General features: G+C 53.0%; 58 protein-coding genes and 2 non-coding genes across 60 annotated transcripts; 35 read left to right on the forward strand and 25 right to left on the reverse strand.

Moving 5' to 3' along the window:
- Nucleotides 1-141: 141 nt before the first annotated feature.
- Nucleotides 142-936, forward strand: COL26b_008873 (uncharacterized protein; the record flags this gene model as incomplete). The annotated part of the gene is made up of 5 exons (XM_053181620.1): nt 142-161; nt 240-374; nt 434-511; nt 565-598; nt 661-936. 5 exons carry the CDS (start codon nt 142-144, stop codon nt 934-936), a joined length of 543 nt encoding a protein of 180 aa, XP_053034378.1.
- A 3245-nt stretch (nt 937-4181) lies between these two features.
- On the forward strand, nt 4182-5438 carry COL26b_008874 (uncharacterized protein; the record flags this gene model as incomplete). The annotated part of the gene is made up of 3 exons (XM_053181621.1): nt 4182-4256; nt 4335-4633; nt 4691-5438. 3 exons carry the CDS (start codon nt 4182-4184, stop codon nt 5436-5438), a joined length of 1122 nt encoding a protein of 373 aa, XP_053034379.1.
- Nucleotides 5439-7250: 1812 nt separating this feature from the next.
- COL26b_008875 (uncharacterized protein) lies at nt 7251-7878 on the reverse strand (the record flags this gene model as incomplete). Its single annotated transcript, XM_053181622.1, has 2 exons — nt 7251-7466; nt 7525-7878. 2 exons carry the CDS (start codon nt 7876-7878, stop codon nt 7251-7253), a joined length of 570 nt encoding a protein of 189 aa, XP_053034380.1.
- Nucleotides 7879-10510: 2632 nt separating this feature from the next.
- On the reverse strand, nt 10511-13382 carry COL26b_008876 (uncharacterized protein; the record flags this gene model as incomplete). The annotated part of the gene is made up of 4 exons (XM_053181623.1): nt 10511-12126; nt 12186-12875; nt 12943-13049; nt 13117-13382. The coding sequence occupies 4 exons, from the start codon at nt 13380-13382 to the stop codon at nt 10511-10513; spliced, it is 2679 nt and encodes an 892-aa protein (XP_053034381.1).
- A 712-nt stretch (nt 13383-14094) lies between these two features.
- Nucleotides 14095-15701, forward strand: COL26b_008877 (uncharacterized protein; the record flags this gene model as incomplete). The annotated part of the gene is made up of 2 exons (XM_053181624.1): nt 14095-14562; nt 14844-15701. The coding sequence occupies 2 exons, from the start codon at nt 14095-14097 to the stop codon at nt 15699-15701; spliced, it is 1326 nt and encodes a 441-aa protein (XP_053034382.1).
- A 200-nt stretch (nt 15702-15901) lies between these two features.
- COL26b_008878 lies at nt 15902-16000 on the reverse strand. The gene has a single exon. It is a non-coding gene; the product is annotated as a tRNA-Leu (tRNA).
- Nucleotides 16001-18221: 2221 nt separating this feature from the next.
- COL26b_008879 (uncharacterized protein) lies at nt 18222-19490 on the reverse strand (the record flags this gene model as incomplete). Its single annotated transcript, XM_053181625.1, has 1 exon — nt 18222-19490. The coding sequence occupies one exon, from the start codon at nt 19488-19490 to the stop codon at nt 18222-18224; it is 1269 nt and encodes a 422-aa protein (XP_053034383.1).
- Nucleotides 19491-21071: 1581 nt separating this feature from the next.
- COL26b_008880 (uncharacterized protein) lies at nt 21072-22562 on the reverse strand (the record flags this gene model as incomplete). Its single annotated transcript, XM_053181626.1, has 1 exon — nt 21072-22562. One exon carries the CDS (start codon nt 22560-22562, stop codon nt 21072-21074), a length of 1491 nt encoding a protein of 496 aa, XP_053034384.1.
- A 1143-nt stretch (nt 22563-23705) lies between these two features.
- Nucleotides 23706-27280, reverse strand: COL26b_008881 (uncharacterized protein; the record flags this gene model as incomplete). Its single annotated transcript, XM_053181627.1, has 9 exons — nt 23706-23804; nt 23861-24011; nt 24065-24250; nt 24307-25434; nt 25483-25516; nt 25567-25793; nt 25850-25951; nt 26006-26649; nt 26729-27280. 9 exons carry the CDS (start codon nt 27278-27280, stop codon nt 23706-23708), a joined length of 3123 nt encoding a protein of 1040 aa, XP_053034385.1.
- A 1983-nt stretch (nt 27281-29263) lies between these two features.
- Nucleotides 29264-32623, forward strand: COL26b_008882 (uncharacterized protein; the record flags this gene model as incomplete). The annotated part of the gene is made up of 6 exons (XM_053181628.1): nt 29264-29584; nt 29641-29839; nt 29904-31064; nt 31115-31226; nt 31313-31579; nt 31630-32623. 6 exons carry the CDS (start codon nt 29264-29266, stop codon nt 32621-32623), a joined length of 3054 nt encoding a protein of 1017 aa, XP_053034386.1.
- Nucleotides 32624-47119: 14496 nt separating this feature from the next.
- Nucleotides 47120-50941, forward strand: COL26b_008883 (uncharacterized protein; the record flags this gene model as incomplete). The annotated part of the gene is made up of 3 exons (XM_053181629.1): nt 47120-47270; nt 47485-50808; nt 50856-50941. The coding sequence occupies 3 exons, from the start codon at nt 47120-47122 to the stop codon at nt 50939-50941; spliced, it is 3561 nt and encodes a 1186-aa protein (XP_053034387.1).
- Nucleotides 50942-58391: 7450 nt separating this feature from the next.
- On the forward strand, nt 58392-59411 carry COL26b_008884 (uncharacterized protein; the record flags this gene model as incomplete). The annotated part of the gene is made up of 1 exon (XM_053181630.1): nt 58392-59411. One exon carries the CDS (start codon nt 58392-58394, stop codon nt 59409-59411), a length of 1020 nt encoding a protein of 339 aa, XP_053034388.1.
- Nucleotides 59412-59934: 523 nt separating this feature from the next.
- On the reverse strand, nt 59935-65072 carry COL26b_008885 (uncharacterized protein; the record flags this gene model as incomplete). The annotated part of the gene is made up of 5 exons (XM_053181631.1): nt 59935-60067; nt 60106-63721; nt 64027-64347; nt 64555-64688; nt 64756-65072. The coding sequence occupies 5 exons, from the start codon at nt 65070-65072 to the stop codon at nt 59935-59937; spliced, it is 4521 nt and encodes a 1506-aa protein (XP_053034389.1).
- A 1203-nt stretch (nt 65073-66275) lies between these two features.
- Nucleotides 66276-67090, reverse strand: COL26b_008886 (uncharacterized protein; the record flags this gene model as incomplete). Its single annotated transcript, XM_053181632.1, has 3 exons — nt 66276-66498; nt 66574-66853; nt 66907-67090. 3 exons carry the CDS (start codon nt 67088-67090, stop codon nt 66276-66278), a joined length of 687 nt encoding a protein of 228 aa, XP_053034390.1.
- A 1372-nt stretch (nt 67091-68462) lies between these two features.
- Nucleotides 68463-68972, forward strand: COL26b_008887 (uncharacterized protein; the record flags this gene model as incomplete). The annotated part of the gene is made up of 2 exons (XM_053181633.1): nt 68463-68634; nt 68686-68972. 2 exons carry the CDS (start codon nt 68463-68465, stop codon nt 68970-68972), a joined length of 459 nt encoding a protein of 152 aa, XP_053034391.1.
- A 219-nt stretch (nt 68973-69191) lies between these two features.
- COL26b_008888 (uncharacterized protein) lies at nt 69192-70798 on the reverse strand (the record flags this gene model as incomplete). The annotated part of the gene is made up of 2 exons (XM_053181634.1): nt 69192-70597; nt 70657-70798. The coding sequence occupies 2 exons, from the start codon at nt 70796-70798 to the stop codon at nt 69192-69194; spliced, it is 1548 nt and encodes a 515-aa protein (XP_053034392.1).
- A 3049-nt stretch (nt 70799-73847) lies between these two features.
- Nucleotides 73848-74837, forward strand: COL26b_008889 (uncharacterized protein; the record flags this gene model as incomplete). Its single annotated transcript, XM_053181635.1, has 1 exon — nt 73848-74837. The coding sequence occupies one exon, from the start codon at nt 73848-73850 to the stop codon at nt 74835-74837; it is 990 nt and encodes a 329-aa protein (XP_053034393.1).
- Nucleotides 74838-75288: 451 nt separating this feature from the next.
- COL26b_008890 (uncharacterized protein) lies at nt 75289-76230 on the forward strand (the record flags this gene model as incomplete). Its single annotated transcript, XM_053181636.1, has 2 exons — nt 75289-75378; nt 75448-76230. The coding sequence occupies 2 exons, from the start codon at nt 75289-75291 to the stop codon at nt 76228-76230; spliced, it is 873 nt and encodes a 290-aa protein (XP_053034394.1).
- A 3049-nt stretch (nt 76231-79279) lies between these two features.
- On the reverse strand, nt 79280-79924 carry COL26b_008891 (uncharacterized protein; the record flags this gene model as incomplete). Its single annotated transcript, XM_053181637.1, has 1 exon — nt 79280-79924. The coding sequence occupies one exon, from the start codon at nt 79922-79924 to the stop codon at nt 79280-79282; it is 645 nt and encodes a 214-aa protein (XP_053034395.1).
- A 2849-nt stretch (nt 79925-82773) lies between these two features.
- COL26b_008892 (uncharacterized protein) lies at nt 82774-83789 on the reverse strand (the record flags this gene model as incomplete). Its single annotated transcript, XM_053181638.1, has 2 exons — nt 82774-83431; nt 83593-83789. 2 exons carry the CDS (start codon nt 83787-83789, stop codon nt 82774-82776), a joined length of 855 nt encoding a protein of 284 aa, XP_053034396.1.
- A 5738-nt stretch (nt 83790-89527) lies between these two features.
- COL26b_008893 (uncharacterized protein) lies at nt 89528-90376 on the reverse strand (the record flags this gene model as incomplete). The annotated part of the gene is made up of 2 exons (XM_053181639.1): nt 89528-90312; nt 90364-90376. 2 exons carry the CDS (start codon nt 90374-90376, stop codon nt 89528-89530), a joined length of 798 nt encoding a protein of 265 aa, XP_053034397.1.
- Nucleotides 90377-92541: 2165 nt separating this feature from the next.
- On the forward strand, nt 92542-93441 carry COL26b_008894 (uncharacterized protein; the record flags this gene model as incomplete). The annotated part of the gene is made up of 2 exons (XM_053181640.1): nt 92542-93039; nt 93094-93441. The coding sequence occupies 2 exons, from the start codon at nt 92542-92544 to the stop codon at nt 93439-93441; spliced, it is 846 nt and encodes a 281-aa protein (XP_053034398.1).
- Nucleotides 93442-95233: 1792 nt separating this feature from the next.
- COL26b_008895 (uncharacterized protein) lies at nt 95234-95814 on the reverse strand (the record flags this gene model as incomplete). The annotated part of the gene is made up of 2 exons (XM_053181641.1): nt 95234-95252; nt 95405-95814. The coding sequence occupies 2 exons, from the start codon at nt 95812-95814 to the stop codon at nt 95234-95236; spliced, it is 429 nt and encodes a 142-aa protein (XP_053034399.1).
- A 5250-nt stretch (nt 95815-101064) lies between these two features.
- COL26b_008896 (uncharacterized protein) lies at nt 101065-101586 on the forward strand (the record flags this gene model as incomplete). Its single annotated transcript, XM_053181642.1, has 1 exon — nt 101065-101586. The coding sequence occupies one exon, from the start codon at nt 101065-101067 to the stop codon at nt 101584-101586; it is 522 nt and encodes a 173-aa protein (XP_053034400.1).
- A 206-nt stretch (nt 101587-101792) lies between these two features.
- On the reverse strand, nt 101793-102505 carry COL26b_008897 (uncharacterized protein; the record flags this gene model as incomplete). Its single annotated transcript, XM_053181643.1, has 3 exons — nt 101793-101966; nt 102025-102090; nt 102149-102505. 3 exons carry the CDS (start codon nt 102503-102505, stop codon nt 101793-101795), a joined length of 597 nt encoding a protein of 198 aa, XP_053034401.1.
- Nucleotides 102506-103402: 897 nt separating this feature from the next.
- COL26b_008898 (uncharacterized protein) lies at nt 103403-104441 on the reverse strand (the record flags this gene model as incomplete). The annotated part of the gene is made up of 3 exons (XM_053181644.1): nt 103403-103636; nt 103725-103966; nt 104030-104441. 3 exons carry the CDS (start codon nt 104439-104441, stop codon nt 103403-103405), a joined length of 888 nt encoding a protein of 295 aa, XP_053034402.1.
- Nucleotides 104442-106214: 1773 nt separating this feature from the next.
- COL26b_008899 (uncharacterized protein) lies at nt 106215-107834 on the forward strand (the record flags this gene model as incomplete). The annotated part of the gene is made up of 1 exon (XM_053181645.1): nt 106215-107834. One exon carries the CDS (start codon nt 106215-106217, stop codon nt 107832-107834), a length of 1620 nt encoding a protein of 539 aa, XP_053034403.1.
- Nucleotides 107835-109180: 1346 nt separating this feature from the next.
- Nucleotides 109181-109686, forward strand: COL26b_008900 (uncharacterized protein; the record flags this gene model as incomplete). Its single annotated transcript, XM_053181646.1, has 2 exons — nt 109181-109260; nt 109326-109686. 2 exons carry the CDS (start codon nt 109181-109183, stop codon nt 109684-109686), a joined length of 441 nt encoding a protein of 146 aa, XP_053034404.1.
- Nucleotides 109687-111651: 1965 nt separating this feature from the next.
- COL26b_008901 (uncharacterized protein) lies at nt 111652-111981 on the reverse strand (the record flags this gene model as incomplete). Its single annotated transcript, XM_053181647.1, has 1 exon — nt 111652-111981. The coding sequence occupies one exon, from the start codon at nt 111979-111981 to the stop codon at nt 111652-111654; it is 330 nt and encodes a 109-aa protein (XP_053034405.1).
- Nucleotides 111982-114907: 2926 nt separating this feature from the next.
- COL26b_008902 (uncharacterized protein) lies at nt 114908-115767 on the forward strand (the record flags this gene model as incomplete). The annotated part of the gene is made up of 1 exon (XM_053181648.1): nt 114908-115767. A coding segment is annotated over one exon (860 nt), but the record flags the coding sequence as incomplete, so codon positions are not given.
- Nucleotides 115768-124960: 9193 nt separating this feature from the next.
- COL26b_008903 (uncharacterized protein) lies at nt 124961-126103 on the reverse strand (the record flags this gene model as incomplete). The annotated part of the gene is made up of 1 exon (XM_053181649.1): nt 124961-126103. One exon carries the CDS (start codon nt 126101-126103, stop codon nt 124961-124963), a length of 1143 nt encoding a protein of 380 aa, XP_053034407.1.
- A 969-nt stretch (nt 126104-127072) lies between these two features.
- COL26b_008904 (uncharacterized protein) lies at nt 127073-128086 on the forward strand (the record flags this gene model as incomplete). The annotated part of the gene is made up of 2 exons (XM_053181650.1): nt 127073-127174; nt 127271-128086. The coding sequence occupies 2 exons, from the start codon at nt 127073-127075 to the stop codon at nt 128084-128086; spliced, it is 918 nt and encodes a 305-aa protein (XP_053034408.1).
- Nucleotides 128087-129302: 1216 nt separating this feature from the next.
- COL26b_008905 (uncharacterized protein) lies at nt 129303-130305 on the forward strand (the record flags this gene model as incomplete). Its single annotated transcript, XM_053181651.1, has 2 exons — nt 129303-129947; nt 130000-130305. The coding sequence occupies 2 exons, from the start codon at nt 129303-129305 to the stop codon at nt 130303-130305; spliced, it is 951 nt and encodes a 316-aa protein (XP_053034409.1).
- Nucleotides 130306-131289: 984 nt separating this feature from the next.
- Nucleotides 131290-133028, forward strand: COL26b_008906 (uncharacterized protein; the record flags this gene model as incomplete). The annotated part of the gene is made up of 2 exons (XM_053181652.1): nt 131290-131358; nt 131841-133028. 2 exons carry the CDS (start codon nt 131290-131292, stop codon nt 133026-133028), a joined length of 1257 nt encoding a protein of 418 aa, XP_053034410.1.
- A 422-nt stretch (nt 133029-133450) lies between these two features.
- On the reverse strand, nt 133451-135731 carry COL26b_008907 (uncharacterized protein; the record flags this gene model as incomplete). Its single annotated transcript, XM_053181653.1, has 3 exons — nt 133451-133803; nt 134005-134991; nt 135122-135731. 3 exons carry the CDS (start codon nt 135729-135731, stop codon nt 133451-133453), a joined length of 1950 nt encoding a protein of 649 aa, XP_053034411.1.
- A 1346-nt stretch (nt 135732-137077) lies between these two features.
- LSM3 (U4/U6-U5 snRNP complex subunit lsm3) lies at nt 137078-137532 on the reverse strand (the record flags this gene model as incomplete). The annotated part of the gene is made up of 4 exons (XM_053181654.1): nt 137078-137118; nt 137170-137206; nt 137264-137353; nt 137410-137532. The coding sequence occupies 4 exons, from the start codon at nt 137530-137532 to the stop codon at nt 137078-137080; spliced, it is 291 nt and encodes a 96-aa protein (XP_053034412.1).
- Nucleotides 137533-138281: 749 nt separating this feature from the next.
- On the forward strand, nt 138282-140531 carry COL26b_008909 (uncharacterized protein; the record flags this gene model as incomplete). The annotated part of the gene is made up of 1 exon (XM_053181655.1): nt 138282-140531. The coding sequence occupies one exon, from the start codon at nt 138282-138284 to the stop codon at nt 140529-140531; it is 2250 nt and encodes a 749-aa protein (XP_053034413.1).
- Nucleotides 140532-141255: 724 nt separating this feature from the next.
- On the reverse strand, nt 141256-143157 carry COL26b_008910 (uncharacterized protein; the record flags this gene model as incomplete). Its single annotated transcript, XM_053181656.1, has 2 exons — nt 141256-142954; nt 143027-143157. The coding sequence occupies 2 exons, from the start codon at nt 143155-143157 to the stop codon at nt 141256-141258; spliced, it is 1830 nt and encodes a 609-aa protein (XP_053034414.1).
- A 1264-nt stretch (nt 143158-144421) lies between these two features.
- COL26b_008911 (uncharacterized protein) lies at nt 144422-145177 on the forward strand (the record flags this gene model as incomplete). Its single annotated transcript, XM_053181657.1, has 2 exons — nt 144422-144815; nt 144876-145177. The coding sequence occupies 2 exons, from the start codon at nt 144422-144424 to the stop codon at nt 145175-145177; spliced, it is 696 nt and encodes a 231-aa protein (XP_053034415.1).
- Nucleotides 145178-145527: 350 nt separating this feature from the next.
- On the reverse strand, nt 145528-146040 carry COL26b_008912 (uncharacterized protein; the record flags this gene model as incomplete). Its single annotated transcript, XM_053181658.1, has 1 exon — nt 145528-146040. One exon carries the CDS (start codon nt 146038-146040, stop codon nt 145528-145530), a length of 513 nt encoding a protein of 170 aa, XP_053034416.1.
- A 1506-nt stretch (nt 146041-147546) lies between these two features.
- Nucleotides 147547-148533, forward strand: COL26b_008913 (uncharacterized protein; the record flags this gene model as incomplete). The annotated part of the gene is made up of 2 exons (XM_053181659.1): nt 147547-148008; nt 148060-148533. The coding sequence occupies 2 exons, from the start codon at nt 147547-147549 to the stop codon at nt 148531-148533; spliced, it is 936 nt and encodes a 311-aa protein (XP_053034417.1).
- Nucleotides 148534-149439: 906 nt separating this feature from the next.
- Nucleotides 149440-149708, forward strand: COL26b_008914 (uncharacterized protein; the record flags this gene model as incomplete). Its single annotated transcript, XM_053181660.1, has 2 exons — nt 149440-149665; nt 149686-149708. The coding sequence occupies 2 exons, from the start codon at nt 149440-149442 to the stop codon at nt 149706-149708; spliced, it is 249 nt and encodes an 82-aa protein (XP_053034418.1).
- A 4510-nt stretch (nt 149709-154218) lies between these two features.
- On the forward strand, nt 154219-154748 carry COL26b_008915 (uncharacterized protein; the record flags this gene model as incomplete). The annotated part of the gene is given in 2 exon segments (XM_053181661.1): nt 154219-154722; nt 154737-154748. 2 exon segments carry the CDS (start codon nt 154219-154221, stop codon nt 154746-154748), a joined length of 516 nt encoding a protein of 171 aa, XP_053034419.1.
- Nucleotides 154749-155226: 478 nt separating this feature from the next.
- Nucleotides 155227-155473, reverse strand: COL26b_008916 (uncharacterized protein; the record flags this gene model as incomplete). Its single annotated transcript, XM_053181662.1, has 2 exons — nt 155227-155353; nt 155421-155473. The coding sequence occupies 2 exons, from the start codon at nt 155471-155473 to the stop codon at nt 155227-155229; spliced, it is 180 nt and encodes a 59-aa protein (XP_053034420.1).
- Nucleotides 155474-164573: 9100 nt separating this feature from the next.
- On the forward strand, nt 164574-166892 carry COL26b_008917 (uncharacterized protein; the record flags this gene model as incomplete). Its single annotated transcript, XM_053181663.1, has 2 exons — nt 164574-166043; nt 166095-166892. 2 exons carry the CDS (start codon nt 164574-164576, stop codon nt 166890-166892), a joined length of 2268 nt encoding a protein of 755 aa, XP_053034421.1.
- Nucleotides 166893-170924: 4032 nt separating this feature from the next.
- On the forward strand, nt 170925-171334 carry COL26b_008918 (uncharacterized protein; the record flags this gene model as incomplete). The annotated part of the gene is made up of 2 exons (XM_053181664.1): nt 170925-171164; nt 171236-171334. The coding sequence occupies 2 exons, from the start codon at nt 170925-170927 to the stop codon at nt 171332-171334; spliced, it is 339 nt and encodes a 112-aa protein (XP_053034422.1).
- Nucleotides 171335-172075: 741 nt separating this feature from the next.
- Nucleotides 172076-173365, forward strand: COL26b_008919 (uncharacterized protein; the record flags this gene model as incomplete). The annotated part of the gene is made up of 1 exon (XM_053181665.1): nt 172076-173365. The coding sequence occupies one exon, from the start codon at nt 172076-172078 to the stop codon at nt 173363-173365; it is 1290 nt and encodes a 429-aa protein (XP_053034423.1).
- An 812-nt stretch (nt 173366-174177) lies between these two features.
- Nucleotides 174178-174523, forward strand: COL26b_008920 (uncharacterized protein; the record flags this gene model as incomplete). The annotated part of the gene is made up of 3 exons (XM_053181666.1): nt 174178-174327; nt 174390-174398; nt 174479-174523. 3 exons carry the CDS (start codon nt 174178-174180, stop codon nt 174521-174523), a joined length of 204 nt encoding a protein of 67 aa, XP_053034424.1.
- A 1996-nt stretch (nt 174524-176519) lies between these two features.
- Nucleotides 176520-177712, forward strand: COL26b_008921 (uncharacterized protein; the record flags this gene model as incomplete). The annotated part of the gene is made up of 3 exons (XM_053181667.1): nt 176520-176846; nt 176899-177167; nt 177220-177712. The coding sequence occupies 3 exons, from the start codon at nt 176520-176522 to the stop codon at nt 177710-177712; spliced, it is 1089 nt and encodes a 362-aa protein (XP_053034425.1).
- Nucleotides 177713-181487: 3775 nt separating this feature from the next.
- Nucleotides 181488-182753, forward strand: COL26b_008922 (uncharacterized protein; the record flags this gene model as incomplete). The annotated part of the gene is made up of 1 exon (XM_053181668.1): nt 181488-182753. One exon carries the CDS (start codon nt 181488-181490, stop codon nt 182751-182753), a length of 1266 nt encoding a protein of 421 aa, XP_053034426.1.
- Nucleotides 182754-184080: 1327 nt separating this feature from the next.
- COL26b_008923 (uncharacterized protein) lies at nt 184081-185514 on the forward strand (the record flags this gene model as incomplete). Its single annotated transcript, XM_053181669.1, has 1 exon — nt 184081-185514. One exon carries the CDS (start codon nt 184081-184083, stop codon nt 185512-185514), a length of 1434 nt encoding a protein of 477 aa, XP_053034427.1.
- A 2071-nt stretch (nt 185515-187585) lies between these two features.
- On the forward strand, nt 187586-189007 carry COL26b_008924 (uncharacterized protein; the record flags this gene model as incomplete). The annotated part of the gene is made up of 1 exon (XM_053181670.1): nt 187586-189007. One exon carries the CDS (start codon nt 187586-187588, stop codon nt 189005-189007), a length of 1422 nt encoding a protein of 473 aa, XP_053034428.1.
- A 2124-nt stretch (nt 189008-191131) lies between these two features.
- Nucleotides 191132-192196, forward strand: COL26b_008925 (uncharacterized protein; the record flags this gene model as incomplete). Its single annotated transcript, XM_053181671.1, has 3 exons — nt 191132-191397; nt 191462-191676; nt 192192-192196. 3 exons carry the CDS (start codon nt 191132-191134, stop codon nt 192194-192196), a joined length of 486 nt encoding a protein of 161 aa, XP_053034429.1.
- A 697-nt stretch (nt 192197-192893) lies between these two features.
- Nucleotides 192894-194423, forward strand: COL26b_008926 (uncharacterized protein; the record flags this gene model as incomplete). Its single annotated transcript, XM_053181672.1, has 1 exon — nt 192894-194423. One exon carries the CDS (start codon nt 192894-192896, stop codon nt 194421-194423), a length of 1530 nt encoding a protein of 509 aa, XP_053034430.1.
- A 357-nt stretch (nt 194424-194780) lies between these two features.
- COL26b_008927 (uncharacterized protein) lies at nt 194781-195626 on the reverse strand (the record flags this gene model as incomplete). The annotated part of the gene is made up of 1 exon (XM_053181673.1): nt 194781-195626. The coding sequence occupies one exon, from the start codon at nt 195624-195626 to the stop codon at nt 194781-194783; it is 846 nt and encodes a 281-aa protein (XP_053034431.1).
- Nucleotides 195627-196500: 874 nt separating this feature from the next.
- On the reverse strand, nt 196501-197074 carry COL26b_008928 (uncharacterized protein; the record flags this gene model as incomplete). The annotated part of the gene is made up of 4 exons (XM_053181674.1): nt 196501-196560; nt 196622-196669; nt 196734-196935; nt 197031-197074. The coding sequence occupies 4 exons, from the start codon at nt 197072-197074 to the stop codon at nt 196501-196503; spliced, it is 354 nt and encodes a 117-aa protein (XP_053034432.1).
- A 1226-nt stretch (nt 197075-198300) lies between these two features.
- COL26b_008929 (uncharacterized protein) lies at nt 198301-199150 on the forward strand (the record flags this gene model as incomplete). Its single annotated transcript, XM_053181675.1, has 2 exons — nt 198301-198445; nt 198621-199150. 2 exons carry the CDS (start codon nt 198301-198303, stop codon nt 199148-199150), a joined length of 675 nt encoding a protein of 224 aa, XP_053034433.1.
- A 1490-nt stretch (nt 199151-200640) lies between these two features.
- Nucleotides 200641-202504, forward strand: COL26b_008930 (uncharacterized protein; the record flags this gene model as incomplete). The annotated part of the gene is given in 3 exon segments (XM_053181676.1): nt 200641-201183; nt 201202-201765; nt 201824-202504. 3 exon segments carry the CDS (start codon nt 200641-200643, stop codon nt 202502-202504), a joined length of 1788 nt encoding a protein of 595 aa, XP_053034434.1.
- Nucleotides 202505-204627: 2123 nt separating this feature from the next.
- COL26b_008931 lies at nt 204628-204708 on the reverse strand. The gene has a single exon. It is a non-coding gene; the product is annotated as a tRNA-Gly (tRNA).
- A 4160-nt stretch (nt 204709-208868) lies between these two features.
- COL26b_008932 (uncharacterized protein) lies at nt 208869-211843 on the forward strand (the record flags this gene model as incomplete). Its single annotated transcript, XM_053181677.1, has 2 exons — nt 208869-210980; nt 211031-211843. The coding sequence occupies 2 exons, from the start codon at nt 208869-208871 to the stop codon at nt 211841-211843; spliced, it is 2925 nt and encodes a 974-aa protein (XP_053034435.1).
- Between the last annotated feature and the right edge of the window lie 3532 nt (nt 211844-215375).

The following is a 215375-nucleotide window of genomic DNA, read 5'->3' on the forward strand; positions in this document are numbered from 1 at the left end:
GGACGTTAGGAAGAGGAGTGTACTTTAGAGTATATAGCTTGAGCCTGCGGCCCTTCACGCCATATACCCTTCGGGAGGTCGGCCGCAAGGGCGGTTGCGCCCTTGCCGCCTCGGCGTTAAATACAACAACAACAACAAATCATGTCAAGCCTACGGCGTAGGTATGTACTTCAATGACCCCTCTGATATGTACACGACTCAGATAAGAGGTATCTAGAACACCGAGAATTGTTGTTCAGAGAGCTGGAATTCTTCATGAAAACATCCGAAGTAGAACAGAAGCGTAGACTGAGCCCTGATCTGCCTTCAGTAGAGGAGTATGTTGAGACAAGGATGGGAACGAGCGCTGTCAATGTCACCAGCTTCTTCAACGAGTGAGTTGCATAAGTCCAGGAGGATGTCTTGACTCTCACATCAGAAGGTACGCGTACAGAGTATCGCTACCAATCAAGGTACTCACCGACCCTTACATGAAAGTCGTATGGGACAAGACGAATATCATAATATGGGCGTAAGTTGAGACAGCTCACAAATTGTTCCCACTCGCTAACCTACATCACGCAGCACGAACGATCTGCTGTCCCTAAAGAAGGAAGTGGTTAGTTTGTTATCATTTGAGGACATGGAGGGATGGAAGCCAAACTAACACCAGAATCGTAGGGTCAACAAACAGTAGACAGCATCGTTCCACTCCTGTTTCGCGAGTTCTGCAGCTTGGACTTGGCCGTCTCGATGGTCGTGGAGACGATTGAGAAGGCCGTTGAGGACTTTGATCACGCTGCTTACATCCTTACTGAACGATACTCTGGCGACGAATCTCTGATTGGCAATCTCAAGACGTACATCAACGCATGCAGACTCAACTGTACAGGCAACGGTCGGTACGGCGTATCTAAGCACACATTTGCAGGTGGTGTCATGATGCGTCTGGAATAAGATGTGGCAATCAGCAGACGCCGCTAGGTTTTGAACTGGGCTCCGAGATTGACAACGTTATTGGGTGCTTACGAATCATTTGATGTCATCATGCTTGAAGTCTGCTTACACACCCATCATAAGAGTGAAAGATGAAAGCCAGCGGATCTCTCGACTTCAACAAAATCAACCTTCTTCCTGTTTACATTTTCTGACAATACCTAAGACCTTGATGCTTCAATAAGCCCGTCCATCAACCGTATCTGAAATGTCACAATCTCTGCCTAAGACCACCAAGCAGTGGTACGTTGTAGACGAAGGCGGACTTGCTTCGCTCCGATTCCGCGAACAGCCCGTACCTGATCTGGGAGATAACGAAGTCCTCGTAAAATGTGAGCTTGCACTGGACCCAAATCTCGACAATTGCTGACATGAATGGCGAAGTACATGGCGCTGCTATAAATGTAGGCCTCGCCACAATGTCTCAACGACTTTCAATCCGCTAACACGATATGTCGTAGTTTCGTGACCTAGTCATCCACCAAGGGAAATATCCGTGGCATGTCAAACCCAACGTCATCCCTGGGTCAGACGGAGCTGGTGTTGTTCTGGCCGTCGGCAAACACGTGATTCGATTTCAACCAGGAGATAAAGTTATCACAGTCCTCAATCAGACACACGCTGCAGGGTCACCCGACATCCTAACGTCAAAGTTCGGGCTAGGCGCTGGGGTTGACGGTACCTTTCGCACCGTCGGAGTGTTCAACGAGCAAGGACTGGTGACAATGCCTGAAGGGATAAACTTCATTGAAGCTGCCTCTCTGAGCTGCGCCGGGGTGACGGCTTGGAACGCTCTGTTTGGACTTGAGGGAAAGAAGGTTTCCGCAGGACAATGGATCCTCACTCAGGGCACTGGGGGCGTCAGTCTGTTCGCCGTGCAGTTCGCCAAAGCAGTTGGCGCGAGGGTCATCGCCACTACTAGCTCTGATGAAAAGGCAGAAATACTCAAAAGGCTCGGTGCTGACCATATCATTAACTATCGGAACACGACAGACTGGGGCGTGGCTGCAAAGCGGTTGACAGGAGGTGTTGGGGTCGACCTTGTTGTCGAAATTGCTGGAAATAGCACATTGAAGCAGAGCGTCGCCAGTTTAAAGCTTGACGGCACCGTCGTGACTGCCGGTTTTGCTGGAGGCGATGGCCAAGACCAAGGTCTGCCAACTTTGCTGGACAGTTGGCTCAGTTTGTTCACCGCTCGAGGAGTGTGGGTTGGTAGCAGGCTTCAGATGGAGGAGATGTGCAAGGCGGTTGAAGCCAATCCAGACAAGCTACGGCCTGTTATTGATCCCAAAATCTTCAAATTAGAAGATCTGGAGTTGGCATATCAATACCTACAAACCGGAAGGCATCAGGGCAAAGTCGGTATTGACATCTCCTGAGCTAGGTGTATCCATCAAGATAGGCATCATTCGTCCTTGGAGTTATCTAATTGAGGAAAGTCATATAACAATGTCTTATGCCTTATTCATCCTCGGATGTCGTGATAGTACATTTGACGACTCCCGCATCTGAAAGACCCAACGTAAGTCTCGTCCTAATTGAATTGACACAAAAGTGATTGCGCTGAAAAAGTTAAACATAGTTGTTTTGTTGAGCACGTGTAAGGAAGTTGCACTACAAACAATTATCTCGTCTACTTTGTCCGTCACTGAGCAAATCATGACAAGTTGAACTGATGTCCGAGCCAAATCAGCAGAAGCCTCCCTTCTGCGGCCAAAGATCCGGGTTAGCAATAAAACTCCCCGCAATAAGGAAAGTCTATTAAATGGGAGTCATAACAGCTATAGAACCGATCTTATGCTCATCGTTTTCAATTAAAGTAAAGTCAATGCAGGTACCAGACACTCCTTTTAACCTTGATTGAGTTATGAATTGTTTCTTTCCGCCTCCCGTGGCAATTAAACTGAAGCGGTGCTGCTTCACCATCTAGAAGCTCGTTTATCTGCCGCGAATGGTTTTCGTCAATGGACTCAACTGCAAGAATCCACTCCTGTCTGCAAAAAAACCGTCTCATGTCAAACAACACTGCTCCGGTAGTGCTGCTGCAACCGTGTCCGAGTTCATCGCACCCTGAAGTTTTCTCACGAGTCGCATCAAGCTTCTGCCCGAGAGCATTTCGTCATTAATCAGTGCTGCGGACCGAATTGCGCTTACAACAGTGCATAAGGGGAAACTTGAACAGATGTTGAACATTTCCGGCGAAACGAAACATCTCGCGAGTAAGGTTTCAAAAGATGAGGCCATCACGGGACGAAACTGAAATGCAGCATGTGTCCGCCCAAAGTCAATGCCTCTCCCGACCAATCACTGGGCAGAGATTTCGGCCGTTGAGCATTCCGATACCTTACAAGCGCCATGTGGGAGAAACTCTGAAAAGTTTGGCGCAAACTTCATTAGACGACCGATTATCTCATCATCATGAAAGCAATGGTGTGTTCGTGTGAATCGCGTGGGAGCAACGGCGTTGCTCAAAACGGACTTCCAAGAACTGAGTTCGGCTTCGCGGCTTCTAGCGAGTGTCACATTGATTGAGCATTCGTGGAAACAGATGGGAGAACCCTGCATCTCCAGGCCGTTGGCGTTGGTTTGACTTACGCGCCCCCCTGACTCAAAGAGATTAGTTTGGTGGAGACTCTGAGAAATAAAGGGTGTGATATAATGGCGGCGAACACATAATTCCTCCGCAAATCAACATGGCCTCCAATGACAGCCTGCTGCTGGGAGACGCGTTTCTGATTGACATGAAACACCGTCATTTGAAGGATTTCGACCCGCAACCCCATAATATTCTTCCTTTGAGAACGAGCACCGACGGGAATAAACTCATGACACTCAACGGCGAGCGCACTAACCAAACCTTCATTGATCGAATCGAGCTAGTTGGCGCACATGGGTCTTTTCCATTGAATCCGTATGGCTCGGAGACACTTTACCGAATGAGGCTCGAATGATCCACCGGCCCTTGCTATGAGGCCATGCTCGTCAGTCTCAATGTGTCTTGATCACCCGTTCGGACGGAGGAGGGTCTGCAAAGCTCCTCCAATCATTCAGATCAAACGTTCTCGCTGTAACGCTGTCGTAAATTGGATCTGAAGAATATATAAAACATTACCTTGGCGCCTACTTGGCGATCGTTCTTCAGCCAGTCTCACCATCGTTCGCTGCTCCATTTCATACTCAATCTCACTCTTTTTCTCCACGCCAAGATGGCCAAGTTTCTTGCCCCTGCTGCGGCTCTGCTGCCCGTCGTGCTGGTAGCGGCGATTCCCGTCTCCAACTCCGTAAGCTGAGCCCCGCTGTTTCGTCCGATCGCAGCCCATTTCGCGACATTCAGACTGACCCGATTTTGCCCCTTTTAGACCGGCTGCACCGTTACCAAATTCGAGGATATCGCGACCGCCGTCTCGTCATGCACCGACATCACGCTCTCTAACATTGCTGCCCCGGCGGCCAGCCCCATCGATCTCCAGAAGCTGAAGAAGGGCACTAAGGTTACTTTCGACGGCACAACCACCTTCGCCACGACTGTCGACTCCAGCTTCGACCCTATCATAATCTCTGGAACCGACATCACAATTACTGGCGCACCCGGCCACGTAATTGAGGGCAATGGCGCTGCTTACTGGGACGGCCTGGGTTCCAACGGTGGCGGTGACAAGTGAGTGCAAACACTCTGGCAGAAATGAGATACGTGAAGCTAATGCGCCCGAATCAGGCCCAACCACTTCGTTGTTGTCAAGAAGACCAGCAACGCAAAGATCACCGGCCTGAACATCAAGAACTGGCCTGTCCACTGCTTCTCCATGACCGGCAACCAGAACCTTGTTGTATCCGATCTGATCCTTGACAACTCCGCCGGCGATGTGCCCAACAACAAGAGCGGTACCAAGGCTGCAGCCCACAACAGTGACGGTTTCGACATTTCCTCCAGCGACTATGTCACCCTCGACAACATCAAGGTTCACAACCAAGATGACTGTGTTGCTGTCACCAGTGGCACCCACGTCACCGTCAACAACATGTACTGCTACGGAGGTCACGGCCTCAGCATCGGCTCCATTGGCGGCAAGAGCAACAACACTGTCGATAACGTCGTCTTCTCCAACTCTCAAATCATTAAGAGCTCAAATGGCTGCCGCATCAAGTCCAACTCCGGCACCACTGGCTCCGTCACCAACATCACTTACAAGAACATCACCCTCACCGACATCGACACCTACGGCATTGATGTCCAGCAGGACTACCTCAACGGCGGCCCGACCGGTTCGCCTACCAACGGCGTCAACATCAGCAGCATCCACTTCGTCGATGTTCAGGGTACTGCTACCGGTAGCGACGCCTACAACTACTACATTCTTTGCGGTGATGGCAGCTGCTCTGACATCACCTTCGAGAACACCAAGATCACCGGAGGTGGCAAGGGCGGCAGCTGCAACTTCCCCGCCAGCGGATGCCCCGCATAAGCGCTATTTGGGCGCTTCTTTTCCTCGTAAATATTTCATGAAGTGTATACGTATAAAGACCATCACGTCATTGGGAGGCCAGGCCTCTAGGTCATGAGTAGCCGGCATATATAGACCGAACAATACCAAGTATATAACTTTATTACGATAAAATCTCATGGTGGGCAACCATTTGCGCACATTCTCACCCAAATTCTCCGGAACGTTGGTGACCAACTCGTATTGTCTCACTTCATTTAACCGATCAATACCTGGAGTTTGGGGGGCAACCAGCTGCTTTGGAACCCTTGACAGCTTTGAAGTGGTCGTTCGATCTCTTTCAGTATGCCCCAAACTCTTACCCATTAGTCAACTGAAAAAACCTCTTAACATGCATAAAGCTGTTCCCAGGGTATAACCCGAGTGGGTTGACACACGGATAAGCAGAATTTGAGGCGCCGGTTCTCACATTTGATTCTACCTCGCAGTCGCTACATGCTGCTCAACGGTATCCCGGAGCGCGCTCACATCCCTAATCCTCTCGGCCCCCATTCAATCTCCAGCTACCACAGTACGTCATCAGCAGGAAAGGCACATGCAGACACAAGCTGATCTAAATGTCTCTCCCCTACGACCTCCATCCCAATCCTACTTTAAAACCCCACACGGAACCGGAATCGACCAGTTCGTACTCCGACTCAAATAAAGTTGATGCCGCTCGGTGTCTTGTATAGAGCGATAATCGCATACTTTACTGAGTTCCGAGTTGGCTACCATTTGCTCTTGAGGCTTCTGTCGTGTAGAACTCGGGCAGCAAAGATTATGGCGCCTCCCCCGAGAAGACAGCACCCCTGAAAATAGGTATCTCATCAGCAAACCTGCAAAGCTGAGCCAATTGAACAAAGGAGGTAAAAATGACTTACAGCAAAAATGATAAGAGGATGATACCCAGTCCTGGTGTCGCTCTGAATCAAGGCCCCAGCTATCGGACTGCCCGTCAGGACAGCCATGGCGGTAACGGTACCAAATGCTCCAAGCCTGGCTCCGAGCTTTTCGGTGGGAATGATTTGCCCGGTGGCAGCAGGCATGACTGATATAAAGACTCCAGACGCAAAGCCGTAGAGACAAGCGAATGCAACGAGTACCCCAGGCGTCGTTGCAGGAAGCCACATGACCACACACAACAGTCCGCAAAGAATAATAATCGGATACAGAAAGTTTAGCCGGCCAATGCGGTCCGCTGCATATCCACCGCTGCTAGAGTCAGAAGGCGTCCATAGTTCAAGCGGGTACGCATAGCCCAGGGAGAGGGTACACACATAATACGTCCGAAAAGACTCGATGCGTTGATGAGGGGCAGTAGGTACGACCGAACCTTTGAGTTCGGATCGAGGGCGACACAAAATGGCTCTGCAAACCGTTAGATACAGATCCTACGCGAAGACCTGGGGCATAAACACAAACTCTGAGACTCACCTATGTAGTAAAACGGGACATACACGCCCAGGCTTGCGATGACTGCTCCAGCCGAGAGACATGAGTAGCGTATATCTAAGAAGCCCCTGTAATCAAGCAAGCTTCCGAGAGATTTCAGCTTCCCCTTTGGCTGCTTTGAAGAGGACACGACTATGGCCAAGCCGTAACAGGTCAGCAGAATCACGGCGCCAACACGGAGTGCCCACGCAAAGCCAATCTGGGGGATGAGTCTCGAAAACATGATCGGGAGGCAAACGCCGCCCAGACTGCTGCCAGATGCCACAATGCCCATGGCCATGGCACGCTTTCGGTGGAAATATTGTCCTGCTACGGTGAGAGCCGGCTAAGTATTCCAGGTTAGTACGTTTTAGAGCTTGTATTACTGCAAATGAAGCTCCTCAACCAGCAGTCCTGGCGAATGAATAAGATGCGACCCACCTGAACTCCGTAGGCAACAGTGAGGCCAAAAAGGAGAGATTGAGCCAAGAACTGCTGCCAAATCGCGTTGGGCTGAGTGAAAGATGTTGCAAGCATAGAGCCAGCGCCCCCGATCGCGGCAAACAGGTAGAGCCACTGAGTAAAGTTTAGCGTCTTCATGGCACCCATCCCAAGTTCCAATGAAGTAACTTACTTTGGGACCGTAAAGATCAAACAGTGCTCCAGCGACCGAGCCCGAGAGGTACATCAGCGTGATTTGCAGCGTGCCAATGAAGGAGATGGCGGTCGGCGAGTAATTCTTCAGATATTCTTGCTGGTAAAAAGTCTGGAAGAAACCGAAGCTGTTCACGACGCCAAAGGATGCGAAGTAAACCAAGAAGGAGCCGGTAACTGCGAGCCATGCCTGCGTGCCTCCCTCCGGATACACCTCTTCTTGTGCGGGCGAGAAAACTCCATCTTGGGTTCCAGAGATGTTCTCAGGGTCGGATGGAACGATGGAGTTGTGCTTCTCGGACCGAGACTGACCTGATAGAGTGTTACCCGCCATGGTTCACAACGTGAACTGGCTTGTCAAATAAGGTTTGGTTGGCAAATGTGCTTACAGCGAGGATGATGTGGCGACCGTAACGATACGGTCGGTAGTGATTGTTGATGGTGTTTGCGACAAACCTTCGCTCGAATCTTATGGAGGAGAGTGGTGTTTGTGACCAGGGAACTTCGTCGGGGGCACGCCTGTGGGCGAAAGGATATATATACCTTATTTCCCTGTGGGCTTGCACGATCCTCCTTTTCCGAATTGGGACACATTTTCCCTGCAAAAGTTCCTTCGCGCCGTCCGGCGATATCGGGTCGCTCTCCACAGCTTGGCAAACTAGCCAATTGGTATTAAAGTCGGAGCTCCCAACTGAGTGCTGGGTTCTTTATCGCATTGTTTTCTCCGCATCCTCAATCTCAGCGCTATCACAGTGATGAACACCTCCCAGGCTACACAACAGTCACCCAGTAAACCTGTTAGACGCCTTGCATTGAATGTAAACGTCCCCCTGTATTCCAGATGCACATGGTACCGCGCCTGACGCTCTGAAGGCATGTGCATCCTGCCGCGAGAGAAAGACAAGATGTAACGAAGCGAAGCCTTCTTGTGATCGGTGCAAGAGACTGGGACTGGCGTGCGCATATGTGGAGAGCGTCGCATCCAAGTGAGATCCAGCAGTGTTGATCGTTCTAGTCAAAGTTTTCTCATGAACTCTCCGTGACAACGGCAAACCAAGGAGTTGGACCACTCAGCGATCGCAGCCATCCAAGTTCTACGACACAACCTCCGAATACCCCAGATCCAGTCAGCCCCATCAGCGCCTTCACGCCCTCAAGGCTCGGGTCGGTTCAGATTCGTCAGGAACTGGCGATACCAGAGCGTCACTGCACAGCGCCACAGCATTTACTAACATGGTCGTGCTCTCCCTTGACACTAAACGACCGTGAGCTGCGATACCCAGTCGACCTTGAAAGCAAGCAAGCCAGACTAAGAAAGACCACTGCTGCACCAGTTTGTCTGTCGCAGAGCATGAGCGAAGTGAGCAGCAGCTGGCTATCTACCATATCCTTATCTCAACTCCGTGACCTAGCCAACCTCTATTTCACTCACTTTCACCCCCAATGTCTCATTCTTGAAGTGGACAATTTCTACCATCATCATCTTAGTCGGACCCTGAGAGTCGGTTTTGATGACAGTTTAAGCAGCTGCGTTGTACTCCTAGTACTTTCCCTTGGTTCTGTTGTCGCATGCCAGACTGATGGCAGAGAGTGGGCCCAGTCAGATTCTGCTACTGAGATGCTTGAGTTCGAGGCTGGTCTCAGCTTCTTCAACCTAGCTTGCAACATATTTCGTGATGTTGAAGATGTTAGCTGGGAAAGCGTGCAGTGTCTTCTGCTGATCGCGTAAGCATCACTCCATGCGTTCTGAATCCTGCAACTAACACAAAGAGTCTTTACAACTCATCCAAACTCAGAGTTTACGACCATTGGCGTTTCATTAACAAGGCCTGTTCGACTGTGATAATCTTGTTGCCTCTGTATGTTGACTCATTTAAAACTTCATGGGCATTGTCTAAACAAAGGTTTGACAGAGAGGAAAAGCTGCAAGCTCACCATTGCCAGCTCTACTGGATTGCGTACCTACAAGAAAGGTAAGTACCTCGGCTGCGCTTGTTGATATCATAAAAGCTGACAACATGTCAGTCAAATACTCGTCGAGTTTGAATTCCACTCGAGCGGTCTTAGTGGGCTTTGAAAGCTCCGTTCCGTTGCCGCTTCTCCCAGATCCTGGGATCGACCCCCGGCAAAAGGAGTACCAATTCTTCTTGCTTGCCCTCGTTTCAATGAGAAGACTTCTTAATAGGATTCACTCCCATTTGTACAATCAAGGTGACTTGAGAAAACTCCGCGATGCAGATCGATACTGATTTTGACTGATAATGCAGAGCGGCTTGTGACTCCAACTCCCTCCGTGCTCTACGAACTCAACCGGCAGATTGAGGAGTGGAAACAATGTCTTCCCTCTTCGTTTCAGTTCTCGGATTTAATACTATCGAATGAAGTCCGAATTGCTTCTCAAACCGACAAGCGCAGTATGCAAGAGAGGCTCAAGGGCCACTTGAAGGCCCGTTATAATGCCGCCAAAACCATACTCTACCGACCTCATGTTCACAGGGTGATACACAGCTCTAGAATAGATGCCTCGGATTACGAAGTAGAATGTGCTAAAACTGCTATTGCTTCGGCGCTGATAGGAATTCTTCACGGCGGGATAATGCACGAACCTTTCCAGCTTCTCCTATTTCCCATTAACTCCTGGAGAACGTAAGTTACCGCCTCGATTTGAACGTTCTGGAGACATCTGACAAATCTAAAAACGCTATTTGCAATAAGGATTCAGATACAAATGATTCAGAGAACGGAGGTTTCGGGATTGGCAGCGGCCTTGCTGCCAGATGGCTGGGAAGTAATTGATCGAGTCCAGGCAATCATTGTTGACGCGGCATCTCCTTTTTCACCGACAATCACTAGGGATTATGAGATTATTCAGAGTCTCGTAGAAGTATAAGTATGTGTACCCTTCTGTCATATGTTCACTCTTGATGCGTCCAGCATTCTACTTCAATATCATATTTTCCTCCAACTTAATGAACCCACTGGGTTGCGGCCTTCGAGCGAAACTCTGCCACCAGCCCTTTATCCTTTGAGTCCTTCGCCGCAGAAACCATAAACACGGCACTTTCTTCAATTACCCATTTCTGAACGCTGTCGTCCCAGTAGGAGATACTCACCCGATCCAGTGTAGCCCGAGCAGTGGCAGTCTCCCCAGGACGCACAAACACCTTGTCCCACCCCTTCAGCTCCCTCAGAGGTCGGCCGAGTCTCGGCTTGGACACCGGGCTCACGTAAAACTGCACTACTTCCTTGCCGTTAACATCCCCGGTGTTGGTCACGTCAACCTGGACCTCAATCGTTCCGTCCACAGCGAGAGAATCGCTGCTCAGCCTGATGTTAGAGTATGCAAATTTCGTGTACGAGAGACCATATCCGAAGGGGAATAACGGCTCAATCTTGCGATGGTCATAGAATCGGTAACCAAGGTAGATGTTCTCACCAAAGTGAACCACATCATTCTCTCCGGGGTAGTTGTCAAACGAGGGTGTGTCCTCAATGCGGCGGGGGAATGTAATCGGTAACTTCCCACAAGTATTGGTGGTCCCCAGAAGAATGTCGGCAATACAGTTGCCCTGCTCCTGTCCTTGGTACCAGGCCTGAACAATGGCTGGCATCTCATTGGCCCAGGGCATTGTGATTGGGCTACCTGTCTGATTGATGACGATGGTCCTGGGATTCGCTCTCACTACAGCCCGCACCAACTCGTTGGATTGCCCTGGTAGATCCATTGATACCATGTCGCTTGTTTCCGTCTCCCATTCGTGATCTTTCCCAACAACTACGACTGCTATGTCGCTGCGGCTGGCGAGGTCAACGGTATCTTGTAGCATGGCACCGAGATCGCCAGGGTTCTCCAGGAATCCAACTCGACCACCGTCTTGGACCTCCTCACGTTCAAGCATGCCCGTGTACGTCATGTCGTACGGCTTAGGCTCGCGACTGATGGACTCAAGGACAAGCTCGTATGAATGTCCGGCCTTCAGCTCCACTTCAACGCGTTCTTCAGGTGAGCCGTAGCTCATGAAAAGAGACGACTTGGGCGACCACCACCGGCGTTCATTGTCGACAATAACCTTTCCGTCGAGTATGAGCTTCCCGGGCCCGCAGCTGGAAAGCGAAAACTGATGTACTCCAGTGGTTTTCGGCGTCAGAATCGTCTCGGCGCGGTAGGAGTACCTTTCCCCAGTCGTTAACTCTGGTGGTAGCCCGTCGTAACAAACCAGGTTCGAACTCGGTCGGTGCTCAGTCATGAAAGGCTTGCCCTCGTGCTTTATGTTTCTCCAAAGCGACAGTACGAATCCAGGCGAGCCGGTTTCCGGGTTTCTCATCACCGACGGCTCGAGAAGAGGGAGATAACGGTGCGTGAGTATGCCTGGCTTTGTCACGACTTGCGCAGTCGGATAAATGCTAGAGACCTCCTTGTTGAAAGAGCCGAATGGTGTAGTACGGTGGTGAGGTGAGAGATTCGAGCTCCCCCCTCCAGTCGCAACGGACCTTTTTGCGTTGGGGCCGATGAAAGCTATGGTCTTTCCATCAAGATCCTTCAACGGAAGAATATCACCCTCGTTCTTCAACAGGACAATGCCTGTAGACCTGTTAACGCAATCCTTTCTGGATGACCGATGGTTTCTGGAGTAGACTCACCTTCGGCGCCGGCGCGGCGCAAGATTGCCCGATGCTCGGGGAGATCGATGGCCTGCTCAGGTCCTTCTTTCCAGTCGGGAATTTTGCTCTTCCCAGTCTTATGGACAAGCTCGAGAACCCTAGTTGCGGAAGCATCGATGAAGGAGCTGTCGACTAGGCCTTGCCGGTGAGCTTCAAGAAGGTGCCTGCCCCGCCTCCTCACAGGCCCCGGCATTTCAAGATTCAGACTGCAATGATCCGTAAGCTTCGTGAACATCCTTGAGATTTCCCAGATGACGTACCCAGCTGTAAGAGAGGGAACAACGCTATTGGTCCCAAACCAGTCACTCATAACGAGTCCGTCCCAACCCCACTCGCCACGGAGGATATCTCTGATGAGGTAGTGGTTCGCAGAGCAGAAGTCTCCGTTTACCTTGTTGTAAGCCGTCATGATCGACCACGGGTTGCTGTCGCGGGCCGCGATTTGGAAAGGCTGGAGGTGAATCTCGCGCAGGGCGCGCTCGGGAATCTTCTCGTCGATGAAGAAGCGGCGATTCTCCTGGTCGTTGGCGGCGTAGTGCTTCACACAGGCCCCAATGCCAGCAGCTTGGATCGTGTTGATGTACTGAGCGGCAAGCTTGCCCGTCAAGAAAGGGTCCTCGCTGCAAGCTTCAAAGTTGCGCCCGCCCAGAGGGGTCCTTGGGATGCAAACTGGATGTATCGAGTATCAGTGCTATGTTCGACCGACCCTAGCGGCAGATAACAGAGCCGCACTCACCAGTCTGTCCTAGCAGAACATCAACTCCCTTGCTCTTGGCTTCTGCTATCAAGACTTGCGATACGTCCTCGATTACTTGCTTGTCCCAGGTAGCAGCAAGTGACACGCTGTTTGACTCGTCAGTCTAACGTAAATGACAATAATGAGGCCACATTTCATGTTCAGAACACTAACCCGGATGGTAATGAAGCTGCAGTCACTCCATCGACGAAGATTCCCCCGCGCACGCCAGTTGGTCCATCGGAAGTCTTGATTCTGGAGATGCCCAGCCTAGGGATGGGATTCGTGCGCCAGAGGTCTTCTCCAGTCAAAAGAAAAATCTTCTCTTCCAGTGTTATCTGTTTGAACTTCTCGTCCGCAAAACCTTTTGCATCTTGAGAGGTAGTCACAGCGACCTTTGAAAGATCATGATCCCGACCATGTCTCTCGGCGTCGAGCATGTTGAGAGTGAGCCAAATCAAGAGCCGAGTAAATCCGCGTGAAGAACACGGAAGAGTCGTGAAATACTCTCGAAGGAAAGACGTGCATACTGCTTCTTTTGAATGATCTTGAGACCGGAGGCAAGACGACAAACCGAGACTTCAGGCATACCCGCCCGCAACATGTGTTCGTGACCCATCGTTCAACTTCAGTGTGGCTATCGGCGCCGGTCCGCATCTCCCCGCCTGGTTTTCTTAACCTGGCAGCAACAAATCCGGACCGCACTTGAATAGATTCAACTAGCCAATTGGATCATGAGCAAGACTGCAGTTGCAGTGGCGGAACTTGCATGAAGCCCCCACAATACGATCACCGCCGCCGGAGGCAGTCCGTTTCTCCCCGCTCGTCCTCTGCAATTACCACATTGGGCTACGCCGCGCTCGCCCAGGGTGTTGCCAAGACCTGGGGAAGCCCTCCCCCGCAGATGTCATCCGGGGCTTGGGGAGGAGAACATGGCTAGAATCGCACCATGTAGCCGGGTCTAACGCCATGTCGTAAGTCTTGAAGTACGGCTTGGTGAGATTCCAGAACCAGACATCTGGAGGTGTGCGCTTGTGTCTTCCACAACATCATTCAGAGGGGCGCATACAAATAGGCCCAACATGTTGAACCGCATAGCTTAGAGTTCATGATCCTTAGATCTCATCTCCTCGTGTTTCCCGTCCCTTGCCCATGTTTGATCAGACGATGGATTCCAACTCTAACCCTACCACATTCGGAACCGTGGCAGAGATCCTCGCGTCAGATTCTCGGCCTGCGCTCTCTTCCCTCACGCCCTCCCTCATCCGTCTCTATGCCATCCTTGCGCCAGCTTGCCTCGTTGTCTGCGCGACTAACGGCTACGACGGCTCAGTCTTGACCGGCCTCCAGGGCGTAGCCGCCTGGAACCATGAGTTCGGGAGTCCCAAAGGAGCTCTCTTGGGGATCACCAGCGCAGCTTACCCTCTCGGCGCAATTCTCTCAACTCCCTTCTCAGCCATGATCTCCGACCGTTTCGTGCGGAAATGGTCTATCCTTAGCGGCGGTAGTATCATGATCATCGGTGTGCTGATACAGTACCTCAGCCACTCCATCGGGCTCTTCATCGGGGGACGTATCGTCGTCGGGTTCGGCATCACCATGGCCCTCGCCGCCGCCCCGGTGCTGATATCAGAGCTCGCACATCCCCGACACCGCGTCCTCTTCAGTTCGCTGTGCAACACCAGCTTCTATCTTGGCGCCCTGACTGCTGGATGGATAACCTTTGGCAGCTATCGCATCCCAGGCTCTTGGTGCGTAATCAAGATGGGAGTTGTCAGCGGCTGCTAACTTGAGGAAAATGGCAAGGCGTCTGCCGACTATGCTTCAAGCTATTCCGGCCTGTATACAGATGATCTTTGTCTGGTTTCTGGATGAGTCCACTCGTTGGCTGTGCTACAAAGACCGCGAAGAAGAAGCCTTCAACATCCTCGTCAAGCACCATGGCGGCGGCGACCCAAACGACCCCCTTCGTTCTCGCGCAATTCCACGAGATGAAAGTCGCACTGCAGCTGGAGAAGCAAGTGCAAGACGCGGGCCCCAAGCTGTTCCTCAAAACACCAGCCAACCGTAAGCGGCTGCTCATTCTCGTGACGCTTGCTGTTGCTGGTCAATGGTCCGGGAATGGGTTAGTCAGTTACTACTTAACTCGCATCTTCAGCAGCATTGGCATCACAGGTCAGCGGGAGCAGACTTTGCTCAACGGAGTCATCAGTACGGTGAACTACGCAACCGCTCTTATGGCGGCGGGGTTGTCGACGAAGCTCGGCCGGCGGTGGATGTTCGTCGGCGGCGGAGTTGCCATGTGGCTGACCTTTTCGTCACTCACCGCTAGTATTGCCGTCTACAACACCAAAGGGACAACAGCTTCGAGCCAAGCTGCGTTGGCGTTCATCTTCATATACTACGCGGCATTCAACCTGTGTCTGAACCCGCTTCTCTTCCTCTACCCGACGGAGATCCTGCCGTTCAGGTTGCGGGCGATGGGGTTGAGCATTCTTGTATTCGCCAATAAGGCGGCGTCGTTCCTGAACCAGTTTGTCAACCCGATTGGGATGAAGTCTCTGAGTTGGAAGTACTACCTTTTCTATGTTGGATGGCTACTGGTCGAGATCGCGGTGTTCTACTTTCTGTATCCGGAGACTAAGGGGTACAGCCTGGAACGCATGCAGGAGGTCTTTGGGGAGGAGATCAAAGATGACGGGCCCGAGGAGAAGGCCTCCATCATCAACGAGATGACAGCAGTAGAGCACAAGGAGTGAAGAAAATCCATACTTTGAAACATGGCCACTAGAAGGATCAACGGCAACTCACTTAAGCTCCAAAAGCAAAACTAAGTGTAGTCGCGTCCCTGGATAATACACACGGTCTTCAAAAACAGGACACTCTCTTCAATCCGCAGCTAGCAGGCAACACTAAGTTGTCCGTTGAGAGACTCACTGAGAAGATGCAAGCCAAAAAATGAAAGGGACGAGACTCGAACTCGCGCGGGTTGCCCCACCAGGAAACAGATGTTAAGCTGACCTTAACCTGGCGCCATAACCAACTCGGCCACCCTTCCGTTGGTGATCTTGGGAATGACTCCCGAGATCGGATGTGGATGCCGGAATTGACCGGGGAAGATGTTCATATGCCGGCGTTGTATGGTGTGGGAGAGGCTTAGGGCTTCGGCTACGGAGGGGGGAGGCTTTGCGGATGGGATCCACGCACTTGGGAGAGATCCACTGACTGACTGAGTCGGCACAAGCTGGGCTCCCTCCGGGTTTGTGGAGCATAGGAAGTCAAGCGCGATCAATTCAGCGGGTGGCGAGGGCATACGAGTCTTGGTTGGATTTGACACGAGGTCATCACAAGGTTCAGTTTGACGGGAGCTGAAGTTGACATGGCAGAAAAACATTCGACACTCAGATACTGAGGGACGGGCGCCGGTAGATGCATATACTAGAAAGCACACCTCATACATGCAACTACGGGGCGATCGTCAAAGCCTTCGTCCGAACCAACAAGTTGCGATGAACACACCCAAACCTTAGAACTGTGATTGTAACTCGAATGATCAGTGGCTGAGCAGACCCCCAAAACCAACAGAGAATCACCAGTGTCAAAGAAAGCGTCGGCCAAAACACAAAACGGTTTGGGGCTTGAGGCGTTCTCAAAGCCGTTGAAACGGTGCCGCAGCTGCTGAAAGACTAACTACCTACTCGAACACCTGAAAGCACGTTGCCATCACCATAAAAACGCCTCTAACCCGACCCGGCCTTTTGCGTGTGCTTTCGCAGCCGGGCGCGGGAAGCCATCCCGGGAACGGGACCGATCAACGGGCGCGGCCTTGGCAGAAACTCAATGCATCGTCATTCTCTTCCCCCCATCTTCCCCAACACTTAGGTCGGGAAATAATCATATCAGCATGTGAGGCGGGGGAGATATCCGTACACGGCATGCACGTTGCATCTGTTCATCTCCAAGTCACCCGTGCATAAACGAGAAAAAAACAAGTGCTCGGCACCGCATCCCGGGAGGAGGTAAACAAATCCGGCCCAAATCTCCAGCCAGGCTCGCCAAATAGGGAAACGAAAAAAGAAGCATTTAAGATTAAATATTGGAACTGGGAAAGAAGGGCCCGGGCCAGACGCAACGAATGAATAACCCGACAGCACTGCCTCACTCGCCAAAGATTCAATCTTTCTTTGCTTCCAAGCGAGAGAAAAGCCAAGTTTATTCCTTTCTATCCCATGTCGATGAACGGCATCAGGGGAAAGGGAGGTGAGGGTCAATGCCTAGCCGAACGCGTGTTCCCCACTGCTTCCAGCCGTGCCGTTGGCACTCTAGAACCAAGTTTTTGTTGGCCTTGGGTGCGCTTGGCTCTGAAGATGGTTTAGCTCCAGGTACGACGACGGCGTGATTCGCTGCGTGCCTGACACGGGGGGCAAAGAGCGCATGGAAATGTAAACAGTGCATTGCGCCATCTCGTCGTCGCGTTATCTACTGCGGAGTATGACTTCGAGATTGAAGCGCGACCAGAACATAGAACTATGATGATGACGATTGAAAAGACAGTGGTATGAATCAATTCAAACAATGACGCACCAAGAGGTCAATGTTGTTCGCGCCGGCGTTGGTGGTGAGGCGCGCCAACACGAACAAAAAAATCCAATGATTTACCAACACCGTTCTAAAATTAGCTCAGCCTCCTCGAAGAGTCGACCAGAAAAAAAGAGAAAGGCACCACCTGCGCCCGGATTTGTGGGCGTGTCTTCACTGGGTTCCCTGTTTCCCTGCAGCGCTCTTGGAGGAAAGACGGCCAATACGAAATGGACGGGCCGCCGCCAGTGGTCCAGAACTTGGATCGGACTCGACCTTGGGCCCTGGGAGGTGGGGAGAGATCAGCACACCTCATTTCCGACTCTGGGGGATTCCTGCCGCCCAATGGGAACGCAGATCTGGGTCTGACCCTCTCTCAGTCGCCGGCGCTCACCGAGTCAGGAGCTTAGACACACCAGGCTGTGGTGGTTCATCATGTTACACGGCCTGTTCGGTGTGAGACAATGTCATACGGGTCGCCGTCAGCTTACGGTCAAGTCACTGGTTCGCGAGGCATGTGGGATGTCTTTGATGATGGTTTGAATGATTAATCACATTTCCTTCAGTCTATCCGCAGTCTATCCACGATTATGATACCAGAATGCACACATGTCCAGTGTGTGAGTCAAAATACACGCTGCTATTCCCTCATGTGCTGCTCAAACTTTTTACACCGAAATGGCTGCTGCTACTCCCCACCTTTAGTAGAGGAAGGCAATGGCGCCGGCGATGACGGCCAGGGCACCGGTGGAGAGGACCTTGACAGTGGTAGCACCGGAGCCAACGGCGGAAGCGGAGCTGCCAGCGCCAGTGGTGGTGGAAGAGCCGGAGCCGGAGCCGCTGCCAGAGCCGGAGCCAGAGCCAGAGCTGGCGGTGCCGCTGGGGGAGGCAGTGGAGACGGTGGTGTTACCGCCGGATCCAGAAGAGCCAGAGCCAGAGCCAGAGCCAGAAGTGCCGTTGCCGGGCTTAAGGGTAGCGGTGGAGGAGGCAGTGCCGGTGGTGGTCTCGGTGGGGGTGTCGAAGGTGGTAGGGCAGGTGAGGTTGAAGAGGGGCTTGGTGGACAGGTCCTTGGTGATGGCGAACTTCATGGTGTTGTCGGGGTTGGAGTCACGGAGGTTGTACCAGAAGGTAGGGGTCTTGCCGAAGAGCTGGCGGCAGCCGATCTCGTCCCAGTAGGTCTTGGCGTTCTGAGCAGAGGGAACAGCCTCGTCCCAGGTCTCACCAGTGACGGGCCAGCCGGTCTCAGTAACCCAGACGGGCTTGCCAGCGGCAGTGGCGATGGTGGCCTTGTAGGCCTTGTCGAAGAGCTTGCCAGCGTTCTCGATGCTGTTGCCCTTGTCGTTCTCGTAGTAGGGGTACTCATCGACACCGACCCAGTCAATGGCGTCGAGGACTGGCTTGTTGGTGGCGTTTCCCCAGACGTCCCAGGTGTCGACGTGGCCGATGGAGACCTTGGACAGAGGAGTGTCCTTGAAGGCGGTCTTGAAGTCGTTGATGAAGCCGACAATGGTCTTGGGGTCGGCACCGACACCAGACTTGTTCTTGACACCGGTGACGGAGTTGCGGTACAGGTCCTCAGAGCCGATGGAGGCACCGATGATGAGGTCGGTCAGCTTGGTGCCGTACTTGGTGACGGCGGTCTTGAGGGCGTTGATCTCCTTGTCGATGTTGTCGGTGCCGGAGGTCCAGACACCGAGGAGGATCTTGGTGTTGGTGTTGATGGCAGCCTCGAAGGCCTCGATGGGGTCCTCGGTGGAGTAGGCCTGGATGTTGGTGTAGAGACGGACGGCGTTGAAGTCGCCGGGGGCACCCTCGAGGTTCTGGGCGGTCTTGAACTCGGCCTCGAAGTCGGCCTTGAACTTGGCAGAGCGGTCGGCCTTGGTGGCACCAGAGTTGAAGCCAAGGTAGTTCTCGGCGGCAGCGGTGGCCGCGAGGGCGCTGATGGCGACGGCAGAAACGGAGGCCTTCATTTTGATGATGTGTGATTATGCGTGTGTAACTGGGAAAGAATAATCGCTCTCGTGTCGGTCGGGAGGTATCGTAAGACGGATAGGCAGCAAGAGAAATCCCAGAGGCTGTTTATTAAGGCTGGGAGATGCTGTGGTTGGTCGGGGACTGTTTGGCTGTGACTAAAACAAATAATAAAGAGTGTGGAATAGTTGGGTTTGTTGTCGAGGACCAAAAAGAATGACTGGCAAAGGGAAGGAGGTGCCAAAGAAGGTGTCGACGACGAGTGGGACAAGGCCGGGTATTAAACACACGAAGGAATTCCGGAGTCCGAGTGAGGGTGGAGCGTGGTGAATGAAGATGGAAGGGGAAGGGGAAGGGGAAAACAATGACGGCCGTCGTATTGGCCTTGGACGTCACGAAATTAAGGAGGTCCCCGGCTCAGGGGGGGAGCGTGCGGGGATCACGTGAAGTGACTGGACCAGGCCTCCGCTGAACAATGCCCGCTGCAGACACTGGACAGCAGGAAGGACCGCACCACTGCTGGACCACCTGCTGGAACACCTAAGGCAGGTAGGTACCTCGTACACAACCCGGGAAGGAACACTGGAGAACCAAGTTTGTTTTCCGGGGCTTGTGGACGAGGGCTGAAAAGTCGCCCAGCTGGGGCCTGGCGCGCGCTGGAGCCACTCCACTTGTGCTGGAAGATCAGCCAAGGCGGTGAATGCAACCACTGACGCAGGGAAACAGACGCTGCCGCTATGGATTGCATTGACTCGCTGTTATTCACTCTCGCGTCGTCGTGCGTTTCGTTGTGCATCTGTCATCCCATCTTGTTTGCTTTTCCTCCCACGTCGCGTCGACTCACGGCACTTGATGACCTGTGCCTGTGCCGATGCCACCCAGATGCCAGACGTGCATCTCAAAACTCATCCAATCTTCCTTCAAATTCATGGCTCGGACGGGAGTGGCGGAGGAGGCGCTTGGCTAATTCCCAGCGGCATTCCACTCACCACCTCCAACGGCCCTGAGCCTTGCCGATGATTCTTACACAAGTTGAAACGTCGCGACATCCAACTGCAAATTGACTAGCCTTGTTCCAGTCCAAGTCATCCGTCTCTCTGTCTTGAGTCGTGGCTTTGGGCGTTGATGCTGTTGCGTGTCTGCTATTCCATCAGGCTCTGTCATAACATGTATATCTATGTATGCATCTATCGTTATCTCTTAAGTGCATACGCACAGCCCCTGAGCAAGTTCCCCGTCGGGCAATGCAATCCATGGATGTTCATTGGTAACAATCACCTCAACCAAGCCTTGTCATGTTTTCCAAGCCTCTCTTTTCCATGAGTCTGCACCTTGGCTTTGTGACTACCTTTGACCCCAAAAATAAGCATGGCGCAGCGGCTGTCCTCCCACCGGCAACTGACTGGCCGGCTGCCTCCGCTCCGGGTACCGGCGAATGGCCGTCCTAGTCTCCCGCACGCACGGGGCCGAGTCGGTGCCCGCGGACGACACGGCCGAGACGCGGGGCTTTCCACACAGCTCAGGAGCAACTTGGAACGCTGTTCAATCAGATTCTGCATTCTCAGTTCTGCACTACAGTCCTACTTCAGTTTTATCTCTTGATACCCCACTCCCTCCCAAGCAATGACATGCTTGAACTGGGCTAGTCCAACTCGCTGGTAAAAGCCATTCCCAACGTGAGTGACCACGAGACCAACGCCCAACTCCCTGAGATCTCTCATGGCCACTCCTAGAAACAGAACTTGTGTTTCTTTGTCTCGTAATTCGTCCCTAAACGCTTTCTCATGCAAGTCAGGGAATTCGTCGCATCCGCCTGAAATGACATCGCCGTCCTCGTCGACTTCATTTTGACCAACGTCATCCGCATTGAGCACGCGGCAGGTGAGTATCACATGTCTTGGGCTCCTCGTCCCAAGTGTATCCCATCCCTTGACCTTCGCATCCCTCTTTATGAACCTCTCGGTGTACATCACTTGCCGACTCAGCGATGCCCAAGACCAGCTTGGTGCTCGACCTGATCTTTGTAGTTCCTCCTCTTCCGTCCCTATGCCCTTGGGCTTATACCAAGCAAGCAGCTCAACAAACCACTTCTCCCACAGCCCAAAGTAATCACTGTCCTCCCACAAGACCTCGAGCTCCCTCGTGATACCCCGCAATGCATCCAGCCTATCATCAGCCTTCGTCAACAAGCGCCGAGTATACTGCTCGACAACAGTTTTCCACAAGTACAGTTTCTCCCCATCGTCATGACCGTAAAGCCCAGCGTTGTCCTCCTTGAAGCTGGTCCACGGTAAGCCCTCCAGCGGCTGCAAATACTCCAACGCCTCATCTCCCCCTACAACACTCTGCAACTCAAGCTCTTTACACTGCCAAAGGAGTTCATACTCCGAAAATATCAGCAACCTCGACGAGAGCATGTACTCTTGGAGCACCCATCCACGCTTGTCCAGTATGTGCTTTGGCTCATAGGGCCCCGATCGAAGATACACCGTCCCCTTGCCCGTCGCTCCATTCACAACCACCCGCTCATCGGGGAGATACTCCCCCGTCTGCTTTAAGAACCCATCCTTAGCCCTCTGAGCTGTCCCCGCTGCAATGGTGATGGCGGCGTTCTTGTAAATTGTGGCCATTTTCCCAATCTCTTTCTGCTGGTCTTTTTCACAATCTTGAATGATGCAGAAAGCGTCCACCCAGAGGTATCTGAAGCCAAGCATCCTCGTGACCTCAACCGCGTCCTTTACCGACTGCTGCAGGGTCTCTACTTGTATGCCGTTCTCCTTGGACATGTCTTTCAGGGTCCGCATACGCAAACATACTTCCTGTTCACCGCCCCAGCAGTAGCTCAATGCGAGGTACTCTCCATGTTCATCCGCATCATTAATAAACAATCGAAGATAAGAATCGCCTACAGAGCCAACGTCGAGAACGCGGGAGGGAAGGACGGTGTCGCGAGCGAACTTGCACGCTTTATGTGCCCTTTTGCATTGTTCGTGATGCCGTTTGGCCTTGATGAGAACCTTCTTCGTCTTGACATTCCTTCTAAGGGGACGGCGAGGGATCAGTCTTGCCATGGGATCATCTTCAAAAGCTGTCAGTATATGAAAGTACATAAATCTGCAATCAACAGAAACACCCCTACCTTGTTTGGCGTAGGGGTAAACACGTATCACGATCTGGTCTATGTCTGTTATGAAAAAACCCTCCAAAACGTGAAAGGCCGGGCAAACCATGTTTCCGGCCTTATCCACGGCTTGCCGATTTCGAAAGGTCAACGGTGTATCGCCAGGCCATTTCGCATCCACTTTCTCCTCGATAGTCCGGGCGATCAAGAAGCACGATGGGCAGCCCGCCCCGTCATTGATCGCGTGAGTTATCTCAGAGAGGTTGAAGTGACGAAAGCCGGTTGGGGAATTGAGTGCCCTCAGACCTTCTTGCGAGAACATGAGACTGCATTTGGCGCAGCCTATATCGAAGTCCAGATCATCCCCGCGAACCTTTGTCCAAGGTGGGAGATCCTCATCGTCGGACTGCGTCACCGACAGACGCCGGCGACTATTCGTCCTATGAGTAAGAATGGTTGTAGTGGTAGTGGTGGGGCTCATGATTTACAACGTAAGATGATGGTTGAGAGTGGTATCGCGACCAGACTGGAGTATCTCAACCTGGAGTATCACCTAAATTCGCTTGAATTGAGACGCGACCTGCAAAACACCCAGAAGAAATTCCCGATTACAACGAGAGAGCCGCCGAGTGCGCCATCGAGTCTGCCCTGCACTTATGTGGTATTCCCCCAAGGGCAACGGCTGGCCGAGGCCCATGTGGCTGAGTCTGCCTGCAGGAAGGCAACCAGGCTAGCATGCACGAATGGCAAATTAGGGCGGTTATTCAGGCAGCCGCTGCGACCATCGACAAGGGACTTATGCACTTGGAGTTGAGCACCAACAAATGAATTTCGCATTGTTTCGTCTGTCATCTAGAAGAAATGGTGCACTTGACGAACCCCAAACGGCCCAGGGGACAAGATGTTGAGAAGGGAGAAGAGAAACAAATTAATTGTATCAGGGTATTATCAAAAGAGTCTAAGATCAACTCATAAACTCGTCGAAATCATCAAAGCACAAGACAGCCTCACAGCGTCGCATGAGCGCGCTGCCATTTGTAACGGAGGACAATAACCGCCCAAAACCAAACGCCCCACCAACCGTCATCCACATCTAGTCAATTGACTCGTCCATTTGTTCTGCGGGATCGTCGTCCTTCGCGAACCCGATGGCAGCAAGTTTCTTCTTCACGCTTTGTTGAGAACTCATTTCCTGGAGCGATCCGTCAGCACATGTTGTCTTGGGGACCGCGGTGAGAAGATACATACCACCTCGACGGTGTCCTTAATGACATATCTGGTTACGAGGACCTTCTGGCCCTGACCGAAACGAATGGCGCGGGCAATCGCTTGATTCTCGACGCTCGGGTTCCACTGCAGCTCGACGATGAAGACGCGATTTGCGCAGGTGAGATTTAGGCTAGGAAGCCTCATATTAGAAGTGCTTTTAAACCGTTGGAATGAAGGACATACCCGAAAGCACCAGTGCCGGTTGTCATTATGAGAACCCTGTTGTCATCATTCTCTGCAAAATTGCCAAGCATATCCTGTCTTTGACGAAGGGAGCAGTCGCCGTCGATCCGGAGGTAGGGCACTTGTGCCTTTTCGAGGTGTTGGGCTACGAGGTGTAGAGTTCTCGTCCAGCATGAGAAGATAATGCTGAGATCCGTTAGTGAATGTGCTGAAGAGATGGTCTCAAGCACTTCATCACCTACCTCTTGGTTTCATTCAGGTTGACTTTGACATCCTCAATCAAAGCCTTCATCTTTGTGGAGTGCCCCGTCGCGTTGAAGTAAACCTCGTCATCCCTCTGGGAAGAGGGGATCTGAGCCGGGGCGTCGACCATCTCCACGTCTCCTGAACCCCCAGGCCCATCAACCCTCACAACCGGAACACCAGAAGGCAGCGCACGCTGCGCCCTGGCAGACCTCATCCAGTTCTCACACACAGGGCAGTGTCTCGCTTGCGGGCTTATCGCGCCGGCCGAATAATCAGACTGATCGAGGCACTCCGAACAGAAGACGTGCGCGCACTGTTCCTCGAACTCGTTCCGCAGCCTGCTGGATCCCAGAATCGGCATCGGCTGGTGGCAACCGTCGCAAGTGATCTCCGCATTCTGGCCCAGCGCGCTGACGACAGCCTCCCGTTCGTCGAGTCGGTACGCCCGACGGTGCCAGGAGAAGGGCTTCTGGTACGTCCCGTGGTTGCATAGGATCCGTAGCTGGAGGTTCGCCTGGAATAGCCCGAACTTTGAGCTCTTCTCCACCTCTCCAACCTTTTGCTTGATCGTCCGCATCAGGATCTCCTTCGTCTTGTCGTACTGATCACGCTCTCTCGTGCTGAAAACCAGCTCCTTGGTGACTTCCTCGAGACCAGGGAGCTCCAGGAGCTCTTTCGTCCGGCGCAGGCAGAGGGACTCAAGGAGCGTGATCAGCCGCCCCTTGACCTTTTCCGTGTTTTCCTCGCTCTGCTCAAACGGCAGCTCGATGTATCGCCGGAACTTGGCGGGCTCGTCAAATGGCTTGGCGCGAATGAAGGCGAAGAGGGCACCAATGTCCGAGAGCTTGTTCTGTATGGGCGTTCCGGTGAGGCACCAACGGGAATTGGCGTGTAGATCTCGGCAGGCATGGTAGAATGTCGTCGCGGGGCGGCGAATGATGTGGGCCTCGTCGAGGACAACGCGGTACCAGCCAATCTTGTGAAGCAGAGAGGACTTCTTTTCGAACTCTGCCGAGAGGGTGTTGTAAGTTGTGACAACGATGTGGGAATTTTTGATGTTGTCAATGTCTTTCTCGCGGCCAGGTCCGTGGTACTTGATGGTTTTCAGTTTATCTTTGACGTGTCTGTTGCTCGTCAGCATTGCCCTACGATATCTTGGTACGTTGACTTACTTGTTTATCTCGTTGGTCCAGTTGTAAATGAGGACTGCAAATGTCAGCATTCGTTAAAATATAACCATGCATACGGTCACCTACGAGCAGATGACACGACTACTAATGTCGAACCAGAGTAGCTAATGTCCTTGAGCTTGTCGTCGTTGCTGTTCTCCTGCACTGCCCACTCTTGGCCCGTCTGAGCAGTATTGACAATGAGAGAAAGGATAGACAGGGACTTGCCCATGCCCATTTCGTCGGCCAAAATACCCCCACCTCGCTCCTCTGGCCTCGTACGTTGCTTGACGTTAGTGATCTTGTGACGGTACCTGGGTAAGGTATGTTAGTGCAATGCATGTAGTACGTGAGAGGGGTGCGAATGTACCAATCACTTCCGTCAACCTTGACCGGCTGCCAAAGGCGATAGGAGTCGTCAATTTCACCAGACTCCCTCTGCAACATGAACCCGAGTGCCTCTTTCTGATGTCTAGTGGGGGTTAGTAAAAATGGGCTCACGAGTCTCGTTGAGTGATGTACTCACATCAGAAGTTGGCTGTTGAGTCCCTCGCCACCATCTACCTTGTCGAGGTACCTGAGGTCCCTGTTCTTGTCCAGAGATTGGTAAACTTCCATCATCATCTTTCTCAAAGTGTCTTCTCTTGGCTGCCTCTTTGCCGGTCCGCCGCTATTCACCGGCCTCACCACGTTGTCGGCCGTAACCTCAACCCCATCAAGCCGAAGCACGTGTGGATTGTCGTAATCCACGTCCTTCCTCGGATGTGCTGGCTTCTGCAACCAAAGCTTCCCCTCTGACAACTTGTCGCCAACTTCGTGCGCAGCTCCTCTAGGTCCGTAGACGTTGATGTCGACCTTGACCATCGCTTCAACAGGCTTTTTGGCGCGGCCAATGGTTTCTCGGAGGGCGATAGTCGGCGCGATGGGTTCGAACTCGACGTCGGTTCGGGCCAGCAGCGGTTGGAGAGTCTTGCCGGGAGCAGTGCGCAGGTAACCGAAATCTGTGTTTTCCTTGTCTCTGAAGGCGAGGAGGACATGATCCTGTGAGTCTGAAAGGGCGAAGCGTTGGTACTGTGTCTTTCCTGAGGTCATTGCTGCTTGGTGGGCGGCAAGGAGCTTTGAATCGGTGATCGCCATGTCCCCAATCAACTTGACGTCGACATTGTAGAGCTGTTGTTGTGAGTTGACATTCATAGAACAAGGGTGAGGGGGAGGCGAGAATGGATGAAGTATGAAACGGTTAGCATACCATCCCGTAGCAGACTTTGTCAATTTCTTCATCCCCAGCCGATGAACATGAATCTGAGCCAGTGACGATAGATTCGGGGTCCATAGAAGGGGAATGAGTGGCAGGCATAGAGTCTGCTGATGACCCTGAGCCTGAAGGTGACGGATGGGATACATAAGATCCACCAGGGGAGGCTATCGTCGTCATTTGCTGCTGGCCCCATGTTTCAAGCTCGAAATTCAGATCATATGGCGTGTCTTCGGTACCGAGATTCAGGTTCAGATTCAGATTTCCCAGCTGATCAGTGGTGTCGAACTTTGAGTTTTCGTAGTTGAAAAGGATGTTGTTGAAAACATCGCCCAGAGACGAGTGGTCCTCGAGAACGGGGGTTTCCTGTGGGTATTCCATGCCCACCCCCTGGAACTGGGTTTGGCGAGGATAGTTTCCCGTGTAGTCGTCGGCGCTCTGGTACGAAGACCCTGAAATGGAGCCGTGAGGGGACATGAACGACGGGTCAGGGTATTGGCTATGACCATCGTCGTCTACATCATTCAGAAGACGCTTAAGTGACATGTTGGTTGACGGGCTTGACGTTGATGTTGACGGGAATGCCTGTCCCGTGTGTTGGAGGGTGGTGTTCATGATTTCGTAAAAGTCCTCGCAACCAGTGCAGAAGAGACCATAACCAGATGATTGGGGGAATTCCAATTCAGTCAATCAATCAGGCTCGCGGCCTGAATAAGAGGCCGGGCGAACCACTTTTGAGCACATGATGGTCGGTGACGTGAGGCATCGAAGGCGGCTGTTTGCTGTGCATTTCTGGCGCGTCCTCAACGGTCTCGTGAGGCGCAGTGCAGACGATGGTTTGCGTAGTGCATCGTGCACTCCGAAGAACGCTGAGCTGTTCGCTCCCCGTCCCATAACGCCTCCCCCGCCGTCCCGTCCGCCAGGAACAGGAACCTAACGTAATGCATGGGAAGGGATGAAGGGATGGGGGGGACAGCCCAGCGGGCATTAGCGGGCTTCGGGCTCGTGCGAACCACGAACCAACGGTACGCATGGTGGTCCGCAGGGCTCCGTACTGGCGTAATGGACACCGGCACTCACAGTCTCCCGCCTGGGGGGCTGGTGTTTTTTCCACTTTACCAGCCCTGGAGCAGCAGCAAGTCAACGTGTGTGTCCTGTGCTGTGCTTCGGGTTGTTTGTGTGCGTGCCTCCACTGCTTGCACTGCCTCCCCGAGGAGCCGCAGCGGGACCACGGCCACATCTCTACCCCTGTCTGTCTGCTCTCACCGTCGGGACCTCCTAGGGGCTCCGCCACAGCACCGTAGGAGGGCTCTCCAAGTTCCAGCACTACTGCGTATGCTGCCGCAGTGCCAGCGGTGGCCTCTCGGTGTCCCCCGACCGGGGAATCAAGAGCCTCAATGACGAGGGGTCTGTTCCCACTTGCCGATGCTTGTTTCTCTTGGAATGCTCGGAGAGGGCTCCGATCATGTTGGGGAAGATGACGTATGGTTTAGACCTCGTGCTGCTTTCTTTCATCTATCTTTCTCCGAGGATTCGTAAGGCAAGTTGTTGTATCTACGGTGAGTACCGATGAGAGACAAGATGAAGAGACATAGAGACATGGAGACAGACACAGACACAGACACAGACACAGACCCCTGTCTATTGACTCGGCGGTCACTAAGAAATCCAAGACACAAAACTGCCTGACAGCTTCAGAAAAGTACACTGCAGAAAGGGGTGGGATATCACCCCTCACGCATCTCCAATCCCCAAAGAGATCTCAAATGCCCCTCATAAGGCTTCATAAGGCGTCCGGCGGGGGAGGGGTCGCGAGGTGGCCGGAGCAGCCCGCGCGTCTGCGCGTCCCCAAATGCCATGCTGCTGCTTGTGACTGCTGGACATGGGTGAAGCATAATGCAGCCCTTTCACCAGTCTCCAGCACGCAGCCCCATTCAGGGTTGTGCGGGTTCTATTCGACTCAATGCCAAAGAAGTGGCTTGTGTGGACCGCAAGACATCATCAGCGCAGAGAATACGTGGAAAGATGGAGAGCGAGCTCGCGGTGGCAGTGCAGTTCGGCTGCCTAGCGCCTCATGCCACCCCTGCCGATTGATGTGTCTTTTCTTAACCCCTGTCTCTCAGGCGGGCCAGCGACATCATCAACACCAATGGGCCACCTCGTGTCCTCGACGTTGAGCTGACAGGGGTTGCTCAGACGGGGTAACATTTCGGGATAGTACCGCCTGACTGGCTGCCTCTCTCGGTCTCTTTTCGAGAAACGCATCAGCCTCAATGATGTCGACTGCTCGGATGGCCCCGTTGTGCCGGATTGCGGATTTCTCAGGACCCTTTCTTTCCAGCCCAGTCTCGTCTAGTTTCCTTCTTTCATTGCTTTCCTTCTTGGATTCTGCAATGTCTCCCCGCTAGCTCTTTGTTGTGTTGGCTGGTGAACTCAACCGAGACCATTGAACCCACAGCGGCGGCATTGGTGTAATCCACGGGCCCCGAGTCAGCAAACACCCCCGGAATCCCACCGGCGAAAACAGCCATGTCCAACGGCCCCGGATCCGGCACCCTCCGCTTCGGAGCGGAGGCCGACTCTCTGGCAAAGGCTGCCAGAAAGTTCAAGGCAATTCTCAACCCCAAAGATGCCGAGGATTTTGAAGAAAGCAGGAAGAAAGTCGTTTGTGAAGAGCTCAATCTCCTGCAGACCCAGCAACAGGCCACGAGGAACCTGATGAACATGAAGAGACTACAGAGGTTTCTTGATGGGATGGGTGACCTGCAAACTGTACTGGAGAAGTTGGATTTTCAAGCAGTGGACAGTATCATGGCATGCATCTGGGGCCCTATAAGATTCTTCTTCAAGGTGTGTCACATCCATCGTGTCCCTTTGCTACTGTCACATTGACACGTTGTACTTAGACAACCAGCCTCAACGAAAGGGCTTTTGACCAAATCCTTGACGTCTATCACCGCCTTGGTCTCCACATTTTGCGCTTTCAGGAGCATTTGCGCGTTTTTCAGACATCTCAAGAAAGCATCAAGTGCCTGGCGCGCACTTACAAAGATATCCTCAAGTTCCATGCAGCAACCTACAGACTCTTCTCTCTCCGAAGCCAACGTATGCTACTCACTAAAACCCCCCCTTCGAGCTGTCTTGCAAATCTAACCTATTCGGTCAACAGTATGGACAAAGCTCCACAGAGCAACATGGAAAGACCTGGACCCCAAGTTCGATTACCTATCGAAGACTCTCAAGCTCCACGCCAAGCACATAGACGACCATGGGTCATACCTTCGGCGCATGGACTCAGGCTTTGGCGACCCGAGGACCAATTCCAACCGTAGCCGTAACACCGGGTTCCAATTTTACGAAGGGGCCTACCAAGATTTACGAAGAGCCTTCAAAAAGGACGAAAAAGAGCGTAAACACAACCAGAAGGATAGAATCATAAAGTGGATCGCGGCCAAGGTCGACAAGCTTCACGGGCAATTCCAGAAAGACCGAAGCGTCTGCCCAGAGAATGGCGAATGGCTCTGGCGCCAACACGACGAAGTCTCCAATTGGATGCGAGAAGATATTCCCGAAGAGTCGACAATCTGGGTCCATGGTCCTCGGGGCATGGGCAAGTCCGTCCTCGCATCCCATATCGTGGACCGTTTGCGTGAACTCGCCATGGATGGCCGCGATGTGCCTTCCAAAGCACAAGTGTGTTATTTCTACTGTCAAGCAGACGAGTCTGAATGTAACAGCTACCTTGGCATCCTGCGGGGGATTTTGCACCAACTCGTCGAATCGGCCGAGGTCCCTGACGACGACAAATCTCCCGAGCAGAACATTGCAAACAAAAACCTAGCCATTCTCCCTCTCTGCGAAGACAAAATGACAAATTCGGGTGGCTCCACGCTTACAAACCCCGAAGTTGCGCAGTCTCTGATCGAAGTCTTCTTTGAGAACAACCTGCGCCAGTATGTCGTTATTGACGGGCTGGACGAATGCAAGATCAACGAGGAGATCAGCAAGGCCAACGCGGAGATCGCCCAGGCCGTTGGTTTCTTCACAAAGGCAGTCAACGTTTTTGATGATTTGAATCAGGGACAGCTACGGGTAATGTTCATGAGCCAGTCGAGTAAGGAAGTCCGCCGATATATGGAAAGAAGCATGGATAAGAACGGCCTGTCGCTAAAGTCAGCGGAGGTTGAGTTGAATGCCAAGGAGAACATGGAGGACATTCGAAGATACGTAAGAAGAATGCTGGCTCCGACAGATGATGGAACAAACACCTTCAACTTGTCCGAACGGGAGATACAGGAGATTGAAGACAAGATCTCAACCACGAGTGAAGGTATGTTTGAAATTGGGCAGCGGTGGGATGATGGCTAACGGGCGTGACAGGTCTATTTCTATACGCGCACCTCGCAATGAAGTTTCTACTGGAACAGGACACTAAAAAGGACCTTCTCGATAAGGTGAAACCAGGGGTGCTTCCAAGGGGCCTCAAGGACATGTACGTCTTCCTTTCCGCAGAAAGCTCCTCCCGGGAACTCACAACCGATACAACCATGCTTGAACAAATAGCTGACACCACTTCAGGTATTCCAAGTTACTAGGAGCCTTGGAAACTCGTCTCAAAGAGAAAGGAACCTGGCACCGCGCAAGGCAACTTTTTGGCTGGCTCATCTGCGCTCACCGGCCCCTCAAGTTGCACGAAATCCAAGCAATCCTCTGCTTCAACCCTGAAGAAGAGGTAGTTGACTTTGACCTCTACAAGCTCCGCGTCGGCGTCACCGATCTCTTGGGTTCTTTGGTGCAGGTCTTGCCGGGGGACAACATCCGCCTCATCCATTCCACGGCTAAGGAGTAAGTTGCCATATCACGACATTGCTGGCAGAACGCTAACAGCACCCCAGATACCTCGCCGATACCGAACACATTGACGCAAAGACCGTCCAATGCGAACTCGCAACCCTTTGCCTTCGCTACCTCTCTCTCCGCTGCTTCGTCGCCGACGACTACTTGGAATCCGAACGACGCGACCACATCCTCCACGGTTACTTCTCCTTCCAAGACTACGCAATGTCCCAATGGTACAAACATGTCATTAAGGTCATTGAAACTTGCCGCTCTACCTTCAATCCCAACAACTCCCAACTGCCGAATACGACAACTTCCTTCCACAAAGCCCTCGAAAAGTTCATATCCTCCCACAACAACGACCTCAAACCGCTAACCGAGCCCAATGCCCCTTCAGACCTCCCCCGCGAGCACATCGATACCTTCCAAGACCTTTCCTTCTACTCTCTGCTCCTCCGGCTTTGGAACCATATCTATATCCACCAAAACGGCTCTGTGGAAGAGCGAAACAAGGTTGGCATCGCCCGCCTCGAAGACGCCCTCAAATCCCATCGCGCCCTCATCGAAAAGGACTTCAAGCCGGACCGAAAGACACAAAACGACGACACGATGGAGGACTACTATGGCCCCAACCTCTTCAAATGCTCCCGCACCCTCTGCAAGTTCTTTTATCACGGCTTCAGCAACAAAAAAGACCGCGAGTCCCACCAGAACCGCCACGACCGGCCGTACCCGTGCCTCATCAAGGACTGTGGCTTCGCGCCCTTTGGCTTCTCCTCCAATAAGGACCGGCAACGGCACGTGCGGAACTACCACCCCGAGGAGACCGAGGGGCCGTCCCAGTTCACGCAGATGAGCCGGCGCGTCGAGACGGCCAAGTTCGAGTGCTCAATCTGCAAGAAGAGCTTCACGCGCAACATCAACCTCAAGGGCCACGAGAGGAGTCACTTTGGAGAGAGGCCGTACGCGTGTTCGCACTGCGGCAAGGCGTTCGCGAGACTGAATGACTGTCGGCGGCATGAGAGGATTCACACGAGGAATAGACAATGAGGCGGTGATTCAGGCTGTATCTGTGATTCGGAGCGGTGTTTGGAGTTTTGTTTGTTATTCAACGGGATATCTACAGGAGGGTATATAGGTAGCAGGTTCAGAGCCTCGACTTTGTAATGGACATTCACTAGGATATCAGAGATATCAAAGATACTTTTGTTTTAAGCCAGACTTGAATCAAACGCCTAAACATCGCCGTGAGAATCAACTCAACCCACGACTACTTAAAATGACTGAAGGATACGGCGGATGGTTTGCAGGCGGCACTGGAGGCGCTGATGCGACGGGTCAAAGCACCTCGGGCTCTGTGCCCGTCAACGGTCCTCGCCCTGTTTAGATGGAACCATGAGAGGAATTAAGACGGTTTTTGCGAGTGAGAAGTTTAGCAAGGCACACAACTTAGTCTCAAGTCACTCATTGCTTTGCCATGACTACCCTTAGTCGTTTGGTAGGAGCTCAGCCATGTCCTTGTCCAAGGTGATAGCATTGTTTAATCGCCGATACGTCCATCTAGCCCAGCTGATCACTGGCTGTCGGCGTGGATGTTCCACTCAACGAAAATAGTACCAGGAGTAGGTCTAACGGTGGCGAGCATGATATCTTATATCTCAACCAATTCAACGTCTCCAATATTCCTAACTCGCAGTATAGGACTTAGCTTGCTTCACGACGCGATTAGCCATGGAATTTGTCTTGAATAGGCCTATGGCAAAGAACATCCGCATCTAGCTGACTATATACTTCATTAAGAAGTCATCCAGATGAACTAGAAAGGAATCAATGAACCTTTTCACAGATGCATCATCTTCTTTCCCCTGTGATTCGTAGTTCGTGATGTAGCTGTAGTCCGCTGACCGGAATTGTTCCCACGCAGTTATGAGAATTTTAGGCTCCGGATGAAAGCAATGCTAACACCGGGAGCGTGAAAGTCGAACTTCTGCGAGTGGCGACGCCTTGCTCTTGTATGTATGGCAGTTATGAGAACCAGAACATCTTGAAAATGCCTCATTTGATTCACCACCCTGTTACGTTGGCTCTGAATTGGCCTGGCTTGACGCTTCAATGCCCTCGTGTTCCCACGAAGACGGTCAACGAAGTCGTTGAGCTGACAAACCATCACAACAGCGATCAGCGGATGGCCAGGCCAATCCAAGATTTTGTCGAACCCCAACTACCGATAACCTCCGAAGATCAACTGAACCAAGATGCAAGATCGAGACGAGGGCCCTGGTTCTCGCTTCGCCCGCGCCACAGTCTTACCATGCCACAAACTGCCATGACTGCATACGAGGTTGCACATTTCAACCGAGCTAAAGCCGTGGTGCCGAGAGCGTTCCAAGAAACTCGCCGCAGGATCGGCGCCGATCGACATCCCGAGGCACGGCCGGTGAGCATGCCTACGGGGCGCCATCACCACCGGCGTGCCCTCCCACTGGTAGCGTACCACCGTACTCATCAGCTTGCCCAAGTCTTCCTGACTTTTATGAGGTTCGGGCCACGACGGAGACAAGCCGGTGCCAGGAGGCGGACCCAAGCAGTCACCCCGGAAGCAAGAATTGAAGACCGTTGAGATCAACAACGGGGCGTTTGGAAGTCAAAAGCTTGTTGCTTTCACGATCCCAACGATGAAGGGCTCGCCAATCATCATGTTGCCGGTGCGGCGGCAGTGATTCTGCGGGATATTCTCCGTCCCTGAAGAATTGCGCTTCGACGCGCAAAGAGCCGCGCCCGAACAAAGACCGCCCGCCCATCATGACTCAACGTGGCGTGGTAGAGCGGACGTTGCGAGGCGGTCGAGTCCAGGAACGGCAACCCGCAGCGTCGCCGGCCACCAATGATGGTCATAGTTATTTAGCAAACATGGCGGACATGGCCCCGTGGCGGTCGCCCAATTGCGCCAGACCTGGTTGAGCGATTGCCAGAGACAGTTGGTCCTCCTTCACCTGCGTGTCGTGAGCGCCGTTTGGCTTAGCGCGGATGCTAGCAGCGGCGAAGAACAATTATCCGTGGCATAGAACGATGGCCTTGGGTCGGCATCCTTTGTGTGTGGGTGTGGGTGTGTGGGCCGGAAAACTAGAGGCACAATGAAGCCACAGCGTGCTTCTTGTTCCAGAAAGCGCGCTGTCAGGGCAAGAGGGCCAATGATAATGGCTGTGGCGAACGATGATTGTCCAGAGCTACGCTGTTTTAGCCGAGCAATGTGGCGAGTGCATCTCAACACGATGCGAGTTGAAGAATTTGCAGACGATATGTGTATGGTGGACAATGTTGGTGATGACGAAGGTCGTACCGAATTGGAGTGAGTTGCCTCATTGCGCGCGGTGACGCAGGATGGGAGCATTTGTCCAGACTGCCTCTTCCTGAATGACGCCTACGATGAGACCAACCTGCCGGTAAGTGTGGGAGCATTGAAATGTGTGTATGGTGTGTGGCAGCCGTGACGATGGGCCAAGCCGATTGCTCCCATCGGATAAGCACCAATGTTCTGCTCCTTCACACAACCCATTCCCACTTCCCGCTGCCCAACGTCGGCTTGTCCACCTAGCATCGTCATATTTTCAGCTGTCGTTGGTTCCAACACGGTGTTGAGGAAACCGGGCCCCATTGCGACGGGCACGGAGGCCAGAGCGCTCGGCGGTTGGGGTTTGCCTGGGGACAAGCGGAAGAATCGGCACTTTGATCAGCTCTGGTCCGTTGGAACGTCCGCCGGCAACCGCATGTCGGGCGGGTCCATGGCTCGGATTTCTAATTCCAACCACCCGCAGTAGACAATGGTGCTGCCGTAGTCGGACTTGGCGTTGGTGTGACTACGTTGGCTTCGTCGTCGTTACGGAGCTGGTCGAGTCCGACTGGTTGCTTTCTGAGTCGAACTTGGCGTGTCGAACCGGGAAGGCAGCTGTAAGCTGTGACGAAACGTCTGGTTCGGTTTCCGTCGCCTCTCATTAGACGATTTCATGATTAGATGGATAAGCCCTGACAAACCAGAGGCGAAACAAAACTGCGACCCCGGCGGCCATAACTGAGAACGTGTCTGATAGACCAACCAAGGGCGAACCCCGACGGGACGACGTCACCGTCACGAAACACGATGCGAGTTACAAGCAGATGTTTTTGGGAACAAGCAGCATGAGGTATGCATGCAAGCGGCGCCGACAGGAGCTATGGGCGAGCTTCTCCAAGTCAGCGAGCTCCCAGACCAAACGGCGGATGACTGCCGAGGAACAAGACCAGGAGCCTATGTCCTATTTCAGCTCCATTCCGAGGAGTAACACCCATTCTGCAATTCCAGTCCATCAGCCCAATTGGCCTGAATGACTGGAGCAATAATTGAAAGGAAAGGACTGATCGGCAAGTAAGAACGAGGCCGAGATTGCTTTCCCCAATTCCCGAAGATGCTTGCCAGTCGTAGCTGGTCTGAGAACAGACAGAAAAGTCCGGGGTAGACAGGGATGCTGCCCGCCCGGGGTTCATGCCAGGGGTGTCAGGTGCGCACTCTCGGGGATGACGGCCGGCTACATTTGAAGGAGCCAAGACGCCCTCCTGTTCCTTTCAACTCGATGGCGTTGGAATGAGTTGCTGGTCTGTTCGATTTGGGGTAGGAGTTGGGGACTTGTGTCCGGGGCTGGGATGGCTGGCAGCTGGCTCGGTTGGAGAACCATTTCACATCGTTGATACTTGCCGTACCGTGTGAGCCTTGGTCTTTGAAGGGAGCCAATGGGCAAGCTTGGATAATCTTGAGGACAGCGACTTCCATGCCACCCATCCATCTTCGAAGTGTGAGCGGATTTGGGGTCAAGGTGTGTGTGTGTGGCCCTAGTTGGCCATGCAGGGTTCGAGAAACGTGGAGGGGGATGGTGGGCAGCCAGACGTGGTCCAGGAACGCTGGCTGTCGTTGCCGATTTGTCACTGGCGCTCGACACCGTCAACTCTTGAGGCAACCCGTCAATATTGACGTGATAGGTCGGGAACATTGGGAAGAAAAGGCAACCCAAACGGACGAAGCTGCAAAAAGGCAGTTTCCATCCCGTCAGTCGCTCGACCAGGGAAAAGCCGACTGGCCATCCGATGGCGATGGGTGGATGGACGGATGCCCTCTTGCACAGCCTCAACAATGTCCCTGATTCTAAGTGCGTAGCAGTGACAGGTCCAACCCGAGATCAGTGTGGATCGGCAAAGGGCTCAAAACAAGACGAATAAAATGAAAGCTCCCGTTCCAGCGCCTGCAGCACGCTGCAGTGGACGTGGTGGCATATGGATCTCGGCGGACCAGATGCATTTCTCTCTTTCGTCGCGGCATTGGTCGGAGTCCAGAAGTGAACGGAGACGCTTCTTGTTCCTCCAACCTCAGTCAAAAGTCCATGGTGGACCTCTGCAGCCGAGCCAAATGAGTGCTGCTTAACAGTATTAGAAGCAGCGTCCAGGGGAAAGGTGTTTTTGCCGCTGGGGTACTGTCGCAGAAAACAGTTACATCTCCGGCCTGCGGCTAGGATAAAGTCCGCCATCGCTCGATTAGAGTAATTTGGGGAAAAGTTGGAGAACTGTGCTGTTGTCTGGAGAAGCTCTGGTGTGCCGAGCAACGAAGCTATGTCGTACAGACGGCTGATTCGATAAGCTGTCTGATGCCGGGGGGAACTAGGCCTCTCCTGCAGTGCCTATTCTCCGTTACCCGGGACAAGCTCAGGTCTGGCAAGCAAACCGTTGCAATCCAGGTCGCGAGGAGCGTGTGGAAAGCTGTCGATGCGCCTCGCCGTTGGATATAAAATCAATCTCTCGTCTAGCGTCCGAGGATGCAGCACAACAGCACGGAATGGACAAGCTTCAAAGCTCGGAACACCAAGAAACGCATGAAAACACGCTGCTGGGCAAGCTTTCTCGCCTTGTCCAGCGGAAGCTCCGCAGACAATCTGCCAGGATTCATCGAGGCTGAGGTACATACGATGACTACGGCAAATCCTTGTAGTCGTTCCACCGACCTTCAACACAGCACCATGATCCATCCCCACACGGTCGCAGATGGTGCGTGGTACGTGCTGAGATGTTTGATGCTTGTCTTCCGTCGGGACCCCTCCACTTGACTGCGGAAAAGTGCCAAACGGTCGCGCCTCCAGATCGGCGGACAAAGTCGAGCTGTCGAGAGCTAGCTGGAGAATATGTGACAGCGCTGAGAAGGTGCGAAGATCCAAGAACGGGTGATTGACCGCCCTGCATGCAGTTTGAAAAATTAATATTGAGCGTTGTGGATGGGATACGCTGGCAATTAGGTCGCCATGCGACGTTTGTCGAGTGTGGCATCTGGCTTCAAACATTCGGACTAAAGGTATCCGTTCCTGACAGACGAGAGACGAGTCACCACCTTTGACGTGGTTGGTGAAGACACCAATTAGGCATTTTTACCCTCGTCGCCATCATGGGCCACAGCCTGGTGTCGCTCACCGTCTTCTCGTGAAGGGCCCTGGACCCAGTCGCTCGGTGAAGTTTGGTGTCTGAGATAGAACAGCCGCAGCGGTATCCCGTGATGGATGCCGTGAAAACGCTGACGAACTAGAGGGCGCCACCGGGAGGGCTAAAACAGCGTGCGTGTAGCTGTGCTACAGCTGTATGTTTCTTACCTCCGGGCGAAAGGCACAGGGGCAGAAACGACTCAGAATCGACTCTATAAGAACTTTTCACTGCTTGACTGCGACTACATTGGCACACTGGCACAAGTAGTCTACGGCTTGTCAAAGGGATAAAATGTCCGTAGATTTAGGGCAGCCATTGTTTCGATGACACCAAATCCCTGAGATGACAAGTGGTGAACGAGGTCACAAGGACAGCAGACGAGGGTGTGCAACAGGGGTGGCATGTTAAGCCGTTGATACCCCATATCGCTGGGCTGGCCGTGGTGCCCTGACCGGTCCGGGCGTCGTTGTGGGCAAAAGCGGTAGCTTTGTGTAGCGTGGGCGCTGTCAAGATAATGGCGGCATCGCCGGCGTCTGTGTCTGGACGCCCAGCCGTTTCTATTGCTGGGATGGCAGCAAGATTCGTTTCAACGTTGTGGGCTGGACGACGCAGAGCAGCAGGCCTTCCAATCTCGCAAACCAGAAGACGTGGGCGAGGTAACCGAGCTCCGAAGAGAGTTTCGACAGGTCTTGCGCTGGGCTGGCATAGGCACCATCAACTTCAAAGTCCCACGGACGGTCTACCGGAAATCGCGCGTAGCAAGCCCTCAAGCCCTGCAACGGGTCTGGAGACTGACGGGTTTCCTCCCGACACGACCTATCGTTACCAGGAGGTTATTGCGAGGGTCCCAGAGGGTCCACAAAAGTCCACCCGGGCGATTCGCTGGCGCGCAAGGAAAAGAGGATGGCCAAGCCTCTCAACCCATTGACTTGCAGATAGGGATCATTGCGCTTTCCCGTCGTCCAATTCTGGTCCGCAACCTCAACGAGCTCCACCGACGTAACAGCAGCGTGTGAAGGTGTGCAGGCCAGACCCCCGGACCATGTCGCTAATGCACAGTGGAATGCGAACATACACAGACACTGTCCCGAGGTACACCGCGGGCGGGAGACTGCAACTGTCTGTCAGTACCTGCGATGGTCCTTTCCTTGCGTCTCTGGGATCAAGGCGGCTGGATAAGATCGCCGGGTCCGTATGGGTCTCGACTTGTCCCTCTGCCGTTGGCGGCGTTATTAATAGCGTACTGATCGGAGGTTTTGATCTTGCCTCTGAGGCTCGCCTCGCCAATGTTCAACTTTCAAGCGGCCGACAGCTGTACGCAGCCTGTAACGAGCTCGCGTCCCGCGGAAGCTTTTGCTCGCTCAATTCAAACGGCAACCTGCTCCGGCGGGTTGACCATACGTCTTGCGCCGGTTTATGCAGAGAGAACCGCCCATGCTTGTTTATGGTTATCTAGCTTGCGGGCTGCCGGCGAGACTGAGATGCGCGATTGACTCGATGTACTCTAGCTATCCGCAGCAGCGGGCAGTAACATCAGGCAATTTCTGGAAGCTTGGAGGATGCGAAAAGGACCCAAGTGTATCCCGTAAGATGTAGGCTGCACCAGTGACTTGCAGAGCGATGTTGCTCTCCGTTTAACAGGCTGACATGGGTAGGTGATGGCTTGTGTAAGCAAGCACTCAGGTGAGAAGATCTGACGCTGTGACGCAGCTTCTTGCGGACCGGATGGATCTGGATCGCGGGTATGACCAGAGCCCAAGACAGGGCCTGCAACCTACCTTAGCTCCTGTGTGACTCTTATTCTTTTGTCGATTAAGAAGACATGGGGTTCTGTATGCCCGTCGCTGTGTCTAGGGATGCGTCCGTCTGTGCTATTGGCGCACAACAACGGGCGGCGACGACATGTGGGCATCTGCAGGTTAGCGGAGATAAGTGTGGCATCAGTGCCTCGCGTCCCCTAGCCTGCCCATTGATAGCGAGGCAAGACCGTCATCGTGTGCGAAAGGGTTGAATAATGCGATTGTGACGCGAATTGGCGAGAGCGCTGTTGGCGGTTGCTGAGAAGTGACAGGACCATGACGGACCGTGGTCGGGTACTGAGGCCGCGGGGTGACTGTCTATCCGTCACAGGGGGTGCTCTGGCGATAACCACGGGCAGCGTCCGATATCGATGTTGACGAACGAGGCTCGGTCATTGATGGGAGGAAGGGCTGAAAAAAGAGCCCAATCACCGGGACGTAAGCAGAGACGAAAGCGAGGTGAAGTTCGGTGTGGATGAAGCCGGGCTGGGACGTTTCCTGCGGAAGGTTTCGTCATCTGGTAGGTTTCTGATCGGTACGACTGCTACGTCGCCAAGCGGAAGAGGTAAGTTGAAGTGAAGTCAACGTAAACGCTCCGTGTGGCAGTTTCGTAGCGAAAGGTTCGGTCTGGTAGGGCGGCAGCTTTGGTAGTGCCTGTGCCTGTGCCTGTGCTCGTGCTGCTCCAGACGAGGTACATGATGCCCATGCGGCGAGATATCGAATGCTTTCTCCACGGAATGGCAGAGTGGCCAAATTGGAACTCCGCCGCATCATGCGGATATCTGGAGATGACATGCCAGATGCATTGTCTCTTCTCGGTGCAGAGAGCTGGCACAGCTGATGGAAAGGAACTCGGACGGTACCAAGTACATGGCCGGCTGTCTGTCTGTCACTGGCTGGCCGCTGGTGTGCGGTTGAGCGGCGTCCATTGGACAGCGGGCTGATTGAAGAACTGGTGGTGGTTGTTGCAGTTGCAACAATTGTGGCGACGACGACGATGAGGATGGGGATAGCGACAGGGACCTGCGGCGAGAAGTGGATCGCGGCCGTGTGAGGGAAACGCCGTGGGTCGTGGGTCGTGGGCCGCAGGTTAGCCCTTGGCCGTCAGCGGCGTGAAGGTGACATTGCATCGGCGTGCGGACGATGAATTGAGGTCGGGACGGTCGATGGGAGTCACAGACAGTGTGGAGGAGGAAACCCCGGTCTGGAGCACAGATGGGCGAGACGAGAGGCAGCCCTGGTGCCCTGGAGCCCTGGAATCAAGGCAACAGGGGTCAAGCAGTGGCCCCAGCTGCGGGCAGGTGGGAGTTGGGGAAAGGAAGGAGCCACGCTCGACTTTTGCACACTGTACTTGGCGAAGTGGGGTGAGACCGTGCCCAAGGAAGGTGCCGTCCGACGACAACTGCTCTTGCTCTGCTGGCTGGCTCCTGCTATTGCTGCAACTGCCACCCGCAGTGGTTGGCCTGACTATGGCGTACGACTGGCAACTGCGACTGTGCAATAGCAACTGCAGGCAGGCGCGGATAGGTGAGGTACCTCTTACCTAGGCAAGACGGTAAGGTAAGAAGGACAGCTGCTCCTGCTGCGGCTGATACTCGAACATCAAGCACACCAAATGACGAAAGTGCCTTTTGTGACGTAGACGCCTACCTACCTTACATGTGCGCATATTGCCTTACATAGGTGCTCTACTTAGGTTGTTCTGGCTTGGTGGCTAACAAACTGCAGCTGCTGCACTTAGGTGCACTTTCTTTGCTTTACACTACCTCATGCTGGGTGGTTGCTCTTGCTCTTGAGGTGCAGGCTCGCAGCGTCCCGCAGCAGCGCTAGGGTGCAAGAGGCAGGGCGCCGCACATGCTGTCAACCATTCAGGAAGCAGCTCGCAACAACGCCCCTGCCCTCTCTGGCTGCGCAGTAGCGGCGGGCTCTCTCGCAAATCGATCGACTCCAGTGCCATGCTGCCCGATTACGGCATGTTGCCCTCTGCTTCCCGTCTGACCATGTCGTCAGGTTCTTGCGTCGGCCGTCTCTCGTGCCTCTGTCGCTACTGTATCATCTAAGGTAAATGGCATGTTTGCCGAGCCGTCCTCCTGAACCCTTCACACCTTATCCGCCGCCTCTTATTGCCCGGCCTTATCCAATCGAGACACGGACATGCCCAGCGGAACGAACCACGCGCGTCTACAACCTGTCGTGCGTTATTATCAAAAATAAGAGCCCAGCCCGCTGCTTCAGCAAATCATACATGCCGAAACAATTCCACGGTGGACCTCGACGTCGGCTGGACCTCCAGATACCCGACGCGCTGCTGCAGTTGTTCTGCACCTCGCCCGTTTCTGTTCGCATGCTGCAGACCAGCAATAAGCAGACGCAAGCAATCCGAGCATCAAGGACGCAGAGCATCCAATATCGACACCACCCAGACGAACCAGCCCATCAGTCGGCCAACAACCTTCATTCCAGACGATCTTCCAAGTCTCCCCAATCCCTGTTCCACACGCCAGACAGCCCACGGCTCGACCCCGTCGACGGGCAGCCCGTTCGCAGTCTGCATATCGTCCACTTTCACCATACACTCGCTACCCGCTGAACGGCCAGAGTTGACTGTGAACTGACCTCACCTCGCCTCCTCAATCATACCCTGCAATGACCTATTCATAACGACGTCTTCACAACTCGCCAGGCTCATAATATCCGAGATTTTGGAGAAGAAGACGACGAGGAGGTACCCGATTTCATCACGTCACCATCCGATGACCTCGACATCAGCCCTGGCTCCCTTCCCTTGATGGACAGCGCTCCTACTGCCGACTTCAATGATCCCTTCTTCAGCGCCAACAGCCACAGATGACCTGATGGCGACACCTTGTTCCCAGCCTTCATCCATCCACTGCGATACCTGCGTTCACGACGTCGCCGCATGGAGGTCCCATGGCCCGAGGTACAACGACTTCCGCCCGGCTCCGCAGAGGACGAGGTACCTGCCCAACCCGGCTGCCCACGAGGCGCTGGGCTAGGTACGGAGAACCCTGATCGGCGCTGTTGTGGATGCAAGTACCAAAGTACCGCAAGCTTCTTGTCTTTCACAGGTGCCAATTGCAGCCACTGAAATCGCCCGTTTCTTTTTTCTCTTGCTGCGGCGCTGCTCGTCTTGTTTTCTTCGACCAGCCCTAGAGTCCTAGACTACCTACGGAGTACCTACCACAGCTCCCTGTCTCGACCTCCGGCTATCGGTCTTCAATCTGCTGCTTCGGAACCATTCGCCGTCTTCCATTGGCCAAAGCTGCCTGCCGCAATTGTCAGCATGTCAAGCCGAGAGAGCGATTACGGCCCACGCTGCTCGCTTCTATTTCGCAGTTGCGAGCAATTGCGCTGGAACATCAGAGCTACGTCGTTATCATGCTGCAATAACCAGCAGCGACAATTATTTACAAGACCTGTGCGAGAGGGTGGTATTGTGCCGAGCAGACCGGGCCCAGAAGGTGTGCTGTATCGATTGAAGGTACAGTATCCGCCACGCTATGCCACACCAGCAGCCGGCCTCCCGAGATAACCAAGCACACCTAGTCGCTGTTCTTGTCTCTGATCCGGGGCGCAAAGACAGCATGGCAGTCAAAGGAGCTTCAGGGCACGCTGGCTGTGCAACACGGAAGCCTCGCATGCTGCGTGCTATGTTCTGGCTTCCACGGCACACTGGCATGGCACCTCATACACCGTCTTTGCTTCGGATCATGTCCCAGCTGAGCACCAGCGGGAACTCAATTTCACAGCGGACGCTGGGCCCGAGCAAGGCTTGGCTCACTTCTGGAACAACCCCGGGCCTTGAAGCACAAGACGGGATGCTCCATCCAATCCACCCTCCCGAGAAGCCAGCCAACGACAGGCCAGGCATGTCGAGTGATGCGACTGGACGCGGGCCACTCTAGGAAGCCGTGTGCTAGCATGGCGGGTACAGATACCTTGAACTCCGTGCGGATAGTAGAGACGACGTCTCAGAGTCCCAGGTAGCGGCATCATCTTTGCCTCTATCTCTGAATGCTTATGAATCCCAGTCATTCTACACAAAGTGGGCGTGATATAGCAAGCGTGAAGATGACGACAACGCCGACAACGATGAAGACGCAGGGCTCTTCCACTTGTGTTGGCGTTGGCCTGGGGAAACCGGCGTATGTACAAGCCAACTGACAAGGTCAGTCGAAGGGCGGTGATCCCAGAGGTTCTAGGTGAAAGGCCTGGGGTGGCTGGTTGAGATGCAATAGGAACGGCTTCGTGCCGGCCAAGCAGGCAAAGTTTGTTTGGCCAAATGATTTCCTTTTTGTTCTGCCTCATCTCTGCCCGCTGGCATCAATCAAATAAGCTCGTCGAGGGCCTTCGCGTCGGAATACCGTCCGCCTCAGTGCCGAGACGTCCGACCCCCGATACAGCTGTCGCACGTCTATCTCGCCATCGACCAACATGATAAGCTACGGCACGGACATAGGAGCCCTGACCTCGAGCTGGAAAAGAGGCCCGGTCAGCATCGGTATCGCTCTCAGAGCTTGCACACCCCAGTAATAAGAACAGAGAACAGACCTCTCCACGCAAAGGACAAGCATCTGACCCGATTACGTAGCACAGAGCTGTCTCTGGAGCCTCTCTGAAGTCTGGAGTTTTCAGGCTTCAAGCTTCAGGCTTCAGGCTTTAACCGCCTTATTCCGCGCTGCCCCAATTATCTTGCAGTGTGCTGGGTCGTTTGCAGCGTGCAACGGTTCCCCAACCAGCCTCCCCTTGTTCTCTGTGCCCCCTGACCAGTCTCTTCTGGGAGTTAGCTTGCCCGGGCCTCTAGCCTTGTAACATGAATGCGGGAATGATAGAGGAATAGCGGACGACAGCAATGCCTACCTGACCTCTGACTACCTACTGACGAACGGTATTATTTAGGTCGGCAGGGAAGGGTAGAGCAGAGGGAAATAAAGCTTACGAAGTAACGGAATTCCAAGCAAGATGGAACGCGGGAGCGTGAGCTAGCAGCAGGCTAGGGGAAAAGATGCAAGGTCAAGTGACTTTGGCCAACTGGAACATCAATTTGCATCCGTTGGTAGGGTGCCAACAATAGTAAGGTAGTACGTGATACGTCCGAAGAGCCGATGCTGGGTGACTGCGATGGGCGTCGCAGCCTGCCTTGCCTAGCTTTGATGGCCTGTCTGATCCTGCCGCTGGCTCTGTTATGCCTTGTCCTGTCAGATTCCCATCCAAGGCACGAATGCGTCGAGCATCCAGTTATTGCAGTCCCAAGCCCGGTCCAAGTTTCGTCTCGCCTTCCTCGTGACGAGCGGCCCCTCTATTTCGACACAGTCCACGCAGCGGCGTAATGAGCGAGCAGCAGCCGACGCAGGAAGCGAGCAGCGAGTCGGGGGAACACTTTCCTTTTTACGCACAATATAGATAGAAGGCAAAGAAGTGATCCTTTATTTGAGTGCCTTATGTGACTAAGGGGAAGGAAGGCAGGCGCAGCTGGAGACAGCCCGACAGCAAAGTGAAAGAAAGAAGGCAGGCAAGAGCCACTGGGTTGGAGGCAGGTAAGGTAAGGCCGGGAACATGGCCTTCCCAGTCAGGTGGCGGCGTCGCACTGTGGTCGGGTACATCTGGCAGGTATCGCTGACCTGCTGGGGCCAGCTGGACGTGGACTGGCCAAGTGTACTGCGTATTCGTAGGTAGGCACCTTAGGTGGACGTGGACCGGGGCGAGCTAAGGCATACGGAGGACCCACCTTGCCTCACCTCCCGTCACCTTGCCTTTTTGCTCTTGCCTCCTGCCTCTCTGCGTTTCCCATGAATCTTTCCCAGTCTCTGCCATCCCACTGACCGACCGACAGACCCTGCTTCCTGCTAAGGCAAGGTAGCGTAGCGTACAGACGGATGCAATGTGCTAGTGCGATTTGTGCTTTCCCTGCCTCTTCTGCACAGTACCTACCTGCCCACGTACTGCGAAATGAGATGCGCCTGTCGATACCTACATTGCTAAGGTACCTGCGATACCTTGCCTCGACGTACCCGTCCCACATCCCATCGCAACCTCATCCCAATCGTGGCGGGAGACGGTACCTCGAACTAGGTACCCGCCCACACCCACGCCTGTGACCCGACCTTCACGCACACAACGCACACTCTCTCACACACACATCCAAGTAGGTATTCGTACCAAGGTACACCTTCGGTCGCCCTCTTTCTCTCACATTCGCCCGCCCGCCCACCAAGAAGGCAGTGGAGGCAGGCAGGGGAGCAGCAGAGAACTGGAGGGACGTACCTTACCATAGTACCTACCTTACCTAGCTGCTGCAGACCAGACCAGACCACACGAGACAGACAGACAGACGGCCAGACGCAGGCTCCCCAGGCCCTGGCCCCAGTCAGTCCAAGTCCCCCAGTCGCAGTCCATGTCCACGTCCAATCCCGGCCCAGTCCAGTCAATCCAGCAGTAGGTAGCAACAGCAGCAGCAGCAGCAGCAACAGCGTCTCCCCATCCTTTCCTTCCCAGTCAGTCAGTCCAGTCCCGGCTGGTCCACTCAATCACTCGCTCGCTGGCTCGCACACACACACACACACACACAAACACACTCACACCTACCTCACTCGCGCTTTCCACTCCCAGATGCGCCGGGCTGGGCTGGGCTGCGCGACCTGACGGCACTTTACCTAACAAGTACCTCAACTTCCCCTTCCCACCACGACCTTTTTGCTCCCCTCCTTCCTTTCTCTTTTTTGTTCCTCCAAGCAACTGCTTCGACCGGTGGGAATTGTTTGTTCGACGAAAGCCTCAAGGCTGCGACCAACACAGACCAAACTTGATTTGCTGTTCCTCGACTGCCTTCCTCGTGCTTGGAAATAGCATGCGACTGTCGGCTTCAGACAACAACTTCTCCCTCTTGTCTCTACCTCTTTCTCCCTCCCGCCACTACTAAACGCCGCCTCTCCCCCCACCACCCACCATCTATCTACCTATCTACCTCTCTTGCCCACCTCACCACCTTACACCAACCAATCTCAACCTGAACCTCGACCTCGACCTCGCCTTCCTTCAACCTCGGTCAGTCAGTCTCTGGTTTGGTTTCGCACTCTCGCTTGCCGCTCCTCACTTGCGCACTCTTCCGACCACCGCCCACCGAGCTGCTGCGCCCACCCAAAAAAGGAACCTCCTTCCTCCCAACCAACCACCCCTCCATTCCTCCTTCACGACGAAAACGACCGGGAACGACAGGCGAAAAAAAGAAAAGGCGATGGCCATGAATGATACGGAAATCAAGGTCGAAAAGAACACAAACATGACGACCAATTCCTCTTCTCCCGCCGCTGCAGCTACTGCTGGCGGTGCTGCTGCTCCTGCGGCGGCTGCTGCCAACGGTGCTGCCCCGGCCACCGAAGATAGTGGTATGAGTCGCACCTGCACAATTGCATTGAATCTGCACTGCACAGCACAGCCCACCAACACCCCTCCAAACCTGCCCCTCCTGTTCCCACCCGCGTGTCCCGCCATTCAATCCCATCACCACCACCACCACTGCATCGTCGCCTCTCTTTCCCTGAGGAATGCCATGCCACCGCTGAAACTGAGCTGACAAAGAGTTCTTTTTGGTCCATACAGCAGCAGCTTCTACTATTACCGTGAACACGAAGACGCCTGCCAATTTTCCTCCCCCCAAAACCGACAAGCCCCGCCCTCATGTGTGCGCGACTTGTCAGCGCTCCTTCGCCCGATTGGAGCATCTGAAACGCCACGAGCGCTCCCACACCAAGGAGAAGCCTTTCGAGTGCCCTGAATGCACGAGATGCTTCGCTCGTCGCGATCTGCTGCTGAGACACCAGCAGAAGCTTCACCAGACGACCACCCCTTCTTCGCGCCCCCGCAATCGCCGTGAGAGCGCCAGCGGCGTTACACCTGGAACGAGTCGCGCCCGCAAGAACAGCGTCGCTGGTCCCAACGCTGCTGCGGCTGCAAACGCCGCAGCTTCCATGCGTCCCAGAGCCAACACCATCAGCCATGTCGACCAAAATGCCATGCAAATGATTGCGGCCGCCAATGCCCAGGTAGCGAGGGGCATGCCGCCTGGCACACACAGCCGTCACCCTAGTTTGGTGGGCTTGCCCGTGCACAACATGGACTTTGGTGGCATGTCAGCCGCCATGGGCCAGCGCGGCATGGCTCACGGTTTGCCAAAGCTCGAGACGCATGGCATCAACAACATGGACTTCAGCGGCTTGCGGACCGCTCCGCCGATGGCCGTGTTCAACCCGGACTTCGACTTCGAGGGGTTGTTGTTCGGCCCGGGCTCCACCATCAACCCTAATGCTCTCCACTATAACGACTCGCCCCAGTCCATGGCCTTGGATCAAGCTTCGCCCTTCCATGGCCTGACCAGCGACATGTCGTCTACTCAACTGGACGACAGCTTCGACTGGTTGACCGGTTTTGAGCATCAGATGTCGTTTCAGGGTGCCGACAATGCCGTAGACGGATCCAGCCCGTCCGCCATCAGCACCACCAGCCAGAGTGGCATTAGCGATGTCATGGTGGACGGCTCCAACCACCCCCCGGCTGGCACCAGCTCCATGTGGCAGCCGGCCGTAATGGGTCCTCCCCAGGTCCCGAACCCTTTTGCCCTGGACATGAATGGTTCCGTCTTTCCCGATCTCATGAACGGCGCCCCCGTGTCGCCCCAGCCGTCTACCCAGAAACTCAATGATGCCTACTTTTCGACGCCTCCCCCTTCTCTGAGCTCTTTGAGTCCGTCCATGGTCTCGGGTCTAAACAACACCCAAAACCTGAACCAGGCGCTCAACTTCAACAATGCAGGACCCGAGACCCCCTCGTCTCTCAATGGCGGAAACCATGGCGTCTCGCCTGTCTCCACTATCACGGATACTACCCGGAGTGCCATCGTCGGTGCCCTTTCGCAGTGCGCTCCTTTTGGTGGACGGAGATACTCATTTGCGACCCCAAGCTCGCCGTTGTCGCCAGGATTTCAGAACACAGCCAACAGTGTTCCTGACCATGTAAAGAATTTACCTAGCACTCAAGACTTACAACGATATGTTGGCGCTTATCTTCGTTACTTCCACCCTCATCTGCCGTTTTTGCACATTCCCACTTTGAATTTTGAGATGCCGCCCTCCGCTACCAACCGATCCAACAGCGTCGGTGGGAGCGGGTGTCTCATCCTTTCCATGTCTGCCATTGGCGCCTTGTACGAAATGGACCATGTCCAATCTCGGGAATTGTTTGAGATGGCCAAGAAAATGATCCAGTTGTATCTAGAGGAGAGGCGGAAGGCCGATGTGAGAAAGGCAGACTTACGCAGAACTCCAGCATCCGAGCCGAACTCTCACAGCCAGGAATCCTCAGTCCACACCCCGGTCTGGCTCGTCCAAGCCATGCTTCTCAACGTCGTCTACGGCCACAATTGCGGCGACAAGACAGCCAGCGATATCGCCTCAACCCATTGTGCAGCCCTTGTCAGCCTGGCTCAGGCTGCCGACCTCCTCCGTCCTATTCGTGTCGAGTCTGACGAGACTCATGACACTCACATGCGTGATGATGCCAACTGGCCCGGCATGCGAACGGATTCTGAAGAGCAGGCCGAATGGATCCAGTGGAAGACGATGGAAGAGCGCAAGCGCACCCTTTATGTTGTCTTCATCCTTTCCAGTCTCCTAGTTGCAGCATACAACCACACGCCCGCACTCACCAACTCGGAAATTCTGCTTGACCTGCCATGCGACGAAGAGTTCTTCTCCGCTGAGAGCAGTACTGCATTTGCGGCAAAGGGTGGCATTCGCGCGGCTAACCACAATCGGATGATATTCCACGAGGCTTTGGGGGAGTTGCTGAGGACGAACGAAAAGCAACAAAAGCAGAAGGCTTTCAATGCGCAGCAAGGATTCGGGCCAGGAGTGAATATCCACGACATGCCCACCAGCGACTTGAAGCCGTCTACGTTCGGATGCCTGATTTTGATTAACGCGCTGCACAACTACATTTGGGAAACCCGACAACGCCACCACAACAAGGTCTGGACAAATGAGGAGACGGAAAAAATGCATCGCCATATCGAGCCGGCCCTCAAGGCGTGGCAGGCGGCATGGGCAAGCAACCCGAACCACAGCTTGGAGCGACCGAACCCCTTTGGCCTGGGCCCGCTATCTGCCGACGCCATTCCGTTGCTTGATTTGGCCTACGTTCGTCTTTTTGTAAACTTGGCTCGATCAAAGGAGAAATTCTGGCAACGCGATTGGGACGCCATGGCGGAGGAGCTCTCGCGAGGTAGCGAAATTGTTCAGCACGCCGAGCACTCACCCGCCTCAAACACTGAATCAAATGGCACAGACCCTTCTGATAACTCGGTCTCCAGCTCGGTCTTTGCCGAATCGCCAGCCACGCAGTCCTCATCCCCGGAATTCTCTTCGGCAAAGTTTCCAACCCCGACCCAAGCCGCTCCGCAGCTCACCAACCGCTCTACGTCGCGCAGAGAGAAGCACCTAAGGAAGGCCGCCTTCTACGCCGCTGACTCTCTCGCGATGTCCGACAAGCTTGGTGTTACTTTTGCCGATTTCTCCAGCCGCGAGCTGCCTCTTCAGTCGGCAATGTGCGCTTTTGACTGCGCTCAGGTTTTGGCCGAGTGGGTCGCGACTCTGCAAGATCGCATCGGGCGATATCTGGGAATTTTAGGTCAAGATGAAGTTGATCTATCCCAAGTACCAGCAATCATGCTTCTGGAAGAGGAAGACGTCAAGTTGTTGGGCAAGGTTCAGGAGGTGTTGGCCTCGGCTGAGATGAAGATGAATTTGGAAGTCGTCCAGGGTAGCATTGTGGGGGTTGATGCTAGGATGCAGATGGACGATCATACAGGATACGCAGCCAAAATCCTGCGTGTCACAGCTTACATGCTCGATAAAGCTGCTGTGTGGCCAGGTAAGTTGCTCCAGTCAGTCGGGACGACCTTTTCTAACCCACTACAGTCACTCATCTCATGGCCCGATGCCTCGAGACTCACGCTACTCACATGAGAGCCCGAGCCGAAAAGTCTGTCATTGCATGCGAATAAACAAAAGGCCAATTGGAAAGAGGAGTCAATCGCGAAGATCGAATCACGATGACACCGTTGAGAACTGGATGTGGAGGATCGCAGGCGAGAACTCTGCCTGCAGGAAAAGGGAACGAAAAGTCCGGTGACCAAAAACAAAACTTGGAAAAGGATTATCGAAAAAGACGGGGACGATATAAGAAATCGACGACAAAATACCCTAACGCTCTTACGGAAAAGAAAAAGTACACTTGTATGACGTTACGACATGTTCTCCTCGCGAGGAAGCATTCTTTCGAGCTGGCACGTTACGATGCCACGCACATTTTACGTTTACGCTGACGCAGCGACCCGGAAAACAACGGAAACGCGAGCATAATTGCTTGTCTTGTACATCAAAAAGTTCTGCCACAGCCTCGATGGCCCAGTTCGTATACGGTCTCTCATTTGGATTGGGAAACCCGGGCTACTATTTCTCTCCCTGTTGCATATAGGCTTCCTTGAACAAGGCGATTCGAGGCTAGTATGGACAGGAACTGCTTCATATTGGGGGGTCGGAATGGCGTATTATTTTCTTCAATTCTTGCGCAACCCACAGCACCGATTCACAAGGTCCACAGAACCTCCCTCTGTGGTCCTTGAGAGTCGGTCGCGTGGGTTTCAAGCGCCATGTTGGGTTGGGTGCGGCCGCAAAGAGCTGCAGTCAGTCAACTTTTGAAAACATTTGTCCCGACGAATACGGACATGGAAGGAAGGACTCGATCAACTCGGGCGGGACTCGCAATCTTTGGGTTGCTATTTTGAATGGAATGGATGCACTAGGTTACGGTGGGAACAGGAATTACGGGCGGTCTACCAATCCCTGCGCAGGAAGGCGGCATCTCTTGGGGGACAAGCCTCACGAGATGCCGGGCTAGAGTTGAGAGAAGGGGGTGTTGGCGTTGCTCCTTGGCGAGAAGCGGTGCAAATGGAGAGGCTTGTGTCTGAGGACCAGGCGATACCGGCAGGGATAGGAGGACCTTGGGAAGTGCCCTGGAAAGCAGGATGACGATAGCTATCAATCAAAACAAAGTATTTGGCTCCAAGTTTGATCTTCCAATGCGTATCAGGATGTGGAAACGGACTGTTGATGCTGTTCGCTCAGTTTCAGGAGGAGTCTGTTGTGTGCTGCTCACATCTACACGGCCGGGGCCCGCTCCGGCGCGCCATGTGGGGCTATACCGGACCCGGTCCGATAACAATGTCCTCAGATCAAAAGCACATCAATTTTAGCTGTTGAAACGACATCAACCGCAAGTACGAACGGTATATCGTAAGCTATAAGGCAAAAAGTTCAGCGAGGCTGTCGTCAGCCAGGCCACGAGAGCCTCAATGACCTGTCCGGCCCCGCGCCGCGCGGCCGGCGCTGGTACTATGCCGCCGGTCTATTCGACCAGGGCGCGCGTTCGCCTTTATGCGAGGGTTTGCTTGCTAGTAGGAAAGTATAGGGTTTCTTATTTTCTTTAACTAGTAGAGGGTATAGGTTAAAGTACATATGTAGTGTTTCCAGAATTGTACCCACGAACAGGGTGAATTTTGCCGTAGCCTTTTTGCGGGGGGGACTGCATCGTAATGAAGAAATCAGCCTATAGGGCAAACTTGAACGTTCAGCAATGTATTTCGATAAGTTATTGGCGATATTCTCGCTTAGAATGAGACCGAAGACTCAATTATTGTGACGCTTTAGCGAAACCCATAGCACACGTACAGTCCTTAGCTTTTGTTTTGGAAGCTACCCAGTAGTTTTCAATATCGGCCTTCCCAACGCAATCCCACCATTTGGTCCAAGACTTGTCTGTGCTATTCTGTGGTTGCGAGTACCGTCAAACAACCTATACAGTAGTGTCACCCACAGACCCTAAGGCGAACGTCTCTGTCTGCAAGAATTCGAACCTTCACCGACCCTTTCCCATACGGCCTGAGTAGATATTCATTCCGGAATCACACAGCACCACAGGTCGTCTGGCCCCGAGATACCGGGTCGTCATGTTGGGGAGTCTTGGTTGTCCTCCAGAGAGACCGTAGTCCGCCCTTGACGCATGCTGCACCCATGCGTCCATACACTATCCAAAGTAGATACCAAATGCTCATTTGAGCGGGAATCAACAGGAAGTTGATTGTACCTTGTCGATCCGTTTCAAACGTCAGTTGGCCAACGGCACTGCCAGCCCCTGCAACGCAAATCATCCCGGCTGCTTCGGACCAGGTCGACGCTTCGTGAACGGCAATAGTCCAAATAACTATAGTACAGTTAGCTTGACACACAGTGGAAATTGGAAACGATGTCAATACTTGGTTGAACAATCTCAGCTAGACTCATTACAACTTGGAACAAGAGGTAGTGGCTGGTCGGTGTTGAATTGACATTCGGCAAAAGGATAATGCACCCTGAAAGAATCGAGCAAGATACCATGATATAATCTGTGAGCTAGTATGAGTATGATATCTAAGTGGTCTAGAGGTAGTGGTGATAGAGTGAATACTTGCAAGAGACAGAAGGAACCCTGTACATGACGAAGCCTAGCGCCGATGCAATAAGAACGAATACCGCATTGTCGATGACATAGTCGCGGTCAGTCCTGCTCCAGACGCCCGTATAAGACTTGGACAAGAGAGCAGCGGCAAAGACAAGTGCACCGCGAGAAAGTATGGTCGATAACGGCTATCAATGGTTCAGCATTTAATTTCCACGATAACAGACATTGACATACCCCTTTTGCAAGGGAACGTGTGTTCGTACCCAGCGCGAACTTACCCATGGCCGCCCGAGAAGAAATAACAGACTTCTGGTCCATAGGCAGCCACGATACGTCCATAGGCCTGCCAAATATACCCGAAAACCCTTTGGTACGTCTATCGCATACGCACAACACGCAAGCAAGAGTGTTGACCGACAAAAGCATGCTTTCAACTCCCAAGAACCTTGAGGCAATCTCCATTGGGACTACCATGAGTGTCAACCTCGGGCACAAAATGGCCCAAAGTAGAAATCGAAGTATTACTTCTTCCAAAGTGTACCATGAGAGGATGGCCATGATCAGAAGCAAGGCCAGGCTACTATCCAAAAGTCCATGAAAGGCAAAGTATTTGGGGTCCTCGGTTGCATTTGCGAGAACGTTCAAGATGACTTCCATTTCTGTTAGCATATACTTATTTACCGGCAGTAATCTGCGAGAAAGAGGAAAGCTTGTTGTGGGAAGGCAAAACGAATGAAGAAGAACAATGCACAGAAAAGAAATGAAAAGAAATGAAGTGTTATCTGGTACTTACATTTCGAGGTCAGGATGTACGGAAGCGTTTCTAACGGCCGAGCCGTGTAGGACACTATCATCCACGCTGGTATTTGACCGATGATCATGGCCATCCTGTAGGATGATGTAGTGGGCTGAGGGTTGCTCTTCCATTGGGGGTATTCGATGAGATCGAAAAGACTGAACCCGGTCTGACATGTGTTAGAGACTTCCATGGAGATAATACACTGAGAACAAAATCGAGGAAAGTCTTACCAAGCAAATGCCTAGGAACATAACCTCCATCGCCCACCAGGAAATCCTGTTGAATCGAACGTTTGACTGGAGAACGTCTGTTCTTCTTGGCTGTGAGGCGAGCGATAGCCTGACACCGGATAACTTAGACTCTTTCTTTAACTCCCTTCGATCACACCTCAGAACCTCTTCTCGATGAAATGTCTGTGTTATGTGGTCGTACGAACAGAGAAGCGTCCTGTGTTTCTCCCCCTCCTCCCCGACGACAAACATAGCTACTGGAGGAACGCTGCTACGGAAACGCGTGACTGTCATTAGATGCGTATCCAAAAGAGTAAAAGAATGCAGTTCTTCGTCTGAGATGGATTGCATTTGACCCATACCAATGTCCTGGTAGGACAAGGGAGTACTGTCAGTAAGGTTACCGTGGTTGAGACCCCAGAGATGTTTCTCAAGAGTACTAAGGTCAACAAAGCCCTCGATGCCAATGAGGCGGGGTGTCGCTGGCACCCTGATACGGGTACGTGTTCTGAGCAGCATGACCGGCGCAACCAAAGCAAAGATTGCAGTAATAGGTAAGAATCCCGCGAAGTTTGACAAGATGGACCTCGAAAAGAACCCACTGAATGGGGCTGAACAGCACCACATGAGTGCTATGTTGAAGAAATATGCAGATCCACTGCCATCATTTTCTTCGAAGTATGGCTCAGGGTGCAAGCCATCCCAGTGGATTGGGAATCCATTTGCGTTGTCCAGGATAATGGTGTTTCCAGTCCCGACTTTTCGAATAGTGCTGAGTGGACGAATTTCACTGAGCTTGGTACTCCAACGATCTCCAATTCGAAACCACTGTTCTCCTGGCTGAGGCGCAAGGCAAATCAAGCAACCCAAGAAGTCGCTGTTGCTGTTGCAAAGACAGAGCTTGGCGAAAGCCTGGAATCCAGTGTCATGTTTGTCAACTAGAGGTCGTTGACGAATGGGAAACAGACCCATTGTAGCATAGGCTACATCTCCCTGACTGAAATGGTCTGTTTGGCGACGCGAGAAGCATTCGAGAGCCACTTCGATGAAGTGATGAGGGGTGAGAGTAGCGGTTCCTTCAAAATGGTGCACGAGCTCGTTCACCACCGCGGCATCATCCCATGCTCTTTCTGCAAAATTACGCTTAGCTATCATCAGATTTGACTCAGACCTATCTCCAAGGGCGTAAAGTTGAATTCTGTGCTCAGAGGGGCACAGCAGAACCTCGGGTAGTGTCCACAACCGCGAACCCCATTGCCGCAACCAAGGTGTTATCCTGTCCTGGCTGTATGCTGGCGGCGATCTTCCCTCAAGAATTGCGGCCACCTTATCCGAGGCTGCAGGTCCTATGGCGATGATCATAGAATGAGCGGCTCGGACAATGTCGCAGATGTGATAAACATCCCCGCTACTACTAGTCGACCTAGCAGACCCGTCATCATTCCGGATGCACTCGAAATCGATCCAGAATGCGCTTATGTTTGCTCTTTGAGCTGCCTCCATCCCCCATTTTATCAGTGTCACTCGGTCTGCTTGAGCTACCTCCCTGTTCGCGTCCCGGGTAGCCTCGCTCTCGTAAGGATAGTTATCAATCTCTTCCTCTGTTGCGACCCTGAATTGCATCCGTGTGTATGATACGAAGATGAAATCCAAGTCGATATGGTCTCCGTAGTGGTCAAGGTAGTCGGAAACTTTGATTGTGGCGTAATGCATTCTCTTGAAATCCTTCACGATGCAGAGATATCTCGGTCGAACTGAGACTAGGTCGTCGTTGTCCCTGCTTCGACCACCTCCAATGTTGCTACTGAGCGTGTTGATGTGGGGAGCAACCTCCGTCCAGGCAGATTGGGAGTCGGGTAACGCATCCATCGGCCCGATGCCATTCCCATGAGTGCCACTCGTCGTCATAATTACGGATATGTTATCGTCAGAAGGAGAATCAAGGCTTGATGATTGACTTGGAGGCGAAGCATCTGATTTCAGATAGTTGGGATGATGTTTGTTCTCCTTATCAATGCTGAAAGAGCTTCCGTAAAGTGATTGCACGCTGTCAAGTTTGGTATTAGCAGAGTGGCGAAACAGCCCCAAGTTTTCCGACCAAAGCACCTGGCAAGATGTACATTAGCGCAAGTGTTCTGTTGAAAACATGTGGAAATACGCACCAAGAGGAACAACAAAGGCCAAGCAATGATCAATTTGAGGACTGCCAAAGAAAGAGACCTGAAATCTGCACGATATTCGTGGGTCCCTGGGACGAGCAGAGATGACCCAATCCAGTACGAAACTCGAAGTAAGGGCGGCACTCTTGCAGGTGGTCTTCCTGTGCAGACCCATCTCCCTGTTTGCGGCAGGCCGTCATTGTCATGAAGGCTCTGCGTTACAAACGGAACTTGACGCCGGGGCGGATCTGGTTGATGAAAATATCGGAGGAGCGCCTGATACCAAAACTCCAAAGTCGGAACAAACACCCACTTCTGATAGGGATTCATTTCCGGCATCGGATTTGGCAAATCTCAAGAAAGCTACCAGAGGATTCAATGTTTCGAAATTCGCAGGTGGTCTCGCTGTTTAAGTGATTTGGACGTGGCGCAGCGCCGGCACTCTGACTGGTGCGCCCTTCTACCAGCCTGTCATGATTCAGGCAACCACTTTGAACATTCCAATTTTGCCAACTGATGAATGAAATGCCGGTAACTTGCTTTCTGTGGCAAGTATGTCTCACCTGATCAGCCAAGAGACAGTGGAACGCAGACGCCTACAAGGCACCCAGCAAGACAATCACGAGGGAAGGTGAATCAGACAGACACAGGCAGGGGATTTGGCTCAGAGGCAGTGTGGGAGTACAACATTGCAAATTCGAAAAGCAAATATCATGGTGCATAAGTCACCAATGCAGATGAACATTCGACATTTCTCCCATGCCCTAGTGAACACTTGGGTAAGTCTAGCACAAGGCCAACCTAAGAGGCTTCGGCAGCTGCTTGCTCATGCCCCTCTGTTCTACGACAGTGTGCATTGCGTAACAACCGACTGCACCTCCCTTGGCACCAAATTCAACCTGGAATTGTCAGGCCTATGAAGTCCATTTGAGGGAGAAACGGGCGCAGCAAATTGTTTTGCCCTACCCTCGCGAGGCGTGGATGGCTTGGTGAGACGTCGTGTTAGTGAAGCCTGCTGGGCGATGCCTGTGTTTGGACAGTGTGTGACTGATTGTACATGTCTGTGTTTTTTGTGTAAGACGTGATTGGATCCTGGATGGGCACGTCTAAGACATGCTTACGGACATAAAATATCCCAACCCCTAGATGGCGCAAGATCTGATTGACCATGCTGCTTACATCTCAGGTACCTAAGCAGGCTGTCAGAGGTTTTTCTGCAAAGCTTGGTTGGGCCAATACGTCAAGAAATATGTATAATTAAGTCAGATGCAATAGGTATGGTGAAGGACGATCTTATATTGGAAGGACCTCGTGGTATTCTGAAAAGACCTCTCGTTGAGGCTGTGCCCGCCCCTGCCGCTTTGTGTCACCTGGGCACCATCATGCAATACACGTGTAGTTCAAGATTGGAGTGTTTTTGTTAACCAATCAAGGAGACGTTTCTGAATACACCAATAAACACGTTCCCTTCGCGAGATACGGCGACTCGGCAAGAGCTTAGAAAACAAGGGTTGCTGCGTTTTATCGAGGAGTAGAATTGAACTAGGTTGTCTCATTAGCCCGATATGTCCCGGATTATGCCTCGAATAGGAATACTTGACCTGCTCTACTTATTGCTGTGCCGCAAGACGGCATATCGCTTGATATGACGCTTTTCATCGCACAACTTCAATTCTCGTCGCTCGAACATAGCGCAGCACTACTTCTTCACCAGCTAAAACACACGTTAATACCCTGAATCTTCGGTCTAATGCGCATTACGCCACCATGTCCAACACCCTTCCGCCCGCTTCATTACCCGCGTTCTCGACTCGCTCCCATTCGACCCCTGAGGCCAGGCACATACTATGGAGACTACAAGGGCCATTGTCCGACTCCGTCTTCGTCCTGCAAGATCGGGAACGCAAGCCCTACGTTATCGCCTCAGGCCCTGCAGGCAATCCCGGCCTTCACCCGACTGCCCAAGCTTCACTTACGAACCCAAAATCGGATCAATTACCGTCCACGTTGACGTTCTGCGGCGGTGGCAGGAGGAGTGGCTTGAACGACACGAACAGGCCCAAGAAGGCACAGCCCCTTGTCAGCAACGCGTCCGATACCTACGTTACGGTTCACGACTATCTTTCAGCTTTACACCTGTGGCTGATGGGCTTACGTGACGATATCGTGAGGGCGGATGACGTCTGGGAGGATAAGACGCCGGATAACTATAGGAATCCGGTGGGAAATTTCACTCTGCCTAACTCTTTGAAAATCGTGGATGAGAAACAGTTTCTCCGTTGGTTCGGTGTGATTCAGGCGCCTGAACCTGTGGGCAAGGAGCTCGAGAAATTTTTGAAGAGGGTTTGCAGGCCTGGCGAACCGAGGAACCCAACTACCAATACATGTACATCCCAGGACAGAACCAATGATTTGAAGCCCCTCGTGGTATCCTGCGAAGATGACACCGAAAAGACCTGCCTTCTTACAAGAGCCTACGGAGACACGCCCCTCTCAATCACTAGCATCAGACCGGCCCAACGAATCCAGGACCCTATGACTTTATTTGACAGGGAACCAGCAAGTCACCCTCGGATCATAGCTCTTCTGGTTGGGCCCCAGTTCTTCACACCGCAAGCTCGTCGACGAGCCCCCGCCGGCATCATAACCCGTGTGCGTGACGCAGTCAAAGCTGGAGATGCCATCGCACGAGAACTTGCCGGGTCCTTCATCCTTGCTGGCGTACTTACAGTTCTTCCGGCCGTGGATGTCTCTAATGGAGCTTATGCTTTCCGGCCACGGCTTTGACTTGAGGTCGTCGACGGGATCTGCTTCTCCTATGTGCGGCGCCGTGCATGTGTCTAATGCCGTACTGCCCCGGGCCATCATCACCCATCTGCCGGTCCGGCCTTGTCGACCTTGTCCTGACGGAATAGCGAGCTCGTAGTAGATGTCGACGCCCTGCGAGGGCTCGGCCTCTTTCGGCTTGGTCGATGTAGTTGCCGGGGCCCGGGAAGTTGATGTCTTGGGCTGTGATGTCGAAGGCGAGGTTGTTGTGGAAGTGTGTGTGGTTTTTGTGGCTGACGTCGATCTCGGAGTCGTGGTTGACGGTTTGGAAGATGACTGGCTCGCGTCTTTGGAATGCGAGACTGTCTTTGAGTTGATGAAGATCGTTGTGTTAGTCGATAAAGCTGTTTTGGAGTTGGCGAAAGTCGTGGTGTTATTCAACGAAGTTGTCTTTGAGTTGATGACTTTCGTAGTGCTAGTCAAAGCTCCTGGTGTCGTAGCTGATCCCGTAGACCCGGGCCGGCGAGTGATATTTGCATTCAAACTACCGGTTGTCGTGACTCGAGGCGGTGAACCCGTTCCCGTCATCCCCGGCCGCATTGAGTTGGAACCAGCACTTCGAGTCGCAGCGAGAGATCCAGTCGGCTTCTGCGTCCGCGAAGAAGCCCCTTTGGTAGCTGTCGACGCCCCAGACGTGGGTTTTCGGATAGAACACACCTGCCTCGGCGCATTCTTACTCTGGAAGATCTGATTCGACTCGGGAACCCAACTGTCGTACTTGTTGCCGATCTCGCGGTTCTCCCACCACAGCCTCCAGCTGGCCATGTAGTTACAAGTCTTGGCCGGGTGGTACTGGATGAGCAGCTTCCCGCGGACAGATGTCCTCGCGACATTTTCCTGGAACCCACGACACTCCTTCCGTCTCGCACTCGCTTCTTCCGGCGTCTCCTGCCTTCCTGCTCGGACCCTCTCCATCCGGAGCGTCTCGTACTTCTCAACTATGCGGTTCGGCAGCGATTGGGGCGAGTAGTCGAGGGTCTCCACGGGGATGTCGCCCCAGCTATCTCGTACGATCTGTTTGAGTTTGCCCACCTGGCTCGGGTACCGTATCTGGCCCACGTTGTGGTTCAGGTCGTTCAAGAATTCGGACTCGGGGACGAGCTGGCCGTTGCGGAACCGCTCGGCTCGCACGCGGGGAGCTATGATGTAGGCGCGAGTGCCAATGTCCTGGGTCGACTTTGCGTCGTGTTTCGTATTGTCGTCCTTCTCCTTGACATCACCGAACATCACACCCTCAGGAGCACGGTCTGGATTCTCCACCATCGTGTTCATCCCGAACTTCATCCACTCCTCGCCAGGCTCTCCGGGGGCGATTCCTCTAGGCAGCATATCATTCACCAGGAACGTGAACTCTTTTGGGGTGTAGATTTGGTTCTCCCAGATGTGGCTCACCCACGCCCCGCGCTGGGATACCACAACCACCGCCGTGCAGCCGTATAGACCCCCAAGAGTGATGGCCGCGACCTGCGAGTCGAAGCGGACGTGGTTAGATGTCGTCATGCCTGCCATCTCCACTCCCACATGCTCCGGTTGGCCGTGCCGGACCCAGACCGGATCGTACCCGCCAAAGAACTCGAGGTCTTGGTTGTTCGGGCTCGGGTCCCAGGTTGTGATGATCTGGAACTCGTTAATGAGGAACCGGTCCCGGCGGCCCTCGGGGTAGTCTTCCGGGTCCGGCCAGTCGCCCTCCACTGGCATGCCGCGCTTGGTCATCCAGGTCGGTTTCTCCACGTCTTTCCACAAGATGACTGGACAGGCATCGCCGCAGTCAGAGACTTCGCACCGCTCTTCTTGGTAGGCGGGACATGCCTTGACCTTGTTCTGCCTGGATCGGAGTGTGTCGGGAGTATGGTCACTCCCATTGCTACTTCTCTTGCTGTTACTTGGACCACTATTCCACACGAAAGTCTGGTCCACGGACGCGATCCACTGGTCGCTTCGATCTCCGACCTCGTGGTCCTCAATCCACAGACGCCATGTAGCCTCCTCTCTGCAGACCTCTGGATCCGCCGGCTGGTACCGAAGAAGCAGCTTCCCCCGCGTGCTTTTAGCCAAGAACCTTTTCTGCCAGGCGCCCGCCTCCGCTTCCATCTCAGCCCACCATTCCTGATCCTCTTCCTTTGTCGCCGGTCTCCCTCCACGTTCTCTGTCTTTCTCAATCGTCCTTCTGTCCCAAGATTTGAACAGATCGGAAGGGATATTGGACGGCTGATATCCGACCACCTCAATAGGAATTTCTCCAAAGATATCAGAAATGATGCTTGTCAAACCGTTGACCTGCGGCTCATACGCGAGATTTCCCGGGAACACGAGCTCCTCGTCGGGGATAAGCTCTTTCCCAACCCGCCTTTCTGGCCTTTGTTTCGGGTTAAAGATGAAAGCGCGCACGCTGATGTCTTGAGGCGTCTTCTGGTCCGGGTCGTCCCCGTTCTCGTTCATGTCTCCAAACAAGACGCCCTCAGGCCCGAGATCCGGCTTCATGATCATGTCTTCCAGACCGTACATCATAAAATCGCGCGCGGAGTATTCCCAGTCGTGTGGCGCTTTGTCGTGATATCCCTTACGCAGCGGGCCAAGCTTTCCCCTCAGGAGGGCCCATGACTTCTCGTCTCCTAGCTGCTCTTCCCAGATGTGGCTGACCCATGCGCCACGCTGTGAGACTATAACGATGGATGTGCAGCCGTAGAGTCCCTCGAGCGCGATTGCTCCCACGTCTTTGCCGAAGCGTATGTAACTCGACGTCATTGTGCCACCCATTTCTTCGCCGACAACATCTGCGTCGCCGTGGGACACGTATTCCGGCATATATCCGCCTCTGATATCAAGCCCAATTTCGTCCTTGATGGCGTGCCACTCACCGATTTGATTTACTTGCTCGGGAAGAAATTCGGCGCGGTTTTCGGGTGTATAGTCCTCATCTGGGTCGTACCAGAACCCGTGACCCGGCAAGCCGCGTTTGGCCAGTTCCAACGACCGGTGTGCGAGCAATATCTCTTCCGCCGCTGTTCTCTTTTGTGGTCGTGGACAGGAGGACCCGCCACTGCCGCCGCATTTCCCGGGTCTGCATAGTTGTTTGAAGTGGACGGGACACGCCTTGACCTTGTTCCGCCTGGGTCGTAATTTGACAGGACTACCGTCACTTCCACTGCCAGCTCCCTCGCCGTCGCTTGACTCGTCATCCTTCGGAGCCACGAAGGTTTGGTCTTCGGACGCCTTCCACTGGTCGCTTCGGTCCCCTAACTCGCGGTCTTCGATCCATAGACGCCACGCCGCCTGGTCTCTGCAGTCCTCTGCGTCTGCGGGTTGGTATTGGAGAAGTAGCTTCCCCCGCGGCGTGGGCCCAAAGACTTCACTCTGGTACCTGTCATTTTCTAAAATCCCTTGGTAAAACTCTTCCCCTTCAGCATCTTTATAGCCTCTCTTCACGAATCGGTCATAGCGATCGATCGCCATCTGCAGCGTCCCCAGAGGCGGTGAATACGTGATAACCTCGACGTCAATGTCGCCGTACAAGGAGCTGACCATGCTTTTCATGAATTCAACCTGATCCTTGTACGCGATCGTGCCATCCATTGCGTTAATCGGGTCAGGAATGAGAATCTCGTCTGGGAGGAACTTGATATCAGTACCGTCATCAGAATCCACCATTCGCTGCGGCGTCTCGCGGGGCGTGAGAATGAAGGCGCGGGTGTTGAGGTCTTCGGAGCTCTTCTTGTCCCTGTCATCGTCGTCCGGTATCGCCACGTCGCCAAACATAGTGCCCGGTGGCCCGAGGCGCTCCTTGCCAACTAGATCCGTCAAGCCGTACCTCGCAAAATCCACCACCCTGCGCCAGCGGCTCATCTGACCCGCCGAATGGAGCCCTTTCCACAGCTCGCTGTTGTCGTCTTCCACGGTGAATTTCCACTCGTCTTCATCCGCGAACTGCGGCTCCCAAATGTGGCTCACAAATGCGCCGCGCTGCGATACGACGATAATGGACGTGCATCCGTACAGTTTCTCAAGCGCAATTGACGCAACGTCCTTGCCAAAAAGAATATACTTGGACGTGACCATGCCGCCGAACTGGGGGCCGACGATGGCTGCGGCGCCATGCTGGACGTACTGAGGCTCGTAAAGACCGTTGACATCAGGGCCGCGATGTCTCCCAACCATCTGCCAGTCTCTGATCTCTGCCATCTGGGCGACCATGAACTTGCTACGGTCCCCTTCGTAGTCTTCCGGGTCGGGCCATTCACCGTCGACCGTCTGCCCACGCTTCTCTAAATCCGCTGTGCGACGTGTGAGCTCCTGTTAACTCGATGATCTGTCCAGCGGCTTTGAGCAGGAAGATCCGTCCCCGCCGCCACAAGTATCGGGCCGGCATAGTAGCCGGGTCGGGTAGCTGCGATTTGCTGTGGATTTTCTCGTCACAGTCGTTGCCGCTGGCGTCGCACTGCAGCCGGTGACTGTGGTGTAAGCGCTGGTGACACACTTCGTGGCGGCAGCTTGCGCGTCGCGTCTGGCGTTGCCTTCTGGGTAACTTGACGTTAGTTTGGTCCAGTAGGTAACTGAATTGAGGGAACTGGAAACCCACCACTGGTGATGGAAGTGACTGTGACGGAGCAAAAGACACTTTGGCGGGTTGCTGTGACGGTCGTCGTGCAAGATGAGGTTGACGTCGACGTGGATTTCTCGTCTGTCTCTGTCTTGTCGTCCTTCTTGTCATCGTCATTCTTTTTATCATCATTATTGTCATCCTCGTTGTCATCACCACCCTCGTCGTCTCCGCCCTTGTCGCAGTTGCCAATCTCAATGAAGAAGATTTTGATGCAGAACTCGGGGACCTTGAGTGTGAGTTTGAACTTTGGAGGGAACTGAATGCCCGGGAAACAGCCGAAGCAGATGATGGGGGGCCCTTTGAAGGGAAAGATGACTGGGAGAGCCAGCGCGGGGAAAACGCAAGTTGGGTCGGGTTTGGGAAAGCTTTACCTGGGACGATCGTGGGATCGTTGCCGCCTCCTGGCGATGTGGTAGTGATGATGAAGGGTGTTCTGTGGGCGAAAGACGTCGTTTCGGGATATGGATGTTTGAGAGCTTCCTTGCCAAGGGTAGTGATGATTACTTCGGACTCTGTTGATGACGAAGAAGTTACACTGGACAAAGTTGACGAGAGACTGACTGATGGCGTAGTTGTGATAGAACCAGTTGATGAAGATATGCGGCTTGGGTTCTTGGTAGTAGATGATGGGAAGGGATCTATAATCGCAGAGGTTGCGTTTCCTGGTGCGGTTGGAGTCAAGGCCCGATCCTTCGTCGATTTTACCTTTCGTCGACGACAGTGAAGAAGTCGTCGCCGGCAGTGCCGTTGTTGGTGTCAAATTGGTTCTCATGGCTTTGGAGGATACAGATGAGCTCTTCGCTGTGGTCGATGGGACAAGCAACGTAGTTCTCGTCGAGTTGAAGGGGGGTACATGTGTCGTGGTCGACTTCGGTACCGTTGATGGCTTCCTCGTAGAAGACCGCGCCGATGTAGTGTTTCGCCACCCTGAAGACGCGAACGCAGAGCTTTTTGTCGACGAGACTGGCAGTCCATTTGTTGTTGAGACTGGTTTTGTAGGGCTTGTGGTTGTCAACCCCCATTGAGAAGTATGCTGAGTGAGTGGGACTGTCACGAGCTCGCTGTTCGTCTAAAAGTATCCAATGTCGATTTTGTACCTGTGAACTGGTCGTATGACTTACCGCTGTAGTGTTATGCCAGGTGAAGTCAATACTTGAAATACAGACGCCAGTGTCACCGCGGCAAGTGGGCTGGACTGGTTCATGAACAAGCGTGGTAGTATTCCAGAAATGGTTGGCCGGGCTGGTGGGATTTTGGAATCTTGCAACAGGCTGGTTTAGTCGTTGCTCATGAAATGCATGGGCCAAGGGCAGAGCCCCGACAAGAAGCATCAGCAATAGCCGCAACATGGCCACGAGTATTCAGGCACGGTAAATTGTGGACGATGAAGTCTGCAGCGGAGTTTGGGAGCGTCTTTTTATAATAACCTTCCCCCAGGCGAAGCCGCAGGGAATAACTAACTCTCTTGACCCCTTACTCTACACATCCCATCACGAGTCTCAGGTCAGTAGTGGCTTGTTCGTGCATTAAAGACGTGCTTGACGGAAGGAATCCCATGACCGATATTTTGTGACCATGAGCGCTTCTCGATGCACTTTGCCGCAATTTTGTCACTTCACTATGTGAAAGTCTTGCTCTGGGTGGTCATGAAACCGCTTCTGCAGAATCCTGTTACACGAGCATACGCCGCAGTTACACATACTTCGCGAAGAATAGGTAGGAGCTTTTTCAGTCTCAGATAACAAGTTGTAAGGGGTTAGCAACAAAGGGATAGAGGAACGATGAATATAGGATTCGAATGGAGCACAGCGTAGGTGTAAGCTCACACAAAGGCGTTGAAGCAGGTTGGATGTCGTCTGTATCACAAAGTATCCAATGCAGGGATGGAGAGTGACCGAGCCAAGGACGCGCGCCATCTCGTGATTCGTACCAACCTGCTGTAACTTGTAGATTATGAACGTTACTTTAGTTATAGCCGAACTAAGAGTCAAATACACGGTTAAGTATTGCAAGTTCTTGTTAGACCAAGCCCGCATGCTTTCTAAATATGGAACCTGAAGTGCAAGTTGTGCGTGGCTAACGTACCGTGATATGAAGCCGTCAGCTCATCGAATATTATGTAGCTCTGGCCCGAACCTTTATTACTAAAGCTACAATGAAATGAATCTCATACTCGATTTATGGATGTCTTTCCTTTGCGATGACTACCTAAACAGTAAATGCTTTCACCCAGTCAAGCTTCCCTCCAGCCAGCCACCATCAACCCTCCATTCAGATCTTGTGACAAATTTGCTCTCGTCCCCTAGCAGAAAACAGATGGAGGCGGCGATCTCCTCTGGTTCGGCCATTCTCTTGATCAGTTGCGGAATCGTTTGCGCAGTTGGCGTGAAGGTACCACCGCCAGGAAGTTCGAACGGGGTGCTAGTCATTTCAGAGTTGATTGTGCCCCTAGAAAGTTGTAAGGTGAAACCATTCCACAAAATCGGAGAGATTGCCAGAAATGAAGAACAAAGTCCGACTTACGGATTGAGAGAGTTCACACGAATACCTCTCGCAGCACCCTCAAATGCAGCTGCCTTGGTCAAACCGGCGGCTCCATGTTTGGATGCGATGTATGCTCCATAGTACGGTGAGCTGAAGGAGCTGCATACACTGCCCACGTTCACGATACTTCCGCCATCGGAGATGACTTTCATCTGTTCTCGCAGCAGATAGAAAAGACCGTTCACATTAACGTCCATAATCTCCTTGTAGTCTTCGATAGGAAGCTCGGTGAGGGGGAAGAGCTTCCTCTGCTCTTTGCCTATGGCAGTCATCAGTAAGCCTTCGTGAGTGAAATTGCGGCTTTAAATTTACCAGACACATTGGCACAGGCGTCGATGCGTCCGAAGCGCTTCATCGTCTCCGCAATCCACGCTTGAACGTCTTCATACTTTGTGATGTCGCATGCCATTGTCATGATTCGGTCATCGCTTCCAGGGCACTCCTCTAAGACCTCTGCGCGCGCCTTATCAATTCCCTTGGGCGAGGAACTCGACATGGAAACTGTCGCCCCTCGAAGGACGAGATACTTTACGGTAGCCAAGCCGGTCCCGCGACTTGCGCCGGCGACAGTGATGACCTTTCCGTTGAAGGGAGTCAAGGTTGGCTCTAGGATTCCCATTACGATAGCGACAGGCTAAGCCGAACTGGAAAAAAAGGTGTGATATGATTTGAGAATGGAGATAAATGGGTGTCCAGTGCTGGCAATGGGACAGACAGACAGATTCCACTGGTAAATATCCCACCTGTTTTTGCGTCCATTTCCTCATGCTGCTCAATTAAGCATCACTCCACGCCTCACAGCCGTATGTAAATGCATTGCAACAGTGAGCAGGAAGCAAGTCTACGGACCAACAGCGATTGTTCAGCGTATCTCTAGACCAAGTTGGATAATTCACCCGTCTAAAGGTGGGAAACCGCCGCAGATCGTTCACCATTTTCGCTCCAACAACACGGGCTATTTATCCACAGTTTGCGGGGTGCAAAGGACCGGGGCTGACCGCCCCCCCGGAGCCATCTCCGGCGAGAGCAAGCACGGCATCGGATTCGCCAGTAGAGATCGCGACCCTTGGGGAAAAGACTGTTGGAACTGGGGTAGCTTATGTTCTTACCTGCAGAGCCCACACTTATCAGACCATTTGATGGCATATTTCACGCAATGTTACAAAAAGCCAAGACGGAGTCCCATTTCCTTGTGCCCGAGCACAATGTGGTTGGTGATGATTGCACTGCGTAGATAAGGCAGTGAATCGGCCTCGCAATCATCGTCATGGTGTAAGGTACCATGGCAGCTTCTTAACCCCCGGTAGGTGCTTTACCATTAGGTGGATGTCCCTTCTCTGATCCTTAGTCGCTACATGCAAGTTCAAACATACTTTGGGGGTCTGGACCAACGCTTGACTTGTCCTTTTCGAAGGATGAGACAAGCGGCGATATGATGGAACCCGACCTAGATGTTGACGGGAGGAAGTAAGGTAAGAATAAAGGAGGCAGACAGGCAGCAGGCAGGCGTCTGTGGGGCCGTCGCTTCCCAGAGGAAGTCCGGGCTTTTCAGTGGAGAAAGTTCGCTCCCGCTGGGGTGATCCACTGAGCAGGTGCCCCCCGCTGTCCCGCGTCCCGCGCTGCAAGTCACGGTGCAGCGCAGTAGCGGTTCGGGACCTTCCTGCTCCAAGCATCCAGATTCCATGCTTCAACTCGGACCTCGCATCCTTGTCGCCTTCTCTTCTCTCGTCAGCTTCCTTTCCCCTCCTCAATCTCGTTTTTCTTCCCCAGCGGACAGCACCATCTGCTGCCCAGATATCGACGCCGTTACCGCTACAGCTTCCCGTCTCGACAGCGATTCCTGCTCATTCGCAGAAAAGCAGCCGACCATGTCTTCCCAATCACCGAGCCTACGCAACCTCCAGGCGTCGACCGTCTTCCTCAACTCGGCCGTCGCCGGCCTCAACCTGGGCCTCTCGGTCTTTGTCATTCCCCGCCTCCTCGAGTCCCCGACCCCGCTCATGCTACGACAATGGACCAACATGTACAAGCGGACCAGCCGTGCCTTTCCACCCCCGATCCTCCTTTGCGTCTTGAGCTATTGTTACCTAGCCTTTGCGTTCCGACAGCTCCCCAGCAAGGCCAAGGCATTCGCAACAGCCGCTGCTCTATGTGTCTCTATTGGTCCGTGGACCAGGTTCTTCTTGGGCAACATCAACAAGAAGTTATTCCAGAAGGCCGAAGAAACAAGGGACATGGGTATCATGGCTGTTGGCCTGACCCAAGAAGAAGAGGAGGGTGCCAAATACCTGGTCGACCAATGGGGTCTATACAACCTGGGGCGCAGTGTCGCCCTAGGTCTCGGAGGTGTTGTCGGGCTGTACACCGTCATATCCTGAGTTCGTTGAGTCGACTGTTGTCAGATACGCAAGAGCATCTAGCTATTTGCCACGGCCTCTTCGATGCGACGTTGAGCTATTCCGCTGTATCATATATCATACACACGATATACACGTACTATACAATCCGTTTGAACTCATGGGTATCATCATTACAGCTATATCTACTAATACTACAGATTACCTTTGTACTCCACTCTCATCTCCACGCATCTGCCACTAAGATTGCGCACGCAGTGTTCCAGTCGTCACATCGGCTTCGTGTGCCTTCAGAGGCATCGTGCGGTTGAAGATCTTGTGACCGACAAGCAAAACAATGAACAGGAGGACGCTGATGTACGCAGTGAAAAAGTCACTGGTGCTCCACTCCATGAAGACAGTGAAGCCGTTGGTCAGGATGATGAGGACGTTGAAGAACAGGCCATACCACGACAGCCAAGGCTGGAAGGGTGCCCGGTACGGCAGGATGCTGCGGGGGATGTTCTGCGCCTTGAAGGCGGCCATGAAACGAATATGGCAGATGTTGATGCAAGACCAGCTGATGAAGCCAGCAACGGCGGTGATGTTGAGAAGCCAGTCAAACACGACGCCACCGTTCTCAGACAGGTTCATGTACGCAAGCAGGCCAACGGCAGAGGTGGTCGCGACGGCCATGTACGGAGTGCCAAACTTGTTGGTCCAGGTCATCCACTGGGGAGCGCACCTCTCGTTGGCCAGCGAAACCAGGATACGGGAGCCAGAGTACACGTTTGAGTTGGCAGCAGAGAGGACAGCGGTCAGGAGCACGGCGTTGATGATATCGGGGAGAACCTTCACGCCGGCCAAATTGGCAGCAATGACCAAGGGGGACGCAGAAGCATCCTGGCTGTCGAGCAGCAGCGACGGGTTGTCAGAGGGAACAAGGATGCCCACGAAGAAGATGGTGGCGACGAAGAGGCTGAAGATTCCCCAGAAAGTCCAGCGGACAGCACTGGGCACGCTCTTCTCGGGGTCCTTGGTCTCACCAGCACCGATACCAACCAGCTCGGATCCCTGGAAACTGAAGCCGGCTGTGATCAGGACAGACCAGAAGCCGACAAACTTGCCTACGGAACCCTCGACAATGGACGCGTTGAATGGACCAGGGTCGACCCAGTACTTGAAGCCGAGGTAGCCCTGCTGACCAACACCGGCGTTGATGCAGATGGCGAAGATGATGAATCCGACAATGGTGACAACCTTGATGCTCGCGAACCACATTTCAACCTCACCAAACATGCGGATGGGCATGAAGTTGAGGGCGGTGAAGACGACCCAGAAGATGGAGATGAAGATGGCGATGCTCAAGGTGTCGTTCCAGTACTGAATGATGACGCCAGCGGCGGTCAACTCGAGGGCGAAGGTGATGGACCAGCTGAACCAGTACATCCAGCCCATGGCGAAGCCCAAGGTGGGGTCGATGAATCGGGAAGCATACGACGTGAAGGCGCCGGGGACGGGGATGTAGGTCGCCATCTCACACAAAGCCGTCATGACGGAGTAGACGATGCTGCCGATGAAGATGAAGGCGATCAGGCAACCGACGGGGCCGGCAGTAGCGATGGCCTTGCCGCTACCGAGGAAGAGACCGGTGCCGATGGTGCCACCTGCGATGGCGAGTTAGAGGGAACTCATGACCCCGGATGGGATGCGATCAGTCACATACCGATGGCGATGAACTGGAGGTGACGAGCGTTAAGGGTGCGGTGAAGACCGGTCTCCCCCGTCTCCAAGTCGTCCTTGGAGACATTGTTGGGGGTGACCTCGCCCTCGGTGGACTGGGGCGTCTTCTCCTTGGAGCTGAACATGATGTTTGGTCGGTCGGTGGCTACACGGGACGTTCGCAGACTAGATGGAAATCTCAGTCTCGTCGACCGCGGCTAGCTAGGAGCAAAGAGGTGAGCAAGATCGGGGTAAGAGGGAAGCTTGTTGATTCGCTTCTCCGGAAACCACCAGACGCATGAGCAAACGGAAACCTGGGGGAGGACAGACAGGTTCCGCTACGACCAGACGCTCATGGCATGATTAAATATAATACGGGCTTCTCTTACTCAACGGGTTCCACTACGCGTCGACTCATCGCGACCGGTAACGGTGGCCGTGGGCAAAAAATCTCGAGAGGTGGGAACAATGGCCTCGCTCGAGACCCCCATCGCTTTCCTCGTTAGGGGTTGGCCGATGGAGCACACGAGTCCTCGCGGTCCATCACGCCCTAGTAATGCGACTCGGGAGTCGGCCGGCCACGGGTAACAGCGGCGTTTTCACCAGGGGCCATCCTCTCGACCAGGAAATGGACCGTGGAGCACGAGCTGTTGGACGAAGGGGGGCGGGCAATGACATGCCATTCAGCTGCAACTGCAAGAGCCACGTCTCTCTCGCAGTTTGTCCGATCGACCGGCACTGAAATTCGTATGTACGCCGGAGCTGGTCTAGCTGCTCTTTGCCTTTTGGAGCCTCCTCCTGCGGCTCGAAGCTTCATGCAAAATCGACCGCCGCGTCGCGCCACCCGGTTCCCACCGAGCTTGGCCCGAGCCTCTATTTCCCATGAGGCACTCCCAATTTTTTCTCCGCCAAACCAATCATGGCCGTTCAATTCCTGCAAAATCACGGCATCTCCAGGCTTTTTCCTAGCCACTGACGGGTAGAAATTTTCTCGAACGCCTTCTCTGATACCATCCTTTCCACTTCAGGCATCGTGCAACATCGTCCTGCATTCATGTCGATGAGATGAGCTTGTCGTTCCTCTGCCAAGTTCCGACTTGGACGTGGTCTATTACAGGCCCCCTACGGCGTCCCCCGGCTGCTGTTACATTTCATCGCGGTGTTGCTGCTGCCCTTTGGTCGTTGTTATTGTCGCTGTCCGGCTGTCATTGTCAGCCCTACGGCGCATTTGATGCCTTGAGTCGGCCATGTCACTGTCGGACCGCGCTAGACCGAGAGAGCGGCAACAAACCGACTCACCAGCCTGCGGTTGAAATTTTCTTTCCTTGGCCCTCGTCCTGGGCGGCGCTCCCAGTGCCCACGTCTGGTGATGGGCGCGGCGGATTCCTAGCGAGGATTACGGCCGCGCTTTTGCCTCCCTTCAGCACCCATCCCATCCCATCCACATCCCAGACCAAGGATGAAAAATTCTCCCCCTAGTTTTTCTTACGTCTTACAGTGGGACTGGCGCAGAGTTTTCGTGCGATCGGAGCGGGCCGTTGAGATGAGCAAGACACATCAACTACGAGATGTTTTTTGTAAAGCTCTCGTCGTTCGCCAGGTCGGATGAGCTGATATCGTACTGCGTATATCTCAACCGGGCAACGCAAGCTCACCTCTCGGTTGATGAAGCGGTCTTTGCATATTTGACTTTCAATGTGCTGAAAGCACTGCGGGGTGATGCCTGTCTTTTGCCGGCCCCCAGTGCAACCCCGTCCCCTGCCCGACATGTGGCCGCAATTAACAATTCCGCAACTCTCACGGATCCTGCGTGCCGGCTTCCGCTGACTTTTTCGGAGATGAAGCCATCGACAGCCCCGGTTCCGCTTCGGCATTACGACTCGCGAGTGCCTGAGCCGGCAGTCTCCCACCTCGCCATTCTGGCTCGCCTGCAGTAGCCTTCCGGTGGTTTGCTTCCGGATCGCGGTACCAGTCTCCGGCAGTTATTGCCGGGCTATGAATCGCGGACGCATTGGCCAGTACCGCGTCCCGACCGAAGATTTTGATGAGTCAATTCTCGCCCATGGCGTCCGAGGTGTTGTGGCGCCTTCAAAAGTTGCAAATCATGATTGCTCAAGCGCAAGTCCATCTTCCATTTCATCGATGATCCGTCCAAGACACGATACTTCATACTGCCCTCTCTGGAGTGGGGGTTGAAATTGACTTCCGGCGATAAGGGAGACAGGCGCGACTCCCATTTATCACTCTCTGTGTTCTCCCGAAACGACTCTCACTCATTCTCTTCGCATTCAAAACACCAAGGATCGTGAATGAAATTCGCGCAAAGGCGCTAGCATTTAGCTATGGTCATCATGCGTGTGGTTGGCGTCGCTCCCTCACCGTATGCAATCACCTTTCACGCAGGGCTGTTGGCCTCTACGGGGGCGTTCAATTTGCACCTCAGTGAACAGAGGCCAAAGTCGCATCAGTGAGCGCCAACAGCTTGCGTTGGGAAGCGTCTAGAATGCAGTGAAGGCCAAATGGAAAAAAAAAAAATCGGGAAATCAAGGGGATATCAAGTTGCATCGAGGAGGGGTTAAAACGCAGTGAAGGATACCCTCCAAGACATAGCCTTGACATGGTCTTAGGTTGGTCTTGACTAGCCTTAGTACCCAAACGTCGAGCCAGACCGACACTGAAGCTTCTGTAGGTTTTGAATTTCGCCGACTTGCCGGGTCATGATGGATACTGGACGTCTCGTAGAGATACCTAGATTGTGAATCATTCATCCGCCGTTGGGGCCGTACAAACACGGAGCGGAGGCTGTTGATACTTCGGTGCCGGCCTGAAAATTCCACCATGCGCCGGCTGTGTGGGCCGTATCGGCGGGCTCGGTGCCGTATCGGCCTCGATGAACACCGCTGTGAGGTGGAATTTACAGATACCTCAATTCAGATCAATGAAAGAGCTGCTGTATTGCTCGGCGTCTTTCGGCCACCGAGTTTGGATAGATGGGACGAACCCTCCTACCGACCAGCTCAAGCGCTCGGGCACTAGTAGGCGCCGTAGGGCCTCTCCAACGATGTCGTCACTGACTGCATGTGGTGTATTATGCCTGTCTCATTCCTCAACATCCGCCTGCCACGAAATCAAATTTTCAAAGCGAAGTGAACAAGTCTAAGTCTCCCGTACACTTTCCGAATTCATTCCCCCAACATGGCGAACCTTATTGCAACCGAGGAGCACTACCTGTCTCCCCTGCTCCCGGAGCAGAAGGGTAGATATAACCGTCCCAGCGTCAAGGACTTCGGGACCGCAGTCATCGATAAACTTGGCGATCTAGGTCCGGCGAGGCTGGAGGCAATGGCAAACGACTCTGTGGGGATGACAGTCCTCTCCCATCTACCGGCTACACCAGATGCTCCCACTTGCAAAGCCGTCAACGATGATCTGTACTCCAAGATCAAGCAACACCCAGATCACTACGCCGCATTTGCTCTCTTGCCACTTGAGGATCCTGCCGCCGCAGCTGTCGAGCTCAAGCGCTGCGTAAAGGAGCTAGACTTCGTCGGCGCACTCACCGGGAACCATCTAGACGACGGGAGCTTCTTCGACACGCCCCGCTTCTACCCCCTCTGGGAAGCTGCGCAAGAGCTTGATGTCCCGATCTACATCCACCCAACCTTCGCCGCGGAGGACGAGATGAAGGTCAACTTTGAGGGGCCCTACGACATTGAGATTGCCAAGGCGCTGAGCGCATGGGGCTGGGGCTGGCACTCCCGGACGAGTCTGCACTTCCTCCGCCTCTTCGCCGCAGGCACCTTTGACAGGTTCCCGAAGTTGAAGATCATCCTGGGGCATATGGGCGAGATGCTGCCCTTCATGATGGATCGGATCGTCAGGTCTTCGGGACGGTGGCCGCCTTCTGAGAACCGGAAGAGGGGGCTGAGGGATGTGTGGGATGGCAATGTATGGGTTACCACGAGCGGAATGTTTTCTCTGGCGCCGATGGCATGCTTGATTCAGGAGACGAAGATGGACCGGATCATTTTCAGTGTTGATTACCCGTTCTCTACGAACGGGATGGGGCGGGAGTTTATGGAGAAGTTGAAGAAGAGTGGGTTGGTGGATGACGAGCAGTGGGAAGGGATTGCGTGGAAGAACGTGAGAGATCTGTTGAGATTGAAGTTTGAACCTGGAAAATGAGAATCTGGATGGATGGTGTGTAGGTGAGGATGAGATCCGGCAATCTCATCCATGGGTGTTCACCTGAAGAGAACTCGGCTTCTGTCTCCGGGATGTCAATTTGAGGCCATTGATCTTCGGTTTCAACCCTTTTCAATAAGAAGATTTAGATTGAGTCAATTATGATGAACCCTCGGCTTAATAGGGATGCATGTTATGTTTGACTGGCGATTTTCTTCAAAACGGTTGTCATCGACTGCACGACAGGGTTATTTCGGTAACGTCATCCGAGCGACCGGTCGCGGATCGGCGAAAGCCACGATCGTGCCGCAACTCTTCTCCCCGACCTCAATCTCAGGATCATAGGAGCCGGACGCTTGCGTGTGAATACTTGCAGGTTTCTTGGGGAAAAAAATCAAGAATTCTTCCAGGCCAGCATTATTGAACGTCGTCCACGGCCGCATTGCCCGCCATGGCACTCTCCCTGCCGAAGATCGGCATCCTCTCCATCGGAGACATGGGCATGGACATCGCCAAACTGCTGGTCTCGAGGGGTTCCTCGGTAGCCACAAATGGCGAAGGAAGAAGACATGCTCTCAATTCATAGACAATTGAACATGAGATCTAATAGCTTGGCAGTCAAGCAACGATTGACAGGGCCCGAAGCGCCAATGTCGAGGTCCTGACGTCTGACCTCCACCTGGTGCAGTCGCGACCCTTCATCTTCTCTGTCGCGCCGCCGAGGGATGCCATGAGCATCGCCCAGCGCATCCTCAAGGCTTCACTGGGAGCAAAGCTTGAGACGCCGTTGTATTTCACCGATCTCAACGCCGTATCGCCCGCTACATGCAAGCAGATCGCAGGCATGTTCGAAGAGGCCAAGAGCCCTGTCCGCTTCGTCGACGGATGCATCATCGGCGGCCCGCCAAAGCTCAAAGATCCCAGCGGCGCATGGTACGTCCCAAGCATGCCAACCTCCGGCAAGCACGCTCTCAATGATGCGTGCCCCGAGCTCGCCCAGACTCTGAACATGCGCCACATCTCCCCAGATGTCGGCGCAGCCAGCGGATTGAAGATGTGCTTCGCGACCACGACGAAGGGCTCCATGGGCCTCGGGATCCAGGCCTTCACGACCGCTTCAGAACTAGGTGTTGTCGATGAGCTGCGGAAAGAGATGAAGGAGGCCGCGCCTGGACTGCTTGATTTTGCCGAGAAGTCTATTCCTTTGGTGCCGCCAAAGTCCTACCGTTGGGTGCGCGAGATGGAGGAGATCTCGGATACTCATCGTGATGAGGGTGGCTTCCAGAATAAGGCCGACATCTTCAGAGCCATGGCTGAGCTTTACCAGGCTTTGGCGGATGATGCTGTGTTGGGTGCCGAGAAGGTTGGGAAGAGGACAAGGGGTGACCGTTGATGATGTTGCTGCGGCGCTGGCGGAGGGACTAGCGAAGGATACTTCGAGTTAACCCGTTCGTCAGCTCGTCAGTGATCAAAGATGATAAGGAATCAAGCCAATGGACATTTTCCTGTCGATTTATTTATTCGGGGATGCTGATATCCGATTCTTTCAAGCTCTGAATACACAATGATGGCGCAACGAGAACAGCGAGCCCATCCGTTCCAGCGAGACCAGGGATTCAATAGCGCATGCCGTCTGAGGGAACAGCGAATGATTGGTTCACACCAAACCTTCAATTTTGACCTTTATGGTCAGCAATGCAGATAAAGTCAGGGGATTTCATTCATCGGGCCTCTATGTTGGAGTGCCTTGTCTCACGATCTCAATCCGCGCCTAACAACCTGGCGAACCCGTGATGTAGGTATGCGCTGGCCCTACTAACGCCGGCGCCACCAACCAAAGGATCGCCGCTATCGCCTGCAACTTCACAAACGCGTCTGACACTTCATTTTCGTCACCACCAACGCCACATCTCAGGGCCATCTTGCAAAAATATCCACCACAGTCCTCATTCTCTCCCAACAATATGGTGATACCGTTAGGTGGTCCGACCGGCGATGGCCAGCCTGAAGACCGAGGGGGGGGTTCTCGCGCATGGGATCGAGACATTGACATACCGCCTGAAGATCCGACATCGCATCTTTGCTCCAGACACCGCATCATGAACCTCAAACCATCAGACTTCGCGGCACGGAATCAGATGGACAACCTGCCGCCTGATTGGCACTTCGGAACGCTCCGAGAGGTCATCCAACGAGGCGATTATTGCGTATTCTGCAAACTGGTTGCCAACTCCGTCTCGACGGACGCGTTCTCGCGTGAGGTCGAGGTCTTGGGGTGCTGGGTTCCCGACGTGGTTTTCGAGGAGTTTGATCCCCTGACCCAGGCCGTCACCACGATGACGACACTTCGGCTGAGGATCGCGCTTCGACCCATTTGACATCGTCCCGATGGCAGTCAATGGCCAAGACAACATGTTTCAAGGGCGAACGGTGGATGAGAGTTTCATTGACATTGATCTCCTCCGAGCGTGGCTTCAGACCTGCCAGGACAGCCATCATGTCGTGTGCTGGCCCCAAAACCCCGAATCGCACAACCGTCGGTGGCAAGATGCCGATGTTGAACCCTTCATCCAGCTGCTGGATCTTGAAACAAATTGTCTCATCGAAACGTCTACCCCACCGGAGTTTGTGGCCTTGAGTTACGTTTGGGGCACTGTCGAAGTCTTCACGCTTGGGATGGATAACTATCTTAACCTCATGAAGCCTGGCTCACTCACGGAGTATGAAGGAAAGTTTCCGAAGACAATTCAAGACGCCATGAAATTGACAAAACTGTTGGGTTACCGCTACCTCTGGACAGACTCAATTTGCATCATTCAAAGAGGCGACGAAGACGACAAAGCAGTCCAACTTCGACTCATGGATGTCGTCTACAGCAGAGCATCTGTTACGGTCACTGCAGCAAGCGGCACGGATGCAAACGCCAGACTGGCGGGGGTGTGTGGAGTCAGTCGTAGCAAAATCCAGAATACCGCGAGGTACTCGGACGACCTTCTCCTGCTTGCACTGATGCCCGATTTCGAAGATGGTGTCCAACAGATGTACTGGAACCCTCGAGGATGGACATACCAGGAACGTCTTCTTTCGCGGAGGTTGCTCGTCTTCACCAGAGATACAGTCTACTTTCAATGCGGCCAAATGACTTGCACCGAGGACTTCAACATGCTCAAGCCAGGAGTGATTCAGAGTGCTTCACAACAAGACATCATGCTTTCAAGGGGAGAGGAACCCCCGACATTAACACCACGGAGTCAATATCGGCTCGGTATTTCGGAAGAGTATTACTACCGCATGGTGACAGAGTATACCTCAAGACATATGAGTCACGCATATGACCGAGTCAATGGTTTCGAGGGTATTCTCAACGTTCTTCGCAACGTATACGGCGATGTCTTCATATGGGGGATGTGGACAGGTGACATGCTTCTTCAATCCCTTTTATGGCAGCCTCGCCAGGAACTCAGGCGAGTCTACCGTTGGAACACTACAACACCAGTATACCCGACCTGGGCTTGGGCCGGTTGGACTGGAGCTGTCAGGTTTGACGACCCTGGGGACTGGAACGGATTCCCTTCGTTGGACGAGCCATCGGACAGAGTTCGCCCATCGAGTCTGGGAGCATGTGCTGAGATCAATGAAGACGATACACCCGGATGTCATCTTCGAGTACGCACACGCACTGGAAAATTCAAGCTTACTCTTCACGACAAGAGTGGTGCTCTTAGGCCCCCAGCGTTGCCGGAAGTGGATGGCCCACACCCCGTCCGTTTTGGTATTACAGGTGTGGTTCAGGCCGAAGGTGGAGATCCAGAGCCATGGCTGGGAAGCATCTTGATGCCACAAGACCATCGGCAAAGGCTCTCGGACGAGTACGAATTTGCACTCCTTTCCGATGCTTACTGCTTCTCAAGCGAAGAGCTCTCCACAAGCGCCCCTAGATTCATGAGTCCATGGGAGGTGGTCAACGTCATGCTGATTCACCGACAGGACAAATTGAGTCTGAATGGAGTGCCAGTTGTGGAAAGGGGTGGCGTAGGAAGAATGTTGAAGTCAAGCTATCACAAGAATGTGAGGAAATTCTCGTCGCATAAGTAAGCTGAATCGTCCAGAGCGTCCATGCTCAATATCTTCAGACACTAATGCTAGCATGCTAGGAGAGCCTGCCACATAGTCTGAGCGATTTAACGATGACTCCTTGATGTATGATCTGCCTCCATCGCTGTGCCTCCTGAGTTTTTTCCATTGAACTTCTATCGGCCATAGTGCATATTTTCATTGTTGTATCGCTATGTCCTCTTCGATACCGTTATCGGAGACTTCCGAGATGTGAAAAGCACGCACTTCTTCCCCAACTTCGTACAAGACGTACACATAGGCCGACATCCTGGGGCCCACGTCAGGCACCAGGGTGGTAGGAGGGTACCTGGGTCACGTACCATGATCTAGAACCCACGATTGATGTTTGGAAACGATGCAATCTCAGCTCGGGCACCAGCATCCGTCAGATTCTTCTCCATGATGAGCGCAAACTCGTCCAGTTCCCTTCTCAAGGACTCATCCCTGCTGAACGGCGGAGCAGCCACAGAAGTACGCACATCTGCCATCCTGGAGGCCATTGCGTTCGGTTGGGTATTCGTGATGGTATACGAGTGTTGTTCCGCCACGGGCTGCAGCTCACTGAGTTGGACGCCGTCGACAGTGAAGCCAAAGATCCAGGCAAAGTGCTTTTCGATGACAGGCCAGCGTTGGCGCATTGTTTTCCTGAGCTGGCGGACCTCAGCGTCGTGTTCGGCATCGTACACCGGGTCCATCTCTCGCATAAAATCCACCACGCGCAAATCAACTCTTTCAAAGACTTGCATAGCCGATCCCAGCCATGTCCAAAAGTCCAGTCGTTTGCGAGTCAACGCGGTGAACTTGATGCAGTTCCAGCAACTCTGGAGGATATCGTGGACGACGAGATGCTCGTCCAATGAAGATTCCCACTTTCTCTGGCAGTATCTATATACCGGCGTTTGACCGCTCGGCGGTTCGTGCTTCAAGATAGGAGGGTTTGGAGGATATGCTATATGTTGGCTTTGGACCATTCTGTCGGTGAAAGTCAGCGGTCTGAAGGTGAGCAGAGATAATGGTGGATGGCGTTTGCAAGTTCTTTCCCGGCAAACCTGAAAATTGAAGTTAAGTGGGCTTTTCATTTAAACATGGACATATGCGCATCAAGGTTGTGGGTTGGCCCGGAATTTAGCATGCAGGTTGCAGAGACCTTTTGCGCCACGGCTGGGGGCGCAGTGTTGCCTTCCAATCAGGGTTCCAGATGTTTGTTCTGCCTTTCTGTAGGCGGAGACGAGTTCTACATATTGATGCAAAGTTACATGGTCAGAAGCAATTATTGTCATTGGGCAAATTCTAATCCGAGATAAAAGACGATAGGCATGAGATCCTCTTCTTTAGTCTTTATACATCGCAACCTCTCACTGACATTCACGACACAAAATGCGTAGTAGAGCGAGATAATGCGGAGTAACATACAAACCCCATAACGCTATGCATAACACCAATCTCGTTGAATTTACTTTGGCCTCCGCGTAAACGCGGATTCGTATTCGGTGAAGACATCTTCGTGGAACCCCATTTCCGCAGCTTTAGCACTTCGAAACCCTACATATGCTTTTATTTCGTCGGTTTCTCCCTTTTCTGCCATTTTTACTAAGATACTTCTCACTAAATATCGCTATCCTTAATACAAGTGTTTAGTGAAAAAGCGTTCTGTCCATTCACTGCTTCTTTAGCTGCCACTCTTTCAAACCAAAAATGAGGTTCTCGACTCTTTTCTTAAGTTTCACCGTGGCTTTATGTCATGTCAAGTCATCAAAAGGCTCCCCAAAATCTCCGCAGGTTGATCTGGGCTATGCCCGTTACATCGGTCTTGGTAACACCACATCAGGGTATGGCTATTTTCCCCAGCTCTCTAAATAGACGTGGCTGAAATGCTTCAAGTATCAACGCTTTTTTCGGCATCCGGTATGCATTGCCGCCTACAGCAGAGCAACGCTGGCGCAAGCCTGAGCCTGTCGATTCCAAGCCTTGGCCTGCACAAAAGCCCATTATCGATGCCACCGTATCCGGGCCTCGGTGCATCGCTATTGATAACTCCCCTTGGATTTCTGGATCAACTGCACCCAACAACACTGCGTCGTACGAGTCGGAAGATTGTCTTCTGTTGAACGTTCTGGTTCCTTCACAGCCTGCTTCCACCAGACTACCTGTTCTTGTGAATATTCATGGCGGAGGTGAGATTTCTCCCAATCGTAGTGTTATTAAATTACTATATTGAAATTGAACTGACGAAACCATAGGATATGTTGCAGGTGTACCTGTCGAAGGGGATGCTTTCGTCCATCAGGCTCAAGGGCAGATTATATTTGTTGCTATCCAGTATCGCCTAGGCGTTTTCGGCTTCCTTGCTGGAGACGAAATCCAGGCTTCAGGTGTTGCAAACGCTGGCCTCCTTGACCAGCGCGAAGCTCTCAACTGGATTCAACGCAACATCCACTATTTTGGTGGTGACCCAGACAAGGTCACGATCATGGGTGGTAGTGCTGGCGGCGGCTCTGTCAGCATGCAAATGTTGCTGCACGGTGGCCGACAGGCTCCCCCATTTCGTGCGGCTATCCCCGAGTATGCTTGGTGGTCTCCAATGTACAACCGCACTTGGGTGAGCAAGCAGTATCAGCGGGTCCTCGAATCCAGCTCCTGTGCCAGCCTCAGCTGTCTCCATGGACTCTCAGCGGCGGCTCTGAACAACGCAGCTTGGCGAGCTTGGAAGACTGCTCTCAATGAAGCGGAGACAGTTTATGGCCTGTTTTACTACGGCCCGACAATTGACAACGACGCTGTAATGGACTTGCCAGCTCGACAGTTCAAGGCAGGGAATTTTACCAAGGTACCTGTGCTTGTCGACCGCGACATGTGTGAGGGACCGTACTTCACTTCTGTCAGTCTATCGACACACGAACAGCTCTTTGCTGATCTCAAGGCCATGTGGCAAGCTATTCCTCACTCAGTCACTGAAAAGGTTGTAGACCTGTATCCCACAAGTGTGTACAATGGATCCCTGATCAAATCAGCTGGCTGGTTGAAGGCTTTGACAGGGGGCTTCGATGTCTCCGCGCCTTATGTTCAGAGACAAGCTATATTTGGGGCCTCAGTGGTCGACTGTCCGTCAACCACAATCGTTCAAGCTTCCATAGACACTGGACAGAAAGCCTTCAAAATGGTATTTGAGGCTGGCACGCAACTCCATGGGGCCACGGCATCATACTTGTGGTCCAAGGACATTAGCTGTGAGTTCTCTCCTTCCTGATAGTCCTGCGCGCACTACTAAAACCATCTGACACAGTTGATGGAGCTTCTACTCTTGGCACTACGTCGTTTGGCGGAATTGCTACACTCGCTTATGCTTTGCGAGAATACGTTGCAGCATTCACCATCAATCTTGATCCCAATCCCGCAAACCTCTCAACCAGTGTAGCTTACTGGCCAGAATTCACTAATCAGGGTCGACAAATTCTACATATGCAGGATGAACAAACTAGGGTAGCCTATGACTTTGACTCTAATGAGCAATGCAGCATACTTGGCTCGTTGAGCACGATTTGAGGCAATTTATTTGGTAACTTCCGCATGATGGGAACCTGGCTGGAGAATCAAGCTTGTATAATCTGTTTTTTATCGCCTTGGAGGTATTTTAAGAAGTAATCAAGATTTTGAAGAAGTAATCAAGATTGACATTCAACTATGTACAGAGAATCTAAACCCGAGATGTTTTTGCCAAATTTCCTCCGTAGCAGATAGAAAAACCGACCAAAAGAAAACTAATCTGCGACCTATCCAGAAGCTTCTTACCATCCGTTTGATGAGGACTTCGAAATGGTGTTCAGTTGTCGTAGAAATCCCAGGGGTCGGGACCACCAAAATTCTCGACATCGCGGCGCCAGGGGCCCTTCTTCGGGCCCTTCTTGTAGCCTCCACCATATCCCCCGCCATATCCTCCTCCATGGCCATAGCCACCACCACCATATCCTCCTCCGTGACCGTAGCCGCCGCCGCCGTAACCACCTCCCTTACCTCCATAACCGCCGCCGCCGTAACCGCCTCCCTTGCCCCCATAGCCACCTCCATAGCCACCACCCTTCCCGTAACCGCCACCCTTGTTACCATATCCTCCTTCTCCTCCCTCCTGGCCATAATCTCCCTCATCTCCACGCTTGCCGAGATCTTTTCCGTTCTGCTGATCGTCCTTATTGTCGTTCTTCTGCTGGCCGTGTCCCTTGCCACGACCACCATACCCGTTGTCTCCATATCCACCGTTGTATCCACCTTGGCCTCCATGCCCGTTGCCGTAGGAGTTGTAGTCATCGTCATCGCCATATCCGCCGTATCCGTTGCAATCTTTGTCTCTGCCTCCTCTGCCACCTCTCCTGCAGTTACGATATCCATCTCGATCGCGATCATTCTTGTTATCGTTTTTCTTGTTGTCGCGTGCCTCCAAATCGTCGTTCATGCTAGCTTCGTTGCGTGCGACGACAGCATCACTGAGAGTCTTCTATTCGTCAGTACTGGTGAACCTTTTTCTAGACGAGTAGAAACCTACAGAGAACACGTCTCCATTGGGCTGGTGATGAGAAAAGAGGTCAGCGAATAATGCTCACCAAGGAATGGAATATAGAGACAAATAATCAGATTATTCACTTACAGCTGCTTCGGGGGCACGCTAATCGCCTGGTTGTCAGCAAAGAAGATCTCCAGAGCCGTAAGCCGAATTGGTTTGCTCACCTCCGTAAGTTCAGCTGCATCAATAGGCTCAGGCTCAGCAACTGGAGCAGCGATAGCGGCGATGGCATAGACGGCCATGCCAACGGTGGCAGCCTGACGGAAAGACGGGATATGCATAGTGAGGAGGTGAAAAGAATAAGCAAAATTTGAAATGTGTTGACGGAGAGATGCACTGCTCAATCGAATCCAAGACGATGCTGGATGAGATGAAGAAGAAAAGGATGGTGGATTGGGCGGATCTTCGCAGAGTACTTATACTTGAAACTTTTCACACGTAGATGATCATGATTGTATAGCTGAAGGTACTCTTACTGTCCGTATCCGCGTTGGCCGCTGGATATTCACCCAACCCCTCTGAGTTGAGGTTTGACTAATTGCTTACATCCACAGCCCCAAAGTCTCGATCATCATTCATCAATATCCATGAACACAAGTCAGGTTGGAATTCTAGATTCCACGCCAGGGTTGGCTAGGTTCAGGGTACCGTCCACAACAAGCGATGATCTTTGAAGTTTAAATCATCCATGGCGAAGCAATCGATGATCCGAAAAAAGAGGATGTGTGTTTGCATAGCCAAGCAGAGCCGCCTGAAGTTTAGGTCATCCGATCTATTCCCCCTAAATCCCTCTGTGTATGGACTGCACGTTCTTGATAGATGACAGATGTAGGAATGAGACACCCGAGGATTCATGTTTGATAAGGATGAACATCACAACTGAACTGGTCAGATAATCCTTAGGATGCACGTACTGAAGATGTTCCCTGACGTGAATACTGTATGGAAACACTGGCAATGATGACTTGCCCAAGTGATCGAAGGATTTTGAGATTATGCATATTCTCAACGTTTGAGCGATTGTAACTTTCAAACTGTCAAAACAGAAAGAAAGAAAGAAACAACCTGGAAAGATCGCCTGATTTACCCCTCCTTTGGTCTTCATATTCTCTCTGAAATTGGCTTTTGATAATAACCCTTGGTAGCTGGCTTGGCGCAATCGGATCATTTGGAGCTCATTTTCGTAATAGACCGATACCATTCCACAATTGCTGTACATTTAGGTGTGATTTGACGACTTATGCGATCTTCATCATCGCATGGGGAAGGATTTCCCGGTCAAGGTCATCGGCCATGTACTGGGAAGCAAGCTGGTTCACGAACACGACTGTCGTTCTTGGCCGAAATGCTTGGACCAACTCTATTCTTAGCTTACACATCTCCCGGTCGATCACTAGGGTAAACTTTCCGAAGTCAGGGGACAGGCATCCAACAACCACCAGCATGGATTACTAAGTGAAAGCAGGCGGCATCTTCGGGAAATCATTCTTTTGTAAGTGAAATTGGGCTTTAAGAAATCCTGAAGGATTTTTCTTCGGTTGTTTCAGGTTTCAACAGAGCTCAACGTGGCGGATGCTTTCTGGCGGGAATGGGATAGAGTTGACTCGTAAATCCGAGAACTACTGCACGACTTCTCAACTCTGATGTACGATGGATCATGGAAGTGCTGATACTTCTGCGCAAAGGCTGGCATGATGAGCTTGCCAGTAGAGTAATGGGCCACTGATTAGGCGGCATCCTCGGTGAATACCGGTCACGAACAGAGCCACTATGAATGACATGTAGAGAAATCCGAAAAGCATTGTGCCGAATCAGCGGCGTATGCATAGGTATGTAGCAGAAAGCGAAAGCGACATCAAGCCGTCATCAAATGTACGCATCAGTCATGCTTCTAGAGCGGCCGGTTTAATGTTGGATGCTTGGCATGCGTCCTCTGCACTCCAAGTTCAGTAGCATTGGGGCAGGAGAAAAGTAGGTTCAAGCCATCGATGGAAAGACTTTGCCCCACGATATTGGGGTGGATTTGGCGAGACCAGCTGAGCGTCGCATGCGTCTTTAGTCAAAGGCATTGCGGGGACGACGTCGAGAGATAACGTCTTGATAGACGCGAATACTCCTAAGGCGTTCATGCAGTATGAAGGCTCACCGAGCTATTTGTTCCGCCGTCACAAGTATCTTACTACGCTGACTGTCCATGGATGAGCAAGCAACACCAGGGGCCCCAACTAGCTGAATGAGAAAATCGCTGTGAGGGCACAGACCAGTCAAGATCAGAATAATTGATACATCGCGCTTGTCACTTTCGCTACCTAGTGTCATGTTCGTATTTGATTTGAGTTCATCTGATGAAGTTGATTACACATCGTACAAAAACATCAACATCAGCCTCTCAATATTAGGTAATGACAGGAAAGGCGCAGTCAGATTAAGCCACAAACCTACAACTTGTGGATTAGAAAACTCACCCCAGAATGCTACTCTTTGGCGGAGACTCAAAACCCCAGAATAAGTTGCATGGACACAGGGGCTCAAACTGAGAAATGCTTGCTTGAGGCTGATGAAAATATTGAGCTTCAGAATTATGCGAATGCTGGCTCCCCTTCAGAAACATGTGCCGAAACCCACGACTCTCTCGCGTGCATAAATTTGACTCTGCTCATCTACTTCGGCTACAGTATCTGATGACTCATTCACGCGGCACCGAAGTTCTAATTGAGTCTATCGCATATAAGCTTCATGATCCCTGCACGTGTGGTCCAGACTGGTAAGTTGCAGGGTGCGCCCATTTGCGGATGTTGGATTCGCCTCCTCAAAAATGCCGACCGGCACCCGGCATCATCTGCAACTCAAGCTTTGCCAAGCCATTGATATTGCTTACGGACCGATGATAGTAAAGATGTCTCAATCTTGCGTCCTCACTTGTATCTCAATCCTTGTTGTGGGACTTTGACTGTGTCTGCCGCGGCTGTGGTGAATGCGCACTTCCCCTCCCCTCCTGTCATCTGGATAGCCCCCCATTGAACTGGTAGAAGATATCCGCTTGCACGATCCTCTTCCAACACATGGCATGCCGCACTGATTGCTAGACTGTTTGTCGAGACCATTCGCATTGTTCCGTCGTAACGACGAAAACCGATGGCCACGATGAAAACAATGATCACGAGCCCCGCCAACATCGCTGCAGTCCGTGTTAGACCATGAAAGTTTTCAACAGAAACCCCAAGCTCACCAATAAAAACTGCAATTGGACTATAGCCGCAAGTAGAGAAAGAATTGGCCTCATCGTCACTACCATCCGCCGAGATAGCCCGTATTCGTGCTAAAAATAGACTCTGCGAGATCAACCAGTGGATCACCCCTGAGCTAGCGTAGAGAGGTATGCCATATCTCAAAGGAAGGGAGACGAAATAGCTTGAACTTTGTATCCCAACTGGCTCAGAGACACGCAGTGGCTTTCTGAATTCGTAATTGTACATCCGGCTAAACTCTCTCTGTACGAGAAACGTGCTCAGCATGGTATTGTACATGATGTATACGATGGAAAGCACCAGCTGAGGAAGGTTGGCCAAGAGAACATTGGTTATCAACCCTACAGGGTCTCTTTGAGGAAGATTGAGGACGAGATAAGTGTAGGGTGTGAGAGCTCCGAATCCAAGATCCCAAAGTTCAGGAATGCTGACTCCAAACCTCCTGTGTCGAAGACTGACGAAAGACATACTGAGGAGAATGGCAGCAATGACGATGACCAACAGGCACCTGCGTATAAATCTTAGTGTTATTGAAATCAGGGCAATTTTCGTGAAGGGAAATCTCACATGCAAAGAAGGATCACCCAGCGCTTGAGACTGGCAGCAGACCTCCACTGTTTGGCCGTCGGAGAGAACTCTTTCGCCTCGCGATTGGTAGTCTCTTTCAGAATAACTGGGGTTTGCTTAACGAGGCGATCCTTCCATTTCCTGGTCGTCAGGAAATCACTTTTTGTGGAAAGACCTAGGTCTTTCGTTTGTTCGCATGGGTCCCTCATGAAAGATGCAATTGCATCGCCAAGTGTATACAGGACTTCCTTCGCCTTCCTATGTTGCTTCTGATCTTGCCACTTTCTCAAGTACCAAATGCATATCATGATAAAAGCTTTGATGAAATTCATTATGCAGATGGTGAACATGATGGGAGGCGAGTACTCAAAGCGGCATTTCGTGTGCAGCTCGTTAGGAGGTTGAACCAGGCATCGGGCGACCTCATAGTGCTTTGGTCCGAGATACCAGACGGTGACAGGTTTTGGGGGCGACTGAGCAATGAAACGGCCAGTGCCATTCCCCAGAGCCCACATGTTCTTTCCCCAATCGTCAGAACGGGGAACAATTGACACATACATTAGGAGGCTGTCGTCAGGCGGTGTTTGTACCGACTGGTTTTTGACCAACACCAATACGTTGCCTTGAGGCTGCCAGTAGTCGTCGTAGAGGGCAAAGCAGTCCGATACATTCATCTCTTGGTATGACGACGCGTTTTGCTGCATCCCACGGATGATCTGTTCATAATCCAGATTAGTTGGATTGACTCGCGTGTCATTCCATCCCCAATCGCCTGCACGATTAGCCTCTGCTGTAGTGAGACTCCAGGTGCTGTTGGCTAGGAACGAATCTTTGATAACAGCAACGGTGTAGTTGTGTGAGGATAAAGATTGGAAAACAGCCGAGTTATATCTGATCGCATGTCAGCCAGCAGTGACTCAGTTGCTAAACGCACAATCCCACGTGTACTCACATCAGATGCACTGGGATGGAACTCAATGCCAGAAGAGCCCATGACGCCCGTCTCCAATTGCTGAGGTATCGAAGATTCCGCAGACTGGGAATACCAATATCCAACCATTTCTTTGCGGCGTGTGCAGCATCTACATTTGCGCGGGTGGGTGCTGCTTGCAACTGCATGCAGTAATTGGAGGCAGACAGCATGCCTGTACCGAGAAGGTTTATCAATAGGTGGAGCCATTGATCCAGCTTCTTCACGTTCGAACAATCACCCTGGTATATCAACCCTACTCCATTTGAGCTCCCATAGCTAGCGACAGCGAATATGGTCAAACCCAAATTAGTCATGAGGATAAGACTGATGATTCCAATCTGCACCATCAGCGCCCGGCTTCTCCTCGAAAGCCAGATGCGCCAATTATTCTTTTCGTCATTGTCGATCTGGGGAAACCACCCGGAAAGTGTTTGTCTGTCAGCGAATCGTTGCACCCTGAAACTCGAGGCCCTCTGAGAATGTGAATCATCTTTGGGCTGCGTCGTTCTGTCTTGAGTATGGGCGGGAGACGCTGTTTGAATTGTTGTTGCGTCTTCGTGGTCATGAGTTGCCGATTCCTCGTTCACATTCTCGATGACAGCCTCGCTAGGCTCGGGCTGGCCCGCTGAACCGGTTCTGGAGGTGGTAAGCCGTTGTACTTAGGGCTTGAACGCATACTTGCTCACTGGTCAACTTCTCGCGATGGATCCATGCTTAGGACTCATGTTCAACGCCACGCTGACACCCTCGACATACAAGCCTTGAGGTTTCTGTGGCTTGCCATCCTCCGTTAGTTTTGTAGTGTGAGATAGAAATTACTTCACTATTGATGGGCGAGGCTCCAAGTAAATATGATAACGAACTGCAGACCACCCTGCAGCCCCCTCAGCTGATGCACCTCGAAGCAGGGATACACCCCTTGTTCTGGATATGACGAGGGCTCGGCTGCATGTTCCACATCATTGGCTACAGACAGGCGCTTGTTTCTATGTTGACGCTACTTCAGGCCGTGGTCATGGGTAGATCCGAGATAAGCGTTCGGCCTACGAGCCTGATGTGGATCGGGATTGGAAAACGCAGTCGTAGCATCACTGCAGCCTGATTGAACTGTCCCCTCCCGGTTTGCACGATGGCGTGCGAAGATAATCACTCGTGCCGAACTTCCGAAGCCTGATCCATATGCACAAAAATTGGAACAAAATAGCCATTCGCTACCTTGACCTACATTGATTTATATGGTGTACCTGAAGCCTTTTTGTAAAGCGCGCGCCGTACTGAGACTGACTCCCTCCACACGCGCACTTTTCTCGAGCTTAGCCAGTTCCTTCTGCGTCAATTGGACGTCCTCGTTCTCCAACCTAGCTAGCCGATTGTTCTCTCGAATGAGAATGAACCGCAGCAGTGTCATCAGCGCTGCAGCCGATGCGATGAGTCCAACACAAATTCCGATACCGGTGAAGAAGTACGGTGACTCCTTATCAAGGTACGTGTATGGGGTCCAGATGGAAACGGAATTACCGAGAGAATTGATGAGAGCGTATGCCGCGGCACGTTTGGCGGGTGGCCGAGAGACGACTCCAGCAATCCAGCTGAACAAGGTACCGTTGATATTCATGAGAAACATCATGAAAAAGAACGTCATGTACTTCGGCCCAAAAATATCGGTGGTCATGAAGACCACAAAGCCAATAATTGAGATCACTGCTGGATACAAGCAGAACCAGTATCGGGTGGTGAAACGGTCGCTTACAATGCCGTGGACGTAACTCCAGATGGTGATAAAGATGTGAGGTGGCGCCACGAGCAAAAGTGATATGTAATGGCTGTAGCCCAGAGTCCTTGTCAGGGTGGGGAAATAGTATCCAAACCCTTGCGCTCCGGTAAGACCCATATAGATGAAGGCGAAAATCCAGACTTTGGGATCGGCGATGCAGAGTTTAAGGCCCTTCAGTTGTGACGGCACGCCTTCTTCATCGGTATCAGCTTCCGCTGCCTCCAGAGCAAGTCTTCTGTTCGCTGCGAAAATTGTTTAGAACTGTGCGACCCATGCGGGCGGAGCACACTCACCGACGTGTTGCATTTCTGGAGTGAAAGCTCGCCACGTCTGGGGGAAGTCGGGTAGAAAAATACACACAACAATTCCAGCGACAACAGTTACTGTGGGATGTTAGCTGCTATCGCAGACTCCGATACAAGGGATACACACTTGAGCCCTCAAGGATGTAGAGCCAGCGCCACGCAGAAAGACCTCGGACCCCTGCAAGTCCTTCCAAGATGCCGGCTGCGATCAAGTTGCCAAAGGCGCCAGCGATGAGAGCCCCTGAGTAGAAAATACTCATCCGTAGATTCATCTCCTTAGTGTACCATTTCTTCCCATTTGGTCAGTTTGGATACGACAACGAATTCACGAACACGATCTAGCTTACCGATAGATAGAACAAGACCCCGGGGAAGAACGGTGCCTCTTGATACGTGAACATTAGCTTTGATCCACTACTCGGAAGATCCCTTACAAAGCATACCAACAAATCCGAGAATAAATCGGCAAGTTACAATTCCTGCGAAGCTCTGCACCAAAGCAGTGAATGCGGATACCATTCCCCAAGCTATGGTAAAGAACCCAAGATAAAGATATGGCCGACCGAACCAGTTAAGCAAAAGATTGGAAGGAATCTGGCCCAAGATATACCCAACGAAGAGGATGGAAAGTCCCGTTTGGTATTGTGTTAGGCCAAGATTCAAATCATCTTCTAGACCAGCGAGACGTGCGGATGCATAATTGTTTCTATCGAATATAAAAATTTGAGTGTTAGTACTGTCTCAGAGTGATAATGAGGTAGAGTCTTTTTACCTATCTATCCAGTTCAACAGGTACACTGTCAATATCAGGGGCATAATCAGCCAGTCGATTCTCTTCACAAGACGTTTCTCAATAGCCTTCTCAGCATCTGTGAGCTCAACCACACGAGAAGAATCGATTGGCTTTTCTCCAAGAAGATCATGATCGTTGACAAGATCTTTGCTGGATTTGATGTCTGTCATGATGAGAATCTCGATTCTTGGACGTCGAGAGAAGTTTTTCTTTTCACCATGAAATTTCTGTGTCGAATCCACGTTGCCATTATATACGTCTTGTCTCTCTACAAATGATGAGATATCCGGCAAGATAATATGCCGTGGGGAGAAGCCCAACTCCGCGTCACCTCCGCACACCGCACCATCCATATGGCGCGCTTCAGACTTGGCAGAATGCAGATCAAGATCCAAAGTAGCACGAGAAGGTCGTTTGTTTAGCATCATTCGTGCGCTTCAATTAATGCAGTAAGCTAGCACGAATCTGCCCCGCGTTTTCCGCGAGCTTGTGGAACCTTTTCCGTAGACCTTGGCAGCCCGGACAAACTCTGGAACCAAGAAGCACCTTCCATAGTTATATGAATAGACATAAATATTGATTGATATTGAGGGCTATCGAGCTCATGGAAAAAAGATTTTATGCTCATACCTGTCCACATTCGCAACCTTGGAAGCTGGTGATCCCATGAACTCCATGAGCAATGCCATCCGTGGAAACCGAGTCGCGCAGAACTCGTAGTGTCAGAACAGTTTCACAGACACAGTTCGCTTCTTTTTGCTTCTATTTTTGTTAAAAGAAACGTCACGAGAAATCCATGGCTTCGCGGCTGAGGTTGGCAGATGTCAGCAACGTGGAATACTTGTGAATTTGCGACTAGCTCATGTCTAATCCAAATAAGCTCACCCCGCCGTCACCGTTGCATCCAGCTCAACTCCACTCTGGACCATCCAGCGCCACAACTTAAATCCAATGAACAATGGCGATCTTGGGCCATGGTAGCCATAAAGGTAAAATATTGGCTGTAAATATCCCAATTTCTTCCACATATAACATTGAAGCCATCCCGCGAGGGATTCTGTGTCTCCTCTGCACCTAACCTCAGCTGTCTGACAACCGCCCAGTCCACCGCCAATCACCTTTCTTTTGTGAGTTGCCCGGACCCAATTACCACAGTCTTAGCCAAGACTTTGGCGAGTTCGTGATCCTTGACTGCCTAAATTGGGGGCAGTGCACCAACTAACGCTTCGATAATTAGCGCTGCAAGAAGCCGTGCTTTGCATACGAAAATCACGTGTGGGTTCCCAAAGCGCGACTCAGCATCCTTACCTTCGCCCCCCGAAGCTGCCGTCTCACCTCATCCTCACTCACGACGCCAGCCTCACTCGATCATCATGATTCCCCGGGTCGTCTTCTTCTTCCGATTTCTTGTCACGTTGGTCCCAGTCATCACTGCACTTGATGTGCCAGAAAATGTCAAAGACTTTTACGATCATGTCCGCGGTAAAGGCAAATGCGGCAACGTCTTGAAGGGTGGCTTCAACAGCATGGATGGCGACAGCGGCGACTTCGGATACTGTGGTGATTACTTGGAAAAGTACAACATCATCTACATTCAGGGCAAAAAGGGCCAGCTCACCAATATGGACATCGACTGTGATGGCGTCCAGACTTCAGGCGACGGCCGCTGTGCCAGCTCTACGGATACCCAATCACAGACAACTTTCAAGTCGAGGTTGAGCTCTTGGGGTAACGGCGACCTCAACTCTTACATTCACCCGTACGTTGTCTTTGGCAACGAGGGCTCGAAGCCCAACTGGCCAAACTTGGATCCCAAGGAGTATGGCGTCGAACCTCTCAGTGTGATGGCTATTGTGTGCAACAACCAACTGGTTAGTAATTGCCTTGATCTCATCTGAGCTCTGATTGTACTGACTGAGTCTTAGTTTTACGGCGTCTGGGGCGATACCAACGGCGACGACGGCGATCAGCCTATGGTTGGAGAGGCATCCATTGCCCTGGCGACTTCATGTTTCGGAAACGGCGTCAACGGCAACCAAGGTCACGATGAGAACGACGTCCTTTACATTGCATTCACCGGCCAAGATGCCGCTCCTGGTGCAAACGGCGCCAATTGGTCCGCGTCGACTTCCGCCGAGTTCTCCAGCAGCATTAATCAACTTGGTAACAAGTTGGTCGAGCGCGTAGGTAGTGGTACTAATCTCAACGCCTGCGCGAACAAGGCGGTGCTGTTCTCGGCTTACTTATTGGGGCTTTTCTGGATCATCTCCTGATTCAGACGTAGCCAGTTCTGGCGTTTGGGCCTGTTTCTCCTTGTGTTTTTCTTTTCCGTCTTTCATCCTGTTTCTACATGTTAAACTGGCGTTCAAGCCTGTCCAGGAGTTATGTTTTGGGAGTTTCCGTTCCCCCATCCCTAACCATCATCCTACGCATCCTTCTTCCACACCTGCATAGCATCGTCCCTCCGCACAAATTCCGGTTCTCAGTTCTGTTCACTGATCAGATTATGACATGCTCAATTCATTTATGTACTCATCATTCTGTGTTACTACTTTGCTGCTATTTTGGGATACATCGCACGCGGAATAGATTATGGAGGAACACCGATAAGGCCTGGCAAGAAGGATAGAATGCGAAAAAGTAAATACATTTAACAAATACATACAATTGCGAAATATTTAGTAGGGCTATCTACTATGCTGTAGTGGAAACCATGGTGTTGTTTTCAATGATGTGGTAAAAATCAAAGGTGGGAACCCGTCTTTATGTTGCTTGAAGTATGTATCTATTCCACCTCACCTTGTACTAAAGGCTCTCGCTCTCTTTCCCTATGAGTGAGCTGCCCCACATTTGTGCTTTCAAACTTGCGGGCCGAGATTTTCTGAGAGAAGAGAACATCTAGCTCCTCATATGTTCGTCCCTTGGTTTCAGGCAGCCTGAAGAAGGCCCAAAGTAGCACACAGAAACAGGTTCCTCCCCAAATAAAGCCTTAATTATTGAGCGTTAGTCGAGTCTGCACAGACGCATATATGCATGAAAACGAGGCAATGGCGACATACCTGTGTACCCGGACAAATCCCACGCCGTGGGGTTGATGAAGTATGACTGGAGCACTGAACATGTAACGTTGACCATGTAGTATGCGTTACGGGCCAAGCAGACTGTTTTTTGCCTTAGCCTAGTTGAACCAACCTCAGCTGGCAGTGCCCAGCCTAGCTGTCCAACAGACAACTGAAAGACGAAAGTCCAGAACAAACAGAGGGCCGCCTGCGTGAACCCTACGCCGGTATGGTAACCCCAAATTTGAAGGATTCCTATGAGTAACAACACGCCCATCATGACGCCTGTGCCGGTTAGGTAGATCCTTCTGCGACCGAAACGAGGCATCAGGATAAACCAATTCAGAAACGTGGCAAGGAGCGCAAGGCCGGTGGTCCCGATATTGAGAGAATATGTCGTTGCCGTGGGAAGTCCGATTCTCTCAAAGAAATAGGTAGAGTTATCTTGCGATATTTGTCAGTGGAATCGTAGATGAGTGTGTCTTCAAATACTCACAGCCAAGGTTGAGTCCGACAAGAGGCTGCCCAATAAATGCCATGCATGCGATTTCTGTCCTTCGAAGTTCAAACTTCTTCAGGCAATCCCAATATGACGTGCCGACCTCAAGCTCTTCTTCGAGTTTGTTCGTGTATACAATGGCGGCCAATGCCTTCTTCGGATCTGCTAATGGTGACTCGACCTGTAGCCTGCGCAGAGATCTCTCCGCCGCGTCTAGACGCCCGTGTCTAACTTCGTGCCATGGACTCGTGGGTGCCAAAGCCACAAGCGGGATGAGGAATGTTGGCCATATCCACTGGACCGCGAATGGGATGCGGAAAGCCCACTCATCCTCGCGGGACTGGAAGCCGCGTAGCACACCGGCCGCAATTAGTTGGCCGATGATGAAACACATGTTGGTGAAGCTCGTGAAGTAGACTCGTAAGATTACGGGAAGACATTCGGAGGCATATGCGGGTGCTGTGGTAGCGAAGACTCCCCAAGGGAATCCAGCAAGAAACTGGCCAACTAAAAGAACTGCAGCGGTCTGCGCGAAAAATGTTATGAAAATAAATGAAGACAGGCTGATCAAGGCCCCTAAGAGGACAGCTTTGTGCCCGAAGCGACTGACAAGAGGCCTGGAAATGTTCGTCAGCTTCCTGACGACATGGAATATGATTCCATCACGTGGATACATACCCATTGAGAAGAGCACCAAAGAACGCGCCCACGCCGGATGCATTTGATAGCGCAGCCTGCCAGGGTGCGCTCAGCTGATATCCCGTAGGCCCTCTGCCTACATGGTCTCCAAACTTAATCTGGAACTGGGGATACGCGAAGAAGCTCTGGACGAGAATCTGGTCATAACCCTCCATGATGACGCATGTTGAGATGACCAGGCACCATAATATGGCCTTGTAGTAGATGCCGAATGCTTGGCGAAACGTCAAATTGTGCTCAATTTCAAGGCCCTCGGCCACGTCTTCGTCGACCGTTTTTGTCGGCAGGTCCAGCATCGCGGCGGTGTGGTGCTGAGCGTCGGAATCCTGCAGCTCGGGAGTATGTAGCAGCGCAGCCCTCTCCTGGGCTGTCCCGATACTTGTGTCCATCTTATGGAAATATTAAAGTCTCAATGATAAAGTCAACGGCTATGCAACCAATCGCACATCAAGGTGCATGAATGCAGTTGCGTGAGGTTCAGAGTTGGGAGGATCATTGGCAGTGGTACGTTTGGCTTCGGGCCCACCAGATGCCCAGGTATTGACAACGTTTCAAACGAAACACTTTCCGGACTATGACGGAACCTTTTCGCCTAAAATGAAGCCACCGGAGTTTCTTGCAGTCCGAGCAGCCTTAACGTTCATGTGACTGTAGGTCAAGTGCGGGAAAGCTTGGGTAACCCAGTAAAGAACGACCAGCCACCCGCAATTCGGTTCGCGGGGATGACGCGCGGGGCAACAGCACGGAAGCCTCCGAAAACCGGAAGAAACAGGGACTTGGGTGGCTGTATGGACTAGCCATCGAAGTTGACGTGATTGAGGCTCGTGGAGCAGTGGGCCTCGCGATCTTTTCTATGTTCTTAAGACATAACTCGAATCTCAAGCCACACGGATATCGGCATGGATATCAAAGCCTGGCTTGTCTTTGTGCGGCATTTGAACCTGCTGCGGGTTGCCATCCGATGTACCCCCGGATGTAGCTCCGATCTGCTGCAGTATGCGACCTGCAACATCGTCGGGCTGCTTTCGAGATTCAATACCCCATCTGAGAAATTTACATCTTATGTCTTCTCATCGAAGCCCTCTCTTCAAGCGTCTTCTACACTTGATGGCAACTATCTAAGTGACACAATACCGATCTTTCCGCGGATACCTTCCTCCTGCGAAACCATTGATCATATCGGGGCAGATCCCGCTTTTACTCCACTCGGAAACGCGCCTCCCCCGCTCTAGCAGCATGGCCCAAACTAACAGTATCTTGAACCGCTGTCGAGGTCTTCTCTATTGAGAATTCAATAGATGCCTATTCATAGCATTGAAGATGCCCCCGAAAGGTGGCTCAAAGCGTGCTCGGCCACCGCGTAAACGTGTGCCCAAAGCGTAAGGGCCTTCCAGCCTCTGTCAATGATGAAGCATATTGCTGACCTGTCTTATCTCCCAAGTTGCACAAGATGTCGCGATCAAAAGATAAGATGCTCCGGGCTTGAGCCGTGCCAGCAATGCACAAAGCGAGACTTGATGTGCCAGTTTCCTGACGAAAATCAGAAAGTACTCGTTACCAGAAAGTAAGTGTGAAATACCAGACTCGAGAAAGGCGGCAAGGTGGTCTAAGCTGTACAGGTACATAAGTGAGCTGCACGACAGATTAGCAGCATATGAGAGGCGCGAGCCGAATGAAGATCCAGTGAGCAGTAACTTGGAAGACTTGATGAGTCCCGAAATGTGTAAGTGTGCAAAGATCAACATTGAATGAGGTATGGATTGCTGAAGGAAATGAACAAGATGGTGAAACGAGCTGCTTCACAGACGATAATTTGGACACAACTCGGCGCTCGTCAGGCCTTGCACCTGCATCACCATCATCATCAAGGGCAGCTACAGCAGCTCAAGAGCCAGGTGATGTGGCCGAAGCGCCCCTGACCAACCCTTTAGCGTTTCATACAATTGACTGGGTCCCGGGACCACATGGAGCACCTGGTTAGTACCTGCATTGAAAGTTGACCACAAAGTACTTACGAATGAGACTCAGTTTTCATGGGAACATCTTCAAATTGGGCTTTTGGACGACGGGTTTTAACAATGACGCATGAAGCTATCACAGGAACGCCTTTGCAAATCGACAACCTGTTCTTCGACGGGAACGTCTACGACTTGAAGTGGAACGGGGGTAGGAGTTCCTGCTCTCGTGACGACTTTTGTCCTTCCAACCTGCCTACTCAGGACTTCGCTATTTATCTGATAAACTCGGTAAAATTTCGCTGTGGCCGCCTATTCTACCTCTTTGACGAAGAAAACTTTATGAAGCAGTTTGCTCTATTCCACGAGCACGGGGCCAACCATCCAGGCCTGTCACGTCTCTGGTGTGTGCACTACCTCATTCTCCTGGCGTTTGGGAAAGCATTTGTGGTGCAAACTACGAGATCTCAAACTCCTCCTGGCTTAGATCTTTTTGTCCATGCCATGAAGATTATGCCGGACTTCACGTTTTTCGAATGCGACTTTGTTGAAAAGATACAAGTTCTCTGCTGTGCAGCACTTTACTTGCAATGCCTCAGTTGTCGCACGTCGGCGTACCGGCATGTGAGTTGACATCTACAAAGTTTAGTGGTGGGAAACTGACATTCACAAGATATCCCAGGCTGTAAGCTTAGCACTTGAAGGTGGAATGTATACAGAGATGCAAGGGCAATACTTGGACGAAGCCTACGTCCAGAAGTGCCGTTTGATGTGGTGGACCCTTTACGTGCTGGAGAGGCATATGTCTACTCTCCTTGGTGTTCCCATGTTCATCCACGATGAAAACATATGTACGCCTTTCCCTGCCCGCCCCGATCAGGGACAGAGGACAAGTGTCATGCACATCCAAGTGAAGTTGGCGCAAATTCTCGGGCAAATTCATCGCAGTAGGTCGTCGCCCCCTTATGTGAATGTACTCCCGGCGCTTATAATTCATAGGTGTTTACGGCATTGACGGGCAACTGGACAGTCGCTATCTAAGCGCCACAAAATCGCTACTTCAAAGCATAGCTAATGTGGCTGGCCAGCTCAATGAGCTCTTTGACATCGATTCCAGCGAGAACACATCAGGCGTGTCGCGTGTGTCAGCACACCTTCATCTCCAATATCACCAATGCATCGTGCTCACGACGAGGCCACTCTTATTCATCTTCCTACAGTCGAGACTCGGCCAGTCTCATACAACCCCGTTACGTTGGGCGCAATCTGAAAGTGTCAAAGGTCTTCTCCAAGTTTGCATGGAGTCTTGTTGTCAGAGTATCAAGATTCTATCGAGACTACTCAACCAAGGCCTGCTGGGTAAGCTGTCTGCCATGAAGAATGTTCTCATTGTTGACTATCAATCTAGAAAGCTTCTTGACTTTTGATCTTGATGCGACGTTTACAGCAGCCATTGCCATATCCATGGGTGCCGCCATTGATCCTTCGCTGGTCCCAGACCATGCTCAACTGACCCAACGAGCTCATGCTCTGTTCGATGAGATGAGTTCACATGGAAGCAAAATTGCGACGATGATCGCATCAGAGCTGAAGCAACTCGACGGATATTTGAGCCACCTTCAAGTCGACGGCGCTGAGATCCTGCCCGTCCAAGATTTTCGCTCCGATGTCATGGCACAAATGACCCCCGGCGGAACATTAGCCGGTGCTCCGGAATTGGGCATGGGGTTCACGGATGACATTGACTTTGGCTTGCATTTTGAATTGAGCACTGAACAGCTCATGCAGCTGGCTAATTCTTTGGACGTCGATAGCTTAAGTCGGCCTTTGTCAGCGGATCATCACGGAACGTAGCTGGCTAAACGGGACAAGAGATATTCCAGTCACGTAATAAGATTTCACAAGAATCTGACTTCATGAAATCGAAAACGCGCTAGTGTTCGTAAATATTCCGGGAGGAGCCATCAAAGAATGGGCAGAGGGCAGTAAGTCGCGGTCCCTTGTTCGGGGCTTTCCATGTTTCAGACGCTTGGCGAATGCCAGAAGAGCTGTGGATATTACCGGATAAGGTCATTTGAGACTTCTCAGTTCCTTTGGAAAGGGCTCAGAGGGTTGAGAACGTTCGCAGAATGTGACCCAACTTAGTCTTTCCCATCTGAGACTTGATTCAGTTTCCGATCAACGTAAAACAATAGACTTGAGTTGCATTTTTGTGTCCCCTTAGGCTCCGCCATGTGGTCTAACTTGTGGAACGCCAGAACGCCCCATCACCCTTCTTGATTTGCCACCATACAGTTATATCATTGACCACCTGATTACGTATCCGAATTCTGTCCTTCTCGTCAATTTCGAATATGGAACTCGTGCAATGATCATTTGGAAGCTGAGAGCAAGATACCTGACACTTCTGGTACCTGATGACTATAGTCGTTTTCTGCTGATGCTTCCTGATTGAAAACCCTCAGGTGTCGCAATTCTATCAGAAGAGGGTTTGGCAAGGGGTGTATTTGGGTGTCCAAGATGTCCACATTTCACCTCAGCTCAGCTCAACTTGGTGATCCAAGTTGTCGGTGAGTCCGTCTGCGTTCCGTCAACAACAATTCCACAGATGCGCGTAAGGTATTCTGAATGGCATGTTCGCATAAGCCTTCCCAAACCATCAGCAAATATGTCGCGCTCGTAAAGCTTGGCCAAGAGGCTACCTACTAGAGGACAAGTTTGATATACCAGGCTCAATCAACATAAAAGAAGGCTCTTGAGCCGCATTTTCTCTCATGGGCCATCTCCAATTCAACACATCCTTCCAACCCTTTACTGCCTTTTTCTCTCGCCATGAAATCATCCACTATTCTAAGCATGGCCTTGCTTGTGCCAAGTTTTGCCTCTGCGGCGATCTGCAACAACAACTGTGGCCGCGCGGTTGCGGGTACAGTCAGAAAGGACCCTCCTTTTGCTTCCAGGTCATCTCTTTGTGCAGCGTTCGTGACAGCTGCGGTTCAGTAATTCAGAAGCATTCTGTGACATCAGTTTTCAAGATTTGTCCAAGAGGTTGACTGGTGACATAGACCGATTATCGGCAGAAATGTGCATGTTCGCCGCCAGGACGCCCCTGAACCCGTAATCACGGGCATCAAGCCTGCCTACGCCAGCTCCTGCCCAGATATCACAGCCTATTGGTCTGCATGCCAATGTATCGAAGGCATCCAGGCCACCGCCATCACGGTTTCGGGTACCCGAACCACGCCCGTCACCAGCGCCTCTATTACAACTATTCTCTCTCCTAGCGCCACAGGCTCTATAGAGGAATCAATTGTTTCTAGCAGCTCTAGGTCTTCTACCATCTCAGATGACTCAGAGACAGCCATCGTGGAACCCTCTACTTCCTCGGAACCTTCCACCTCCTCGGAGCCCTCTGATGTTACCACATTGGAGCCATCCCGTACTTCGGATACCTCCGACACGGTCACTCAAAATCCCACCAGCTTCATCACATCTGAACCGGCCAGTTCCTCATCAACCGATGGTCTGATCCCTGCCACAACAAGCATCTCATCCGCCCCCAGCTTGCCGCTTTGCACGCCAGGTCTTGAGTTCGCCATCTACACCTTTGAGCCACGCTCTCCAGAGTGCCGAGGGGTGTTGTACACGTCTCCATCTCGCGCCATCGACCTTGGAGAACTTCTCATGGGCCGCACTCCCGACGCCACTGGCTTAACACCTGGCTATGGCACAATCGGCTTGCGACGAAGCAGTGCTCAGGCCTCTGGTCCTGTCGAGTACAACGGCGTCCGGGGCCCGGAAAACTCCACCTTCGAGTGCAACGTCATTCAACACCGCGGTTATATCGAGGTCACCGCTCCTGGCACCTACAGCGTTATTCCCGAAACTCCTGACGATGTCATTCTCATTTGGGTCGGTAACAATGCTCGAACTGGCCAGTTTTCTGCTAGCAACAGCAACAAATCTGGCCGCTGTTGCAGCACGCCGAGCCCTTACAGCTTCACCGTAGAGCCATTTGATGGGCTGTTCGAGTACATCCCTTACCGAATCTTCTACGCCAACGCGGCTGGCCCTGGTGGTTTTGGAGTGAGGGTGGCGGGCCCCGGGGGCATCATTGACCCGTTCGTCGTTGCGAACTGCACTGGAGAGGGCAACCCTGCTCCTAGTTCGTCTGCATGGCAGTTTGAAGACTACGCTTCGAATTAATCCAACAAACTGATAAATGGCTCTTCAAATACATCCCAACACAAGAGAATTCAACAGGGGGGAATGAATTTGATGGGATATTTAGAATTAAGATGTACTTGCAAGACTATGGGAGCGGTCAGTGGGACTAAGTAGCATGAATCATCGAATGGCCCGGTCAATGTCCAAATTGCCCCTGTGTCTCTACACTTGCATTCGTACTCCAGTCACTGGCCAGTTCTTTTCCAAAGCTTTGGCATCGATCCTTCCTTTCCATATACTGGATCAAGTTCTGGGCCAGGCACACGCTCACACATCTCTCGCTTCTTAGCGGTCTCCTCTTCTGAATCTAAAGCGTACTCCATGTCGTAAGGCTCTTCTACTGTGTTGAAGCCGGTCTGCTGACTGTTAAGATCACCCTGAACTCCACAGGTTCTCGACCCCAGCCCTGCAACTTACCAATGCATAGAACCCGATGATCTCATAGTCATCTTGAGTGTCGGTGACGAAGTGCGTCACCCCAGCCTAGTACAGTTAGTCAGACGTACGTGTAAGGTATCCATGAAGATAGGCGTCAACCCACCGGCCAAGCGAAGACATCCCCAGGACGAGCCACAAACTTAACGCCGACGGCGTTTCCGTGCTCGTCAAAGTCCGCATCCAGGGGCGACTTGCCAAGAAGGTAAGTGCCTGTGCCATGCAAGACGGTGTACGCCTCGTGAGTGGTGGCATGGTAGTGTGGAGTAGCAGCAAGCTTCTCGTTGGCAATCTTCCAGTGTCCACCTCTTATCCATTGGTTTGATTGGAGGACTTCCATTGCGGCTTCGTACGATCTGTCCGCAAGCGCGTTCCTGTATACGACGACGGGAAGGGTGGAGTTTGGGGAATGCGGGGTGGCAGGGACGTAGAAGGTCTCGGGGGTTGTTTGGTTCACGGCCATAGTGGTTGATACTCAATCGAAAGAGGCGATATTCTTGAATGTTTTTGCTAAATGTGGTTGCCCTGTGCTTGTTTACAAAATCCGAGACTCAATCTTTGGGTGCTTGCTGCTATGACTTTTATCTATGTGAGCTGTCTTACTCTTCACTCAAAGGATTGTCAATCTTCGGCTTCAAAGTCCGTACTGAAAATCTTTATTACCCAAGAACTCGGTGTGGTTTCTTTGGTTGCAATTATTTGGTGTGCAATCGGATGCGGTTGCCGATGGGAATGTTATCCCCGAGAGCGTGATCTTAGAGACCCTTTCCACAGAAGTAAACTCCGTGTTTTCCAGTTCGTGAGCGGCGTAAATGGCGTATCCGAAGATTTCGGATAAGATTTTATTGGTCGAGATCATGCTAATCCCAGATCGTAACAGCACCCAGTGTTCGCTCATAGCGGCTGTCCGTGCCGGTGGGATTGGTGATCCGGCGTATTTGGCGTATCAGTAACCAAAGGCAGGGGGAATTGTGTGAAGTCAGATTATCTCTACCGGAATAGAAGCCAAGAATTGCTTGTCAAGAAGCATTCATGGTCATTGCACACCGAAGCAGGTAAGGAAAATCACGTTGCAAAACATCTACAAGCTCGTGAAACGCATGTCCGTGCTGATAGTGCGAAATTGGCATTCAGATATTCGCAATGCGGTGCTGGGTCGTGTTCTATTTTGTCTGGTTGGTGTTATATCTATGATACAGCTGGAATAACATTTGCATCACCATATTAAATTTTTTCAGTGTGTGCACTCAAACTTATTCTTCGACACTGATTACCCATGGGACAAATACGTTGCTCAAATGTGCTGGTCCAAATTACCAAGTCTTGGAGACTTGATCTGCTTGAATTTGACGTTGTTGTGTTACCACAACTGTACATACGTAAGGAACCTTCTCCATCTAGACATCTTGTAGTAGTCATCCAGCTGGTTTATCTCTTCAACACTCAAGTTGCGCCGACCGGTGACACAGTCAGCTGTGTTCGGGTCTCTCCACGGAGTGCGGTAGATAACCTTGTATCCTATGGTGAACACGACGATGACGAGAAATCCGATCATGTATTGGAAGAAGTTCTCCGCGCTGAACGAGTCGCTTCCCTAAAACCACACACTCATGATTAGCTCTGCTTGGAAACTCTGAGATCAAACGTCACGGCCTATGTGAAGGCTAACAATGTACACTTACAATAGGGTCGATACCGCAAACCAGGCAGCATGCCAAAAGCAGCAGCGATATGAGCATGAGCCAAGCCGGTGCCAGAGGCCAGGCTGTGGACTTCCATGCATAAACTTGGGAGAAGAGCGGGTCGTTCTGTGCCTTGAGTGCAGCGTGGAAATGCCAGTTTGTGAACGAGATGATGATCCAATTAGTGAAGAATGAAGCACTCGTGATGGAAATCAGCCAGTTCAAGACGGTCAAGCCACCGGCTGTGAAGGATGGTTAGCAATACATCGAGGTTAGAGGGACCACCAGAGACAGGGTTGACTCACATGCAAGCTGGATGTATGACATGATGAGCGCAGCGATGCACGTAATGAGCAGTGCCCATCTTGGTCTTCCCTTATTATCAACCTGGGCAAGCCGCTCGGGGAGAAGCTTCTGATGAGCCATCGTCCTCAATATTCTTGAAGAAAGGTAGACTGCTTCTGCAGCAATGGCCAAAACACCACACATCATTCCAGCATTGAGCAAAGACGAGATGCCTTTGATACCGGCATCTTCAATGGCAACAACGAACGGCGACGCTGCAACGCTGCTTCCGCCGAGTAACCTCTCATCGCTTGAGGGGACAAGAATCGTGATGAAGACGACGCTGATCATGTAGATAAAGTTGACCCGAAACGGCACAAGCTTCGTTGCATGGGCCATCGAAAAGCGCGGGCTAGCTGCCTCACCGCCCATGATGCCGATGAAAACTTGATCACCAACCGCCCAAACCGCAAGCAGCGCACAGTTCGCAAAGCCCTAGTGTGAATCAGATTGTGTTCTCGTCGTCAGAGATCCTCGTTGCTCACCGTAAATCCGTTTAGGAACGCCGGCAATTCAGTCCAAGTCTCGCCATGATGAATACGACCATTCGGGCCAGCACCCAAGACCAACGCAAGCGACAGGACAATAATGATGAGGAAGAGAAAGATCTTGATGATTGAGGTGACGTATTCGAACCAAGCGAAGGCGCTGTTTGGTAGGAGGAAGATGATGAAGCATGCGACGAGGAAGAGTGATACTTTCAGATAATGTTTGTTAGTTGTTTGTCGCAGGGGTGGAGAAAGTCGATGTGGACCGCACCAGTTCCCGCCAGTGGAAACGAGTCTCCAGCCCATAGTGAGATCAACACGTGGAAGAAACCTGTCTCTGCGGCGACGATAGCAGTCCATCCTTCACATCATTAGCAAACAACCGAAGGCTACGTATGAAGGTGGACAGAAACCAACCAAGCCATTCAGCAAAGCCGGCACCAAAAGCAAGCGCTGGGTCAACCCAACGATCGGCGTAGTCAATGTAGTTTCCAGATACGGGGAAGGCGATAGTCATCTCCGACAGTGATTGGAGGACGGCCCAGACACAGCTGCATACCATCAGATAAGCGAGCACCATGTTGCCTGGACCGCCTGTTGCAAGCGCCTTCCCAGTCGCAATAAAGACTCCGCTGCCAATATTCGATCCCAGTGAGATAATCTTAGGTGTAAGTTAGTAGGTATGCGCCAAATTGTGCAAGACAAGCAGTGCTTCTGACATGGACTTGACGTGGAGTAAACGAGCGGTGAAATTGACCGTTCCGATCCTCCTGCAGTTGCGTGTGGCCCTCGACCACGCTGTTTGTCGGATGTAGGCTGCCATTTCCAGTCTTTTCGGTGCCGAACTTTTCGTCCGCAGCAATTGGCGGAGACTCGTTGGAGGCGGTCATGGTATCGGATGTGTGCTCTTCACGTGGCTCGGTGGGGGTTGCGCGCATGCGAAAAGCTGCGTCTTGGGCTCTTGAAAAGTCAAGTGAGTTCAAACGAGCTGCATGAGCTCGGAACTGCAGGGCGATTGCCAGTTATGTATTCCGAGATTGCGTGTAGGCAATCAGCACGAAATGGACTGATGCCAAGCGCAATAAGCCAACCAATGTCCCCCTGATATCTCTGGTATCTTGGAATAATGCGTGCTCCCTGTCTATCAGCTATCTGCCAAGCTGATAATGAACAGGCAACCCTTGTTTAGCTTCCTTGTCAAACCTCAGCTTCTGCAGATAAAGACCCGCTTTCCCCGCGTTTCCACCCTCCCCAGCAAGCAGTTGGGTTCACGCGATAGCATCACGCTACGGGAAACGCATCCGATGAGGGCTCCATCGCCGATGCAAGCGTAATCACCGAACCTACCCAAGCAGCTCCGTCTTCGACAATCCGGGCAACCGTGGTTGGTTACTCTCATCGTCCACTATGGTGGGCAGTCGGATGCGATGACCGTGAGACTGATGTTTGAGACAGGTTCGGATCTGTTATCCAGGCGCATTCATGCTGTCCAGTGTTTATCAGTAAGGTGTAGGCATTTTGTAGGTAGGCAAGTCAAAGATAAATAAGACCATCTTCGTGGATTGATAAGGTCAATACCTTTCCAACAACTAAGAAACCTCGTCCGATCATTCAGCCACATCACCCGGCAACCTCAACGCACGATATCAATCAGAACATGCCATCCTACGTTGACAACCGTCCCCTGGACGTCATCATTGTTGGGGCAGGTTTCGGCGGCTGCTACCTTCTCCGGAACTTAAGAAAACAAGGATTTCGGGCCCAGATCTTCGAGGAAGGCCATGGTCTAGGCGGCGTCTGGTGGCACAACCGCTACCCTGGCGCTCGCGTTGATACCGACACTCCCTACTACGAATTCTCCGACCCCGAAATATGGAAGGAATGGGAATGGGCTGAGAAATACCCCAGTCAGGCCGAGATGGTCAGGTACTTCGAGTTTGTCGACCAGAAGTGGGACCTCAGCAAGGACGTCACCTATGGTGCTAGGGTGACTGACGCTACTTTCGACCCCCAGGCCAACGACTGGACGATTCAAACGGACAGTGGCCTCACAGCCACAGCACCCTTTCTCCTACTTGCGATGGGCTTTGCTGCCAAGATGTACGTGCCGAACATCAAGGGGCTCGACACCTTCAAGGGCTTCTCATGCCATACGGCCCGTTGGCCAGACCATCACCTCGACTTGTCGGGGAAGAAGGTTGGCATCATCGGCACCGGTGCGACTGGCGTCCAACTTGTCCAAGAGCTCGGCCCCACTGCAGAAAACCTCGTTGTCTTCCAACGGTCGCCTAACTGTGCAGTACCCATGAGACAGAAGTCCCTAGCACTAGATCCCCCCATCAAGACCGGATACCCAGAACTTTTCTCTCAGATGAAACTTTCTAGAGCCGGCTTCACCTACCCCATCATTAACAGAAAAGCCATGGACGATACGCCAGAACAACGGAGAGCTTTATTCGAGCAACTCTGGGATATCGGAGGCTTTGCACCCACTCAAGGAAATTACATGGACTTTAGCACCAACCTGGAGGCGAACCACGAATTCTACTACTTTTGGCGGGACAAAGTGCGGCAAAGACTCCTCACAGATGATGCTGAGTTGATCGAGAACCTCGCTCCTGAGGAACCTCCGTATCCTTTTGGTACGAAACGTTCGTCTTTGGAGCAGAACTTCTACGAGGTCTTCAATCAAGACAACGTCAGTTTGGTCTCATTGAAGAAGAACCCAATTGAGAAGGTCATTCCGGAGGGAGTGAAGATGTCTGACGGGACTATCCACAAGCTTGACGCTCTTCTTTTGGCCACCGGTTTTGACGCCGTGACCGGAAGCTTCACTCGAGTCAACATTCGGGGGCTCAAAGGAAGACTTCTCAATGACGTTTGGAGCAGACGAGCACGCACATTCCTGGGCATGAGCACGTCAGGATTCCCAAACATGTTCTTCCTCTATGGTCCTCAAAGTCCCACCGCGACTGCGACAGGACCAGTCGTCTCAGAGATACAAGGCGACTGGATCATTCAGGCCTTGGTCCATTTAAGAGAGAACGGATACACTCGCATCGATGCGCAATCTGATGTCGAGGAACAATGGGGTCACTGCGCTAATGATATTTGCAACGGGACACTTCTTCCTCAAAATAAGACGTCTTGGTACATGGGTGGAAATATTCCAGGAAGAACTCGGCAGGCGCTCAGTTATATGGGCGGCCTGCCAGCGTATCGCTGTGCTATCAATGAGTGTTCCTCGGATGGCTTTGCCGGGTTCAGCATGCAATAGAGTGTAAGATAGACTAGTTAATAGCAAATACATTCACCAACGCCTTCTTAGTAAAACACGCTTGAGTCTTGTTTGCTTCATCTATGTATTTTACTGTACTACCAGCGTCTGTTCCATAGTGCGCTCAAGCCTGCGAAGTGTTATGCAGAACAATCCATGCAGTGCGTTCCTATGCAGCTATGTGTGTACTACGAGGGAAAAATATTTAGTAAAGCTGTTTGAAGATTGTGAATGTATGCTTATTTGAATCAGGTCGACTCGATGAACTTGAGCACATTGGCAGGGACAGGAACGATGAAGGGGGTGGTAACAATGATTTAGACGAAATAGGTTTAGTATTGCAGTGACTATGTGTATGGACAGCCTAGACAGCCTAACCCTTCATCATTCAGGGAGAAACATGGGTAGACTTATGGATGCAGGTACATTTGCGAATGTACTGCTCCTGCCTCCTTCATCAGACGCTTCTGGAAGCAAGTCTTATGCTAATCATGCCAAGATCCAAAGCACCCAGAGCAAGTCATGAGAAACAGCACTGCAGCAAGTCAGCAGCAAGCGGGGCACTTCTCGCGGAAACTGGAGGCTATTCAGCATAAGTGCTGGTTGTTTCGCGATATCAAGCTTCGGCTGAGACGAAAACGAAACGACTCGGAATCGACAAATCGAGCAACGCACCAATCGTATCGCTCATTCGGTGCAGCAGTTCAGATGTTTTGACTTGCCAACGGGGACTTTCGTTGGCTCGGTCCATCTGATGAGCCCATCAGTACCCCTCATCTGATCTCATCATCGCACGGACAATACGTCGGTATCGGCCGCGTTGCTCTTAGGACATTTCTCGGTGACAAGGTCTCGGATTTGATTGGATGAAAGTCGCATGAGCTTGATGTGTGGTTGGCCACTGTTCATCTCGAAAGCGAGGCGAGTCAACATGGCCTAAGGTTTATTTCGCCATTTGACCCCGAGGCACTCGCAGTGTGTGGTGGAAACTCTCTTTTGGTGTTACGATGACCCATATATGAAGTGGTATCCGTCCCTTTTGATCTTCTCGCAGCCGCAATGCGATGCCCGGACCGACCACGACGACGGTCGTAGGTAATGCGACATGAGGCTCCTCGACGTCACCATAAGCACTATCTTAGCCGCTTGCTATCTCTTCGGACTGGCAAGCGGCTTTGTGGCAGATTTGTCTCTTCTTGCCTTCGCAGGCACTCCTGTTGGACAGGTAATCAACTTCAATGGGCGTAAGTTACTGATGCGGCACACTACTTCGTGGCTTCCATCTTAACAGTGAGAAAGTGGACATATACGTATCCAAACCGAAGGAACAGTCAGGTAGCAATGGCATGCCCGCTCAAGGCAAACCAACGGTTGGCATCGTCCACTTGACAGACGTGTTCGGAATTCAGTCAACAGAGAACAAACTGTATGTGTGACATGGAGTCAAAGTCGTTCCAGTACAATTTGATCAAGCAACTAACTGTGATGCAGTCTCACAGACAGTTTCGCGCGCGCTGGCTACGTCACAATCATGCCCGATCTCTTTAATGGAAAGCCACGATCCGAGGATCCAAAGTCCGGCTTCAACGCGACCGAGTTCTTCGGATCGCACGGACCGAGCGTCACTGATCCTATCGTCACCACGGCACTCTCATATATGCGCGACCAGATGGGTGTGTCAAAAATTGCAACAGTGGGATATTGTTTCGGCGGCAGGTACGCATTCCGTGCGCTGGGATTCCCTCAAGGCAAGGCGGTGAACGCGGCATTCGCTGCTCACCCGACTTTGCTAGGTGATGATGAGATCAAAGCAATATCAGGCCCCGCTAGCTTGGCCATCGCTGGTGAGTAGACTCGGCAATGTCAACAATGGAGTTCCTTGATGTCTGATTCAGTGAGCAGAAAAGGACACGGGTATGAAAATACAAAGAAGGATTGAGATTGAAATGGCTATGGCACGCACTGGTCAGCCATGGACTATGAACTTGTATGGGGGTGTTCCGCATGGATTTGCAACCCATCCCAATCTTGATGTACCTGTTGAAAAGGCTGGCAAGGAGGATGCGTTTCTACAAGCAGTTCGGTTCTTTGAATCCTGGGTTTGAGCGAGCATGAACAAGTTCAGCGCCTGAAAACAGCTTGCTAGAATTGATGACTACCGACCACCAAAACAAGCACCTCCTGTAGCAGTTAACCATTTCCGCGTGGCTGGCCAAGAGAGTGTGGACAGATCTTAATGACATGACGAAACGTGGGGTTTCTCGTAATTTGGCGTCCATGACCCAAAATGGACATGTCAGCCACTTGCATGACATAGCTAAACAGAAGCTGTTAGCCTCAGCACTTGCACATTTTGAATGAGAACGTCGTCGAACGTGTCTTGTATCCCTGATTTGGTGGCAACTGGTGTTGCTTGGTGTCAGCGGGCTGCATTAGCGTGTCATTCCAGAAAACGGGTCTCGGTGGAGCCAATCATGGTTCGTCTCAATGACGGAGCATTCCCATATTGCACTCAGAGACGTGATAATTATTCGTAAATTCAGACAGCGAAATGAGCCCATGAAATATTTAAGTAGACTTGAAATCGCCAGAAAAGGCTTGTGTTCTTCAAACTTTTCACTCTCTTCGCTGTAATTACCACACTAAAATGACGTCTTCTTTCGCCGACAGAGTTATCGTCGTTGCTGGCTCTGCCTCAGGTATGGGGCTCGCTACCTCGAAGACTCTCATCTCAAAAGGGGCAAAGGTCGCAATGTGTGACTTGAACGGCAAAAGTCTCGAAAATTTCAGAAACCATTTGGATCCCGAGATTCAACGCCGAGTCCTCGTCAAGTCTGTCGATGTCATCAGTCGTCAAGGCGTCAAGAGCTTCTTGGCAGAGACCATGGCACACTTTGGAAAGATTGACGGTGTTGCCAACTTCGCAGGCACTGGTGGCCATGAACTTGGAACCCAATCCATCTGGGAAACAAGCGATGAAGAATTTCAATTCATCGTTGACCTCAACATCAAAGGGGCATTCAATTTCCTCGCTGAGTCACTCAAACCCGGCGTGTTGACCGATGGCGGGAGTTTTGTTCATGTCGGTAGTATGTTCTCAACTCAGGGGTTTCTTAGAGGTGCTGTCTTTGCTGGTTCCAAACATGCCTCATTAGGAATGGTGCGGAGTGCAGCCAAGGAGGTCGTTGGTAGAGCCAGAGTCAACTGTGTGCTGCCGTAAGTTGCCCTTTTTCCAAACTGCTTCTAGACGGGGCGTCGGAATAAGATGTCTGATACTGAAAGCTTGTAGTGGCGCGATTGATACTCCAATGCATCGGGCCAATCTTGAAAGGGTACAAGACTTCCCTGCACCGACATTGGTTGGCGATGCGCAAGAAGTTGCAGACGTCACAGTTTTCCTCCTCGGTGACAAGAGTACTTTTGTCAATGGCGCCGCCTGGAGTGTTGATGGCGGCGCTGGGCTTTGAACCTCATGGCATTTATATGTTATATTCCGCAAAGAGGTTTCGGGCCCTCATCCCAAACTTTGATTGTAGATCAGACCTCGAGACTTGGTGTAGGAAAAGCTGAGCTTTGTGTGTTTTCGTCAACTAAGTTACATCACTTCAGAGGGCAATTGTCTCAATTCAGATATCCCCAGTGGACAACGTTAATTAAGCCTATGATCGTTATAAATGAATGTGTCATGATTTGTGCGGGAATAGAAATCATCGAAGGTCATAAGTGTTTATTCGCGTCCGCTGCTTTTCACGCGTCGATCATCTTGATGCTGGTTCATTGCCTCCGTGCCCATTCATGCCCCTTTCGATTTATGCGCTTAAACGGTAACGTTGTGAACCTCATCGCCGATCAAGAAGACAGGCTGCTTGTTGCTGTAGTTGGGAACATCCTGCATGATCTTGGCCGTGTCGGCTGAAGCAAGCGCCCTCTTGACTGACTCGACGCTGTCCCACTGGAGGATGCCGGCAAAAGCGTACTTGGGCTCCGCGCCGTCAGGGCCAGGGGCGTACTTGGTGACAGACCAGCTGGTCACGCCGAACGCCTTCCATGTCGATCCGGCGAGGGGCATGTGCTTGTTGATGTAGTAGTCGATGTCGTACTTGGCATCGGGCTCGTTGGGGTAGAGGACAGTGACGGTGGCGGGCATTTTGACCGTTTGTTGGGTTTGGGGAGCTTAGAGTTGAGATGGGAATGTTGCTGGTTTGCGACTGAGTTGTACGTTGACTGTTGCGGGTCACTTTATCCGTGATCTGTCTGGGACCCGAGCGATATAAATATCGCCCTCCAGTTGGTCCCCTCACTGACGTAACTGAGGGACCATGCTGCAACGGAGCCCCGATTACCAATCGGCTCAACTGTTTGCCCGTGGTTTTGTTCTAGCCTCCGTGGATTCCGGTGGGAATGGTGCCCTAGACAAGGAAGATGGTGGAGACCTTTTCGGCTTTTATCAGACGAGCTCTGTGCTTCGTCGGAGACAACCCTCGCGAGCCGCGGCATCTCGACGGCCAGCGGACTGGAAAGAAGCCTAATAAGTGGGACCTCTACCACAAATACGACCCTGAAAAGACGAAGCACGCTGAGACTGGTGGTTGACGACAAGGATTGCAGAGCAGACCTTTGAGGTTGAATTCTAGTACATCTCCGCAGGGGACCTGATAGCGCCATGTTCGCATCCAGATCGAACGTCTTCTGTGACGGCGGGGTGATCGTAACAATGCAGCCAAGAAGGCTCCTCTGAAGTTCGTCCAAGAACTGAAAACGTCGCAGTAAGCTTACGCCGTTAGCTGTTTTACGCGTTGTTTTCCCAGATCAGAAGGTTTCGACGAGGTCCTTGGCGATATTTGCCCTCATCCATGTCGCAGACGACAACTCATCATTTGCTGACATCTGTTTTGATGGTAAACCACATGACTTGGTCTCTCATTTGACTTGTCGAGACTCGAGTGCTATCTGTCCTGGGCTATGACTGCATGGCTGAACTTCGGACTGATAGGCCGGCTCGGAAAGTAGTGTTTCCATGATCACCCAAAGTCCGATAGTGCTGATACTTTTCTGACAGCTACAAGCGGTGCCCGGTCGGTTTTAGTCTGGGCATTGCGGGATGAATTTGATGTCAGCGAGGGAATGGCGGAGGACCCCTCACTTCAAATTTGCCAGAATAGACCTCAGTCATATCATGACTGGAACCAAATAATAGTAGTCCAATGTCTGCTCTCTGGGCCGGTCATTCGTTTTTTTCTTTTCCTTTGGAGTGAGAGCACTCGACATCGTGAAATGTTTCCATGGACTGAATTTAAAGGCGCAATCACATGTTCAAAGAGGCAGAACAAACAATAATCGGCCACATAATGAGGCGATTTTCGACACAATCACAGAATATGCTGTTGTTTGCTGTAAGGTGAGCCGTAGTGGTCTCTTGTCAGAGATGAAACACTGTAAATCTCTCATAGTATGCAAGTGACGGCTCCAGTCCGCCGGCAAATTAACTCGCCATGTGAGTGCCTTTGCAATAGGTGATCAGGCAGCCCTCCTGCTGAGTTTCATCAAGCATACTGCTGCAAACAATACGGATTGGCAAAGCCTTTACAGACGGAATCACTTGCTTAGACATCTTGCCAGTCATACAAACAGTCCTCCACTCGTTCGTCTGGTTTGCTCACTACATTTGACTCCATACTCTGTGACTGACCTCGACGCAGCATGCTCACTCACAGTCCTTGATCAATGACGAACTGTTGGCATTGAGCTTCAAGCCATATAAATACATGGTCTATCTGCTAAGGACGCTGTTCTTTCACTTCTCCTCTCTTCAACACACAAAACACACTTACTAGAGTTGGCTCAAATCTCCGATAATCGTAAGTTTCGGTATCTTTCACATTACAGCTTGACAGACCAAGATAACTACGCAATGGGAGGTCGCAGATTTCATAAGGATTCCCAGATGGTATTCCAAGACAAGTTCGAAGACCTGAACTTGCAGTCTCCGTGGACTTGTTGCGGGTGCAAACGGCGAAATGACCCACCGACCGTGCCGCTCATCAAGTGTCGCAACACACGCTGCTCTCATATGGGGCCCTGCGAGGAATGTTTACGCCTGTATTGGTAGAAGATCATCTAGTGGCTCGGCTCAGGTTTGAGAAAGAACACAGGATCTCGCGATAGCAGTCTTGAGGTTAGTTGAATGATGGATCCACGCTCATATTTGATGGAGGGCAGTTTAGTCAGTAGTTTTTCGTAATGGAATAATCAGTTGAGAACAAAAGCATTATTAGAAGAGCCGGGAGTTTGGACGCTAAAGCCGACATTGAGTCTTTGAATGTCTGGTATCTCCAACGAATTGCTCGTTCACAGGACAGTTTGGTCTATGGCCTGCTGCTTGCAACTTCAAGCTTAAGAAGTTACTTCTAGTGGCCTGCGAGGAGCATCATAAAGAGACATTACTCGGATGGGTGGGGGTGTTCAATTTTCGTTGACATACTGCACAATGTGGACAGCCTTTACTGATGAAATTGCGGTCAACCGGTGTGGAATGATCCAGAGCTACCTCCGTGTTTTAACGATGTTGGCAGTGGTTTGCAATCACACTTGAACACTGGAATGATGCAGCTTGTTTGACATGGGTACCTCAGTCTTGCAAGCTGCGAGCCAGGGTCTGGTGTCTGCCAACAACCTCGGAAACTTGCCTTAGACTTGGGCATCTCGTGGAGTCGAAGAAACTAATGATCGCCAACAATAAACCGTGGATGAATAGCCCGTCAGCCATCTTGTCGAGAGTACATCTAGGCTGCAATACAAAAGTACAATGCAGGGCTCCAGTTTTCTCCATATTCTCTCAATCAAAGGGTCATTTTCGTCAACAAAACATGCCGATCTTCTCTAAGCCCCCACGTAGACTAACCACAGCCCACCCAAAGTCCCATTCCACGAGATAATAAAGCGCGCTCCTTTCCCACCACAGGTCTCTACACACAGAAATATCACCTGCACTCTGATATTCACTCCCGCCAGCTTGGCTACAGACTCAACCTGCCTACAAACTAACGATTTCATCATGGGTAACCCATTCGAAGACAAAGCCGAACTCGGCTCATCGGCACCGGGCGTGGCTCCACCCGCCTACACGCCGTTCGACACCGCCGCTTCATCGTCGTCATCGTCCGCAACCCAAGGGCCGTTCCAAATGAGCCCCTCCACCACGCCCTACCAGCAATTCCCCTCATCCATGAGCGCATATTACCAATTGAAGATCACGCGTACCTTCCATCTGGGCGACAGCAACAACCACAAGCTTTTCGCGGTCTCCTCTTGGAGCGGGACCAGCAGCAAGAGCCCTGGCATCCCCTGCATCATCCTGCACAACGGACCAAACCCCGAGGACCCTGTTCTGGCTGTGTGTTCTGATGAGAAGAACTGGTCGCCTTCGGCCAACTATCCCCGAACTTTGCACAGCTCCATGATTCTGCCATCTCTGGAGCCATATCTCTCTGGAAAGGGAAAGGAAGAAAAGCACGCGACGGAGGACCTGCGACCGGTGATCTTCAACGGCAGCCACGTCGACTCCTTCCGGTTCTCTATCGAAGTTCCGCAGCCTGATGACCAGGCCGGGACCAGCAGATTGCTGCGCGAAGACTTTGAATGGAGGAGGACGAGTAAGGATGGGTTGAATGGGTACAACAACGGGTTCGAGCTGCTCCGTCTCAAGTCCGATATCCCGCCCGAAAAGACGAGCAGTGACGTTGGTGGTAGCGACCCCAAGGGTGAGGCTCTAGCTGCTATTCTTTTCAAGGGGTCTTTGAGTGTAAACAAGCCTTTCTACTTCGAATTCAAGGGTAAGGGTTTGACCGGGGAGCTGGGAGACAGGTGGTCTGTAATGGCTATCATGACAGGAATCAGAATCTGGTTTTTGTTCTTCGCGCATAGGGCGAAATAAGATTTGACGGGGACAGAAGGCTCCTCCTCTTCGATAAAAGCATGGCGTTCGTACTGAAAAGGAACTCCAAATCAGCAGCATCCACGGAAGTCTGTTGAGGGAAAGGGCATATAAATGAGCGTCACTACCCAAGTTGATTTCGCCAACCAATTTTTGTCGTGTAGTCCATCTCCTCAGATCTCAACATCATTAGGTTAGTCACAGAACTCTTTCGGCATCTGTTCAAACAACATCCATTATTCTAACGCGTCGGCATCCGTTATCGTCCGGACTTCTGACGTATTCCACTTTGTACTCCACGAAAGATGGATTTCAACCGGACTTGGTTCCCTTTTCTTTCTTTTTTCCTCTGGTGATGAGTGAGGCTTGCCGTCTTTGGGAGGAATATATCCTTTGACTAATACTGCCGCTCGTGGAGCTTCTATTTTTGCCTCCGTAAGCATCATTCATCCGCCAACGATCCATTCAAGTAGACATCACGGAACAAGACATGACCAATGAAACGAACTAAAATTGCCTTCGCTACTGCGAGGAGACAGACGGCTGGCACGAAATGCGAGTTGCTGATTGTCGTAAACCTTCCATTTTGCCCCTGAATACACGTAGTTACGGAGACCGTCCGCAGAGCCCTTCGCATGTTGTTTCAGGTGAGGTACATTATGCATTCTGATGCTATTCGTATTTGATATCCTAAAGACGCCACTACTAGACGACAGCTTGAGAATTAGAATTCATGGAATAATCATCAGGTTCTTCGATGCGCAAAACCCAACTTAACCATTCACGACGGACCTGCCTGTTAATACCCTATCAACAGCCGCACATATCGCGAGATGCCAAAACCAGTCATAATTCGGTGTTCTGTCTCGCATAACACTTCAAGTAGACTTTATATACAGAAAGGCCAATGAAGTGTTCGCCAAAACAAAGTAGCCCCACAAATGTGACTGGCTCGTTCGTATATCATATGCCAAGTCGCATGGTACGAAGGAGATCCCAGGAGCGATGATATAGAGTGATGCGAGGTCAGCGTGATCAAGCTATGGGATTCTCGGGCTATCCGTATCCCCTAGCAACTAAGCAATGGTCCTGAGCCCTCGATTCGGGCAGCATCGTCCATCATCGCCGTCAACGTCAACGTATTCTGTTTCGTACGAGTGTTGAGAGACGAGATCGGTTTGTTCGAAGTGACTGGATAAAACGGCCATCCTGCCGTGAAGCAATGCAGACTACGCGTAGTTGGGAGCCGTCCCAGTCCAATGTAACTTTGCAACGAAACAGATCAAGAAACATTGGTTGCATCAGTTTCTAGTCGATCAGCACTATCAATATATACCTTACCTACGTCTCGATTGCACGGGGCGAAGGAACCCTAGTCTGAGCCATTACGAGCTCGAAGGATGATTTAAATGCTCTCCAGGTAGTTGTTGTGAAATCAGGAACTCCCTACAGCAATTCGGAGGTTGGCTTGTACCGTTTTGCCGTCACAAATTACTCCCAAGTCGCCCCCATCAACTACCACGGCATGTCATACATCAGCACCAGCGTCCACCGCCCTCTCGAGCAAGCCTATCAAATATCACACAACCATACTCAATATCGAATAACTTGAAGACAACAGAGATTCAAGATGATGGTCAAGCCTCTTGCCACGCTTGACTGCCGGACTCTGTGTTCTCTCATCCCACTATGCGAGGCAGCTTTTAACAGCCACCACATCCAATCTAGGGCAGGTGGACTGCATCCCGTCAGCTCTCCACATTCCGTTGTCGGCTGGAATCTGTTTGACGATGTTCTACACCCAATATATACTTCTCTTCCCTCTTCAGCACCCAGTCAATCGAGGCGCCCACATAGTCCTCAACTCCATCCTCCACCCTTCCACCAACTCTTCCCAACCCTCCCCTTCATCCTCCCCAAGATCCCGCCTTCCCAACTCCAAAACCTCAAACCTCAAACCTCAAACCTCAATCCACGCGACATGTGGTCCCCAATTCCCCTCCATCTTCCCCTCCAAATAACCTTCTCTTGGCTCTGTCCCAAACCGGCCTCAAGGCCAGACCTGCATGTCCCAATCCAGCGATACCAAAAGCCCAGAACCCAGCCGGCCTGTGCCCGCGCACCCATCTACACGGCACGCCGCCCCCACCGCATGAACGTCAGAACTCGGATTGCGGCTGTTGGACCACTCACAAGCGGCGGCGGCACGGCAGGGCGTTCATGCGATGCTGGGTCCGGGCTGGGGTCTTGCATCGGTCGAGGTGGTGGCCGGACGGGGAGGCGGGGAATCGTTGCCTGGGGACCCTTGTCCCGGGTGGCCTAGATTTATGCGCAGTCTTGGGAGTTTGGAGGTGCGTCATGTCCGAGTTCTTCGGGCTCGGATGATCTTCACGACGGAGGCAAATCGAAATGAAAACTGTTGGTGTTGTTTGACTATGACTATCATTGATTGTCGTGGCTTGCTCCGTCTATGTCTACGTGAGCAGTACGCTGTGGTATCTAATGTTACAAAGTCCTAATGAAGGAAGGTATCTCGAACGCGCTGTCTTGTGGAGGATCATAATCCACACGCGATGTAATCGCTGCCCCTTTCCTTGAGCCTCCCATTTTCTTGCGGAGGTCATACCCAACGCCTCTGTAATGCAGACAAAGGAAATCCGTGGTGATACATATTAGTTGGCCGTCTCCCCTCGAGATCAGCCGTGGACTTGCGGCGTCCAGCTCTTCAAAGGCTTCTTCAAACCCTGCGGCGGTTTGCCGGGTTGCCTATTTGATTCAAGCGAAGGCCGTTCAGCAGACCTCTGCCAACCCTCCTCCCGTGTGCCAGGCTGGCACCATCCTCATTCATACAAGTCATGTAGGAACCTCCAAAACCCCTTAACCGGGACAGGTAATTCGGGGTGATGCCCATTCCATTCATTGGCGACTGGTAAAATGGGTGGAGGTGCAGGCTCTTTGCCGGCCAGGAGATATTGCCAAGACACTAAGTTGCGGCGAAAATTGAGAGAATAGTAATTAAAAATAAACCCCAGTTGGATGGCGTGAAGGCTGCGTCTGAATCATTGCTGAGAAGCAAAGCATCCAATGGGTTGACCGGAGGTTTCGTAGTCTCAGCCGACGTGCTCTGTGGTGCTGCCGCGTTGGATGTAGTAGAAGTCACCAAGGTCGTGGGTGCTGGCGGCGGCGGTACTACAGGCGGTGGTGGTGATGATACTGGTGGCGGCACCGTGCTGGCCGGAGGAACAACGGGCGGTTGAGTTGGCGGTGGTGCAGGTACTGATGTAGTCGCCGGGGGTGGGATGACGGGAGGGGCGGTGGTAGCTGGCGGAGGCGGAGGCGCAACAACAGTCGATGATGGCGGCGGCACTATCACGGTCGAAGTCGGCCGGGCTGTCGGTGCTGCTGAAGTGGTTGTGACCTGGTTACTCGAGCAGAGCAGGCCGAGGAGATTTCCTGCTAGGGCCTGGCCAAGCACCGTATTGGCTTGAACTGAGACTGACTGGCAGACATCTTGAATGTTGGTTTGCATGAGCAACAGGCCACGCCTGCAAGACGCTGAGCAGGTGCCGGTACTCGAGAAGTCGTTCGCCGTGCAGCCTTGGATGGGGTTGTTGTAAGTCAAAAGACAGCCCAGAGGTATGGATAGTTGTGTAAGGAGTTGAAAGTTTGAGAGGGTCAGATCAGTTCCTCCGATGCTGATGATTGCTGCTGTCGAGGCGGACGCCAGGAACAGGAGCTGGACCAAGCGCTGCTGTGAGCGCTGATGCCTTGACGTAGTCATCTTGGCCGTGTGTTTCTGTCCGTCAACGAGCGTAAGTTGTAAGGGTCCTCAGGCGCAGTCGCCTTCGGTCGAAATTGAGCTGAGACCGTCTCTTGGATGTGGTTGTCGTCGAGATATCGTCGTCGATGTTTGTAAGAAGGTGGTTTTAGTCGCTGGGTCGATTGGCACCGACAAGCGGCCAGGAATATGGATTGAAGAGCAATTGACAGACCAGGATTCGGCTGGCTGGGAAGCGGTTGAGTTTTGGGCTGGAAATGACAGCACCGTGGCAGCTCAAGCGCGGCAAGGCAACCGAAAACACGAGGGCCGAAACGTGTTGCGTGTCAGAGGCCGCTGGGAATGACGGCACGATCGGCTGGCAAAGAAGAAGCACGGTCAATGCGGGACCGGGGAGCAGCCAAGAAACCAGGGTCTAGGACTTGCAGCAGCTGGGTGGAAAACGAGTGGGCAGAGGTCCAAAAAGGCTGAGAAGATGATGGAAGAGATGTGGTGCGGCCGGAGAGTTCATGCACTCTGCTTTGGGGGCGATCTCGTCAATGCTATGAGGTGTTGTCGGGATAATTGGGCTGGCGGTTGCTTCTCTGGCCGGCGCTGGTGAGACAGGGTTGTTGATGGGCCTCGTTACTGCCGCATGGGGCGATGATGGACAGGATAACCGGCAGTCTGAGGGAAAGGGAGACTTTACGGGCCGGACTTCTCGGCCAAAGGGTAGAAGAGAAGGGACGAAGAGGAGTTGGGACTGATGCTGGTGAAGGTGCCCGCCGATTGCGATGTTGCCGCCGAGGGTCAAGCAGTTGCGACGGACTCAATCGAAGAAGGGGCTTGTGTCGACGACTCAAGCTTGTAAGTCGAGTCAGGTGCCAACGACCTGGGGTAGATGAGCAAGGGAAGTGACAGCTGATCAGTCTCTCTTTCTTTCTTTTCCTGAGAGTGTTGACAGGCAATCCACTCGAGGGTCCCGTTCTTGCCAGACCCGACGGATGGCGTTTGTCCGAAAGTCAAGAGAGTTTCTCTGTCAGTCCAGGGTCGAGATGATTAAGGTCTCGACGATGCGATGTGCGGTGGCACCAACGGGCAGATGCGTTTTGTGTGGCGGGCGTCGGTCCGGAGGTGGGCTGAGAAGGGTGCAGAATGTACTCTCTCTGTGCCTATGTAAGGTACGCGGCGCAGAAGAGGAGACAGAGAGACAAAGGCAGGGAGAGTGCGATCAAACGCTGCTGATCTGAGGAGTAGAGGTGGTGAAACGGGGAGCTGCCGTCCGCTGCTGAATGACACCCAAACAGTGCTGCTGTGACTGTATTTGGGTTTTCAGGGTCGGGTCTGACACGGCAGCTGAGGACGAGATGCGGCTGGCCTTTGGGAGATGATGGATGAATACGGACAGACGAGGAAGAGGATGGGGAGAGGGTGGGTGGGTTGATGAAGTACAGAATCTCTTTTTCTCGGGTCATCACCATCGACCTCCTCCTTTCCCCAGAGGATGATGTCAATCGAGACGGCCTCTCGAATCTGGCCAACAGCAGGTGGGTAGGTCATCGCACATCTCCCGCAGCTGAGAGTGATATCCGTGGATGGTTATCCAATCCAATGCGATTCCATGCGCGTCGAGGTGCCTTGCAGCCATTCGCGCCTCCGTGCAAACGCCATGTCGCCATCTGACAGGTGCGAACTCTCGACGCCATCAAACGAACGGGCAGGGAGCGCGAGGACGGGGAAGGCCAGTCGGGGGCCTCTTCTGGACCCTTCTCGCGGCCCTGTGTCAGGATGTTTGGCCAGGGAGAAGGCAAAAGAGGGCGACAGACGGGCAGAAGGGCAGACGAGAGGACGACGGGAGGAAAACGAAACACTTTTCGCGTTTGAGGTGACGATGCAGCGGCCCCTTGGTGGGTCTGTGATTGGTCGGGGGTCGCACGGGGGGCCTGTACCTTACCTAGCCTACAGGTACCTAGGTACCTAGGCAGCTACGTTGAGGTGCTGTAAGCCAGTCAAGCCAGTCAAACCAGTGGGAGACGTCCCTTCGGTCGGGGTGCGGTGCTCGTGGCACCCCTGATTCGCTCTCCACTGCACGGCGCTCCAGCTGCACTCGCCTCGCCTCATCCCTCGTCCACCACCCATCGCCCCCTGCTTGCTGTCCTCCTTCAGCTTGCCATCACCACAAACCAGTTCATCCTGTTGTTTGCTTGCTTACCTCAGTCTTCAAGAAACCCAAACTCTGTCCGACCTCACCTCTTCAAACTGTGATTTGGGACGGTTGGTCACACAGGCCATCGGCTGTCCATGTCCATGTCACACCGATTAGACGTCCAGAAACAAACAACCGTTGATTGTCTTGTTCACTCTAGCTTCCGGACATATTGCCAGCCCAAGCAAGGCCTACGAAACTGAGACGGCAGACCGAAATGCGCGATGGAAAGAAGTGTTCGTCGCCTGCCCAGTTGCACCAACTCAAACATATCTAATTTGTACAGTTGGGTTTTGAAGGTATTCCTCACAGCAAGAATACAAGCTCCCATTTCCTACCTGCCAAAGCATTCCATTCCTCTTCGGCCACGGTAACACTCACTACTCGAGTCCTCGCGCCTGAAGATTGCTTCTCCACCCTATAAGCAACCAACTCACTACGAGGTCTGGCATACTCCGTACTGCTTCGTCCCACGATGATCAACTCTGCTTCGCCAGACGCGGCAGTCACGTCATTGAGGTAATGATCCCACACCACCCTCACTTTGTTCCCTCTACGATCACATAAAACCTGAACCCGTTTGGACTGTTCATCGTCTGCATCCTCTTCTTTCTCGTCCTCGCCATCGTCATCGCCTTCATTTTCTCCGTGTAACTTTCTCTCTTCCTGGCGTACACCCGACCGTGTCATGGTATGGTCCCAAACCAAGGTGCAGCAACTAGTCCAGAAGATCAAGAGTGCTGGTCTAAGCTCCGGGGCAAGCAGCGATTGCGGGACCTGCTTCATGGACACCTCCCGAAAGGCATCTTCTCTCCAAGTTGGCGGCGCCCTGCGGTGGATTCTGTTGCTGCTTTCCATCTTGATAAACTCCTGGTTCTGTTCAATGAGGATGAGCCGGTCCTTCTCGCTGTCAAGCATGTAAAACACTAAACCAGCGTGCTCCCCCGCCAGATTGCCAAACGAGTCGTCGAACAAATTCGGGCCTACCCACCCGACCCAGGACCAGCTCGGGTACGGGACATATATCGTATCATGCTTGGTGACGATCATGTAAGTCGCTTTGCGCCTGCGAACCCTGCTGGCGTTATTGTCTGTCGGCCATGTAATTGCCACGCCGAGATATGGCTTCGGCAGTCCCCAGGTGAAGCCGATCCCGCTGGTGAGCTCGACCGAGGCTAGGATCCCCTCGATGGCGGCTAGACCGTCCCCATCGTAAGTCAATTCCCTTCGGCCATAGTCAGATACCAAGCTCTGATACATCCGGTTGAAAGATTCCGGATCAGCCTTGGGGACATGGATGCCCTCATGGTCAAAACCGAAAACGCTATTGCGAAAGAGTGTAAGACCACGGCTATCGGGATCCAGAATCTCCCAGTTGGCGTCTTCGCGCCAAGTGGCCGATTGACACTCCCAAAATACCACCTCTGGCGTGAATATCAGCAGCCGGCGGGATAGCAATATCTCTTGGAAAGTCCATCCGCGCGTCATATATCGGCTTCGACTTCGATCTGCCGGTGTGAATCCCAACCCGTCAAGGGGCGGGGCTTTCTGCAGCCACACCCCGTTCAAGAAGAACGGCCCTTCTGCCGGGGGACGAGATGAGGAGCGAACTCCCGGGAGCCTGTCGTATGCGCCTTCTCCGGATAGGGCGACGATGGTCAGTGAGGCCAGTCCATATATGACGTCCATGAGGGGGATGAAGGCTGCCTTGTCTTGGGGCGAGTCCTGAATGATGCAGAGGCTGTCGGTCCAGAGGTATCTCTCCCCTATCATGCGCGTGACGGTGATGGCGTCCAAGATTGTATCAGGTATCCACGAGGGGTCCAAAGCACCAGGATATCGCAGCGACCCCAAAGAATCCTTCTTTAAAACTTCGAAAGTCCGTTTGCCCCAGACGTAGCTCAGGGCCACCCACTTGGCCGCCGGATCCCGCAGTTCCACGATACACATTGCATCGACGTCTATGCACCGGATCATATCGGGGCGTCGCGTGGTGTGAATCGATGTCAGACCGCACGAGTCTTCGTGGTCATTGTCGCAAATTCGCTTCCATTCCCGTAACAAACGGAAGTCGATCTCGGGCGGCCGTATGCGGCCATAATACGGCTCCAGGTCCAGCCATACGAGTTTGTCCCTTTGTTTGGAACCGCTCTTTGACGGTTCTAGGAGGTCGCAAATATCTGTAACGGTAGGAGGATGCTCTCTGGACCGTTGATAATGCATAACAGCTCCGTCCTGACAACGGTTGAGGGTGACCGAAACATTTCCCACACAAAGGGTATCGTCGTGTCTTGTATGTGCAGCCTCGTCCACAACGCCGAAACCCTCTCCAGAAAACGAAACTTGGCCACTATCTAGGTCCTGCTTTGTTGGGTTCGGCCAGAACCTTTCGGACCAGGTGTTGAACAGAGACGAGATCTGTCTGCAGAACAGGCAAACGTCCTCGCGATCGAGAATTTCTCGTAGTGAAAGGTCTTCGTTACCTGGGAGCCCTTGAGAGGAGCTGATGTCAGAAGTTTCGGACAATTCTTCATCACGCTCGCACTCAGTCACGGCTTCGTGATTGTCTTCGTCGATTTCACTTTCGCCTATACCGAGTGTCGTCGATAAGTCAGATCTTCCCTCATCATCTTCATCAGTTTCCAATCCAGCGTCCGTCGCAGCGGAGTACCTTGGATAGTCTAATTCAGGGCGGTAGTATCCAACCCAGCGGAAGTCGAGAGTTTGGCAGTGAGAACACAAAGCCATAGGAATCCCCAGCTGACAATGATGTAATAAGAAGGCGGATGGGTGAGGTATTGTCGGCAAATTCGAGATTTCGAAGTGGGCGGGGTCAACTGGTTTCTTCACGAATAGCTGCAAACGCCAAGTCTCTCACCTGCAGATGTGGTGGGTTCTTATCGCGACTCTTTGCATTTCGTGTGGTCAAGCGTGCTGATGACAGCCTTGTCCAATCATTGCTCCAGGCCACCTAGGCCTATGAGTTATAAGTATCGTGAATCAAGAAACCACCTGTGGTGTTCTCGCCCGCCCATGCTGGCTGGTGTGCAATGTTGAAGCAGGTTGTGAGGATGCGGATGGTCGTGGAGCGGGACTGGCTAGGAATGCAAGCATAGATAACGTGCAAGGCACGCATGTAAAATGGGATTCGGATGAGTACTCTCAAGTTACAACATGGGTTTATGTGGAAATCCATCCCTCGGCCCGACGATTTCGATGCGGCATGAAGCTCACGGCACAATGCAAGTCATCTTCCCATGCCCAGTATTCTTCGCCGCAAAGTCCACCGCAGCCTCCCATCTCCCCAGAGGAAAATCTTCCACCTCGTGCCCCGCCTCTTTCCCCATCTTCAGCAGTCCCGACTCGGCCAAGCTGATGAGCTCCTTCACATCCTTCCTTTCATACATGAACTGGCCCTTGGTGGTCAAGTTGTTCGCAAGGACGGTCAGCCACGGGAACGGAAGGCTCTCATCAGCCCGGCCTCCCATCAACGACACCCGACCATACGCTCGGAGGGCCAACACCGCAGACTTGATATGCTGCGATCCAGTTGCCGCCGGAGGCGACATGTCGATCACCGCGTCGCCAGTTCCAAACGAACGCAAAGCTGCGGCGTCTTTCTCGACGTCGTCCGTCATCACAGCGGTCTCGATCAGCCGCCTGCCGGGTGAAGTTGGGATCGAAGCTTTCAGCGACGCAAGCTTCGAGGCCGAGCGAGAGGCGGCAATGACGTTTGCGCCCATGGCGTGAGCCACGGCCACCGCTGCACCGGAAGATGCTCCCGTCGCGGGGGTGACGATGATTCTCTCCCCGGGCTGCAGGTTGATACCCTTCAAACCGCCGTAGACAATTATGCAAGAGACGAGATAAAGTAACTCATTGATGCTGTAGCCGAGGCCGCCATTTGATGGCGTACCGGTCAACCTCATCTCGTCCAACAGGTGCACATTCTCGAGTGGTGCCAGAGCATATTCCGCCATGCATCCATCTCTCCAGTTCCCCTTCAAGAACTCCTTTGAAGCGGGCGTTGTACCGGCGTTCGCGCCCCAGAGGATCTGTACGTTCCAGGGATCATCGCGGGCCCGGATGAAGGAATCGAGAAGGACTAGGTCGCCCTCTTTGAAGGACGTAGTGTCGGGGGAGAGGGCGGCTACGCGGCCGATGGCGTTTGTGCCTGGGATGACCGGATATGCCAGCTCGTACAGGGGATGAGAGGCGTTTAGAATGTCGACGGTGTTGGACTGGACGTAGACTGTCAGGATGCGGATAAGTATGGCTCCTGGTCGTGGAGAAGGGGTGGGGAGGGAGGCAAGCGTTGTTTGTCCAGGGGAGAGAAGGTGTAGGGCGCGCATTTGAGATGGGATTGGAGTCATCTTGAAGGCAATATGATATTTCTAGTATTATATTCGTAGACTTTCGAGTTGTTATTAGATATCCTCGGGAAAATGTCGATGGCTGAGGTGCTTTATACTCTCATCCTTTCCACTTTCACGGTTCAGAAGAAACTGTCCGATTTTAGACGGCCTTAGAAAGCCTTAACTGCGATCATGGAGATACTTACTGCCGCCCGCCCTCGACCTATTACGATACAGTTTGGATCTTGAATCCCAGCAACGGAAACCTCATGATGGACTTTACGGGCGAAGAAGAGTAACATTTCCCACTGAAGACTGTGTGGCTGTCTCGGCCCCTCGGACCCTAAGATGTGGTAGGAAGCTGGGTTAGCGCAGGATTCAAAGGGTACGAGGACAGGTTAGCATCGCAGATCCATGTAAGCCTGGCTGTCTCCGGAGGAGATGAGTGGAATGTGCATTCCAATACCCAGCACCTTGTCGTCGGAGAAGGCGTAGCATTCAATGGCAGCCAATTCACCGCACGGAGCGGGGTACGAGCAGTTTTGCCAATCGGGTTCTCCTCCTCCACAGATGCAACCTTTACATCTTCGGAGGCGACCGTTCAGAAATACCGTGAAACCTCGAAGAGGCCCGTTCCCGCCGCAAACAAAGCCGGCGCCAACGCCCGGACATTCGCCCCGGTGACACCCGCTTTCCTCCGGCCATTCCCGGACCCAGACAACCCGAAGTTCAGGGGGCTGACGTACCAACTATCTTCTTCGTATTACCTACGCATAGCCGACGATAAACAACAAAAGTCCCAAAACACCCCCTGCAGTACCCGGCGTATTAGCGGGCCGTCCCTGTGACTTCTCCCGCACGTGCTCGGCGACCGTCGCTTTAACCACTCAGCGCAGCCTCATTTGACTCATCTCACCTCCCTTCTCACCTCACGAATCTAGGTGGAATCTCCCCTCTCCCCCTCACTCACAGTCAAATACCGGCAAGATGAGTGGAACGAATGCCGCCCCGACGCTCGCCGCCGTGAAGGCCGAGCCCGAGAAGCTCTCCGGCCTCAACCTCTACTCTAGGTTCGCCCTGGCCGGCGCGGTATGCTGCTCCGTCACCCACGGCGGTCTCACCCCCGTCGACGTGTACATCCTCCCGCAAATCCCTCATCGACCTGAAAGCGTGCAATATTAACAGACCTCCAGCGTCAAGACCCGCATCCAACTGGACCCCGCAACCTACAACCGCGGCCTCATCGGCGGGTTCCGCCAGGTGATCCAGACCGAAGGCGCCGGCGCCCTCCTCACCGGCGCCGGTCCCACGTTCGCCGGCTACTTCCTCCAGGGCGCCCTCAAGTTCGGCGGCTACGAGTTCTTCAAGCAAAAGTCCATCGACACCGTCGGCTACGAGAACGCGCGCGCCAACCGCATCGCCGTCTACTGCGTCTCCGCCGCCGCCGCCGAGTTCTTCGCCGACATCGCCCTGTGCCCGCTCGAGGCCACGCGCATCCGCCTCGTCTCGCAGCCTGGCTTCGCCTCCGGGCTGGTTTCTGGCTTCTCCAAGATCGCCAGCCAGGAGGGCCTCGCCGCCTTCTACTCGGGCTTCGGGCCCATCCTCTTCAAGCAGGTGCCGTACACCATGACCAAGTTCGTCGCGTTCGAGAAGGTCTCCGAGTTCGCGTACGCCAACTTCTTCGACAAGAGCAAGACGAGCGGCGGCATGCAGACGACGATCAATCTCGGCTCCGGCCTCATTGCGGGTTTCGCGGCGGCCATCGTGTCGCAGCCGGCTGACACTATGCTGTCCAAGATTAACAAGACCAAGGGTCTTCCTGGAGAAAGCACGACGAGCAGGCTGGTCAAGATCGCCAAGGAACTTGGTGTTCGTGGATCGTTCAGCGGTCTGCCGGCGCGTCTGTTCATGGTCGGTGCGCTGACGGCGGGACAGTTTGCGATTTATGGTGATTTGAAGAAGGCTCTCGGCGCCACCGGAGGCGTTGAGATTGCGAAATAGACGGCCATGATTTGCGGTGTAGAGTTTGGCGCGTTGTAGTAGAATAGAGGCTTGCATATGGTTAGAAGGCGTCTTTCGTGGCTACCATGTCACCGTGTGTCTTGCATAGAACGAGGTAGATCTTGTTTCTGTAGATTTCAGTAGCATCTGGTTTGATTTCTCAAATGATACTATGATGATGTGTAAGATATGGGCCGCGGTGATGCGTGATGCAAGGTTTACACTTGTCCGAGGGTTGAAGAAGCGGCTTCCAGAGACCCAAAACGAACATCCCCACCCGAGAGGTCTTCTCATCACAACTCACCTCACCCTACATCGTGTTCGTTTATCAGTTGCGGGTCTCATGTTGCAAGATCAGTGTGATCCACTCGCACATCACATCCCTCGACGAAGGATTCCGACCAGCAGGGAAAAGCATTTTCTACTTTGGGAAAATGCAGGGGACCGCCTGAAACACATCCTCGAGTAATTGAGGGTCTCGAGTCCAGCCATAGCTCCAAAAAGCAGACGACATGCGATGATAAACCTTAAAATGAGAGCTATTTCCCATAGGCAGTGCATCAAAGGCCCTTTTCCCCCATCACATCGCTTGCATACCGCTCAACCCAGGCCGCATCTGGACAGCTGCAGCAGCGCATCTTGTCGTTGGTGCTGGTTCCCACCGCTAACCGGGAACTCTCCAGCGGGGATGCCCATCTCGAGTTCTCCATCAATCTGTCTGTCTACGGGGCCTCTCATGCCTCGGAAACCGCCCGTCGTCGATATGGACAACCGCAAAGTTCAAACAGGCGATTACCACCCTCCTTGAGGGATCAACACCTTGTCATCCTCCCTGCACCTCACCGGTCGAGGAATCTCTGGACATGGGTGTGGACTGATGCGCGTTGGTCACACCACCTGCTTATTGGTTCAAGAAAGAACAAGTGACGGGCACAAATAGCGCAGCAAGGACAAGACGGCCCATCACATTTATTGCGTCCCGGACTTCTGGAAGACTTGCCGGGTTGCGGCTAACCGCCAATTTAGGCGCATTCAGGCGCAGGCGGAGGAGAGGATGGATGCTGAAGATGGACTTCTTAACCCCCCACGCGAGGCCAAGTCTAAGCCGACGAGCTGCAAATACCCAGAGACGGCAGCCCTTCTATCTTGACTTCCTGTCATCTTCCATGCCATCTGTGTGTTCCCATCTTCTTCCTCACTGCATATCTCGTCAGCAATGTCCTTCTACGAAGTCCAGGGCAAAGTCGCCCTCGTCACCGGCGCCGGCTCCGGCATAGGCCACAGCCTGACCCAGCTCCTCCTCGAGGCAGGCTGCTCCGTCGTCATGGCCGACCTCCGCCTCCGCCCAGAAGCCGAGGCAACCCTCGCCCAGCACCGCGGCCCGCCTTCCCCGTCCGCCCGCGGCCCCGCCTCCGCGCACTTCCACCGCACCGACGTCGCCGACTGGGCGCAGCTGCAGTCCCTCTGGGAGACGACCCTCGCGCTCTTCGGGCGCGTCGACATCGTTGCCGCCGTGGCGGGCATCTACGAGCCCCCCGAGAGCAACTTCTGGTACCCGCCCGGCGTCTCGGCGGAGTCCGGGGACCCTGCCGACGCGGCCGTCGGCCAGTACCGCATCATAGCCGTTAACCAGGTCGCGCCAATCCGGCTGGCGCAGATGGCCACGGACTACTGGACGCAGAACAAGGACGTGCAGGGCAACTTTGTCGCCGTGGCGAGCGTCGGCGGGTACGTGCACTCGTTCGAGACGCCGCTGTACATGTCGAGCAAGGCTGGGCTCGTCAGCTTTGTCAAGTGTATGGGCGGCTTGAGGGATATTTGCGGGATCAGGTACTCTGCCATATGCCCGGGAGCAGTCCTTGTGAGTCTTCTTATGTTTCACTGAAGAAAATTGCCGCTAAACCTTGCAACAGACACCCATCTTCGAGCCCGAGTGGAACAGGAAGGTGACCAAGGACGACGTGCACATGACGGCGCGCGAGTGTGCTGCCATTGTAATGCGCGTGATGCAGGAGCCCAAGTACGGCGCCGGCAGCGTGGTCGAAACGCAGAAGATCGGCACCAACGAGAAGTCCGAGATTACCGTGAGGGATGTGCCGCTGGAGGCATTGTATCCCGAGATTCCAGAGGAGCAGAAGCAGAAGGTGATTGAGGGGGCGCAGAGGACGGCGGGGAGGATCATGCAGCAAGGGATGCGGGCGCCGTTTGAGGGCAAGTAATTAGATATTGATGCCGGGTCATATATGGAAAGGTTGTTAGTGCTGCTCAACAGTTCAGTCTGATATACAAAAAGCGTGTTGTTTGACTCTTTTCTTACTTTACCTTATGATGCTGCTGCTGTTCGAGATCCTTTGGTATCTTGTTCTGTTGGATATGACATTGGGCGTAACGACGGAGATCAGTCCCAACGATAACCCGGGAGTCGCTGTGCTGGCTGAAAAGTCCATCTCAAACATCGCCTTTTTGGGCTTTGAAAAGGGTCGCATGCATGATCCTCCATGTGATCTCCCGACGATGCAAAATGCGTGATACGTCCGATCTTCTATCCCCTGCACCCCATTCTGTCGAACAAACACATGTTCTCGCAGTCGTCGCTTATCTCGTTGCAGTGAAGACGGAGCCGCATCATGTTTGTCTCACCTGCAGCCCAGCCCAGCCCATCTCGACTATCCCACGGACTGAACCAGCATCTATCCACCAACAACAGCGCGCATGCATCGATGCAACCTCGTAAACGCGAGCACCCGTTGATGATGCACGTAACCGCCAGAAATCGACTATCGGAGCCGATCGCGATTGCAGAAGCAGACCGCATTGGGAATGGAATCTGTCCGGTCCGCCCGATATGTACAGCTTGCGGGCGCGGAGCTGTTGCTTTTTCTTTTCCTCCGAAGATGGATAAACGGCTGAGTGTGATGAGCCACGCTGTTGCTTGCTGTTGGCGCTCTTCATGCACGCTTCCGTCAAAAAGCTGAGTCCTTTTGAGATTCACGCGTCGAGTCGGCACTCGAATCGATCCGAGTCGAGTCATCGAGGTAACTCTCGTTGAAGTTTGATTACTCCCATACCAAGAACATCGCAGCTCTTCTCCGGTCCAAAGACCAGCATTTCGGAACTAGTGCAGCAGGCCCCGAAGGATCTCAGGAATACGAACGGAGGTTAGACTGGAATCCGCGCCCAGAAACCACCCAATCAGGGCCCCGATGCTGACGGCGAACCGGGGTGATCGGCCGATCGGCAATGGGCGCATCATCGGGCCCAAGGCCCCGGAGGTGGGGCTCCCTAAACTCCGGTAGGGACAAACGGGATCTCACCATGTAGGATCTGTTTTCTTCTTGCCTCTTGCCTCCGTTCGTATCGCACAACATCAAGCAGGACTTGCAAACTGAGCTCCTTGCTGAACGTCAACTTGTATCGCCTGTGAGATTGGAGCTAGCGTTGCTCACGACTGTGCTTACGGACCTGGGCCCAGACAGACAGACACCCTCACAACAAACGACGTTGCAGACGGGAGCAGGCACACCAAAGAATGATTTCCTCCATTCCACCTTCGAGAGGTGATGTCCGCAAGAGGAAATCCCACACAAAATCCAGAAAGGGATGCGGGAACTGCAAGCTGCGCAGAGTCAAAGTAGGTACCCTCTTCCCCCAAATTCTTCGCCCAGATATGTGCCATCTCTCAGCTCTCGCCCATCGCCCACCCCTTACCCTACATGATGCCAGCACCCGGAGTCAGTGACTTACACTCTTCCAGTGCGACGAATCTAAACCCCGCTGCAAGAAATGCCTCGACTACGGCGTGACCTGCACCTACGGCCCCGCCTCTGAGGCAGCATCACTATCGGTCGAGGTAGCCTTCGAAGTAGACCTAGCCTCCTGCCGTGTGAAACCCGCCGCCGCCCCTTCCCGAAAACCCGTGTCTTATCTCCCCCGCACCCTCCCTCCCCCGCTGCCGTCCACCGGCTCCCCCAAAAGCCCGGACGCGGCCTACCAACTAACACCCACCGACGTCCGCCTCCTGGAGCGCTTCCAAAAGCGCACCGTCATCAGCTTCGGCACGCCCACAACCAAGGACATCTACGAGCGAAAGACCCTCCCCATCGCGTTCCAGCACCCATTCGTGATGCACACCATCCTCGCCCTAACCCACCTCCACGACATGTCCCTCACAACCACGACACTTACCGCCAACCCCGCCTTCACCTACCACTGGTACCGCGCCATCTCCCTCCTCCACCGCAAGCTCTCCCAGCCCATCCTTCCCGCCGAGCGCGACGCCCTCTGGGTTGCCGCCGCCTTCGTCGGCGTCGCCTCCTTCGCCAACACCTCCGACATCGCCTTCCCGCGCGACGCCTGGCCCCTGCGCCCGCCCTGCTGGGAGGACCTCGACTGGCTGAAGCTCGGCGACGGCAAGAAGCAGGTCTGGCGCCTGACGGACCCGCTGCGCTCCAGGGGCATCTTCCGCGACGTCGCGAACGCGCTGTACACGCACGTCCTCCTCCCCGCCTCGAAGCTGAGGATGGGCGCCGAGGACGTGGCGTACATGCGCGCGAACCTGCCCGACGGGTTCTGCGAGCTGTACAAGCTGGAGGAGGGGCTGCCGGAGGATAACCCGTACTGGACGGCGGCGGAGTCGTTGGCGGCGTGTTGGGGGCGGACGGCGAAGCCCGGGTCGCCGGAGGAGGCGAAGCCGTTCTTGACGTTTCTGAGCAAGCTGGATCCGCGGTTTAAGGGGCTGCTGGAGCACAAGGACGAGAGGGCGATGCTGATGCTGGCGTATTGGCTTGCTAGGGTCTGTAACCGAAGGTATTGGTGGATGTGGAGGCGTGCTGTGCTGGAGACACTGGCAATCTGTGATTTCATCGAGCCTAGGTGGAGAGGACGCTGGGAGGTCAGATTGGTAGAGTTCCCGAGGATGATGGCGGAGACTTGCGGACTGTGAATGAGCACTTGAGAAACAGGATACGTGGGCAGTCACATTCGAGATGTGATCGTGAGTACATTATAAAGGAATGAATGTGTAAGGTACTCGCTGTACCTCCTGAATGTATATACCTGGTATCGCCGAAACCCAATGCATACTGAGAAAAGGAACGCTCCGTAAACAATCGTACAAACATAGCCCGGCCCGCTGTTCTCAGTGTTTGTCTTCCCGCAACAATGCTCCTCTTCATCCCTAGGCCTCGGCTAGAGAGGCCCTATTTTTGCTGTGCCATGGCGACTCCAAATACTGTGTTCGGTAGTACTCGAGGGCAAGTGAGTCAATGGAGTAGGATTAGCAACAACGACAGCAGAGGCGACGACGATGGAAGAGCCATCAGACATACAGTCGCGGTGCCGCAATCAAAATAGGACATTGACTGTTTAAGCCCCAACGCTGACCTCTTGGCCGTTTGCTGGCTTTTCCTCGTCGTTCCCGCTGTTAGTCACTCCGCCGCTCTCGGCGTCGCCATGAGGATATAATGGCTTGCTCGGGTCGTATCCAACCGATTTGACGATTCCGAGTCCTTTGGTTCTGCCCTCGCGGAACAACAATCTATCCCCAGGAGCAAGATACTCTGGTCTCTGCACAAAACGGAAGGCCACCGTCGCCCTGTCGCCCGTGCGGATGTAAGGGCGGTCGACGTCTATTATCGCGCACGTCTGCGACACAGGGCCAACGTGAAGCATCGCTTGGTACTTTGTTTTGATGGTTGTCGCGTGGGAGAGAATCAACACTGGACTAGTCAGTACATCTGCGTTGACAGACAAAAAAAACCGGTAGGGGATTTGGGGACAGGTCCAAGAACGACATCGTCAACGCCAGAGATGACAAAGCCACGGATGGATGTCGAAGCCAGAGACCGGCGACGATGCCAGAGAACGACGGGGACATTGTACAGTCATGGAACACAAGAAATGGAACGGAGATGACTCACCCTCAGCAATGAACTCTCGGTGCACCTTGGGGGCGGGCTGTCCTTCAAGTTTTGGCAGAACCACCATACCCTTCCGGACGTCTTTTCGCCTCAACTTTTTCAGGGCAAAACTGGCAGACTGGCCAGCAGACGCAGCAGGAACTCCAAGGCGCTTCCGCTCAATGGAGCGCACACTGGTTGGGACGAAGTTGCCCAACGAGTCTGGGCCAACGAGGACGTTATCTCCAGTGTGGATGACACCAGACTTGATGATTCCAGAGACGACAGTGCCAACGAAAGGCACAGAGAAGGTATCGTTGATATGGAACTCGAACGGCGCCTCGGAGTCATATCGGCCGTGATGTGGCAGGATGTTGAGGAATGTCCGGACTAGGTTGAGGTTCTCGCCAGTGACGTTGGAGACCTGGAAGACGGGGCATATCCTCTGACTGATGAATTGGGTGGCGGTGTTTATGCACTCCTCGCGGTCCTTGATGAAGATGGGAATCTTGCGAGCCCCAGGAGACTTCAGGATCTTGGTGATCTGGCTAATGGTCTGCTCCAGAATCTGGGGCGGGCAAATGTCGATCTTGGTGATAACGACCATCACCGGCACGTTGAGAGCGAGAGCGATGCCCAAGTGCTCTTTGCTCATACCGATCAGCCCGTTGTTGGCCGCTACCATGAGCAAGCAGTAATTGGGGCTGCTCGAGAGCAGGCCAAAGACGGTGGTGCGCAGGTACTTCTCATGACCAGCCAAATCGGTGAAGGTGATGACCTTTGCGCTCCGCTTCCCGATCTCCTCCCAGGACAGCTTGCGCCCAGGGGTGTCAGAGGTGACGACCTCTCCAACGGTATCGAACCCTAATATCTCCATGCCCACAGAGCTGGTTCTTCCCGTCTCGATCTCGTGCTTGTGTCTGAAGAGGTTGACTCGTGCTCTACCTCTGCCATCGTCGAGGTCGCCTTTGACTAATACACCCAAGAGAGAGCTTTTTCCTGCGTCGACTGTCATATATCGGTCAGTCATATGCAGTGGGTGAGGGGCAATAAAGCAGGACCACGCAAAAGGGCCAAAGGCGAAACCAGAGCGGAAGCACGAAGGAAAAAACAGAGCAGATGGATGAGGCCGACGTACCATTGCCAACGACGGCTATCCTCGTCTCGAGAACATCCTCGACGGTTGCGGGGGACTGACGGATCATGATCTTGCCGCTGCAGTGACTGTCCTTGCCCAATTTGGCACTCGGAGCTTCGACGTCGCCGCCAACATTCTTGGTGATGAGCAACTGACAATGGGCTCGTATCCTCTTCGCCGCCCTCTGAACTCTTGTGTACGCGGCGTTCCATTGCTCCAACGACAGAGCCATGGAATCACCATTGTTCTCGAAGCCCAGCTCGAAGACGGTCTCGCCGTGGCCTTCGGTTATCCTCTCGTTGAGTATGTCCTCCAGCTTCTTCAGGGATTCGTCGTCGTTGTCGGCGTCGGCAGCCAGGAGGAGGTCTTTGAGACGGACGCCAGGGCCGGCCGCATCAGCGAGGTCGAGGGTGTCGAAGAGCTCGTCAAGTTCGGCGTGCTGGTGCTCGGTGCCAGCCGCGGCGGCGGTGGCGGCTTTGGCATCGGTCGACTTCGCGGCGGAGGGATATCGCAGGGCTTGCTGTTTCTCGACGTAGTCGGCAAAGTCGCTAAGGGCAGCCTCGCCCCTGCGCTTCTCGTGCGGTAATGATTTGATGTTTTTCGTCGTCATGTTGGAGTGATGGAGGCGCGTTCACGTTCGTATCCTGATGATCATTGGATGTAGCGTCGCAGTTGCTCTCTGTCCAAAGCTTGGGAGACAATGACGCTAGAAATGATGGAGGTGAGAGGTAGAGTGGCGATGGGTCGAAGAGCGGCGCGTTGTTTTAAGGCTGATGCAGTACCTAGATTTGGTGTCTTTGGCAAGTGGAAAAAAGAGTCATAGATTGACTCGAGGCGGCGAAGTCAAAGAGCAGTGACAATTAAGGGCCCGAGGAGGACAGACCACTGCCGCTACTGGCTCTCCACCCCCGCCAGGGGGGGGGCCGCAAGCTGACCCGTTGCGCCGCTGCTTTACAGAACCGCGACCGGCTGCAATCGGATGTGACTAACTTGCCATCTATCTACCTTGATGTCGTTTCCTGCTTCGCATTTGGCCCTGGAATAAATATTTTGAGTCGCATCATACTGAAATATCATCTTAAACAACTACTTTCCAGAACGTTGACGCCACCTGCTATTCAATTGATCCAGCAATTGGCCTCATTCACCAACCGAGAACAGTTAAAGCAGCAGCTTCTATGAGTAACTCGGCGGGGCTTATCGATAAGAGCTTTGGCACGAGCCAACAGGAATGCGCCTGTTTGACGCAGCCCCGGATTGTGTTCTGCGTTCGTCCCACGCTTCACCAGCTCAGCTCAGCTCAGCCTTAAAGCCCCGCTGCCCCCATAGCTGGTGACTCTACGCATGGCCCCCGAACTGGGCAGAAGTTACGAGAAGAGCCGCTCGATTAGTGAGTCAAGGCAGAACGAGGGCTTCCACTTTGTATTCACCTCCATCCGGGTTTGTTGCGCCGTCTGTGGTGCTGCTTCTGTCAACTCCATGTCTTGTTCGTGCCATGGCCAACATAGTCCTGGGTACAGAAACGAGACTGACGAGTCATTAAGAACAGTGTTGATGAGAATCATGGCGTTCCATTGGTATAATTTTCTCTATCTTGGAATAAGCGATACCGTATCATGAACCCCATCTAATCAGCGCGCCAAGTCGCCTTGCCAACCAGTTGAACAGTCCTCAGCTGAGGAGCAAGACCTCCCTACACTGCCTTTTAGCAAGTTTCGGAGAGGTGATGTGCAGTATGCGCAAATAGAGGCCTCCGATGGTCAAGCCAAGCTTCGAGCAGGGTGGCATGAAAGCATAGCAGCAATGGTATTGGTGGCACGGGTGGCTTGTTCGACTGGGCGGGAAGCTCAGAGCATGATATGTTGAAGAGATGGCCATCGGCCCAGACGTATCCGCTTTGGTATGACGGAGGTTGCTTTCAATTGGTGTAATGAGTTGCGCTCGATCTTGAGTATGCTATGAAGATCCCTGAGGGGAGATGAGAACGACACTATCGCCTGCAAAGGGTCAGATACTGGCTTCAGGAGCGCGCCACAGAGACAACATACCTCGAACAAACAGCATCTCAGACTTGCGGCTGATGGTCTAGGGCCTTTAGTTAGTGGGTGATGGCCGGGATGGAGGTCTCGTCTCTCATCTCACCTTCACCTCCTCGTCCTCCTCGTCCTCATCGACGACGTAGATGGTCTCCTCGACCTCCCCCAGTACCAAGTTGCAATGGCTGTCGTATGCCTGAGATATAACGGTCAGCGAGTGTGAAGGAAGCCCCGACATTTTGCAAAACTCACATGAAGCCGGCCCTTAAGCTCACGGTCGCCTCTGAGCTTGACGAAAACTACCTCATCGAGCAGGAGCTTGACCAGGTCAAGAGGCTCCTGGACGTGGGAGGTCTCGTCGCCAACGTCCGCCATGGTGAGATAAAGGAAGAGCGGGCTCGATAGGGTCAGGAAGGATGTCGTTCAATCGGGTCGGAAGCGCGTATATCGACGGAGAGGCGGCAGCTCAACTGGGATGGCCGAGAGCAATGGTGGGTCCAGGCACACATCACACTCAGAGTTGTGCATTTTCGTCGCCCCCAGCTCATTGGCCAGCGGCGTCGGCGGCCGTCGTTATAATGTTCCGATAAAACAGCCCACAATGGGCAGCAGCCGTGCAACGGCTCGCCGGAAAGTGGGCCGCACTGGGTCCTGCCCCAGCAGCCCCAGCGCTTCCCGTCCGCTGTCCAGGGGTGGCACGGGGCGGACTGGAAGGGAGCAGGGCCCTAAAGCAGCCATCGGCAGGTGCTGTGTGTAAGAGCACGCGAGGAGGGGAGGAGCGATGCCCTGGAAAGTCGGGGTAAAGCCAGGGGAGGTGCTCCCGTCTGCTGCTGGGAGGTACCTGCCTTCGCATACCCGGCTGGTAAGATAGGCAGGTAGCTTCCATGCTTACCCTGCGCGCCTCCTCCTCACCTCGCTTGATGGGGCGCACCCGTGAGGAGGAGGGTAGGTTGGTAGGTGAGGAGGAGGAGGGACAGCTTGCAACTGTTATTTTCTTCTTCCGCCCAGGCCGTAAGCTGTTTTCCATCTTCTCGTCGATGCATCTTTTGCGCCCACCACCTTCTGCTGCGCCAGAACGACCCTGATTGTCCAATGCTTCGACCAACACGATCCTCTTCTGCATCATGACAACTTCTGCCAAGGCCAATGGCCTTCGGCAGCTCCTCCAGCTTCGTTCTCCTCCGCGCGGCACCCCCTCCCGCGTCCATGCTGCGCGACTACGACGATGCCTTCAAAGACACCAAACCCTCCACACCGTGGCCTCAACCGCGAGGGCTTCACCAGAGCAGCCTTCCCCGAATGTCTCGAGTCCAGCAAGACGATATTCTCAAGCGAGTACCCTGCGCGAGGTCTTCGAACCAAGCAAGAAACCGACAAAGGACGGGATCCTGGACAAGTTGCTGGGCGCGGTCCAGTCGCAGAAAACCATGGACATTTTCATGGAGCTCAAGGCACTGGGTACACACGATGAACCATATAAGGTCATGGAGGCCCTCATCGCACTGCCGGCGACTGCCTTTTCGGAGCTCGTGCGATCACTGGATCCTTTCCGAATCGCTCCGCGAGCCGATGTCACCAACGGATTTCGCATCTCGAGGGCGCTGGGGTACTTCAGCCCTGTTGCATCTCTCGACAACGAATTTGGCGTCCGCAAGCTTTACTACAACACGCTACAGCTAATTCGCTCGGTTCTCGACTTGCGTCAAAAACAAGGGCGAGACCTGACCCTGTCTGATTACATTGTGCTCCTACGATGCGCCGGCGCTGCATCGGATATCGAGACCGCAAAGGCTATCTGGAAGCAGTCAAGGGAAGGGGGGCAGAACAAGACTGCTAGTAGTGGGCTGGCCTACAACGAGTTTATGAAGGCCAGATTCCTCACTGAGCCGATTTACATGCAACGTGATCTTGCCAGAGTCCGCATGCGACCTCGCGATTTGACAGGCCACAGGAAGCGCTTCGCCAAGAAGAAGCTGTTGTATCGCCTGGACAGGCTGCGCCTGAATATCTTCGCACACCAACGCTCGTATTACGGACGGTCGCCTAATCAGCCAACGCACGACTTGCACAGAGTCCTCAGTCTACATCAACCGATCCGGCGTACCTACAGCGCCGTCAAGAAGAAGCGACTGACCGTCGACCGCGATATTCTCTCTACGTACTTCATTGCCTGCGGTAGAGCAGGATCTTTGAGGGAGCTACTCCGCCAGTTGTGGTCGACTTGGAGGATCAGTTTGACTGACTTCAAGAATCACCGCGATACCGACATCGTTGGAGGCGTGCTAGACCGTGGTCTCTTGTTCAGACCCAACTTACGTGTAATGAATGCCCTTGTCGATGCATTGGGATGCACCGGCCACGTCATTCTTGCCCGGAAGCTGATGATTTTTCTGTCACACAAATATCAAGTTCCGATTCCACCGGAGACATGGTCTTTGCTCCTCGAATGGACGCACGTCATTGCTTCCAAGCCGGCGTCGACCGAGTACAAGATTCTCGGAGACTCCAACAGGATCGTCGCCCCTGAAGATGTTCTCGATGTCTGGCACATGATGGTATCTGGAGAGCACGGATGGTCTGCGACTCCGGTTGAACCCGAATTCAAGGACTTCGACATCTACGTCAAGAACCTCATCGCATCTCGCCAAGTTGAGAGAGCACGGGAAGAGATGCGCCGTGGCGTTGCCATGTACGAATCGGCTTGCCAGGACGTGGAGACAGCTCTTTTCGAGAGGCTATACAGATCGGCGCCGCCAGAAGCTGTTACACGCCACATGCGGGCAAAAGTGAAGCAGCACATCGCATGGTTCGCCATAGAAGTATGGTGCTGGACTTGGCTTGAGACGTCCAGTAAGCTCTATCGGTCTAATGAGGCCTTCTCGTCGCGGACTATCCCTGCCTTTGTCGCCGAGTTCAAGGACTTCCTACCGAACCCGGCCACGTACAAGACGAGCGGCGGTACCGTGAGGCTCGAGACGCCGCAGAATTCCATGAGACATTCCTGGACGTCGCAAGTGACCCGAAGTCCGCCCACAGCTTTGCGCGTTCCCGATCGAACAAAACCCAAGCACACCCATCTCGGGGCTGACGGGGGTCAGGACGGCGAGGAGCGTCCGCTGATTCCCGTGGTGATGGAGTCGGGCAAGCAGTTGTATGAGACGACGACGATTAGGCTCAACCGATGGACGAAGGAGATGGTGCGAAAACGGACGGACCGTGTTTTCGGACAGCTGGAGAAGGGGCTTACATACGCCGACGAGGGAGTGGTGGATGAAGACCACGAGGCGTTTGGCCGCGCGCTGAATGAGGAGGCGTGGAGAATACAGAAGAGCGGACTCAAAAAGAGGCTAGTGCTGAGGAGTCTGCTTTGGTGAGGCACAAGACGTTGCATATATGGCAGTTGTCGCATAAAGCATAGAGGACCATATGCATATAAAATAGAGTTGAATCTGAGATCAAATTTCAGCATTTCACGACGTCTGAGTGACCTTGCCAAAGTGACAATTGAGAGTCGCGATTGGACTGCTGTAAGATGCCTGTTACGTACTCACTCAGACCAAGCAAGGGTGGCTGCAGCTCATGAAAAACCTAACTCACTCACATGCATTCAACAACAGGGACGCAAAATGATTTTTAACAATATTCGTTCCTACAGATCTGTTCGGTTCATACATGATGCTATGCCGTCGGTGTATTTTCTCTTTTGTCTTTCAATTTAGCCGCCAACGCTAGATGAACTTTTCTCTCTCTTTTTTCTCTTGGAGGGCAATCTTTTTTCTTCGGGTTTTGTAAAAGCTTTTCTTTGCATATATCGTGTGGTGATTTTTGTCGTTGTCGTGTCGTGGGCCGCGAAGAAAACCAGGAAAAGCCAGATGAAAAACACGAAAAAGAAAAAAAGACATGCGTAAGCTTCATGATACGAACGCCTGCTCATGAACGTGGTAGAGGGATGGTGTGGGTGGGTTGGACGGAGGGGGTATGTTGGTGCCGTTTTTTTTTCGACTTTTTTCTCTGGTGGTATATGCGCCTCTCTTTTTCTCTCTTTTTTTTTCTCATCCCTTACCTTCGTGACTCGTCATGGCTCTTTTGTCGATTTCCCTAAGATCTGCTGGCGTAGGATCTCTCGCTGCCGGTCCTGGAGACCTTGCTAGAGGAACGTCTGCGGTGTCCGTCGCGGTTGCTGTCGCGGTGTCTGCGCTCAGAGTGGCTGCTAGAGGAGATCCTGCTGCTCTCGGAGTGTCTGCTGGAGGAGCGCTTGCTCGAAGAGTGCCTGCCTTCGACGTATCTGCTGCTGGACGGGGGGTGAGAGCTCTCAGAGTGTCTGGGGTCGAGAAGTCTGCTCTCGGAGCGGCTGGCTTCAGGGAGGCTGCCGGCAGGGTGTCTCAAGCTGGGCTCGGAGCGCCTGGCGTCAGGGAGGCTGGCTCCGGGAAGTCCACTCGAAGAGTGTCTGCTGCTGGAGTGTCTGCTCTCGCGCTTCTCAGAGTGCCTCTGCTCACGCTCTCTTTCACGCTCACGCTCACGCTCGCGCTCACGCTTCTCGGCCTTCCTGGCTTCGCGCTCCTTGGCATCCTCCTTCTCCTCTCTCTTGCTCTCACGCTCACGTTCACGTTCACGCTCACGCTCACGCTTCTCGGCCTTCTCGGCCTTCTCGGCCTTCCTGGCCTCACGCTCCTTGGCATCCTCCTTCTCCTCCTTCTTGGACTCCGAGTGCCGGCTCTCACGCTTCTCCGACCTCTTGGACTCGCGCTCCTTGGTCTCCTCCTTTGGCACCTCGAAGAACTTGGTTTCGACCGACTCGATCGGGGCGAACTCGACCTGCTTGCCCTCCCGCTTCTCGGACTTCTCAGCCTTCTCGGCCTTCCTAGACTCGCGCTCCTTGGTGTCTTCCTTCTTTGACTCTCGCTCCTTGGTTTCCTCCTTCTTGGGCTCGGCGTGCTTGCTCTCGCGGTGCTTCGTCTCGTCCTTCTTGGATTCGCGGTGCTTCGTTTCCTCCCTCTTGCTCTCACGCTGCTTGCCCTCAGACTTCTCAGACCTCTTGGACTCCCGCTCCTTGGTCTCCTCCTTCTTAGACGACTCAGAGTGCTTCCTCTCGCGGTGCCTGGTTTCGGACCGCTTGCTCTCGGATCGCTTGGCCTCTGGCGGCGCCTCGATCACCGGCATCTCGACCGGAGGCATGTCCTCGACCTTCTCCAATCGTAGGTCGTTGATGACCATGTATCTGCTGAGGGTGATCCAGCCGTACCGGAACCAGACCATCTGGCTCTTATGCGCCATGGTCATGGCGGCCCACGCCGTGGAATATCCACCCTTGGGACCAAAGTTGTTCATGAACACCAGCCGGCTTGGGTGGTACTCAATGTCCGACTCATCCTCATCCGAGTCGGAATCGTCGTCGCTATCTTCCTTGTCCTTTTTGGGTTTCGGTAGCTTCTTTGGCGGCTTCGGCGGGTTGCTTCCTGGCGTGATCGCCCATGATAAAATTGTTGGTACCGCATCGAGGAATGTGCTGTACTTGCGCAAGAAGTTTACTGAAGTCAGTGTGTACATGTCCACGGGCGAGCGCCAGCGGCCGTTATCGGTCAGAGTGGAGATGAAGGTGCGGGCACCATGGTAGAGAGAGATGTGGTTCGGGTGGGAAGAGACTCCAGTCGAGTCGAAAGTGATTAAGATGTCGATGTTGGCATCCGGTTCCTCGCCAGCAGCTCGCTGGCGAGCAGAGTGAGGCGCAAAGGCGCGGTTCAGGAGTGTAGCGACCTTGGTTTTATCCCAGGTGGCGGTCATGGAGTCCCTGAAATCACTGCAGAAACTAGTCAGTTTGTGTTGTCGCACACAAGGCTGGTGAGCGCAGCCGGGTGGGCCCAAGACTTACGGGCTGTCAATAACAAAAACATCCTGCTCCTGGCGCAAGCCCAACTTCATGCCGCTCTTCACCAACTCCTTCTTGCGAGTTTCTCCGAGGCCATCGGCGTCACCTATACGGTTGCCCCCCTTGTCAGCCATTGCGCTCGATTGCCCCACCTGTCGCACCCCGCGGTCATCATTCTTCTCCTACCTGAACTCAGACACAAAATCTTGACATGGTTGCCCGTCTCCGGTCGCGTAAGAGCGAGGACGGTCGGCGCAAAGAACATGGCCTCATCGTCTGGGTGCGCGATCAAGAGGCAGACCCTCTTGTTCTCGAGAGCGGGTAACTGCGACGCTGCGAGGGGGCCGAGGCAAATATACAATGCAGGCGTGACGGCCACAATCAGGGCCCCCACGAGCAAAGAATCCATATTCACGGTGGCGGTTCCTGCAACAACTCAGTTTTCGGGTATTTTCAGGTCGACGCTCGAGGTTGGCCGGTGAGTAAAACCGAGCGGGGTGGCTTGGTTGAGTGCTTCGGTCGTGGATGCGGTGTGGCGTGTGTCGGCCGGCCGTGAGCTTTCGGGAAGGCTTGCGGATGTGGGATGTCGGCGGGTCGCAGAGGAAGAAGCGAAAATTTTCTCAAAAAAAGGTTACTAGAGTTCGTCAAGATTTGCTAAATGCTGGATATCAGAGGCAGGAAGGGTTATCGTCGCATGGAAGAAGAATCGGAAGGTTCGGCGGCGGGCGGGCAGAGCAGGTTGGTTTGGACGGTGGTGTGGGTGGGTGCTTGTCAAGAACTGGTAGCGGCACACGATCGGCTGGGAAATTGAGCGCAGTTGCTGGGGCCTGGAACCTGGACCTGGGACCGCGGCGTGAGGTGGGCGTGGACAAGTGGACTACGCAAAGTGCTGGGCTCGTTGAGGCGGCGTCGCGGGCGGTGTGCGTCGCATCCAAAAATCGAAGGCGGTGACAGATCGGAACAGTTCGTGTCGAGGGCTAATGCCTCTTGGAGGGGCTAGCGGACCCCGCTGATTGGCTAATCCGAGCTGCAACATGCCACGAACAATCCGATGACCTGCAGGGGCACAGAGCCTAGGTTATTTTCTGGCGACAGCGACAGCATTGGTACAGAGTAGCTGACAGCGGGGAGCAACCCGGACCTACCTGTCTTGCGCTGAACTCTGATTTGAGACTGTGTGTCTGCCTCTTTGTCAGCCGACTAACTGCACGCGATCAGACGACGAGAGACGACTAAGACGACGGCCTCCCTGCAGCTGCCATCCCAATCCAGACCAACCGAAGCGTCCCATCCATCCATCCATCCACGATCGATTACGTAGACGGTGAAGCTGAAGCTGTTGGCCGGACCGTCCCCGCTGGAAACAACAGGAGCTACGCTACCGCCAGAGCCGCAACCATGGCGAAGAAGATCAAGGAGAAGAAGGTGAAGGACCCCAAGAGCATCCCGCTGGCCCAGCCTGACAGGTCTGGGCCTAGTGAGGCGACGCTGCTCCAGCTGGCCCAAGAAAGGGGCCTTTTCCAGCAGGAGGATGAGGCGAGGAGCAAGCGCGGCCAGGTCCCCAAGGGTGCTGTCCGCATAGACAGGCCCACCGATGAAAGTGACGGAGAGGAGGAGGACGAAGAGGATGACGCCCTGCTGTCTCCCTTCGTGGACCGCATAATGGACTCGTTGCTGTGGACAGTCAGCCTTGCCATGGTCCACGGTACTTTTGATGTGCTAGTCCAGAACCAATATGCCATTGCAATCGAATGGCCAAGTGTCATCACCAGGACTGTGGTCGCGTTTCTTGGTGAGTGATGCCATTGATGTATGCAACCATGGACATCCAACTGACTGTGAATTCCACCAGTGCTCTTCTTCCTTTTCCACAACCTCCACGAACACCGCTCCAGCACGACCGTTATCCCGGGGCTTCCGCTGCGTTTCCAGCACCCCATCCGACAGGCCATCTTCTTTCTGACGAGCGTTTCTGCCGGGTGCTATTTGATCTATATCACCAACAAGTACAGCTATCTTGCGACCCTTAAGCAAGCTCCGACACTGGGTTGTCTGTGGATTTGGTCTGTACTCGAATTGGATCTGGCGGTGGCTGCGGCGAGTCTGGCTGTTGCAGGGGCATTCCTACTGCAAGGAGGGTACGACATCAAATGAGGTATCGACTGCTCGTCACTTCGATCTTGCCCTCTTCACTGGCCGAGAACTTGGCTGGCGCTCACGTCCTCTTTTTTCCGTCGGGCTCAACTGCGAGGAAGCTGATACCCGTCGCGACTTGGACGTGTCTACCCACGGGTGGTCGGCTGCGCTCCCAAGCCGATTTCTGTGCATCAAACGATAGACGAGGTCTTCCAGCCGATGGATCTGGGCCCTCTGCTCGGCAATCTGGTTCTCCATTCGAATAAAGCTTTCTTCGGATTTCGACTCCGTCCTGATGGTTTTTGACTCCAAATCGCGAATTCTCCTGTGCCAACGTCAGCGAAGCAAACGAAGTAGAGGTGGAGTGCCTACGAGGAAATCATGCTCATCTGTGTGAATTGGACGCGTCCCGTCAATGCTTCCCTCTGTCGCACAAGCTCCAGCGTCTTGGAACGAACAGGTAGCCAGGCCATGGCGACGTTGGTCGTGAAGGTCCAGCTCCTTGGCACAAGCGTCCAGTTTCCCTGGTTCTCGGCGTCTTGGCTGGCAGCCTTGGTCTCGGCTTCAGCCAGGAGCTCGAGGATGCGCTGCTCCAGCTTGATCAGGTCGTCCATGACAAACGAATACATCGCGTACTCTGGCTGGTGCTGTTGGCGGGCTCCTGGTCTTTCACCGGCAGCGCGGATGAGCTCGGACAGCCATGTGGACTCTGTCTTGAACCACGACAGGGAGGCCTTAACTCTGAAATACTCGTCGTCGCTGTTCCGCAAATAGGTAATTCTGACATAGACAGCGGCAAAAATTGCCACGATAAAAGTAAGGATGCCGGCGACATTAGCTGCGATGGATAAGGGGCTGTCTTGCTGCGTTACGGGATCCATTGGCGGGAGTCTCAAGATGGCGTGCTGGCTACGAGATGTTGAAGTTGATGTCGGTGCCAGAACCTCGATTGGAAGCAAGCCACTTCTTTTCCCTCAGCTCCCGTGGGCTGTTGGAGATGGCAGGATGCAACGGCTGGGAAAGAGCTGCCCTGGGGGCTGACCCAAGACACCACCCGGCGGTACCTGCCTTAGGTAACACCCCCGGCCAGCTCCATGGCGCACTCGGCCACCCCGTCCCTTGAGCGGCTCGCCGCTAAAAATCACACCCTAGCGCCGTCCTTGGCTGTCCGGGTGGGGCCGCCCTCCCGTCGTCTGGTGCAAGATGCGATACACCACGTGACGGCCCTCGATTGACCGCATCGCAACTTGTTGAACGATTCCCGTCATGAGGATGCGGATTTATTAAATTTAATGCGACAGGATCGCGTACTTTCTGCTTGCCCTCACGCTGACACCGCAAGACTGGTCCCGTCACTGGCCGCTATCAATCTCGCACCATCTGCCTCCTCCGTCATGGCAGCGGGTTTAAGTCGAGTGATTCACGCAGTCTACGAAACACTGTGGTCCCATCAACGACTGTCAGTTTCGTATCGAAAATCCTTTAGATATTGCATGTGGTACGATGAGGCTTCGCGTCCCAGATCCGCCATCAATCTGCCTCAGATACCTCTAAAGAACAGTTGCGTGATGGGAGCATGAGGTCTCTTGCCATTCCAATTAGTTTTCCAAACCGGGCATAGTAGCAGTTTCGCTGATTCAAGCATCCATCGCCGATTTCTTCTCCAAAGAACAATCCTGAAAACCTGATACTCAAAAATAGTCGAAATAAAAAAAAACTTCGTCGAACTTGAGCCTCCTGCTTCCTCTCGTTCCCCTATTGTCTCGTCAACTATCAAGTACCGAATCGAAAAGTCAAAGCCATCGACAGCAGGTTCAAGAGCTACCATCTTCAGGCAGCTGTTTCTCGACTGCGAAAGGTTCTTTCTTCCAAGCCAGCAAGACCAACCGAACAGGAAGCAGCGCCTTCCTCTCTCGCGCTCCTTCCTCTAGCTTCCTCCTGCAACCACCACCTCAACCGCTAGCCCTCGAAAACTTTTCACTTCAGCCCTCACCACCCTCTGCCTCGAAGAAGACTTTCTATCCCACACCCACCTTTTGTTTACTTCTCTTTCTCCTCCACCACCCGCCACTTCCTCCATCTACTCTACCTTCACAAACCATCTCTACCACAACTTCTTCCACAACCTCACACAATCTTCCTCCCACCCTCTCGCGTTCACATCGAACAAGATCTCAAGTGTTCCATCACGAGCTTCCTTACCTCGCGTGGATTTCTGTTGTGAATCTCCTTCGTCGAATCGCTCCGTTCGCAACACACCTGTACCTCTCACTGTTCATCACCTACCCGTCGCAACACCTTCACCCTCTCAGGTAAGCACCATCATCACTGGAAATTTCCCCATCTCTTGTTTCACCATTCTTACACTTTCCAGACTCGAAGCAATCATGTCTTCCGGCAACAACGCTACTCCCTACACCATTCCCTACACCGGCGCTCCTGGTAAGCAGGTCGCTGAGGGAATCGTTCCTGCCTACTCCCAGCAGCCTGACCCTGTTGCTCAGCCCGCTTCTCCTCAGGACATGATTGCCCAGCCAGCCTACCGTCGCCCTTCTGCGGTTGAGGCTCCTGCCAGTCCTGACATGGCTCACTCCATGGGCGAGTCTGTTGCCCAGGGTGGCGGCGTTGGCGCCGTCCACACCAACGACCCCAACTCTGGTGTCCGTCGCAGTTCCGTCATTGCTACTGCTCCCGTCGGTCCCTCTGACAACATTCCTGGCCGCTTCGCTTCTGCTGCCGCTGGCTCTGATGGCATCGCCATCATCCACCCTCAGCATACCGGCGCCAAGAACATCCACACCTCTCAGCAGACTGAGAAGGAGGGTGCTCAGACCCCCGAGCAGTACCAGGTAAGCTCTTTTCGATCCCTCATTTCAGCTGCTCTTCTCTGACAGTTGTAGCGCCCTTCTGCCTTCGGCATGGATGGCTCGTTCGATGATCCCGACATCTTGAACAGTCCTACCCCTAGCCGTCGCAGCCGCTCTGCTAGCCCCATGCTCGCTCGAGAGCTGCAGGCTGCCCATCTGGAGGCCCAGAATGCTCGCCGTGAGACCCAGCGCATGGCCCATGCCTACAACGTTGTCCAGCAGGCCAACCTGAACTTCCAGCAGGCCAATGTCGCCTTGCAGCAGCACTGTCTGTTCTATCAGAGCAACGCAGAATTCCACTACCAGAACTACTGTGTGGCTCAGAGCCAGACCCAGAACCTGCTCAACACGTCTCGCCATTTGCAGGATGTTGTCTATCTCCTCGATAACAGCGTGTACCGCAGCGATCCTGTTTTCCACGATTCCCTCCCCAAGTGTGTGCTGAGCCAAGTGGACGAGGTCCGTGGTGACTGGGTCGCTGATGAATTCGCTGCGGCCTATGCTTAAGCTGCGAGCATGAATCTGTGAGTACTTTCCCCTACTGTTACTCACACCGTGACAAAATCAGTCTGACTTGTGCAGGATCCACTCCATTGCTCTGTCGCTTCACCTAACAGCATGGCAAAGGGACCCGACAGTCTGACCATGTCGCTGTAGCTGTACCCTGCGGCACATCCACACTCCCTTGACACTAACATCATTATCTGGCAACGGCCTTCACACACAAAGCCGCCCTCTCACGTTCATTACCTACCCACGCGGGCTTTGCATCACCGCCCTTTCTTGTCACGTCGCATCGCATGCAGACCTTTGTTCTCACTCCGACTCTATTGTCGCCAGCTCTTCTTTGGTCTTTTGATCAACAGCTCCTTTCAAGCATGCATTTTCAGCAGACATTATACTTGTACGACTAATACGGATCGACCCCTCTTCTCCCTCACATCGCGGTCAAGGCTCTTTCCTCTTTTCCTACTGTCACGAAACACCCACAGTCATTACCTCTCTACGCTCATCATCATTGATATCCTCGCTTAATGGACAGCCTAGTTTGTCACTCTTTTACCGCAGGGATTTGGAATTTGGTTGCAAAAACGGTTTTTCTGGAATGGTTTGGTACAGGGCTACTTTCAGGAATCAGCACGGCAGTGCTGGCAAGGCTTTTACACGGATACTGGATGGCAGACGGTTCTGGATGGAAGATTGCACCTTAGATAGAAAACGTAGGGAAGTCACAATCAAGAGCTTCTCTCATACTTGTGTACATTGGTCGTGAATGTGTGCCGTAATTTCAGTCACTGAGGGGGCTGGGCTGGAAGCGTGACAGTGATTGACGTCGTGTATCTACTCATATAAAGTACGCCCGCCGCTGCTGGGTGTCCATCATGACAAAAGCCTAACGTAGACACATCAACCATGCCGCGCCAAGTCACCGACGAACCCGGGCCCTCGCGCCCACGCTTCCAAACCGTCCGTAGCGCCCGCAACTCCAAACACGACGTCCCCTGCGGCGAAAACTGCCTTGTCTACCCCAACGGCAAGCTCGACCACACGCCAGGGGGCGTCTTCGGTAAGTTTGCGCAGTACCTCGAGCTCGATCTTAAGACGCGGCCGCCGAGGGACACCTGGGTCGAGGAGAAGGGTAAAAGAAGGCGTAGCAAGAGTGGGCGGCACCGGAACTGTGAGCGGCCGAATCGGTTTTATCCTGACGATGATGATGTCGCGGAGGAGCCAATTATGGATTTCGAGGATGGACCTACTATGGAAGGAGTTTAGTCAATATTGCGGCTGAACGACTTGGGGGAAGGGGCAGGGTGTATCCAGTGCGTCTGGTGCCCAAGGGCGAGATGAGGCCGGCGGATGAGGTTGCGCGTGAGTGGCAGCGTGCCAGCGTCGCGAAGATGAGCGGCAGGAGAGTCCTGATGAGGTCAGGGCGATGGGTACCCCGGAAGTTGGGGGAGGAGGGCCACGCCGTATGACCTGCGTCGCGACGATGGCGATGAATGGCGATGACGACTCGGTGGTTGAAAGACCGGGAGGGCTTTTTTGGTAGGCTAGACCGACTCGACATCTTCATGGCCGTACCCCTTTCAGTAGGTAGTAAGTTCATTATTTGGGCGGCAACAATTGGTTGCTGAAACAATAGACAAAAAAGAATACAAAAAAGAGTGGCCAGGACGAGAATCGAAAGGTACGTACGACGACTAACCGCGGAACGTCAACACCAGCTAGTCTTCGCACAACTACCCCTCGACCACCCGTCCTGGCTGTGGTAGCTGTGAGCAGGTTCTGCGGACTTTGACTGCTGGGCAACGCCGCTTGCCTGGGCAGGGTTGGACACACCTTAGAGACGCCAGTATAAATTCAACTGGTCCGTCTCGTTATACTCTTCCTATGACCAAATGTCATCTTTTGTTTGTCCCAGTTCTAGCTTCAGCTAAAATGCTAGCTTCGATTGGTGGCATTCTAGACGTCTGTTTCCTACGACGCGTGCGGCGTTACGCTCGCGCCCAAGGCAGCCCGAATACCAAGCCAAACACACGCGGGATAGCAGGTGGAAGGGACAAGGTGAAAATAGAAATTTGATTTCCTTACATGTATCCGCCCAGTAACCATTCTCACGCACGATAACGGTGTTCAGGTCCACCACTCCACAACCTCACTGGAGTTGGCGAACACCAGCTCATTGTGTGCTGTGTAAACTCAGCAACCCGCCAGTCTTCCAACGCTTCTGGGAAGCAACGGCGCAAGCCTCCGGGCAGCGTCTCCTGCTGTTGAGGATATCGAAGTGCCTATAAAAAACACGATCACCCCATTCAAACGTATTGACACAATATCCGGGAGCCATTGTAATGATGTTTCTCGATCACGTCTCCCCTCCCGAGTCGATTCTTCGGTGTCTGAGGCGAAGAGCCTGCAACCCTCAAACCCAGTCCGCGGCACGGAACTGGATTATGCCTATGCGTATACACCATGGAAGCTGACGAAGGAAACCGACTCAAAGTGACGCTTTTTTATTCCTTCGATGCTGCAGAAAGCCCCTGTTGGGAAATGAGGCGGCATGCAACGGCCCAGCTCTTCCCAGACAGGTAGGTGCGTAAGCAGCAGACATTGCACGTCATGCCGCTGCGTTCATGAAATAAACATACTAGCTACTCATTCGGGTCTTTTTAATAGCCAGTCTTGCGCCTGGATTTTGGAAGGACTTTCATGTAGAGTCACAGTCTCTGACGTGCCACATGACGCCATCCGCCAACTCTAGGGGCCTCGGCGAAGTTGACCTGTGAGTACGAATATGTGGCGAGAAACAATGCAAAACAATGATTGAAGCAACAAATATAGTGGATTGATGTGATGCTTTCCCGTTGATCCAGGTGGCTTGAGACTCAACATTGCAGCTTTATCTAGCACTAAGACGGGATACATGATCGGTCGGGTTCGGTTTCGCCTATATTTTCTTGATAAGAGTCGAGACTAATATATGACACATGTCTGAATACTAATCCAGGATCACACTCGCCATCAATCCAGGCCAACGCTAAGAGTAATATTCCAATGCCTGTCCACCTCACAGACATGGACCACACAGCTTGGGCCTCCTTTCCTTTCCAGGGTAGTAATACACGCGCTCATACGGAGTTCCTGCGTCATACGGGCTTCCAACCTTCTCTGATACAGGTACATATGGCCATTAATCGCGGCCATAGGCGTGGAGTCTAGCTAGAAGGCGAGCCGAATGATCTTTGATAAGCAGGCAGAGGCGTGGATGAGGGACGGTCTGACCGCAAGCTTTCGTTTGATACTTAACGGGTCATTTCTAATATAGTAAAATATTTGTTCATGGTGTTTTCTGGCCTCCTGGTGTAAATGCCCCGTACCCAACAAAACCGCATTTGTTGCTAGAATGAGGTCTGCCCTCGCGCCTGTTGAGGTTATATACTGAAGTCGTCGGATGCTTCCAGCCTGCATCTCCTATCTCTCTAAGAAACTCTGTATACTGTTGAGCTCTCTGACCATATGAGTGCCACTATCTAGCGACAGGAGTTCATCTGCAAAGCGAATCTAGCAGATCAAAGTCCCAGGTTCCCCATGAGGCAGGTGTTTGGAAGTTGAGAGTACAAAACAGTCCAACTGATCGTCGCCTAGTTTCTGTCTTATGTCGTGGACTAGATTTTATTCGCTTTCATGCGATCACCCTGTCAAGATCAAGCTCATTGTTCTGAATGCCCTCGCAAGGAAAAGTTTAGATTGAGATGAAGGACACCAAAAGGCGTATGTCGGTATAACCGTCACAGACAAAGACATGCCCCAGAAGACTCAAGGCCTCCAAGAGATCATCATCGTGGTAGGTCATGGGCCGGAAGCAATCACACAACATTTGCATCAGCCTTGTTAAGACACACGCCTTGGGATAGTGTTCTCTTTGGGTTTGTGGGGAGAAAATACCAGGAGATTCCTACCACCGTTTCACGAAAGAGGCTGTGCCTAATGAGCATATAAGGGCACTGTATCCTAATTGTTTGATTGACAGAAATGGGAAGTATCGATAAAATGCGTTCATCTCATCCACCCCGGACAGCGTCACACCTTTTGTGATTGATGAATCTGCAGAAGTGGACGCGATTCTTGATGTCTACCCAGATGGCGTGCTCAGGGTGTATACTAGCAGCATATTCCTCATAGACAGTCTGCGGATGAAGACGGTAAGCGACGAGATAAAATGAAGAATTGGGCATGCTTCAGCGTTTGGAGACCATTTCCAGAGACCAGGGTGCGCACCCACACAAGTTGTCGCAACTGTCTGTACTCCAAAGACTTCGACACCATTATCGTCTGGCGTCGGAGGCAAACGGAGACACTATTACACAACGGCATACCTAAAAATACTGTCCTCTGAACCGTTAAGTATGGTAAACAAGTAGTGTGAGGCCATTCGGCAGGGAAAGTCTCAAAGACGAACCCAAGTTTTGGCGATTTTCAACATTGGGGTAGTGAGTTGACCAACACACAGGCCCTCGTCCTCCAAGAGAGAGAACTCGTAGGGGATGATCTAGGCTACAATCCCAGAGAAGTGTGAGCTCTTATGCCGAATAGTCAGAGTATGGTTTCCGAGAGCTGGGGACCACGGACTGAGATGACAGGAAACACCACCAGCTATACCTATGTCTGCGAATGGATCACCTTTCGGCAATGACGATCAGTCCTTCTCTACTGAACCCGACTCTTCAAACTCTAACGCCTCTTTTTTCCTTAAAAGTTTTTTGTTTCGTTTGGGCTGGCTAAGGATCTGCAGCCAAGACCGGCATTAATACCGAGGGCAAGGTGGCCCAGGACGTGAACACCGCGACCATTGATGGCTTCAGGTCGATGTGTATAAATTAGGGCCTGAACACCTTGTCACATGGCTTCTATTAATATTGAATAGAAGATATATCTTGTTGGAACGGGAAGCATAAGGGCACTTCTCGCGAGGCTCAACATCGTACTACCTACCGCATTCTGTCGGCGCGAGGTCCGCCAACGTTGGTGCTGCAATAGTCTTGAATACGCCGACGATACTTATGCCGGTATACGGCGCCAAATGCACTCAGGTATAAGTAAGTCTACGGCTGTGACTAGAAGAGCTCTGCCGACCTTGAAAGTCGACGTTGGCCTCCCGCCGACGTCCGACTTCGACTTCGACTGCTGCTGCTGCTATTGATGCTCAGCTAGCGAGCAACGGCGCTCAATATTTATAAGACAATTGCAAATTGCAGATGAAGCTAGCTGGAGTCTGAATGTTTTTGTGCTAAGTATTAATGTCACCATACCATCCGGAAGGAAGAAACACCGTCGCATCGGCCCGGCGCCGAAAGCGACCCCACCAAAGCCGACACCGACCGTCGCACCCCGCCGCCTCAAGTGGAACAAGATACAACCTCCCGCATTTTTATTTGCCGTTTCATGTTCAGCTCCTCAACTCACGACATTCATTTCAAACAAATCGAAAACCTCAACCACCTAGGCAGCAGTCCGCCCTATTCCAGCCCGCAAGTCAGCCCGCGAGGCAACCGCCATCAGCCCCCGCCACGGCAAGCTAAAAAACCGCACCGGCCCCGCGTCCGGCTCACCTTTCTCAAACCTCAACCTCACCGGCCACCAAACTCATCCATCCCATCACCATCTTTACCATCTTAAACCAACTCAACCACCAAAATGGCCACCTCCCAAACCTCACCACCCCGCCCGCCCCCGCCATCCTTCACCCTCACCTACCCCCCCTCCCTCGAATCCTACAACACCCCAGCCTCAACGTGGCTCGTAACGCACAACAAGACCTGGGACGGCCTCGCGACCGCCGCCCTCGTCTTCTCCCCGTCCAACCGCATCCTGCTCCTGCAGCGCGCCGCGCACGACAGCATGCCGAACCTGTGGGAGACGCCCGGCGGCGCCGCGGACCCGGAGGACGCCTCGCTCTTCGCGGCCTGCGCGCGCGAGCTGTGGGAGGAGGCCGGGCTCACGGCGACGCGCATCGTGCGCGTCGTCACCGAGGGCGCGGACCGCGAGCCGGGGAGCGTGTTCACGAACCGCACGGGCAAGATCTTCTTCTGCCGGTTCGCGTTCGAGGTCGAGGTGGAGACCAAGGAGGGCGAGGTAGAAGGCGCGGTGAGGATTGACCCCGAGGAGCACCAGGATTTTGTGTGGGCTACGGAGGAGGAGGTGAGGGCGGGTAGGGTGGGGGATAAGGAGATTCCGGCGACGAATGGGCAGATGATGAGGATTATCTTGGATGGGTTCCGGAGGCGGAGGGAGGAGGTGGCGGAGGCCGTCGAGGGGAGGTGAAGAGCGAGGCGTTCACATGGTGACTCTGTAGCTGGAGAGGATGAGGTTGATGTCTCATGATGGGAAGAGAGGGGCCCGGCATGAATGGATATTATGTCTCCTACAGAATCTGGAAGAATAGATGTATAGAAGGGCCCTCTGAACTCTCGAACTTCCCAATCACCATCGGCAGTGGTTCCTGCAGTCTGAGATAGACATACAAGGCTAAATAAACTAGAATCTGAACGACAGGGGCAATGATAATTCACATGAGAATAACCCGCTCAAAATACTACCCAGAACACGGCCACGTTAAACAAGGACCTCGCTTGCCCTAGTCTACGCGTTTGCGAATCTCTCACAACATGATCGGAAATCCAGGCACCGCAACCCATCCCACCCTCAGTATGCACCATGCTTCACGAGAGCTTCTTCCACGGCCATTCCCGCGCGATACATGTTGATGGCCCTGGACAAGGCCACAATGCTCACAATGCCCAGCACAACAACACCGCCGAGCGGGATGGACCTGATGAGATAGGTAAGTCAGCGCGCGAGTGGGAGGGCATCCCGCCACCACTGTCCGCAACACGCACCGGAAGTTTGTGTCCTCAGCATTGAGCCATTGCTGCACTTCCAAGAAGGCCATTTTGAGACCGGCAGCGAGGCCTCGCATTCCCTTGTTATCAACCTTCTGGGCGGGACACGTTTTGGGCCGTCTTCAACAGAGTTCGGGCACGTTGAGTAGCAAATTTTCAGCAGCGATTGGACGTGAAAGAGGAAAGCGAGGCATCTGTGTCAAGATCAAATATCATGATCAAAACTGGGAACCCTCTCATGGCGACAGCAGCCTTGCGGCGTGTCAGCTGGACACTCCAACACTCCAACAGGAGACGTGGCGGCTGGCACACCCATAAGATGTGCCTCTCAATTCACAGTATATTCCGTCCAGTAGGCACGAGAGAGTCAGCGAGAAGATGTAAGCTGCAGCTGGCCTGATTGGAGCATTCGCAGAGGTGTCAGAGCCTTTGCTGCTGGAGGATGCGGCTCAGTCCAATACTAGCTACCTCCGGAGCAGGGGTGTTAGACAGCAGGAAGGTCATATTTGGAGAGGTAGTCATCCCTCGATGAATTAGCCGCCGGCGCAAATATTCATCGTGGAAAGGAGTCGCGGGCGTTTCCGCTCGAGTTTGCCATCGTCACATTTCGGTGGCTTTGGGAGCGATCTTGGATTCGACGCCATTGCGCAGGATAGATATGAAAATGCAAGTTCTGAGGCTCGCCAGCGGCGTTGCGGCACAATGGTGAGGGGAATTAGCAACGCCGGTTGTTCAGGATGAATGCATGCAAATGCATGCCCCTGGCAGCCCGATTGCAGAATCTTGAAATCGTCGGGAACCTTGGCGGCGGCCCGATTCGGCCCTCTAGGACCAATTTCACTGACGGCTTGGCCGAATGGTCAAGGCGGCGACATTTGGGACTGCTCGAATGCATCCCCGACGCAGGCTGTGGTTTCCGGACATATGCAGGGCAGCATGCCTGACGCCCAAGGGCGCCGCGATGGCCGGAGCGGATACCAAAGACGCCTCTGTCCCAAGATGTTGGGACCGGGTGGCGGCAACAGCGACTTGCATCAAACGGGCCTCCAATCTGTTGGATATTTCCACATCTTTGGCGGTGATGCCGGAGGTCCGTAGGCTCAGGCCTAGGCCACCGAGCAACATCTCTTTGCGCGCTTGACACGGACCGGGCGGACCGGGCGGGCCAGACGGACGATGGCTGGTATCAATCGTCATTTGCGGCTCTGGCGCGATGCAGTTCCTCGCCCTCGCGGTGGACGTCGAAAGCGCGATCGAGGAGTCGACGCCCACAGTCGAGGCCAGCCATCTCGCATGATGGCGCTACTGAGAAGACCGGTAATGCCCGATGTACGGCATAGGCATAGTAGGGCTGTTGGGTGCTCATGCCCAACATCCAGCAAGGCGGCGGACGGCACTTGTCTGCGTTACTAAGGCTTCTAGCGGCAGTGGTTGGCGCGGAGTTATTTGTCGGGATCTTCAGGGAGATCGCTATGGTGGCTGACAGTGACCGATCCGGCTTCTTTGATCCGAGTAGATGGTCGAAGGATGATGACATGAGTGAGGCGGGCGCGATGGAAGGAGACCAGCGGGGGCTTGTGGCTTGCTCAGCGTGTCAGCGAGGAAACAGGCGGGCGGTGAAGACCCAGGGTGCTACTGTAGGAAGGCATTCGTTAGATGGCTGTATCCGTACCAGAGGAATGTTGTGCGGGAGGGGGACGTACAGAGTGGATGCGGCGGGATGGTTGGTGAGGCTGCTCATTGGGCTTCGTCGAGGCTGGCAGGTCGGGGAAAATCCGTGATCGGCGTGGCTTGAGTCTTTCGCGACCGCACCCCGCGGAGGAAGGTGCAGCTGCAGTATCTTGCGTGACTGCAGCAATTGCAAATCTCTGAACGACTCGTGATGTGACTGACGACCTGAAAAAGGAAGAAAAAAAAAGACCCTTGATATCTCCTGACGTCGAAGCCCCATCGGAGGCCCAGTTGCAATGCGAGGGTACTTTCTGCTAGCGTTGAGTTTGTTACTGCGCGACTTCGTTGGCTGATTCGTGATGACTGTCGACAATGTTTTGGACAATTCCAGGGCGCATAATATCATGGCCTTGTTCTCGTAGATTGCGGTGAGCTAGCCTGGGCTCTTGGAGGCCTGGACTTGCTTAGGTGGTCTCCTAAGACGGGCTAGCTGGCCGTTGGTTTTCTTGTTTATTGCCATTGGGCTCGGCTCGTCGTCTGGATTGGGCTGCGGTTGACAATCCGCGGCTGCCAATTGGAGAGCTGCAGCAGACGGCACAACGGAAACAGAAAGGGCGACAGCGTCGGTGGCAGCAGCAGGTAGCATCGTGACTTCTCAAAGTCCAATTCAAGCAGTCGCGTCCCCGTGCCGCCTTCCTACCCGCAGTAACTCGGCTGCAGTGATTGCCCTTTCCAGCACTCGGTACTGAGGCAGGTGCAGCAGGTGCAGCAGCGGTGCACCAACACTGCAGGAGCAGTGCAGATGGTTACGAATCCACGGCTCCATGAAGCCCCACTTTTGAGCTCCTGATGACCTCAGCGGCGTCGATCTTGATCATGGCAGCAGCTCCCCTCCCTCGACTTCCCCACACACTGCAGCTTCCAAGTCCGATCTTTTTTTTGTGAGCAGCCCTTTTTCCCCGTTTGGCCATCTGCTGTGGAATTTCTCTCCTGGGCCCTGGCTACCATGAGTGCTGCGAGTGGTCTCTGTCAGCCAACAACATCCGTTTGCAGTCGTCTTGGGACAATCATCAACAGCCGGCGCAACCGAAACCCTTGGCTAGTCTTTGCGAAAACTTTGCAAAAATAAACGACCTCGATGCATATCCGACGATACAACGGCTTCAAAGAGCTTAACCCCCGGAACTCGGATCTGCGCCTGACGTTTCCTCCGCCAACTACTACCTACCATAGTACTGCGTACAGTACTTCAGACACGGCGGTCGGATCCCCTGCGCGAAATTCTGCTCAGCACTTGGGCCTGTCACGCATCCCAATCCTGCTGTACGGATACAAGATACACTCTTCCATGCAGCCACAGGTTCGCACCTCGACGATGACGCAGCCGTTCCCTGAATCCCAGTCTTGACTTTGGCGTCCATGGACGACGCAGTCGTTGCACAAGCACGCGCCACCAAGTAAGCGCTGCTTGTGCAGTTTACACAGGCACAGCTTGATGGCCAACCATTTCGCATACTGCATAACCGCGCTACTGTTTCTTGTCGACTTGAATTCGCGCTAGAGCCTTGTTTCGAGACTCAGAGACTTGGCCGACTCGCAAGACATTCACCTCCAATCCTTCCTCGATACCAGGAACCCTCTGCCCTGGTTAAGTCGCATCGTACGCGCCCAATGACCACTGGTCTAGTCAACCCTCCGCACGAGGGAGACACGCTTGCGAGACCATGATAGAAATACAGGCAAACTGAACCAAGCTGCCGTCATCACCATCATCAACGCCAGCATTTAAGCTGCTGCTACTGGCGCCGGCCCGCGCTGGTCGCCGCCACGCCTGCTGCCGCGTCCCCACAGCCGGGTGTAAATCTGCCGCCTCGCAACTTGGCAATTGCTTCAACGGTATTCGTTGGCGCGGCCGCGGCTGCAGGGACTCCAGCTAAGAGGTTGTCTATCTCCAAGTACGAGGCATGAACATGGCAATATCGCGAAAGCCTCGATGCATACATTTTGGCGGCTCCAAAACTCAATGTCCATCGTTCGGCCGCGACCGCACCAGGTGGACTGCATTGTTCGGTCGACTGCCGGGATATCCACGTCTTTCTGTGCGGCCCGCCTATCGTTCGCCCTGCCAATACACCGCTCAAACAGCTGGCCGCCTGTTTTTTCTTGACGGCAAGCCTGGGTTCGCCTTGTCAACCACCTGAAAGCGATCTTCAGGCTATGGACAATGTCCCCTACTCTTTTTCGATAGAGTGCTTGTAGAATCGCTTCTTTCATGGCAACAAACCATTCACAGCCCTGAGATGGGATTTGTGTGCTACGAGGTCCCCTGTTGCCAACCCTGGCCATCAGTTTCAATGCGCCTGCTACCAGGCCAACCCTGCCAGCGCGAATTCATCGGTTTGGAACACCAAAGTTGAGATGGCAGAGATTGCGTCTCAATGCGAAGGAAAGGGAGATGGAGAAGCACCATGATGCAAACGGGCGTGCGATATGAAACAAGGCCGTTGGACACCGCACGGCTGGGAGTTTTGGTACAGATGACGGCGAACGATGAGGTTCCAACTGTGGTTTCCAAACTCGCAGCTGCCCAGATTAACCTGGCTAGCACCACGTCGTGTCTCATTCGCCTCCTTCAGACTCAGGTTATTCCACGCGTTCTGAGCTGTCAAGTGTCACACTTTTTTACTGGCTTCGCGGCACGTCCCTCGACATCTTCGCAAGATGACTCGGTCATAGACTTGGCTCTGGAAAAGAGTGCGTCCAGACGTGTGGCTCATGACCCTTTTCCAGCCAATTGGATTGTCGCGGGGAGTCCTCAGGGCATGCAGGGTTTGCCAGGGTCTGGTCTTGGACGCCTTGGAAGTTGTGAGGATTCAGCGAACCACTCAGTGGCATCTCGATGCGCGTGCCTCGTGTGATACTGCAGCCATCGCAAGCAGTGGCGTGAACATCCATATTGCGATGTGGCTCAGCCGATGCGATGCGCGGCTCACAATGGGGCTCGGGCGTCCAGCCTCGGAGGCCTACCTGGAAGCAATATCAAATGTATGTCTATCACCACCGCAACAATCTTTGAGACGAAGTGCTTGCTGTGACAAGTAGCCCGAAAATCATCTCACATCGTCCTTCATTGGCAGACAGAGCTATCGGCACGTATGCCGAAGCTCGGCATCCGGGGAGGCGACGGAAACCACTCCTAACTCATTTAGTGCCAGGCCATGTTGATCCTTCAGAGAAGCACACAACAGAGTTGAGGCTACAGGCAGGTACACTAACTCGGAACAGACACGGCGACGCGGCACATGGGTCATGTTGGCGGCCGCGGCATGATAATGGCAGGCCTGTGCGGAATGTCATCACATCAGAAGCTCTCGACTTGCATTTCAGTCCATATTTCTAGAAGTCGGCAATATCGGCCAGTGGGGGCAAACCGGATAGAGTTGGGTTTCCAACACACTAACAAGAACACAGACGTTGGCAAACTGGCAGGAGTTCCTAATGCCATCGTCCGGCATCTTGGTAACCGCCCCGCGGCATCATCATTGTTTGTTTCGCAGCGGATGACGGGGGCACATCATTGCCCTTTATCGCTGGCGAACACGCCCCTGCGGAGCGGCATCACCCATGGCATCTGCTAGGAAATGCCTGCGACTTTGGCCGGTTCAACGAGCTTATTGTGCCCAACATCCAGGGGAGGCCCCAAACAGGAACAACACGGAGTCCAGGGGAGGCCGGATGAAGCTCTTCCAGAGCACCTCGTACTGGTTACTTTGGTTTTCCGACCTGTCCACGGGAAGCCTCCACGCAAACGCACATCATGGCAGTACGGATACTGAAGCGCTGCAAACACTTGCATGTGCCAACTGACACAGCTTCTGCTGCTTGGCTTGGGCACCAGCCACACTGCCACGAATACGGTCCCACCACGCATCAAGCTAGGCCACTCTCGCCTTGGTGGTTAGCACGGAGGCCCTAGTTGCTTGATACGCAGTCAATAAGACGCCGGCGACATAACCACTGTCAGCGCTTTCCTATTCGCACAGCTAGAGAGGCGGCACAACGAGACAGACACTGCTGCAGGGCGCCAGACACTTGGAATCCGCCCAGCCCAGCCCAGCCGACCGATCCAGCCCAGACTCCATCACCCACACGTCCCTTGGTGGATTGCTTTCTGGTGGAGGAAGGAACTGCACTGGAAATTTGGAGACACCCAGAAAAAAAAAAGGCCATTGCAAAAAGCGCCGGGCAGGGGGTTTACCAAGGCGCTGACTACATCATAGGTCACTGGGTGCAGAGTCACCCAGGGCCGGCATTCTGTTCAGCCCAGCGAGTCTTGACACTGTCCAGCCAGGAAGTTCCCTGGGATCCGGCAACGAAGCCAGTCAGCAATAGTAGCGTCTGGCGTGGTCCTTTTACTGCCGAAACCACACACCTGAACCGACAGAGAGACTGTGAAAGAGACTGGGCGGCATACAGTACAGAGCATGTACGGTTGGCATTCGACTGCCCAGCCGGGACTGGTCTTGGGACTTGGGTGCACTACGTATTGCATCTGTCAACCCATGTTCGTGTCAGTGGCCCGTCAGCAAGCAGCAGTACTTTTACCAGCTACGTCTTCGACCAACGCAGCCGGCAGGAGGGCAGCCCAAATAATTCCAAACGCAAACCTGCTTTGCTCTAACTGTGTTGTTCCGTTCTATCCTATCGGTCTTGGTCGTCGCCTCGGCAGCAATCCCACGCAGCAGCAAAAGAAAAGAAACCGTCAAGGGACGTTGCCTTACGTACTGGCAGTAGCTGCTTTACGTTAAGCCGTACGTACTAAGCCCACCCACCATCAACATCCCATTCCATCTCATCCCGCTGCGTCCGCCATCGTAAGGTATTTCCCATTGCCTGCTGCCCCCTGCGCTACCGAATTCTTTCCCTTCTTCCCCTCATCTTCCAAACAATCCATCCCAAATCCAACCCACACATACCCCCGTCGCCTCGTCTTTTCTTGCGAGAGACGACAAAGGCAGAAGAGGCAGACCGTCCGTTCCGCTGCCCACCAACTGCGGTATCCTACCCTGCCCGAATTGCCTCCTCTTCCGCAGGAAAGAGAACGAGCGCAAATCCCTCGGAAGCTGCACACACAGGGCGTACACCGCACACACCGCACACCACTCACGGCGACCGCGTCGCAGGTGCTGTTCCCCCCGCCCGACATCATCCTTGCAGGGCCTGCTTCGAGTCCGCCAGTCGCAGCAGCCAATCTGCATCTCGCCTGCAGTGCAAGTGCTCGACACACGACTCCAGAGGCCAATTGCCCTGGCCACTCCACGCAGCTCAGTCCGGCAATCACAGCCCGTCGAGGTCGGGATACCGTCGCATCGACAACCTCGCCGTACCTTGCCTTACCGTGAGAAACCCTGTCTCTTTTGGCTTGCCTTGCCTTGAGTAGTGTGCGCTGGTGAGTACTCGGCCCCGCCTCTTCTTCTTCACACAGTCATCACCGTCGCTTCGGCTGGTCTTTTCTGGCCGCCCTGGTCTCGTCTGTACTTTATTCCTTTACAGAGTAACTCTACCTTACCTTACACTATCTTTCTCCACGCTGGCGAACAAGGGCAAATCAAACGGGGTTGTCATCGTCCTACTCCCGCCTCGCCTCGCCTCGCACGCCTCTCTCTCCCACACTTCAGTTCCCCAAAGCACATCGTCGTTGCCCCTCCACCCCTCATTGTTGTCGACATCTTCCCTGTCGCCAACACCTCACTCGTTGATTCACGTCCGTCCTCTGCACATCCACAGCATCTCCATTCTCCACCAGAACCTCCCCGAGACTTCTGCTGGTGCAGGTACATGTGGCGCTGCGCGCGGGGCTCCCATCCTCACTTTACTGAGGCAGTCAGAAGGCAAAACGTGAGACATCGAGCCAACACGGACGGAGCTTGACTGGTCCGGACTTGCCTGCTGCTGCTGTGCTGTTGTTGATGCTCTTGCTTCTTGCTTCTGCTGCCCAGCATCTTCCCCCCTGCGGTATCTTGTCCGACTGGACTGGCCTTTGCTCAAGTGGACTGAAGCCTTCGGATACCTTACTCACAATCTACTTCGCACACACGCGTTACTTTCCCCTCCCCCCTCTGATCTCTCTCTTCCCTCCTCCACGCACCGCCATCCGCACCGCACGCCATTCCTGACTTACCACTCAGAACCCTACTCTCCCGCAGAGCGAGACACTCTCACAACCAGTTGTACCTAGCAACTAGATTTTGCCTTCTCCGCCCAGCAAATCAACTCAACACTAAGCTTCTTGCTTTTTCTTCTCCCGCTCCCATTAGGAGGTCCGAGGGTGGAATGGAATAAGGCCCCCCCGGCTGTCATTGACTGATCTCATGCACGGCGCCTGACTCTGACTCTCTGATCACGTCGGTACGTCCTGCTCTTTTGCAAGTTTCTCATACCTTAGTACGATACGCCTCCCGCTTCCTTTTCTCTGGCTCGTCCCGCCTCGTTCTTCTCCTAGCGCCGTTCCCATCTCGTTGTACCTTGCCTTTCCAGACGGGACCATTTTCTTATGCCCATGCCTGTCTCCCATGTGTTGTGCTCGCACCGCTCAGCGTCCCATCCCATCACCGCACATTACATTATCACGGTCAACCCTGCATCCCTCCTCAAACCCCCATCATCCCTAACTGGCCCCTCGATGCCCGACACTCCTTGACCCGACCTTTACGTCTCCTCTTCCTATGGATACCCTCACTTGCTTTTTGCCAGCGCATAGAACCATCTCATGCACCTAATCTGGCCCTGTTACCCCAGGCACTCTTTTCTCCCTACTGTTCCTGAGCCAATCTTCTCTTACAAGCACAAGTTCAAACTTCAACACCTCCCGTCATCCTTTTTTTATATACCCGGCATTCCACGCCTCTCTGCGGCAGACTGCGTGATAGCGGACTCCCTCTATCACTCGGCCCCTCCGTTCATGAATCTTCCAGCCCACAGCGTCTAACAATGCCGACAATGACAGACTCGGAGCGACCTCGGCGAACGGAAAACTGGATTCCAACATCCACCCGAGGCGGCGTCTACTACTGCCCCAGATACCTACTAGACCCCCCTTCTACACAACAACAACAACAACAATCCCGATTGCCGACGCCGCCTATCCGCGCTCGCCAAGTAAGACCGAGGTCAATACACATCACGTCCTGGCCTTCCGGCTTCGTACCCCACGAACTTCGACCTCAACCGGAGCGCCCCGCCAAGAGGAGGAAGCCTTCAAAACCAGTCTCGCCCACAACAACGGCACTGGGCAAGTCTTCATTCAAGTTCAGCATCAAGCAATTTTTCTCCCTTTCCCAGAAGCAAGTCCCGAGTCGATCAACATCACGCGCATCAACCGCAAACACACTCTCGCGGCCGCCCAGTAGATCAGCAAGCATCCTCAATCGACTTTCGACTTACGGAGAGGTGGACTTGGTAGTTCCGGAGGAGGACACAATGGCACTACGCTCAGCTGCCATGGCCGAGGCCTTGCGGCCCCCTCTGATGAGTGCTGCGTACAACACCCCCGGCCAACGAAGCAGCTTGATGTCGGTCCGCACTGCCAAGAGCAACGTCACGTCAATGGTCACCGAGATCCCCAAGCCGGTCGCACACGGAAGCGGTGTAAGCTGCTCCATTCTCATGGCTGAGCCCAACATTTTCCTTACTGGGTTCGAACACGACGGCCACCGCCATCACTCGCAGGGCGGGACTGCCCTGCTGCGCGGAAAGCTGCAATTGAAGGTGTCCAAGAACGTCAAGATCAAGGGTGTGAGCCTGAAGTTGGTGGGCAAGGCACGAACCGAGTGGCCTGAGGGAATTCCCCCATTGAAAGTCGACCTTTATGAGGAGGAATCATTACGAACCCAGGTTCTAACATTTTTCAACGCTGTGAACGATGGATGGGAAACCGAATATGGAAACCAATGTCAATACGTGCTGAAGAACAGCTCTTCGAATTCTTCTTCAACAAACCTTGCTCCCGGCGGATCGCCTCGCAACTCGATCTCCCCGTCGCTCCTCTCGATACCCCCCAACCGACAAGGTCTCACCGCGAAGGAACTGAAGCGCCTGTCTCTGCAGTCCAACCAGTCGCGCAGTTTCGGAAAGGGCGACAACCCCAATGGCAACCAAGCCAAGGGTTACAAGGTCTTCTACCCCGGTCTCTACGAGTACACCTTCGAGCTTCCAATCGATCACCACCAGCTTGAGACGACCAAGCTGCAATATGGCTCGGTGAAGTGGGAGTTGCAGGCGACCGTCGAGCGCGCCGGTGCGTTTAAGCCTAACCTGCACGGATCCAAGGAGGTTGCCATCGTGCGCGTGCCCGATCAACTCTCGCTCGAAATGACGGAGCCCATCTCCATCAGCAGGCAATGGGAAGATCAGCTTCACTACGACATCATCATATCCGGCAAATCATTCCCAATCGGCACCAAGATCCCGATCGCATTCAAGCTCACACCACTTGCAAAGGTCCAGGTGCATAAGCTCAAGGTCTTTGTCACCGAGTCAATTGAATACTGGACCAACGATCGCCGCGTTACCCGCAAAGATCCCGGCAGGAAGATTCTCCTCCTCGAAAAGACTGCCGGAAAGCCGCTGGACCCTGCATATGCGTCTTCGGATGTCCGCGTTCTGAACGGTGGTGAGCTGACGCCTCGCCAGCGCCGGGAGGCCCGGGAGGCTGCGAGCATGCGTCGCGCTGCCGAGGCGTCGCGTCATGGCGTGATGCCCGACCCCCTGCCGGAGCCTGTCGATAACATTCTGGGCGATTTGGATCTCGGGTTGGAGAGCTACTGGGGTTCTACTGAGATCGAGATGAATGTTCAATTGCCAACGTGTGACACGATGGCAAAGGACAAGACACTGCGCTTGCATCCCGACTGCAGTTGGAAGAATGTCAATGTGTACCACTGGATTAAGGTGAGCCCTAAAACTTTTACTGCTGTGGAGGGCAGCCACTAATTTGAATAGATCGTCATGCGAATCTCTCGCCTTGACCCCGAAGATCCCACCGGTACCAAGCGCCGCCACTTTGAGATCTCAATCGACTCACCCTTCACGGTCCTCAACTGCCGCGCAACGCAAGCCAACACCTCTCTCCCAGAGTACTCTGGTCCGGACAGCTGCCTCGCCCAGAGCCGTCAAACTTCGTGCGGATGCCCCGATGCCGTAACCATCGCCGGACCTCCCGAGGGCTCTCCCAACAACCTCTCAACCGGCGCCCTCACAATCACCGATGCGAACACCGAGCTCCCGGCACCACCTCAGGCCGCCCATCTCCCATCCTCACCAACACCTACGCCCGGAAGCGGGGGCCGCTCTTCACCACCGAACTCCAACACCGTCGTGGTGGATCCTTACGACAATCAAGCCCGTCCAATCCACCTGCTACGCGTGCCCTCATACAACCCACCGGCCTTTGACGCCGAGATCCCTCCTCCCCCGGTCGAGAACCTCACGGCGCAAACTCCTCCGCCTCAGTACGATGTCATCGTCGGCACACCAAGTGTAGATGGTTTGGCCGACTACTTCACCCGCCTGGCAGACTATGGCTACGACGAGCCCGAGGAGGATTCCGATTCAGACGAGGGTCCCGCGCGCATCTCGGAGCGCGGCGGCCGCGTCAACGTCGCTCACCCGCGCACCCCCGGCGGCAGGCGAGCGCCCAGTCGCAGCCTCGAGATCCAGCGCCCTCCGATGCAGCTCGACATGAATGCGCTGCCCACGCTTGCGCGGAACCAGCAACAACAACGACAACAACTCCAGTAAACACGTTTGATATAATACGTAGTAATTGACTAAGAAAAGAGGAGGAATATGTGGAATGCGGGCGAGGGGAAATGGGGGGTTTGGCTATCTGGATTTGAAGCTTGCTTACGCATGATGATTACCATGGATTGAGGAACACAAAATCAACCACACAATCGCATTACCCTGGGTTAACGTCTATCGGTTTTGGTTGGCGCATTCACATACTGGATTCGGGTGGTTTCCCCCCAGCTGTGGGGATTATTTGGATGCTCTACAGATTCAGAGCAATTCCGTTCTTTGGCGTTCTTCTTTATCTATTTGGATATACCTGGACACTCATGTCCCGCTGTTTGAATATTGAAGAAACGAATCTGTATTCAACTGTATGATCTGATTTAGTGCTCGCTTGTACTCTGCCTCGCTGGATCTATCACGATCGGCCACACTTTCAACATGAAGTCATTACATCGACCTAGACATCTCTCATTCTGTTGATGGACTACAGTAGCAGCCGAGGGCATTCCCAACCTCGGCCAAAGAACCAGCTTACGAAGCCCACCAGGCTCGTCTCCCACACAAGTTCGCCACGTCAAACCTTCCCCCGAACCATAGACGACGCCCCGGGCTGTCCCGACCTATCGGTTCAGGTCGAGGTGTTATGGGTGCTGATATCTGACACCATGGAGGGCGAATAAGGGGGATGGAGTGGGCATGATTGAGTTCCTCCAGGGGGGTTGTATGCTGTGTTTTCGCAGGTAGTCACGGCAAGGTAGGGTAGGGAGTGAGGTACTCGGTGGGCGGCGACGGCGACAGAGAGAGAGTTGCTGCGTTAAAGGGGGAACAGGGCTGATTGGTTCGTGACGACAGAAGGCATGGAAAAGTTCTGTGGACGCGGCCTCCTTTTGCACGTGCGGTGGCTACGACCTCTCGCGGGCACGTGGGGAGGGAGTACGGGGTGAACCTTGTTTTGTTCTCTTTCCTCTGAGGGAGCGGTTGGTTGCACGGGGGAGTTTGCCTGGTTTGGGGTGTCATGCCGTGTGCTTTGATATGTTCTTCTCCCCTTCAAGTGTGGTTTCTACAGTTGATGGCATTATGAGCGGCATTGTGAAGGCGGGATGGGCGACGTATGCTTGGTGATTGAGGGTGGACACATTGATGTGAGAAGTTAATGCTTAATGGCTGCTGCGATGAGAGCATCTGATGGCAATCTAGATCATCGGGCGGGTAATCGCTGCTGGTCGGGAGGCTCGCGAGCTGTAAATAGGACGCAGAAAATACACGAACGAATAGAATTGATGTTGGTGGCACGGATTAATGCATAGAGACAGTTGGGACGGCCAGGAAGTTGGAACGGTGGAGGAGAAGAGAGCAGTCTTCCGTGCGTATAGCTACTACGAAGAAGCACCAAGAGGCTGGTGTCAGGCTTCGAGAAAGCATGTTTGAAAGAGATTGATTCGGTACTGGGAAACATTTGAGAGCTGAGATTTGTGTGATTGTCGATGAGTGAGATGTCGTCATCCAGCGCGAGCTGCAAAACTCGCATGCGGGACATCCCTGAAGGGAGTGAGTGCTTTTAGGGAACGACGATAGTTTACGAGCGCTTGATCTTGGGGGTTTGACTTTTGCTTGCATTCTAGATTCGACGCGCACGGCTCTTGGACTGATGGCAGCGTCCTTGCATGTGGCGTCGTTGTTTCGTTGGACTTTCCATGTTGCCGTGGGATATCAAGCGCGGTGAAGGGATTGGTCGGTTTGGCTGATGTCTGCCAAAGTCTGACGACTTGGGATCGTCGATCTTTTGCTGGTGCGGGATAGAGTTGGGCGGCGGGAGGCCGGCATTGTGGGTGAGAGAATCTCCGGGTGGTTTCTCCGTCGGGGGATGGGGGTTACATGCCGGGTTGAGATGGGTTTGGAGTGTAGGTTGCGATGCTTGGAGGTGTTCTTGGCGTCGAGATTTTGGGGGTGGGTGAAGGTCTGGTGGTGGGCTTGAGATGTGGACGGACTGGGATGTGGTGAAGTTTGCGATGGGTTCGGAGACTGGCGTGGAGAGTCAGAACGGCTGACGCGAGCTGAGCATGTTTGGGGTACCAGAGAACCCCGGATTATCCGCGAGCTTGGGGGAAGATTCCTCGAAGGTTCAGCGTTTTCGTCTGATGTCTCGAAGCGTATCTATGTGACTTGGACATGGTGCTTACTCAGATCGTTGCCACTTGCTGGAGATCCAAAGCGAGACGAGAGTAGCTAAAGATGAGAGCCTTCACGCTGGGATCTGGGGTATTCGAGCTTGTGTTCTCGTGGGTTAATCGTCAACTGCTCCTCGGATGGCGTGTCTTTGGAGGTTGTGTTCATGCTAGATGGAACCCTCTACAAAGTCGTCAGAACCATGTTATTACAGTCACCGGGTCATGATAACTGTCTGAGACCTTGACAGGCAGACTTGGAGCGTAAAGGACGAGCACCTCACAGTTCCATCGAGATCGTGGTGCTTACTGCTCCTTCGAGCTAATCGGTCTTAGGGCTGGCATGAGACGCCAACGCACACGAATAAGTTTGGCAAAACAGACCGCTTGCATAATTTTGTGATGTTCCGGCCAGAGAATTACTAGCCATCCGGTTTAGTTAGCGAAATTGTAGATCAAACCACTGACTTTTGATGAGAGTGATTTCAAAAACCGACCGGAAGAGAAAGGAAAGACTTACAAGAAGTGGCTCTTGATATTTCCAGCAAGAAGCGAAGTTTCGGTTGGTACGGCTGAGTCCATTATGATAGCAGTCGCCAGGTATAACCTTAGCTACCAAGCCAAGAGACTTTGGATGGTCAAAGAAAGACACATAAGACACAATTGATGCCGGATATGGCTAAATACATTGCTAAGCACCGGCACGTCGCGTGATTTCTATGTAAGTGCAAGCTGGTGAATGTAGTCGGAGACTGTCTGCATGTCCAACTCACGATTAGAGGGTCTTCGTCAGCAGCCCAAACGAGTAGGACTATCTTGCCATGTTCTTCTGTTGAAAGGCTCAGTACGTGCCAATTAATCTACGTGGATTGCCCACTTGGTGAACTTAACATAATCTTGTGTAAAGTGGTCTGCTTCACGACTCCGATACATTACACATTCAGCAACCTGGTGGATGCTTAGCTATCAGCGTAAAGCATGGCAAACGTGGCGAGCGCGAAATGTATCACTTGTCATTTGTCGTCTGCTTTGAAGGCACATTAAATGACACTGGTTGTGTTCTGGCCTGGCATCTCGAAGACCTCTGATGACGGCACAGAGCTGAGGTTTGGGGGCTAGCTCAGCAAGGCACACTTATGAATACGAGGCGAGGGAACTTTTGGTCTTGGCAATAATTCTATGTTACATTGTTCACAGAGGAAGTACCCGCGATGCTAGTCAAGCGGTGGATGCCTTACAACTTTTCTGAGAACCGACAATCCGCAGGACTGCTGGATGGTCTCACATTTTCCGAATTGAGGTAATGAAAGTATGCGTCTCGTGTGACGACAATCCTAGAGTTTAGGCACCTGTAGGCTATGAAAATATGACGCCGGTTTCATTTATCGTCAGTTTTCGTGCTAAGCCGCTTCCCTCCTCAGCCCTGGGGCTGTCTTTGTCTGTCTCTTGCCTATCACTTGGGGGTTTATCTGTTTCGTGAAGCTTGATAGGCCAGACAACTCTAGCTATTAGGATGCCGTCAGACTCCTTGTGGGTCGCGTCGGGCGGAAGATCGGCGCCCTGTCATCATGCTGACAGGTACCCGACCTGCAGCGGAGCTTAAGCTTAGAGACATGAAAAGCAATGCCAAGGCAAGAAGGATTGTGACGGCGTTTGATTGAGTGATAGTCGTGTCTTGCGGACTGAAGTGTCAGGTGACAAGTTTCGAGGTCTTGTCTTGGCTGGGTTCCTCGTTCACAGATGAAGGATATAAAAGTCAGAGGTTGAATCTCGAGAACTAACATCTTCTCCACCCAAAGCACTCCCATCGCAATCAAAACAACAGAAGCCCTTCAAACTACTCAGTTTCCAACCCTAGCAAATTATCAAAATGCGTTTCACCATCACCGCTATCGCCTCCATCCTCGCCGCGGCCAGCGCCGTCTCCGGCCTCGGCGTCGAAGAGGCCCGCGAGATCCGTCCCCAGGTTGAGGAGTACCTCAACACCCTGAAGAGCAGAGACGTTGAGAAGCGCAACTTCTGCACTGACCACTGGAAGACTTGCGAGAACTGCTTCGAGAAGTACCCTTACTGTCACATGGATAACATCCCGAGCTCAATCAACTGGCAAGTAACTCTGTTAATGAGCACAACTGTGTGTTTCAATGCATTTATAAAAAAATGCTAATATCTACCGTTTAGTTTGGCTACCTGCAGCTCCTGCCCTGGAGACTGTTAAACATAAACGATGACATGCTGGAGCTTAACGATCTGCCATTGAATTCAGAACAGATCGAATAGGAGGAAGCAGGGAGGGCTGGATTGATCGGGTTTTTATTTCAGAGTCTGTCGCTACATTATTTTTCACAATTTACTAGTTGGCCAACAAGAGACTACGCCCCGCAACTCATATGTTGTCATGTGAATGTGAACCTCCAACTGAAAACATCCAGCAAGTTGACGGAGACGTGTTTTTGCAAAACGACCATGACCGAATCGGAAAGCATCCAAGCCGCTTGGCTACCAGGAACCTTTGCACGCTAATCATTTAGGAACGCCGATTAAATTATTCGGCTAAGTGAGGAAGACCCAACCATGTCCTCCATTGCAATGTGTGTTGAAAACGCCCTGCAGCGTTGTCAAGGCCCCGCCCCCGCATCATTTGACCAACCAGATGCTTGCACCAAGATGTTGTCATAGTTGGCCTGGACTGAACGAAGGGCACATTTGTGACCGCAACTGAGATTGGCGTATCAAGGTTGATAACGCCCCCTCTTCTACATGCAATCATCTCAGTGTGATATCTAGCGCAACCCTCCAATCAGCCTTTTACGAGTGCTGTCAATTCCGCCTGTATGCTCTCCAAGACCGGACAGAGTGGGGTATCGAACTGCGACCTTTTTGACTCAATTAATGTAATGAGTCATTGAGGCGCGCTAAGCTTCGCTCTTATCAAACCGTTGCCACTATTTAACTCACAAGCCACTTCATCAGACCATCTTGTCAACCCCGCAACTTCCCCTCAACCACAACACCGACAAGATGGACCACGGCCTCTCAACCCGTGGCAGCGAAGCGGCCAGGCCAGACGATGGCATGCTTCTTTGGACCATCGTCCAGAACCTCTGGGACCCAACAACGAATCCGACAGGATACATCAGTCTCGGTATTGCCGAGAACTCACTCATGCACGAAAGACTATCGGAGCACATCCACAAGAACCTCGCGGTTCCGACGCACTCTTTCACATACGGTGATGGCATGACGGGATCCAAGCGATTGAAGGCATCTCTCGCACGCTTTCTTACGGGCCACCTCAAGCCTGTCACGGCCATCCAGCCGGAACATGTCTCTGTGACCAACGGCTGCAGTTCGGCAATCGAACATTTAGTTTGGGCGTTTGGAAACCCTGGGGACGGGTTTCTGCTTGGACAGCCCCACTATGGCGCGTTCGTTCCGGACGTGGAGTATCGGACGGGCTGCGAGCTTGTCCCGGTCCCTTTCCAAGATATTGACCCTCTTGGGGCCGGTGCCGCGCAAAAGTACGAGGACGCTTTGCTGGCTTCCCGGGCCAAGGGTGTCAAGATTGCCGCGTTGATCCTGTGTCACCCGCACAACCCACTCGGAAGGTGCTACCCACGGGATGTTATTCTGGATCTGATGCGGTTGTGCCAGAAGTACGACATGCACCTCATCAGTGACGAGATCTATGCGCTTTCCGTTTGGAATAATGACATCGACACTCAACCTCCTCCAGTGGCGTTCGAGTCTTCCTTGTCGATCGACACGACTGGAGTCATGGACGCACACAGACTTCACGTTCTCTGGGGCATGTCTAAAGATTTTGGTGCTAACGGCATCAGGCTCGGAGCCATCATATCTCAGCACAACCCCTCTTTCCACAGATCTTTGACACCGGTCGGCATTTATAGTTCCCCGTCCTCGATCTCGGATCATATTACTGCGAACATCCTTGACGATAGCGAGTGGGTCGACGGCTACATTGCGGAGAACCAGAAGAAGCTTCAAGAGCACTACGAACTAGTTGTGGCCTGGGCGAAGCAGAACGGGATTACGTATGCGCAGGGAGCAAATGCGGCGTTCTTTTTGTGGATAGATTTGGGAAAGACTTATCTCGAGCGACATCCAGAGAGAACGGTTGACGATCTTAGCGGAGAGGTAATGCGCGCGTTATTGAGTAAGAAGGTGTTCATTGCTTCCGGGAAGCAGTTTGGTTCTGAGAGACCTGGTTGGTTCAGGATCGTCTTTTCCAATAAGAAGGATCTGTTGCTCGAGGGTCTGAAGCGCATTGTCGAAGCGATTGAAACGTAAACGCAGATACCAAATTATAGAAAGAAGAGATGCACATGACTCCCAGGGAACGAATCCCCTTAACATCCGATTCCATCGATGATGTCATCTACAATTGAGTCGGATAGAAGCTGCGACCGCTAGGGAATTCTGCAATGCTAGGACGGCACAACTCGAAACTCCGAGCTCACGCACTGAGTTGCCTCGCGTTTGCCTCAGTAGCGTCGGACTTTAATCGATCCCGTAACTGACCTAGACTGATGAAAGGTATCTGTAGCGGAATTACCGGGTGGCTGGAGATAGTAAAGCTGAGCCCTACCATCCAATAAGGCGTTGCAGCGGGGGTTGCCCAGGCCCCAAAACTGCCAACTGAGTCAGGTTCATGATAGTGTCCGGCGGGATGATCGACGACTACGTGCGGAGCTCGCATCTTTGGAAACTTTAGATCCCAAATTCGCTGTCATGTCATCTACAAGTAAAGTTTCTTTAGATTAAATCACCTGTTAGACTTATGCAGTCTCGCTTTCGCCCCTCAGTTGGTCACTTGGTATGCTCTTTTACGCGGACGTACAGCCTATGGACAACAGTCATAGTCGTTGATAGTCGTAACGATTCCGTGCGGAAGCACCGGAAACCTTACTAGGACCTTTGTTTTGCGGATACGAAACCGAGAAAGTATCCGCATCATTGTATGGTTCGCTGATCTATAGTCTGGTGTTGTACTTCTGTAACGCCGAAGTGGTATAAATAATGAAGTTGATTTCTGCCATCCCACCGGCTTCGGTTTTGACCACACAGTTATACGCTTCCACAAGAGTCACTTCCACATCACAATGAACGCCAAGGCCCTTCTCGCTCTCCTGTTCGCCTCTGCGGCGATGGCCACTCCGTTGGAATCGACCAACAACGGTCTTCTGGGCCGCGAGCCTCTTCCTCAAGGAAACTGCTGCTCTTACATTCCCGGAACATGCAACTGCGGCTGCGTAAGTGCCCTTAACTCTGATTCGTGATAAGAACATTTGGACTGACATGGTTTGTGTTGTAGTGCTCGGGTGTAAGTCAACTACTGCCTCCTTGTCTACGGAGTTTAGAACTAGTGCGAGTTGAACTGCCTATAATACTAACATGAACTAGGGACCCTGCGCTACCGACAATGACCCCAATGCTACGTGCCCGTAAAGGGTGTTGTCATCACAGAACCAGCCGCTTGGTATCGCGGAGAATTTCTAGACAATTGAATAGGAAACGGAGCAACTTCTTTTTCCTCAGCTGTGTATCTACAACCAGATAAACAAGTAACTTCCTCTAACGACTTCTGCGCGCCACATCAACGTCGAACTTCTTCAGCTTAGCAGCATTATCGCATTGACAACATGAATGTCTTTCTGAGAAAGAATGGATCGTTCAAATTCATGTCTCTTTAGCACGTCCGAGGAACGTGCGCGCTTTGAGAGGCGGGAAATACTGGGTAGACTTAGTCGAACTCCTTTCCTGCTGATTATTCAATTGAGCCAGCAAAAGTAGCCGCATCTTACGACCTTGGAACTCCGAGGCCGCTACAAGCTTGGTTTCGTGGCCCGCGTCTGAAGATATCCAGAGGACAGCAAAGACAATCTCCTTTGGAACTGGCCCTTAGTTGTGTAGCGGTTCCGATCTTATGCTACTTCATGCAACCTTCTCATAGGTTTACTGAAGAAACATAATTTGCCAAAGACCGTATCCAAAAGCAGATGATTCACCTTGTAGCTATGCCCGAGATCGGCCAGTACCGACACGGGCCACTTCGGCCCCTGACTTAGGCTGTGGTTCCACTCCCCCGGATTCGGCCCCGGAAACTGCATGCGGGTCGCGCGGGAGCCGTAATCCGTGATCCGAATCGCGGTCATTGAGAGATGCACCTCCTTAAAGCCAAGACTCTCCCCAGCCTCAAGTTCTGAGCTTTCCACAACTGTTGGATGAAGTAGCGACAACCAGAAGTCAAGATACCAAACTCATATTTGCATTGATGAGATGTTCAGACATCGAGCGTTCTTGCTCTGTGTACCTTCACAAGTATTTACTCTAGAATTGCGGCGTACCGGAAAAGAGAGAGATCTTGATAATTCCGTGGTCATATGAGTATTGCTTATTCCACCTCAATTGTTGTCATTGAAATCAGAACCAAGGCCGTGACGTCTAAAGTCCAGGGGGACTCTTCACTGAATCAGCCACGGGGTCTGGGTATTTTATCCCTTTGAGGCAAGGTCAAATTTCGGGATCAACGCAAGGATGCTTCTGCGGCCCCCATCTTCCCACGGCACCTTAAAGCATCCGAACTATGAGTGAAAATCCTTGCATACCCGCGCGGCAGGCAAGTCTTTCTCCTGTTTGACTTGCAGGCTGGCTCCCATCACCTATGTAAGAATTCGCCTCAGCAAGGACATCCATCTCCAACTAGCCTGCCTAATACGGGGCTAAAGGCACGTGCCGTGGTGTGGACGGGGCAAAGCGGAGGTTGTGGATCTTATTCACGGCCCGGGTCTGGATGCAAGAACCTCTTTAGGAATGTCGTTCGATTCAACCTACTATGCGTGCCGGAAATATAGCATGATAAATATTTTACGTCAATGGAAACAACACAAATTTGTAAGCCTCGGAATAAGGCTCAGAAATGGCTGCTCGGGCTCGCTCGGAATGAAGGACTTGGCTCAAATTTGTACGGGATTGGCCGAGTTCGCATGCCTGTTGATGCTAAACCAACAATTTTCCGATTGATCCCTTGTCAGCTACACCATAGCTGAAATTGGGACGCCCAGTGGACCGCCACGTTCATCTGATTACAGCTCCCATCGCTCTCCCCGCGCCAAGAATACGACACTGGGGAGGTCGAGCGGTTGCCCAGTCCCGCTCTCCCACCGGAGCCCACATCGAAAGAGGTCCCTGCCAATTCTGTCAACTAGACCTAACATACGGATACTAGGTAAGACATGAATCGACCTCAGTGGGGTCTTTCCAGCTGGCAAGTCATCGCGAGGTATGGTGTGATCGCAGGATCCTCCTATCCCTGACACAAAAATTAGCTTTTATATAAGTTCCATCTCCCCCCTCCCAATGCTCTTCTATTGTGACCTTGTTGTAGACAAGGCAGTCGTCACTCTTTACACTCACTTATCAACCAACTGAAGATCCAGCCAACATGGTTTTGCCCACGCTCTTTATCTCGGCTGCCCTAGCCACATCCGTAGCCGCCTATGACAACCTTCTCAACTTCAACGGGGCTCCTGAAATCGAAACGCGCTCAATTGATGACATCCACAAGGCTGCGCTCGCGGAAGGAGGCGTCGTTACTCTCTGGCATGGAGGTGATGAGAAGAACCAGCAAGATGCTCTCAAGGAGGCTTTCGAGAAGCGCTTCCCCGGCATGACTCTCAACTTGACCGTCGACGTTTCCAAGTACATCGACGGAAACATTGATCGTCAGCTGTCTCAAGGCAATGTCCACGTCGACAGCGTGATTCTTCAGGTATGGCGAATTGATCTCATCTCTCATCTCAGCTGCTGATCATTCTGTGTAGACCCTCCAAGATTATCCCAGATGGGACGAGGAGGGGGCTCTCTTGCGCTACAAGCCTCTCAACTACGACAAGATCCATCCCGGGTTCCGCGATGTCTTCGGTGCTTGGTACGCTGTTGTCGTCTTCGGCTGGACCAACATTTGGAATGCCGACAAGGTTTCTGATGGCCCCGTCGACTACCTCGACTTCTTGAAGCCCGAATACAAGGACAAGCTGGTGTTCACCTACCCCAACGACGATGATGCAGTTCTCTACGCGTTTGACTTGGCGTGAGTTCAGGCCCGTTCATGTCATTGCCCGACGATACTAACAGTGAGATAGGATGCAGCAATACGGCTACAGCTGGTTCGAGAACCTGCTCGCCCAGAACCCTCGTTGGGTGCGCGGCACTGCTACTCCCACCACCGTGATGGGCCAGGCCAACAACTCTTACGCGGTGACCTTCACTGGCAGTGTCGGCATGATCCCCTCCGCCCCTTTCAACATCTCCATTCCCAAAGAAGGCTTCTTCGTCACGTGGGGTCAGCGTGGTGCTATCCTTAAGGATGCCCTTCACAAGGAGGGTGCCAAGCTTCTGCACAACTTCCTGCTCAGCCATGAGTACCAGAACCCCAACGTCACCGGTTCCTGGAGCGTTCGCCAAGACATCCCTGCCCCTACCGGCTGGCCTGATCTGATGGAGATCAACTCGACCAACCCTATCGACTTTGAGCGTTTCATGGTCAACCGTGAGCGTGTTGAGAGGTTGAAGATCTTCTTTGAGGACAAGATTGGCACTGCTCAGGGACTTAGCCCTCTGATTGATGATTTGTAGATACCTGTACTGTTTGGGTAGCAAAGACATCAGGTAGAAAACTTCTACGCCTAAAATGCCTTCTTTTCAGTCCCTTTCTCGCATGTATGCTCCCGGGACAGGTTGGAACAGGGTCCAATTCTGTTGAGAGTACCTCGCTCATCTTGTGCAATACCTGCTTTCATGCCCTGGAAGGGTTGCCTGATCTTTGTCAAACATGGCTCTCTTGGCAGCATTGGCAAACCAGTTTCTCGGGTCGAATATCAGATCATCTGTTCGCCCTGGATGTGACCAGACTTCAGTGTGGTTGGAAAGACCCACCACCGCCCGAGCACTTAGAAGCCACGTCATGCGCGTAATTTTAAGGTAACCATGTGATAACTCAAAAACAAGCATAAAACAAGGTTTACCAGGTTCGCGGATTAAGCTCTTGTATTCAATCAGATTTCAATTTCTAAAGTCGTCCTTTCGTATTGGTTTTCAAATTACCATGCACGTGGACTCTACGCAAATCTACGCAAAGATCTATTGTTGACACCTTGGTACGGTCGCGACTATCCTCCACGGCAAAAGGGAAAAAAGACTCGCAAAGCCAGCCAAACGAAGTCTGCGTTCTGGGCTCTGCCTCCTACTCGTCTGAGAGAAGCCTTTGCTCACATAGCAGCAACATGTCGGCAAGTCTGGTTAACCCGGACATTGGCATCTCTAATCACGCCGATGTCAAGACCTTCATCGCCATCCGGACTATTGTCGACATCTCGATGCCGTGTCTAGCTTCCAAGAAGGCGTATCGCAGATGGTGAGAGCCAGCTAGTCGAGAGGGGGAAGTGACTTTCGCCTTGGCAAGACACTCCAATATTGCGCTCGGAAGGCAAAATTCCATGTGCTGACATATCCACAATTGGGATTTGTTGAGTTCATCACTGCAGGGACAACGTTTCGCGAGGCTTTCTGTGCCTCGGCACGAAAGCGGAATGGGATTTCGGGCTGGGCGCCGAACAACATGACGCCATGGTGTATGGACCCAGGACCAGATTCTCCGCAAGGAACGGTAACGTCGAAAACATAACCTTAATGAGCCTCACAAGGATAATTGCCGGAAGACCAGACTGCGATCGACACTGATTAATATGAACCGAGCGACCGGGCCGATCTCATTTTCGTCTCTTCGTTCGGACCGGGAAAAGGGTTGCGGGCACGCTGCCTTCTGCAAACGTTGCGACACGTTTATTGAGATGCCATAAACATAGTGAATGCATTGTTTAGATGGTAGGCTTTAGAGAGTCTCAACGTTGGTGGCTGGCGGAGAGACAGCCTATCTTGGGTTCTCGTTCTTGAAGCAGAGTTTGCCAATGGGTGAAATGTGTAGAACGTCATGGTGAGGTCGCAATAAGACTTCCAAATAAGGTGTCATCGTTATTTTGGCCACCCGGTCAAAGATACTGAAAACATGCGCCGATCCCTCGAAGACATGTCTCAGGGTCCAAAAGAGGAAACTGCGAAATGTTCCAGAGCTTGGGAAATAACTCGGAGGCGGGCTCGGAAACTGTCGATCTCCCCCTTTCCATAACGTGCCCACGAGACAAAATTGCAGGTTGCCTGTCGATTGATGCTTGGCTTCAGAAGCCGGCATTTGAGGATGGAAACGTAGCATTCATATTTGAGTCACGGATCGAGTAACAAAATTCGCACCAGGCAATGTCCAGTAGACATGTCTGGCAAACCATGAAGATTTCATTTCTGGGGGGTCTGAATAAGGCAAGAAACGCCTTTCCATTCGGGTAAGGATTTCGCAATGTGTGATAAACGTGAAGAAGGATTATTGAGATTAGATTGAAATACAGAAGTGCCTTGAGTATTACGTGAATCATTCTGCAAGAACACTATATGTTACTCTGAATACATCAAATTATAGCAACAAGTAGTTTCAATATTTCTATCAAGACTTCCAAACTTCCAAAATTGTGAAGCCTGGAACCGATTCGCAGCATTCAAGATTCGGGCCGTGAAGCGCGGCCCTGCGGTCTGGAATGTGGTTTCCACAGCAGTTGAGTCAGCTCAATCAATCACTCCACACAACACTGACTGTAAACTACACTCCCGTCATACGGCCGCAAACGTTGTCTCGGAGAGTGCCATTTACGGAATCTGCCACCAAAACTTGGTCAGATCGCCGGCGTCCCGCTACAAGATAGGCTCCCCTTCACAGATCGAAGGCGGCTGGGGCTCCCCGCTGTCGATGAATGCGGCCCGCTGAGGAGGCATCCGCTGACATATTTCCCGCCAGCCTAGTTCTCCCGCCAAGCTTAGTCTAAGCTCAATCTGGATGATTACACCATTGCCTAGTTCCCAGCTCTAATAACGTCTAGATTGAGTCAGCCTGGGTCGAGCCGCCAGAAGGGTTGTTCCCGTTGGATGTGGGGATGTGGCTTCAAGTAGCCTGCTCATTCGTTAGCACAGCAGCTAGTCACAGACATCACCTCGGGAAGCTCCTGTAGACCCTGAGACATCATTGGTCAAAGGTGCTTTGTATTTCCTCATTCGGCCGTGACGAGAAAGAACACAGCACAGCTCGTCCGTTCCCAGCATTCTTGCTAGGTGATGAGGGCTGCCGGACGGAGGTGAGGAAACCCGATCCGATGAGTGAGAGATGTGAAGACGCCTTACCCGCCAATATTCCTTGTCAAATTTCTGCCGCACAAAACATGTCTTACGGATTCGAATCTTTTCTTTGAGCAGTGGAAGCCGTGATTTGGACGGTATGTCTCTCGGCGCCTGCGGCGTTGCTGAAGAGAAGTGAAAGTTCGACCCTGACTGAATAGAGCGCTGGAATGTCGTCATAGCTTGTATTGTCCACAATCTGTGTTGTTTTCCTGACTGCACAATGTCACTCATGACGATGGTTCACCTCCCCGAGAGCGGCTTGCTTCCACGAGACCCCCGGGTGGTGATCGAGATCGATGAACTGGGGTTTCAATAGGCCCAGGGTATTCAGAGTCAGTTCGAGTAAGCTCAGACTCTCCATCACATCACCGTGATGTTGGAAGACAGTTTTCCTCCGGCGAGATAAAACTTCCTCGACGTTTTTGGCCACTAAGGGTACTTGGCGGCTTGGCAGGACCTGTTGACATCAACCAGAGACATCTTAACTCACTACCACCGGTAGACTGAGCCTTCCGGGTGAAGTTTTTGGCACTTTCCGAGGAACGCGGGCCCATCTGGATCGGCCCAGGCCTCCGACGTCACGGGAAGATCCCTTAGCGCGGCTCAACCAAGTCGACCGTCTCATCCACCGGCACGGCAATTCCTAGGCTAGCTTGCCATCTGCCTGAAGGCGGACACCCTCGACGAGCTAGAGCAACATTACCTCGAGTAGACTGGATGTTGGCTCTCACAGAGCTTCGGAATGATGCGCAAGCTCTCAATGTGGGCCAGTCCAAGGCTCCGGATGGAGTCTGTAGTCCACGGAGCCACCTCCGCCTAAGCAGCCATGGTACTCTCGCCATCCCACCACGAGGGGCCAAGTCTCGTTTGCGGAAATATCGCAAGGCTGCTTCGCAACGTCGCCGAGAACAAGTGGATATCGTGACATTCGATACCATCCCAAATCCCTATAAGAGGCGTCGGCATCTCTCCCCTCAATCATCTCTTTCCCCTCCTCATCCGCATCAACAATCACCACCTCAGCCCTACACTGCAACATCCTCTTGGCAACTACCATCTTCACATCTCATCTACTCGCCCTTTCGCCAAGCTTCTCTACATCTTTTAATACGACCGTTCAACAGTCGCCAAGATGCAGTACAGGATCGCCTCTGCTGCCCTCGCCGCTCTGGCAGTCTCCTCTGTCAACGCCGGTCTCATCTCGCGCCAGAACGCCCTTGTCATCCAGCCCGGCTACATTGTTACCCCGGCGATCTCCTTCAACTTCCAGAACCTCGGAGCCGAGGCCCTCGCCTACCAGACTCTTACACAGCTTCGCGACGATCTTTCCAGGACCGCTGCCCTGGTCGTCGAGCTCAACAAGGCCGCTACCACTGTTGCCGCCGACAAGCAGGCGCAGGCTCAAGCCGTTGTCAAGCAGGTCCAGGCCAACGCTGATGCTATCAGGACCAAGCTCGAGCAACTGACCGCCGAGCTCATCGCCAGGGGTAACGGAGGAGGTGGTGGCGGCAACGGCGGCGGTGCTCCTGGAGCTCCCGCGATTCCCAGCGTCGCCGTCCCGAGCGTCGCTCTCCCTGGTGTTCCCAGCGTTGCCGTCCCCAGCGTCGGCGTCCCCAGTGTCGCTCTCCCTGGAGTTCCCAGCGTCGCTATTCCCAGCGTCTCTATCCCGGGGGTTCCCAGTGTCGCCATCCCGAGCGTCTCTCTCCCCGGAGCTCCTGGAGTTCCTAGCGTCGCTGTTCCCAGCGTCGCCGTCCCGAGCGTCTCTCTTCCTGGCGCTCCCGGAGTTCCGAGCGTCGCTGTTCCCAGCGTCGCCGTCCCCAGCGTCTCCCTGCCCGGAGCTCCTGGAGTTCCCAGCGTCGCCGTCCCCGCTGTCCCGAGCGTCTCTCTCCCCGGTGTCCCGGGAGTTCCCAGCGTCGCCGTCCCCAGCGTTGCCATCCCCAGCGTCTCTCTTCCCGGAGTTCCCGGAGTTCCCAGCGTCGCCATCCCGAGCGTTACTGTCCCCGGCGTCACCGTCCCTAGTGTCACTGCCCCCGATGTCTCCGGTGCTACTTCGACTGCCATTGGCACCGTTGGTGGCGTCGTCGCCGCTCTTGACGCTGTCGTTGCCCAGGCCCGCTCTTTGAACACCCAGGTCCGCACCCAGCTCAGTCTGATCGGCAGCTACCTCGAGCAGCTCATCACCCCTCTCCTCGGCCAGGTCAAGACCGAGTCTGCCACCGCCATCGCCAACTCCTTCAAGCAGATCGCCACCGCTACAGACGCCTTCCTCGCTGCGGCCCAGACTGCTCTTGCCAACGGAAACGGTGCCTCTGCCGCTCTCCTCCAGCGCATTGCCGACGCCCGCGTTACTCTCAACCCTACCCTCGTTGCTGGCATCAGCCCCAACGTCTCTGTCTAAGCGAACTCTTCGCACTCTTTTCTTTACCAACTACAACTACCCACATACGAGTCTGGCAAGACCCAGACGATGCTGGCATTCACTATTAATCAAATTGACTTGAGCGATAAAACGACTATCCATATGGAATACTGGACTTTTAATGACAATGGGAGGAAATAATAATGACAATATGGGCGGACTACACTCCTTGGAAGGGTGAAACATAATGAATAATACTATACTTAGCCGTAGGACTACTATCCTCAATGTAATGAGTTTACTTATCAATTCCTCATCGACTTGCTCTATCACTCGATGCTCGGACTGCTTGCCTGGTTTCATCGGCGATTTCGGCGATGACCCACATTTCGACCCGATTCAGAGACCCACTATTCGCCGTCGTGTCGGTTGGGAGCCGGAGCCGATCGGTGCAAGCCATTCTAATGGAACTCAGCTGTCTTTCAATTGCACCAATGGCTGTCAGGCTGTAAATGTCCCAATCCTCACTTTGTGCGGTAGGCCATTTTACCGAAGCCGATCGCGCCCGCACAGCTTTCGCGTGTTCGAAGTCTATCAATTGGTGGAAGGCTCTCCTTTCCAGGTCTTGTGGTGAATAAGGTAATATGCTTGGAAGCGTAAAAATGGCGTGTTTTGTGTAAACAAATTGGATCACGGCGCAGAGGCCCGAATAGAGTGAGCGTGGAACCTCCTCACCCCGGAAATTAAGGGGCGGAGCGGGGACACCGTTAGGCCTCTTTCGATCGGATGACACATTTGAACATGCACGTTTTTGGTTTCTTGCCGCCCTGCGTTCTTTCGAGAAAGATAGGAACTTGCCTGTCGTCTTCAGGAGAGAATGAGGAAAGGGCGCCCACAGGCCCCGACTCAGACCTGTCCAACCGCGCGCCAGCGGTATCCTTGTCTTTCAGTGTAAGCCCCAGAACAGAACGGGAGATCCCCTCAGGCGAGTGACCCCCTTCATTACTTTGGACGAACAAGCGAGAATTTGCAGCCAATCTGTCTGCGTGATGAAGACAGGGGCAGGTTGGTGCCGGATCGTCGGCTACGGTGGGATGAGCTTGAAGCCTTGGATAGATTGACGTCGGATTGCTCCGCCGTACAAACTTAGCCAAGTGAGAAAATAAGAGAATTGAACGTCAACTAGGGCGGACGTTCATAAACGCCTCCCGCCCCCGGCCAAGCACCACGATGCGCTCTCTCTGACTCTGCTTTCGTCGTCTTTTGCCATTCAATTCCATTCTTTTCTTGTCCCCTCGAGGTACAATCACGTTCTTTTTCACCAGTCTCTCTCTATCTCAGTCTCTCTTTTCCAACTCTCACCAAGATGCGTTTCTCCGCCCTCACCGCAGCCGGCCTGCTCGCCACTGGCGTCAGCGCCAACCTCAACGAACTGGCCAAGGCCGCCGGCAAGAAGTACTTCGGTACCGCCACTGACAACTCGGAGTTGACCAACACCGAATACGTCGCGATCCTCAAGGACAACAAGATGTTCGGAGCCATTACCCCCGGTAACGGTCAGAAGTGGCAGTTCACCGAGAAGAGCCAGGGCGTCTTCAGCTACACCTCCGGCGACGAGATCGCCACCTTCGCCAAGGACAACAGCATGCTTCTGCGCTGCCACACTCTGGTCTGGCACTCTCAGCTTCCCACCTGGGTCTCCTCTGGTACCTGGACCAAGGAGCAGCTGACCTCTATCATTGAGACGCACATCTCCAACGTCGCCGGTCACTACAAGGGCCAGTGCTACTCCTGGGATGTCGTCAACGAGGCCCTTAACGAGGACGGCACCTACCGCGACAGTGTCTTCTACAAGGTCCTCGGTACTGACTTCATTCCCATCTCTTTCAAGGCCGCCGCCGCGGCTGATGCTGATGCCAAGCTTTACTACAACGACTACAACATCGAGTTGGCTGGCAACAAGCAGAAGGAGGTCCTCAACATCATCAAGAGCATTAAGGATGCCGGTGCCAAGATCGATGGTGTCGGTCTTCAGGCCCATCTGATCGTCGGCAGCGCTGGCTCCCGCTCTGCCCTGAGCACCGTCCTCAAGTCCTACGTCGACGCCGGCGTCACCGAGGTCGCCTACACCGAGCTCGACATCCGCCACAAGAGCATCCCCGCCGACACCACCGCTCAGGAACAGCAGGCCACCGACTACGCCAGCGTTGTTGGTGCTTGCCTCGACGTCGCCGAGTGTGTTGGCGTCAGCATCTGGGACTACACCGACAAGTACTCCTGGATTCCCTCTGTCTTCCCCGGCACCGGTGAGGCTCTTCCCTGGGACGAGAACCTCAAGCCCAAGCCCGCCTACACCTCCATCTCCAGCCTTCTCGCCGCCGCCGGTGGTGCTGCCCCCGCTACCTCCGCCGCCCCCGTCGCCACCGGCGCTGCCTCTTCCGCCCCCGCCGCTACTACCTCCGAGGCCGCCGCCGCCGAGCCCTCTAGCTCTGCCCCTGCTGCCAGTGAGCCCGCCGCCAGCGAGCCTGCCGCCTCTGTCCCGGCTGTCACCCCTGCTCCCAGTGTCCCTGCTGCCACTCCCGCTCCTGCCACCACTCTCGTCACCAGCGTGAGGAGCAAGAACTGCGGCGACAACGCCGAGGCTGCTTCCAGCGCTCCCGCTGCTGCTGCTTCTGGTACCGTTGAGGCTGCTGCTGCTCGCTGGGCTCAGTGCGGCGGCAACGGCTACACCGGCCCCACCACTTGCGCGACTGGATACACTTGCCAGAAGCAGAACGACTACTACTCCCAGTGCCAGTAGAGGAGGAATGAGAGGACAAAGGAGCCGCTCCGGATAGCGGCTCCGATGAGACGGTGAAGAAATTCGTGTATATACTTTTATTTCAGCTGAAAGGTACATATTTTCATATGCCTTCACCTTTTGGACCGTGCTGCCAGTGACGTGCGAGGTACTTTTTGATCGTGGTTAGACTTTGCTACAGGCCATCCAGGAACTCATTGAGTTTTGTGAAGGGTGTCGATACCTTGATGTCGGCGAAAAGTTTCAATCAGTGACTCAACCCTCATATGAGTCAAACTGCAAAGCATTGGCACTATGTCTTCCTCTCTGACTGTTTGAATCATCTCGTTGCGAGACTATCCATCAACACAAAACAAAAAGGTAACCAAGTGCAAACCAACTGGCTTGGATCATTGTGCAGGCCATACCAGCAAGCTCAGCTTCCAACTAATAACGCCATCAAAACCAGATCTTTATTAGAGCACCACATCATATACTCTCTGACAATGAAGCAGTCGCGGTCGGCGCATTCGAGGTTGTCGAACGAATCATCCAGGAGCGAGATCCCTAGCACAGATGAGATTCCTCTTAAGAACGATATTACCAATGGTAATGCTTTGCGCTGCGATTCTCAGCGGACGCGATTCGAAGATCTTTCATTCGACATCTGTTGCGAGATCGTTAGATACCTCAACGTCGAAAGCGCCTTGTCTCTCGTATCAACCAATCGCTACCTGCACCAAACCTTAAGCAGCAAATTCCTGTTTCTAATAAGCAGGCTCGATAAAACAGACTTCTTGCAACGTGCTGAAGGTTTTGCAAAGTATCGAAAGATGCAGATGTGGGCTTGCTTCACGTGCCTTTTGATGCTGCCTCGATCGTCGTTCCAACGTCGTATCTTACCCAAAGAGACTGGGGACGCGTCTCGTGAATGCCTCGATTGTCGGGAGCAGAGATGGCGTCAGTTATGGGGAGACTGGGAGATGACAAGCACCCAGCGTGTTGAACAGAGAAAGCCGCCTTCGCTGGAAAGGCTGCCAGTCAATATTCTTCGGGGAATTTCTCACTGGCTGAAGTACCTGGATGTCATCGACCTCTGAAGCACATGTTGCCTAATGCGACTCAACGTGTCTGCTGACTGGGTCCCGTTGCACGAGCGGTTTCTTGCCGTACGAGGGTATGAGCCAATCATTCTCCACGACGGCACCATCTCGCCAGCCAGGTATCCGTGCTACGGATGCTTTCAAGTGAAGAAGCTCAAGTCCTTCACCACAACCCAGATTGACCTGTCTGTCGGGGACCCTGACAAGTTTTGGAAACGGCGGTGTCAGCAATGCCTGCAGCGGATGTACGTCAAAGACGGCGTCGGACCCTTGGAGGAGTGGCGACGGCGGCGTCCATGTTCGGATTGCGGCTGCTTGAGGTACAGGGGCCAGCGCTGTCGTGCATGCTTTTCACCGTTGCATCTCTACAGAAACGTGCAACCGGATTTGCAAACGACGCCCGCTGATCGCTACAGCCAGGTATTGGATCAGATAAGGACGTGGAGCGCCGAATATGCGACAGCTCTCCAGTCTTTAGACGCAGAGGGAAGTTTGAGCAGATATCCTGAAGTTCTCCTTACGCAGCGCCTTCGCGTGCTTTGGAAAGCTGTTCATGAGGACAATGTTCAGCGCATGTCCTTGCAGATGATCTGAAAAGTGGCACTCGAGCGGCCGGGCTCCCAGAGACGGCCCCATGTATTCGGCGCCGGCCCCATTTCGCGGGCCACGAGCGGCTTTGACAGTTGTCTCGTGGGAGCCGGATGACCGAGGTTGCGGCACAAAGAGAGTTTGGCGGGTTGCAAGCCTGGGCATCCCCGCATTGACTGCTGTCATTCCCGTGTCAACCCCGCGGTGCCGCATGTTGGTGTTCTTGGATGACGACACCCGGCGGGTAGTCTCTCGTACTAGTATCTAGCAGTATAGTAAGCAATTGAAGTAGAAGTTATTCAACTCATTTCTACTCTTGCAAAGTTCCTGGGGAATTCATTACGCCTTATACTGTACACCTGTGAGAAACAGACCTACCTTGCGTTTTGAAAGACTCGGAGATGGCAAACCAAGCCAACGGAGGTGGAAACGCCACCACAGACCAGTTCTACCCCGGCGCAGAGGGCGCTACACAGAACTTCAGCAACTTCATCGCCGACGCAAAATACGAAGACATACCACCGCAAGCCATCACCAAGCTCCTCGATCTGATCATCGATCACATCGGTGTCGGAGCCGGCGGCGGAGCCCAGTCGGAATCAAGCAGCCACATTCTCAAAGCCGTCGAAGCCTTTTCAGAAGGCTGCGCCGGTGAGAGCACAGTCTATGGCAAAACAAAAACATACCCCAAACACATCGCAGCTCTGCTGAACGGCGCATTCGCACACTCCTTTGACTTTGACGATACCCTCGCAATCGGCATCATCCACCCCGGCGCAAGCGTCATCCCGGCCGCCTTGGCGCAAGCTGAAGCCTCCAACGCCTCCGGGCGCCAGCTTCTGACGGGTCTCTCCGTCGGGTACGAGGTGGCGTGCCGTCTCGGCCGCGCCCTATCTTCGGGTGGCTACCCCCGAGGCTTCCACAACACCGCCACGGCGGGCATCTTCGGCGCCGTGGCGGCCATCTGCAAGATCAAGGGCTTGACGGGTGAGCAGGTCTACAACGCTTTCGGGCTAGCCGGTTCCAAGGCCGCGGGTTCGATGCAGTTCCTTGACAACGGGTCGTGGAACAAGAGACTCCATCCCGGATTCGCGGCCCACGATGCGTTTCTTTGTGTTGCCCTTGCGGAGGCGGGTGTCACTGGCGCGTCGCATGCGATTGAGGGGAAATGGGGCTTCTTGCAGGCGTATTCGACGAAGAGCGAAGCCGCTGGTCTGACGGAGGACCTGGGATCCGAATGGCTGTTCGCCGCGACGGCGATGAAGCCCTTCCCTGCCTGCCGCTTCACGCACACCGCAATCGAGATCACGGCAAGGGTTGCGGCTGAAGCCAAGTCTGGAGAGCTTCCGCAGAAGATTACGGTCTGGGTGAATCCCTCTGGCTATGATATCATCGGGCGGCCGAGTCCGAATAAGTTGCATCCCGAGACCATTGTTGATGCCCAGTTCAGCATGTACTATCAAGTCGCCGTGGCCTGGTTGTTTGGGAGTGAGGCGGGATGGAGCGTCTATGATTCCGAGAAGATGAAGGACAAGAAGGTGGCGGAGCTTTGCGATCGAGTGGAGGTTGTGACCGATGACAGCTTCAAGGAAGAGTTCGAGGTAAGGATGTCGTTCCAGGGTGTCGATGGCGGAGCTGCCAGGGAGGAGGCTCTAGTGTACCCGCTAGGCGAGGTCGAGCACCCATTCTCGAGGGAGAATGTCAGGGACAAGTTCTGGGGTCTGGTCCAGCCGGTGTACGACCAACAGCGAGCTGAGAACATACTCAAAGCTGTGGACAATCTGAGCAAAAGCTCTGCTGCGGAACTGCTGAAGTTCCTATGAGATTCCGATATCTTTAGCTGAAGATCTAGAGCAATCGCGAATCTTGAACCATGCACGTGTCGGAAGAGCCCCTTTCCTCGCCCCTTTCAAGGGCGTCCTTGCGTCTCTTATCTAGGACCCGCAGCATCCACCGATACAAGACGATCCCGGACCCTCTACCGTTGTTTGAAGTTATGGATTCGATCGCGAATTCCGAAGGCAACTTGTGGGTCACATGAAGCTTGTGTCAATATCATGGGTTGGTTTTAGGGCTACCCAAGCCAAGAAAAGTCCCGCGAGGGCGGCATTTCATGTGTCGGGGGCTTCCCATCTTCGCCGGTCCCGGCACCCTGATCCACATTCCAGGAATGCAAAGACAGCAGGACTTCCTCGTAGGAATCTTGACAGTACAATGTCGACGTCGCTTTCGTTTTCTCTCACATGCTCGCAGACATCACGGCTCTCAGTCCAGATTGAAATCTCGGATGGTCTCGTCTGGAGCTCTCACCAGCCTCCCGCAGAGACGGGAGCGATTCTGACTTGAGCGCCGTGCATTGCCGTATGCGGCCAAGGACCAGAAGTCGCCGACGCATCGGAAAGAATTATTGCGTCTGATTCAGCCTTTTTAAGAGGAATACGACGTTCGCCTCCAATCCGCATTAGACTTCGGACTTTTGTAAATTGTCCACGCGCAAGAATAGCAACCGGCGCTGAGTCTCCAGGGATGTCACACACCAACTCTCCTCCATTTGGGAACTCAGCCCGGCATGGCTCCACCACTATGAAATCGACCCAAACTTTGACGAGCTCAAGAAGAGCCATTTCCCCGCCTGGAGTGCATCCTTTGCGCCAGATGCAGAAAGTCCTTGGATGCTGAAAGGTGTTCATATGTCCGAGCTTGGTGGTCTGGAGTCAGGCCGATGCCCAGGGTGCCATGATATGATCCGTCATGGACTATTGGGCGGCACAGAGGCCGTGGCAACGGCTCGGTCGCCCAACCGCGTATCGAGAACGCCGCTTCATTTCCATGATGCCTCTTCCGAACCATCATTCATCTCCGCGTGAGCATCCTGGTCTCACGTTGCAACACCACGATTGATTGATCGTCTTCGCATGGGAGTCGCTGCGGTGGTTGACACAATTGCGGGAGGCCCCGATCCGCCAACGCCGTCCGTCAAAGTGCGCTTTGACCGCCTAGGGCCGGGTAGAATGCGGGGAATGATACGCTGAACCGCCATTTTCATCTCGCTTCCTGGTTTCGACAGCCAGGGGAACCCCTTCTTCTTCCAATCGCAGGGCGGCGGATGCGACTCACAGGGTGTCCCTCCCGCTCGACATGTTCTCTTCGGGGAGGATCACGCTCATATTCACGAACCACGTTCTGTCGTGGTGGTGTTTGGGCTACCATCCGAACTCCTTTCTCGGGTGATGTGCGGAGACATGGAAGCCTGGACCTGGACTCGGGCTGGGCCAGATCGGACATGAAAGATGACGGGCTTCTTTTATAGCCAGGCATTGCCGTCTGGGGGAAGAGCGATATGGGTCGACGGAGATCTTTAGGTCTCTGCGACCGTTTATTGTTACCTTGTCCTGTCCCCCTGGCAGGCGCCGCGAAAAACGAAAAAAAAAAAGTTCTGCAGCGACCGCAGAGCTCGCTCTCTTCTCTCCCGCCAGATGACGGTGCTCAGCCCGCATGGACGACGTTCCTTTTGACGAACTTCCTCACGATGACTATGGCCCGTGGATGCTTGCGATTATCTGGGGGCTTGGGGCCATAGCTGGGGGCTTCATGGGATTACGACTTTACTGCAAGTTAACGCGACAACGAGGTTTATGGTATGATGACTACTACATGATAGCAGCTTTGGTGAGATTGTTTTCGCGCCGTGTCCTGGCATCATCGCAACTGACACCTACAAGCTTGCATACATAACGTTCGGCGTCTTCATCTCGATCGACGTGTCATACGACTTTGGCAAGCATAATTGGGACATCACGCCAGGCAACTGGTCTTGGCTTCTCCTCCACGCCAATCTGTCTGGTTCCTTCTCCATCATTGCGGCATGCTGGAGCAAGACGTCTTTCGCATTGACGCTGCTGCGCATTGCGAATGAGCGGTGGATGAAGTATTTGATCTGGTTCATCATGATCTCAGTCAACATCGCGCTTGGCCTCAACGTGCTCTTTACCTGGATCCAATGCACGCCTGTCGAAAAGACATGGAGGACGGCTTCGACCCCCGGGACGTGTTGGGACAAGAGTATACCAATGAACTACAACACGTTCACGGCATCATACTCTGGCGCCATGGACATTGTGCTTGCAATTCTTCCGTGGAAGATAATCTGGGGCCTCTCTATGACGAAGAAGGAGAAGTTCGGTGTTTCGCTCGCGATGAGCATGGGTGTCTTGTGAGCATTCAGCATTTCTAGACCTAGCGTCTGCGCATGCTAACCACTGACATATGTGCTTTAGCGCTGGCATTGTTTCATTTATCAAAATCAAGACGATTACGGCCATCGGGGCCTTCGACATCATTGATACAGTCGAGCTTGTAATATGGGGCGCTGCAGAGAGTGCCGTCACCATCATCGCCGCGTCAATACCCATCCTTCGGGCGCTGTTCCGCGACTACAAGCCGCCGCCGGCTCGCTTCATCAGCGACGAGGAGTCGATGCTTCGTCGGCTGGGTGAGGCATCAGTACGGACGATGACGAGGCCACAAACGGCGGGGATAAGGCGGTCGAGATCAGAGATGGAACTGATCGAGATAGACAGGAGCCTTGGTTCTAGAGGATATGCAGACAAAAACGACCTGGCGTTGCAAGCGTGGAAAGGGAGGGACGAAGACTTTGACTCCAAGAAGGAAATGGGGAATGGAGCAACGCTGTCGTCGCAATTTGATGCATTTGGGAGAGGGGTTCAAGAGCCGAAACGCACCCACGTGAGGAATTTCTCCCGGAAGGAAGTGAAGTTAGTTCCTCTTCAGTGACCTCAATTCTACTCGCAAATTGCTTCATTCGCCTGCCTTTCGCAAAGCGCATTGATCGTGTCCTTCATATCCAGTGGATTGCTGCTTCAAGGGGGATGAAGTTGAATCTTATTCCAATTGAACCCAAGTCATTGATCGGGTGTCTCGAAGGCGGTCCTTCATGATGTCATAGCAGCCCCTGCGATCTCTCCTAAGTGCTAATGTCTGACCAAGTCTGAGATGGATCAAGTGTGGCTTCCTATCATCCCTCTGGCACAAAGGCCAACGGTGATAAATTCGCGGGAAACTTGCATCCAAAACCCCGAATTTCGATGTCCGAAGTTATTTCCCAATTGTTTTCGCTGTAAGGTTTCAACTTGGTTTTCCCTCTTCTAGAAAAGCATCCCGTCGCTGTATGATCGAGCACCCGCACCTCCCTCAGAACAAGCTTAAAGTCGCCAGGACCGCGCCGCTTTCATGCATAAAATTCAAATTCTCCATTGGTCTCGGCCATGTCGCGCTGTGAGAAAAAAGCATGGGCCCGAAATAGACCTGAGACCTTGACTTTATGACTTGAAGTGGTCAATAGCAGGAAGCCCTGCCGTAGGGTCTAGGCAGCAGGATTACCTATGAAGGAGAAGGAAACGGTAGCATTGGAACGAACGCTAAAATCCTTCTGCCGTCCTTCGTTCGCTGATCAGAACAGCACTAGTTCATGATGGTCGTTTAGTGCATTGGTCTCACAATGTTTAAGAACGCGACATTCCCAGCAACGGCCGGGTGGTCTGCGACTCACATGCATTGGGCCAAAACGACATAAGATTCGTCTGTTGAACACAAACTTTGTCCCTTTCAAGCCACCCCCGCAAACATCCGACGACGAGTGAGTGCAACATAAGGTACTGTATGGGAGGGGGAGCCCACACCACGTTCAAGATGAATATTCTCACCAACTTGACGACGCTCTTCACCGCGATGACACTCTCAAGCGGTGCGTACGCCGCCCGGATGGGACGATCGATCCCGGATTACACCACATCAGAGGCTGGCAATCCGTTTGTGGACGGATGGTACGCCGACCCAGACACAGCTGTCTACAATAACGAGTACTGGGTTTACCCGACATCATCATACGCATACGAGGAGCAAACGTACCTTGATGCGTTCTCCTCCAAAGATCTCGCGCACTGGACGAAGCACTCGAATATCTTGACAAAGGCTGATGTATCATGGGCTCAAGAGGCTATGTGGGCACCTGCCACCATTGAGCGCAATGGAAAGTATTACATCTACTTCGGCGCAAACGACATTCAAGAAGGCGAGAATAACGTGGGTGGCATCGGCGTCGCGGTGGCGGACAAGCCTGAGGGCCCTTACAAAGACGCCATCGGCAAGCCCCTCATCGGCGAATATCACAACGGCGCACAACCGATCGACCAAGACGTCTTCATCGATGACGACGGCCAGGCTTACATTTACTACGGGGGGCACGGACACGCCAACGTCGCCAAGCTGAACTCCGACATGATCAGCATAGGGAACTTCTCCGACGCCACCCAGTTCAAGGAGATTACCCCCGAAAACTACGTTGAGGGATCATTGATGTTCAAACGGAATGAAAAGTACTATTTGATGTGGTCTGAAGGAGGATGGACCGGGCCTGACTACTCCGTATCGTACGCCATCTCAGACTCTCCCCTCGGGCCTTTCAACCGCGAAGCAAAGATCCTCCAGCAAGACGCAGCCGTAGCCACGGGATCTGGTCACAATGCTGTGATCAATATCCCTGGAACCGACATCTGGTACATCTTCTACCACCGCCGACCACTGGGAGACACTGACGGCAACCACCGGCAACTCGCTTACGACCGCATGTATTTCGACGAGAACGGCAAAATTAAGCAGGTCAACATGCTTGTCAAGGACAATTTTAGTGATGGAAATCTTATTGGATGGAATACCGCATTTGAGGGAAAGTTTTCAGTCAAGGATAACCAGTTGAACGCGGAAAAGACGTCGGCCTGGAGCGGCAAGGCCCTTCTGAATACGGGATTTGAAGATTTCGTTTTCGACATCGACATCACCCTCGTTGACCCAGACGTCAACTCAACCGCCCGCGACTCGGGTGACGCGGGCGTTCTCTTCGGAGTTACTAGCGCTTCAGCAGGTATTGACAACGTCACCGGCTTTTATGCAGCTGTAGACGCATCCGGGGCAGTTGTCCTAGGACAGATGAACCAGAACTGGCTCCAGCTTGCATCTGCTGACCTGGACATCAATGCGGGAACAAAATATCACTTGCGCGTTACGGCGATTAACAAGGAGGTTAAAGTGTTTGTGGACGATATGTCTATATCGAAACTCACTTACACGGTGTCAGTAAGCACGAAGGGAACAAGCGGAGTTCGTGTGTTTCGTACCGGTGCGCTGTATGATAATCTTTCCGTGGCGCATACGAGCAATTAGCGTGACAAAATCTAAACAAAATTGTTGAGACTTTCTGTTCATCTCTTGACCGCCATGAAAACCTCAGCTCTTTCAATTATCCGCATAGTGTGTGCCGGCTCGAATCCGTTCGTGCAACATGGTACTGCAAGGTTTTCTACTATGGCTGTGGTGCTGTAACTACCTCAATCATCCCTAGAGTGGAAAGATGACTTGAATGATACCCATATTTACATCGAATTTGGCGTGCTGCATGCTAATCTCAGAATGATCACACTTCGAGAGTACAGAATGCTAAATTGTCTCGATTGTCTGAGACTATATATGTATGACCTGCAGGAGACTTTCTTTGGCAGAAGAAAGAAGCTGCAGTGTCAACTATTTATCCTCGGAGCTTAGCGGCTTACGACCGTAAACGACATAACCATTCCAGTAAGCATGAATTTTGAGATTCTTAAGATCCTTGCGCACCTCGAGACACATGACCATCGCCTCTTCTTTAGTCCAGTCCAGGACGCGAGTGAATAGGCCAAGAGTAAGCGCCTCGAGACCATGAACAAGCTGTACCTGGTTGGCAGTGCCAACCTCCTTGAGCTTCTGGTCCTTCGGCCAAGGGGAAATTGGAAATCTAACACGCGTGGTTTTGATCTCCTCAAAGCCTGCGGCTTCCATCATAGCAGGTCTTTTGTTCGTCTGGTTGATTGGTCGTCTAATTATGTCGCAGGCTTCGACCAAGAGGTGGCTCCACTTGTACAGGGCAGAGTCTTCTTTGAGGGTGCCATCGTCACAGACGGGTGGCCAGATGCTGTCTTGAATCTCGAGGTAGCCGCCTGGTTCCAAATTTTTGTATGCTTGAGCAATGACGCCCTCCCAATCAGCAAAGCTGCCGTTCATATCGCGACAGAAGATGAAATCGAAGGGTGTCGACCACGTCCATTCCTTTTCGAGGTCGTCAACCTCAAAGTAGCAGTTAGGAGGCACGTAGGTTGATTGGATGGGACTGAGGTCAACGCCTTGAACTGATGTCTCTGGGTGGGCATCAGCGTAGTCGAGGGCCCAAACGCCCGTACCTGTGCCGATGTCGAGAACCCGTTTGGCGCTGATATCATTTTTCGGACACAAGCAAAAGTCTCCGTCCAGAGTCAACATCCAAACGTAGTTGACTGTGTCCAGTCGCTCCTGCTCTCGGGCATCGTTCGGGAAAGCATATTTCCCGTCACTCATGCGGTGATATGTTCGTCCGTTCTCCCGGCGATAATCCAGGATGCTTGATCTCAGAGAGGCTTGAGATTCACTCGTTGAGGAGCCTCCAATTGAGGCGGAATCATCTGCTACAGCTTCTTCAGGGAGAATTGGTGGCTCATCTTGCTGTTGCGTGGTCATTTTCGTTCGTTTTTGTTGCAGATTGATGGTTGTACGGTTGAATATGCTGAGGTTGGAGAGAGGAAAGAGAGCACTAGCTGACCCCTCTTTGAGCGGTGAATGTTATCCCACGACCCCCCGCTTTTTACGTCACATATCAGCTTCATCAGCAGTTATTATTTATCCCTTCTGCTGTTGGTTGGTGCTGTTGGGCGCAACAACTTCCATCTTGGGAACATGAGCCCGCCCCACTATATGCCACGGTAGGAATATGCTAGGCGACGCGCGTTTTCCAACCTCGTTTTCTCCAGCATGAGTGTTCCATGACGTCTCAGAGATCATTCTGTTTCCAAAGGTAGGCTCTTTTTCCTTACTGTTAATATTCCAGCCAATACCCCTTGGTACGTTTTGGCCGATTTGGGTGGTTCATAGTGGTTGCCGACTCAGATAACACATGCCTATGAGTAAATAATGCAATCAGCCCAACCCTATCGCATTTCGAGTCGAAATCTTCAGGGACAGGTGCTTTCAAGCTGAAAGTATGTTTAAATCACTGTACTAATTATTTGTGAGGAATACACACCGGTCTGTTCCCAGAATCAGGTTATTATCATACAGTATTGTTACTAGATGAAGAGGCGAGATGTAACCTCAAGTATTAAACGGTATGTGGTATCTAGACGGGTTTCTCATTCATCATTCTTTTCAAACACGGTCTGTCCCAAACACTGGTTCTCTAGCTGTTGCTTCCCTCAGATTGAGGAGCGCCACAGTACTTGGTGCAGTAGTGGTTCAGCTGGAATCATGAATTTGTTAGTTTGTACATATGCGCATAATCAGCCAGGCATCTGACTTACCTCGTCACCTCCAATGTGCCAGCCATCGGATCTGCAAGCGTCTCCGTCCTGAGGCTCAGAATTAGTCAAGTTCCGAGTGCGCCGGATTCCGAAAACGGAGTCACGAGCTTACCATGTGGCAGTCGGGGCACTGATCCCACTGCTTGTTGCCCGTGTTGCGGCGACGGTAGTAGTCGCAAGCGCACTTGGTTGCCTCGGGCATAATCTCGTACTTCTTAGACCAGCTGTAGCTGACGCTCCAACCAGTGCCACCAATGGGCTGCTCAATACGGTTACGCACGCAGGCACCGAAGTTGTGAAGTTTGGCTTCGACGCTGCAGAGAGATTTCTGGTCAGCATCTAAGGTATTCCCTCCCAAGTCACCCGAAGATTGAGATGTAGACATGGGTGGAATGAAGGTTCAACCTACCTAACGGCGAGAGCCACGACGAGGGCAGAGGTGCTGATCTTCATGTTTGTTGGAAGTTGAACGGGAAAGAACTTTGATGCGTGGATATGCCTCGTTGATTTTGAGTGTTGATCTGCGACTGGACATGCCAGCCTTGAGATCTGTGAGGTAACACTATATATGCTCTCATGTGCTCAACTGCAGTGAGAACATAGATGGCTGAGGTCTGGGACCCCTCCACCTGTGATAGGATCTCATCTCCGAGATGGCCTTTCCAGCCTTTCGCCCTGCTTTCAGACCGAATGATGTGATAATCCTTTCCCTTCGCGTGATACGTGTTGCGGGGGCAATAGTCTTGAGCCATGCTGCTCGGGGGCTGGTCTTACTCGAATCCAGTCAAGCGCCGGCGCTCACTCTGAATTCACCACAGAAAATCCCATGAAGAGGTTCAAAACATGACTCAATTTACTATCTATCAAACGTGCAAAATCTTCAGAGGCCATCTCGGCGCAGGCGTCTTCGGAATGTCGGCGATATCTATCCACTTGGCGGGAACCGTCTGAGCAATGGGTATTGGTCACGCACTGTTCTTTGGGAAGCACCTGCGAAAATCTGTGGAAACTGAGGACTCCAGGACTGAGTCGAGAAGAGCTGTTTATCTCGTAATATGGATCATTGAAAGGCTTGGTATTGTGGTTTTCTGCCCGGTATAATAAGGTCACTGACTCAGAATATGTCTTTGGTGGGTAAGTCGTGGGCCGCGAGGTACATGCGAGTTTTGCGAATCTAACACAGACAGATCTGCAGGAATGGAACGGTGTAGAATTAAGCTTAACTTGGGGACAAGGTCTTTGTAACTAGTCTCTTTCAATCGTCACCAAATTGGTCTATTTAATTGAGTTTGGCTAACCGTCGGACGTGGAGACATCACCTGGATGGCTTCATCTTGGCGTAGTTCCACTGCGGCTCCTGCCATACGAAGTACGGGGTAAGGCAATGACTCGGAAGCCATTTGATCTGATAATCTGAATAATTCGCGCGGATTTGCTCGGGTCAAGGGCAGCGGTGAGTGGTCATGCTTCCAAAGGCGTAAGGCGTGGATGAACCACTGCGGCAAGTCGACTTGCGCGTGAGTTGAGACTTTTGACCGGCAGCTGAGATAAGAAAACCACTAAGGATGACGATTTGATAGTATAAAGTCGTTCACATATCCCAAGAATTTTGCAACACACTTGCCCTCACCACACCTCTCATTGCTCCCCAAGTCTCCTGTCGTCTTCGGTTCATCAAAATGGCTTCTCGCTTCGTCACCGTCTGCCTTGCGGCAGTCGCCGCCGCTTCTCCGGTTTTTGTCCCTCGGACCACCAACGGCACCAAGTTCGACCCCGAGCGCGGCCTCTTCCCCGGAGAAGTTCTCCTTGTCGGCCACGAGCACAGTAAGTGGAGGAATCCATCATCGCCTACCATTTCCCCAGCCATTCCCCGTGCTCTTAGAAGAAGCGAGTCCTTGGCATGAACTGTGTCTTGGCGGTCCTTTGCAACGAGCTACACTGGGCAGAAAACAGGCGTCCCGCGTATCGTGAATACGATAGGCTAATCTTATCGTTGTAGTGGAGGTTGTGGACAAGGATTCTTACTCGGCGATGCTGTCAACCAGCGGCATTCTGTCCTCCCCCCCTGACATCGACCGTTCGCTTCTGGACTTCGAGGAGCCCACGGAGGAGGAGCTCAAGCAGCTTGACGCCCGTCAAGCAAGCTGCGATATGACCACTGCCGTCGTCATCACCAGAACCGACAGGTTCTACGACTGGGATCTCCAGATGAGCCCTGTATCGATTGCTGGTGGCAACCCTATTGACATCAGTCTCACATCGACTTACACGGTCACTGATACTCTCACCATCACCGGCGGTTTCAGCCCGACCATTGTCACCGGATACTTGACATCCAACTTTGGCGTTTCTGGCTCCCGATCCTGGGCCACTGCTCAGGCCATCATGGTCAGGGGAACCGTATCCGCTCACCACACCGGTGTCATGGTCAACAACCCTTTCAAGACCAGAAGATACGGCCGTGTCATGAGAGGCTGCCTTGGAAAGCAAACACAAATCGGAACGTTCATGTCCGATGCTTATGTATGACCCACGTTTTCTCAACTTTTGCGTATAGAAACTGACTTGAGAACTAGGAGGAGGGAAGCTACGGCGGAGTCAAGTGGATCAGAGGAGCAATCACCCCTTGTGAAAAGCCGGGTGTCCACCGCCCGCTTTCTCGCTGTCAGGGCGGCGGCAACTTCGTTTAAGCGAAAACATGCCGTGGCGGGTAATGCTGCTCTTAAGCTCTCGGGAGCAGGAACCGGGTTGAATGGGGTTTATTCTACTGGAGTTTCCAGCTTGCAAAGGCTGTGCATGGGCAAAAAGAGATTCCACGGCTCGGCCTTTGGAAAACCCTTGTTTCCAACGCGGGCAAGAGGATGGTTAAATAGCTTATGACTTACGGATATGTTCCAGTCTAACTGTCTAATGATAATTCATCATGTCCCTCACGTGCCCGAACCTCCATCGGATCTGTCCTTTGCTCATGCTCGATCTTAAAGTGTGACTAAACAGAACGTTCCTGTGCATTTGAAAGAATGCTTTGTAATTTGCAACGAGGTCACACTCCGAAGTCTTACGATGAAGAAATTTTGAGCACAACACCGGTCACATCGATAACAAATGTGACAATCACATCCCAAGGTTTACGCAAGTTTAATTCATACACAAAATCCCTGATGTATAAGAGACCAGCAGGGCCGTGCTTGTGTGCATGCTCGTAGACAGAACATGACAGATATGTGCATCGATCTTCCCAGACTCACTTCCCCTTTTTACGTGCCGTTCATTCCGTCTCTGTCATCAACAAGAGACTGAAGTGGAAGTGTGATGTCAGCTCTCAGCCTCACGCGTAGTTTGTCCTGGAAATCCGGGGCCATTGGAATGTGTTTTGAGGCTGAGGGCCAAGCTAGAACCTCGAGCTCCGTCTTGCGGCCAGCCCTGCACGTTCAGCTAGCCACACACAGGGCAGAGGCGAGGTAAGCAGGCTTCAATCTATGAGGATTGGGCATGTTTCGGACGGGGACCCCAAAGGTTCCCCGCTTCAGGGCTGACATGTCCCAGACCAAGCTCGCACGTCGTAAATTCTCGGTGAGATTGAAACAAGGAACACTCAAACGGACCAATCAATGCGGAATTTTCGATGAGAAATTCTGGGAAGTTTCACAACCGTTTATGACTATAAGCCCGATGCATGCTGCCGTGAGCTTTTCTTCTTTTCAGCCCGTCATCCAGGCTGCCTTGGATGTGCAGCCCCCCTATCGTGTCAGACTTGCGGCTTGCAAATTCTTGCGACTGCATCACCTGAAATTGTGGCGCTTAAAAGATGCAGTGGCATACGTATCTTAGGAGACATCAGTCGATGAAGATATGTGAGGGATGCCTACGTGCCTGAAGGGAAAGCACAGCCGTTCTAGTGACACCATCTTACCATCTGCATGTCAGCACATACGGATGGCAGATAAAACGCATACGCTTCCCCTTGATTGACAGTGTCCTGTCCCCAAATCAAGTCATTTCTTCACTGGTCGAGTAAGATGACGTCCGCAATCATTGAGGGGACCCTCGAGGCCTCCAGCACAACCATGCAAGTTTTGGGCATGTGGTTCAAAGCCCTATTCGACCATGTTCTTGTTCCCCTTTTCAAACGTCTTTACATTGCCTTCTGGAAAATCGTCAACTTCTTTGTGCATTGGCATAAGCTCCCAAAGTGGCTCAGTGTCTTCAACCTGCTCGCTCTGCGCTTTGAGCTGAGGGACCAGAATCTGTACGACACTTATCCATCCGACGGCCGCGATCACCAAGGAAACCCGAAAACCTGCCCTCTTGAGGATACCAAATACATCAGCTCCAGGCACTCAGATGGCAAGTTCAACGATCTCAGTGGCCCCAAAATGGGCTGCAGAGGCATGAGATTCGGGCGCAACGTGCCAAGGAAGCACACCACGGCCCCTTCTCACAAGGAGCTGCTTACACCCAACCCGAGATTGATCTCTGAGAAGATCCTTGCGAGACCCGACAACGGCTTCAAGCTGGCTACCATCGTCAACTTGCTTGCCGCTGCATGGATTCAGTTCCAGGTGCATGACTGGGCATAGCACTTCAACGATACCGCCAACTCTTGGGACGTTCCTCTTGCCAAGGGTGATACGTGGCCCGAGAGAAAAATGAGGATATACCGCACGAAGAAGGCTGAACACCTTCGGGGAGACGACGAGGCGCCGCCTGCTTACGAGAACGAGTGCACGCACTGGTGGGATGGCTCTCAGATCTACGGGTCCACTGAGAAAGAAACTCAGGAGCTCAGGGCGCAGTGCGAGAGGGAGGGCTCGCGAGGTCAGCTCGCCGTTGACGGTGTGCAGGGTGCGCAGTTCTTGCCTCGTGGCCAAGACGGCATTCCCAAGACGGGGTTCCATCAGAACTGGTGGATCGGTCTCGAGCTCCTGCACACACTGTTTGCTCTGGAGCACAATGCCATTGCTAAGCAGCTTGAGCTCTCGAACCCTACTTGGACCAGTGATCAGATTTTTGACACTGCTAGACTGGTCAATTGCGCTCTCATGGCGAAGATCCACACAGTTGAGTGGACTCCTGGAATCTTGCAGCATCCGGCCCTGCAGGTTGGTATGAGTGCTAACTGGTGGGGACTCGCTGGGGAGAAGGTATGTATTCAGATGAAGGTATTCTCGATTCCATACAAAGTGCTAACAAATTCTATAGCTCTGGAAGGTGTTCGGGCGAATCTTCGACAACAAGCTCGAGGTAGTCTCTGGCATCCCAGGCTCAGATGTGGACCACGACAACGTGCCCTACTCCCTCACAGAGGAGTTCGTGTCTGTCTACCGCCTCCACCCGCTGATCTCTGACAACATCGCGTTTTTCAATGTCAAAAACGGACAGCATGAAGGGACTCTTCCGATGAAAGAGGTCGCCTTCGAATCGGCCCGCAAGCCCCTCAACGAGAAGGGCTTCGCGTCAGGGCTGGGACTCAACTTCGCAGACGTCTTCTACTCGTTCGGAGTCAACTACCCGGGAGCCATCCGCGCCCACAACATGCCGAACTTCCTGAGAGACCTGCACATCCCGGCTGACGAGGAGTTCCCCGAAGGCAGACACCTGGACATGGGCACCGTCGACATCCTGCGCGACCGCGAGCGCGGCGTGCCTCGCTACAACGCCTTCCGCCGCCTCTTCCACATGCCAGCGGCACGAAGCTTCATTGAGCTGACTGGCGGTGATCGCAAGCTGGCTTCCGAGCTTGAGGGCGTCTACAACGGCGACATCGAGGCCGTGGATCTCCTCGTCGGAACGCTGAGCGAGCCGCTTCCCAAGGGCTTCGGCTTCAGCGACACTGCTTTCCGGGTCTTCATCCTTATGGCTAGCCGCCGCATCTTGATTTAACTACTAGAACTAGACTACTATTGAACTTGAGAGGCGTACTTCTCCGATAATCAGGTTACCAGACCGACACTACTGGCTGTGGCCATCCACCTCTCTCCAAACATGCCAGGGCATTGTAATGCGGCAGTCCTTGCAACTCTCATGCACCACGCCTTCCCGTGTTCTTCCCGCGCAGTTGGAACCTCGACAGAGCGACTCGTCGTATCTGTTCAAGTGTCTGCAGTGACAACAGATCCAACGGCAATGACGTCTCTGGCTGCTGCGAAGCTGTCCCATGTCTCTGAGGTCGCCCTGGGACATTTCCACACCGTCGCTCGTGTTTCTGTTCATGTTGTTGAGGTGTATGAAGGTAGATAGGATTTGAAAGTTCTTGATAGTTCAATAACGTAGGTGGCTACTATTGTAACTTGTCTTGGCTGTATCTCTTGAATACTGAGCTTGTTTGATGATGGTTCAGAGCAAGAGAGAGGCAATTCCTGCAGACCATGAGGGCATATATAGGCAAAACCATCGTCAATGTGCTCTGAATCGTCCCTATCGAGCCTCGATTCGGCCTCATCGTACCCCATTAAGTGAATTATGGCATGCGAGTACGATGTGTAACGTGAGATGTGGTGATTCGCTGCTTCTGGACAGCTTGGGGTTTGCCACGGGCAGATTTCGTGCTGTAAAGCAGCTCGTAGTACGTACTGTTGCCAAACAAAGCGTGGTGCAAGGCAGTTTTGATAGGCCCAAAGGAAATGGGAGCCTCTTCTGCTGTGACTCTTTTCTGGCAGAAGTTCTCAAGATTCACGCATGGGGTTGTAGTTTATCAAAGGACAGAGACACATGGCAGGTGCCGTATGACCATTATGACCACCACCAAGGCGAATCAGATGGCTGATAAATATACGACGAAAGTGATTCACAACACCGCAAGGAAGGGAAAGTGCTCTTCAGTACGAAAATACGCAGTAGAACCCTGCGTCTGGAAAATCAGCCCACTTTGACCGTCTTCTCAGACCAAGCCATCATCCCTTGCCCTCCACCAGCCTGCAACTATTCTCACCCAAGGAGCGCTCATAATCAGCGAGAAACACCATTCGTTACGCTTTATGGGCTGTTTTCTAAAGGAGTCTTTCAAGTTTGCCGAGAACCCGATTCTCCCAAGCAGTGGAAAATCCTGCCCGCCCTACATCGAAGCAATAAACCAATAAATCAAGAGTGCACAGTTCACTATACTCTTCATACGCGGATGCGCGACGCATTCAGGAGACTTCCCTCACCTTGAAGACTCTATTAAGAAACTATGGACGCTACTACTCCGTCTACGTACATCCCACTTTCTACTCTACATCTCAAGACCAGTCATCAACCCACCTACGCCTCTTCATCGTCCTCGTCCTCACCCTGTCCATTTCTTAAGCCTAGCGGATGTGCCGGCACGAGAATCCTATCACATCTCGAAGGCCCCTCGTGGGCCACCCATTGCCCACCCCTCAGCCGTTGCGGACACGGCCGCGGGCTGCGCGCCAGACATGCCATGATGAGATACGTCTGAGCCGGCATTGGATTCCTGCTGAAGCCGCACTGGCAGCATTGCCAGCGGCACTCGAGGACGACGACGTGCACTGGGATACTGAGACGGCTGAAGGAGTCGGGAGACATGCTCCTGTAATCCGGGTTCTGGGAGTCCATTTTGGGCGGCGGCTGCTGTCGGTCAGAGTGGGATTGTTGTTGAAGTATAATGAGAGTGTGGTGAGGCGTTTTGGTCTGGAGCTATTTGGAGGAAGATGTACATGGCCCGCAAGTCCGCGTCTCCTTTTATATATGTAGAACACATGGTTATGGAAGTAGTGAGTTATATTGTGTTAAGGCTTGGTTGTTTCCATGGGAGAGTCAAAACCCGGAGCTTTGCGATTGCGCAGTCAGTTGTGACTGCGTATGCCATGCCCGTAAGAACCAGGTTGACTAGGGCAATCACGTATTATGAATAGAGCAGACTGCAAGATCACCATCAACCTTGATTCACTACTCAAAACATAAGCATGATGTTGCTGCTGCAGTCTCCGGAACCGTAGAGAGCGTTTGGCTGGCTCCAAAAAGAGGCATCACAGCATCGAGTCACGTCAAGAGCAAAAAGATGCGCCGAGGGGGAATCGAACCCCCGGCTCCCCGACGCTGCTTGATGGCAACGGAGAATTTTACCACTAAACCATCGGCGCATGTGATGAGATATTGTCTCGGAAACCCGAGATGCTGGTTGGGGGGCGAAGCAGGGATTATATTCGGTATGATTTTGCGGTTGTGGGCCGGTGTGGAGGATGAGGGCTAGACGATCTCCGCGGGCCCGGCGGCTTACCGTTTCTGTGATCCACTATCCGCAGCGGGCCGAAATGAGTAGGAGAGGACAATAAGCCGAGAAGATAGGTCAATTCTCGCGTGAGTGCGGCTATCAAGATGTCAAGTTGCGGGCTGATGGTGCTGCTGGAGTTCAGTGTCATCCAGGCTGAGTATCAGACGAGCCCATTTTCAGCGAGATGCGGAACATGGCCGAAGTGTGAACCGCGAGACCGGCTCGGCGTGGGCGAGCTGGTCGGGGCCGTAGATCAGTGGCGCTCGCCCAACCGACGCAGTGTGCCGAGACCTTTGGCGTATGTCTGCGGTGCTAGGCATGGTGACACAGCCGAGCAAATCCACGTTTGAAAGAGTTGGACGAAATCAAAGCGCAAACGGGCGAACTCGTCAGCAGTAGACGCGCATAAACGATGACTGTGCAACAGCTCCCTCTACTGGCGCTGCGTCAATGTCGACACCTCTGTCATGATTGCTGCTTCTTGTCAGTGTGAAGTGACTGCAAATGGTCGGTCAGTCAAACAGGAAGGTGATCGGTTGCAAATGGAGCGAAGCGCGTATGATCAGCTTGAGCCCTTTTTTTTTTTCTGTTGCGGGTTATCCGGGGAACTTCAACGGGCGCTGGCGTAGAGATGGGGAAGACGAGCTTGTCGGGGAAAGATTGGCAATCCCAGGTATGTTTAGCGATGCATCGACCGGTCATTGTATGCGGCGTGACGAGCAGATCCATCAGTGGTCGTTGAGTTAGACTCTTGGCCTTGAGCTGTGGGCGAATGAAGTGAGCAGGATTGGTGACGTAGAGGCGCATGTGAGCCGTTTAGGGTCGCTCTTTTCCGGGGGGGTTGCGCGATACGGAGCGCGTAGCAGGGAACTCTTAAAGGGTGGATTGCAGACTGCAGTACGCAGCAGGTATGCGCAGTACGAATGGTGCAGGAGATGCAGCCTGGACATGGGTGCTAGCGGAGGATGGCTGCGGGATAAGATGGGCGGTTTCTGGTTTCTGCCCTGTGGTGGAGTGTGTCTCGATGGTCTGCTCGTGCTCGTTCCTTAGCTCGCTCTCGAAGGAGGACGAGGATGGGATGTTCGGACCAAGCGATCTGAAGCGAGGCCATCTCAAGGTGAGACGGTGGAAAGTTGATTGCGCAGAAAGCTACGTAGGGGCTTATTCGGATGCGAAGACGGGATGGAGATATCGGAGCTGATGGAGACGACTGGCGGAGAGCGGAGGAGGCGGGCGGAGGGTGGTGGGAGTCGATGGGACTCGTAGGAGACAGAAGTAATTGCCGCCGGAACACAAAGGAATAACTGGAGAGTTCTGGGCGGGCAATCAATTGAGTGCAGCGCCGCTGGGAGTGTCCCAGCAAATCCGGGGACTGCGGTGTTTCACTCTGTTTGTTGCCGTGGAAAGATTGCAGAGTGTTATTGTTGAGAGATCCCAGTCGAGCGCGGGGGCTGTTCGGTGTCAGTCAATGTTCGAATTGATTGCGAAGGGCTATTTGCGGGTGGTTGCCAAGATGCTGGGTTTTTCTTTTCCCCTTAGGTTTCTGGCAAAAGGTTTTCAACGGCGGCAACTGACGACAGTCCCAGCAGCAACTGCTTCAACAACAACAACATCCATCCAGCTCTTCGGGTGATGGCGGAGGAGCAGAAAAAAACAAAGCCTGGGAAAGAACAAACGAGCAGGGGTCTCGAGTGGGTGGGGCTGAGGCAGTCGCGGTGGAACCGTGCGGAAGTACCGCGGAAGTACCTCGCCGGTGCCGCTCTCTTCTGATGGATGACGGCCGACAGGGACTCACACCACCAGCCAAAAAAAAAAAAAAAAAACCACCACTCACCTGAGATAGGTAAGCTGCGAGACCTTTCGAGAAATTTCACACTTCAAGCTTGATATCAACACCTCAACGGCAGCCACAACCACCACAACTACCTCCCGCAATCTCGAGACCCCAATACAAAAAAGACAGACGAAAAATCGTAACAGACCCCCGTAACAGCATGACTCAAGCGCGGCGACTCACAAAAGTGGAGGGTGACGCCGCTATGTTCTGGGCGCCGAGCATTCAACTGGAGTTGGCGATCTCGCGAATGGGCTTGGCCAGCAACGCCGAGGCACACATCACGTCGCCAATGCTTGGAGTTGCCCTCGACTGCCAATCGAAGTCGCACAAAACTCGCCCAGAGCTGCCAGAATTCTCCAGCGGCCTCCTTTCAAGCTTTTGCCAACCGTGAGACGAGTCTGCAGGATGAATAAGAGCAACAGGACCCTTACAGATATTTGCGAGATGTCACCGATTAGATCGGAGACTGAAAATCCGGGGATTTGGTTGGCTTTTTTCAACGACATGCCAAACTGCCACACTAAAAAATTATCACTCCCAAAGGTGGACGTCAATCAACAACACCCGGATAAGCGGCTCAAGGGAACTAGAACGCGGGCCATGGCGCCCTCGTCTCCTCCCTTTGCAAACCCTGCCAATGCGACTTGGGAGTTTTTTTTCTCTTCCTCCTGTGCGACAGGAGAGATTACCGCCTCCCGGGGGGGATTACGACACCACGCGGCCAGAATGGCGGTCGCATTGGGTGCATCCTTGCTTTGAGCCGCTTGGCGTACATGGGGGGCGCCGTATCTCACCAACCCGGAACCGAGCAACAACACGCCGTATGGGAACTGCGTGTTGGGGTGTTCTGCGGTGGACTGCAGCCTGCGGTCAACGACAGCTGCTACTGTTGTGCTTCGTTATGGAATCAAAACAAGAGCGATCTGGCCCGCGGTCGTGGAACGTGGTCCTGGAAATGTCTTACTCGTATCACGGCATGCCTCCCGCGTCCCTATCGCGGCCCAAGATTAGATGCCCTTAGCTGAATCAAGGTTAGCACGAACATGGCGCGTATGGTTCACCTCAACCTGATGTGTTCCCTGCCGTCGGGCTCAACTAGCAACAATCAGAGACGTCGTGGCAACCTTATTCTCCCATGGCCTGCCAGCCTGCCAGTGAGGTCCAGACGTGCCCCCATGGATGGATGGCAGTCAGAAGAAGAACCTTGGGAGGCGTCTGGCAGGCGCAGCACCCATATGTCCTTTAGCGATGTGCTATTTGCTGCGTACGCTGTGCTATCGCAAGGACCCAAGTCCCGCGTAACCTGTCGGTACTCCCGAGGTACCACGTCAGCAAGCCCTGCGCCTCGCAGCTCGTAGTGTGTTCCTCGCCCTTCCCTCGGACGAGACGGGGGAACGGCCGCGGGAGGACGTGGACTCCTCGAGTACCGCTGCCCGTTGGGATGGGAGAGCAGGAACCACTGGGAACGCTGGGAACTCCTCTGAGAGAACGACCTACGGGCTGGAAATCCATCCCATTCGCCTCTCATGCTCTACCCCCTCGCCTGCCCTCCATGGAACTCCCACTTTCCCCCCCAAGGGCCCCACCTTGATGCGCCAAGCGGGGCCTGGCTTTTTTTCTTGCATGGATCAACCTTTGCTATCAGCACGCCAACTTCTTTTTCCTGTCTCTCGTCTCTGGGCGCTCGCAGTACTTAGTTTCCTTGAACCCCGATCCTGTCTTTATCGTTTGTCCCTTCTTTCGTCTGTTCAGCTAAGAAATCTCGGGTCCACGATAGATCAGAGATTGCTCCCAACTGTCCCGACTGTCGTTCACCGTTTCGACACTCGACCAATTCCCATTCGGACCTCGATCCCGAGGAGACGCGCGCATACGACAGAGGCAACGCCCCGTAGGTGACCTCATAGCTTCGATACCGGCGCCCCATTTTGACTCGATTCCGACGAAACCCCCCCAGGCCGACTGCCTCTTGGCGCGCCAACTTTTCCGTGAATGCATCCAGACACCCTCACGCTTAGGACGCGATCCATCGACTGGGGACTCTCGCGCCCTTCGCCAGGTCCAGCACCATCCTTTTGCGCTGGCGACTGAGCGACGACCCTTTCCGACTCCAAACCACCAAACCGCAATCACCACCGAACCCTTTTTTCGCTACATTCTACGAATAAAGATACCCTCCCAATTGCGCCGCCATGGCGTGGGATCACCTTTCAATCACCAAGCCGCACTTGGTGTACATCATCTTGGGCGGCTTTACCACTCTTTTCATGCTTTGCTCCTCCATCATCAAGGAGCGCATGTACATTGGCGAGGCCACTGTCGCGACACTCTGCGGCATCATCTTCGGCCCTCACGCAGCCAATCTGATCGACCCAAAAAGCTGGGGCAATGTCGACCTCGTCACCATTGAATTCTCCCGCATTGTCCTTGTCGTACAATGTTTCGCCGTCGGTGTCGAATTGCCAAAGTTCTACATGGAGAAGCATTGGAGATCGGTCACCTTTCTCCTCATTCCCGTCATGACCTTTGGCTGGCTGATCACGAGCTTGTTCATCTGGTGGATGATTGACCCCTTGAACTGGCTCGAGAGCTTGGTTGTCGCAGCCTGCGTCACCGCTACCGATCCCGTTTTGGCTTCCTCGGTCGTCGGTAAGGGCAAGTTCGCCAAGCGAGTCCCCAAGCACTTGCGAGACGTCTTGTCTGCGGAGTCCGGGTGCAACGATGGCATGGCCTTCCCCTTCGTCTACCTCGGAATTTACCTTATCCAGGAGCACATGGACGCCAAGCAAACAACGTTTCACTGGATTGTCTACACCATTCTGTACGAGTGCATCTTTGGTGCCATTTTTGGCTTCCTCGTAGGATACATTGCGCGTCACGGCATCAAGTTCGCCGAGAAGCGCGACCTCATTGATCGCGAGAGTTTCTTGGTCTTCTACTTTGTGCTTGCGTTGTTCTGCGCCGGTGCCGGTAGTTTGCTCGGTATGGACGATTTGCTTGTCGGTTTTGCAGCCGGCGTGGGTTTCTCGAACGACGGTTGGTTCGCGGCCAAGACGGAGGAGTCTCACGTTTCCAACGTCATTGACTTGCTGATCAACTTGGCCTACTTCGTTTTCCTCGGAACCATCATCCCTTGGGAGCAGTACAACAACGTCGCTGAGGGTCTCACCCCTTGGCGCTTGGTTGTGATCGCCATCTTCGTCATTCTCTTCCGTCGCATACCCGCCATGCTGATGTTGAAGCCATTTATACCGGACATAAAGACTTGGCGCGAGGCCCTGTTCGCCGGTCACTTTGGTCCCATTGGCGTCGGTGCCATCTTTGTCGCAATTCTGGCTCGCGCCGAACTTCAATGGGAGACCGTTGTGCCACTGTCGGACACCCCGCCGGATGAGATTGAGCACAGGACACTCGTTGCAGTCATTTGGCCCATCGTCACCTTCCTGGTCATCTCATCCATCATCGTCCACGGCTCTTCGGTCGCTGTCTTCACCCTCGGAAAGCGCATCAACACGCTGACAATCACCATGTCCTATACCACCGCCCCCGAGGACGGCCCTACCTGGATGAACCGTCTGCCAAGAATCTCTTCGCAGTCTCGATCTCAAGCTCGCACCATGTCCGATACCGATGGCGACGATTTGAAAATGCCGGATTTCCCACCCGGGACCTTGCCCCCTGTGGGCTTCCCCGGCGCATTCCTTAGACGCCAGAAGGAGGGCGAAGATGGCTCCAAACACCGGGGTCGTTCGACTTCCCGCAGCCGTCGCAAGAGCAAGAAGTGGGAGGATGGTCTTGGTCCCGGTGGACCTGTTTCCCAGTCTGCTATTTTCCCCACGAGACGTGAGCCCTTACCCAACGAGAAGGAACCCTCATCACCAGACAATACCGATGAGACGACGCCGGCCAGACGCGATTCCGAGAGGGGTCGTGGAAGAGATCCCGAAAAGGACGATGAGATTGCTCCTTCTCCTGAAGAGGGATCCAGCCGAACCCAGACACCGCCCAAGATCCAGATCTACGAGGAAGGAGACAACCTGGTGGTCGAGAATGAGGATGGAGATGTCTTGACCGTTGAAAGATCTTCTGACCTACGTGAAGGTACGGGCGGCGACCCCGTTCACACTGATCTTGCTGCCGTGGCTGCCGCCAAGTCGAAGCAGGGGGAGAAGTTCAATTGGACCCTTGATTCCTTCAAGCGCAAGGTTGAGGATGTCTACACTTCAGAAGTTGAGAAGCGCAAGGAGAAGAGCAAGGCTGACAGACGACACGAGCCTGCTCGTGCTTTCCAATTTGGCAACACTGTAAGTTTTGGGAGTTGGTGAATGGCTGGCTGTCGCTAACATGATGATAGGTTATTGTCGAAGACGAAGATGGTGAGGTTATCAAGACTTACGAGCTGCCATCGACCAAGACTGGAAAGGAAATTGGCGGCATCACGCAACAGAGTCTGAAGTATCTTGGCATGGGTGGTTTGCTTAAGGCGTCCGAAAAGGCGGCAGCTGAGGCCGCCGCCGCCAAGCAAGGCGAGTCTAGTACCGAAGGTGCTGCCAAGGCACCCGCGAAGGCTGGATGGCAAAACATGTGGAGAGGCGGCGAGGGCGACAAGCCCAAGAAGAACGCTGTCGAGCAGCAACAAGAGGACGATCGACACATTAGATTCACCATTGGCGGCGTTGGTCAGCGCATGACCAAGGAGGACTTCATTCGGGAAGTATCGAAGCTCGACGTCAAGACTCGCCGCGAGGTCGTAGACCAATCTACCGCATCTCAGCGAGTCAAGTCAATCGCGAAGGGAGACATTCCTTCCCCGGCAGACATCCCGACCATTAAGATTGGAAGCGATTCTGCCGACAAGCAGTCGGTAGCCCGGTCTCCTCCGCGCATCAACACCGGTTTGTCCCAGGCACCACCCGCCCGGGAATCCGAAGACGTTGATGAGGACGAGACTGCCGTCGAGAGACAGCGTAGGTTAGCTGTCTTGGCGGGCCAGGGAGACGAGGACGCCGGCGAGACCCCTGCGGAGCGACGCCGTAGAGAGGCTGCTCTCGGCATGGGTTCGCCTACAGGAGGCGACGACTCCGACGACGAGGGTGGCGAGAGAGTGCCACCGAAGACGAGGGGAATCCGTTTTGCGGACAACGCGGTAGAGAGAGGGAGGAAGTGAGGACGCGAGATATAGACGGTGAAGCATAGCGTTGCATTGGAGGGGACATGTTGCATGCATCATGACAGCGACCACCCACTCGGTTGGCATTTGTTTTTTTTGGCATCTCGGAACGCAAACTGAGTCACTTTGACGCGATGGAACGGCCTCATTTTTGGTAATCATATTGTCTATTCTGTGCATACTTGGAAAATTGGTAAGGCCTTCTCATGAACATCTTTCCACACTAAACACTGGTGAATTCAAGCAGTCCGGGGTTCAGGGGTTAAAACCTGCTGCCCCCAAGTTTCCCCGCGTCAATGAATTGGAGACAACGCCGCCGGCACATGTGATCTTAGGACCGTTAACTATCACGCCGCACCATCCCAAAGCTCTGATCCATGTTGGGACGTTTGCGAGTAGGCTAGCCTTGGTTCTTTGCAATCTAGACCATACCGTGCTTGAGGCTGTACCCTGCGTTGCGAGGGATAACCTGGGCTATTTTTTCCGAAGGGCGGTGACGTCATTTTCTTCTCTTGGGATGTTAACTCCGAATGCCGGTGCCGATGTGGGGCGGTATGCGCGGCGCGGCGGTGGCGGAGCGGTGGTGGGGCTCGTTTTTGAGGTCCGGGCGTGGAGGGGTTCGGGATGGCCGCGCGTAATGGCCGGGGGGGGATGGGGTGAGTCACACCCGGGATGTGTTGGGATGAAGACGGTATGCGTGGAAGCATGGAGTTGCCGTTGGTTTCGTGATCAATTAAGTGAGCATAAAAGGCAGTTTGGCTGCCGTTGACGGGTTTCCTAAATAACACAATTTGGGGTTTCTGGATGAGCTGGTGAGTGAACATCGTGTCATTGGAATCCGGCTTTTCCCCTGCGTTACCTCAGTAAACATAGGAGTCGAAGTGGTTCAAACAAGGGCATCGAAACGCGGTCTCGCCCACCGCCCTCATCGCTGTCCGTTAATTGTTCCAGTATTCTGCTGAAGGAGCACTTTCCTTGGTTGGCGGTGGACTTCAAACTGCGCTCAGTTCTAAAGGATTTAATGAGAAACCTTGGAGTGAAGTTCCTAATCGTTTCCAGAATGATGATGACCAACATATTTCTTGTGTCGTTCAGAAAACTATGCAGCCAGTCTACGAGTTTGAATATTTCACTCGCCAAATAAGACAGGACTTCAGTGTTTGTTTTCTCTGGTAGGTATGTAGTCATATGATGATGGCTCGGCGGGAGATTGGGCGAGTTATCTGTCATTTGAGATGGAGACATACGAATACCGGTACGCAGGAGTGGTTGTTCAGCTTCGCGTCTAATCAGGAGCAATAAAAGGTCGTTTTTTGCTGCTAGTGAGTTTCCCAGGCCAGCAAAATGTACCACCTTTTCCCGGATTGTCGGCTAACCAGCGTTCCGTACGAATTTAAAAGCTTTGTATTGGTAGAAGTGAGAAGGAACAGTGACAGAAGTTCATATCCGAGCATCGCGTTGAGGCGTCATCGTCTGCCCTCGTCGCCATTCGTTGGTTATCCAAGTATTCCGCTGAATTGTCACTTCCTTTGATTGACAGAGGACTTCAAATACGCTCAGTCCCGTAGATCGCGTTCCACGGAGTAACTCTAGCAAGAAAAACCTTAGTGATTCCTTCTGACAAAGAGAGCATTTGGTCATGGCCCATTGCCGCGTAACGATTCAGGAGGGCAGCTTGCACCGGTTTAAATAATTCCCTCGATGGGCAACACGGGACTTCGGTGTCCGTTCTCTTACGCACGAATTCAGATTTACCCGAATGTTTCATCGCTGTGTTTTATGCCGGCCACAACAATAGATGCGGAGAAACGTCAGATCGGCATGCTCACCTAGCTCTCCCAGGTTTAAAAGAGGGAGTGGGCTGGTATTTGAGTCGACAAGAACATTCGTGGCAATCCTCTGCCTCATTCCAGAGGAGAATGTCAGGTGTTTACCAAACAGGTAATGTCAATTCTTCCCGGCTTTCTCTAGTGTTTGAGGATATCGGGGCCGTATTATGTATAGAACCTGAACTTCTGAAGTACATCTTGACAGACTTTCGAAAGTGTTTGTCACCTCTGTTCGTCGTTTCTGGCTGTTTATCCTCTAATAAAATACGTCTGATAAGGCCTTCATTATACGCCAAAATTGGTTCAACTGTGTGAGATATTCCTACAATGTTGTCGGGACCAGCGAAGACTTGGTCTCGTTTGCCGGCAAGCAGACTATGACCCTTCAAATACGATCAACGACATCTTCATTTTGCGGGGGAAAAGTCTCTTAGTCGCCACCTTCTTTGCCCTTATATACCTTACCAACTAAACAGACGGTTGACTACATAGTGAGATGGACGATATGTAAATATCTTAAACATCGTTAAGTATAAGAGGTGTCAATTATCAACTATTGAAGGGACAGGAAAATTTGCATGGTTCGCCGATTCTCTCGCCTGAAGCATTTTATAGCGAATTACCTCAAAGTCATAGGTGTTATCATCCGGCTTAAGGCTGGAAATCTAAGCCTGAAATAACCTCCTGGATCAACTTCCTTGTTCTCAACAACTTTTACGAGTATGTATTTGCTATGTTTAGACACTGTAGCTCTATGTGACTATACATATTGCCACATCTTTACATGCAGGGTATCCTAACCGGGACATTATGCCTGTTTCGCTCAACTCTCGAACAGCAATTATTGCCGACCTTTACTTTGCACAGAACACATTGTGGTGCTTTCTTGCCATTTACATATACTTCGAACTAAAACTTTAGATGCCTTGACCACCAGGCCTTTCTGTAGTTCACCGTCTCGATGTTCGCCATGTCAGCAGCGTGCCGATCGAAGAGCCTGATGTCAGGGTATCCCTTCCGAACTTGCGCATGTGGGCAACCATATCGCTGCGCACTTTTCACGCCACAAGCTGAAAACTTTAAGATACAGATTCGAGTGTCCATTTGTTAATGTTCTTATCAATTTTGTGGGCTGACCAGGCCGGGTAGGCTACCCGAAGAGGGTGGGTGGCTGCCTACCAGCCTGATCTGCTTGCCAGTGCCCAAAGCCTTCAGCGCTGAGTCTATGTTTCCAATCACTATATACCGCGCGGCTCCTTTTCAAGTCCCACGGTCTCCTTCGGTAGAACGCATGTAAGCGTCGATGCCGTGAAGGTTGCATTTCCCGAGATTTGATTAGCCGCCTGATTCATTGATACGCCCGCGAACACTGATCATTACGCCTAACACCACGCGCCACCTCGTAGGACCCAGGCTTCCTTCATCATAAGTGCTCTTCTCGTTGTTGTGTTGTCAGGTGCCGGTACATGTATTAGACCTGAGGCTTCCAATACCAAATGCATTTATGTCCCGCCGCAGGAGCCGCATCCAATTTCGAACTCAAGAGAGACAAGGTCATCCTAAGTCAACGTACCCACTTCCGAAACACCCCCCCATGCGAAACAATAAAAATGCCTCACCGCCACCACCAACCTCCCACTTTCACTAACAACAATATTTTGAATCCTCATCCAAATAACCTCATCTTTCGCACAGCAGTT

Source organism: Colletotrichum chrysophilum (genome assembly GCF_026319265.1).
Source record: "Colletotrichum chrysophilum strain AFK26 chromosome Unknown scaffold_81, whole genome shotgun sequence".
Classification (NCBI taxonomy): Eukaryota; Fungi; Ascomycota; class Sordariomycetes; order Glomerellales; family Glomerellaceae; genus Colletotrichum; species Colletotrichum chrysophilum.